The 256964-nt window shown below is 47.1% G+C and overlaps 4 protein-coding genes, 1 long non-coding RNA gene and 1 pseudogene across 11 annotated transcripts; 3 read left to right on the top strand and 3 right to left on the bottom strand.

Moving 5' to 3' along the window:
- The first annotated feature begins 15777 nt into the window (after nt 1-15777).
- Nucleotides 15778-79976, top strand: EIF4EBP2 (eukaryotic translation initiation factor 4E binding protein 2). 5 transcript variants are annotated; one of them, XR_013485158.1, is made up of 5 exons: nt 15778-16205; nt 33966-34142; nt 67919-68004; nt 69411-72903; nt 77703-79976. XR_013485158.1 is itself a non-coding variant. In XM_020975194.2 (3 exons), exons 1-3 carry the CDS (start codon nt 16040-16042, stop codon nt 35751-35753), a joined length of 375 nt encoding a protein of 124 aa, XP_020830853.1. In that variant the 5' UTR covers nt 15781-16039; the 3' UTR covers nt 35754-44117. The 5 variants fall into 5 exon arrangements, 1 of the variants encoding a protein (XP_020830853.1); XR_013485159.1 differs by having other exon boundaries at nt 69500-72903; XR_013485157.1 differs by having other exon boundaries at nt 67919-72903.
- Nucleotides 48043-53767, bottom strand: NODAL (nodal growth differentiation factor). The gene is made up of 3 exons (XM_020975195.2): nt 53605-53767; nt 49151-49860; nt 48043-48195 (listed from the first exon to the last, which is right to left on the bottom strand). The coding sequence occupies exons 1-3, from the start codon at nt 53765-53767 to the stop codon at nt 48043-48045; spliced, it is 1026 nt and encodes a 341-aa protein (XP_020830854.1).
- Nucleotides 79977-84010: 4034 nt separating the features above from the next.
- Nucleotides 84011-183787, top strand: PALD1 (phosphatase domain containing paladin 1). 3 transcript variants are annotated; one of them, XM_020975180.2, is made up of 20 exons: nt 84011-84800; nt 127193-127413; nt 131229-131331; nt 133412-133591; nt 134730-134894; nt 135579-135739; nt 137167-137242; nt 137653-137804; nt 139060-139159; nt 139349-139450; nt 143488-143583; nt 145548-145676; nt 146066-146182; nt 146292-146474; nt 146826-147008; nt 148395-148535; nt 148955-149026; nt 151742-151882; nt 175801-175956; nt 183389-183787. In XM_020975180.2, exons 2-20 carry the CDS (start codon nt 127223-127225, stop codon nt 183536-183538), a joined length of 2598 nt encoding a protein of 865 aa, XP_020830839.1. In that variant the 5' UTR covers nt 84011-84800; nt 127193-127222; the 3' UTR covers nt 183539-183787. The 3 variants fall into 3 exon arrangements, with proteins under 3 accessions (XP_020830839.1, XP_078006886.1, XP_020830840.1); XM_020975181.2 differs by lacking the exon at nt 84011-84800 and adding an exon at nt 116251-116353; XM_078150760.1 differs by lacking the exon at nt 127193-127413.
- Nucleotides 102864-103637, bottom strand: LOC144456384 (NEDD4-binding protein 2-like 2; annotated as a pseudogene).
- Nucleotides 183788-212625: 28838 nt separating the features above from the next.
- On the bottom strand, nt 212626-222297 carry PRF1 (perforin 1). The gene is given in 4 exon segments (XM_020975190.2): nt 212626-212945; nt 212947-213928; nt 215457-216167; nt 222193-222297. Coding segments are annotated over 3 exon segments (1692 nt in total). The 5' UTR covers nt 216020-216167; nt 222193-222297; the 3' UTR covers nt 212626-212798.
- Nucleotides 222298-240082: 17785 nt separating this feature from the next.
- On the top strand, nt 240083-246699 carry LOC110200094 (uncharacterized). Its single transcript, XR_002322161.2, has 3 exons — nt 240083-240190; nt 242950-243190; nt 245839-246699. It is a non-coding gene; the product is annotated as an uncharacterized LOC110200094 (long non-coding RNA).
- The last annotated feature ends 10265 nt before the right edge of the window (nt 246700-256964 follow it).

Raw genomic sequence — 256964 nt, forward strand, 5'->3', positions numbered from 1 at the left:
ACAGGTCTTCCCAGGTTTCTCTGAAATCATCCTCTTCTGATGTCATTCCTTACATCTGCTAACATCCTTTATGCCACGCTTCCTATCTATTGTTCAGGATCACAGATTTAGTGTGGACCTGGACAGGACCTTCAAGGTCAGCTAATCCAACTCCCGAATTTTATAGAGGAGAAAACTGAGGCCCAGAGTAGTGAAGTGCCTTCCCCAAGTCACACAGACTCTTCCTGTGCATGGTATACACCTCTCCATTGCCCTTCCAGGATCTCTAGCTTCACCTCTTTGGAGACTCTACTAGTCCATAATTCTTAGCCAAATGATAGCACCAAATTAGTGTTATAGGGGGCAGCTAGGTGGCGCAGTGGATAGAGCACTGGCCCTGGATTCAGAAGGACTTGAGTTCAAATCCGGCCTCAGACCCATAACACTAGCTGTGTGACGCTGGGCAAGTCACTTAATCCATTGCCTGACCAAAAAAAAAAAAACTAAAAAAAAAAGAATGTTAGTGTTATAAACCTGGGGGAGATAAATCAACAAAATATTACACAGTCCCTGCCCTCATGAAACTTACATTCTACTGGGAGATATATGTAATGGGATGCTTGGAACTTTATGTAGTAACTGCAACCCAGCCTGTGAGGGCAGTGACACCATCCATTCCATATTTGGATGTGGAATACGACAGGACTTGAATCTAAGTCCCAGAGCACATGGTTAGGTGTGCTAGTTCTTGAAGGCATGCCTGCACCAACTCTCTGTTTCTGTTTCTCTCTCTCTCTCTCTCTCTCTCTCTCTCTCTCTCTCTCTCTCTCTCTCTCTCTCTCTCTCTCTCTTCCCTCCCCCCCAACCATTGCTCCTGAATGATCTGAACTGGGAGAGTGAAACAACTGGTTTGTCTGTTGAAAACCAGACTATGATTAAGGTCAAGGGAAGGAAAGTGAAGGAAAATGTTGGCAGGACTGATAGCTGCTGACTCTCACTAAGGAAAAAAAAATCAGCATTAGATGGAACTGGAAACCCTGTGTAAACCTTTAGAGAATTAAGTTTATTGCCTAAAGGGCATGGTTATGAGTAACAGATGGAAGTTTCAGAGAGGGAAGCTCTGTCTAAGAAAAAATATCCCTAAAATCAGAGCTGCCTCAAATGGAACATGCTGCTTTGGAAGGGAGGGTGAACCCTATCATAGATTAGGACCAGGAGAACTTACAGGCATCAGATCATAGGATCATAAGACTAATAGACCTCAGAGATTTTGAATCCAGTCCCTTCATTTGACAGGTAATGATAACAATAACTAGCATTTATAGAGTATTTTAAGGTTTGCAAAGCATTTTACGTATGTTAACGGTTTGTCTTCACACCTCGGTGAGATAGGTGCTGTTATTGTCTCCATTTTAGAGATAAGAAAACTCAAGGACTGTCCAGGGTCACAGCTAGAAAAGTGTTTGGGCAGGATTTGAACCCAGGACTTCCTGGCTCCCAGTTGAGTGCCCTACCCACTGTACCATACTTCCTCCTGTCTACTCCTCTCCCTTTACAGATAAGAAAACTGAAACCTAGAAAGTGGATTGTGCAGTTTGTCCTTCATTCTGGAAGAGGACCATGACGTTAGAGATGATGACACAACTTGCAATTGACTTTGATTGGAGTGAGGGAGGGCTGTGCAAGGGCACCAGCCCCACTTTCTCCTCCAGAGCCGTCTGGGTCCAGTGGCCAGATATTTATCGGGACAAGTGGAGATGGCCCAGGATGCAATGGAAGACCTTGGCCCCTTAAGCTAAGGTCTTTTCAGGTTCTCACTTTGAGTGAGGCAATGCCCATTCAGTGAATAGGCCTCTTTAAGAAGTGAGTCAAGGGATGGCCCTTTTAATTAAAAAAAAGAAAATCAAAGTGGGAAGGGAAGACCCTCAGCATTGCTGGCCGAAAGAAAAACAGTTACTATTTACATTCACTCTGAGCCTGGAGGGCCCAAAAATGGTTTACCCAAAGGTACACAACTAATAAGGCCTCAGGTTTGGCTGGTACCCAAGTCCACCGATTCCAAATAGAGCATTTTTTGCCTTCATTGCTATCCCAGTAGCCAACAGCCAATTTTTCACTTCAGTGTTTGGTTTTTTTTTTTAAAGGGCCTCTCCCAGCAAACCGAGGCCTTCCTAAGGTGGGACACTATCAGCTTCCTTCTCTACAATACCTGAGAAGCTCTCCAGTGGCCTATCGACTCACCATCTATTTGCATTTGGGAGTCCCTTGACATTTCATTGACTTCAAAGAAGGTGCCAACTTGGCTCTTCCTCATCCCTTCCCTTTCCCTTCTTCAATCTTAGAATGTGAAACACCATGAATACTATATTATTCAGACAGTCTTGGGAGAAAATTAGAGGGACCTAAACACCAGAAACTGTTCTGGGGCTCCCAAGGAAACCATGGCATCAGGAAAAAAGCATCTGATGTAGAGTTAGGACATGAGGCCAAATCCTGGCTCTGCCACTTCACCAGCAGTATGACAGAGTATGTTCAAATTCAGTTCAAGAAGAATTTATTAGTCATCTTCTCTGCACTTGGCACTGTTCTGTACAAGAGAAATACAAAGATGAAAACCCAAATCATTCCCTGCCTCAAGGAGCTTCTGTTCTACCAGGGAGATACACGTTTACAGATTAGTGGACAGGCAGGATAAACACATGTAGCTATATTCTGGATCCCAACTCCTACTGGCACAGATGAGACTAACCCCTAGAGCAAGGCTGATGATATCTCTCCCTGAGAATTGTAGGATGACCTTTGAGGGGTTGGGATGTTTTTCTTTTTTAAAAAATGTATTAAAAAAAATTTTTTTTTCAGTTCCAAATTCCCTCTTTCTTCATCCTCCACCATTGGAAAGCCAAGAAAAACAAAACCCATTGTAAATATGTGCAGTCATGTTAAACAAATTTCTGCATTAGCCATGTCCAAGAAAACCCCAAACAAACAAGAAAGAGGGGGAAAAAATGCTTCACTCTGTTCTCTGAGTCCATCAGGTCTCTATCTGGACAGCATGTTTCATTATGAGTCCTCTGGAGTTGTGATGGATTATTGTCTTGATCAGAGTTCTTAAATCCTTCAAGATTATCTTTACAATTTTTCTTTTACTATATAAATTGTTATCCTGGTTCTGCTCACTTCACTTTGCATCAGTTCATTCAAGGTTTCTCTGAAATCATCTCCATCATTTCTTACAGTACAATGATATTCCATCACATTCATATACCATAGATTGTTCAGCTAGTCCCCAGTTAGGTACTCTTTCAGTTTCCAATTCTTTGCCTCTGGAAAAAGAGCTGCTATAAATATTTTGTACACATGGGTCCTTTTCCTCTTTATTTGATCTCTCTGAGGTACAGACCTAGTATATGTGTCAAACAGTACATGTAATTTAATAGTTTTTTGGGCACAGTTTCAAACTGCTTTCCACAATGGTTAGACTAGCTCATGGCTCCCCCAAGAATGTATTAGTGTACCCATTTTCCCATGTCCCCTCCAGCATCTGTTATTTTCCTTTTTTGTCATCTTAGCCCATCTGATGGATGGGAGGTGGTACTCCTGAGTTGTTCTAATTTGCATTTCTCTACTTATTAGTGATTTGGAGTATTTTTTTTATATGGCTACTGATAACTTTGATTTATTCCTCTGAAAACTCCCTATTTATATCCTTTAACTATTTACCAATTGAGGAATGGTTCTTATTCTTGAAAATTTGACTCAGTTCCCCATATATTTTAGAGATGAGACCTTTATCAGAGAAACTTGCTGCTTAGATTTTCCTCCCAGTTTCTTGCTTTTCTTCTAATTTTAGCTGCATTGGTTTTGCTTATGCAAAAACAGTTTAATGTTTGTAATCAAAATTATCAATTTTTACCTCCTGTAAACCTCTCTATCTCTTGTTTGGTCATGAGCTCTTCTCCTATTCAGAGAACTGACAGATAATTTCTTCCATGCTCCACTAATTTGTTTATGACCGTACCCTTTCCATCCAAATCATACACTCATTTTGAGTTTATCTTGGTATATGGAATGAGATGTTGGTACATGCCTGGTTTCTGCCAGACTGCTTTCTAGTTTTCCCAACAGTTTTTGTCAAACAGTAAGTTCTAGAGCCAACAGCTTGGATCTTTGGGTTTATCTAATAATAGGTTCCTGTGCCTATTTGCTTCTGCATATTGTGCACCTACTCTGTTCCTCAGATCAACCACTCCATTTCTTATCCAGTACCAAATTGTTTTGATGATTAATACTTTGTAGCATAGTCTAAGATCTGGTACTGCTAGGCCCCATTCCTTCTCTTTTTAAAAAAATTGGTTCCCCTTTATATTCTTGACCTTTTGTTCCTCTAGATAAATTTTGTCATTTTTTTTTAGTTCTGTAATGTAACTTGGTAGTTTGATTGATATGGCACTGAATAAGTAAATTAATTTTGGTAGTATTGTTAGTCTTATTATTGGTCTACCATAAACAATTAACATTTGTCCAATTGTTTAGATCAGTCTTTATTTGTATGAAAAGTGTTTTGCAATTGTGGGTTCATAAAGTTCCTGTGCATGTCTTGGCAGGCAGACTCCCAAGCATTTTATACTGTCTATAGTTGTCTTAAATAGAATTTCTCTTTCTCTCTTCCTTTTGGAGCTTGTTGGTAATGTACAAAAATGAGGTTTACTTTATATCCTGCAACTTTGCTGAAGTTGTTAATTGTTCTGGTTAGTTTTTTTAGTTGACTCTCTAGGGTTCTTCAAGTTCAGATTCTAAGATGGTTCTCTTAGATGGTTGTCTCTAAGATAGTTCATCATACTATCTACAAAAAGTGATAGTTCTTCTTTGCCTATGCTTATTCCTTCAATTTCTTTTTCTTGTTTTATTGCTATGCCTAGCATTTCTAGCACAATATTAAATAATAGTGATGATAATGGACACCCTTGCTTCACCCGTGATCTTACTGGGAAGGCTTCTAGTTTAATCTCCATTTCCCCTTCCCATTATTAGTGGGATAATATGCTCTTGGTTTTAGATAGATACTTCTTATCATTTTAAGGAAAATTCCATTTATTCCTGTGCTTTCTAGTGTTGTTTTTTTTTTAAAAAAAAAAAAACAGGAGTGGACATTATGTTTTGTCAAAAGCTTTTTCTGAATTGTCTTATTTAATAATAATAGTTAACATTTATAGGGTGCTCACTCTGTGCCAGGCACTATGCTAAAAGCACTGCTATCATTATCCCATTTGGTGCTCATGACAACCCAAGGAGGTAGGTGCCCTTATTTTACAGATGAGGAAACTGAGGCAGACAGCAATTAACTTGGCCAGGATCACAGTAAAATTATCTGAGGCTGGATTTCAACTCAGGTCTTCCAACTTCCAGGCCCGGTGCTCTCTATCCACTACACCACCAACTATTAAGGGAATCATCTGAAAGACATCATGGATACAGAGCTGGAGAAGACCTCGCAGGTCATTTAGTCCCAGTCCTACTTATTTTACAGACGAGACTGGATAACAGAAATGGAGGCAGCTAAGTGGTATGAAGAATAGTAGACTTATCAGGAAGACCTGATTTTGAATCCTGCCTCAGGCACTTACTAGCTGCGTAACTATAGACAAGTCACTTAACCTTTGTCTGCCTCAGTTTTTTCATCTGTAAAATGGGAATAATAATAGACCCTCTTGCACAAAGTTGTTGTAAGGACCAGTAAGATGAAATGTGTAAAGCTTTAAATAAAAATTAGCTATTATTATTCTCCCCATGGAGTTAAAGTGCTTTTTCCAAGGTCACATGGGTAAGTATCAGAAGCAGGATGGAAACCTGAATTGTCTACAATGGAGCCGGGGCTTTTCCGCTGCCACCCACCCCTGGGTTTTCTTTGGCAGCATCGGGTTCCTGCTGGGAGACGGCAACATTGCTAGACCCAGGGACCCTGCTTCCCATTTGGCAGCCACAGGCTCTGGGGCCAAACCACTGTGTATAGCGTACTGTGCCTCTGGGCACGGGCTGGCATTGGGGCGTGGTCTGTCATTCACTGTTATGATGAGCAGACATTTCTTTTTGCAAAGGATTTTGCTCTAGACTAGGAAAAAGTGCAGCTGAAGCTCTTTGTCCCTCCCCTCTGGCAATGTTTTCATCCTGTTAGCATTTGGGGTGGGGGCGAGGAAGAGGAAGAGGACCTGTCCTGCCATCTGGACCCACTTTTCACCTGCAGCCGCACAGAGTGGAGAGTTCCCAGATCGCCCAGTGCCCAGGAGTTCTCCTTGTTTCCAGCTTCCCCCCCAGTTCTACCCCCTCCCATGACCCCAGTCCCCAGGCCTTTATTCCTGGCTGCTGCTCTGGGACCTTCCAGATCATTTCCATTGTCCTAACCTCTGATCCGCCTTCGCAGTGATTCAGTAGTTAATCCTCAAAGCTCCCCTGGGTGTGTCTGTACTAATGCCTGGGCCACTCCCTTTCTGCCTGGATACAAGCTCTACTATCTCCATCATCTTTACCAAGAAAATCATAATCATAATCATAAAGATGAGAAAAACCGCGATCACCATGATAACAATAAATGCTGGTACATCAAGGATTCTCGATGCCTATCTCAACACCTCCACACCTTAGTAGACAGTTTTATAAGTTGCTGTGGCCAGAAATCCCTTATGCTCTGGTGGCCAGGCTTCTGGGGATGAATCAGCTCTACCCTTGGCAAGGGAGGTCCCTCGATGACAAATATGCCCGCCATTTACTGGCTCGTAGTCAAGCTTTGAAGTTTTGAGGGACCGACAGAGCTTGTGCTCAGTTAAGTCAATAAGCATTTATCAAGCCCTACTATGTGCCAGGCACTGGGTAGGTGCTGGGGACACAAAGAAAGGCAAAAGGTAGACCCCGCTCTTGAGGAGTTCACAGTTTATTGGAGGAGACAAACCCACATGCTGACAACTGTACCCAAACAGGCTACATACAGGATAAGTTGGAGATAATCCAGAGAGGGAAGGCATTAGTATTTGAGGGCATCAAGAAATACTTCTTGGTGAAGGTGGGATTTAGGTTCCCTGGTGTACAGTGGGTGAAGCACAGCTTCTGAGCTGGAGGCTCTGGGTTCAAATCCTGACCCTGTCCCCTTGTCCTTATCCAGGCTCCCATTTCCTCTGGGAAATAAGACTAGATGGCTGGTGAGGTCCCTTCCCCTCTAAGCCTATGGGATTCAAGAGTTTCCGACACAAAAATGTTTTTCATAGAATTTAATGCTAACTCCCATTTTGGCACCCCATCAGGTGTCCGAAGCACTTACCTTACTACAATCGTGGAAGTAGGTGGTATAAATGTTATTATTTCCATTTTACAGATAAAGAAACTGACCCTGCTTAGAGCTAGTCTAAGACTCCAATTCAGACCTTTTGACTCCAAGTTCCCTGCCCTAACAATAAAAATAATAATTATAATATTATTTTTCATTTGTATAACAATTACAGATTTGGAAATATTTTCACCTCTATTGTCTTATTTATTCTCCACCACAATCTAGTTATTTGTGTACTAGGCTTCTCTCTCCAATTGGATTGAAAGCTCCTTGAGGGCAGGAATCCTATCCATGTCTGTATCCCCACATGGAATATGCTGTACTGTCTTATAGGATCAAAGATTTAAAGTTGGAAGAGACCTTCTGGGTAATGTAATCCAACCCTCTCCACTTATAGATGAGAAAGCAGAGGCCCAGTGACGCCAGGTCACTTGTATAAGGTCACCCATGAATTCAGTGGTAGGGCCAGGATTTGAATTGAGATCCTTTGAATCCAAATCCCATGCTCTGTGCATTGTCCCAGGCTGCTCCCATATAAAAGGTACTCAATATTTGTTGGAAACCTAAGTCAAGGCATAATGCAGAAACAATATTTGTAAAAAAAAAATTTTAAGGAAAAGGGGGGCAAAAAGACCCAATGCAGGTGTTATTTACTACATGAGTCCATTTCTGGTTCCCCCAGATTTTGCAGTCTCTCCCACCTGAAATCTCTGTAATGGATTCTGAATATTTTGAGTATTTATTTATCTGTGTACCTCTGCCCCTACCCCAAGTAGAATAGAAGCTGATACACTTAGAATTACTCCAAAAGTCTAAGGCAGACAGACACAGAGCTGAAGAATTTCAGAGTGGCCTTTTGAGAGGGAGTCTCTTAGGAAGAAGCCTCTGAGACCATTCAGCCCAGCTTATCCTGAAGTAGAGTCTGCTCTACCGTCCCCTCTCCACAAGGCCTCTGCGTGACTACTGACCTCCCTGACTCCCTTTGAGGCCCAACTGGAATCCCACCTTCAACAAGAAGCCTTCCCGAAACCCTCTTAATTCCAGGGCCTTCCTTCTTTTAACGATTTTCTTTTTATCCTCTAAATAGCTTGCTTTGTATATATTTGTTTGCATGCTATTTCCCCTGTTAGATTGTAAGCTCCATGAGGGCCTCTTTTTGCAGCCCCAGAGCTCCGTACAGTGCCTGAGACACAGTAGGTGCTTAATAACTGCTGATTGATTGATTAACTTGAAGACAGTAAGTGGGGAATCTCCAGCGGGAGGCCTGCCTTTGCATTCTCCAAAGCGTCGCATTCCATTTTGGAAGAGTTTTCTTCCTTAGAAAGTTTAAAATCTAAATTTTCCTCTTTGCAACAACCACCCACTGTTCCTAGCTCTGCCCTTTGGGGCCAAGAAGACTAAAGCTAATCCCTCTTTCAAAAACAATTAATTTAATTTTTATTTTTATTTTCAGTACCAAGTTCTCTTCCTCCCTCTACTCCCTCCCCACCTATTGAGAAGTCAAGAAATGATTCCCATTATACATATGAAGTCATGCAAAACATTTTTATGCAACTAAGTCTTCTTTTCAGTTAACAACTTTTCAAATACTTGAAGAAAGTTATTTTTACGGGGGCAGCTAGGTGGCGCAGTGGATAGAGCACCACTCTTGGATTCAGGAGGACCTGAGCTCAAATCCAGCCTCAGACACTTGACACTTACTAGCTGTGTGACCCTGGGCAAGTCACTTAACCCCATTGCCTAGCCAAAAACAAAAAAGAAAGTTATAACACCCAAGCCTTCTCTAAACCAGGCCGAACATTCCCAGTCCCTTCCATGATGAGGGAGGGATAATCAGAACACACACACACACACATACACATACCTTTTCAATTTCCTTTTTGTACACTGTCATACCTCATTAAATTGTTAGCCCCCTGAGGGCAGGGACTCTTTCTTTTGCTTATTTATACTGCTAGTGCTTAGCACAGCCACTGGCACCTATCTCTACCTCAGTACGATCTATCCATCCCACACTCCCTCCCACGGTCCAGATCCCAATCCATATATGCTTTATCATCCCACTCAACTCTTGACAAATTTCCTCAGTGTCCAGCTCAAAGTGTTGAGGGTCTTTACCTGCCTTTGTTCCTGAGCTTAAGTACGCGAGTGCTTGATGAATGCTTATTGAATTGAATCGAAGAGTTGAGTTCAAAAAAGCAACTTTACAAGTACAAGATTGTAAGCTCTTGATGACAAGGACTGCGTTTTTGTCTCTCATTGTATCTCCCACACTTAGCAAGGAGCCTGGCACATGGCAGGAACTAATTAAAAGCTATTTGACTGACAGACAAAACTTTAGACATGTGAGTGTGTGTGTGTGTGTGTGTCTAGAACACATTTCCTGTGAAAAAGGCCTTGGGGTGCTTGGGCACTGCAAGATAGCATGGCTCGACCACCCCAAATGTGCATGTGTTGGAGAGACAGAAAAGGGAGGACAGGCGGTCTCAGCCTCCATCCCGGTTGGAGTCTGATGTTCGATTCTGAGCACCTCATACAAGGAAGGATGTGGAAAAACTGGAATGTGGCCAGAAGAGGGGAAAAAAATGTTGAAGGGCGTGGAGATCTTAACATAAAGGAAAGAGAGCTCCCAGCTTAAGGAGCACGTGACATTGTTAAATATCTTCACGTGGAAGGGAAGTTAGACCCATTCTGACCACGCCCAATTGGTGGAACAAGGAGAATAGATAGAAATTGCAAAGGGGAGAATCTAGGCTTGGTCTCCTAACAATCAGAGTTGTCTCAAAATGGATTGTTCTGCTCTGGAAGGTAATAATTCCCCTGTCTTTGGAGGATGGATGAATACTTGTCAGGGATGCATTAGAGGGGATCTCTGCTTTCCATGCTGCTTAAATGATTGGCCGTTTGAGGTCTCTTCCAGTTTGGCGATTCTGTGATATCTGAAGCTCAGAGAGGTTTGCTGACTTATCCATGGTTGCACAGCAAGTGCCTGGAACAAAATTCAAACCCAAATCACCATGTTCTGAGCTCTTTCCCCTGTACCTGCTACTCTCCTTACTCTGCCAATTCTATACATTCTAAAAAGCTCAGAGGACGCAGACCTCTTTTTATTTCAGCCTTTTCATGCCCAAGTCTGACCTTCTGTGGTTTAAGGACCCTTCCAGAGGAGGCTTTCTTGGATAGGTCCAGTCCACATCAACCCTTCCCTTCTCTAACTCATATAATAGTTATTATCTCTATCTCATCATATGATCTATCCATCCCACAATCCCTACCATGGTCCAGATCCCAATCTATCCGTGCTTTATCATCCCACACAACTCTTGATAAATTTCAGTGTCCAGGCAAAAGTGGTGGGGGCCTTTACCTAGCTCCTCACACTGGGTACACATTAAAAATATTAGCTAGCATTTCTAGAGCACTTTGAGGTTTACAAAGAACTTTATATATATTATTTCATTTGATCCCCAAAGGTAAGGGCCAGAAGCATGTGCTTGGGAGTACTCTCATTTTACAGAAGAGGAAACTAAGGCAGATAGAGGTTAAATGACTTGCCCACAGTCATGCAAGTAGTATCTCAGGCTGTATTTGAACTCAGATCTTCCTGACTCCAGGTCTAGCACTCTATCCACTGTGCCACCTAGCTGAGTCTTCCAGGGGACCACACTGGTTGGCCATCTGCTGTCTTTTACTTGACACATGCACTCGCCCACCTCCTTTTCTGCCCCTTTGATGATATCTTTAACGCAGCCTCATTAACCCTTCATTATATACTGTTCTGTTCTCTAATTATCCACCCTACCCAATTCAGCACTTTAGTTTATCAGTCTATAATGCTGATCTAATTGGTTTTCTTTTAAGTCTCACTTCACTAGTGAAATTGCAAGCTCCCTCTGGGGTAGGGAGCACTGCTAGCCTGATCTTCATAACAGCAGGCACAGGATGGGCACTAAACACTTTTTGATGGGCTGACACTGATGTTGGGCAAATCACACTCATTCTTTGGGGCTGTTTCCTCTTCTATAAATTGATAAATTGAGATAATTTGAAGGTGAATAGATGCCTCCCAGCTCTTGTAGTCTAAGGGGCTGCCATCTGGGGGCATTCCACATTTCTCAAAACTCTTTCAGCTCTGAAATTCCTTGTATAAGGCCCATCCTTCGAGGCAGCACAGTGAATAACAGGTGTGCATTGAAGCCAGGAAGACCTAGGGTTGTCTCCCACTTCTGATTCATACTGGTTGTGTGATCCTGGGCAAGTCACTTAAGATCTCAATGCATTTCTCAAAGTGTGGATGTCCTGGAGACCCTTTCAGGGAGTCCTCGACATCAAAACTATTTTCATAATAATACTAAGACATTTTAATTTCTAATACAATAAATATTGACAGCTATAACTCCTATAAACAAGAGAGCTTTGAGAAATCCCCAATAACTTTTAAGATTCTAAAGAGGTTCTGAAACCAATAAGTTTGCAAATGGCTGCTCTAGGGGCTCTCTAAGTAGCAAAGAAGGAACTAAAATATATTGGTAGATATATTGGTATTCATGTCACCCCAATTACAGATCCAGTCCCTACTCCTAGGATCTCTACACCTTTGACATGTTCTAAGGTCTCTTTTCAGCTAAGTTCTAAGGTCCTTCTACGTTCTAAATGTCCTTACAATAAATAACAATTGATACCTGTGCAACTTATTGATAATCTTGATTAAGTGCTAATGATGTGGGAGGGGATTGGAGATATAAAGACAGAAATGAAATAGACTCTGTCTTCAAGAACCTTACATTCTACTACTGTGCTGCAAGAAGTGATGAGCAGGTGGATTTCAGAAACCTCTGGAAAGACTTACATGAACTGATGCATAGTGAAATGAGCAGAACCAGGAAAACATTGCACACAGTAAAAGCAACATTGCTCAATGATCAACTATGATCGATTTAGTTCTTCTCAGCAATACAATGATCCAAGACAACTCCAAAAGACTCATGATGGAAAATTTTATACACATCCAGAGAAAGAACAGATGGCATCTGAATGCAGATCAAAGCATGCTATTTTTACTTTATTTTTTTATTTTTATTTTTTTCATTTTATTCTGGTTCTTCTTTCACAACATGACTAATATGGAAATATGTTTTACATGATTGCACAAATATAACCTATATCAAATTACTTACCATCTTAGGGAGGGGGGAGGTGAGGAAGGGAGAGAGAAAAACTGGAACTCAAAATTTTATAAAAAATGAATGTTAAAAATTGTCTTTACATATAAGCAGGAAAAAATAAATTACTATTAAAAAAAGAGAATCTTACATTCTACCTAGTACTTTCAAGTCTTACTTTCAAGTTTGAAAAAATGCTTTGAGCCTCTGGAGAACCATACCAGGGATTATTAGTTTCATTTTACAGATGAGAAAACTAAATCTGGGAGAGATTAGGCAATTTACCTAGGGTCACACAGCCAGCAAGGGGCTGAGGCAAGATTTGAACAGGTCCAAGGTCCTACCAGACACAATTTATCACTGAAAATGGGATTTTATAATGGATGGGGTAGAAACTGAATCTGAGGTTTTTTTAATAGCATCTTCTTTGCATTTTATTGTTCTAGAGTTCTGCCTGGGCTAGACAGAGGCAGAGAGACTTAGGGACTCAAGCCAGCATGTGTCTTTTTTTTTTATTTGGTTAGGCAATGGAGTTAAGTGACTTGCCCAGAGTCAAACAGCTAGTAAGTGTTATGTGTCTCAGGCCAAATTTGAACTCAGGTCCTCCTGAATCCAGGGCCAGTACTTTATCCACTGCATCACCTAGCTGCCCCTAGAGATCATCCTCTAGGCCTCAAGGTGTTGAGGCAGCTCCCCAGAACAATAAGAGAAGATGCTTTTAGAAATCCTAGGTTTGGGGCAGCTAGGTGGCACAGTGGATAGAGCATTGGCCCTGGAGTCAAGAGGACCTGAGTTCAAACCCGACCTCATACATTTGATACCTACTAGCTGTGTGACCCTGGGCAAGTCACTTAACCCTGACTGCCTCACCCAGAAAAAGGAAAAAAGAAATCCTAGGTTCTCTAGGGGTAAGCTAGAAGCCTTTCTAATAAGATTCAGAGATGAAGCAAGAATGCCATTATTATTCAATAGTGTACTAGAAATGCTAGGTATAGCAAGAAAAAGAAATGGAAGGAAAAAGAATAAGCAATGAGCAAACAAAACGATTACTGTTTGCAGATGATATAATGCTTTACTTAGAGAACCTAAAAGAATTAACTAAAAAAATTAGTTGAAACAACACTTTAGCAAAGTTTCAAGATGTAAAATAAACAGCATTTCTATAAATTACCAACAAAATTCAGAAGGAAGAGATAGAGAAATTCCATTTAAAATAATTGCAGATAGTATAAAATACTTGGAAGTCTATGTGCCAAGACACACACAAAAAATTATATGAACACAATTACAAAGTGCTCTTCAAACAAATACAGATCTAAACAATTAGGGAAATATTTATTGTTCATGGGTAGGCCAAGCCAATATAATAAAAACAACAATACAACCAGATTAATTTATTCAGTACCCTACCATCATACTCCCAAGGAATTATTTTATAGAACAAATAACAACAACATTTATCTGGAGAAAAAAAGGTCAAGAATATCAAAGGAATTAATGAAAAAAAAATGAAGGAAGACGGGCTAGAAGTACCAGACCTCTGTACTACAAAGTGGTAATCATCAAAACAGTTTGATACTGGATAAGAAATACAGTTGGTGATCAATGGAATAGAATAGGTACACAATGTATAAAAGTAAATGACCATTGAAACCCAGTGTTTGATAAACCTAAAGATCCTAGCAAGAACTTACTATTTGACAAAAGCTGCTGGGAAAACTGGAAAAGCAGTTTGGCAGAAAATAGGCATTGATCAACATTTTACACCAAATATTAGGATAAGCTCAAAATGGGTACATGATTTAGACATAAAGGGTGATATCATAAGCAAATTTGAGGAGCACAGAAAAAAAAATTACCTGTTAGATCTACAGATAAGGAAAGAGTTTATGACCAAATCAGAGATAGTGAGGATCATGGGAGATAAAATGGATAATTTTGATTTCATAAAATTAAAAAAATTTTTATACAAACAAAATCAATGCAGCCAAAATTAGAAGGAAAGCAAGAAACTGGGTGGGGGGGGAAGGAATTTACAGCAAATATCTTGATAAAAGTCTCATTTCTCAAAAATATAAAGAAGTGAGTCAAATTTTCAAGAATAAAAGTTATTCCCCAATTGATAAATGGTAAATGGATTTGAATAAGCATTTTTCAGAAGAAATCAAAACTATAAAAAAATGCTCTAAATCGCCAATGATTAGAGAAATGCAAATTAAAACAACTCTGAGGTACCACTTTACACCTGTCTGAAATGATAAATGCTAGAGGGAATGTGGAAAAATCCGGATACGAATGTATTGTTGGTAGAGTTGTGAACTGGTGCAACCATTCTGGAGAAGAATTTGGAACTATGCCCAGAAGGCCCATAAAACTGTGCCTACTCTTTGATCCAGCAATACTACTACTCAGTCTGTACCCCAAATAGATCAAAGAAAAAGGAAAAGGTCTTATAGGTACAAAAATATTTATAGCAGCTCTTTGTGGAGGCAAAGAATTGGAAAGTGAACTGAGGACCAACAATTGGGGGGTGGGGCATGCATCTTCAGTCCTCCTGTTCTGATCGATATCTGACCTTTGGACCCAGATGGCTCTGGAGGAGAAGGTGAGGCTGGTGACCTTGCCTTCACTCAAATCCAAGTCAATTGCAAGTCATGATGTCATCTCCCTGATGTCATGGTCCTCTTTGAGAAAAGGACAATCCACAACCCCAATCACAATCAGTTGGGGAATGGCCGAACAAGCTGTGGTATATGATTGTGACAGAATACTATCGTGCTGTAAGTAACGAGGACGGGGGTGGTTTCGGAAAAACCTGGGAAGACGCGTGAACTGATGCAAAGTGAGCAGAACCAGGAAAAGGTTGCACACAGGAACTGCAACACTGAGTGATGAACAATTGTAAATGACTTAGCTGTCCTCGGCAATACAATGATCCAAGACATTCCCGAAGGAAATGCTGCCCCCCTCCTCCAGAGGGAGAACTGAGGAGGTCTGAAGGCGGAAGGAAGCCGACTTTTTTTGTTTTGTGACATTTTCTTGTTTCTTGCTTTTTTTCTGCAATGTGGCTAATAAGGAGATAGATATGTCTTGCATGACTTCACACACACGACGGGTATCATATTTCCTGCCTTCTCGGTGGGTGGGGAAGAATTTGGAATTAGAAATTAAAAAAAACTTAAATTAAAAAAGAAAGCAATCCCAGGCCCAGCAGACGTGCACCGTGGTCCGAAAGGGTTAAGCGCCCCGGGCTTGGGACGCGCGGCTCCGGGCCCCGCCCCGCCCGCCACGACGTCACTTCCGGCAGCCCCGCCTCCCGCCCCGCTTCCGGTCGTCGTCGCCGCTGCTGCTGCTGCTGCTGCGGGGCTGAGGCGGAGGCCGGAGGATCGGGCGGCGGCGGCGGCGGCGGCGGCTGAAAGAGAGGAGCCGGCGGGCGGGCGGAGGGAGGCGGCGGCGGCGGAGGGACAGGGAGGGAAGCGGCGAGCGAGCGGAGCGAGCGCGGCAGCCCCGCCCCGGCCCGACCCAGCCCGAGCCCGCCGCCGCCGCCTCGCTCCGCCCGCCCGCCCGGCCCGGCCCGAGCATGTCCGCCTCGGCCTCGGGCGGCGGCCCCGGGCCCGGCCCCCAGCACAGCCAGAGCCAGAGCCGGGCCATCCCCACCCGCACCGTGCCCATCAGCGACGCCGCGCAGCTACCTCACGACTACTGCACCACGCCCGGGGGGACGCTCTTCTCCACCACGCCGGGGGGTGAGCGGGGGGCGCGTCCGCACCGGGCGGGGCAGGGGGTCCACCCTGGCGCCGCCGCCCCGCCGGTCCCCTCCCCCAGCTCCGGCCTGCTCACCGCAGCGCCCCTCCCCGTGCTGTGGGATCTCCCGGAGAGCCCCCCACTGCTGCATCTCTCTGCACCCCTGGGTGTCCTCAAGCACCTGGGACGCAGCAGGCGCTGCATAAATGCATCTTCTCGTGGCGGGTCTACACTGCAGATTCCTGCGGCCGGGAGGTACTGGGTTTGAGAAGGCGGGGCAGCTGGGGCTGCTTCCTTCATTCCTCTCCTTAGTTGCCTCCTCGGAAAAAACAAAGGTGCGGGATTGCATCCCCGCATCGCGGCCGGGGTCGGGTCCGGCTCCCAGGCTCTGTCATGAGAAATCTCCCCCCCCCCTTTTTAACTCAAACTTTCAAACCTCGTAAATTCTAGTCGTTTTTTCAACACTGGGCCGCTCGGGTTCCCTAAGCCTCCTTTGCCCTCCTGTGCTCATTCGAAAAGCCATTTGTTCTTCTTCCCCTAACATTCACTTTGTGGATGTCTGGGTGGGATTTGGTCTGCCCCCCATTTAATTTGTACGCAGCCAATCTCACCCCCCAAAAAAAAGGTATCAACCAAACAAAAACAAAACCCCAGACTTGTGGACTAACAGTCCCTTGAAATGCAACTTTCCTGTTTTCTTCGCCCACCGCCCCCTCCCCAACCCTTTCAGACCCACAGCTTGTTTAGCTTCACCCTTCTCCAAGATCTGAAAATCCACGCAGAAGATGATTTGTTTACTTTTTTTCTTCCCTATTCCCCCCCCCCCCAGATTAGTACTGATTTAGAGCTTCTTCCTGGAGCACTCTTGAAGGGAGAGCTGTACTTTTTGGGGTCATTTAGTACTGGGCCATAGAAGTTATAGTTCAGCTAATCCCAAAGGGAAGCGATTAAGCTTAGGTTTCGGGTGGGCTGGAGAGCCTCCGCCCTGTTTGGCAGTACCATTGTTTAAATTGCCTGGAAGTGACCTTACTGGTTGGAGCAGGTGGTGAGCATGAGTCTTGCGATCCATATTGATCATGTTTATCTGTGTACCAAGTCTAATCACAAAGTGGATAGCAAATGGGATGAGGCTTTGAGGATGGGAGTTGATGGCCTCAGGTTTAGAGTTTGGAGTTGAGGCCAGGTCCTCTTAGATTGGCTGCTGAAACGGATACTTCTGTCTGGGTGGGTTGCTGAGAGGCTGAATGCCTTTCCTAGGCGTTTTGTGTTTTGGGGATGCAGCTTGTGAATTTACAAATAACGAATAGAGATTACTGCCAGACAGTGTGTCCTGGGGTTACTTGAGGCAGAAGGAAAAAGACTTGAGCCCCTTTTCTAATAGTGTCTCTTGGGAATTCCTGTGTGCCCAGCTCCTGACACTGTTTCTTTGTACTCCAGCTGAGTGGGTGAGGCTGGATCATGGGTCCAATCTAACACCTCAGTTCTGAGTAACAGACATTTAAAACATTAGTGTAGTGCTTTCAGGTTTGCAAAACTTTTATGCACTTTAAAGCTCCATGTATTTTTTTTTTCAGTCTCCTAACTGGGCGCACAATTTCAGGATCTGGGAGGGGGTCAGGTCTGAGATAGGGGAACTGATTGACCAATAGGATGTAGAGATCTAGTCTCTGCTGAGGAGCTTGGCTTTGGGGACAGCCCTTTGCCTCCAAGAGTTTAAGATGTCCCAGGCCTTAGAAATCATCTGCATGTGTCGAGTGTGGATTCGAGGAAGCGCTTACAATTGTTTACCAGGCTTTACTCCTAGCCTAATCAGACCTGCCTATTTATTGGCTGAAATGTCTGTTGTCAAAATTTTTATAAGCCAGGAGTCATTAGAAATTAGAATTTATTTCCCACCAAACTTGATCCGATATCTTTTAAACAGTGGATGTTGTTTTCTAAAGCTTGACCTTGATTTTACAACTTCCTTTTTCATGTTATAGTCTTTCTAATATGTTTCTTTAAATATAGAGGTACAGACCTTGTAATTATTACTGTATGATGATAATTGATTTGGGTTAGAGAGCAAAATACCATGGCTAAATATTGGCCATGATTCCATTTGGGTGATGAGAGCTAAAAAGACAAAGTAGGAAGTCATCTTTCAGAATCGTCGAGTTGCTTTTCTTTAAATACTTTCGAAGACTTGCTTTTAAGGTGGAGCCTTATTCGTTGTTCCTAAAATTCATTGAAATTTTTTTTTCTGGAAATGTTAATCCATTTTTCTCTCCCTTTGTTCAAGTGTGACTCAAGATTATAGATTTAGAATTGGAAGGGATTTTGGAGATCAATTCCAACCTGTCCATGTTACAGATGAATGAATTGGGGCTTACTGGTTGTCTGCCTGAGGTCACACAAATCATAAATTGCATAGCTGGGATTTGAATACAGGTTTTCTTACTCCAGGGTTCTTTCCACTACCTCATCTGTATTTCACATATATGGCAACTTTTTTTTTTGTTTCAGGGTCAGATATTTCTTAGTGTCTTGACACTTCTGCATTTTTGACAAAGAAATTGAGAATTGTGGATAAATCCCTGGACTTACAGTTGGGAAGATTGTAGGTCCAAATCCTGCCTGAGACAACTGATTGGTTTTGTGACTTATCTGTGTCTCAGTTCCCTCATCTGTAAAATGAGGGTGTTGTATTTAATAGCCCTCTAAGGTCCATCCCTTCAAGCTCTAAAAGTCTATAATTCCATGAAGAATCTTGGGTGTTAATGAAAGTTAACAGTCAGTTAACATTTATTAAGTGCCTACTCTGTTCAAGGCTCTGTGCTAGGGCTGCTATACAAAGAAAGGGTAAAAAAAAAAAGACAGTTCTCACAGTTTAGTGAGAACATGCAAATAACTGTGAACAAACAAGCTACATTTAGGATAAATTGGAAATATCAACAGAAGGAAGGCACCAGAATTAAGAATGATCAGGAAAGACTTCCTATAGAAGACATGATTTTAGCTGGGATTTGAAGGAAACCAGGAAAGGCAGGAAACAAAGATGAAGACAATATTCCATGCTTGGGGTCAGCCTGTGAGAATGTCTGGAGTCAGGAGGAATCGCAAAGAGGTTATTGTCATCGTATAGAGGAGTGTTGGGGGTGGGGCATAAGAAATTATAAGAAGACTGGAAATGTGAAGGGTCACTTTAGGAAAGGCTTTGAATGCCAAACAGGATTTTCTATTTGATCTTGGAGATGATAGAGAGCCATTGGAATTTATTGAGTTGGGGAGTGACGTGGTCAGGCTTGCACTTCAGGAAGGTCACTTTGATAATTAAAGGATGGACCGGAATAAAAAGAATTTGAGGTAGGCAGACCAACCAGAAGGCTGTTGCGGTAGTCCAGATGTGAGGGTGTAAGGGCCTGTGCCAGGGCAGTGTCAGGAAAAAAGAGGACATGTGGCAGATGTAAAATGAACAGGCGGTGGCCACAGATTGTGTATGAGAGGTGAGAGATTGAGGAGGAGGTTTGGAAGATGCCTGGGTTTCGAGCCTGGGTGAACGGGAGATTGTGATGCCCTCAGCAGTAATAGGAAATTTTGGAAGGCAGGAAAGGTTTGAGGAAAATGAGTTCCTTTTTGAACAGGCTGACGTTAACATGTCTCCAAGGTGATCCAGTTCAAGATGTCGGCAGTTGGAGATGTTAAGGCTGGAGATTAGCAGAGAGGTTAGAATAAGGTGTATTGACAAGAGTCACTCATGCTGGATTTACTCCAGAGAGCCTTTTTACTTCGGTTAGCACAGTGAATTAAACACATAGAAATACATACTTAGAGATGTTATTTTCCTCCTTTGGAGTTCTTCATCTTAGACTAGAGGGCTAAAATGGAGGCTTGGATGCTACCAGTTCTCCTCTTGATTAAAGAAAATATAGAATCACTTTTTTTCTTGTCCAGTATGTCGATGGTAGAAGGTAGTTTTAAGGTAGCATGGATACTTTGCATACTTTACAAAAGTAGTATTAATCTGTCTGATTGGAGATTTCCTTTGGTCTTCTTTCATTCATTTCCTGTTATCTTTCTGCTGCTTCTCTGCCTACCCCTCCTGCCTCAGTTGAATTCAAGTCAGTACTCACTGAGTGTCTTCTGTGTACACATAGTACAGTGTAGTACTACCTAGAAAGGAGAAGAATGTATAATCTTGAGGAGATAACATTGACTAGAAAAAAAAATTAATCAAGTGTCAAAGTTTACAAAATGACTGATCTGTTGGATTTTTCTGAAAATAACAAGTTAGTGAGAAGGAAAAGGATAAGAATCTCCTGTTTCACACTTTAGAAATGCCATGAGGTCTACATATGGCAGAGAACAAACACCAAAATGAGAACTGATAAACAGGCAAGGCAATGGTATTCACAGCCTAGGCTCTTCATATTTTTTTTTCCCCTTTGGGGGCCTTGATATGCCAGTGATCAGAGTATAACATCCTATTTTGGAAAAGTTTCACAAAATTACCACTGTAGGAAGTGGGGGAGGGAGGATTGTCAAACATCTGCTTCTCAAAACCTTATTTTTAAAATGGATGTATACCTTTACCCGCTCTGGAGAAAAAGTCACTATGTAGTATCTACCCAATTTCATAAAGATGTTTGGTTCTCTTTAAAAAAATTGTAATTGATATTTTTTACATTGCTTTCATTTCTAAATATATCTCTTCCCTGCTCCTCCCCAGCTCATCATTCCCAGATATGAAGGAGAACAGGAGAGAAAAAGGAGTTTAGCATAGTGTTTATTCCAGGCTGCAGAGGGAGAGAGCTGTGTTTTTCATCTCTGCTCCAGGGCCATGCTTGGCGATTAGATTATAACGCCCAGTTTTCCACGTTTTGTTCTTTGCCGTTACGTGGTTGTACTGCTGTACGTTGTTTGCCTGGCTGTACTTCCCTCTGCATCAGTTCGTGGAAGTCTTCCCATTCTTCTCGGGTTTCTTCATATTTATTGGTGCTTGAGCAATAGTATTCCTTTGCATTCATGTACCACAATTCACCTACCAGTGGCCTTTGACTTTGTTTCCAGTTCTTTGCTAGGTTGTTTCCTTCCCTGAGAAGGAACAGGATGGACTCTTTATTTCTAAATGGAAAGTGAGGTTGTAAAAAAAAATATTCTCTTCTTAAGAATCTCAACATGATCTAGGCTAGAGGAAGAAATTGAGGCCCAAAGGAGGCTAAGTGCCTTTGTTACCCAAGATGACCCAGGGTAAGTAAGTAGCAGGGTTGGAATTTGAACCTGGGTCCTTTGACTTTAAATAACAGCTCCCACTCCATTTTAAAAACACTGCTGTTTTCTGCGTTTTGCTTGTTCCTTTTTGCTCTGGAGATATCTTTAGAGGATCCCAAAGCCCTCTTTTTGAAAGGTGTTTTAGGGACTGACTAAAATGTTTGTTTGTTTCTTTGTTTTTTTCATTCTCTCTTCTGTATACCATAACTTAAGCTGACCTTTCTGTATGCTTCACTGGTCACCTAGGGTTCTTCTTCATTCTTAGTGTTCTGAGTCATGTATTTGTAGGACCATTTTACAGATTTGGAAGCTGAACCTCAGAGAGTTTTAAGTGATTTGTTCTGGGTTACACAGTTAATAAACAAAAGCACTGGCACTCCAACCTAGCTTTCTGATTCAGATCTGAGGCTGGTTTTCCGTGCCACCATGTGCTTTCCCCACTTACAGTATTGCTGCCAAACAATATTTAAAAGCCCTTTCATTACTCTTTGTCCCACCTAGGGTAGACAGTGACTGTGTGTGGGTCTAATAGGAAGGAGAAGGAATTACATAATAAACAGAAGAAAGGCATAACAATTCAATTCCACAAACATTTATTACGTGCATGCTCTTTGTGTGCTGGACACTCAGCATGGTTCTGGGATAAGGAGAGAGAAAGGTTAAAACCATGAGCTTTCTAGAGTATATCTGTTCTGAATTTAGTTACTTTACTGGGAGAGAATTGGGTTTCATGGGTAAATGAAAAGGAAAAACACGACTATTCCTTGCTCATCCATGAAGTTTCTGTGTGACCTTGGGCAAAGTCACTTAGTCTGAGTTTATGTTATGCGAACCACTCTTCCAGAGCCAATGAGCTACTTGTCTCGCTGCTCTCCTGTTTTTATTGACAAAGGGAGTTCATTTCCCTGTATAAGAAATGGCTGGCAGTAAAACCACCACAGAAAGGCGTTTGGTAACTGCTCACCTTCACTGCCGTGGATTAACTGCCAGGTCATTTCCTCAACTTAGATGTACATTAACCTCCTGGTGGCCGTTGGCTGTGAGGCTGTATGGGAACTTTTTGAGCTTCTGGGCTGGGGTGTAGAGGTCACAGTTCCTCATAAACACTGTTCTGTTTCCCTCCTATGCACCTTTGCACAAACTCTCCCCATGCCTGGAATGCATCCCTTTCAGTCTTGGCTTCATGGAGTCCTTGCCTTTCTGTAAGGCCTGGCTCGGCTGCCAGCTGATCTCAGTTGCGGGTTCCCTGCTTTAGAAATTTGTGTATTTTTGTGTGTGTATTGTTGGCCTCCGTGGACGATTTCTGTCATTTGGATCTTTGTCAGTTTGCTGGGTTGTTTGGATTTGCATTTGTCTTGTTAGTGGTTTGGAGCCTTCTTTCATTTGGTTGTTAAGAATTTGCAGTGCTGGGGCAGCAAGGTGGTATAGTGGATAGTGCACTGGCCCTGGAGCCAGGAGGACCTGAGTTCAAATCCAACCTCAGACACTTGACACTTACAGCTGTGTGACACTGGGCAAGTCACTTAACCCCAGTTGCCTAAAAACAAAACAAAAACTAAGAATTTGCATTGCTTTTGAGAACTGTTTTGTTCATATTCTTTACTCTATGTACACTATAATGGGGGAAACTCTTCAGTGTGATAGAAATATATACTCTATATAGGATGGTAGAATCCTAGGTTCAGAGCTGGAAAGGCGCTTCAAGGTCAACTAGTCTTTATAGAGAAGGCAATGGAGATGCATCAAGCAGGGAGCTGGGAGTCAGTGTTAGAGCTCCTCATCTAGTCTTCTCTCCACATCGCTACCTTGCTTCTCCAGATTTTCCAGGATAGTTATTTAATAAGCCCTTGTATCTATTTTGTGTCATTAGTTGTCTTGCCTGGCAGACTTGTAAGTTCCTTAGGTGCAGGGATTGTTCCATTTTTATCTTTGTAGCCTCAGGGTCTCACATAGTTCTGGCATACAGTAGACCCCAAATAAATATGTTTGGTTGTTTTTATTAAGGACTTAGATGTACTGTGTTAGGAAATTCAGGCAGCCTATAATATGAGAAATACAATGCATTCAGATAAGTGTAGTACAAGATTAGACTATGATAACCATAGTACAGGTAAAGAGTATTAAGTACTCGGAGATCATATGCAGGAAAAATTTCTTTGAGCCTGGGAGGTCAGGGAAAGTTTTGGGAGGAGGTGGCATTTGAGGTTAACCTCGAGGAGGGACTGGGATGTCTGTAGGCAGTTAGTCAGTTGATGGATGTGTGAAGAGCGTTTGATGCACAGGGAGGAGCGTAAAGCAGAATCAGTAAAGCCTGGGATGGCAAGGCACAGTCCTACCCTGCTCAGCAGTGACACTTGGTTCTATGCAAACATAATATGGAAGGAAAGTTAGAGGGGGCTGTTGGTTTCATAGGAACAATTTTAGTGGATTCAGGACTCGATGGTAAATTTCAGTGTAATGTAAGAATAGCTTTCTTGTGGAATAACCTGTCAGGGTGACAGAGAACCATTAATAAACTACTTGTCAGGGCCAGACTTGCATACGGTTCTCAATTCACCTAACTCTGTTGACTTCTGGTTCACTAATCTTTTACAGAAAAATAGCAGGAGAGGTTTTGTGAAATGCTTTGCACGAATCTGGGCAGACTAATCTATAATTTATCAAATTCCTCTGAATTACCAGGCTCAAAAAAAGAAATAAGGTTATTTGGAAGAACCTATTCTTGATGAACCAGTGCTGGTTCTTTGGGATAATCTCTTTATTTTTCAGCTCTTCATAGACTTTAGTAATATATTTGTTCCCTTTAGCTTTGTATTCTAGAATTTTTCCAGGAGTAGAAGTCAAGTTCGTTGACCTGTAGTTTGTAGGCTCTGCACTTTTCCATTTCTTCTGTCAGAAAAATAGTTGTACCTCTCCAAGTTCTTTTGGTGATGATTGACCGTGACTCAGCAGTCACACCTGCCAAATCTTTCAGTTTGCTGGGATGTAACATATAGAATGTATTTGCAATCTACTTTGGTTAGAGTATCCATGTGGACTGTAAGTCCTTACAAGTTGGTTGGGGCCTTGAATGTCTTTACTTGGTAGGTAATAGTAGCCATTGAAGACTTGAGCAAAGAATTGACATTATCATCCCTCTGTACCAAGAAGACCTAACATAGTAGGCGCTTAATTAGTGTTTGTTGAATTGGAGACCATTTGCTGGGGATGTGTTTGATATATTGGAAGGGGCAAGAGTCTAGAAGTAAAAGAAAACTTGTTAGGCTAGTCTGGTAATAGTTCAGAAAATAAATATTAATGACTTAAATTAGCCTGTGAGTGAGAATGGAAAGGGGGGGGGAGAGTGGATTGAAGAGAGATTAGAAAGGCTTCCTGGAGAAAATGGCACTTGGAAAGGTCAGAATGAAAATTGGTGGCAGAGAACTGCCCAGTTGGCTAAAATTGTGAAGTGGGTAAGGGGGAATTAATATGAAATAAGTCTGAAGAAACAGATTGGAGACAGATTACAGAGGGCCCGGGGTACTAGGATCAGGACTCTGCCCTCACCTAACAGTAAACTCCAGAGGCTCCCGGTTACCTCTAGGATCAGGTATAAAATCTAGCTTCTGAAGCCCTCCACAGCCTGGTCCCACCTGCTTTTCCAGTCTTCGTACACCTGCTCTGTGATCCAGTGACGCTGCTTGCCTTGCTGTTTCTCAAACATAATACTCCCATCACCTGGCTCTGAATGTTTGTACTGGCTGTTCCTCATGCTCAGAATGCTCTCCCTCCTCAGCTCTTCCTCATGGCTTTCCTGGCTTCCTTCAGTTAAAATCCCACTCCCAGTCTCCCTTAAAGCTGGTACTTTTTTCCCTCTGAAATTATTTCATTTGCCCTGTAATATCTTGTACATAGTTATTTACATGTTGCTTCCATTCAATTGTAAGATCCTTGAGGATAGACTGGGGGTTTGTGTGTGTGTGTGTTGTGTGTGTGTGTGTGTGTGTTTTTCTATCTTCAGTCCCATAGCACCGGGCCTGGCAACATAGTGAATGCTTAATAAATGCTTGCTCACTTGACTTAAATAGACCGGGGTGGGAGGGGTGGGGAGCCAGAGAAGGTTTTTGAGTGAAAGAAATCACCGGATCACAGCAGGGTATAATTACTTGGGCATCAATTTGGAGATGTTTTGGTATGGGAATAAGCTGGATATAGGACAAACAGAAAGTTACCATAGTGGTCTAGATGAGATGAGGACCTGAAATAACATTGGAGTAAATGTGAGAGATACTGAGAAGAGTCAGCAAAACCAGGAGAGCAATTTACCCATTAACAATGACATTGTAAAGGCAAATGACTTAGCTCTGATCCGTGCACTAACCAACCAGACTTTCAGAGGATTGATAATGAAACCCACTTCCTGTTGAGAGGTGACAGACTTGGGGTGCAGATCGAGACATATTTTGTGGACATAGCTAATTTGGGAACTTGTTTTAGCTTAACTACACATATTTCTTACTAGAGGTTTCTTTCTTTCCTCAGTGGACGGGAAGTGGGAAGGAGAAATAGGTTTTTGTTACATGAAAAAAACAGTTCTAGAAAAGATAATAGAAAGGATTTGGGCAGCTGACTGGATGGTGGAGGAGAGGCTAGAGCAAAAGGTGTCTTGGGAATGGAGACTAGTGGGTGAGATTCCCAGGGAAAAAAGAAGAGGGGGTAGGGCGTCTTCAGGAATGGTATGCTTAAGGATGAGCAAGCATTATAGTCGAAACAGTGGGCGCAGAGGAAGGGTTGTAAAGGCGAATGGGGCTGCAGAGATTGGGGAGGGGCGGGGCTTACTGCTGGCAGTCTCAGTGGCGGGCTTGGGAGGAGGGGAGCCTGTTCTAGCAAAGTGAAGTTCTTGCTGCAGGCCTGGTGGGGGACTGAGGGGGTGTTTTTTTTTTCTTTTTCTAGGGAGCGCTACTAAACGAAAGGGGCCAAGTTAGTAGAAAACTCTGAGTAAATTCCCAGAGGTTGGAAGCAAATTGCAAGAGAGTTTTATTGAGTTATTTCTCCACACCAGTGCTAATGTTCACTGTTAATAATTAATGGGATTGAGAGTGCCTATAGCACCTCATTTGTGAAATCTAAGTCAGACTGTTCCAGGAGGCAGGCTGTCACCTGGCACGCAGAGGCAGCCTTTTCTTGGAATCAGAGCCCAGGAATTTCTCGCCCTGGAGAACGTTTCTCAGATAAGGTGAATTTCTCAGCCCAGACTGGAATGAGTGAGTGTATCTGATTCTTTTGCCCTGCTTTGGGTTTTTTGTTACAGCAGCAGGATTAGCCTGGCCCTCATTACTTATACTGTGTCTGTGAAGTGCAGAATTGTTAAGATATTAGACTGAATGAAACCCTAGGGTCAAGGCGCGCCCCCCCCATTTCACAGATGATGAGCCTGAGTACCAGAGAGGTTAGGTGAGTTTCCCATAAGTAACTATCAGAGCCAAGACCTGATTCTCCTGACTCTCCCCAGTTCAGCATCTTATCATTGCACTGGGCTCCTCTGTGGTTGGATTCTGGTGAAAAACTCTTGAAGCAAAGGCCATGAGTGTCTCTTTATAAATGTTCTGGATATTTGTTCAAGAGAACTGTGTTGGACATTAGTAACTGGAAACAAATGGGAAAGTAGGATTAATCAGAGGACCATGATTAACTTCCCCCAAATCTTCCTGTTACTTTTGGAGTCATTTTTTTTATATAAATGAGTAATAATCATGGCGGGAGAAATGATTTGTCTAAGGTCACAGAGCAAGCTCAGGCCGAGCTGACATTTGAACACAGTCCCTGAGGTTTCCATCCTTATTCCTAACAGTGTGACCGGTAGGCATTTTAACTTGCTTCATTTTTACCTATCTGTAAAATGGATTAATGATACTGCCCAATCTACTTGTATAGTAGCACATCTCATAGTTCATGTGTGATGGTGACGTCCTTAGCTTTGCTGGTAAAGCAAAATAATAACTTGGTATTGTGGGTTAGGAAAGACAACGGTGATATATAGATGACACAATCCCAGCTCTTCTGAGAGAACAGTATTGCTCTGTTCTTCTCATGACAGGATTTTTAGTGGCTTTTTAAGTTTTTCACGTGTTCAGCTGATTTTCAGTTGTGTCCAACTCTTTATGGCCCCATTTGGGGTTTTCTTGGCAAAGGTAAAGAAGGGTTTGCCATTTCCTTCTCCAGCTCATTTTACAGATGAGGAAACTGAGGCAAGCAGGTTTAAGTGACTTGCCCAGGGTCTCCCAGCTAGTAAGTATCTGAGGCCAGATTGGAACTCAGGAAGATCAGTCTTCCTTACTCCGGGCCCAGTGTTCTATCCACGGCACCACCCGGCTGCCCAACTTTTTAAGACCACTTAGCAAATATTTCTTGAGTGCTTACTATGTACAGTGTACTCTGTTAGATAGAAAGATGTGAGTGTGTGTGAAGGGGGCAACTAGGGGGCGTAGTGGTTAGAGCACTGGCCCTGAAGTCAGGAGGACCTGAGTTCAAATCTGGCCTCAGACCAAACACTTGACCCTTACTAGTTGTGTGACCCAGGGCAAGTCACTTAACCCCAGCTACCCCCCCCCCCAAAGATGTGTATGTGAAAAGAAATATATGTATATGTGACTTCCTTGCCTCCAGTTGCATCAGTCCAGTTAGGAAAACAAGATATCCATTCATCTCAAGCTTTAGAGGTTTCTTTTCTCTAATAATAAGAGAGAGTGTGAGAAGCCATGACTTGCCTAGGTTGGACTTGAGCTGTTCTTTGAAGGATAGCATGGGGTTGGTGTTGGTAAGATGAGAAGAATAGTTTCTGGTAGAACCTTAAGCGTGTAAGGCAGGGGTAGGGAACCTGCAGCCTCAAGGCCACATGTGGTCCTCAAGTGCGACCCTTTGACTGAATCCAAACTTCACAGAACAAATCCTTTTCTTGGTGGTTTTTTTTTTTTGCAATTGGGGTTAAGTGACTTGCCCAGGGTCACACAGCTAGTAATGTCAAGTATTTGGTCTGAGGCCGGATTGAACTCAGGTCCTCCTGACTCCAAGGTGGGTGCTCTATCCACTGGGCCACCTAGCTGCCCCCAACAAATCCTTTTCTTAAGGGGATTTGTTACGCTGGAAAATGGGGGGTGGGGCTAGGAAGGAGATCATTCTGGCTGGACTTAAGTTTCACTACCTAGTTAAATGGAAAATGGATAGGATGGGGCTTCATAATAGAGGCTAAGGAACTTGGTCTTTACCAGTCAGTCAATAAATAGTAAACATTTATTAAGTGCTTACTATGTGTCAAGCACTGTGCTAAACTCTGGGAATACAAAAAGAAGACATAGTATCAAAGAGATGACTTGTGAACATCTAAGGAAGGGCAATACTGATCACTACGAGGCAGTGTGGCTTCATCAGCTCCGATACTGTCATTCTGTGTCACTTCCCTGCTAAGACCCATCAAAAGCTACCCAGTGCCTACTCAGGCATTACCATTGGGTTGTGAGCTCTCCACCTGCGGGTCCCGCTCAACCTAAAAGGCCGTCTGCTGTAGTGAAATGAGTAGTGGACTGGGAGGGAGAAGACGTCCTGGCTTTGCTGGTTACAGCTTTTATGACGTTGGACCAGCTGCTTTTCAGCTCTCTGGACCTCAGTGCAATGAGAGGCTTGGACTAGATGCCCTCTCTCTAAGGCCCCTTTCAGCTCTAACGCTTGGAACCTCAGCATATCCCCGACTGAGCTGGTTACCTTTGCCAGGTTCTCTTGATTCTACTCCATTTCTCGCTTATCTTCTCTCCTGACTCTTGTCACCTTGGAGCAGACTTGGTTTGCCATCCACTTAGACTGCTGCAGTGGCCTTCCTCTCTTTTCCTCCTATTCTTTCTTGCCAAAATAGTCTTCCTCATGGAATCTAGTTATGACCTTCTTTGATTCAGGATTCTTCAGGGGTTTGCTGTTGCTGTTGGAATCGTGGGCAGATTCCTTCACTGTTCCCTCCTTGTCCTGCTGCCACCTCATCTTTCTGGCAGTTCCTTTCTCCATGCTTTAGGCTCCTGCTAAACTGGGTGACTTGGTATTTCCAGACAGTTCCTTGTGCTCCTATCTATGTGCCTTTACTCACGCTGTTTCCTCTGCCTATAATATCCTCCTTTTTACCTGTTGAGTTCTTACCCATCCTTTAAAACCCAAATCAAATGCTGTATCTTTCATCAGCCTTCCTTCATCCCTTCCCAGGATGATGCTTTCCATTTTGACATAGCACTCCATGTGTTGTCTCGTCTTACTTTTGTAGGAGACTGATCCTGATAAGAATGGGGCTAACGGCTTATGTAAACTTGTTCTATCCACCCCCCCCATTAGTAGGTTCTTAATTCTTGTTGGGTAAACCTGTAAGGACTAGCTGTACCTTGTTACCTCTTTGCCGTGTTGGTTAGTTCCCATATTAATGGGCAATGTTGCATAACACCTGTGTTTTATAATTGATATCTTTCTATTAATGATGATTTCAAATTGGGGCTCAACATCTTTGGCTCCTTATCATTGACTTCTAGAATAATGTAGTGGTTAGAAGAAATCCGGTTTAGCTTTCTTGATGTTTCTGTTATCAGTATTTATGTAGACTGTGGTGGGAATGAATTATTCCTTCCCTCTTGTAATGTTAAAATTAAATGTTGTACCTGTTAAAATGAACATATGCCTAATGATAGTATTAAGTTTTAATTGTAAAAAGGTGTGGAGGGAAGAAAACTGCTTAGGAAGATTCTCCAAGTTAGATACTATAACGGATAACCACAAAGAAGGAAGAAAAATTATGGTTGAGACACCCAGAAATTCACAGGAGACAAAGTCAGAGAGTAATCAGGAGTAAAACCCTTGACCTTAAATGTATATACACATGTACCCAAAGTTTGGGCAGTAAACGAGGAAGTCCTAATGGGAGGAGGCAAATTAGAGCTCGTAGGAATTTTTGAAACTTGGTGGAATGAAAACTGTCACTGGATTGTGGCTTTGAATGGACACGCCTTATTCAAAAGCATTGATGGTGGGGTTGCCTAGCATAGAGGCAGGTAGATGATGCAGTGGCCAGAGTGCTGGGCTTCAAATACTATCTCAGATACTTACTGGCTATGTATGCCTGGCCAAGTCACTTCACCTCTGTCTACTTCAGTTTCCTCATCTGTAAATGGAATAATAGTAGCATCTTCACTTCTTTGTTGTAAAGATCAAGTGAGAACACATACGCACTTTCAGTTCAGTAAACATTAAGTACCTGCTGTGTGCCAGGCACTGTGGTAAGCTAGGGATTTCCCCCCCCAAAGGGCAAAATATAGTCCCTGCCCTCTAGGAACTTACAATCCAGTGGGAGAGATAACATGCAAACAAATACATACAAAACAAGCTATATACAAAATAAATAGGAAATAATTAAAAGAGGGAAGGCAATGAAGTTCGAGGGTTTAGGGAAGACTTCCTGTAAAAGGCTTTTTTTTTTTGGCCTTTTTTTGGTGAGGCAGTTGGGGTTAAGTGACTTGCTCAGGGTCACACAGCTAGTAAGTGTCATTTGTCTAAGGCTGGATTTGAACTTAGGTCTTCCTGACTCCAAGGCTGGAGCTTATCCTCTATGCCACCTAGCTGCCCCAGAAGGTAGGCTCTTTATTGGGACTTAAAGGAACCCAGGGAGGTCAGTAGTTGGAGTGGAAGAGGGAGAGTGTTCCAGGCACGGAAGACAGCCAGAGAAAATGCCCAGAGCTGAGAGATGGAGTGTCTTGTTCATGGAACAGCCAGGAGGCCAGTGTCATTGCACTGAAGACTGGATAGGTAGCAGCGGGCTAGGTCAGAGTTCTGTTGGGGTCCTCTTCTCTTCTCCCTTTATACTACTACTTCATTTGATCTCATCAGATCCCATGGATTTAATTACTGTCTTTATGCTGGTGATTCTTAAGTCTACCTATCTTGCCCTAAACTCTCCACTGACCTTCAGTCTCCCGTCTTTAGCTGCCTTTCAGACATCTCCAGCTGGATGTCCAGCAGACATCTTAAATTCAGTATGTTCGAAGTGGGACTCTGTCTTTCCCTCTAAACCGTTCACTCTCTATCTTCCCCGTGTACTGTAGAGGCAACACTATTTTTCCAGTCCCTCAGGCTCACAACCTAGGAGTCATCCTGTACTCCTCACTGTCTCTCACTTCCCCTCCCCTCCCCTCCCATGTCCAAGCTGTTGCCAAGGTCTGTCAATCTGACCTTTCCAACACCTCTTGAATATGCCCCCTTTTCTGCTCTGATGCTGCCACCCTTTTAGTGACCCCTCTCGTCATCTCCCACAGGGACTATTGCGGTAGCCTGGTGTTATTGGGCCTGCATGCCTCAGATCTCCACTCCAAAGCATCCTCCGTTCAGCCACCAAAGTGATTTTTGTCTTCCCTTAGTGGAGAAATCAGCAAAAGCAAATTCTATTGTGTGTCTGATTCTCCCTAGAAGGAACTGATTTCTGGGGTGAATTTGGTAGGAACGTGGGAGAGAAATGACCACTTTTTTTTGGCTAGGCAGTGGGGTTAAGTGACTTGCCCAGGGTCACACAGCTAGTAAGTGTTATGTGTCAGAGGTCAGATTTGAACTCAGGTCCTCCTGAATCCAGGGCCAGTGCTCTATCCACTGCGCCACCTAGCTGCCCCAAGAAGTGACCACTTCTTTATAGAGTTTGTGATAGAGGAGAGGAAATAGGGGCACAGTCTAACATGTACCTTAGCTTTTGGGAAAGCAGATTTCAAGGGGTTCAGAGAAAAGGTGGAATCCCATTCAATAAGGTGCTTCAGGAGAAGTCAACTCAGGAGGGATGGAAGATGCTCAGGAATGAAATTCTAAAGGCACGAGGGGAAACAATTCCAGTGAAGGAAGTGAGGAAAACCAATGTAAATGAACAAGGAACTCAGCAGCCGACTTAGATTTTTAAAAGAACTATTCAGAAGATGGATAAGAGTGTGGCATGGCCCTGTGAACACTCTTGTGCAGCTTTAGCTGAGGCTGGGGAGGGCAGCCAGGGCCAGACAGCCCAAAGGGCTTCTGAACTCTCTGGAGAAAAGGAGGCGCCCAGAAGCCCCCAGGACTATCGCTTGAGCTGCACGAGGCTTGTTCTCTTTTAGTTTTCTCTGCTAAAGAGAATAACCTTTACACTGAAGATGAGAAGACAAAAATGACTAACATGGGCATGTTACCCAGGATAAGTAAGGAGAGAGTAAGAGATCAATCACCCACCTGTCCTTGATGGATTCAGATCACCTGGCCCAGAAGAGTACATTGCAGGAATGTTCTCATTTGAAAGCTTTAAAGATTTGTAATAAACAGTACTTTGAACCTGTAGGGCATCTTTGGGTCTAGAATTCCATGTTTCTCTTTTCAGCCTATAACATCCTTCTTTAGCGGGTCCATCCTTCTGCTCAGGTCTCAGTGTAGGGATTTGGGTATGAAAGTAATGTGCCTCACTCGAAGTAGGAGCTAGGCTTTGGGGATTCCTTTGTATTAATGAGACTTACCTTTTACCATTCTCAAGAACTTTGTTGTTGATAGGATCCAAAAAAGGTCATTAACCTACCAATGACTATCCTCATTTGGCTCTATCATCCATTATCCGCTCCGCTTCCCCTGTATTGTCTGAACATCCTGCCAATTGGCTATGGTAGATACATGCGATTTTTAAAAAATCTAAACAAGAATTAATTCACTAGCATTTATTTAAAAATAGAATTATGGCATTGATGTGATTTGTGTTGGATCATTTCAGTTCCAGATTACTTGAATTAGTATAGGCACCTGGGTGGTACAGTTAATAGTGTTGTGCCTTTCAAAAGGAAAACCTGAATTAGATACTGCTTACTGGCCCTGTGGCTGTGGGCAGGTCACTTAACTTGTCTCAACCTCAGTTTCTTCATCTTTAAATAAATGGGTTTGACTTGAATGCCCTTTAGGCTCCTTTCTTGCTCCAAATCTGTGATCTTGTGATCATTGGTGTAGTTTGGATTTTGGTTTCTGGTTTTTATTCTTGCCTTTTGGAGTCCGCAGTTTCCAACTTCCTGTGTACTTTGCGGTTGTGCTGTCTCTCATTTGGTGGCTGAACCAAACTTTGCTTACACTCTTGATAGATTTTATCTTTATTGTCCTTGAGAATTACAAAATCTTTACAACCCTCTTAAGTTAGCTGTTTTATTTTTAATAGTGTTTGATTTTTTCTATCAAGTTGTCCTAATATTAGGTTAGATACCTATCCTTTCAAGTTTGCCATGGCCAAGCTATTTTCTTTGTTCTCTTGCAGGCCCTCTGTTCCCTTGCAGACAGTGAGGCATGGAAGCTTGAGGATGAGCTGTGGGCACAGCTCTGTATTCCATGTCTCTGATTTGAACAGCTCGGCCTGATGTTCCCTCCTTCCTTTTGGGTTGTGTTTGTTCGTATCCTCTGCTATAGCAAGATGCTGATAAACACACATTTTGCTTTAATTTACCCATCCCCTACCCAACTCTCTTGTTTCTTAGGAACCCGAATCATCTATGACCGAAAATTCCTGTTGGATCGTCGAAATTCTCCCATGGCTCAAACTCCACCGTGCCACCTCCCTAATATTCCAGGAGTCACCAGTCCTGGCACCTTGATTGAAGACCCCAAAGTGGAAGTGAACAATCTGAACAATCACGACAGGAAATCTGCTGTAGGTAAGAGAAAAGATTGGGGAATAGTTGGGAGACTGATGGGGTGAGAGTGCAGTTAAACGTTAGGCAGCAGTAGAGTAAAATTTGTTCTTTAAATAAAGATTTGGCTGTATTTCTATCAGACTTTGATTTTTTTTTTTGGTGAGGCATTTGGGGTTAAGCAACTTGCCCAGGGTCACACAGCTAGTAAGTGTTATGTGTCTGAGGCCAAATTGGAACTCACATCCTCCTGAATCCAGGGCCGGTACTCTATCCACTGTGCCACTTAGCTGCCCCTCTGTCAGATTTTTGGAAATGATCTTGAAGGTTTTTTCTGCTCTTGAAGTTCTTAGCCCAAAGTCAAACCCAGTAGTAGAAAGAAAAGGGGGCAACATGGAGAGAAGGGAATGGTCAGCTGTAAAGACATTGTCTTGACCACATTTGGAAGGTTTGCAAGTGCCTCAGAACTCACTGAAGCCCCTTTCATGTCTTCGGGTTGGTGGGAAACTTCCCTTCTTAAGAAGTGTAGCCCCTTTTCTTGCCCTGATGTCATCCTCTGATGCTTCCTTGTGATAGAGAGGTGTCCCTGAGCTCTTGAAGACCTGTGTGGGCATTTGACAGGGATCTCTGGTAGGTGCCACCGTGCTAGACCGGCAGTGTGGGCAGGGCACAGGACAGATGGTGAATCTGTCATGTTATGTCAGATGATCTCAGTTTGGAGGGGGTCATCACCACATTGGCTGCCAGGAGAGGAGTTTTCCAGCCAAGCGACAGAGGAATCGTGTCCTCATTAGGGGAGACAAGACCCATGCTGATGAAATAGCAGCGTCAGAGAGCTGGCTCTCCAAGTCTTAGGGAAGGGAATGTGAGTTTTAGTTTTTCCAGATAGACTGATTTTAAATTCATTCTTTTTCTAGTTTAAAAATAAATAAACTCTGTCCCTGGGGTGGCAGAATTGGCTGTCCTTAAAGCTGGCGTCCCCTGACTTGAGCCAGCATTCTGTCTCAAGGTTCTAAATCAGTTGTTGATTGACAGAGTTAGAATTCTCAGCAGAGCCAGTGTTCAGAGCCTTTGGAGGAGCTTGTTGACATGATAGATGTCTCAGCACTCCCTGGGAGCCTGCCTCTTTTCCCAACCTGTGAACAAGGAAAGTTTTGGACTGGTACTCCTCACTGTGGGAGAAGTTGGCTTCTGGTCTGTTTTTTGAGATAAGATGTTATCTGACCCATCTTGTAGAGCAACCTCTTGATCAGAACTTCACCCAAAGCAAAGCAGAATGGTTTTGGGCTGGGGGCCAAGGGCGGTGGTAAAGATTTGAGGAGCCTAAGTCAGCTGGTTTTATAGCAAGATGCTGAGTCACGAAGGGCAGGTGAAAGCTGACAAGGATCATATTAGGGAAGACCAGAAAGCAGCATGTCTTATATTTCCTTCCCTTCTTCTTATTCAGCTCTTCCAGCCTTCATTTGTAGTTTGTTAGTTCTGAACAAAGATCTGATGCTTGATTTGAAGTAGATGTTTCATTGCCCTTGAGGGGACAGAGAAGCATCTGATTCCAGTGTGTACCTAGTAGAGAGTGTTTCATTTTCGGTTTGTTCTGAACCAGGGGATGATGCTCAGTTTGAGATGGACATCTGATCAGTCTCCAGATGACAGGAGAAGCAGCAGCTCCGATACCTGCGTGTACCTGAATTGACCAATAGGATTGAGAACTGAAAAGACAGAAGAGGCAGTAGCAGCATCCTCCATTGCAGTCCCTGCCTCATCCTGCAGGTGCCAAAGGATCAGAAGACTAGCTCCCGTTCGTTGACTTCTCTCCTCTGCTCCAGTTTCCCTTAGCCCAGTCTGACTGAATCAAGGCCCCTTGAATATTCCTGAACAGGCAAAAGCCTGCAGAGGAAGGGAGCTGAACCTTCACTCTCCTGGTCATCTTTCCGTCAAGGTGGAGAGCTCCCTTCCGTCCCAAGCTAGATGTCAGTTACCAGCTATTACAGAGCTGGGGAGGGAGATAGATGTAGGTCTGTTGGATTCAACATCATCCATTTTCCTTCCCCTTTGGCCTTCTGTCCCTTGTGTATTTCATTTATGAATAGTCAGAAGGCAGGTTGCTTGCATTTTGACTTTCAGAGCTGTCAAGGGTAGGAGGGGAAATGAGTTGCTAGTTACCTTGACCTTGGGTGCCCCTCAAGGCAGGAGCTCGCTCTCAAATGCTTCTCTGAAACCTGGGTTCTGACTTCCTGTCCTCTAATGCTCCATTGCCTAGCCCCCGTCCCTTCCCTCTACCTTCTTTCCTTTGGGGAGGTATGTCCTCTGTGCAGGACACACCCCCAACCCGCTATCCTTTCCCTTTACCTACCCGTTTGAACGAAACTTTTTTAAACTTTGTATTAGAGGGAGCCATTAGTACACAGCTACTGTGCCTCCTCTCTTATTCCTCTCCCTTGAAATTCCTGTTTGCAGAAACTAATTTCCCTTGTTTTTCTCAAATGTCTCAGTGACTCCATCAGCACCCAGAGCAGGTCTGCACCAAGGTAAAGGGTCAGCATTGGCATCTGCTTTGTGGATGGTTTACGTTGTTGCTCCTTCTTTGATTTTAGATTTAAACTTGAAAAATGACCTCTTCCCAGTTGGCTTGGGATGCATTTGGAGACCTAGTCTCAATAGTCAACTTCTGTCTCAGGTTGGCAAACAAGCTTTCCATCCTCTCTGTTGCCCTGGTTTCAGTCTCCTGTTCTACGAATGAGTGGGGAGTAGAGTTTGAGACTGATGTGAGAACTGACCCAGACTTTCTCCTGGCATAGTTCTGCCCTCTGTGGCTGACTAATGTAGAATTGGAGATAAACATGGGCTTAGTTTCACCCTTGCTGTCTTTCTCTCCCAGCCTTCCCACTGTACCCTGTTGTTTCCCTGTATTTTCTCGTTTCTCTGCCAGTCTGTTTTGCAGCCTGACGTCAGAGGTACCTTACTTGATCTGAGTCAGTATCTGATAACATCTGACACTCCTAGCTTAGGAGTGAACCTTTATTTTTAAGATGACTACAGACTTATTTTCTAGAAACGTTTTCAGTCAAATTCTGGACAGCAACTTTTTCATTAAACATTTTCCAGTGTCAGGAAGGTGAAACGTTTCTGTGGAAGAGGCTTGCTGTTCTCATGCCTCATTTAATACTTTTTTTTTCTTAATTGAATACTCTGGATACCTTCCATAAGAGCTTTATAGTGAAGGTTATTTGATAATTCTGTCCCTGATACAGGCCTATTGGCAGTTGGGACATAACCTGCTGGGAGGTCACCTTGGGCTAGGTAAACTTCCATCCAGAGTTCTTTTGAGAGAAGCATGTCCGGAATCCCAAGAGGTTACCATTGAAGGGGGTTAGATGTAGAGATTTCCCAGTCTCATTGTACTGACGAAGTGCCTCTGTGTAGCTTGGGGTTTCTATTATTGATTCTAGTTTGATACGGCCATGGCTCCTTGGCTCTTGAGAGAGCTGAGGCTCTGGGGAGTGACCTTGTTGGGTGATATGTGCGTTTCTGGGCTCACGAGGAGCCTTGAAGGGCAGAGCGCCTTGGGGAGATCAGTGTCCGCTTCGAACTCATGGTCTGCAGGGTTGGCCTGACCTTCTGGAATGTCTGCTGGCTGAGAGGAGCCTTCTCTGATATATTCATCAAGACTGGCTGGACTCAGGGAAGTTCCTTCCTCATTGCCTGTTGCTTGGAGGGTGAATTGGCTTTCAAGGGGTATGGGGGTAAGAGAATGAATATCTGTGGATGGTATAATTTGATAGAAGTCACTTCGGGGTCAAATGTCTTGGCACTTGAAGGCTTTAGTAATTGGAGTTCTAGTTTGGGACAGAGTATTCTGTCTCTAAGTAAGTCAGTGTTTTGCTGGGGCAGAGATGGACTTTTTTCTTGTTCTCCTGTCAGTCTTGGGGCTAACTGCAGTTTGAGTTACTTGAGGAATTCTTGCTTAGCCTTCACTACCTCCTCTTGTTGATTTTTACTAATTGCATTCTTCTGCTGATGGAACTCCGCAAAGATCTCTTCTTCTTTCTCTAGCCCAAGGCTTTTAACTTCTAACGTTTCTTGGCCTGCTTTCAGCCTCATGGGCTGATTCTCGAAGGGCTTGGTACCTCTCATCAAGGTTCACCCTTATAAGTGTGCTTCTGTGAGCAGAAGTAACACCTATTTGCAATAACTGACAATTGTTCCAACTGATTAACCCCCCATGAGATTCGAGTCTAGCATAGGGGGCATAAATCCTATGTTTTGAGATCTCCTTTACTGCACGTCTAAGACTATCAAGTCCACTTTGAAGACTCCTGCCTCAGGCCAAGGGGTGAAGCTCAGCTTCAGGCTTTGTATGGGCAGGACCTGACCCAGAACAGTTTTTACAATGAGTCATCCGGCAAAGCGTGCTTGGGCTGCTGACGTGGCAATGATTGAGTCTGACGCATCGTGCCTAGTCGGTTGATGGAGTCCTTGGTGTATGGTAACAAACTCGAGAAGAAAACTTTGCTGCGTTATTGTGAAGATAATTTGCGTAGTAGCAATTGAGACACTGGTTTGTGGGAACTCTGGTAGGCCTTGTTTGGAGTGAACCCGGATTTGGCATAAGACCTTTTCAATGCAGCCTCGTTCCCCTACTGCCAGTTTTGGGAGGAAGAGACTACAGAATGAAATGAAAGGACCAATTCTTCCTCCATTTAATTCCCCTTGTGGAACTGCTTGTTGTAGTAGGGGACTTAGATTACTTGCCTCAAGGAACTTACCCAGGCCAGCAGTGTCATCCCCACCGAGTTGATGAACTCCGTATCCATGCTGTGAGGGATACTGTGCCACTGGGCTGTCTTGGTACTTCTCCATATCGTCTTCAAAATAGTAATAAATTAATAGGGTCAGTAAACAGTGATCTAGATGGCCTTCTAGGTTGACTCCTGCTTCTGTCACATCGATGACCCTGCTAAATATAGTAACGTAAAAAATCAGTTTCCTTGCCCTAGCATATTTGGTCTGAGTGTTCAGTCCAGCCCCTCAGGTGAGTCATGCAACAGATCCATAATCGCAGGGCGGATTCCGATGTAGATTTCGATGCTTGTCTTAAGCCTTTTGATGAAACCTATTTGAATCTTACTCTTCCTCCCCAATACTTTTGAGGTATAGTTTTGTTCTTTTCCCCATGACTGTGTGTGCATGTTTAGGGTTTTGTAGTGGGTAATTCTGTATAACCAGACCGTTCTGTCTTGTGCTAAAGCCTTCTTCATCTTTCCCTCTTTCTTTTCTTCATTGGCTCTAAACAAACAGTTGGTTCCCCTTTGGATCTCTGATTACTACCTGTTGCTGTCCCTGCCCATCCTTCCACAGGACTTGGCTTGTGTGATTGAGTTGCTGGTGGCTCCTTAGCATCTGGGTGAAAGTCACCAGCCTGTGCAGCTTTCTAAAAAGCTGTTTGTTTTTGTTCTGAGCTGTGAAAAGACCCTGATGGTGAATATGTTTTCACATGAGGCAGAAGAATTTCTTAGGAACTTGATTCGGTTTCTACTACAAAATGTGAATAGTTAAAGGAACAGAGTGTTTCTCAGGAATAAGCTACATCTTTAGTGTTTAGGGAATGTTTGCGTGTAAAAATTTGGGGATGAGAAAAGTAGCCATACCAAAAAAAAAAATTCTATCCCTGAGTTATTTCTAATTAAACTCTTACGAAGTGTGGCTTTCCATGTTCTTAAAAAACTTTAAATTGCATGCATAGCAGGCCCTGCTGGGATCGCTGGTGCAAGAGAGAGCTTGGTCCAATTCAGAAATTGGCATAAAGTGGTCTACTACCAGGCAGTGAATCTCTTGATGGGTTTGAGCTTCGTTGTTAACATGGGAAAATGTGATAACTTCATTGAACAAAAAATATGGATTAGAAACTCAATTTTGAAACAATGAGTCATTGTAGTAATTTGTTTTCTCTTGAGGGGAAGATTGCAGCCAAATCCCCTTCCCTCTTTTAAACCCTCTCACCCTCACCTCTGAGACGGAAAGTCTCCCCAAAGCCATGTAAAGTTGTAAGAAGTGCTCTTCTGATGCTGATCCCAAGAGGTTTTCTGATCTCCCTGTCATTAACTGTTTTTAATTAAACAAAGCCAGGACACCAACTTGAATACCTAACTGCAGCCAAGAAGATCAGTATTCTGAGAGAGAGAGAGAGAGAGAGAGAGAGAGAGAGAGAGAGAGAGAGAGAGTGAGAGTGAGTGTGTATGTCTGTGTGTTTGTGTCTGTGTGTCTGTGTGTGTCTGTGTTGGGAGGGGAGGGGTGTTGGGATGCTATGGGCTGATTCTCTTCCTGGACGTTCCTTGAGTGTGTGTTCTTAAGGCAGTGTTTAAGAAACATGCAGGGAGAGGGCCCTTTTGGTCTAGATGACCCTTAATTTGCATTTTCCTTTCTGTGCCTCTGAGACAACCCATCTTTCTTGCTGTGGTCTTCTCCTTGCCAGTTCTGGCAGCAACATCTTCAGGGTCAAGAATCAAATTCCTTCCAGATCTGCTTCACTGGATCCAGAATGTAATTTTAATGTTCTCATTCATTGAGTAGATGATCCAGATGCTGAAGACTACTGGGATTTAGTGAAATGGCCCTTCCAGGGATCTGTTGCCGAACACCTTGGTTTTTTTTTTTTCATCCCATAAAGAATGAAATTAAGATTTAAATCAATGAGCTTACTTATTTATGATTTATTGCTGCTGAACGTGATTGACTCTTCCAAAAGCCAAACCAGGAGGGAAGAGAGTTCTGAAGTCTTGGAACTGAGTCTCTTCCCCATGGACTGACTGGTGTTGAACATGTTGAATGAATGCGTGGGTGAGTAAGAGGGGGCCACCCCTCTAAGTAGGAGGCAGGTCTGTATTTCTACCTGACCCTCAGCGATCCCAGACCTTTTTGGCCCAATCCTAGTCATAGAGGCTAACGTTTTTCTCCTCATTATCCCAAATGCCAGGTTTTCATTTCTGATGACTAGATTAAAGTCTTCTCTTGACCTTTAGAAAGTCGCTTCACTTCTCTTGGCCTCAGTTTCCTTGTCTGTGAAAGAAGGAGCTAGACCAGATGTCTCTAACGTCCGGTTCGGTTCTGGATCTCTGACCATGACTCAGGAGTGCCAGGTCAAGGGACGAGGAGCTGCAGTAGGACTAATTGGATTGAGGGAGCAGTGCAGGGTCAAACCAGAATCATGAAGCAGTGACCCCAGTGGGGAGACGTGATGTGATTAACAGAGGTCAGGATCTGAGCACGAGCAGACATGGCAAACAAGAAGCCAGGTCAGAAACATAGAAGATCGTTTGGTTTGCCAAGTCCAGGCAGGAATATCAGAAATTAGAATGAGCAGAGGTAGAGGAAGGACCCTGCTAGGATGTAGATTGAAACAGGGTAGCATTTGGGGCATAAAGCTCTATCAGCTGAGAAGAGAGGAGAGGCCCAAAGTACTTGGCTAGACCTGAAGACCGCTTCCACCTTACCCTGGTTTTTCAGTGAAGACACTGACATTGTTTTGATAGATGTGTGTTTTTAAAGTGAGACCAGCCTCTTTGCCTAGGTTGAACTCTCTAAAGTACTTGCTTTTCTCAGCAGACGTTTTCCCCCCCATAGGTGTTAGAGGTTCCTGCATTAAAAAATGCAGTCTTTTATATGTTTGAGTGTCAGCATTTATCTAATGACTGAAGAGCTTGAGCAGGTGTTCCATGATTTCTGATTATTCCTTTTCTTCACTTCTTCATCGTCAGTAATCTGGCATCTTCTGCCCTTTAATGGTGTCAAATCCATTGTGCCTAGCGGCCCCTTACTGTTGTATCGGCGCTTTGAAAGAGGGTCCTTTCGTTGGGCCTGGGCTTAAGTCCCCTCTGTGTCCCCAGCATTGCAGTTGTGCTGAATCAGCGTTTACTTTGGTGATTGAAGCCATGGCTGCTGCAGAGTCACCTGGTTTCTGTCATCCAGAGTCGTCGGTTGGCCATTCATCCAATCAGATATTTATTTATTGAATGTCTGCTTATTTCTGTGCAAAGAGTTCCACTCATTTTAAGTTCCCAGGTGCTTCAGGTATTGGTGTCTTTGTGACTATTTAGATGGGAATCCTTTCTCAAGTTCCACCTCTTTTCTTCCCTAGTTGGATACTCAACTGTTAGAGCGGTTGCTTTGGGGTTCCTTATTCTTAAACCCTTTGTTGGCATTTTGCCTTGTGCTCTTAACCACAGAAATGGTAGCGTAGGGCCGCACCTTGCAAGGAGAGAAGTCTGTCTCCTGTTGCCGGTATTGGCCAGCAGAGGGCAGTGTCTTACCCCCCAGTGCAGAGTTGGAATGAGAGCTTCCCCTACCTTTGGCAATCTTTCCACAGAGTAAAGCAGAGCCCTTCCCCTGCTCTCTTCTCCCTGGTTCAGAGCTTTCCCCACTTTGCACTTCTCTGGACCATAGGTCTGTGGACAGTTGGCGGGCTCTTTATTAATCTGCGTAACCCAATCACATTTATAGAGGAGGTAGAAGGGATTCATTTGAAATGAGGGCTTCATTCTTAGGAATCTGTTTGGATTCTGGACTTTGAGGGGCTTTGACCATCCCTATAACTTGTAGCTTTTCATTTTCCCTAAATGAAGATGGGCTTGGAGCCAAGAAAAGGCGGGCCCCAGTTCCCAGGGACCTAAGTCTTGTCACTGTTTTGCTCATGGTTTTTATTTCGAAATTGAAGTTTTTTTGACATTAGACTGGAGGCCAAGTCAAAATTGGATTTTTTTCCCCAAAAAACTATAAGGATTTGGTTGGTACATATTTATTTTCCCATTTATCCCTCTGGGGAATATGAACTGCTTCCTATGGGCTGGTCCTGGAAGTTGATCCCTTTTGTTAAAGCTCAGATACAGGAAAGGTCTTTGGTTCTCATGTTAATCTTGCTGCGCTTTCCTTTCCTTAAATGCTGCAGACCCGGCAGACTGCATCTTATGTCTGGGATGCCAGAATGGAAAACAGGTGGCTTTGGGGAATGTGACTGAGATGAAACAAGTTCCCTAAGGCGTTTAAACTCTTACTCTACTCCCTGTCTAATGATTGGAGCAGGTGGAGAGATGCTTGGAAGCTTGATAATCATCTGTCCAAATGGGGTTCTTGAAAGGGAAGTCTCCTCTTCAGTGTTAGAGAGTATTGGTTCTTGAAACTGAAGTTACTTAATATCCCAGGCTTGTAAGACTTCATGAATCAAGCAAGTGTGGCATGCCCATTCTAGCCCCCACATTCCTTCCCTACTCTTTAGTCCTGATCTTAAAAACAAAACAAACCCACCTGTGCCAAGGGTAATTTACTTGAAACTATGGGACAAGCCCCATTCTATATATAGGCTAGAGATCAGATTAGATGAGGAGGATGAATGGTCCATCTCACTTACTAACTTCCCCATGTCTGTGCTAGTATCACCGGGCATTGGTGGTCCAGTGCCTTTCTTTCACCTCAAGATGGAATCCATCTATTTTCTACCTTGGTGAAGCCGCCCTCTTCCTGAGGGAGGTGAGGTAGGCCTTGAAGGTGTCTTGAAGAACCCAAAGGACACTTGCATGTTGGGTGTCCATTTTAAGCTTCTTTTTAATAATCTTTTATAAAGAAAATGCTCATTCCCCTTGCCCAGTCCACGTTGATCCCTTGTTCTCTTAACCCTTTCTTTTCAGTGCCATTCTGAATGAAAAAGCTGTGGCTAGTCAGAAATTGTGCTGAGACCACCTCCCCTGCCCCTGGCCACCTCCTTACCCACTCTTCTTTCCCACTCCCTTCCTTTCCATTATCATTCTGGATGGAAATCAGAGGCTGCCAGCCAGGGCCTTTAGGCACTTCTGTATAATTCCATGGGTGTTTTGTGGGTTTTTTCTTTTGTTTTTGCTTTGGTTTTTATTTTAATTGTTTTTCAAAACCAACAGGTATTTGGAAACATAGGAAGACTCTCACCAATGGTTTCTGTTAGTTAGATCAATAAAGATCTTGACTAAAAACTTGGCTTTGGATTGTTTTTTTTTCCCCTTCACACTGTGTCAGTTGTTAGCATCTTGGGATCCTTTGTTAGAATGTGGAAGGTGTTTGGGGAAAGGCGACAACGTTCTTTGAGCATGACACTCAAGACGAACGCATCAGTGGAGCCCTTAAAGTGGGCGTGTGGCTCAAGAGAGGCAGGCCAGTATTGGAGAAAGAGCGCTAGCCTTTGGGGTCAGGAGCCCTGGATTCAAGAATCGCCCCAAAACTTAGTAGCTGTAAGCTCACAAATGAGCAGATCCCTTTGAGTGTTGTAAATTGTAAAATGGGGCTAGTACCACAGCAGCTGTTCTGCAGTATTGTTGTGAGGAACACCACCTTGTAAAATGTAAACTGCATCTCCTTTTTGAGAAGTCAGCGCTTCCTGACTTCAGGACTGACTCTAAACTTCCCTCTGCCCTTCACACAAGTGCATGCTTGGTGACAGCCTTCGTGTCTGGTAATAGGCATTGCCTGGTTGAGGGCTCCAAAATAACCGCTCCGGAACTTCCTTAAGCCCTGGGCTCACTGTTGCTGTACATAGTGACAGTAGTGTTGGGATTGAGGTCTTTGCCAGTGGGATTTTTCAGTTTTTCGGAGAAGGTAAGTCCAGTGATGCCATGGGCTTAGAGAATCCTTTTCCAGTAAAAAGGTCTGAAGCATAACCTTGATTTCTGAAAATTCTCAGTGGTGATCAGCACAGTTAGTTCAGGGACGTGGTAATGTAGTGGATGGAGCTGTGGTCAGACCTTTTTCTCCAACACTGGCTGTGCAGCTTGGCAAGCTGAGGGGTATTTTGATGCTTTGGACTAGGTTGTCTGGAGACCTGGATTTGAATCTGGCCCTCCCACAAGGCTATTTATTTTGCTTCTGAGAACCTCTGCCCCTCATCTGTAAACAAGGCTAATTCTGGCACTACCTACCTCATCGAGTTGGGCATCAAGTGTCCTTAGAATCACCGTGGAAAATATTATGAAACTTGCACCATAGCTGGAGAGCCAGAAAAGGGACCTTTGGCATCTTCTGTTGCCTCTCTTTTACAGAGGAAGAAACAGGCTTGAGGAGGTCACGTGAATTTGTCCCGAAACACACAGTAAAGGTGGGATTTGACCCCAAGTCTGCCGTGCTTCCCGGGCTGCCAGCCTGGGGGCTGAAGTGAACCCTTGCTTGACAGCTGAGACATTTGTATGGTACTTCAGCATATTACGTCCTCTCTTGTTACCTCGCTGCAGTTTACAAGCCTTAGAGTGCAGATCATACTCAAAGGAATGTTTGCTCAGCCAGTGGGAGCTGTCTAGGAGAGGAGTAGCATTACCTGTGGGCCTGGTGCAGAATGGGATTGTATCACTGCTTACCTTGGGTGCCCCTTCTCCTGTGTCCCTTTTTGGTCCCACTCGATTTCTCACCCTTCTCCCCATGCCCATGTGGTAGGCTTGCCAATAAGCACTCTTCGATATTGCTTGGCCCCACTGTGGCACTTGGAACCCAGGTTGCAGCTGATTGCCTCCAGGGCTTGCTAGTTACTAGTTACTAGAGAATGTCTTGACTTTGCTCTGTGACCAGTAGCCCTTTTTGCCTAGGATTTCGTTTTGAGCCTCTAGTTGCTCAGGTGAGACACAGGATGGCTCTTTGAGGCAGACTCTAACCCCGCCCATTACAGATCCTTTGAGAAGGAGCCTGGTGTAGGGGCTCGTAGAAGGGCAGCTTTGCTGGGAAGAGGAAGCTTGGTGTTTTCGGTGATTCTCTCCAGCCTGACATGGGCCAGTGTGCCTTGAGTCCTACCCCCAGCCGCCTGATCATCTCACCCGAGAGCAGGACATAGCCTGCCAGGCATTTTGTGTGGTGTGATCACCTTCAGCTGAGATCCTCAGCTTGCTGTGAAGGTATGTGTTATCATCAAGGCTCTGAGTTCCGTGGAAGAGTAGATCTGCTGTCAGCACTTCTCAGTGTGGCCCCAAGTAGAGTGGCCTTTAACTTCCTCTGTTCTAGCCACATAAGAGCTGCTAAGTTATCCTCTCTAGGACTGTGTACTTCTCTGGAGCCCTGTGAGTTGTGAAAGTTTTACAGTGGGATTACTTCTCAGCCCCGTATTTCATTTGAGTGTAAATGTGTAATTTGGTCTATTATTTGTGAGATAATCCAGATGACTGCAAGCTAAGCCAAAGCAGAGAGTAAGGCTGCCCTGTGAGCTGAGTGGTATCACAAGCAAAATCCTTTCTGGCCTTGGCTGCCATCTCCATCTAGCCCAGGTGGTGGCTGGCTGATTCGATCTGATGATGACTGGGGGTATTGAGTTCACAACTAGCCAGACAGATGCAAATCCAGTCTCCTGCTAGGCCCTAGTTAGCTAGGGCTGCTGCTCCTCTGGACCATTCCTTCTGGCACAAACACCTAATTAAGTAAGCTAGCCTTTTGAAGACCCCAGGGGGACGTCTAGGTTTATTCTGGAGATCCTAGAACCTCATGCAGAGGGTTTGTGGAAGCTTGGTCATCCCCCAGAAGGGCAGTTGCCCTTCCATGGGTGGATAAAAGACAGTGAGGAGGGGATCTAGTGTGGAAGGGTTGGGAGCCACTGCCATATGGTGCCTGCGTGAGAGAGTTCAGCTGTAGTGCCATGAAGTTTGGTCTAAACCGAGACCGATTGGGACCTGGTAGTGGGCCTAGGGGAGAGGTTCAGGCAGGACCCAGGGCTAGTTGGCTTTACAAACACACATCTATCTCTCCTGGCAAGTAGTGGAAAGGATAAAGGACCCACTTGATAAAATCACCCTGATGTAGTGGAAAGGGACATGGCCTTGGGAAGTCAGGAAATTTGGGGCAGTTTCCTGATTATACCACTTCCTGGCAATATTATCCTTCACCTCTGAGTCTCTGTTTCTTCATCTGTAAACTGGAGATAATGTTTGATCTACGTACATACCTCAAAGGATGTGAGGAAAGAGCAGTTCGTAAACCTTTAAGCACCATGGAAATGTAAGTTATCTTAAACTCACAAGGCAAGTTGCTGTGGCATCCCCAGCTCACTCTAGCTGGACAGCAGAGTCCTAACTCTACCATTTATTAGCAAATCATTCACCTCTCTAGGCCTGTCTCCTTCCACAGATGAAGAGAGGGGTTGTTTTCCTTGGTCCATGATGTCCCTTCCAGCCCTGGATTGTAAACATCACTGCTTTAGACCATAGCACTGGAAAGGGCCTTGGGAATAATTTCATCTAATCCTGTCATTTTACAGATGAGGAAACTGAGGCCTATAGGGAGAAGATGAGTGGTCCAAGTCTGTGGCTAATGAGTGGCAGAGCTAATTGAAGCGAGGTTGTCAGGCCCTCAGGCCAGGGTTGTTGGACTTTACCAGCTAAGAAACTTGGGAACCCAACTTAAAGGATACATGAAGAAATACCTCCGCTGTCACCTTTGAACAGATATGAATTGTGTTTCCCTAGTAGCCCCAGCACAGCGAAGATGAGGGTAGGACTCTGACTTCCCTCTTCCAAAGTCTTCTATTCCCAGACTTCCTAGAGAAGATTCTTATCCTTCCCTTTAAATGCCAAAGCCACATGGGAGAAGATCAATAGTTTTATTGACATACAGAGTTCATTAGCAGAGACCAGCTCCTGCTCACACACCTGCCTGCCCTAACGTCATTTCTGGGGTACCAGCCTCAGAGAGCAGAACAGACCCATTCTATGAAGAAGAAACAGGGCGAGCCCCACAGCCGGAGCTTAAACTCTCCATTCTCCAGAAATTGTCTCTCAAGCCAGATTCACATTGCCTCAACTCTGGTGGGCACTGAATCCTTTCTGTGTTACTCCCTCTCCCCTGGCTCTTTTGGCAATTCAGCCGAACCCTGCCAACAGCAGAGAGTGAGGGTTTGAATTGAGTTGACCTTTAAATCTAATGTTTCTTCTTGGTCTGTTCAGAGGCACCCACACTCCTCCACTATCATATCCTTGTGATGATCCAGGAGGACGTTGCCATTCTCCAGATACAACATGCTGAGGGCCTTGGTCTTCACAGGAGCACAGCATGTAGAGGGTACTTGGTGAGGCTGGTAGAACTTCAGTAAACTCTGTAGAGGGAGAGAAGGAGGGCAGGGCAGGGCAGAATTGGATTGTTCTCACTCCATGTAAGACACAGTGGGGAGGAGGTACAACTGATCACTGCGTTAGGCCAAACAGAACCAAAGTGGGGGGTTTCTAAGTACAGAAATAGGTAAAGGTAGGAGCATTTTTAATTAAAGTAGCTACGAGTTCACCTCTTCTTAGAGCAGGAAGGGGCCAACAGTCTAGATTTCAACAATATGTTGGCCCATTTGGGTTGGCACCGAATGCTGACTATAGCAGGACCTAGTAAGTTTTCAAAGCCCGTGGACTTTGGGTTTCAGTGTTTTAGAAATAACTTAAATTTTATTTGTAGGTTCAGTGTATGTCAGAACTGGAAGGGACTTGTTTATCTCAAACAATTTCAGATGTGCTTGGAACCAGGGCTAGGTGCTTGGGCTGGCCTTTTGACTGAGTCCAAGTTTTACAGAATAAATCCTTTTAGTAAGTATCTGGTAGATACTTCTTAGCTGTGTGACCCTGGGCAAGTCATTCAACCCTTTCTAACTCCGTTCCTCATGTGTAAAATGAGCTGGAGAGGGAAATGGCAAACCATTCCGGTATCTTTACGAAGAAAACCCCGAAAGGACTTGCAAAGAGTCGGACATGATTGAAAATGGCTAAAAACAAGCAAAACCATATTCATCCTTTTTCTTCTGTCCATCTTTCCTAGCATTCCTTTGCCTCTTTTTTCTGTTCTCTCTCCACCATAATTTAGATATATAGAGGGTTAGTGGCCATTGATCAGCTCTATTAACTATTCAGAACAACCCCCAATTTAAGAAGGAAGAGGAATTAATGTGGTCTCAAACGGTGGCCTCCCAGCCAGATCCCCACCGGGGCTTTTTTACCCCTCTCACCTTGCTCGGCCGCAGGAACGCACACACCAGCGAGCACATGCGCATACACACTCTGGGGCCATACCTGAATGTAGGCGTGGTTGGTCGGCTGAAACCTCTCCTCCATGGGGTTGGGACACTCTCCCTCACAGCGATAGGCTTCGTATTGCTTGGGGTAGATGATCCAGGAGCCCCAGCCTATCTGGTTAAAGTCCACTTGAAACCTGACTTTCCTGCACTGTCGGTTTTCAAGCCCGTTCCTGCGTCGAGGGTTCCTCTTGATTTTCTCCTGTGAGATCCTGCCCTCTCTGGCCCTCCATGAGCTCTCCGCCTCCCACAGCAGCGTGGAGCTCCCATGGCGCCTCTGTTCCTTGGAGTGGAGCATCAGCTGCACGTCAGAGACGGGAGATTCCGGGGGCCGGCGCTTGCACTCTTTGCTGGGTCCGTCTGTCTCTTTCACGGTTGAGACCAGCATCTCCTCTGGGCTGCTCAGGGGCCTAAGCCCCTTGGTGAGGGCCTCCGTCACCTCCAGGACCATGCCGTCGGAGGAGAAGGTGACCTGGGAGGCAGTGACTATGAACAGAGCCAGCCGACGGCGCTCTAGACAGGCGTCGGTGTCGCCCTCGTCTTCGTGCCTTGGCTGGTGGAAGATCTCGACCAGGATCGGTGCTTCCACTGGAGGCTCTGCTGGGGGGGAGAGTTGGAGCCGGAGCTCAGCACCTTCCAGCTCCTCCTCTTGGTTCATGAAGGAGAAATCAAAGGCGAAGGTCCAGTGCTGTCCCACCATGGCCACATCTAGGCAGAAAAGCCAATCGACAAGGGAATGGAGTGAGTGAGAGGTTTGGCTTGAGGAGCAAGACTGACCAGCCAGTCCACAGCCAGTGCACTCTTCCTTCCCAAACCCCCTTGTTCACTTCGGACAGTGTCCCAGTGTGTGCCCAGAGGTGGTGGTATGTGGTGGGGGGGTTGGGGGTCCGACTCCCCCTCACTGGGGGAGAAAACTCTGGTTTCGAATCTTGATTCTGCTACTGAATGTGTCATTTTAGGCAAATCATAGGCCCTTTCTGCCTCAGTTTCTTCCCTTTTAAAATAGAGATGATAGTGCTTGTTCTACCTACATAGGTTCTTAGATTCAGAGCTGTAATCAGCCGTTTAACCCAATACCTTCATTTTACAAGTGGGTGCATTTGTACCTGGAAGATGAAAGAATTCACCTAATCACGTAGGTCATCTGTACCTGTGGCACCATATGTACCATAGGTAATAAGTGACTGGGACAGCATTTGAACTCAGGTCCTTTGACTCTCTGTACTGTGCTGCCTCTCAACCTTTTGAGGACATAGATTTGCAAGGCTTAAAATGCTAGAGAAATCTGAGTCGTTTTAGAGCCCTGAATTAGCTGTGAGATAGGAGACACGGCCTCCAATCCTGCCCCAGACTTTCATAGCTGTGTGGCCCTGGACAAGTGATAGCCTCTCTCTGATTCCTGTTCCTTATCTGTAAAATGGGGCCCATGATAGCGATAGCCCCTTGAGCATAGCTCCAAATTGCTCTCCACAATGGTTGGATCAGTTCACAACTCTACCAACAATGCAATAGTGACATTTACCACCTAGGATTGTTGGGAGGCTCAGATGGGCCCTTTGTAAGCCAAGCATTATGTACCCGTAGTAACCATTATGCAGATTATATTCATAGGGTGTTAGAGCTGGAAGGGGTCCTCTGATGGTCATCTGCTCTAATCCTTTTTGTTTTTAAAACTGGGAAAGTTGTTATAGCTAGGATTTCATACTTCGGAAGACTTTGCATCCGGGTCACTGGCATTGCCCCTAGGTTGGGCTCAGGATGGAGAGGCATGTCGGAATTGGGTCCCATTGCCTTCTATTAACATCGTCTACTGCTTGGGGTCCTCTTTCCCCTCTGCAGAAGAAACACAGGCAGCCCCGCCCCAGACCGGAGAGTGTGAGGCAACTGCTCAGGGTCTGAGATAAATTGGTTGGGGAAATTGAGCTTTGAATTCCCTTCCTAACATTCTGCCCATGGATGGCTGCTGCTCCTCGCCATCCTGTCACCACCCCAACTTGTGAGTCCTTTCACATAATCACTATTCCCTCCTTATTAGCACCTTCAGGTGCTAATGGTTTTAGTGCCCGGGGAGCTTCTCTGAAGTGGTGACAGAAATTATTAGTTAAATTAGTCACCTTAGATAGTCACAATCTTATAGCTCTAAGAGGCCATTAAAAGAGAGAATATCACTGTTGGAAGAGACCTTAGCTTGGGGAAGAAACACGGACTGTCAGCTGGGAGTGACCTTAGAATACTGTTTCTTTTTCTTCCTTCCTTTCTTTCTCTTTCTTTTTCTTTCTTTCTTTCTTTCTTTCTTTCTTTCTTTCTTTCTTTCTTTCTTTCTTTCTCTCTGTCTCTGTCTCTCTGTCTCTCTGTCTCTCTCTCTCTCTCTCTCTCTCTCTCTCTCTCTCTCTCTCTCTCTCTCCCCCTCTCTCCTTTCTCTCTCTACTGTCTGTCTGTCTGTCTGTCTCTCTCTCTCTCTCTCTCGTTCAGTGATATTGATGCCTTTTGTTTTTACATCATTTATTTCCAAATATCCCCACCACTACCGCTACCCAATAAGCCTTTCTTTGTAACAGAGGGAAAGTATGAAGCAAAACTGACCATCCATCTATGACAGCAGTGCAGTAATCCACACCAGTCCTCTCCAAAGGAAGGAAGCAAATTTGCAAAGGAGAGAGCTGAGGCAGGCCGAGAGAAGGGCATGGAAGGGACTTCTGCTTAACCCCTCACCCACTGCCATGTGGCTGAGCTGGCACTTAACGTTTGTTCACTGACTAGGAGCCAATGCTAATTCAGAGTTGGCTCTAGAAGTAGATATAGAGTCACAGATCTGCACTGGAGCTGGAAGGGACCACTTGTCCAAACTCCACGTTTTACAAATGAGGAAACTGAGGACCAGGATGATAAGCATCACACTCAAGTTCTCTGCTTCCCAAGCTGAGGGGCTTTCTGGCTGTGTGCATGTGTGTGTGTGTGAAGACACACACATATACGCACATATACATATATATGGGGTGTGTGTGTGTACGTTTAGAAATGCCGTTCAATCCAACTCTTTAGTTTTGCAGTTTGAGGCCCAGAGGGGCTGAATGTCTTGCCCCAAGGTCAAACAGCGAGTTAGAAAAGGGCTCCCACCCTCCCTTCCCTCTTCTCCCAGTTCCTGAGGGTCTATGGAGAAGGGCTGGCCAAGGAGGAATGCTGAGGTTCCGTGGCTACGGATGGGGCAGTCGGCTTCGTGGGTTGGGTCAGGACTAGCTCAGAGCTGACCAGAGGCTTCCCAAAGGGAAAGCCAGTCTGTTCCCTTGTATTTGTTGGCGAATACAAAAGACCTTTGGGGACGGTAGCTGGAGTTCCTTGACCCAGGGAGCAGAATGACTGGGGAGAGGAAAAGGGTTTTTCTCACCTTCTCCCCCTCCCCCTTTCCAGGCCTCGCTTACAAAGAGCCAGGCAGGGGCTAGTGACAGGAGGTCGAGGTCTCTTTCAGATTAGGGGATGTGGATTGGGGAGGAAGTCCCCGGGGAGGGGGGGAGAGTGGGGATGAAGGACCCTTGGACTAGGAATGGGCAGCGCCCCGCCCCCAGCGGCGGCAGGATGTGGATTGGGATCTTAGGGCTGAGAAAACTTCACAAGACCCTGGGCTGGGGATGGGGCTTGACTCCTTGATCCCTGCCTGTTACCCTCACTTTAGTCTGGGTGCCTGTCAGTGGAGAGGGGGTGACCGTCACAGGAACAGACGTGGCAGGAAGCAACCTAGGTGTGTCCTCTTCTGTAAGGACCTGACCCCTGATCCCATAGCTTGCCATACTGCATCCCAAACCTTGGACACCCCAAACTTTGGACACCCACCAGCCCCTGGTGATGCTCAGATATTCCCAATTAGGGGACTTCCCAAAATCATGCAACACCCCCTGGGAACTTTGACCACAAATCTTAGGATAGCCCCAACCGCAGGGCACCTCTGACACTGAGATACCAACCTCACCCCACTGTGGAATACCCTTGATGAAGGGTCACCCTCAAAGCCTGAGATACTCCTGACTCCAGGACCTCACAGAAACCCAGCCATCCCTAACAAAACATTCCCAGATCCCTGAGCTCCCTTAATGCTGGGGCATTCTAAACCCTGGGATATCCTTGACACTGAGATACCCTCAAATTCCAGGACACCCCCACTTGTGGAACATCCCTGAAACAGACACCTCCAAATGCCCAGGCTCCTCGAGACACCTCCCCCCCATGCCACCTGACACCTATGGCTTCCATCAGATCCTAGGACCCTACACTCCTTACATAGGCACCCCTGTTTCCAGAGATGCCAAGGATGCTGAAACCCATGTAATACCAGAGTCCCGAAAAACCCTGGGAGATCGCAATCCCGCTAATACTGAAACAACCCTCACAGGACCCAGCCCTCACCAAGGTTAGTCAGCCCCACCCAGGTACCCCACCCAGGTTGATACCCGTCCTTACCCTGGGTCTGCAGGCTTCGGACGATGTGGGCACGGGGCTGGTGACCGTGGTAGAGCTTCAGCATGTAAGCCAGGGGAGAAGGTGATGAGGGCAGGGGCAAGGGTACTGCCGAAACCGTTGCCCCCCAGGCCACCAGCAGGAGAGTAAGCTGAAGCTCTGCCATCCTCCGGAGCTAGGTCAGCCCTCGATCAGACCACGGACAGGTCCTGTCTCCGCCCTTATATCTTCTCCTTTCCCGCCCTTTCTCTCCTTCCTATGATCCCTCCCCTTTGTGGCAGGGCTAAGGTCACCAGGGCATGAGGGAAGGAGCCAAGGGAGGAGATCCGCAGGGTGGGAAGGGATGGGGAGGGGAGGAGAGAAGAGTAAAAGGGAAGACCCAGAATTGTAGGTTTTATTAAAGAGGATACCTCTCATTCTCTGCAAGATAAATGGGCACCCAGGCGGAGCCCAAGATCTCTTCTTTTTCTTCTTCTTCCTCCTCCTATCTTTCTACCACCATCATAATCGATAGCATTTATGTAGTTTGTGAAGTGTTTTATATGTGTTACACCGTATTATCCTTAAGAAACCCTGGGAAGCAGGGACTTAATACTCATTTCACACATGCCAAAACCTAAGGCTTATAGTGGCTTCTCTGGACCTTAGTTTCCTCTTCTTAAACTATATCAAATAACCTTTCCTGCATCATAGACCCCTTTGGCAGTCTGGTGAAGCCTGGTTCTGCTGTGGTTTGTTGCCTATGTTCATAATTGAAGGAAACGCCCCATTTCAGTGAGGTTACTGAAAATAAAGATGTAATTTTTTTCCTCTTGAAATCTCTCTATGGACCCTTTGGAGGTCTGAGGACATCAGGTTAAGACCCCTGGGACTGACTTGCAAATTTCCTTCTATAATCATTGGATTTTTCCATCACTTTTCCCAAGGTTTATTAGAGTGCCTTCAAACAACTGTGTGAGGTGTAAAGTACCAAGCATTGTCCCTATTGACAGAGGAAAGGTGAGACCAAGTAGAGAGTCTTAGACCTAGTGTAGCTGGGAAGTAGGCCAGCTTGGGGAGGGGGCTGGCTTCAGAAATCAGAATCTCAGCGAGAATCTGGTGTCCACACTCCTCACGAGATGCTTTTGTGCTCTCAGACCAACTCTCCTAGCTTCCTAGAATTTGTGGCGGGTGGGTCCCTGGGGGTCATCTATATCCATTCTTTATGATCCAAACTTCTCAGCTCCGTCCACTGTGCTCCAGCCTCTGTATGTCCAGACTCTCACATCCAGACCTCTCTTTCCATTTCTCCCCCACATCTTCCTGTGCCTGATATTCCCAGACTTCTTAACTGCCCCCCCTTTTCTGACTTTTTTTTTCTTTCTTAAGAGACAGGCTGTTTCAGATTAGTTGATTTCAGAGCAAATTCCCCAGGGTTTCAGACATCCAGCCTGTGACTGAGGAATGGCTTCACCAAGGCAGACAAAGGGATGAGAAAATGTGTCTGTGAGTGGGTCCTGCCACCCCAGACACTTTCCAGACGTCCCTGTTAACTTTTGGCCACCTTTTGACAAGCCCCTAACCGTGAGTATCCTGGAAGTTGGGTGGGGTTGGGGTGGGGTCTCAGCAGTGCCTGAGGTGGGAGGAGTGAAGGGAGAAGGTGAGAAAGGAATAGACCGAGGTGGTAGGTGCACCATTGATGGTGTAAATGAAGTGTGACCTGATGGAAGACCAGGTAGGAATGTAAAGGAAGGGACATTTCCTTTCCTAGCTCACATAGAAAACCTTCCCATTGGCTTTTACAGCCCTTCATCCCCTGGCCCCCTCCTCCCTTTCCAGTCTTCTTATACCTTGCTCCCCCCCTCCATGTGCCCCATAATCCAGTGTCAAGATGGGAGCTTCTTCAGGGAAAAAGGCTGCAGTCTTTTGCCTTTCTTTGTATCCCCAGTCCTCAGTGCAGTGCCTGGAACGTAGTAGGTGCTTATATAGTTGTTGACTAACTTCTGGTATTAATCTCATTTTGTAATCACTCTTTGTACTTACGATCTGAATAAGCTAGGATGTTGAATTCCTTTTATTCTTTTGGCCTGAAATAAGAGTAGCGGGGGCAGCTAGGTGGGACAGTGGATACAGTGCTGAGCCTGGAGTCAGGAAGACTCATCTTCCTGAGTCCAAATCTCACCTCAGACACTTCCTAGCTCTGTGACCCTGGGCAAGTCACTTCACCCTGTTTGCCTCAGTTTCCTCATCTGTAGAATGAGCTGGAGAAGGAAATGGGAAACCACCCCAGGTACGTCTGCCAAGAAAATCCCAGACGGGGTCATGGGAGAGTCGGATACAACTGAAAAGCAGCTCGGCAGCAAGCATAGGAGTAGCAGACTCTAACAGTCAGGACCTGGATGAAGGAAGAAAGCACCATGAAGCACTTTGTGCCAAGCACTGGGGATAGAGAATTTAGATCTGTTTGTTAAAGGAACAGTCACCGTATTCATGGCACTTACCTTCTAATTGGGAAAGGTCACTTACAGGGGGTCATGACCAGAAAGGGAGGTGGGAAGGGGTGGAGCTGATGGCACACACTCTTTGAGAGCAAAAGGTGAGATCGGCCAGCTGGGTGACTGAAGGAGACGGGAAGACTGGAGCAAGGCCTCAGTCTAGGGCCAGCCACTAGGTGCTATAGGCCGAGGGCACTGGTTTGACCATACTCAGTCACAGATTAACTGAGGGGAGTCCTAGACCACAGCTCTACAGATGACTGTGCGGTGGGGTGGGGGAGTGGTATGGATTAGGGAAGGCCCTGTCAAATTGAGGCTCTGCATAACAAATAAACTTTCATTGAAAGGATGAGGGCTGTCCAGTGTGGGATGCTTGGCCTCTGGAGACAGTGGGTTTGAATCCTGCCAGGATCTTTAACTGTGACCTTGGGAAGGTATTCTCTTATCTGGGCTTTGCTTTATTTATAAAAGTAGAGTGAGACTTGAGTTCCAAGTCCCCTTTCGGCTGTCAGACCTGCAGCAGAAACTGGAAATTGTTTATTCTGCATTTAAACATAAAAAGCTGAGCATTTTCAAATAGAAAGTAGAATAGAAAAAAAAAGAGAGAAACAGAAAAAAAAAGAGAAAAAAATGAGACTGAATTTCCATCACATAACAGCTTACTTTTCCTTTCAATCATAGAACAAATTCAACATGTAACTTTCTTTTTTTTCCTTTTTTTTTCTTTTTTTTTTAGGCAACTGGGGTTAAGTGACTTGCCCAGGGTCACACAGCTAGTAAGTGTCAAGTGTTTGGTCTGAGGCCAGATTTGCACTCAGGCCCTCCTGACTTTAGGGCCAGTGCTCTATCCACTGCGCCACCTAGTAGCCCCAGCATGTAACTTTCGAGGCCTGTCCGGGTTTCCTTTTGGCCTCCTCTATGAGTATGGTTTTTTTTTTTTGGTTAGGCAGTGGGGTTAAGTGACTTGCCCAGAGTCACACAACTAGTGAATGTTACATGTCTGAGGTCGGATTTGAACTCAGGTCCTCTTGACTTCAGGGCTGGTGCTCTATCTACTGTACCACCTAGCTGCCCTTCTGTGAGTATGTTTTTAAATGCTTCATTGCCTTTCCCTTGCCTTCCTTCCCTTCCCATCCTATCCCATTGGATTACTCCTTGTCAGGGATGTTAGAAGGGGTTTCTCCTCCTCTACAGGCTGGGCTCCATGACTCTTGAGGTCTCTGACCACTTTGAAATTCGGTAATTCTTCTCTTGATTCAGTCATGACCCAGAGGATGGGACTTTGGCTAATGACTTAACTTCTCTGGGTCTCAGTTTGCTCATCTGTAAAATAGGTATGGCTAGATTCTCCTTGTTCTGCCCACTGGGGCCAAGCAGAGGAGGTGGGACAGCCCTTTACCTCCTGAAGATGGCTATCACGTCTTTTGCTCTGTCCCCCAGGCCTGGAATGGCTTTTCTCTTCACCTTCGCCTGTGGCTTAGTACAGACACACCTCCTGCAGGAGGCCTCTGCCGGTCATCCTGACCGGTCTTGCTGTCCCTCTGAGATTGCCTTTCATTTACACCGTTTAGTGTGTTAAACGTGTGTGGCTCCCGCCCTGAGCTCTGGGAGGACCGAGACTGCTTTTGTCTTTTTTCTGTATCCCCAGCTCTTAGTACCGCCCCATCCCAGTATGCAGCAGCTGCTTAATAAGTGCCTGTTGGCTGACTGACTTCTGTAGGCCAGACATCTCCGTTTTCTTCTTCCGGTCCTCGGATGGCGTGATCCCAGGACTGTTCACTGTCTCGGTCTCTTGAGCACATCACTTCACCTGTCTGGGGCTCAGTTTCTTCCTCTGTAAAGTGGAGTGAGATTACATGGCCTCTGAGGCCCCTTCCAACTACAGAGCTGTGTTCCTAAGGCCTCCCCTCTTCCCCCCACACTTGGGCCAGTTCCAGCTGGTCATTGCCCTTGCTAACATGTGGTGTCTGGCATGGAACGAGACACTCTGAATGGGGTCTGGTGGGGAGCTGGGGCAGCAAAGGAACATCTGTTCCTTCTTTTCTAGACTCCTTTCCCCACCTCAGACCTTAAGTAACCCTTGTGACCTCGTACTGAGCCCAGCATTTGAGGGCAAGGGCTCAGTCAGAAGCGAAAGGGCAACGCCAGCTTTGGACAGATTTCGGCTCCATTTCCAGAGGAGGATAATTGTTTTTAATCAGCTGAGAAAAATATCATGGTGGATTGAGAGTTCACTCCACTATCAGCTGCCTCTGACTTGTCTGTGTTCTCTCTATGTTCACTTTCACTCTGTGCCTTGTGGACGCACAATCACTTTTATCTCACTGACTAATGGACAGAGTGTTTGACAGCCTGTCAGATTAACCAGCTAACCAATGGGCTGACTGACTGACGGAATGACTGATGGACTGACCAACCGACTCGCCTGCCCCACCTGTAACGGACCCGCTGAGCCTCCAGTTGGGAAGCTGGTCAGCTGACAAACTGACTGAACTCCTAGATGGTATAACTGACCAGTCAAACAACTAACAAACAAGCTGACTGACCGAGTGAGTGACTGGCCAGCTGACCGTTGACCCACCAGCTACCTTACTGGCCGGCTGACCATGTTACCAAGCAACTGACAAACTGTCTGACCGACTCATGAGCTCACTGACTGACCGGCTGACCGACTGACTTGACTGGCTGACCGACTGACTGGCCGGTTATCTCTCTGTCTGTCTGTCTGTCTAACCTCCTCCTCTAGCCCAGTTCAGCCACCAGCATGGAGTCAGGCCCAGGGCAGTTGGCCAAAGGCACGAATAGCTTCCATCTGTGGCTTCTGTTGCTTCCTGCCTTGACCAGAGCAGTGCTCCTCGTATCCAAACTGCGTTCTTTCTCCCTTGGGGTGGGGAGGTAGGAATGGGGTGGTTCCCAAGGGCCCCCCTCCCCGGAGGAGGGGTATCACCTGCTCTAGGGAGCAGGATGTTTGATGAGGCCAACTGTGGTTTCCAGTTGTTCTTCGTTCTTTCACTTGACAAATATTGACTGAGTGACCACCAGGGCCATAGCGCTGTGTGGGGCACTTTGAGAGATACAGAGATGTACAGTTTTTTGGAGTCAAACAATGATAGAATGTGTTAGAAGTCACAGCATGTTAGTGAGAGCTGAAAGACCCTTAGCTCAGAGAGCGCAGAATGCTTGCTGAAAGGGACCATAGAATATAGAATGTTGAGGCTGACCTTTAGGAGATGCAGTATCTGAGCCGAGGGGGCACGAGAACACAACCCGATGCAGAGTGGCCATGCTGGAAGGACCCCCGAAGGAAACAGAATCCAGTCTATACAGGGGGTCTTAACTGGTGGTCCAAGAACGTATGCTTTGATTTCAGTATTTCACATTCCAGTGGAACTGATTTCCCTTGTAATCATCGTATTTTGTGCACTTAAAACACCTGACTGAGAAGGGGTCCGTGTGCTTTACCCGATTGCCAGGGGGACTATGACCCGTAAAAGGTTTGGAAATCTTTACATAGAATGTCAGACCTGGAGGGGACCTTAGAACAAAGAACATCACAAGTGCAGGGGACTTTGAACACAGCATGGCAGAGCTGGGGAGGGCCATAGTGATTCCCTTAAAAAAAAAAAGCTTATTGATGATTTATTTTAACATTTTAACACTTGTGACTCCACATCCCCAGCACCCTGCTCAGTGCTTAATACACCAGGGCCAGGTCATAAGTGCTTCTTTTGTTGATTGACTGACTAATTTCCTGATAATTCACCTGCCCCCGCCCCCTCTCCCCCCATATAGTATGCTGGTAAGTGTTTAACTACTGGATAGGGGGCGGGGACAAAACAAAACTTAAGTTTGACACACCTTTGAGTTTAATTTGCATTATTAACATTTTCTCTATCACTTTCTTAAGTCCAGACATATAAACAAAACAAACCAAGTCCCAATTTGCAAGTGTTTGCTGGTTTCGAAGTGTAAATGTTCACATTCGTAGTTTAAGATCACCTCTCACTAGCAGGTCTGAACTGTTTCCAGCATACCCTTTGTAAGCTGAAAAAAAACAAAACAAAACTGGGTTCACGCCTGGGAGTAAGGCCTCATTCCAGGCCTGTCAATCCCTTTATTTTATGGATAAGGAAACTGGGGCTTTGTTAATAGATTCCATAGCTAGCTAATGGTTCACACCATTAATTCAAATCCAGGTCCAGTGCAGACATACCAGGGATCATACATGGAAGGAAGACATATTCAATACTGGAAATTAAGGGATTTGGTTCAAAATGCGCCCTAAAGTCACATGGACGAAGCCAGAGGGTTAGAGATTTAGAGTTGGGTAGGGTTAGGGGAAGTGTCAGCTCTCTTTATTATCCCAGCAAGGTACAAGACTGAGGAGAGGCTAGAGGGAGGAGGTTCATGCTCTTCTTCTTCCGCCAGTGCTCTGTAGTGCTCATTAGGATTCCAGGAGATAGATTTTTTTTTTTTAAAGAACACCCTAAGCATATTGAAAAGGGAAGGAGATCTGGAGCCTCCAAATTTAGAACCAAGAAGCAGGTGGCATACTCCATAGAGTGTTGGACTTTGAATTAGGAAGACCTGACTTAAATCATGTCTCTAACATTTACTATCTGCTGACTCTGGAAAAGTCACTTGCAGGCAGCTAGGTGTATAGCAGGTAGAATCCCGGGTCCTGGAGTCAGGAAGACCTGAAGGTGCTCCAATTGCACCCTGGAGATGGTAGGAGAAATTGAGGAAGGCTTTCAGGCCACTGAATGGACCCTCCATTTATGGGAAGCCAAGTTGCACAGATGCGCAGGCATGGATGATTGTTGGTGGGAAATTCCAAATAGTTGAAACTTCCCATATCCAGTGGAATACTTGGATGATTTCCCCTCCTGTGAGATTGTAACCTCGAAGAGTTGTGTGTAAAGTTTTGTATTCTCTGGTTGCTAATTCAATGCCTTGCACATTAGGTACTTAAGTATTTATTGAAGTGCAGTGAAACAAGATCAGTTTCTCATATTCAGTTTTGAACAACTTTCCCTGTTCAGGTTCTAACCTGAGCAGGGAGGGACCTGCAGGATGGAGTAACCAGGTCCAAGAGAGAGAGGCGAGACAGAGAGAGAGAGAGAGACAGAGAGAGAGGGAGGGAGGAGGGAGAGGGAGAGGAGAGACAGAGGGGAGAGAGGGAGAGAGAGAGGGGAGAGAGAGACAGAGGAGAGAGGGAGAGGGGAGAGAGAGAGACGGTGGCGGGGGGGGGGGGGGGGGAGAGGTGGAGCTGTCCCTGGGCTGAGATCTTTATAATCCTTGATATCCACCCTGGGGCAGGTGAAACCCTATCTTTTCCCCCAGGTCCCGGATGCTTCAACACCCCCACCCCCACCCCCTGCCGCTCCCCCTTAATCTAAATCTCTGTAGATTAGAGAAATGCAAATTAAAACAAATCAGAGATACGACCTTGGATTCACAGTCTAGGGCTCTCTCCTCTCCCTCCCTTCTCCACCCAAACCTTTGGCTCTGTGCGACTGTGGGGCTGGAAGTCACCCTTTTCCTGAACTGCTCCAGGCAGTGGAGGGGCCAGACTTTTGTTTATGGAGGAGACCAGTTTAGCTTTTGGGATATTACTTTTAAAGTTCCTTGAGGCTAAAAGTAATTGGATGTTTATAAGATCAACTGAGGCCACTTAGGGAAATTTTTTTGCACTACGTAAATGACATCTGTTATTACTATTACTGTTACTATTTAGTTGAATGTAGATAGACAAAGCTTTTCTTCTCTTCCATCTTCTTAGAACATCACAGAATCTCAGAGTTCAGTGGGAGCTTAAAAGGTCTGAGTAGGGCTTCTTTCTAAAGCATGCTCAACTCAGCCTCTGTTTGAAGACCTCTGGTGACAGGAAACTCACTACTCTCCCAGCAAGCTCTGAATGGCTTTAAACAGAACAAGGATTGGATAGTTGTTCAGTCCTGTGTGACTCTTGGACCATAGGACACCAGTACTGTCCATGGGGTTTTCTTAGCCATTTTCTTCTCCAGCGGATTAAGGAAAACTGGAAGTTTGGTGATTTTGCCCAGGGTCACACAGCTAGTAAGAGTCTGAGGCTGGATTTGAACTCAAGTCTTCCTGACCCCAGGCCAGTGTTCTATTCACTGAGCCAATTCAGCTCTCTCCTTAAGCAGAGGAAGAAATTGAGGCCCAGAGAGATTTTGTCACTTGGCCAAGGTCATTCAGGTGGTGGGTAGCAGATTGCAGATTAAGAACCCTTGGAGTAAATGTTCTTTCAACTTTAAATATTATTACCCTGTGCGACTGCAGGAAGGTGCTGCCTGTTATTTCTTACTTTTAAATGGTAGTGTACCTACTCACCTCGCCCATCAATCCATGCTTTTACCATCTCCAATAAGCCTACCTTGGTTAGCCCCACCTAACCACGCGTATTATCCAAGGCATCTGCATTCTTAGGCTCAGCCCCCTTAGAAATCATTCCATTTCCTCTCTCACCCATATTGTAGAAGAGTGCCTAGATCATACAACTGTTAAGTGTATGTAAGTCCTACCTCCGACCCAAGACTTTCCACAACTCTGATCTCGGTCAGTTCCCTTGACTATAGGGTTTTGGTGGCCATCTAGTCCAACCCCTTCTTCTTACAGAGGAGAAAAAGTGACTTGTCCAAGGTCATACAGTATTAGTCAAGATTTGAATCCAGATCCTCTGACTCCCAATCCAGTCTGCTTGGCTGTGAGCATAGGTTTTTACTCCCCAGTTAGACTGTAAGTTCCCTAAGGACAGGACCCCACTGACCTTTCATCCCAGGACCTGCTTATTGACCGATTGAGCCAATATCTCCCATTCACATCAAAGGGGCTGCTTCAAAGCTGCCTGGCAATCATGCGCATCCTGTGTGTCCAAAGCGGGGCTCCCAAGGACTAATATGATTAACCAGCAGGTTAACCTCCTGAGAGGGCAGGAAGCTCCTACCATTATGTAAGAGCTGTGGCCACTTGAAAGAGACTTCACACATGAGTTTTTCAGTGGCTTTCATAGTCTCTGATGTTAGAATCTCCAAGAGAGATGAAGAGATTTCTAAGTGTGTGTCCATTTTACAGATGTAAATGTGGAGGTGTAACCAGTCATTTACCAGACCCACCTCCTAGAGGGAGCTTTAGAGTCATAATAACAAAGTGCTTCACATAAGTTGCCTTATTCTAGCCTCGAGACAGTCGTTGGGAGTAATTGGTCTCAGAGTTTCTTATTTCCATTTTAGACTTCAAGGTTGAGAGATTAGATAATTTGCCCAGAGTCACACAACTAGTATGAATGAGCCAGAGGTAAGATTCGAACCCAGCCTTTCTGACTCTAGGGCAGGCACTCTGTCTATTATAATTATATAATGTAATTATACAGCATAATGTAGAATCTGTTGATGTTAAATAGTATATCATTATGTTAGGGTATATTACAATATTGTGGCATATTGTAATAACATATTGTATGTAATTTTGTGGCATATTATAATCCTCAATTTCTATTGTTCTAAAAATATTTTATTGAAAAATTAACATTATAAATGGAAAGAACAAAACAAACAAAAAATGGATGCCAAAGGCTATCAGGGAAAATGAAGGAGGCAGAAAAAGCGAAAGGTAATCCATAAAAATTTTAAAAGAAATATCACTGAATATCAATACAACCAATTGAGCATTGCCAGTATTCTGAGTTGAAGTGGATAAATATCAGTGCCTAAAACAGCGTTATTTTTCGATCCCTCCCTCTAAGGGCCAGCATCCATCCTCAATCCTCTTGTCTGTTTAGTTAGTGTGAGCATGTGTGTGTGTGAGCATGTGTGTGTGTGTGAGTATGTGAATGTGAGAGTGTGTATGTGTGTGTGTATGTGTGTGTGTATGGGTGTGGGGGCATTCTTCCTGTCCCTTTATTTTTCACTTTGCCTGCTATGGCCTCAAAGGTTTGCAGAGGCCTTTCCTCCGAATAGCCCATGTGGTAGGTGGTGGAAGAATTCCCACATGAAGAAACTGAGGCTCAGCTAAGGAAAGTGCTCTGCGCGTGATCGCTTACTGGATTCATTGCTGTGCACACGTACATTTATGTGTTCTTGTCTCCTCTATCAGAATTCAAGGTCTTGGTGCACAGCAGGGACCATTTCATTCTGCCGACTTGAATCTCCAGCTCCTAGCACAGTGCCCAGCACGTAGTAGGCCCTAAGTCAAATCCAACCTTATGTGGTGGAAAAGGAAACCAAGGCCAAGCGGGAGAAAACGAATCACCCTGGGTCCCCTGGGCTATAAATAGCATGGATGAGGCTTGAACCCAGCCCCCCACACAGAAGCCTGGGGCTGTTTGTTCAGTCCTGTCTGACTCTCTCTGACTCCATGTAGGGTTTTCTTGGCAAAGATACTGGAAGGATCTGCCCTTTCCTTCTTCAGCTCATTTTACAGATGAGAAACTGAGGCAAACAAGGTGAAGTGACTTGGCCAGGGTCACAGGTCTTCCTGACTCCAGACCCAGTGCTCTATCCACTGAGCCACCTAGCAGTCCCAAGGCTTCTTTACCCCATACCATTTCTCCAAATCTTGCCTCCTGCGCCTTTGCGCAGGCTGGTCCCCTGTTCCCCTTCCAGGATTGCCCATCCTCCTCTGTCCTGCTTCTAGGAGCCTAGGAACCTTTCAGGCTCAGCTCACGTGCTAAGTGGCCTTTCCTGAGTCCCCCCTGCCCCCTGAGGGCCCTCGTCTCCCCTGCTCGGAGCCTCCCACCCCCCAGTCACTGTGCATTTATTTTGAACCTATCCTGCATAGACTTGTCTGGGAACAGTGCCTGCGATGCCGAGCAGAGCAGGAGCACCTTGGGGGTCGACGTTGTTTCTCTTTTGTAGCCGTGTCTTCATTGTTCAGTGCTTTGCACATAGTAGGAACTTCATAAATAAACATGTGTTGGGGCAGCGTAGCAGAGTGGAAAGAACCGTGGCTCTGGATTCCGAGGACCTGCGTTCGAATTGTGCCTTGGACATCCACTACCTATGTGACCTTGTGTAAGTCGCTTCATTTTGGACCTCCGTTTTCTCCTGTGTAAACAAGGGGTGTGGAACTAGGCGGCATCTGAGTTCCCTTCTTTTTCTAGTGTTTGGGTGCGGGGCTCTGGTGCCCTCTCCAGGCTCTCTAAGGTTCCTCCCAGCTGTGAGAGTCATAAAGGCAGAGTCTGGGAGGCTGGACTGCAGAGCTGGGGAAACTGAGGCAGAGCCCAGGGGAGGGTCTGGAGCCTAAAGGGCCGTCACTTCTGGCGTCTTCCTGTAGGAGGCGGTGCTTGATCTGAGCTTTCAAGGAAGTTATGAATTTTAGGAGGTGGGAGGGAAGGTGCTGCAGGCGCGTGGGACGCGGAATATGTGGGAAGTACCGAACAGTCTGGAAATAATGGCAGTGGGGCTGCGCAGCTTAACTGCCGAGCACTGAGTCCGTAGAGATCTTAGGGCTCTTGAAGATTAATTTCTCGCTGGCTGGATAGGGTTGGTCATCATTGGAGGAGAAGGTGGCCTTTGATTTGGGCCCAAAAGGATGCGTAGACTTTTCAGGTAGACCGAGTCCCATGGGTTAAGCTAGTCGAGACAGGAAAATAAGACTTTTAAAAAAATAGTATTTTATTTTTTCCAATTATATTGTAAAGACAATTTTTTTTTTAATTTTTAGGCAGTTGGGGTTAAGTGACTTGCCCAGGGTCACACAGCTAGTAAATGTGAAGTGTTTGGTCTGAGGCCAGATATGAATTCCGGTCCTCCTGACTTCAGGGCTGGTCTCTATCCACTGCACCACCCAGCTGCCCCCCATCGCTTCTTTATCTGGATGTGGACAACATTTTCCTTTGCATTTGTCTTGGATCGTTGTATTGCTGAGAAGAGCTGAGTCATTCATAGTTGATCATCACACGGTGTTGCCATTACTGTGTATAGTGTTCTGGTTCTGCTCACTTCACTTTGCATCCATTGATGTATGTCAGAAAGAAGGCTTCTGGGAGTGGCCTTTCTGTTCGGCCTTCTTTGAAGCTGTCCCTCTACACCAATAAACTTTGGGGAATTCCCAACCCCTCTCCCTGCTCCTTCCGTAGTTGAGAGGGAGAAGGCAGGGTGGTGTAGCAGATGGAGCCCTGGCTTTGGAGTCCATAGGCTTAGGTTCTGTCTTTGCTACCCTTTGTGTGACCTTGGCCAAGTCCCTTCCCAGCCCTGGGCCTCAGTCTCCTTGTCTCTAAAAGGAGGGGTTTGGACCGGTTGATCTCTGCTACCTGGCGCAGCTGGGTCTGGAATGCTCTTCCTCCTGGCTTCCTTCAAGGCTCAGTTCCGACCCCGAGAAGCCTTGCTGGTGCCTTGTGCCCCTAGTGCCTTCCCTCTTGAAATTACTTTCCCTTTATTCTGCGTTTCTCAGTGTGTGTGCCTACTCACTCACGTGCTGTTTCCCCCACCACACGTGTAGCACCTTCAGGGCAGGGGCTGGGTTTTGCTCATCCTTATTTCCCCAGCCCTTAGCACAAATCCTCGTTGACAGACCATGTCTTGCTCCCTGTCTGACCTCAGATAGGTCACTTGCTGAACCTCAGTTTCTCCCAACTGCAAAACAGGGCTGATAATCCCCACCTTACAGGGAATGACCTAAAGGTGAAGCTCAGAATGAGGGAGGAAATCTAGCCTCTTGAGGGGCGACCAGGGCGTTCACTCTGTGTGTCCAGCAGGTGGCAGTGTAGGACAGCAGAGCCCCCTCAGGAAGGCAAAGGAACAGCCCCCAGAGTCAGGTCTAATGGAAATGGATGGAAAGTGGGGCTGGGTTACAGAAGCACGGAGCCGGAATGCAGGGGAGGAGGGAGGAAATAAGCATTTATGTAGCGCCTACTGTGTGCGAGGTACTGGACTAAGCACTTTTACAAATATCTCATTTGCTCTTCACTCAACTCTGGGAGGTAGGTACTACTATGATCTCCATTTTACAGGTAGACAGAGGTCAAGTGACTTGCCCAGGGTCACACAGCTGGTAAGTGTCTGAGGCTGGATTTGAACCCAAGTCTTCCTGGATACAGCCCAGGGCTCTGTCCACTGCAGCGCCCCCACCTACCTCAAAGGAGAAAGAGAATTTGCTCTCTATTCAGAAGACCTGGGTTTAAATTCTACTTCCTGTGCTGGGATCTTGGGCAAGTCACTTAACGTACACGGGTGTCAGCTTCCTTATCTGTAAAAGGAAGGGGTTGGGTGAGATGGCTTCTGAGGGTTCTTCCCACTAGAGATGCAGCATACGCAGGCTTCCCACTATGAACGCTTCTGAGCCCTTGGTAACTCAATTCTGGCAAAGCTACCACCACCTTCCTCTTCTACAGCTAGCCCTGGTGGGGTTGGATGTGGGGGGCACATGGGTAGCTGACAGGATGTCAGGATGCTATCGGGGCGATCCTTTGGTCTGAAAAACAAGAAGGTGGGAGAGGGAGAGTCAGGGAGAAAGGGGCAGGCTCCCAGGATTCTCCCGTGGGATTGTTAGGGGTTTTCTGATTCCAGACAGGGGTCATTCTGCAGTTGTCATCTTCTCAGCCTCTGCTATGTTTGAACTTTATCTGTTGATCTTTGGAGAGAAGGAGAGGAGAGGGAAAGCACCTCCCCCTGCCCCAAGGGATGGGAGAGGGAGAGAACAAAGGACCTTCTGAGGACTGGAGGGTCCTGTCCTCGGTCTAATTTTTCTAATCCTCCAGTCTAAAATTTCCCCCAAATCTAGGTTTTATTAGCCCCTTTTGCTTTTACATCGCTGTCATTTCTAGACGTTACTTTCCTGTCCCCCTCTCCCACCCCACATAATTATCCCTTTATTCCCAGGAACTGGACCCTCCCTGGTAACAGAAGAACAACCTAGCCAAAATCATTGATGGAGCCATTGAGGGCGTCTGCACAGTTCATCCACTGTAAGGCTCCCAGCCCTCACCTCTCTGCTCTGAGGAGGGAGATGATTCATCATTGTCTGTTCTTGCAGATAGTGATGGGTTTGAGGCATCCCTTCAGTGGTTGTATCTTTCCTTTGCTGCTCTCCTGGTTCTCCTGCCTTTGCTCTGCATCAGTTCATTGAGCTTTTCCCACGTTTCTGTGAATCCTCCTAGTGATTTCTCACTTCTTCCTGTGATTTCTCCATTTCTTCCTGCCCAATAATACTCCATGATACTCCTGATGGATGGGCACCCAACCTTGTTCTGTCCACTCTCTGACAGCCTGGCATAGGGACTAGATGCGTAGCCCAGAGATCCAAGTTTGAATCCTGCCTCAGATATTTGTGACCTTGGGCCAATCACTTAACTTCTCAGGGACTCAGTTTCCTCCTCTAGAAAAAGGAGCTAATAATAGTATGTACTTGAACCTTATCTCTCAGGGTGATTTGAGAAAAGTGCTTTGTAAACCATAGAGCCACAAACATGAGGTTTTTTAAAAAAATTATTATACTGCCTCCAGGAGGGGCACTGATAGAAATAGGATCTCAAAAACGATTCTCCATAAGCCACAGAGTCCACGAGCCCCAAACCCCCCATTTCCCCTTTCTGTGTGTCCAGCCCGGGTCTTACAGGATTCTCTGTCTCTCTCTTAATTCTTAGCCCCAGCCCTCCCTCTCCAGGTCTGGTTTCCCATTTCACAGCCTGTGGGATTCTGTGCAGTGAGCTGGGGGGGAGGGCCTTATGGATTTGGCTGCCCTACCTGTGAGGTGAGCGAGAGGGTAGCTGCAGGAGGCATTCACAGGGTCTAGTGTAGGAAATGTCAGCCGTGTGTGAAGTGAGAGGGGAAGGCTTACTGAGATGTGGGGGGTGGGGGAGGCAGGGCAGTGAAAGAAGGGACTGTTTCTGATTCTTTTCAGTCCCCCTGGAATAGCAGGGTTGAAAGGGGCCTCAGAGGCTGTCCCATCCAATTCCTAGCTGTCCATGAATCCTTGTCACAACTTCTAGACTTGTGGTTATCCTATGATGTCCAAAGGGAACTCAGACCCCCAGACGTAGCTTAAGCTTATTCTGCTTTTAGATACGTCTTAGGATTTTTTTCCTCCTGACGGAGCAAAATCTGTCTTCTTATAAGAAGACTCTCACCCATGGCTTCTGGTTCTAGCCTCTGGGACTAAGCTGCCCAAGCCTCTCAACTACCTGGTGGTCCAGCCAGATCTTCCCTTCTACAGGCTAACCATCCCCAACTCTTTCTTTTCTTTCTTTCTCTTTTTTTTTAATTAATTAATTTTAGTGAGGCAGTCGGGGTTAAGTGGCTTGCTCAGGGTCACACAGCTAGTAACTGTCAAGTATCTGAGGTCAGATTTGAACTCAGATTCTCCTGATTCCAGGGCCAGTGATCTGTCCACCGTGCCATCTACCTGCCCCCATCCCTGACTCTTTCAAATGATGCTTGCAGATGCTCGAATCTCTTCTCTAGGGAGAATGAATGATCAATTCTGCTTCGGTCCTGGGAGATTTCAGAGCAAAGACTCAGGGATATTTAGCCTGAGCTGAAGATGAAGAGAAGAGAAGCCTTGGAGCAAGATATTTGTCTTCAAAAATTGGAAGCATGGTTTCAGTGGGCACAGCAAAAAGCAATAGTAGAAAGATTCAGAGAACCAGATTCCCTTCATTTATTTTATTATCTTAACAAAATAAATTGTTTTTGTTTATTTCATTCTTGTATGTTTTAATTATTTTATTCTCACTTACACTTGCATATGTAGTATGTGTTGTCTCTCCCTATAGAATGTAAACTGTTTGATAACCAGAACTTTAATTTCTGCTTTTGTATCCTCGGTGCCTAACACAATGCCTGCTGGCACGTGGCAGGCGATTGGTAAACGTTTGTTGATTGATTTGAGCTCAGTCTGGGACAGGCTGCCCCTGACAGAGCTGTTTAAAAATCTCTCCTGAGTAGAAAGCTCCTTGTTGCTGAGAATCCTCCCGAAGAGGCCACGAGGGGGCGCAGTGACTAGAAGTCTGGGTGTGGGGTCTGGAAGATCTGAATTTGACTAGCTGCGTGACTGCTGGGCAAGTCTTCAGCCTCAGGTTACTGCTCTATAAAAGGAGGAGGGGCTTGAAGCTGGTGGCCCCTGTGGGCTTTCCCAACTCTAAAGCTGTGATCCTATGATGAGACTCAGTAACATTGTTGTTGTTCCAACTCTTGGTGACTCCAGTTGGATTTTTCTTGGCAAAGATACTAGAGTGGTGGGCCATTTCCTTCTCCAGTTCATTTTACAGATGAGGAAACTGAGGCAAACAGGGTTAAGTCACACAGGTAGGAAGTGTTTGAGATTGCATCTGAACTCCAGTCTTCCTAGCTCCATGCTGTGCTGTATAGGGGATTTCTGCTAGAGGGGGGAATCCTTTAAGGACCTTTCCAGCTTTGGGATTCTAGGATTTGATGGCAGGGGTTTTAAAAAGCCTCCACTGTGGATTCTGAATGGAGAACTCATCTGCCTCCTGCCAGATGTGACAGAGCCTGAGGCTGTGTGGTCCTTTTACTCTCAGAATCATTGAATTATTGGAGCTGGAAGGAACCTCACAGATTCATAGTCACAAAGGAGGAAACTGAGGTCCAGACAGAGGAAGCAACTTGCCAGAAATCACATAGACCCTAAGCAGCCACATTCGAAGAGCCCAGGGCTTCTGATTTCTGTACCAGTTCTAGGCTGTCTTTTACCATATAGTCTCGGACAAGGTGGTTCACCTCTCTGGGTCTCATCTCAAAAACACCTTTGTCAGCCAACACAGTAAGCATTTATTAGGCACCTGCTATGTGCCAGGCTCTGTGTTAAGTGCTGGGTATACAAAAAAAAGGCAAAAGACAATCCCTGCCCTGCAGCTCACAGTCTAATAGTGGAGACACCAGCAAACTGCTATAGACAGGATAAACTGAAGTTAATCAACGGGGAGAAGGCATTCAGGGGGATCAAGAAAAGCTCCTCAGAGAGGATGAGATTTTAGCTGGCTCTTGAAAGAAGCATCTCCAGTGCCAAGCATGCTGCTTTTTTCCTTTGTGCTGATGAGACCTCACCGGCCTTTGGCATGAGAATGAATTTAGAGACTAGAGGCTCTCTAAGTCTGGGGCTTCTTAAGATTTCTGTGCCGTGAACCCTTTGGGCAGTCTGGGAAAGCCTACGAATCCATTCTCAGAATTGTTTTTACATACATAGAATAAAATCCATAGGATTAGAGAGGAAACAAATTAGAGTGAGATAGTTACCAAAATACTTTTAAAAACACGTTTCTGGGTGTCATGTTAAGAACCTTTGATCTAGTCCCTGTTTTACAGAGTGGGAAACTGAGGCTCAGAAATGTGCAATGATTTGCCCAGAGCTTGGCTTTGAACTCAGTTCTTCTGACACCAAAGCCCCTAGTCTGGCTGCTACTCATGGGTCCTGTGGTTGTATCCTTCCCATTTCTGAAGGCCTCGATGCCTTCAAATGCTGCCTCTTCAGGGAGACCTTAGATTCTAATCCTCCTTCCCTGCCATGAAGCTGTCCCTTCTCTGGACCACCACAGCTCTGCCCTTCTCCTCTAGCATTTTATCCTATTTGCCTTAGACTGAATTTAGTGATGTTGTGGTCTGAGAGGTTGAGACCCCTCAACGACTGGAGTACAGGACGAGGTTGTCTGGAATGAATTCACAGACTCAAGCATTCTTTAAGTCAAGTTAGCAAAAAGTTTATTGTTACGCTTTTCAGCAGGCAAGGATTCTTAAGGAACCTGTTAGAGAGACTGAGGACGGACCTAGGGTTTATATGAAAAAGGACATGGGAAAGGAACGCTAGGGATACTGATTAGGTAATCTAAAGGTCCAGGTGTCTTTGGGAACTATGGAGGGAAAGTATAGGCAGTATACCAGACAGGGAGGGAGATGACAGAGGCATGGATCTTGGGAATCTGGCAGGATGAAGAGTCCTTGGGCTGGCCAAGGCAGCCCTCTCTCTGTCCTGATTAGATTACTAGGCACAGTGTCCTTGGGCTGGGGAGTGATTGTCAGAGACAGTGTTTCTGAGACTAGGGAGGAATTGGGGGTCCGGGTACAAAGCACAAGCACCCAAGCATCCCATCATTGATATGTGTGCCCTGGCACCCTTGAAGGTCTCCTGTCTGCCTGATTGGTCCCTGAGGGCAGGAGCAAAGCCCTCTTCTCTCTTCATCTTGCTTCAAAACAACATCTTGCACAAAGCAAACATTGGATAAATGCGGGGTTAATTCAGACCCATCTACCTTAAGGCCCTGCCCAAAGGTGCTTGGAGAGGATCCCAGGCTCAGAGATGTCCGGGGACTCCAGAAGGATCTCAAAGCTGGAGGGTGAGGGAACCACTCTGTAGAGGACCACAGGTGAGTAGGACTCTGACCCTGAAGGCTGAATAAGCCCTCTCAGATGAGGAGCTTGCTTTTTGGGCAGGATCAGTTCTCTACTCCCAGAAGAAAGATGATTGTGCAAGCCCAACCATAAACAATGTTGCTAGCTCAAGCTCACGTATCAAGTAATGAGACGTTCTGGGAACAAGAAGTACATGGTGGTCTAACGGGAACAACACGGGGTGGATTAAGGAAGTGACCTTGTGAATGATTGCTATAAAACTGCCTGCTGTGCTCTAATAAAGCTGACTCAGTTTTCCATCACGCTTGGAGTCCCGTCTCTTTGTTTTGCCTCCTAGTCTTTGGTCAAGAACCCTTTCTCGGACTTCGCTGCTGGTCAGCGGAGCTGTAACACCTGGTGCCCAATGTGGGGCCGAGGAACAGGTCAGATAGGTGTCGCGAGCCTTTCCTGATTTCGGCCAGAGATCCCCCTGAGACACTGCTAACGCTGGAACCTAGGACACGGTAAGGGGAAGGCTCAGACAAGCCCGCTTTCGGTTACTTTCACTTTCCTCCCGAGCACAGAAAAGCACAAAATGGGGCAGTTACAAGTAAAATCTCCCTGCCAGAGACGTATGAGAAGGTCCTTCGAAAAATCATGAGAGAGAGGGGACTTACAGTATCACATCGTCAGATTAAGGAATTCTTAAACGTAATAGAAATCACTTCGCCTTGGCTACCCCAGGAAGAGACTTTGAATCCTGAAAAGTGGAAGGTGGTAGGAGAGCATCTGACAGAATATTACTCTCGAGTGGGGCCTGAGGACTTTCCAGTCCATTGTTTTCAGCTATACAATGTTTTAAAATTATGCATGGTGGGGCCCGAGCAGCTTCGGGAAGTGAGAAAATTTGATGCAGGTACTCAGATGGAAAAGGAAGGAAGACCAGGGAAAGGGTGGAAAGGGTGAGGAGTGCCTCGCCGCTGAGGCTGAAAATCCGGTTTTTCCCTCTGCTCCGACACTCTCACACAGCCCCTCCTGTCATAACATGAATTCCTTGAACACTGAGCACCTGAATCAAGTCACCCTTTGAGAAAGCCATCAGTCAGGCCAGACAAAAAGGGGAAGATTGTAGTGATCTCGGACCACAGGCATTCTGCGTGCTGGAGAGGGATGATCCTCAGAACCCAGGACAGCATGTACAGGATTATGAATCCCTTGGTATCAGGCTGTTAAGGGAAGTAAAAAAGGCCTCCAGTAACTATGGGCCTGCTTTCATGTGTGTCAGGACACTTTTAGATCAAATTGCCTTTTCCATCCTTCCTCCCTATGACTGGAGGCAGGTTGCCGTACTTGCCTGGAGCCTGGAGATTCTATGCTTTGGTGCTCCGAATACCTAGATGCCGGCAGCAAGCCGCCTGTAACGAGATCCAGCAGATAAATATCACATATGAGCAACTGTCGGGTACAGGGGCCTATCAGCAGGTTGGACGACAACTGCATTATGATATAGCCTCCTATCGACAAGTGGCCATGTGTGCCAGCAAGGCTTGGGCTGCCATCCCACCAAAGGGAGATAAGGGACAATCTTTTGTGAAAGTGACACAAGGGCCCCAGGAAAGGTTCACAGACTTCCTCACTCAAATCGGGGAAGTCACCGCTGCTGAAATTATTATTAGACAATTAGCTAGGGAAAATGGTAATGCAGACTGTAAGAAAGCCCTATCAGGGAGTAAGAAGGACTTATCCACAGAAGAAATGGTACAAAAATGTGCTACAGTGGGCTCACGAATGTTCTATGTTGACCTGTTAGGAGAAAAGTTCGGGGCCATGAATGTTCAGACAGGCACCCAAAAAGGGAAGTTTAGGGAGGATCGCAAGTGTTACAACTGTGAAAAGCCAGGACACCTTCAAGCTTAGTGTAAACAAAAAAGGTAAGGTAGAGAGGAACCGGTTAAACGACTGCGGGTCAGACCCCAAACTCTGTGTCCTAAGTGTAGGAAGGGATATCATTGGGCCTCCTACTGCAGGTCGGGAAACGGGTCTGGGGGCCCCATCAACAACAACGGGGTATGACAGCTGCCGTGAGGACACCACCAAGTCTACAACAACAGTATGTACAACAGGCACAAGCCAACGGGACTCCCGATCCTCCATTCATGTGGTAACAGTCCCTACAGATGCTGAGCATGACGTCCAGGTATCTGCTCATGATCACGTTATTGTTTCAGCACAACCAACACCCCCTCGGCCCTGAATACTGTGGGAATTTTATTGCCCCCTCCGGAAGCCGCATATAGGGATTTTTCCGTATTCCCTCAAGTGTGGCAGAGGGTTCTCCACAGCGAGACTGTTATCAACTCTAGAGATAGGGATTTAACCATCACCATGGGAAACCCTGTGGCGATGGGTTTCCTCATGCATAATGAGACTGGGAAGCTACAGTGCACTGGGGTTGAAAAAGAAATAGAACAAAAAGAACAGCGACAGGAAGACAGGCAAGGGCACAGTGTGTTTTGGACACAAGTGGTCAACACTTCTCGTCCTTTATTGACGCTTCGCCTTCAAGGCCTCTCTTTTACAGGACTAATAGACACAGGGGCAGATAAAACAGTAATCAGCAAAACATATTGGCCGCCTGACTGGCCCTTGAGAAACACCTCTGTAGACATGGTGGGTGTAGGAACTGTGCCCAGTCCTGAAATTAGTGCCAGACCCTTGGTGTGGGAACATGAGGGGAAGCAGGGCAAGATACTACCTTATGTCTTACCCACTTTGCCTACCGATTTGTGGGGATGGGATCTCTTAACACAAATGGGAGTCACTCTTATGACTCAGGATTTATGATGGGGGCTGCTGCATTTCAGCCTCAACCCATAGCCGCAATACCTATCCAGTGGAAAAATGACAACCCCATATGGGCAGAGCAGTGGCCCTTAACAAAAGAAAAGATTGAGGCTCTTAGAGAAATAATACAGGAACAGCTGAGTAAAGGACATATTAAAGAATCAGTAAGCCCATGGAATTCCCCGGTATTTGTAATTAAAAAGAAATCAGGAAAATGGAGAATGCTTACTGATTTAAGGCAAGTGAATGCACAAATGGATACCACGGGTGCTCTCCAACCTGGTCCACCATCCCCTAATATGATCCCCACAGATTGGAAAATGTGGATCATAGATATAAAAGATTGTTTTTATTCTATTCCTATAACCAGTGAAGACTCCCGGCACTTTGCCTTCTCTGTTCCTACAGTTAATTTGCAAGGACCGTATCAAAGATATCAATGGACTGTTCTTCCCCAGGGTCAAATTTATGTAGATTGAGCTCTTCAACGTATAAGATCACGATTTCCACAAATGTATAATACATCATATAGATAACATTCTTGGAGCCTCCCCGGAGGTCGAGGAGTTGGATGCCTCTTTGGAGTGGACTGTTCATGTTCTTGCTTCCATGGGTTTAGAAATAGCTAATGACAGAGTGTAGAAGGGAGAACTGTATCAATACCTTGGTTATACTTTAAAAGATAATCAAGTCACATTACAAAAGTAAAGATTAGGAGAGACCACTTACATACACTGAATGATTTTCAAAAGTTGATTGGGGACATCCAGTGGCTTCGTCCTCATATTGGAATACCCACCTCAGATCTTACCCCTTTATTTGATATTCTTAAAGGACCGACCGATCTTTTGTCATCTCGAACACTTACCCCTCAAGCAGAAGAACAATTACAAAGAATTGAAACTGCGATTAATCAGGCCGCTACAGGCCAGTATATACCTCAAATTCCTTTAGAAATAACCCTCCTTCCTACTCCGGTGTATCCCTCGGCATTAATTCACCAGGGACCTACAATACTTGAATGGGCATTTCCCCCTGCACAGCCCAAACAATTTTTATGTCCTTACCCAGTAGCCGCTGCGATGTTATTGAAAAAGACTATCACCTGCAGTGTTTTTCTTGCAGGTTGCTACCCGCAAACCATACATGTCCCCTACACGCATGATCAATTAGACACCTTGTTTGTTCACAGTATTGAGTGGCAATTGCTCCTTATATATCCCATTATCTTTTCTTCTGGAGGATATTTACCGATATCACGATTCCTAGTCAAATGGCAATGGATGTCTCAATCCCATTTCTCAATCTCCTCTTTTGGGGGCCATTGCAGTATTTACTGATGCCACCAAGAACCGTAAAGCTTCCATTGTGTGTCCTGAGCGTGGTCAAATGTTTCTTCTTAACACCCCATTTACTTTCACTCAATGAAATGAGCTTTATGCTCTAGTCCTTGCTGCTCAGAAATACCAAGAACCTGTTAATCTTGTCACAGACAGCCTGTATGCTATGGGGGTCCTTGAAAGAATTGAGACTGCTATCATTAGGGATCAAAATAACGAGATCACCCAATTGTTTCACTTTACACAAAATATTATTAGACAGAGGTGCCATCCCTCGTATGTTCTTCACGTGAATTCCCATACCAATCTCCCTGGGCCTATTGCAGACGGGAATCACTTAGCTGACCAGGTGTGAACACTATCAGCCTGGGAAGTGCATCCATCTCATGAAAAATTCCATCAATCTGCGAAAAGTTTACGTAGACAATTCCAGATGACGCATGAAGAGGCGAGGCAGATAGTCAAAAGTTGTCCATGCTGTATCCCTTTTATACCACCTCCTTGAGTCATCTCCCATAACCCACGGAGTGATGGCCCTAATCAGATTTGGCAAATGGATGTCACTCATATTCCCTCCTTTGGGAGACAACATTGTGTACATGTCTCCGTGGATACATTCTCCTCCTTCACTGCTGCCACTGCGCTCACTGGGGAGATCGCCGGTCATGTCATCGCTCATTTGCTACGCTGTTTTGTGGTGCTTGGGGTGCCATTTCAGTTAAAAACGGATAACGGTCTAACTTATGCCTCAAAATCTTTTTCCAGCTTCTGTATGGAATATCATATTAATCACATGACTGGCATCCCCTACAGTCCCACAGGCCAGGCTGTAGTCGAAAGGAAGCATAGGGACATCAAGGTGCAAAAGAAAGGGGGAGACAGGTGTGCACCATCCAACAGGTTAAACTTAGTTGCGTATACTTAAAATTTTCTCACGTGTAATAGTCATGGGCTGACACCAGCAGAATGTCACTTTGGGCCTCGGGAGGCAGGAAGTCGGGACCAGCAGGGCCCAGAGACAAAGGGACCCTATGGGGAACAAGGGACTCAGGTTATGTGGAAAAATCTGTCTCCGGGGGCCTGGGAGGGACCTGGAAGAGTTATCACATGGGGGTGAGGTTCTGTTTGTGTTTCCCCAGGAGATGAAGTGCCTCCAGTATGGGTCCCCCAGAGGGCTACTAGATTGTATATCCCAGCTACACAAGATGCATCTGGACCTGAAACCACCAAACAGACGCCCGTCCCGTAAGAAGCGACGACCCCGTAAGCGAAAAACCGGTTTACAACAGGGGTTCCTGCGTGTTCCTGATGACCATGCCGACTTTAGGGCCTCCAACCCAAGGAAAAGATGAAGAAAAACAACAATGGTGGGCCTACTGGAGCCGCCCACCATGGCTTACACTGGTTACTTGGGAACATCCCTCTGTTCCAGTGGTCGTGATAGGACCAGAAACTTTAAGTGAAATATTCGGGATGATGCTGATTAATCAGTCCCATCCTCATCCTGTACAATTCAATTTTTCAGGAGTAGCTACCAGCCCACCAATTTGTTTTTCAACCAATGAGTCAACACCTGATCCCTGCATCAAGCTTGCGAATGAGAAAAAGACAGTGCGGGTGAATGGACAAACTGAGGTAAAGGGGATAATTACTTTCACTATCACCATGAACGCACCAGCAAATCCGTCCTCCAACAGCCGTAGTTGGAGTGCCGTGCCACCTCTTCCGCCATGCCCAAATATCACTGTGTGGTCCTTTAAGAACAGATATCCTCCCTTCTTAGCATGCCAAACCACACAAGCACAACACGTTGAGGTGTGGGGAAAAATAACATTCTATCAGTAATACAAACAGTAGCACAGATAACACCTTTTCATACAACATCAGCACGTGGAATGAAGATGGTCAGTTGCCTGGGGGGTGGGTGATGCCCATATGGACCATGCCAACACATCGCACTCAGAGACACATTTGGAAGGCCTTTGTTGCCACAGGCAGTGTAACCATTGTACATGACTATAGCAGTGGTCGTGTACATGTCAACAACACCTTGGCCGCTTGCATTCCCAAGAATTATGCCTTCCTGGTAGGAACCATCCACGTAGAGAATAAACATTCAGGTCATTTGTGGAACACCACTTGTATGAATTGTCTTCTGGCTCAATGTATAAACACTTCCCTTGTGGAAGGTCAACAAGTTATGATAGTAACTCAGGCACCATTTGCCTTATTGCCTGTAAAAACATCTGGTTGGTATTATGGACCATCTGACTGAGTGCTTAAGCGGCTGGCTCTTAAAGGTAGAAGGAAGAGATGTATTTCATGAATTGTTTTAGGAGTTTTATTGCTTGCTTCTATAATAGCTTTTTCCACCTCTCTCGCTCTATTACTTCTGTACAAAATGAAGTGAAAACAGCTAAATTTGCACAAGAGCTGCAAAGAAATGTGACAGCAGCTTTACAGAAACAACAGCAGGTTAATCGGGACCTGTTAGCATTGATTGAGGGTGTGAAAGATGTAGTATTGGCGGAAGGGGATGAGTTGGAGATCTTGGAAAGAAGGATGCTAATGAAATGTGATTATAGATATGTTCCTATTTGTGTTACTCCTGTAGCTTATAATGAATCTGTATATAATTGAACTTTGTTTCTGTTTTGTTTTGGCTAGGCAGTGGGGTTAAGTGACTTGCCCAGGGTCACACAGCTAGTAAGTGTTATGTGTTTGAGGCTGGATTTGAACTCAGGTCCTCCTGGATCCACGGCTGGTGCTCTATCCACTGCGCCACCTAGCTGCCCCTAATTGAACTTTGTGAAAAGATCATTTGTTTGGAGTTCTCAGGAATTCTTCCATTGGCGTAGATCCACATGCTTTAGATGAACTTACTGAAGAAATCAGTCACTCCTCTTTAGAGCAAGAATCGGTAGATGCTTCAGTTAATAAGATTTGGAATTCATTGAAGGAGCTTAATCCCTTTAATTGGTTGTGGTGTTTCCTTTCACCCCGTTCTCCTGATTATTCTTTGTCTTCTCGCTGTTTGCATTGTTCCCTTAACTACGGAGTTGCATTACCTTACCCTTCAACAAAAGAAAGGGGGAGATGTAGAGGACCACAGGTGAGTAGGACTCTGACCCTGATGGCCGAATAGGCCCTCTCAGATGAGGAGCTTGCTCTTTGGGCTGGATCGGTTCTCCACTCCCAGAAGAAAGACTGTTGTGCAAGCTCAACCATTAACAATGTTGCTAGCTCAAGCTCAAACATGTATATTATACATATCAAGTAATGAGACATTCTGGGAACAAGAAGTACTTGGTGGTCTAACGGGAACAGCACGGGGTGGATTAAGGAAGTGACCTTGTGAATGATTGCTATAAAACTGCCTGCTGGGCTCTAATAAAGTTTCCATCACGCTTGGAGTCCCGTCTCTTTGTTTTGCCTCCCAGTCTTTGGTCAAGAACCCTTTCTTGGACTTCGCTGCTGGTCAGCGGAGCTGCAACACCACTCGAAAAGAAAGAGTGTGTGGCGGCTGGATATTTAGGATTGGTCTTGGAGAGAAGGATGCACAGTTGAGGTCATTATGTCGACGCTTAGTTTGTAAGCTCCTTGAGGGCAGAGACTATTTCTTTGCCTCTTTTTTTTTTTTTTGGCTAGGCAATGGGGTTAAGTGACTTGCCCAGGGTCACACAGCTAATAAGTGTCAAGTGTCTGAGGTTGGATTTGAAGTCAAGTCCTCCTGAATCCAGGGCCAGTGCTCTATCCACTGTGTCATCTAGCTGCCCCTCTTTGCCTCTTTTTGTATCCCTGGCTCTTAGCATAGTGCCTGGTGCACAGTGAACAGGCACTTCCTAAATGTTTATTGAATGAATGAATGAATGAATGATGAATGATGACCTTTGATCACTCACATAAGCTCCCTCCTCTGGTGTCCGGTGACTCTTCACAGATTGACATAGTCTCCTCTGAGAAGAGCATAAGCTTGGGGAGGCACAGCATCTCACTGTCCTGGTTTTCCTCCTGTGGACACGCTCTGAGTTGTTCATGTCCTTCCTAAAGGACAGTATGTCAGAACCGGGCCCAGGGTGCCTCCCCAGCAGCCCACACTGGGAGAGGGAGGGGGAGGGACAGCAAAGCTAGGAGTAGGTCGAGGGGAGAAGCTATTTCCTGTGAAGGGCTGGACAAGCACAGGAAGTGACTCAGTGATCGAAAACCAAACCATCTCTATTGTAGATCAAACAGCAGGAAAAAGAGACAAGCAGAACAATGAAGTGGTGCATGTGCACGTGGCGTGTGTGTGTGTGTGTAGGTATGTACAAATGTGTGCACACACAATCTGTGCATGCACATGCATGCAAATGTGTACAGGCACACAGTGTGCATAATGTGTGCACATGGTGCAGGCATGTACAAATGTGTGCATACATGACCTATGCACACACACAAGTGCAAATGTGTAATACACAGTGTGTATAACGTGTGCATGTGGTGCAGGCACGTACAAATTGTCTGCATACATGACATGCATGTGCACAAATGCAAATGTGTAATACATACAGTGTGTATAACGTGTGCACATGATGCAGGCATGTACAAATGTGTGCATACATGACCTATGCATGCACACGCATACAAATGTGTAATGCCACGTGCACACATGATAATATGCAAATATACCCCATTTGTATGTACACACATGTGGGGGCCTGAAGTGTACACACATTCCTGAAGGTGCATGGATGGTGTATATATGATGTCAAATTTTTTCCATGTTTCCCCAAGGCCTGGCGCATAGTAGGTACCTAATACAGGTTTACTGATTGAATCCTCAGGGTCTTGGTTCATCTCTTTTAGAGCTAAAGGGCCTTTTAGATAATCTGGTCCGTCCCCAACATTTCTCCGAGGTCTAGGCAGGGAGGTGACTTGCCCAGGGTCACTCAGCTAATAAGGAGCTGAATTTGGATGTGAATCTAGGCCCACTGTCCTCAAATCCAGGACTCGGATATGCTGAGTGTGCGCTAAAGGGGAAAAAGGATTGCAGACTGCATGATAAACTGGGCTCCGTGTGTATTTTTGACCCCAGTCTGGATTGGGGCAGGCAGACGGATGGAGGAAGTTCGCTGACCCTGAGTGCAGCCCTCTCCTCCAGGGAGGTTCCTGTTGGCCCTTGGCTGACTGTGCTTGGCCAGAGGGGGTGGGGCCAGCTGCCCCCCACCGCCATCTCCGGAATGGAAGGAATGTCTTCTTCTTGTCATTGGCCCTCTTCTTCCTCTGGGGTTCAGGGATTTCCTGTATGCCCAGGGAAATGAGTGGAAGAAGAGCTCTGATTTCATTCTTTGAAATTAAAAAAAAATGATCTTTTGTTTTCACCTATATCCCCATCTCCTGCAATGTACTTTCCCTTCCTCTGAGCCATCCTTAATGACAAAGTATAAAAAGAAAAAAAGTCAGCAAAACTAGTCAACACACCCACCGCATCCAACATTATGTGCAGCTTTCCAGCCTCCCGATCTCTTACCTCGGCAAAGAGGCACGCGTGTGTGTGTGTGTGTGTGTGTGTGTGTGTGTGTGTGTGTTGTGTGTGTGTGTGTGAGTGTGTGAGATGTTTCTCATATGGCTTCCTTTCTGACAAGCTTGAGCATCAGAAACACACAGCATTGCCTTTTCAGTTTTTTCCTTCCCAGGGCGGGAGTGTATTGGTTTTCTGCTTGTACCTACTTCAATCTTATCAGCTCATATAGGACTTCCTATATTTCTCTGAATTCATCCTGGTCATCCAGCACAGGAATCCATCACGTTCACAGACCACAGTTTCCGTAGCTATTTCCCAATCAATGGCCACTGACTTTGTTTCCAATTCTTTGTTGCTCTAAGAAATGAACTGTTCCCTTTTCTATTCAATGAACTTTTATAAAGTGTTTGTTATGTGCCAGCAACGGTGCTAAATGCCAAAGATACAAAGTCCCTGCTCTCCTCTTGGGAGGAAATAAGAGACACAGATAAATAACCTCGAAGTATCTTAAAAAATAATACAAACTAGTTTCAAGAGAGAGAAAGTTGTATTGTCTAGGACTGGGGTGGGGAACCTCTGGCCTCAAGGCCACACGTGGCCCTCTAGGTCCTTCAGTGCGGCCCTCTGACTGAATCCAAACTTCACAGAACAAGTCCCCTTCATAAAAGGATTTGTTCTGTAAAACCTGGACTCAGTCAAAAAGCCACACCTGGAGACCTAGAAGGCGACGTATGGCCTCAAGGGTCAGGCTTCTCACCCCTGCGCTAGGACTTTTCCCACCAACACTGTGGAGGACAGTGATAGGTTTCTGGCTGGAAGGGCCTTTCAAGATCGCCTAGTTCAGCTCCTTTCTCCTACAGGAGAAACTGAGGCCGAGGGAAGGAGAGTGGCTTGTCTAGTGGCAAGTAGTTAACAAAGAGAGCTGAGATTTGAACCTGGGTCTTCTGGATCCATAGTCACCAGGTCTTTCCACTAGGGCAAATCCCCATTTCAATCAAATCTGGTAACATCTGTAACTCAGTGATCCAGGGCTGTCTGGCACTTAGTAGGTGCTTAATAAATGCTTTCTCCCTCCCTCCCTCCCCATTTTATAGCTAAGGAAAGTGAGGCCAAATATACCTCTCTCCCTCCATCACGTTTAAGAAACTTTCTTTTCTGGATAGTTCTTAGTTCTTATAATTGGGTCCTCCCCTCCCCACACATTGTTCTTTTGGTCAGCTGGGGAGTGACTTCCTCAAGGTCTCACTGCCTAGGATTGGTGGTGGGTGTGGGAAGAGGGCTTGGAGCTGGGGCCAGACCCCGGATTCTCTTCTGAGTCCAGCTGGTGGGGATTCGAACTGGCTTTCCAGAAAAGAAGTTGGAGGACGGAGCTGGGCTGGACTGAGGCCTGCCTTTTCCCGGGAGAGTCCATTTGGGCCAAAGACGTTTCTGCATGGGATGGCTGTGGGGGCGGGGAACGGACCCTCCTGGTGTTGAGAGAAGTTTCCCTTCTGCCTCTTGGTCTCCTGAGTGATTCAGTCTGGTGACTTGGGCAGACTCCAGAGCTAGCAAAGTCGGGGTTGGGGTGGGCTTAAAAGACACACTTTTCCCTGGGCAATCTTAAAAAAAACAAAAAACCCAAAAAACTCCATACCAAGCAACAAGCCTCACCAAAAAAACTTTTCCTCTTCCTCCTCCCCCTCCCCTTGGCCAGCGTCAACTTCCTCCTCCTCTTCTCCCCGCTACGTACCATCGCATCTCCCCATCTCCTCTCCTCCCTTCCTCCCGCTCTTCCTTCCTTTACCCCGTCTCTTCCCTTCTCTCCCCTCCTTGAGGAAATGGGGACTAGACGAAAAAGCGAAGCAGTCAGATAGAAGACCAGAATGGGGAGGGGTGCGGGGAGGGTACTTCCCCAAGCCCAAGCCAGCCCTTTGGCCTAGGAGAGGTGGGGCGGGCGATCAGTTCAGGGGGCGGGGAGTGAGTGGAGACTCCCCCTCTTCGGCGCTCCCCCCTCCCCCTCCCCAGCGCAGCCTGGCTCTCCGGACCCGCCTTCGCTCCTCCTCTCCCTCTCCCCTCCTAGCGCACTGGAGGTGCCCGGGGTCTGACCCCTCCCTCCGCTCTCGGTTGCCAGGAGTCCCCGGGCGGGCAGGAGGGTGTGATTGGCAGACGAGGCCAGCAGCGGCAGCTAGAGTCTGTCCGCCCGCCTGCCCCCACATCCCCGCCCGTCCGCCCGTCTGCCCTCTTGCCTGCCCCAGCCTCTGCCCGCCTGTCTCTGCCTGCGCGCAGCCCGCGCTCGGTAGAGGAGTCGCGGATAGGACCCTGCTAGCTTCGGCAGAGACTAGAGCCGAGCCGAGGCGCCGAGGGGGCTGCAGGGAGCGGAGCCCACCGCTGGGGAGCAGTTCCCGAGGCAGCGTGCGCTCGCTTGGCCGTGCGCTCTACTCCGATCCGCTCCGCACCGATCCTCTGCGCTCCGCAGGCTAGCTCGCTCCCCGCACGCGGGGCAGCTCCGGCCCGCCAGCCGTCGCCCCATGGAGGGCCCCGGGAAGTGGACAGGGATCGGCAGCGTGAGGGGGCCACCCGGGCCAAGCAGTCGCTGCTGACTCCGTGCGGGGAGGCCCGGGGAGCGAGATTTCATCTGGCCGTGCGTCCCACTGTCCGTTTGTCAGTCCATCCAGCCTTCCGGCCATCTGTTCATCGGAGGACCTTCGTGCTGCACGGAGCCGAGCCCATGTGCCCTGGGGCCGCCGACAGGCAGGTAGGGAACCCAGCGAGCAATCTCTCTGCACCCCCTCCCCCTAACCCCTATCCCCAGCCCCTCCCCGGCGGGGGTGCCCCAGGGCGCCTCGTAAGAGAGTGCATTCCTGGCCACCTGGGTGACTGTGGACTAGCCAGCTTCTATTTCCTCCCAGCCTCAGTTTCCCCATTGTAGTGTAATGGAACGCCTCCCTGGATGTGGACTGGGATGGGGACATGGGCCGGCCCTCTGATATGAAATTGGGGTCATCTGTGTGACTTTGAGTAAACTCCCTTCCCTTTGGACCGCAGTTTCTTCTTCTGTGGAACAAGGTGGTGAATCTTGCTCTCTGGGGTCTCTCTCAGCCGTAAATCCCGTGTTCACGTTATTTCTTCATTCTTCCTGGTTTTCTTTTTGCAGTATGACGATCCGTTGAAGGAAAGTAGAGGAGTTTAGCTTGCAGAAGACTTGGGGGAGGGAATAGATTGAAGAGCACCCTTCAGTCACTGCAAAGGCTCTCCTGTGGAAAAGAGATTGGTTTTGTCCTGCTTGGCTCCCAAAGGCAGACCTGGGAGCATTAGGGTGGGGTGGGGGGAGGGGTGACAGGCAGACTTTGTTTTGGTATCTTCGGAACTCCTAGAGCTGGCTTTAAGTGAACCGAGCTGTCTCAAGAGGCAGTGGCTTCCCCATCCTTGGCGGGTTTCATGATGAGGCAGGATGATCAGAATATTGTAGAATGAGGTTTCTGTGGAGCCAGGGCTCAGGCTAGGCGAACTACCTCTTCCATTCTGGGCCCATAAAATCACTGACTGTCAGGTTCTGACTTTCGATTAGAGAGCTCTAAGACCTGGAAACCTTTCTAGGGCCAGGAAGCTGTAGGGAGGATACAGCACTGGAATGACCCTTGGAGGCCATCTTCCTTTTCACAAGGGAGGAAACTGAGGCCCAGAGAAGAAAAAGGACCTTGGTACCCAAAGTTATTAGTGGGTTAGTTGTAGTATTAAGATTCTGGCCCTAAGCTCCTGGTTCCAAGCCCAGACCTTTTTCCTTTTAAAAAATTATTATGAACTAGAAAATCATCAACATGAACGTTTCCATATAAAAAGGCCAGAAGATTGTCTCTGAAACCTTGCCTCTGTTACATACGGCTTCTCCCTTTTGGTACATATTATATTTAACATGGTAGTATCAACACTGGCCTGCTTGTCCTTGCCTGAGTCTCTTTTCCATGATGGCAGGTTCTCTGCCTTTCTAGTTTGCTCCCTTCCCATCGTGGGATGGAAGAAATTGGGGTGCCTTCCTCTGAAAGTTGAAGTAGCATCCTCCCTGCCACAAGTGACTTTGAAAGATCCCCCCAGGAACCAGGGCAGCTGCTGTTCTCTCTGACACCTGGCTCGTCTGGGTTCATGGGATGACGGGATCTGATACTTAGAGCTTGGAGGCCATAGAGTCCAAGCCCTTCATTTTACGGGTGAGGCGACTGAGGCACAGAGAGGTAAGGTGACTCAACCAAGGACACACAGACTAATAAGTGATCTCAGGGCTTCTTGAGTTCAAGCCCTGCCCTCTCTTCCGTAGCTGCCACCTAGCTGCCTCAGTGGGCTTTCATAGAATCACCTTGTCACTCACACACCCACACCCACACCCACACCCACCCCTGCATTTTACACATGAGGAACCTGAAGCCGAGATGAAGAAATGGAGGATCAGATACAAAGGGTCCAAGCACAGATTTCAGTCCACTCTCTCTAGCTCCCATCTCCCACACCACCTCTTTCCATTGCACCTTCCTGTGTCTTCTCTCCCAGCTCCACCATCCTAAGGTGGGTTATGGTTTCTCCTTGCCCGAGGGGAATGGTGGAGGACCTGGAAAGGATAGGGGCCTGAGATCCAGAGGGAAAAGCCCCAACCAGGAGTGAGGAGGAGGCCAGTGGCCTTGCCCTAGTGCTGAGCATCTTGTCTCCTCTGGCTCTCCTGTGGTGTTTGGGTGAGGGGCACTGAGGCAGACGGCAAAGGGGTCAGAAGACTTGTACTTTTGGCTATCCCTTCCCCTTTGGGAAGGCTGTTTCCCATCTCTGAGCCTCAGTTTCCTCATTTATAAGAATAGTAATAGCTAATATTTGTATATCACCTTAAGATTTGCAAAATATTGGATGTGGTAGTTTGCTGTTATCATCCCCATTTTGCAGATGAGGAAACTGAGGCAAACAAAGGGAGGTTAGGTGACTTGCTCAGAGACCCACAGGTAGCCAATGTTCAAGGCTGGATTTGAACTTAGATCTTCCTCACTCCAGGCACTGTCTGCTGCCCCACCTAGTTGTTCTGATTTTTGAGCATTCACACGGTGTGCTGTAGACCTGGAAGTGCTCTACTGGCAGGAGCTGTCACTACTAACCTTATTAGGAATGTTGTCAGCAGTGAGTTTTGAGCTCAGTAGAAATGTGAGTCGTGTTTTATTAAGTGCTTTGAAATCTTTCCAGCCGCCTTTGGTCACTTGCCTGGGTCACAGTAAATCTAGATGGCCCTCCGGCTCTGGGGGTTCCATTTGGACCGGCTTAAAGTTGACTTGGTTCTTTGGGGAAGCCAGGGCATTCCATTTGGACTGGCTTGAAGTTGACTTGGTTCTTTGGGGAAGCCAGGACTCTGAAGGTTTGGGGCCTGCTGGGAGCAGCAGCCTGAGGGCTACTACCTGGCCAGGCCACAGAATGTGTACCAGTCTTGTGGTCTGCCTTCCGCTAAGTGCTGTCAGGTCGCTGATTGGCTTTGTGCCTTTATCAAGTCACTGTCCCTCTGAGTGCCTCAGTTTCCTCTTCTGTAAAATAAAGGAGATGGACTAGATTTCTTTGATGGTCCCTCCCCACCCTAAAACTCTAATCATAGGTGAGTTGGAAGTCTTACTAGCTGTTTGGGAAAGTCCCAAATTCAGGGCCTTGGTTTCTCTCTCTGTAAATTCTGTCTTCTCTCTGTGCTCCAAAATCTTAATGATTCTCTGATACTGTAAGTCTTTTCAAAGTTGAGGCTCACCACCACTCTGCTGGGTCTGGTTTGGGCCTATAAACATTAATTAAGAAACTACCTTGTACCAGGCCCTGGTAGAGCCAGGATAAGAGGGAAAGAGGTCCTGCCCTCGAGGAGGTTACATTCTGTTGGGGTTTGGAAAGATTCCCAAGTTCCATGTGGACTTTGCTGGTCCCCTGGGAGAGGGGAGGCTCTGATGCAGTCACCTGGCCTGGGCTTTTCCCCTTCTTGCCAGTCCAGAGAGAGGCCTCCTATGTCCAGGACTGGTTTTGGGCTGATTCCCCAGGAGAGAGCCTTGGGAAGGCACTGGGGGGTTGATGGGGGCTGGGGGGGGCAGGGCTCAAGGCTTGACCCTTGGCTGTGGCTTTCAGTTTGAGTTTCTGATGTTGGCGCTCACTCCGGGACTCTTGAGTTTGGGGCTCCCTGCTTTTCAACCTAACGGCTGTGTCTTCATTTTCTTCTTCTCCAAAATGGCGCCTGTGGGATCTTGGGCAAGATCCTGTGTTTCAGCTTGGCCACTTTCTAGCTGGGTCTCCCTTCTCTGGGCCTCAGTTTCCCCATCGGTAAAATAAGAGAGTTGGACTAGAGGACGTTCAACTTCAACACCAGACTGGAAGCCCCTGGAGGGCAGGAGCTATCTTTTGCCTTTCTTTGGATCCCCAGCCCTTAACACAGTGCCGGACACATAGTAGGTATTTTAATAAATGCATATTGACTGACTAACATCCTATGATTTAGGATCATGATCTTTTCACTCTTTTCCCAAAGGGTGGTTATTGGGGAATCACTTTAGAAATAGGGGTGGTCTGTGTTACTTCATGCCCAGAGTGGGCAAAACTTTTTACTTGGATGAGGTTCAAGTCAAGTCAAACCAACAAATACCATCAACTTTTAGGTGGTCAGCCCTGTGTTATACACTGTTTAGGTTTCAGTTGTAAACAGTCAATCAATGAGCATTTATTGAGCACCTACTGTGTTCCTGGCACTGTGCTAGGCACATATACACTAAAACCACACCGCCCCTGCCTCCAGGAGCTTATACTTATGTAAGATTAGGAGATCTTACATAATATAGGTTTGGCATTTTTTTTTTACACTGAAACAGTCACAGCCAGTCATGGGCCTCCTCCTAAAGCTGATCAGCACAGAAGCTTTGAATCTGACTCCTTTTTTTTTTTTTAATGAGGCAGTTGGGGTTAAATGACTTGCCCAGAGGCACATAGCTAGTGAGTGTTATGTGTCTGAGGCCAAATTTGAACTCAGGTCCTCCTGACTCCAGGGCCCGTGCTCTATCCACTGCACCACCCAGCTGCCCCTGTCTTTTTCCTTTCTGGGAGCTGGTTTGTGCCTCCTCAGGAAGCCTCCCTGCTCCCCTCCTGGGTCCTCCCATTTTGGTCCCAGTCTTAGAGGGGGCATCCAGTGGGCTCACTCAGAACTCCTGAGCACCAGTGGTCCACGGGCCTCAACTTCCCAGGGAGCAGAGAGTCCAGCCATGCTGGACGCAGGGAGAAGTTTACGGCGTGGGCTCCTTCGCTCTAAGGCCTCTTATATAATGGGGTCATCCAGTCACTTCATCCTTAAAAACATTTTTATTGATATTGTAATATCGACATATTGATATTAGTATTTATAATCATTTCTGGGAAGTCTCACTCCTCCTCTTACCCAACCTCCTCAGTGAATTCTCTATGGTAACCAGGAAAAACAGTGAATGTTGGTCACTCCATCTGTCAGATGGGGCTGGTAGCTTTTAGATGGCCTGTTTCTCCCAGGGCTATGGTGAGCCAAGTGGGTTGTATACCTTTAAGCATGGTCAGAATTTCAGTTTTATCTTTAAGATCAGAGCTTGAAGGAGATCAGACCCTTTTTGACTCAAACTGTTTTTTACCAATGGGGAAACAGAGGGCTTGCAGCCGAGGTGCTCTGACTCATACCCCAAGGTTCTTTTCACTCCACATGCCTGGGGGTCAGGACCTAAACACAACCCCACTTCATGAGGAAGGGAGAAGGCCAGAATGATGGTGGAGGGAAAGAGACTGACAATGAATGGAATGAGAGTTCTGATTGTTTCCTTTTAATATGGCCTTGCAGATAGAACCTACCAGCCGGCAGGGCAGTCCCAGCTCCAAGCCCAGGCTAGAGGCATTTCCTTTCTAGCTTCCCAGGCCAGTATTGGAGGCAGCGAGTGGCCTGTTGGTGCCTGCTGGCCAAAGGCAGCTTGTTTTTTGAGGGCCCTTTGATTTTTTTTCAGGCCTAAGGCTCAGCTGCTCAAAGCCTTCCTGTGGCTCCCTTGGGTCTCGGCATCAAGGAGAGATTCTGGGGCAGGTGGTGAGGAAGTCTTCACTTCCTTTCTGAAGAGCTGGCCTTCAATGGGGGGGTGGGCGGAAGGCTGGGAAACATTCTTCTAGACAGTTTCCGCTGAGGGCAGACCCACTTGTCTGCGTGCTCCGTGCTCCTGTGGAGTGTGTGTGACTGGCCTCGGTGTCTCTGTGTGGTGGCATTGAGGTGGTGGTTCCAGGCCCTGGTCTTGGAGGGAGGGGTGACTGCGCCTTCAGGCCATGGCCACTGCCCTCCTCACCTCCTGCCCTTAAGTCATTTCCTGCTTTTCAGAAATGTTTTACCAGCTCTGTTCCTGCCCCTCCTTTCCCGTCTCTGACCCTAGCCCTGGGCTCTGTCCTGAGACCCAGAGTGGGTTCTTGGCCCACACCAGTGACCAGGAGCCTCCATCCAGAGCTGGCCCCCCAAACTGGCCATGCAGGCTATGATGTTGTAGCTCTGCGGGTGGCGCTGGAGAGCTCCTGACGGTCTTGGGAAAGGTGAGACCCTCCAGCCTCTGTCCCCACAAAGAGCTGGCCACTCGAATAAGCCCAGGGTCATGGGCCTCAGAGCTGGCAGAGAAGCTGGGGACTGGCTAGTCTGGGCTCTTAATCCGGGGCCTAGGAGCTTGGTTTTTAAAAAAAATTTAAAAAATACACACACACACACACACATACACACACACACACACAAATTATCCTTCAGTAGAATTTGGTTTCCTTTTTAACCCTATGTACTTTAAGTATTTTAAAATATCCTTCTGAGAAGGTGTCTGTAGACTTCACCAGACTGCCAAAGGGATCCATGATACAAAAAAGGTCAAGAACTTCTGTTCTAGGCCAACTTCCTCATTTACTAGAGAAGGAAACTGAGGCCAGGGAAGGGAATGACCCAAGGCCACCCCTGTAGTCAGGGGCAGAGTTGGGATTTGAATCCAGATCTCCAGACTCCAAATCCAGGGTTTTCTTTCATCTACAACAAGCAGTTGTGCTGTCTCTGAGGCCACAAATTCATTGCAGTCCTTTCTCCGGGCCCCAGATGGAGATTCCAGGAAAAGGAGGCCATCCCACAAAAGTACTGTCCCCACAACCAAAAGGGGAAAAAGTTTCCAGGAATTCCTGCCATATGGGATAGCAGTGATAACTGAGCAGTGCAGGGAGGAAGCTTGGAGTGTGTGTGTGTGTGTGTGTGTGTGTGTGTGTGTGTGTGTGTGGTGTGTGTATATGTATGTGGGGTGTATGTGTATATATGTGTGATGTGTGTGTATGTGTATGTGGTGTGGAGTGTGTATATGTGTGTGGTGTGGTGTGTGTGTGTCCTAAGACCTTGTGTGTGCCTTTCCTGAAAGTCTGTCATGGAATCTTTAGGGGTCCATGGGCCTGAGGTTAAGGACCCCCATCCATCTCCCCCCCTAGAATTCTTTCTGTTCTTCTCTGCAGCTCTGTCCATCCATAGGTCTCAAAGCTTGCCTCTGCCTACGTGTATGTTTCTTGGTTCAGGTCTTTGTCTTTGTGTGACTCACGTGTCCCTGGCTGCAGCCCTCTGACTCTCCGTAGGGGATCAGAGTTCTGAGAAGAGTGCTCTTCTGGGGCTTCTTTGGGAAGAGAGCCGGTTTGGGACTGGGCTATCTGGGCTCTTCATCTCTGGAACCTTGGGAAAGTTCCTTCCTTCTGAGCCTTAGTTTTATCCTATGTGGAATGGGAGGGTTGGGCCAGAGAACCTTTGAGACGCAACAAAGAGTATGTTCAATTTGGAGTGAGAGGACCCGGGTTCAAATCCCAGCTTGGATGCTTTCTGCCTGTTTCTCCTGGGCAAGTCTGGGCCTTGGCTTCCTTCTCTTTAAATCTGGCAGTTGGCCTAGATGGCCTCAAGTCCCTAATGACTCTAAATTTATACTCCCTTCAAGTTTTAGACTGGAACTCAAACCCAGGGCTTCTTCCTGCGCCACATTCTACTGACTTTCTACTGGGGCTTATACTATGGAGGTGCAGGACATGGTCCCCTTTCCCAGGGAGCTGATGGTCTAGCTGGGGAGATGAGGCTAACGCAGGAGACACTTGGAGGCTAGCACCAGGCCTGGAGTCCTTCAGAGCATAGTATTAGATGAGGTGGCTGCTGCTGTGATTCTGGGAGGCCTGCATCATTTCTGAGGAATTCTTCCTAGGAGTAGGCCTTAAACTAGGAGAGCAAGGAATAGTTTACCTTTCAGATCTATGGAGAAGGGAAGAATTTATGACCAAACAAGAGGTAGAGAGCATTATGAAATGCAAAATGGATGATTTTGATTACATTAAATTGAAAAGTTTTTGCACAAATAAAGTCAATGCAGCCAAGATTAGAAGGGAAGCAGAAAGCTGGGAAACAATTTTTACAGCCAATGTCTCTGATAAAGGCCTCATTTCTAAAATATATAGAGAATTGAATCAAATTTATAAGAATGCAAGTCATTTCCTAGTTAATAAATGGTCAAAGGATATGAACAGGCAGTTTTCAGTGGAAAAAATTAAAGCTATCTATAGTCATATGAAAAAATGCTCTAAATAGTTATTGATTAGAGAAATGCAAATCAAGACAACTCTGAGGTACCACATCACACATATTAGATTGGCTAATGTGACAAAACAGGAAAATGAAAAATGTTGGAGAAGGTGTGGGAAAACTGGAACACTAATGCATTGTTGGTGGAGTTGTGAAATGATCCAGCCATTCTGGAGAGGAATTTGGAACTACGCCCAAAGGACTATAAAACTGTGCATACCCTTTGACCTAGCAATACCACTTGTAGGTCTATATCCCAAAGAGATCATAAAAATGGAAAAAGGACCCACATGTACAAAAACATTTATAGTAGCTCTTTTTGTGATGGCAAAGAATTGGAAATTGAGGGGATGTCCATCAGTTGGGGAATGGCTGAACAAGTTGTGGTATATGAATGTAATGGGATACTGTTGTGCTATAAGAAATGATGAGCAGGCGGATTTCAGAAAAACCTGGAAAGACTTGTATGAACTGATGCAGAGTGAAATGAGCAGAACCAGGAGAACGTTGTCCACAGTAACAACCACATTGTGTGATGACTGACCTTGATAGACTTAGCCCTTCTCAGCAGTGCAAGGATCTAAGATATCTCCAAAAGACTCAGGATGGAAAATGCTATCCACATCCAGAGAAAGAACTATGGAGTCTGAATGCAAATGGAAGCATATTATTTGCTCTCCTTTTCTTTTGTTGTTTTGTTTTGTTTCTTCTTTCTCGTGGTTCCTCCCATTAGCTCTGATACTTCTTCATATCATGACTAATGTGAAAATGTTTAATATGAATGTATAAGTAGAGACTATATCAGATTGCACGCCATCTTGGGGAGGGGGGAGGAGAGGGAGGAGGAGAAAATGGAAAACTCAAAATCTTATGGGAGTGAACGTTGAAAACTAAAAATAAGTAAATAAATACTTTTAAAAAAAGAAAAAAGGAAAAGAAAAGGCAGGCCTTGAAGTGGCCATTGAAAGATGGTTCTGATTTTGGAGAGGACGAAAGGAGGGGAAGGACTTTCCAGGCAGGAGAAGAGGTATACACCGATGCAGAAGAGATCTTGGAAGTCATCTCGTCCTATTCCCTCATTTTACAAATGGGGAAGTTGAGGCCCAGAGAGGTAGAGGAACTTGCAGGGTCTCACAGGTAGCTACAAGCAAAACCAGAGTGATTGGCGTGAGTTTGGGGACCTGAAGGAGCTAGGTTTCTCCTCCCTTCTCAGGTCCCCAGCTGGCGGCCTGTCTCCCAGGTTACAGCGCCACTCCCTTGGTAGTGACTTGGAACATCAGGGCAGGGGTATGGGAATGCAGGCCTGCCTTGGTGTAGGGCCTTTTGGGAGGGGAGCCAGAGGTTTACTAAGAATAGACCCCAAATCATAGCTCTAGTCTTGAAACGGGCAACCTCTGCCCTCACCAGAGCTCAGGCTCCCTGCTCCCATCCTGCCTGAACCAAGTCCTTCAGCCCAGAAGCTTTTAATGTTTCCTGTAACTATTGCTTAGCTCTGGGCTTGGGGCTGGGCCGGCCACTTCCTTAGCCTTGGCTTAGAGCAGCATCCCCTCCTGGCAATGGACTGGGGTGCTCCAATGCTGTCAGCTGACTCCCTGCCACATCCCCTTCTGGGGGGCTCACGGGGCTAGCCGAGTTAGATGGGGAGAGCTGCCCATTTCCCAAGACTCTGAGGATTTGTTATGTAGGCAGGCGCTGTTGTCCAGACCGCCTTGGTTTCCCTTTGATATTCCTTTGACCCTTTTTCTCATTTTAAGGCGCCCACTGTCCCCCTAGGTCCTCCTTATCATCCGTCATAGGAAGTCAAAGCTGGAAGAGTCCTGAGCGGCCACCAAGTCCATCCCCTTCAGGTAGGGAGCTGAGCCTTAGAGAGGAGTGACTGTGCCTGGGCGACAGGCTGAGGGCAGGGACACACACCCAGGGGCCTGGCTCTCAGTCTGATGTTCTTGTTTCTCTGTCCCATCCTCTCGGGCTGCCCCTCCATCTAGCCCTCGCTCTCCGGACCCTTTTCTCCTCCCTTTCCCCAAGCATAGCCTCCCTCTCACTTGGCTTGTGTGCTAGTCACATTAGTATTACCCCAAATACTGCCTTTCTGTTGGGGAGTGTCGGGCCCTATGGGAGGACGGTAGAGGAGGTAGCTATGAGTGGGTCTTGCTCAGACCATCTGTGTGGACTGATCACCTACCATGAAGGTCAGAGAAAGAGCCTTGGGCTTGGGCCAGAAGTCACAGGATCAGTATCTCTGTGACAAAAAGAAGCTCAGAGGCCACTCGGAGGTCCAGACTACACCTGAATGTCAGTCTCCTCTGCCAATGTGCCCAGCCCGGACCCCGGGCCTCTCGCCATCTTGGCTGCTTTCCTTTGGATGCTGTCTGTCTTATCCATGTGGTGCCCAGAATTGAACAAATATTCCGGTTGAGGGAGTCTAACCAAAGTAGAGAAAAAAGGTGAAAACCTCTTGTGTTTCTCTTGACACAGCCTAGGATCTGATTAGGTTCTTTTGGTTACTATTTCATATTGTTGACTCATTGAGCAGGTAACCTACTAAAACCCCCAGATCTTTTTCAGGTGCTAGTGCCTCTCCTACAGTTTACCTTGTATATACTTAGGTGTGTTCTCCTCTGGCAGCATGTAAGCTTCTTGAGGTCAAACACTGTTTCACTTTTGTCTTTGTATCTCTGAAGTCTGGCACAGTGCCTAGAAAGTCAAGTTGACAAACATTTATTAAGCACCTACTATGTGTCAGGTACTGTGCTAAGCTCTGGGCATATAAAGACAAAAAAAAGAAACAGCCCCTACCCTTGAGGAGCTTCCATTTTATGGGGGAGACAACGTGAGGTCCACTCCAATTTTAGGTATCTGACCTCATATGCTCATGAAAATATAGGTAGAATGTATACAAAATAAATACGTGTTAATTTTTTTTGGGTGGAAGGGCACCAGTAGCCAGAGGGATTGGGAAAGACTTCCTGTTGTAATGCTGTAATGGGCATTCAACTCCATCCATCACAGTTCTGTTCCAAATACATTTGGTTTTCTGTCCATTGGAATAATTTAGGTGGCCCTGGGGCTGAGCTTTAATGGAATTCTTAGAGGGGAGCTTAGGGAAGGAGGACAAGGAGGACAGCTAGGGCCAAGGTGTGGAGATGAGGATGAGCTAGCATGTGGAAGGAACAGCCAAGAAGACTGGGCTGTAGAGAAAGTTAAGGGGAATACTGTAATCAGTAATCAGTGATACTGCTGAAGCAGCCAGCTACTGGTGGCGCAGTGATTAGAGAGCCAGGAAGACCTGAGTTCAAATGCGGCCTCAGACACTTACTAGCTGAGTGACCCTGGGCAAGTCACTTCCCCCTGTTTGCCTCAGTTTCCTCATCTGTAAAATGAGCTGGAGAAAGAAATGGCAGACCACTCTAGTATCTCTGCCAAGAAAACCCCAGATTGGGTCATGAAGAGTTGGACAGGACTGAACAACAGCCAGGCCGAGAAGGTAGAATGGGGTCAGGTTGTGAACAGCTTTAAGTGCCAAACAGAAATATTTTGTATCTGATCTTGTAAGTAATAGGGAGCCGGTGGAGCTTCATTGTTCCAGGAGATGACACGGTCAGATTTGTGCTCTGGGAAAATTCCTTTGGCACCTGTGTGGAGGCACCGAAGAAGAACTTGGGTGGATTACTGTTTATTAACAACTGTAATAACAATGACAGGTCCCATTATCCTCTGATTCCTTGGGTGTTTGGGGCAATTCCAGATCAAAGAATGGGAGTCCTGGCAGAACTCCTGTCCTGCAGCTGGACCTCTCCAAGGATCAAGGTCTTGTGGCCTGATGGAAAAAAACCTTCTTTCGTTTTCCATCCCTCGCTCCCTGAGGAAGGGGTGTCCCATCAAGTGACCCTTCAGGGAGGGGGCAGGGCCCTGCCCGAGAGACCCCCCCCTTATCTTACACTCCACACTTTCCAAACCTGACAGGGGAGCAACAAGCTGAAATCCTGATCCTGGGTCACAAACTTTGGCTCTTTCCCCAGCACTGAGCTCCAGAGGAGAAACTGAGCCCAGCAGGAGGAGCTTTGAAGTCTTTGAAAATGAAAGGGGGGGGGAGAGTTGAGGGGGAAAGTCTTTTGTCTTTTGATTAAGCCAGCAGATACTCCATTCCTCTTTCCTGAATCATAGGAGCAGAGATCTGGGGCTGGAAGGGACTGTCAGGGCCAACTTTCATTTTACAAATGAGAGACCTAGGCCCAGAGAGCGCACCAAGCCAGGGCCCCCAGGGCGAAGCCCTGGTCCCTGCGTGTGAGTAGGTGCTGCCTCTGTAGGGTGTAGAGGGGCTGGACTCGGGTCTGTGAGCTCAGGGAGGACCTTGGACCATCTTCTTCAGCTCTCTCTATTTTACATAATGGGGAAACTGAGGCCCACAGAGGGGAAGCTGCTTGGCCAACACCGCACCCATAGTGAGCACCAATCTAAGCCCAGGTTCCCTGACCCCACGTAGTCAGGGGCTGTTTCGTAGGTCCCCAGTTTCCTTCGTCCAGCACTGAATCTTTTCCTTATGTGTCTCCTCTATGGTGCCTGCTGAAGGGCCGGTTCCATGATGGGCTCAGTTAATATTTGTTGAGTGTCTCCTAAGATAGACTTCCATGATTCCCCGGTTTTCCTCTGAACTCCTGACCCATCTAGGACAAAAAGGAAGCAGGAGGCTAGAGCAAGGGCCAGACGGGACCTTAGAAATGATCTGGTCCAGCCCCCTTGTTTTCAGATGAGGGAGCCCCAGAGAGGGCAAGTGACAGAGATGGCCAGAGGTAGCATTGGAACTCAGGTCCTCCAGTACCAAATCCAGTTCTTTTTTTTGGGAAGAAGGAAAGAAAGGAAGTCCTTCTGTTTGTGAGCAGAGAGGGTAATGCTTGAACAATGCCCTAGCGGTCAGCTTGCCCACAGAGAGACTGATGCCTGTTATGTTTGGGCTATTTGGAGGAGCCTCTTGCTTTGATGAGGAAGTTGGCCCCTTGGCCCCAGTGCTAAGCGAGGTCTCCCATCTATCCCATTACCTCAGCATGACTTGTTTTTTTTTTTAGAGAATAAAATAGACAATTTTTATTACATGAAATTGAAAACTCAATTTAGAGATTGTTGATTATAAGGAGAAAAGCAGTTAATTGTGAAAGATCTTCATGGAAAATACCGTTAATAAAAATCTTATATCCAGGATATGATGGGAATTGCTGCAAACACATAAGAAGGAGAGCTATTTCCCAGCAGATAAGTGGTCAAGATATATAAACAGGCAATTTTCTAAAGAAAAGGAAATGAAGTCTTATCAATAGCCATTTAATGGAATTCTTTGAATTGCTAATAGTAAAAGCAATGCAAATTAAATTAACTAGTTTCAACTCATACCCACTATATTGGCAATGCCAAGGTGTGACAGGATTAAATGTTTGAGAAACTAGTGGAACACAGTAATATTGATATGCTGCTAAAGTTGCTGTGATCTGGTCCAAGAGCTATGGAAAACAATTTGGATTATAACAAAAAAACCCACTAAATTTCGTATATACTACCACTCAGCAGCACTGCTCATTAGCAGGTATTTCAAGGAGATAAAGTGAAGCAGGGTGATACGTAAAAATATTTACAGCATCATTTATGTTGTTGTTGCAATACCAGAGAAAAGGAAAGAAAATTGGTTCAGCATGACTTGGAAAGGTCCAAGTCAAATCCTTTTTTCCCCACTTAATGGCCAAGAGTTAGTGGAAGGAGAGTTTGGTGGGGGGTGGGGAGGGTAGGGCCTTGGCCAAAATTGTGACGTCACCGAGCAAACCCCAGCGTCTCTTGGCTTCTCCACTTCTTGATATCTCCCATTGTGGACTCTGAATGGAAGAGATCCTTGGGGTCATCTGTGCTTGGGCAGGCATCCCTTTTACGTAGTCTCCGCTTGAATGTTCCAGTGATGGGGAGCTCACTACCATGCAGAGTAACCCATCCCACTTTTGAATAGCTCTCATTGTTAGATTGAAAAAACATTTGAACAGAAACTCGCCCCTCTGCGCCTTCCAGCCATTGGTTCTTGTCTTGTCCGAGCAGAATGACTCAAACCTCTCCTGCACAGAATAGAGAGCCTGGCGTGTACTTGAAAACAGCTATGGCATCACCCTAGGCTTCTCTGGTCTAAACCTTCCCAGTTCCTTTCATTGATTCCAGGAGGGCAGAGTCCTGGCTTCTGGACAATCTCATCGCCTTCCTCTTAATTCTCTCTGGTTGGTCCATATCCTGTCTAAAATGTGGCACCCCAGACTGTATACAGTATTCCTGAGGAGGTCTTAGGGGGTCTAATGGGACTCTTGCCATGAGAACTCCCAGATCTTGGTCGGACAAACTGCTCTAAAGCCACACCTCCTCTCCCCATCATCTGGTCTTTGTGGAGTTCATATCTGAACCCGAGGAAGACTTATGGATGGCAAACAAAGACTTAAATTTCCTGGACCTCGTGATATCCTGCTTTGATAGCTTACATTTTTAACTTAATTTAGATTTATTTTATTTAACCTTTAACAGTTTAAAACTACATAAGACTTTTGGGACAATCTGTAAGTTGTAAATTCAACGTACGACTTAGTCAAGCAAAACAAATTCCCACATTGGCCATGTCCCAAGTGTGTGTCACATTCCCCATCTTGAGTCTACCACTTCTCTACTGAGAGGTGGGCAGCAGGCTTTAACCCTGGTTCTCCAGGATCCTGGGTGGTAGTCATTGTATCAGTGAGAGTCTTGAGTCTTTCAGAGTTATTTGTCTTTATGATGTTGCTGTTGCTATGTAGACGGTTCTCCTGGTTCTGCTCACTTCACTGCCTCAGTGCATGTGAGTCTTTCCAGGTTTCTCTGAAACCATCTCTTTTGTCATTTCTTATAGCACAGCAAGACATTCGTTTACCATAATTTATTCAGCTATTTCTCGATTGATAGGCATCCCCTTAGTTTCTACTTCTTTACAACCACATAAAGAACTGCTGTGAGTATTTTTGTACATGGGTGTCCCCCAAATCCTCATGCAGTGTTATATTTCAACGGCATCACTAAGACTTTGGGGACCCTCTGTGCATGGTCCGTTTTTCTCATTCTTTGATCTCTTTGGGGCCTAGGCCCAGGAATGATGTCACTGGGTGCACAAGTAGGGACTTTTGGGGGCATAGGTCCAAATTGCTTTCCAGAGCGGCCCTGTGGGTGGTTGTTAAGTGGCTACTAGAAGTTCTGCGAAAGACTTTTTCTTGGAGATTGTAAGTACCCAGCTAGAATTCTGAAAGCGTTTAGTAAGGGCCTCAAGCCTGGGGAGCTCCTGGCTTGCACAAGGAGAGCATGGGCTCACCTCCTTCCCATGTCTGCACTGTGCACACCATGCTGTGCGCTGCCACACTTCCTTACTGGCTTCCCCCTCTGAATTCACTTGTCGTTTAGAATGGGATCTCCTTCAGTGTAGGGACTGTTTAGTTGGCTTGTATTTGTACCCTCAGTGCTTAGCCCGGTACCTGGCATACAGTAAGTGCTTAATAAACGTTCTCTTGAATCATAGATTTAGAGCTAGAAGAGACTTTTGCAGATGAGGAAACTGAGGCCAAGAGAGGAAGTAACTTGCCTAAGGTCAATGGCAGAGCCAGCTAGTGCACTCCATTGCACCTATGAGATGCCTCTCATATACTCCAGGTGACCAGAGGCAGGGATTCTAGTCCCCAGTCAGGCCCCTGAGGAACTTGGAGACCCAGAGATCCTGTGACACAGTCAGCACCATAGAATAACCAAGCGGGTGATCCTTTAGGCACTGGGCAAATCACTGCCCCTCTCTTGGCCTCAGTTTTCCCATCTGTCATATGGGTATTTTCACTGCCTGTCTCACCAGGCCTGTAGTGAGAGAAGTACTTTGCCCTTTATAACACGCTATAGACATGGAAGCTTATCTGGCCTCACCCTTTCATTTGACAGTTGAGGCAATTGGGACTAATAATAATAATATTAGCTAACATTTAGAAAGCACCTACTACGTGCCAGGCACTGTGCTCAGCACTTTACAGTTGTTCTCTCTTTTGATCCTCGCAATAGTCTGGGGAGGTGCTATTATTATCCTCATTTTACAGGTGAGGAAACTGAGGCAAACCAAGGTTAGGTGACTTGCCCAGGGTCACACAGCTAGTAAAAGTGTCTGAAGCTGAATTTGAACTCTAGTCTTGCCAAGGTCATCCAATCAATTAATGATAGAGCTAGGGCTAGAATCTAGGCCTGTCAGCTATTTTGTCTGCTCTCCTTGCAACAGAAGGCCATCTCTTCTCACCCTGACCTTATGTGGATTAGGGGGAGTCCCTTGGAGCCTCGGGACTGGCAGGCTTGAGACTATGCTTTGGGGAACCTAGATGTGAGCCCCACTTTGGAGCAGCAGTATGGCGAGGGTGCATGTTGGTGCTAGTAAATGTGGTAGAGAAACACAGGAAGACTTGTGTGAACTGATGAAGGTGGAAGAAGGTAGGACCGACAGAATGAAAGAGACAACTTGGTTGCATGGTGGAGAGAGTGGGAGCCAGGAAGACCTAGGTTCAAATCCTGCCTCAGACACTCAATAGCAGTATGACCCTGGGCAAATCGTTTAACCCCTTAACCCAGCTTCCTCATCTATAAAATGAAGGGGTTGGCATTGATGGTCTCTGAAACCCCTTCTAGCTCAAAACCTATCATTTTATGAATAACTAAAATGATTACAAAAATATAAATGAAGAAAATGGAAAGAGACCTGGATTTGGAGATCTGAGTTCAAATTGTGGTTCTCATGGTTCTCACTGGCTGTGACCTTAGGTAAATCACTTTCTTCCCAGGTTCTCAGTTTCCAGATCTTTAAAGGAGGGAGTTGGAGTTGGTGGGTGACTTTCAAGGTCTCTTTCAATCCTAAATCCTGACCCGTGGTCCTCAAGGATCTTCTGGGACCTCATGCTTCCCCCACGTGCTTGGGGGGATCTTGGACCTCTGGCTTCTCTTCTGGTACAGGCGGAGCCTGGAGCCTAATGCTGTCCCCAGAGGTCCTGGGGAGGGCGTTTGAGTCTGTGCCCAGGAGATGAGAGAGACACAAGGTTCTAGTGTTCCTCTGTTTTCCCCTATGGCATCGTGGGATCATGTGGAGGGCTGCCTCAGCTCCAGGCAGCCTGGGAAAGGAAGGTGGTTGGGCAGGTTGGGGTTGGACTGATTTGGGTGATGGTGGATGTGGGCGTGGGGAAGGGGGAGGGAGACACACACACACACACACACACACACACACACACACATGCACACACACACACACACGCGCACACACACACACGCACACACACACACACACGCACACACACACACACACACACACGCACACCCCCCCTTCACACTCACAGTGATTCTTGCTTTTTAACCTTAGACAAAAATAATAATATCAATCAATCAGCAATCATTTATTTAACGTTTTCTGTGTCTCTGGCTCTGTGCTAAGCACAGAATAGGAGGACAGTCCCTACCCTCAAGGGCTTCCTTTCTGTTGTGGAGATAACGTGTACACACGTAAGTGTGTGCAAAATAAAGACAGAGGAGCAGCTTGGGGTCAGGAAAGACTGGTGTAGATGGTGATGGGGAACCAAGGACCCTAGGGATTCTTTTTTTATTATAATCAATTCTAAGGGACTATTCAGTTTATTTTTAAAATTAAAATCTATTCAAAATAATCGAGCCGTTGGTTGGAGTTTAGAAATGTTTAAGTGGACATGTTTGTAGAAACAATATTTTACCCATATAAAGAAATGAGTACCATATAAAATATTAGAATACACTGTAACAAGTTAGCCATGTTTTGCATATTCCAAGTTGTCTGTGGGGGGAGAATAGTCAAGATTTTATCTATAACCAATTTTTACAATAAACTTATTAAAAACTACTCAATGATTTGACTAAAGTAAAGAATTCTGTTTCACACCACACTGTTCAGATGTTTTGCTAAAACCAAAATCAGTACAATAAAAATTATTAAGAAATAATGTACAATTTATATACTATTTTTAATTTACATTTTAAAATTTAAACAGTTTTCTGGGAACAAACTGTATGAAGTAATGATGGTTCTTTTTTATTAGATGTGAACCTATTTAAAGACCTCCAGAAGTCTCAATGCTCGTTTTTAAGGGTAAGCCACAACGTCATTTTAGTTGAAAGCAGATTGAATATTAGTTATTTTGCAGCATCAAAGTGATGCCATGAGTCTACACAGCCTCCCCACCTCTGTCTTCGAAGTCTCTCAGACCTTCTGTGTGGAGGTTCCACTGAATTCATTACAGTAGAGATGGACATTTTATATTCATAATGGTTCAACATCTGTGCAATCTTTCACGAGACCCCCCATGTTTATTGCTCTTTTCTAATTCATCAGGATCAAATCTCCTCCATGTTTCAAGTCACGGAACTCTCCTCGGCATCCTTTGCCTATAGCCATGTCCACATAAGGTTTTATTTCCCAAGCTTGGGTATTAGTGTTGTCCATCATACTGGATCAGTAGCTTTTTTTGCTCCGCTCTGGTCCCAGTTGTGGCCATCACCGAGTTGTCTAACATTGCATGTATACCCATTTCGATGTCAAAAATAATCATCAGTGCTGAAGACAGTGCCACCAGGATTCTGACCAAGCAGAACACTAGACAATGTCGTTTTCCCTGAATCAGGCAGACCTCTTAACAGGATAAGTAGCCTCTTTAGCTTTTCCTCTTGGAACTGCTGGTTTATAAGCCTGTCTGTTTTCTCCATCTGGAATAGAGAAGGGTCTTCCCAAGATTCTTCTCTTGTTTCACAGAAACCATGACTTTCTCGTCCACCTTGTTCACTGTGGCCATTTCTAGGGGCCTGTATAATACCGTTCCTCCCACCACAGTCAGAATTTCTGTTAGTCTGATCCAGTGTTGGACAATTCCAATTTGTGTTGCCGCTGTTTACCTTATATCCATTGTACATTTCACAGAATTTAACATCTTGAGCATGGAAAGCATTTGGTGGTGGAGATGGAGAGGGATTAAATCTTTGAAAATTTAAATGATAATTGAAGCCAGAAGAAAAATGGCCATGAGGAACTAAAGAGGATCCCACTGGTTTCCATTCAGGCCTACAGGAAGGAACTGGGTTGTTAAAAAATGTAGGTTCCATTTGTTCATTAACTGGATATTCAGTGTTCCAACCAGCTGGCTCATTACTAAAATACTGCTCATCACCAGGGGGTGAATGTATAGTATTAAACCAAGTGTCTTTCTTTTCTTCATCATATTTCAAACTGTCATAGTAATGGCCTTGATAATATAAGCTAAATTGTTCCTGAGGGGGTTTAAATTCCTGACAGTTGCCTTCCAAATTTTCTTTTTCACTCTTAAGCTCCTGAATTTCTTTGTAAAACTGAGATAACTCATTATCTATATCCAGTTTATTAGAAGAAGGGTTCTGTTTGTTTTCCACTCCACTGATGACTTTTTGTATGATTGTTTTCTTTTGTCTTGTTTATTTTCCTCAGAACTTTTGTAAATAGGTCCTATGAATGCTTTGCTTGTGCAATATTCCACTTCCTCTCCATTGACTGGGATAGCTACCTTGTGATTTCTTTCCATTCTAATTTCTTTAATATTTCTTGTTCTCTCTCTCTCTCCTCTCTCTCTCTCTCTCTCTCTCTCTCTCTCTCTCTCTCTCTCTCTCTCTCTCTTAAAGGCAATTGGGGTTAAGTGACTTGCCCAGGGTCACACAGCTAGTAAGTGTCAAGTGTTTGGTCTGAGGCTGAATTTGAACTCAGGTCCTCCTGTCTTCAGGGCCGGTGCTCTATCCACTGTGCCACCTAGCCACCTCATAATTTCTTTAATATTTCCACAGACATAAGTACAGTTATTTCTAGATACTTCACTGATGTTTATAGATACTGTTGTAGGATTTGCATGCTGTAGGTCTTCTGAATGAAATGATTCAATAATATCTGGCCTATTATGAGCGATTACATCCCTCAAAGGTTTCAACAAAATTGTAGTTTCAGTCTTGCTCTCCTGCGTTTTTCCATTTTCCTTGTCATCAAAGATGGATAAAGGTATACAGTTGTTCTCTGTTTTCTCTTAGGATATGCGAAAATGGTCACCACCATCATAGAATATGGTATAAGCTTCTTTTGTTGATTTCAGCTTTTTATTGCATGTTTCACTTGCTAGTTTTTTTTTTTTACATGTCCCAAAGATTAGCTTAATTTTCACAATAAGGCATCTGTGAGAAAGGAGAAAAGCAAGCCTGGGAGGTCTAGGTTCTCGAGGCTGGCGCCTGTGGGTGAACACCCGGGGCTCCGTCCACAGCTGACAGCGTGGTGTCCTTCTCGCAAGATCGGGATTTTTTTTTTTAATATTTTTAAAATTTAGTCATCAACAAACAGCATTTCAATATACAAAAAAAAGAAAAAAGGCTGTATATGAACCTTCAAACCTTTGTTATGTGTATTTTTTTAAGTGTACATTAAATTTAAGAAGGTAGGAACACAGTTGCCATTTGTGTCTGTCCCCTTCCAGACTTCTGCTCACTTATACGTTTTTAAAAAGACTTTATTGAGGTAGGTTCTGTTTCTTTCTTTCTTCTTTCTTACTTTCTTTCTCTCTTTTCCCCCTCCTTCCTTTCTTTCTCTTTCTCCCTCTCTCCTTCCTTCATTTCTTTCCTTTCTCTTCCTTCCTTCCTTCCTTCCTTCCTTCCTTCCTTCCTTCCTTCCTTCCTTCCTTCCTTCCTTCCTTCCTCTTCCTCCCTTCTTCTATCATAAAAGTTCCTCTCAGTAGATAAGTATGGTTAAGTAAAATAAATCAATATATTGGCCACTGTATCATTCTGCATCTCTGATCTATCTCCTCTGTGCCAAAAAGTGGGAACATGCTTCTTCGTGTGATGTCTTTGGAAGTCACAATCTGTTGCTGTCTACTAGAGATCTGAAATCTTTCAAGCTTGCTTTCTTTTACATTATTGTAAAATAAATTGTGAAGTAAAATTGTAAATTGCTCTTCTGGTTCTGCTTATGTCACTCTGCATCAGTTCCCACAGGTCTTCTCAGGTTTCTCTGCATAGTAGTATTCTGTTCTGTGCACATACCACAGTCTGCTCAGCTATTGCCCAGGTGATGGGTACTCCTTTAGCTTCCAGTTCTTTGCTGTAACAAAAAGTTGTGCTGTGAATATTTTTCTACATGTGGGTCCATTCCCTTTGGTTTCTGCCATTGTTGGGGTATAATCTTAGTAGTGGTTTTGCTGTGTCAAAGGGTGTGCACAGCTCTAGTGATGTTTTTGCTTTCCAGAATGATGAGACTGCTTCCTGGCTCCACTGGCAATGCCTTATTACTGTTCCTCTCTTCCCACAGCCCCTCCAGCAATCGCCATTTTCCTCTTTAATAGTCTTTCTCTATCTGATGGGTATGAGGTGGGACTTCAGACTCATCCCAGTTTACATTTTTCTTATTAGCATATTTGCTCCTTTCTAGAAGGGGATGTTTCATTTTTCTTCCTTTATCCCCATGGTCCAGCTCAGTGCTTGGCACAAAGTAGACCCTTAACAAATGCTGTTGATTGATTATTATTAAATATTGGGAACTTATTTCCATATGGTTCCTGATAGCTTGCATTTTTTCAGTTGAGTACTGCCTATTCATATCCTCTGATCATTCATCTATTGGGGAATGGTTCTTGTCCTTGCATATTTGTGTCAATTTCCTCCTGTGTATCTCAGATATCTGACTTTGATCAGAGAAATTTGCTGCAAAGTTTTTACTCTCATCAGTTGTTTCTCATCTGTTTCTGATTTGGTTTTGTTTGTGCTTTTCCTTTCAATTCCATTTTCAGTTCAGTTTCTATTCAGTTCAAATAAGTCCCTTTTCTCTTCAACCATGGCCTCTGTCTCTTGCCTAGTTATGAATTCTTCCAAAGCCAGGGTCCTGTTTTGATCATTCAAGACACACAAAACACAGGACCTGGCGAGGTGGTTGCCAAACCTATTATTATCTCTATTTTACAGATGGATAAACTGAACTTTATTGAGGATAGTGGCTTATCCCAGGTTATGGCAAATAGCCAGACAGTTGTAATTATCTTTATGTTATTATTTTGCCTACCTCACAGGATGATCTGAGAATTTAATGAGATAATGGATGGAGAATACTTTCTAAGTTGCTCTATCGATGTAAAGTTCTATTTAAAATGTGTCATTCACATGATATAGCATATTGAGATGGGAGAAAGATTGGACCTGTGATTTATTAGTATAGGGAGCTTCCAGGTGAGGAAGCATCCTCTCCAAATGCAGGTGGGCACCTGTTTTTGGTCAATCATAGTCTGAGAAGCTGGGTTCTTCATCTGTGTTGTGTCCTGACTCCTTTCAATAATCTGGTGAAGTCTATAGACCTTTTACTCAAAGAATGCATTTATACACGCATATAATAATATACATTGCAAAGGAAACCAAAGATGAGTGAAAATAGAGAAAGAATTTTCTTCCAAGTTCACAGACCTCCTGAAATCTGTAGGCCTCAGGTTAAAAATCTCTGTTTTAGGAGAGTTGCCCAGAGCAATTCTAATAGAACCAAACAAACTAGTCCCAGCTGCTGTGTATTGGCTTAGAAAATCACATATTTTAACATTATCTAGATTTTATTGTGTTTTTATTTATTTTGTTAAATGTTTCCCAATTACAATTTAATATGGTTTCACCTCTGAGCTAGGGCACTGAAAAGTTGAGTGATTTGCCCAGCTCACGCAGCTACCATGTGTTAGAGACAGGATTCCAACCCAGGTTTTCTAGGCCCCAAGGCCACCTTTTTATCTGCTTGGCCGCACTAGCTCTCAGATAATACCTATTAACTTTGTGCATTGTTCCTTTGAGAAGCCTGGAGATGAAGCAGATAGAGAGCTGGCCTGGAAGTCCCCAGGACTTAAGTCTAGACCAGTGGTGGAGAACCTGTGGCCCTCTAGGTCTTCAAGTGCAGCACTTTGACTAAATCCAAACTTCACAGAACAAATCCCCTTAATAAAAGGACTTGTTCTGTAAACTTGGCCTCAAAGAGCCACACCTGAGGACCTAGAAGGCCATACGCAGCCTCAAGGCCGCAGTTTCCCCGCCTCTGGCTTAGACTCTCGCACCGGCTGTGTGACCCTGGGCAGGTCATTTTACCGATCAATGGCTCTGGTGACACCTTAAAGATAAATTGCAAGAAGGTGCCAACTTGTACCTGCTTCCTCACCTGAAGTTCCCTGCACCATTGTAATTTTTTTCTTTTTTGGGTGAGGCAATTGGGTTAAGTGAACACCATTGTAATTGAAAGTCTGGTTCCCAAACTAAAAAACCAACATGACTTTGCTACCCCTGTTGTGTAAATACATAGCTTATTAAAGTCTACTAAAGCTTAAAACTTCACTAAGACTTTTGGGATACTCTATAGACTAATAGGTGCTTGGATTCGTATAGCCCTTTGAGGCTTCCCTGGCACAGATGGGATTGTAGATTTATGGCTGGAAGGGACCTTTGAGGTATGTAGTCCAACCTCTTTATTTTACGGATGGGGAAACTGAGGCTGGAGAGGTTAAGTGGTGTGGCCGGGCCTGGAATCCTCTTGGAGTCCCTCGTTCCCTTCACGGCTCAGTTCGAGCCTTGGCACCCACAAGAGGATGACCCTCTTTGCCTCCAGTGGTTAGTGCTAGAACGATTTTGTCTTCATTTGGTGCATACTTTGTACAGCCTTCTCTGGGTGTTCTCTCCAGGAGAAGGTAAGCCGCACGAATACAAGGATGAGGCCAGGGACTGGCTCATTTTTCTGTCTTTGTGCTCCGCAGGGCCTCACGTAGTGCCTGGCACAGAGATAGCACCAGATAAACACTTGTTGAATTAGCTTGTAATAGTAATAGCCTATTTAAAAATTGGGGAACTGAGGCTCAGAGATGTTGTTATTGTGTCATGGCCACGCAGGTGGTGTTGCCAGGACTTGAACTTCGATCCTGTTCGGATTTCCACTGTGGTGGCAGCCAGGGCTCTGTATAACACATGTGGCCAATGTCTTGGTGTGGGCAGTGGGGGAGCTCTTCTCCACGTGGTGGGATCTTTTTGAGTCCCTGATTAATCTGGTAAAATTGTTCGTGGTTCTTCCATGTCTTAAAGGTGGATGGGACAGGGAGGGGCGGGATTTGGGTCCCTCGGGTTGGGGTGAGGCGACACACACCCACACACTATGGCAGGCTCAGAGGAGGAGTGGGAAGGCCAGGAGTGGGGAGGGGGTGGCACGAGGGTGCCCAGGCGTCTCTGCCTGGACAAACCCCAGTGCATTTCTTGGCCTCCTGAGCAGGAATCTAACTCGGCCAGAGTGTTTGAAGAGCCCGCCCAGCCCTCCTGCTGCTCCCAGGGCTCTATGAATAGGCCTCTTTATGTGGCAGGCGCCCCTTGGGACAGCACTTGGGGGGTGGGCTCTCCGGGGGCTTGCGGGAGCAGAGCATGTCTCTCTTGGCCTGGCTTCTCCCTTTAGCAAACAGCTACCGACGGTTTCTGGATCCACTTGAGAGATAAACAGGAAGAGGGAGAAACATTTTATTTTCCTGTTCCTAATACCCCTTCTTCCCTTTGCCGCTTTGAGGTTGGGGATTCTGGAAAAACACGCCTCTTGCCAGGAGGTGTCCTCGAAGTGTTCTCTGCCAAGTCTTCCTCCGCCCTGTTGTTTTCTAAACGGGAAAAGTGAATTTGGTTTGCAGTGCCTGGGTGGGGCAGAGGGGCTGCTCCTTTGATGCCACATCTGTTCTCACTGTTGCTGATGAAGAAGAATCTCCAACGTCTTGGAGGGCTGGGAGTCCTCCTGAATTGATCCGGGGGGTTCTTGGGCCCGGTACTGCTCACTGACACGCCTTCCTTTTCCTCCATCCTGTCTGTCATCCCAGAGGAAGCTTGACGTTTCTGGGCCTCACTTCCTCACTTGTAAAAAGAAGGAGACGAGTGATACTCACAGCTTCTTTCTGGCTCTGAATCTGCAGATTTGACGCTGGTGTCCTCCAAGGCCTTTGGCTGGTGGATTATTAGCAGACGTGGGCATTTAGCGTTTGCTTTGCTGCCTGTCCTTAAAAATAATTGCTCCTTTACATAAGGTCTAAAATAATAATGGTGATGAAAATAATAGCTAGTATTTATGATGCTTTAAAGCTTATACTTGATACATACATATATGTAAATGTATATATACACACACATACATACAATGTGATCCTCACAAAAATCCTGGAAGGTAGGTGCTATTATTTTATTTTATTTTTTTAATAGGCAGTTGGGGTTAAGTGACTTGCCCAGGGTCACACAGCTAGTAAGTATCAAGTGTTTGGTCTGAGTCTGGATTTGAACTTAGGTCCTCCTGACTTCAGGGCCGGTGCTCTGTCCACTACACCACCTAGCTGCCCCAGTAGGTGCTATTATTATCTCTATTTTACAGCTAAGGTTGGCAGAGGTTAAATGACTTGTCCAGAGTCACACAGTAAGTGAGGCAGAATTCTAAGTCAGAGCTTCCTGATTCCAAGCCCAGTACTCTCTCTGCCAAGCTTCCTAAAACAGTGGCTGGGCTTGGGGAGAGGCCTTAGAGGCTCCTCAGAACAAAGGGCTCTAGGCTTTTTCTGTCCTTGGGGATATCCCAGTTTGTGTTATGAACAAGAGGTTCAGGTGTTGGTATCTGAGTGTCCCCAGCCAGATTATTCTGACAGGCCAAGTGGTGCAGTGGATGGAGCACCAGACCCAAACTCGGGAGAAGTGGGTCCAGCCGGGCCTGGGGCTGCCGGACAGACTCCTCTCTCTGCCCAGTGATTGAGCCTGTGGATGTTGTACCAGGAAGCAGCCTCCGCAAGCTTAATTGCTCCTCGTTGCCGGCCCTCTCTCCCTTCCTAGGAAGCTCCGGAGGAAATGGCCAGGACAGAATGTGAGGTGAAGTCACTTCCCTCCCAGGTCTGCCGGCTGCTCCTCGGTTTCCAGCTTCCGCCGGGCCGCGAGGTCACCCCCTGGCTAGTCTCCCATGACCCTTGGGGTCATCAGCAGATGGGTGGCTCCTGATGGAATGTGGCTTTGTCTGCCCCTTGAGCTCACTTCCTGCTGGGCAAGCTTTCCCCACCCACTCCTGCCCTTCCTGCCAGGTTCCTGCCTTGGGGGTGTGGGTGTGGGGGAAGGAGATTGGGCTTAGGTGGGATCCAGGTGTGGTGACCAAGAAAGGATGCAAAGGAAAGCCAAGCCAGCAGGAGAGTGGGAGCCTGGGAAGCCTTGGACTCTGGCCTGCTGCTGTGTGATGCTGAAGAAGTCGTCTGCCCTCTCTGGGCCTTGTGCTCTCCTGTGGGGTGGGACAAAGCTTGTTAGAGGCCACCTGTGCTCTCTTAGGCGTGTTAGAACCTTAGATCTGGAAGGAAGCACTTTCAGGTTTGTAGAGCACTTTACAAGTATGATCTCATTTGATGCTCTCAACACCCCAGCAAACAGAGGTTAAGGGACTTGTCCAGGGTCACAAGTCTAGTGTCTGAGGCCAGATTTGAACTGGGATCTTCCTGACTCCAGCCCCAGAGCTCTATGCGCAGAGCCACCTATTGGATCACCAGTGCAGAGCTTCAAGGGCCCTGGAGGTCATTTAGTCTAACTTCTCCCTTTTACAGAGAAGAAAGTTGAGACCCAATGCTGTTATTACCCACAGTCAGGATATGAATCCAGATCTTGGGAGTTCCAGGCTGAGACTTTTTTTTAAAATTCCAAATGCCAGACCTGTGGTACAATAGGATTGTAACTGTCTTGGAGACTGGCTCAGAGGTAGAGTAGCCTGTGGGCCCTGGCTCTCAGGAGACCAAATGGCCGAAGGTTTGTGGGTGACTCCACCCACGTCAGAGGGTTATCCCTCCCAGGAATACTTATGGTTGGTGCCTTCTCTCTCCTTGTAGAATAAAAGGCATTGTTCTTTATTAAAGGAGCAGACAGTGTAGGTTCAGAGAGGGTCAGGGTGGGTAAAAGGATGTGGGGTAGGCAGCCCCCTCATTTGCTTTCTTGTGAGTCCAGCCTTCTTCCCAAGGCCTGATTGGGTTTGTGTGTTGTCTCTGCCCCACACAAAGGAATGTGAAGGAGCCCAGAATCTGTCTTTCCGGCTTCCGTCCTGATTGTTTCTGACTCCATGTTGAGCTGTGGGACCACCAGGCTTGGCCCACTTGGCCAGAGCAGGAGGCCCAGAGCCGAGATGGGCACTGGGCTCTTTTGGCCGGCGACTCTGCTGCTGTCTGGGAGTCAGCCCTGGATCAGCCGCTGAGAACTGGGCCATATTTACCAGGGTATCAGCAGCGTCTTTAAAGAATGACAATAGCCCCTGTTTCTAGGGTCCTTTAAAGTCTCCAAAGTGCCTTTCTCGTGGTCTGGACCGTTTGTAGTGTGGGTTGATGTTAGTGAGTATCATGGAAAACACAGGAGATCAGATAGCAATAATAATAGCTAGAATTTATATGGCATCTTGAGGTTTGCACAGTATTTTATGTATTTAACTCCACTGATTCTCACAATGACTCTGGGGGGGTAGGTAGTATTATTAAACCCATTTTACAGATGGGGAAACTGAGGCAGACAGTGGTTCAGTGACTTGCCTAGGGGCACACATCTAGTAAGTATCAGAGGCAGGGTTCAAACTCAGGTTTTCCTGACTTCGAGACCTATATCCACTGCTCCCCCAATCATCTACTGAGCTCTGTATGGCGGAGAAATCAACATAATGATGCGAATGAAGGCAGTGGTAAAGCTGAGAATTCTGATTGGATGCAGTGATTGGGGTTGGGTCCAGGTAGCTGATGCTGGGGCACTGTATCTCCCTGTCAGCGGGGATGGGGCAGACCTCAGAGGCAGAATGTGATCTACTCAGTTGTCCTGGTAGCTCTAGTATTTGGTTTAGTTTTGCTGAGTTTTGCTTTTCTGTTGTGTGTTCTCTGGGAGTGGTGATGGGGTTATGGGATGGGCATGTGATGTAAAAGCCAAAATGCATTAATAAAATCTTTTTGTGTTGATGCCCAGTTATGGTTCACCTTAATATTAACATATTAAAAATTTGTTAGAATCATGGAAAGAATAGGGAACCAGGTGTTAGAGAATTAAGAGAAGGAATCCTGGCTCTGTTCTTTACCATCTGAGCAAGTCACTTCACCTACTTTTCTGGGTCTTAGTTTCCCCATTTGTACAATGAGCAATATCCCCAATTTCCTCCCTCCTCCCTTGAGAATCCCATGAGTCATGAATGGGAAAGTTGTCTATGACTCAGTGTGCCTCGGTGGCAGAACGGATCCATAGACGAAGTCAGGAGATGTCTGGCTTGTGCTGCTGAGAGTGGAGAAAGACATAGCTCTGTCTTTCTGAGCCGTTTTCTCTGTAAACTGATACTGTTGGCCTTTGACTCTAAGGCACTGTCTGTCCACATAGGACACATGTTTAGTGTTCTCAGGTCCCTTTTAGCTGGGACAGTCTGTGAGGTGAACTTACTCCTCCAACTGTCCCCCTGCCCCTCCCCTCAGTCATCCTCTATGATTCCCAATCTCCTGTCTCCTTCCTTACTACCTACTAATATGCCTTAAAACCAAAACATCTTCCCTTGACCCTGCCAGCCCCTCAGGCTACTTCCTACATCTCGTCTGCCAATGGTGTCACTGCCGACTCCTTGGAAATGTCTGTATTCTTCTGCTTCCTCACCACCTCCCGCTCACTCTGCCCCTTCTAGTGTGGCTTCTGAGACCACCACTGCTTCACTATGGGGGTCAGTGAGTGGTCTCTCTATTGCTTAATCCAGTGGCCTTTTCTCAGTCCTCATTCTCCTTGACCTCTTTGGCAGCTTCACCCATGTGCCTGGACACTCTATCCCCCGCCTCCCCCCGGCTTCTGTAGCAGTTTTCTCTCTTATTCACTTTCTATCTCTCTTAAATTAGACTTTCCCTTGCTGTCTCCTGCCTCCTAATCAAGTGGGTCACCTACCTCTCTGTCCCTGGCTCTCTGCTCTTTTTTCCATAATATCATCCTTTTTTATTTTATTGACTCCCGTAGATTTACTTATTGTTTATTCTGAACCCCTAGATGTCAGGCAGTCAGAAGCATTTATTAACTACCTACTATGTTCCAGGTGCTGTGCTAAGCACTAGATTTCTCTGCCTGGACATCCTTTGGACATCTCAAACTCACCATGTCTAAACCTGAGCCTTTCACCTGGCCTCCTGACTCCAGGCTCTTAGATCTCCAGTCTCCACACAGCTGCCAGAGTAAGGTCTGACCGTGGTCCAGATGACCTCTTGTCAATTCCAGCCTGTGCCGGAGCCAGCTCGTACCAGCTCGATGATTGTTACATTTCCAGTGTGAGCATTTTCACCTCGAAAATCTTGAAAAAACCCTACCAATTGGGCCTCGAAATTGTTTTATTGATTGTCTAGATTTGAGGTGAGAGAAAAAGTAATCACGATGCAGAAGCCTGGTTGTTAAACATTACTAGCACCCTCATGGTTATGCTATAGTGGAGATTCTTTGTATTTTAAGGGTTTGTTGAACTTGATGACTGTTGAGATCACTTCCAAGTCTCACTCTCCTACTCAGACAATGTAAGCGGCTGCCCGTGGCTCCTAGGGTATATTACAAATTCCTTAACCTGACTGTTAAGTCTCTTCCGTCTTACCTTTCTGACCATGTTTCATATGGCTTTGCATGCTCAGAGTCAGAGCCACATGGTTCTACTATTTGTCTCTCATCAGCCTCAACATTCCACCTCTTGCCTTCCTGTTTTTGCTCAAAGTTTCCCATGTTGGCAATGCAAGCCCTCCTCACCTCTTCCTTTCAGAACCTGGATCTTTCTCCAAGGCATGGTTTGTGGGTCACTTTCTGAGCTCAGCTAACTTTCCTCTCTCTTCTCAAGTATTCCTAGAGCATTTTTCTGGCATCTCCCCTTTGTCCCCGTCATTTTAAACATGGTATTACCTTTCATCGTCTTTCTTTTCAGGACACGTACCTTGTTCCTCCCTCCCCCCCAGGAGAGTGGAAGGTTCCTCAAGGTCATGGACTAGGCATGGATGTGGCATCATTTCTGTGTATCCCTAAATGCCTAATGGCTTGCCTGGCACATGGTACTCGATGAATAGATCTTTTAAAAATTGAATTCTTTGTTTTAAAGTCCCTTCTGTGTTTTAAGGTCTTTTTCAGCTTTGACATTTTGTATTGTAAGGTCTCTCCCAGCTCTGCATTATAAAGATCCACCTAGCTCCGATAATCTGTGTTTTAAGGCCCTTTTAGTCTTGACATTCTGAGTTTTTCATGCTCCTGAGCACTGCGAGGCATTTTTTGTTTAAAGGAGGAAGGAATGGGATGTTATGTGCCTTCTAGTGTGTGGTCTAGCCCAGGAGTTCTTAACCTGGAGTCCTTGAATGTTTTAAAAAAAATATTTTAACAATTGTGTTTGAATGAAATTGGTTTCCCACATAATGCTGTGTATTTTGTGTTACGCATTCAAAAGCAGGACTCTGAGAAGTCGTCCATGGACTTCATCAGACACTGTCCACGGGGCTGGGGCACACAAGAGGCATAACCTTGGCCTAGACCTGGAGTTTGTGAGGCTCAGTCTTCCCCAGGAGCTGGGGCTGGTCCCCATGGTCCATCTAGCTGGAGCAGGAGCTTCCCTTTGAGGGGTAAGGACGGAGTGGGATGGATAGCCATCTGTTGGCCATGTGCAACTCAGGGGTTGGATATAGCTGCTATTCTTAGCCCAACAGCCCATCAGGGGATCTCCTCCTCCCAGCCCCCAAAGCTCAGGGGCTCAGGGCTCCCCCAGAAGGAGGTGGTAGGGAGGAGGCTCCCCCTGCTCCTAGGCTCTGTCCAGTTGTTTATGGTTATCCACCCACTTTGGCTTAGTTGGGAGGGACTGAGCAAACATCCTAAGAGTCTTGAAGTTTGAAGGTCATCTGGCCCAGCCCCCTGCCTCCAGGCAGATCAATGAAGAAGCCATCAGAGTTGATCTTTTTTTCTTTTTAAAATCCTAGTAAATACAAATTTCCTTAATTTTCCTTAGTACTCTCTTTAAGCATTTTTAGAATTAGCCATAGGGTTGGTGTGGACTAATGGATAGGATACTAAAGATTGGGGTCATGAGGACCTGGGCTGGGGTCCCATCTTAGACACCAGCTGTGTGACCCTGAGAAAGTCACACTTAACTTTCATTGGGCCTGAGTTTCCTCCTCTGTAAAATGAGGGGTTTAGACTTGTTCACCTTGAGTGCCACTGGATGCCAGGCAGATAAGAGAGTGGTCCAGAGAGGAGATTATAGCCTCCGGAGTTCAGATCCCACCTCTGACAGTTGCTTCCTGGGTGTCTTTGAACAAGTCATCAGTCTCTGTGGGCCTCAGTTTCCTTATCTGTAAATGGAGAGCAGTGGACTAAGCGGCTTTAGAGGGCGATAGCTCTAGATTCGCAGACATCTGTCGGTGCCAGACCGATGGTTCTTTGGGTGAAGGGGAAGCAGGGCAGGAAGCTCCCTCTACCATTGCAGAGCCCCTGGTGTTTTCTAATATTAGGCAGTCACCTGTGATTCAGTGACTTGCCAGGGTCACCCAGCCAGGGTGTGTCTGAACTTTGGGAGTCTTCTTGCCTCCAAGGCCGGTTTTCTGTCCAGAATGTTGCTGCCTAAATACAAAGTAAGTGTGTGTGTGTGTGTGCGCGCGCGTGTGTGCATGTGTGTGTGCGTGTGCGCACGCGCGCAGTAACAGCCAGTGGGACCAGCAAAGACCTTTGGCAGGAGGGGTGGCCCTTGAGGGCGGCATCAGTCGGAGGAGGCTGGGGCTGGAAGGGGACAGTGTCCTCTCTGTCTGTTCACCGAGGCTAGCTAGCAGTCACTTGATGCTTTTGAAGATGGTCTCCGTGAGTCAGGGTGGCCGACCCTCTCAGGCTTAGTTGGGCTGCTCGGTGGGGAATGCAGAAACTGCCGTGAGCCGTAGGTGTCACGCTCTGCAAACCTTAAAGCACCTTGTAAACGGCTGTTACTCAGAGACAGACCGTTGCTGGACCCTTAGCCTGGTGTCTCCAGCTTGGAGAGGACCTGCCAGAGCTCGAGGTCAAGGCTGAGAATGGTGGCAGAGCCCAGGACTTTCTGCTGCATCTGCCCGGCTCATGGGCTTGACCTCTCCGGGACTCCCTCATAGGAAGGAAGAAGCAGCCTCTGAGTGGGGACATTCTTCCGCTTGAGGCACTTGCCTCTCCAGGCTCTGGGAACTCAGCGGCCTCTGGGGTCCCTTTCAGCTGTGTGCCGGCTCTTAACAATCGTTGTTTGCACTCATTCTAAGCTGTCAGCCTCACTTAAATCCAATTCACTCCAATTCCCTGGCCACTCAAGACGCCTCCTTTGTGATCTCACTGATCTTCAAAGGAGGAAGGATGAACATCTGACCGCCAACAGTTGTCAGGTATCCTCTGAAGGAGGGCTCTGAGAATGTGTGGGAATGCATAGTCGCTAGCTGTGTGACTGTGGGCAAGCAGCATCCCCTCTCTGGGACTCGTCTGTAAAGTGAAGGGTTTGGCGTCCCTTCCAGCTGGCTACAGGGCATAGTGTCAGACTTGGAGTCAGAAGGACCTGAATCTTACCTCAGACATTTACTGGCTGTGTAACCTTGGGCCTGACCCTCAGTTTCTCCATCTGTAAAATGGGGATAGCAATATAATAACACCCCCCTTGCTGGGTTGTTGTGAGCATCCCAGTTGAGAGAACAGGTAAAAAGTGCTTTATAAGCCAAAAAAGGGTTCTATGCACGAATGTTAGCTATTGGGAGGATAATGGACATTTGGGCGTGCCGGTCTTACCTCCCAGAGGGGGGTGCAGGCCCAGAAAGGTTTACAGTTCTCCCAGCAACACAATAGGAGAACCAAGCATGCCTGTGTTTCCTCTTCATTGGTGGCTGCCCAAGACAGATGTATCCTGCAGCTGGAGACTGAGCTGACACTCTGCCCTATTTTTAGCCCTATTGTTTGGGGGCTTGGGCTCCCTGCCATCCTGGCCTTCCCCCTGCGCTGGAGGGGCATGCAAATGAGGGCTGAGTGAACGGCTGGGGGCCCCAGGAAGGCCTTCGGTCCTGCAATGTGGCTTGGCCCGGGAGAGTTCCCTCCCTTCGGCCAATTCCCCAGTTTTAGAATCTGGGAAGGTTCTCCCTGGGTGGTCCTGAATTTGGAGTCAAGGGGAGGCTAAGGAAAAAGTGTAATGGAAAAAACGCTGGCCTGGGAGTGGGGAAGAAAGAGTTGTAGCCCAGGCCCTGGCCCTGTGTGACCTGTAAGCAAGCCATGGTCCATCTCTCAGCCTCAGTTTCCTTCTCTGTAAAAGGAGGGGCTTGGCAGCAAGGGGGAAAGCAAAAGGCATGGGATTTGGAATCCAGAGGGCAGAGTTCACGTCCATTTGTGCCACTTGCTTTGTGCTTGGGCAGGTAATTTTGTCTGTCTCCTGAGCCTTTTTATAAAATGGGGAATAGCAATACTTGTTCCGGCCGCTTCACAGGCCTGTGGTAGGGGAAAAAGCCTTGTAAATCATAAAGGACGGTGGAAATGAGGCAGCGCACTGCATGGAACTCTGGCCTTGGAATCAGGAACGTCTGGCTTTGAATTCTACCTCTGACCCTGGATAAGTCATTTGACTTTCTCTCAGCCTCAATTTCTTCATCTGTGAAAAGAGAATGATAATGGCCTATCCCTTCAGGGATCATTGTGAGAGACAAGTGAGATAAGGTATCTTGCAATTTTAAAGTGCCATATGAATGCTAGTAATTATGCTGGGATGGGTTTAGAGCATATATGTTCCCCCATGAGGGAGAAATTACAGCCCGGGATCTTCTACCAAGACTCCAAGGAGGGCCTTAGTCTGGTCTGGCTGTCCTGGTCCTGAGGTTCTCGACCACAGAGCTGTGGAACCTTGGACAACCTCTTGCTCCTGGAGCTTGGTTAGATTCCAGAATCTTAGACCTGGACCCTTAGAGATCAATCAGTCAATCAATCAATCAATCAATCAGTCAATGTTTATTAAGCACCTCCTATGCGCTAAGTGCTGATCCTCTAATTTCAGCCTCTTGTTTTAACAGATGAGGAAACTGAGGCCCCAAAAGTCAGGAAGTGACTTATCTAATAACAACTGGCATTTCTATAGGATATAAAGATTTGCAGGGCACTACATATACGTGTGTGTGTGTGTGTGTGTGTTTGGAGTCTCACAGAAACTCTGGAAGGGCCATTATTATAGGGATCATTATTCCCATGTTATAGATGGTAGCATTGAGGTTCAATGACTTAGAGATTATCGGGGTCATAGATTTAGAACTGGAAGGGCCATTTGTCCATTCCCATCATTTTACAGGCCTGCAATGGGGAAGGGGCTTGCCTAGGGTAAGTTTCTCAGGTGGGATTTGAATCTAGATTTTCCTGACTTCCAGGTCTAATACTCGATCCATTGCACCGCTCTGCCCAGGCTACAGGTAGCCAGTACTATATCCCACTGAGCCGCAGACGTCTCCTCCTAAGGGGCTACATCTTGAGAGACGTCCTTCTCAGGGTCTGGAGACAAAATGCCCTTGTCTGGGGTTGTGTCTTCAGGCACTGAGGATGGTCAAGACCATTGTAGAGGCGCTCCTTAGGACCATCTGTCCTCTCCATGGCCTCGGGAGAGAAAGTGATCCTGTCCCAAATTATGCAACTACTATAGATGTAGAAATAAAGAACTCACTAAAGGATGAATGTCCTTGGGAAATCCAATCATCATTCAATAAGCATTGTGTACCTACTGTGTGCCATTCCCTGCACAAGGCTTCAGGAAGCATTGTGCACCTACTGTATGCCGTACTCTGCACTTGAGTTTAGTGAGCATTGTGCACCTGTGGTGTGCCATGCCTTGCACTAGGGTTAACTAAACATTGTATACCTACTATGTGCCAGGCCCTGCACTCGATGATGGAGATCAGAGGCGAGGCTACAGCTAGGGAAATGGGAGGCAGGTGATGGTGAGTCAAGAAGATGCCCTCCAGCTCCCCTGTGATGTCTTTCCTCTTTGGGAGCAGCATCCCGTCCCCATCACCTCTCAGGTACCTCCTCTGGGGTTTATCCCATCTAGCTGGCTCCTATTGCTGCCTGGGATGCTGGCTGGCGTTTCTACTTTCTTGTCTTCCAGGAGTGGCAAAGGTGTGACTGAGATTTGTTGGAATCTTTCTGGTTTTGGAAATAGTTATCTTGGGCAGTTTGGGAGAATGAGGAAAGTTTTGGACTCAGCTGTCAAGAGGCATTAATGTGGCCTGCTGTGTGCTGGGCACTGTGCCAGACCCCAAGTCAGGAGAATCCTGAGACAGATTGGTCTGGGCTGTGATTTCCCCATCCTCCAGTGTGGGAATCAGACAAGGCGATCTGGAAGGTCCTTCCTGCTCTAGCATGACTAGCCGTTTCTTGGAGTCCTTAGGGAAGGAAAATGGGGGGGGGGATTGTCCTTCCCTCCCATTCCCACCCTTCCTGAACTCCATCAGGGCCTCACTGCTTGGGGCTTAGAGTTGACCATGATGCATTGCATCTGCCAGTGTGAACCCTGGTCTGGGAAGGAGGAGGTGGTCTTCATTCTGACTCCTTCAGCAGTTTGCTGTGTGACCTCAGAGAGATGTGAGCCAGTGGGGTGACAGGAGATCTGGGGGATGAGGAGGGTGGAGGGTCCCCTCCCAGACTGAAACACAGTGTCCGCAATGAGAAAGGAGAGAATTCTGCCGTACTCTGCCCGGTAGGGTCAGACCCTGTCCGCAGTGCTGGGCTCCGGACTTAATCAGCAAGCGTTTATTAAGCACCCACCCAGTGTGGTGTGGTGGAAGGAACCAGAGAACTGGGTTGAAGCCCACTTCTGACATTTAGTGTCTGTGGGTATGTAGCCTTGGGGAAGTCACAACTTCTCAGCCTTGGTTTGCTCATCTGTAAAATGGGGATAATGGTATCACCTGTGAGGACCGAATGAGATCATATTTGTAAAGCGCTCAATAAACACTAGTTATTTATAGTAATAATGCAGGCACCGCTGCCCGTCTCTTTTGTCTGTCTCTGGCATTCTATAATGCTACAAGTTTCAGATTCAGTTCCCACACTGCCCAGGGATTCCAGGGGCCTGACAGGTGCCATCTGGCTGGCCACCCTCAGGGTCTCTGGCTTCCTGCCAGCGCCTCCCCCTCCCTCATCTGCAGGCCAGGCACATCCCCGCCTCCGCCTCCTTTGTGTCCCCTGAGAAGGGGAAGCTGCGGCAGGGATGACAGGTTGGCAGGGGATGAGAGGCTGGAGGCGGGAGGGGGTGGGGAGCTTCTCTTGACACGGTCCCTTTATCCTCTGGAATTCCATGGGCGGGAGGGAGGACGGGGGAGGAACCAGGACAGCTGAGCCATTCTTTCCCCTCATCTCCTGGGCCCCTCAGGTTGAGCTGGGAGCTTCCCCGGTTCTTGGAGGATGAGGCTCCTCTCTGGGCTTCCCCCCAAAGCCTGGGGGCCTCTTCCCTTTTTTGCCCTGGATTCTGGTGTTTTCCTCATTGCCCTTTTTCTTATGCAAATATCTTCCCCCTCCCCCTCTCATCTCTCTCTTCTCCCTTCCTGCTCACCCTCCTTCCTCCCCAATCTTCTCTCCTCTTCACCTCCCTTCTCTTGTTTTTCTCTCTTCTTTCCCTTTCTCTTCCCCTCTCTCGTCCTCTCTTGTCCCTCCCCATCTTTTCTTTCCCTTCTCTACCTCCATCTTTTCTTCCTCTCCTCCTCTCCTAGCCTCCTCGGGGCTACAATTCTTTCTGGATCTGAGAAGGTTGTCTTGGTTATTTTACCCTTCCCCCTGCCAGCCTTCCAGATAGTCCTTAGACTGTGCTGCCCCCTGGGCTGTGGGAACAGGGTTGGACACCATGAATGCCTTTCCCAGAACTATCCCGACACGTATCCATAGGAAGCTGGGCCAATGACTGCAGACTCAATCCCCTCCATCCCTTCTCTGTCCCCCTTGCTGAGACAGCTGAGTGGCACAGTGCTGGGATAGAGTCAGAAAGACCTGAATTCAAATCCTGCCTCAGACACTTACTAGTTGTGTGACCCTGGGCGAGTCACTTAACCTCTGTTTGCCTCAGTTTCCTTATCTGTAATACGGGATAATAATAACACCTACCTCCCAGGGCTGTTGTGAGGATCAGATATTTCTAAACCTCAAGGGTCTGTATTTAAAATGATTCTTATTATTGTTATTATATAATGCCTGGTACACAGTAGGCACTTAATTAATGCTCTAACTGCCGCTCTATTTATATTTATTATTGATCTCTGAGGAAGCCCTGCTTGGGTTGGTGATGAGGACCCTAGATGTCACTCTCTCTTAGGCCTGGACTGATTCATGGAACAGAAGGGACCTTTGCCCCCATTTTATAGATGAGGACATTGAGGCTAAGAGAAGAGGCATGAGCTGTCCATTATATGGTGACTTAGTGGAAGAGCCAGGGCACAAAACCATCTCCCAGTTCAGGCTTCTTTCTTCTGCTGCCTTTTTTTTTTTTTTGGTGAGGCAGTTGGGGTTAAGTGACTTGCCCAGAGTCACACAGCTTGTGAGTGTTATGTGTCTGAGGCTGGGTTTGAACTCAGGGCCTCCTGAATCCAGGGCTGATGCTCTATCCACTGTGCCACCTAGCTGCCCCATCTTCTACTGCCTTCTGACTCCCCCCTGTTCTTAAGGAAAGTCTTCCTGCTCCCGGTTTCTGGCTGGAATTTAGAAGCATCTCAGAGCTGGAAGGGCCTTCAGAGGACATTCAGTCCAGCTCCTGCAGAGTCCGGTCCACAGCACGAGGTCATGCAGCCTTCTCTGGAAGGACTCTGGTGACAGGGAGCTGTTCCTGGGGACCGAAGCTTCTTCTCATCCTTCTCGCTTCTTTTTGCTGCCAAGTAGGGTGAGGGTCTCACAGCTATTTGGTGATGTGCCCCAAAGTCTTCTGTTCCCTGGGGGAACCTTCAGAGTTCTTGGATGCATATTTCCAGTCTGTCCCGCAACCCCCATGGCTCCCTGGCCCAGCTTGTCAGTCTAGCCTGACCCTTTCTGCCGTCTCTGAATTCCTCTTGTGTTCCTGGCCTATGGCCACACGATCTAGCCTTTACTTCCACACTGAGTGTTTGCATCGTCAGGAGATCCAGGATTTCTGATCCCCTGTAGTGGCGTGGCCCTGCTAAATCCTAGAAGGACCAGGTGCATCAGTGGAGTCACTTGATCCAAGGATTTTAAGTTTTTTTAAAACTTTATTTTTAGGCAGTTGGGGTTAAGTGACTTGCCCAGGGTCACACAGCTAGTGTCAAGTGTTTGGTCTGAGGTCGGATTTGAACTCAGGTCCTCCTGACTTCAGGGCCGGTGCTCTATCCACTGCGCCACCTAGCTGCCCAAATTTTAAGTTTTTAAAAATGATTTTACAACTCTACTTTCTCCTCTGAGCAAATGAGCTTTAAATAGAAATAATTACAAGTTAATCAAATGAGATAATATTTGTAAAATGCTTGGCACAGAACCTGGCACATAGTAGTACTGGTTCCCTTCATTTCTTCCCTCCAGGTATTGTAATTTTACTCTGAAATAAAAAAAAATTTCCTCTACTACCTAGTATGTTTAAAATACATTGCATTAATTGACACCACTTGGTCCTTTGAGATAGCACCGTTGAGGAAGGAAGTGGTGACTGCCTGTTAACATCCTTAAATGTCACCTTACCTGCATGGCAGAGGAGAAAAGGACCAGAATTTGGAGCCAGAGGAGCTGGGTTCTAATCTCTTAAGTGCTCCTCACTACCTGTATGGCCTTGGGTCAGTCATTTCACTTCTCCTTGGGCCTCTGTTTCTACACATCTAAAATATAGGGATGTGGCTAGGTGAGCTCTAAGTCTTAAAAGTGATGATAATGATAACTCATATTTATTGCATTTTAAGGATTGTAAAGCAGTTTTTTTTTCACAGCAGACTTCTGAGTTCAGTAGAGGCAGTTGCCTGCCCCATTTTATAGTTGAGGAAACTGAAGCAGAGGTTAAGTGACTTGGCCAGGATCACACAGCTAGTTAGTGCGTGAGGCTGGATATGAACATGCATTCACCTCACTTCAGGGCCGGAGCTCTGTGCACTGTGCCACAGACCTGCCCCTGAAACTGAATCTTAAAGAGATGAAATGACGTGGCCAAAGTCACCTATCTCAGAGAGTTGTCTCGAGGTTCTGACCCCTAGTTAAGGCTTTGCTCTGAGCCGTCTTTCTTCTACTGGTGGACTGGTATTAGAGGTTTGGTCAGTGGCTGGGGATCAGACACAGCTAAGCAAACTGGGCCACATGGACATTGAACCTGGGAGCTAAGTCTCCCTGGCCTTGGGGTCCTACGCCCTGAATGTGCTCACCCAGGGGTCCCAGACTCATCGATTTAGCACCAAAGGGACCCTAGGTGACACTGAATTCAGCCCTCTTGTTGCATGGAGGCTGGTGAGTGTGTGAGACACAGTGTGATCTCAGGTCTTTCTGACTTCCAGTGTGACACTCTATCTACTGTGCCCCTCACTTCTTCTAGATGACCCCTGGGATTCCAAAATTTGGTGAATCTGAGGCCCACAGTCTGAGCAGGGACCTCTGTCCTGCATGGTCTGAAGCCAAGGAGATTCCCCTGAAACCTGGACCCGACGATGACATGACATTCTGGATTAGACCAGTGTGAGGCATGGGCTGGGAGAGCTGGGGGTGTGGGATCCAGAGCAGCGGCCCATTGGGCCTGGCGAGTGGCCCTCTTGTTCTCCCCAGGCTAGTCAGAACCAGGGATCATCCGGGAGCTGGGATGACAGGCCCTGGCCCATTCCCCTGCCCAGTAATCATTCTGGAGTAGATCATCCAGCATTTTGGCTTTCCCAGACCAGAGGTGTGGAGGGTCCTGGATCCAGGGCTGGGAGGAACCTTGGGGGGGTCTGGTCCAACTCCTCCCGGCTCTGCTTTAGCAGAGGGAGAGGCTGAGGCCCAGGGGTGGATCTAGGGTGCCTAAGTGGTGACAGAAGTAGGTCCTCCGACTCCAAAGCAGGGTCTTTCCATCATTTCCTTTACCTGGTGCCCTGGGCTGCCTTCCTTTGGAGACTTGTGCACAGCTTGTTAAGGAAGGAGGGTAGAACATTGAGATGGTTGATTTTGCACCATATTATTATTAGGGTCTTAGTCTGTTGATGTCTTATTTCTTCCCTTTATGAGGCTCTGTGTGTGTGTGTGTGTGTGTGTGTGTGTGTGTGTGTACACACATGCGTGCACATGTAAGATGGCCACTAAAGTCTCTCCCGACTCTCAGATGCTGTGCTTCTGGGCGATAATCCCCTCCCGTCCACTGCATGGGCTTGGTATGAGGCAATCTTTCTAGGCCATAAAGCACCAAAGAAATGGGAGTTGTCAGCAGTATTGTTCTGTGGGGTCTGTATTGATGGGGGGCCCTGGAGGCCATGAGAATGGACCTCCCCTGCAGAGACGGAGTAGGGGGAGGATCTGCAGAGAGATTTCAGGAGAGGAATTTGATTTCCTTCCAGACAGAGGGCATGGGGTCCTCAGGGTCAGGCACAGGGCAGTGATGGAGGGACTGACCTGCGGAGGGGTCTGATTTCCCCAAGGCAGCCTTGGGTCTGCAGCTGCACACATCTGGGTTCCCCCTCACAGTGGCTGGCTGCCAACTGTGGGGGGGACCGCCAAGGCCCAGCTGAGGAGGCAGGTGGTGGGGGTGTGGGAAAGACACCAGATTCTTCTCCCCTAGTTAGGGGAATGTGTCTGAGCCTGACTGGGAGCAGCTGTGACCGGCTGTTCTTTTGCCCTCCCCTCCGCCCTTTCCTCTGGGCCCTCTCCCTTTTTCTGAATTCTCCCCCTTCTGTCCAGCAGCCCCTTCCCCTGGGTCTGCATCTTCTTGGTTCAAGCCGGGTGTTAGGAGGTGGGAAGCCCAAGGAGGCAGATGACTGGTGCTTTGGATATCACTAGATCCTGACCTGGGAAGCAGAGGGCATGGTGCTCGCCTCAGTGTTGTCACTTTGAGCGGCAGAGATGAGCCAGAGGGCGGCCAAGATGGTGACCGCCTCCGGGCTGTGTGCGAGGCCATGCTACCTGGGGTCGGGTGAACAGACTGGGATGTTTAGTCTGTAGGGGAACCTGGGCGTGGGGAGCTGTGATGGATGTCTTTAGGTATTCTAGGGCTTGTCGTGGGGGAGAGGGTTAACGTTGGGGTCAGACTAGAAGGCCTGTTAGCTCTCTGTCTGTGACCCCATTAGCCTTGCTCTGCTGACCCAGGAGCACAGCCAGGAGCACAGGGTGGGGGAGGGAGCTGCAGAGAGGCCCACAATCAGAAGGGCAAACGCCAGGCTGGAATGGGTGGTCTTTGGAGGTAGTGAGCTCCCTGTCATTGGAGGGCTTCAAGCAGAGGCTGCATGAATCCTTGTGGGTTATGCTGTTGAGGGGATCCTTGTGAGATATAGTCTGGACTTGGGTGGCCTCTGGGGTCCCTTTCGTCACTGACATTCAGTGATCCTGTGATGACATTTTATGGAATCATTCAGTTCACTGTTGGAATGGCCCATTGGGTGTCCCCTACCCCTCATTTTACAGATGAGGAAACTGAGGCCTGGGGGATGGCCATGATGACCCTCATAAGTGGCTGCTCGAGGATGAAACCCAAGTCCTCTGACATTATCTTTTCCCACTGTGCCGTGGCTGCCTCCGTCCCAGCTCCTTCAGGCCTCCAGGTTTTCGGTTTGTGACTATGGAGTCTCATCTCTTCTGTCTTGAACCCAAAAAAGAGAACTTGGTTGGTGTTCGGACCCTTAGGAGATGGGGCCCTTGTAAACCCAAAGTGTTGTGTTAATAAAGCTGTCTTAGGAAGGCTGCTGGGACTTGTCAGCTATGACAGGGCCCCAGGGAAGAGAGGAGGAAGGTATTTCCAGACCAGAAAGGGCTGGCTGAAGCTTTTGGGGGGTACCTGGCAGGAGGAAGATGGATCATGGTCACAGTCACCCTAGCCTGCCTTTGGCCAAGAGAGACTTGTGTAAGACTAGAACCCAGAGCCCACTAGCTGTTGAGTCCTGGCATACAGGGCTCTGGAAAGGAGGCCAGGCTCTCAGGTTTGATTCCTTTGTGGGCCACTTAGCTCAGGGTAGTGGAAGTCAGGAAGATGTGGGTTCAGCTCCTTCCTCTGAGATTATAAGTCCCCCATCTGCTAATATATCATCATTATTATTATAGGGTCCCTTCTGGCCCTGAATCTGTGATCCCAGCAGGCTGCAGCTCTAGACGAGACTCAAGTTCAGATCCTGCTTCAGACACTTCCGTGTGTGATCCTGGGCAAGTCTCTTGACCCCTCTCAGCCCTGGTTTCTTCATCTGTAAGATGAAGGCCTCTCGGGTTCCTCTCAGATCTAAACCCTTTGATGCAAAGTTCCGTTGAACTCTAGACCATTGGTTTCCCTGTCTCCATTTCCCTTTCCATCTGCTCCTCCACAGATCGCGTCCTGAGGCTGCTGTCCCTGGATTATGGGTACGACGGCCAGCACTGCCCAGCAGACAGTGTCGGCGGTGACAGGCCCCCCATTCGAGGGCCTCCAGGGCTGTGGTGGCATGGATGACCGCCACTCACTCAGCATTCACTCCTTCCAGACCACTGGCCCTCATAACAGCCGGGCCAAGTCCATCATCCCCAACAAAGTGGCCCCAGTTGTGATCACGTGAGTGACCCCGTCGCCCCACAGCCCCGGGAATGCTTGTCCCTAGCAATCTGAGCGGATGCTGCCTGAGACGAACAATAGAGGGGGAGAAAGGAAGGGGACAGTCAGTGTGAAGGCCCAGGCCCCCGGGAGCCAAACCTGGCTCTCCAGGGACCCATCCTTGGCCAGGTCACTCCGTCTTTCAGGGCCTCAGCTGTCTTCTCTATAAAGTGAAGGTGGTTGACGAGATGATCTCTAAAGTCTGCCTGAATTCTAAAACACCAGGGTCCTGTGCGAGGTAAATAGTGGCCCAACTTCCGGGGCAAGATTTCCACAGCGATCCAGCTGATTCACCTTGGACCAGTCTGTTTCCCCAGGCTTCTACCGCAAATGTCATAATGGAAGTTTTTGCCAACCTCAGATAGGAAATTAAAGCCTTGGGTCAGTGGACCTGTCAGAAAATGTTTTCTGTGTTTAAGGTAGAGCTGGGTGTCATAGTGGATAGAGTGCAAGACTTGAGTTCATGATGACCTGAGTTCAAATCCTATTTCAGACCCTTATAAGCCATAAGACCCTCAGTGAGTTCTTTAACGTTTCTGAGACTCAGCTTCTTTATCTATAAAATGGGGATAATAATAGTACCTTCATCACTGGGTTATTGTAAAGATCAAATGAAATAGTATATATAGGGGGGACAGACATTTATTAAGCACCTACTATGTGCTAAGTGCTTTACCAGTATTTTCACTGGATCCTCAAAACAGCCCTGTGAGGGAAGTACTATTATTATCTCTTTTTACAGATAGGGAAACCGAGGCTGACACAACTACTAAGTGTCTGAGGTTGGATTTGAACTCAGGTCTTCCTGACTGGAGGCCAGCTGCTCTATCCACTGAGCCACCTAGCTGTACCTTGCAAAAATTAAAATACTATATAAGTAATGCAAGCTGTTATTATTATTATTATCTGTTTGGCTCCTTACCAATGGTGTGATTGAGCTCTTCTCAAATTTCCAATGAAGGGGTTGTACTAGAAACTCTCTAAGGGTCCTTTCAGCGTATATTCTGTGATCTGAGGATGGTACATAGGCTGGTGAGAGGGTCTGTCATGCTCATGTGATCACGTCATTGATCTGGACGGAAGGGCTAAGTCTAGGGCACTAGTAGGGACACTCTGTTGATTCACCGGATGGGGGAGGGACAGAGAAGCACACCTCCAGCTCCCAGCCCCCTCCTGCCCACCCAAGCAATGAGGACATTGAACCTGAGACCAGCATGCTGGTCATGGTAGCTCTCCACTTTCTGGTGGGCGTCTCTGGAAAGGTGGAAGGAAGCAGCAAAGTCAATCCCTGTGTTTGGGGTGGGGCAGTGGAGGAAGAAGCTGGGTGGTAGGCCCTAGAGGGAGTGGTTCTGGGCAGTCTGATGAGGCCCTGGCTCTGGGAAGGTTCCTTGCTGGGAGTCCAGCAGGAGCAAGACGGAGGAGGAGGAGGGCGGAGCTCTAGGGTTCTTGGCCTACTCACCTGCACGTGTGGGAGCTATTGCTGTGATAGCGATCACTCGCCAGGTGGATCAGTGATTAAGCCATCCAGGATTGATTAAGCACCTGCTGTGTGCGGGGCACTATACTAGATGCTGGGGAAGTAAAGACAAGAGAAAAATGCCTGCCTCATGGAGTCTGTTCTCTCCCGGGAGTTTTAAAATCTATAAAGAACATTGATATTCTTTCAAAAAAATTATTTATTTATTTATTTTCACTGATATTCTTTAAAATTAAATTTTATTTTGTTCAAATAATGGCATGGACTTGCTCCTTCCCTTTGTACTGAAAAGAATATTGATATTTCAAAGGATGTTATGGAGGCTCTTTCTGTAAAGGGAATAGCTGAGCAGACTGGAAGCCCCTGAGGGCAGGGAGGCAAGTCCTGGTTTTATTCCCTTCTGGCTCCTCCTGTGGTACCAACCACAGGGCCTTTTCCACAGCTGGTGGTGGTGGTGGTGGTGGTGGTGGGCGGGCAGCAGCTTCAGTGCTTTATCAGATCTGTGAAACCAGTGAGGAGGGAGGCTCCTCCAGGGCCCCCCAAGCCTTGAGATTTGGTTTCCTGCACTACTGTGGCTGGAGACTTCACATGCCTGTAGCCAGGCTGGTGTCATGTGACCTCGTGACAAGCTAGGCTCATCATTGGAAGAGCAGGGTGCGTCGTCCGCTCTGCGCCTGCCCTCCAGTGCGGGTGAGGCCCCTCGAAGCAGCCTGTAGGCCAGCGGAGCCTTTGAGAGCCTGGGGGCCCTTAGTCCAGGGTCACACTGAGGCAGTGGAGGGGAGGAGGCCCCTAGCAAGTGGCTGGTGGACCAGGCACCCAAGCCACTTCCACATGGAGCTGCTGCCACTCGTGGGGTAAAGTGGGCCAGGCCTGTGTCTCTTTATTGTTACAGCCCTTGTTTGAGGTTGGTCGGGGGAGGGATTGGGGAAAACAGGGGACTAGAGGGCGTGAGAGAGACCTACTGTCACATAGGGAGTGGGTGGCCAAGGTAGGGTGGTGGTGGTTGTGGTGGTGGTGGTGGTGGTAGTAGTAGTAGTAGTAGTAGTAGTAGTAGTAGTAGTAGTAGTAGTAGTAGTAGTAGTAGTAGTAGTAGCAGCAGCAGCAGCAACAGCAGCAGCAGCAGCAGCAGTAGTAATGCCCAGCTCAAATCCCACCTTGTGAGGGGTCTTTCACTGGCCCCTAGCTGTTACTGCCTTTCATTCTTGCTGAAAGAGAAAACCCTCGTAACAAATACTCAGAGTCAAACAAACGAAAGTCCCACCTTGCCCGTGTCCAGAAATGGGCATCTTGTTTTGCAGCTTGAATCTCTCCCCTCTCTGTTGGGAGGTGAAAGATGTGCCATTGGAATGCAAGCTCCTTTTTTTCATTATTATTGATTTTTGTTATCTAGTATTTTCTAGGGATATATTGATTTTTTAATAATGCCCAGTACATCTCGCTTTTTACAGGTTTTTCTGTAGTTCTCTGAATTTCTCATATTTCTTATAGTATAATTCCATTATATCCATATATCATAAATTGTTCAGCCATTCTCTAATAAATGGATCCCTATTTTGTTTTTTTCCTCCTATGTTGAAAAGTACTGCCATGAATATATTATATTTTTTTTGGTGAGGCAATTGGGGTTAAGTGACTTGCCCATGGTCACACAGCTAATGAGTGTTATGTGTCTGAGGCCAGATTTGAACTTGGGTCCTCCTGACTCCAGGGCTGGTGCTGTATCCACTGTGCCACCTAGCTGGCCCTGAATACATTATCTTATTTAAACCTGCTATCTATACCTGATTACATTGGTTATATATGCCAAAATATATATTATAGAGGAATAATTATAGTCAGTGGCCACCAATCTTTTAGTACTTTTTTAAGCAGAAATCTAAATTGTTCTCCAAGTGGTTGGTCCGATCAGAATGTAAGCCCCTTGAGGGCAGGGCATGTTTTGGCACTCAGCCCAGGGCCTGGTACATAAGTAATCCCTTAATAAATGCTCATTGAATGACTGATCTTCCATTTCTATAGAGCTTTTAAAGCCTACTGAGTCCTTCGGCCACCCATCATCTACAGGCCTTGGGAGATAGGGAGTACAGGCTTGCTAATACTCATTTTACAGATTAGGAAGCAGTGTCCTCACTCTCAGATTAGAGCTTCCATATTGATAAGTTAAGGAGGGAGCCAAAAAGGGCTGGAGGAGGGGGAGAAGGGGAGGTGAGTATCAGCGACTTATAGGCTCCTGGGAATGGCGGGAGGCAGCTTGGGGGCAGTGGGCAGCCTTGTCCTTGACTCATGCTCTCTGGGACAGGTACAACTGTAAAGAAGAGTTCCAGATCCATGATGAAGTGCTCAAGGCCCATTACACAGTGGGCCGGATCTCAGAGGCCACGCAGGAGCACTACCTGGTCCAGGTGAGCCCTCCCCCATCACCTGCCCCTCTCCTTTCTCTTTCCTTCCCCTTGTCTCTCTTCCTCTTCGCTTTCCCCCTCCTCCTCTCCCTTCCTCTTTCTCTTCATCCCCCTCCTCCTTTCCCTTCTTTTTCCTCCTCTCTTTTCCTCTTTTCTCCTCTATTTCTTGCCTTCCCTTCGTCCTGCTGACTTCTTCCTCTCCTCTCCTGTTTGCTTTTTCTACCCCCTTTAAAAGCTCTCTAGTAATGGGAACTGTTGTACTCCTTCTCTCTCCTCCCCTCCCTCTTCCCCTTTCTTTTTCTTTCCCTTCCCCTCCTTTCCCTCTAGGGCCTCTGCAGCCCTTTCCCCTTCGATGGCTCACCTGAGCTGTCCGCGATCCCCAGCTTCTCATGGCCAAAGTCCGTCCTGGGCCCTTGACCCAAGATCTGTCCCAGTGAGTCAACTGCTGGGTTGTTTACTTACCCGTTTCTATCTTCTGACCCCATCCCTCCGAGCTAACCAGGACCAGAGACTGTTGAACAGACTGTCAGAACCCGAAGGGACCTTAAAGACCCTTGAATTAAACCGTTTTGTGGATGACCACGCTTGGCTTTCTGCCCCAGATCACACAGCTCCTCAGCCGTCGAGCTGAGCCTAGCCGTGTGTAGACCTGGGGAGATGCATTTCTCCTTCCCGCTTTCCACGCCCTCAGCATCCAGGCCTTTCTGTTCTTCAGGCGTCTGGGGAACCTCACTGTCCAGCTGTCCTTCTGGCTCCCCTCTCTGGCGTGGCTTGTTTTGTTGATTGTTTAAAAAATGAGCACAGTTGGGAATTTTCCTAACCTTTTACCCTCATGGAGGCCTGGAGCGGAACGAGTTTGTTCATCTGTGTAGCGTAGGTGTCTGTTCTGCCACAAGGCAGGGTGGGGGGTGGGGAGGATGGAGGAGATAACCTCTCAAGGGCCCTTCCAGCCTGAGGGTTATCTGATGTTCCCAGGGTACTGAGGGGTCCCCAAGCAGAGGTTCAGCTAGTTGCACGTGACTCTTTCCTGTGCTCCTTGGCTCACTGCCCCTCCACCTGAGAAGAATGTGTCCCTGCTGGTGGGAAAAGGACAAATGTGGTACATTCCACCCTGCCCTGCCCTAATTCACACTCAGACTTTCTGGGAGAGGCTCAGCCCTCTCCTTTTCATCCTGCATCATGGCTACAGCTGGCTTTTCTAGCCCTTTGCTTCTCTCTGCCCTCTTTTACTGATTCTGGTTTCCAGCCGCCTGGGACCATCCCCTGCTTCCTGATCTTGTCCTGACCTTTTCTGTCTTGGTGAATTAGGCTCTGTCATCTCCCATGCCTGGAACACAATCCTTCCTTACCTCTGTCTCTTGACTTCAAGGCCCAGGTCCCCCATACCATCATCTCTAGTGGACTCCCACACCCTAGCCCAGCTCCCTCACCCACCCTCCACCCCCTCTTAGCTGAGCGGGTTTTCTCGTGTCTCGATTTTCCTCCAGTACTCTGCCTGGATCTCCTTCTCTCCTTACACTCTGCTCTGGAGTATGCCTATTTGTGTACATGCCCCATTCCCTCAGTTAGAATGGAGGCTTTCTGAGGGCAGTTTTGGTCCTTGGGTTGTATCTGCAGTATATGGTTCCCTCCTTTAACAGGAATTCAACACACATTTGTTATTTGTCCTGGGGCCTCCTGGGGAATCACCTTCTCCACCCAATTCACCTTATTTCTTTTCTTTCTTTCTTTATTTTTTTAAATTCACCTTACTTCTGAGGGCAGCTCCATGTGGTGGAAAGAGAGCTGCACCTGCAGTCAGAAGACTCAGGTTCAAATCCTGGTTCTTTTACTTAGAAGCTGAGTGACTCTGGGCAAGTCATTTGCCTTTCTGGGCTTCACCTATAAACTGAAGGTTGGACTTCATGATTTCTCAGGTCCCCCAGAGCCAGCCGCCCCAGAGGCTAGAAGGAAACAAGTCAAGGCCAATGTTTGGTGACCCGAATGAGGCCTGTCCTGAGATGAATGGGAAGCCCTTGAGATGGGATGAAGGGGCTCCTGTCTCATCCGTCAAGGCTCTACCCGCTCCTTCTTATTTTTCCAGGGACGCTACTTCATGGTCCGAGATGTCTCAGGGAAAATGGATGCCTTGAACACCACAGGGAGCTGCGGGGCCCCCAACTTCCGCCAGGCCCGAGGTGGGCACGCTGTGTTTGGCATGGGGCAGCCCAGCCTTGCAGGCTTCAAGAGGGTTCTCCGGAAACTCCAGAGCGATGGCCATAAGGTGGGTGGGGGCTGACTCTCTTACTCCATGTAAGGTTGGGGTTGGGGAGAGAACTAAGATGAGGGAAGGATGGAGACATATTTGTGAAGCAGAGATGAGCGGGTGGTATGTAGGAGAAGACAGAGGAAACTGGTGTGGCTGAAGGTGAGTGTGATGGTGGCGATGATGGTAGTGATGGTGGTCAGGTTGGAGAGGTAGAAAGGGCCAGATTGTGGAGGGGCCTTGGAAGCCAAGCCAAGGTCTTTGGGCCATAATAGTGGAATACCACAGAACCTACTAGATTTTAAGCTCCAGGAAGCCAGGGCCCTTGTCTTCTTCGTCACCCTCGTTCCTAGCATGGCTGTCCAAACACAGTAGATGCTTGATGTTTTTAATGACAGGACTGCGTCAAGAGGTATTTTCTACATTGGAGATGTGCCCTGGGATCGATGGGAGGCCCCTGCACGAAGAACCCGTGAACTGGAAGGGAAGGAGTGTAGGGATTGGGAAGGAGGGAAGAGAAAGGGAGCTTGAGATCCTAGGGGAAGGACACAGGACAGGAGATGGGTATGGGCATCAGGTCTTTGGTGGGGCCCTGCCTCATCTCCCTGATTAGGATGTTGGCTTCTGGAGCACCGATTGCAGCTCATGCATCTTTAGACCCTACCCGTAGTACAGAGTCTTGCACGTCATAGCTATTCAGTAAATGTCAGCTTTATTTTATTTTTTTTTATTTTTGGTTAGGCTGTGGGGTTAAGTGACTTGCCCAGGGTCACACAGCTAGTAAGTGTTATGTGTCTGAGGCCGGATTTGAACTCAGGTCCTCCTGAATCCAGAGCCATGCTCTATCCACCGCACCACCTAGCTGCCCCAGTAAACGCCAGTTTTAATGAATACATAGTGAGGTCAATGATAGCGATAGGCCTTATGGTAGTATTGCATCTGAGATGGTGACAGTGATGGTGGTGGGTGTTGGTGGTGAGGGTGTTGATGGTGGAAGACCATGATGACAATGGCATTCATGGTATATGTCATTGATAGGGGTAGGATGATGGCCATGGGGACGGTGGTGATGATGCTAGCGATGGTGACCATGGTAGGGGTGATGCTAATGATGGTGATGGTGGTGGTAATGGCTCCCTTCTTGGGCTCTCTGCAGGAGTGTGTCTTTTTCTGTGTCCGTGAGGAGCCTGTCTTGTTTTTGCGCATGGATGATGATTTTGTGTCTTACACGCCTCGGGACAAACAGAACCTGAGTGAGAATCTCTGTGGACTGAGCCCGGCTGTCCAGGTGGAGAGCTTGGAGCTGGCCATTCGGAAAGAGGTGATGGTAGGGGGCAGGGGGGAGGATGTGGTGGGGTGCTGGCTGCCTTGCTGCTGGGTAGGGGATGAGCTAAGAATATCCTCTGGGCCCTGTGGGAACAACATCCTTAGTGCAAGACCACAGGGTCATTGATTCAGATCTGGAAGGGCCCTAGAGGTCACCGAACCCAATCCCATCATTTTACAGATGAAAAACTGAGACCCACAGAGGTTAAGTGACTTGCCCCTGGTTACACAGCTAGTAAATGCACGAGGCAGGATTTGAACTCTGTTCTTTGCTTTATCCACTGGTTCACCAAGGGCTTCAGAATCAGGAAGATGGTGTGAATCTTGCCTCAATACTTACAAGCTGTGTGACCCTAAGCAAGTCTCTTAACTTTTCTGACTCGTGCAAGATTTTCTCTTCTGTAACGCTGGAGGGGGTTGGACTGAATGGGGAATATGCATTTATGTGCCAGGCTAAATGCTTTTTACAAATATTATCTCATTGTTCCTCACAACAACCCTTGGAGGTGGGTCCATTTTATAGTTGATGAAACTGAGGCAAACAGAGGTGGATCTGAACTCGGGTCTTCCTGACGCCAGGCGTAGAGCTCTGTCCACTGTGCTACCAGCTGTCTGTGAGCCGGCCACTAAGGTCCCTCCCCTCTCAGGAGTAATGATCGTCTGATCCTTTCTGGTCCAGATTCATGACTTTGCCCAGCTGAGTGAGAACACGTACCATGTCTACCATGACATTGAGCACTTCCGGGAGGAGCCACACTCGGTGCCGGTCCAGAATGAGGATGACATCCATGTGACGGAGGAGGTGTACAAGCGTCCCGTCTTTCTGCTTCCGTCATACAGGTGACAGTCCGACCCACTGATGCACTCTTCTTCAGCCTTGGTGGTCACTGCCCCAGGCTGGACTCTAGGCTACTAGACTCTCCCTGAGTTCTACCTCTGACTTACTGAGCAGGACCTTAGACAGTGGTCCCCCAGGGTCTTTGCCTATCCAAGGCCTCAGTTTTCCTACCTGTACAATGGGCTGATTTATTTCCACCCACTCCTTGACCTGGCGTGGGTATATACATGGGGTCATATCTTTGGAAGATAACCTAGGGGCGTATGGGGGATCATTTGTGTCTTGCCCCTCTCCCCTTTATCTGTCTCTTTCCTTAAAAAAGATTTTTATTGATGTCTCTTATTTTTATAGCTACCCATTTCTTTTCTTTTCTATTAAACACGCATTTATTAAATGCCTGCTTGCTCCAAGGCACTGGGAGAAATATAGAAGTTAGATGAGACATGTTCTCTGGCCTCAGGAGCTTACAGTCTAGTAGGGGATAAGACAGACACAGAAAATGTAACATCCCATGGTACCTGATGCTTGAAGATTTTTGAAAACTTTTAATGTGTTCATTTCCAAACATGTCTATCCTCCCTTCTCCTCCCAAGTGGTATCTTGTCTTTCTGAAGATGTTCGCCTTCTCTTCTTTCCCCATTGGGCCATCCCTTGCAGTAAAAGAATAAGAAAGAGAATGAGTTCAGCAAATACAAGCAGTATATCAGCCGTGCGCGTCTCTGCCCCATTTGGGTCATTCTGGGTATGACCCCTCCCCACCGAGCTCCTCTTCTCCCCTTTCACTGGATTTTCCAAAGGATTTGGGAACGAGGCTGGTGCCCTTGCGTCTGCCCTGCTCCTGGCCCAGCCCGTGGAATGATAGGAAAGCCAGGACCTCCTGTTCAGGGGATGGGCTTAGCTTCTTGAGGGAGCCAGGAATGCCAGATGGGGACAGAGTGTTTGGGTTCAGATGCTAGTCAGCTGTGTGCTGTGTGTACACAGTACTTCCTCTTTGAGTCTTCTCCTCTGTAAAATGAGGGGGAGGCTAGACTTGATGATTTCTAAGATCCCTTTTGTCCCTAATTCCTCTGACCAGTTGAGCCCTGAAGGGGAGGACTGGAGGGCTCTAGTTTCACATGATCTTGGCCCCCTCTCCTCATCTAGGGGTCTCTTGGCCCCTTCTCCTCATCAATGGGGGTCTCTCAGCCTTCTCTTCTCACTAGTGGGGATCTCTTGGCCACCTCTTCTCACCAGTGGGAGTCTCTTAGGCCCCTCTCCTCACCTGGGGTCTCTTGGCCCCTTCTCCTCACCAATGGGGGTCTCTCAGCCTTCTCTCCTCACCAGTGGGGGTCTCTTGGGCCCCTCTTCTCAGCTGAGGAGGGTCTCTACCTTGAGACCTTTTCTCACCCCCTTGGGGTCTCCCAGTGATGAGCCATTGGTGACTTGACAGGTACCACCGACTGCCTCTGCCAGAAGATGGGGCCCCCCTGGAAGCCCAGTTTGATGCTTTCATCGGGTTCCTCCGGGTAAGCAGGGAGTGGTGGGAAGTATGAGAGGGTGGGAGGCAGGCATTTCTGGGAGCCTGAACCCCAGAAGCCCCTCCTCAAGGCTCATTCCTCTGTGAAAGGTCAGGGTGGGTGCCATGGGTTGATCCCCTCTGACTTTGGCCGAGACTTTGGCTGAGTTGCCTCTGGCCACAGACTTACCTCTGACCGTGGCAAGCTTTCTCTTAGAGGCAGAGCAGTGAGAGGGCGTGGGCGGCACAGCAGACCCATCCCCACCAACCAGGCCGTAGCTTGGGGCTCCTCCCACTGCTCTGTCAGGAAGGATGGTGGGAATAGTTTGATCATGTGAGTCACCAAGCCCAGGACGGGGTCGTGCTTTGCTGGGCTGCTCAGACCACAGTATTGCATGATTGACAGTGTCTTACCTCCAGGAGAGCCCCAGCCTGCTGCCACTCCGGGACCCCGTGGGGGCACCCCCAGCCCTTCTCTTCAGCTGCCAGACCGGAATCGGGAGGACCAATCTGGGCATGGTGCTGGGCACCCTCGTGCTCTCTCACTGCAGGAGGATGACCAAGAGGCCAGAGTACGTGGGCCACAAAGCACCCATGGGATGAGGCCAGGACGGGGGTGAGGGGCTGTCTCCCAGCAATGGCACCAAGTTGGGGGGCTGGCAGAGGAAAGAGGGCGCTGGATTGGGGGCCGAGGACCTGGGCCTGAGTCCTGGCCCTACCCCCATCCACCTGTGGCTCCTCGCTGGCTCTTGGCTCTGGTCCTAGGTGGGAACTCAGGCTGAAAGCAAGATGCCTGGCTTTAGTGTCCAGGCCTGCTTAAGCCTTAATAGCTTAAAATTGCGTTAAGACTTTTGGGATGCCTTGGCTATTATAATCGTATATAGCATGTACGTATATATGTGTGTGTGTGTGTGTGTGTGTGTGTGTGTGTGTGTGTGTGTGTGTGTGTGTGTGTGTGTGTGTGTGTGTGTGTGTATACATCTATACACACACACGCACGCGTATACATATAGTATATAACGTACATAATCATATCTGGTCACGCTGGCCTAAGTATAGGCCGCCCCTGAATATGTCATATTGTTAAAGTATGATCCCTGTGAAAGGCTTGTACATATTATTTACGTGATGATAGCTAATGATAGCTAACGTTTATATAGCGCCTGCTACGTGCCAGGCACCGTGTTAAGGGCTTCATAGATTTTTTTAATCTCATTCAATCCTCACGACAATGCTGGGAGGTAGGTGCTATTATTATTCTCATTTTACAGATGGGGAAACTGAGGCAGGCAGTAGTTAAGTGACTTGCCTAGGGTCACACAGCCAGGAAGTAGCTGAGGATGGATTTGAGCTCGGGTTTTCTTGACTCTAGGCCCAGTGTTCTGTTTACTGCACCGCCTAGCTGCTGTGTGTGTGCGTGCGTGCGTGCGTGTGTATACGTGTGTGTACATGAACATGTGTGTACACACGGATGTACGTGTGCACGTGTGTGTATGTGTGTACATGTATGTGTGTGTATGTGTGTATGTGTGTGTTTGTATGCTATATAACATGTACTCTGAAAAAATGGCAGTGATTATAGGCAGTTCTAAAGTCATTTTGGGGGAAATGCTGCTGATCTCTGGAGCAGTGTAGTGTTCATAGTATGAGCTTGGGCGGATTGTTCCACGAGCTGCCTTCTAGTGATGAGGTTTTCCAGCGTGGGGGACCACTGGGCAGAGTTCATCCTGCACCAGCGTTGTCTGTGAGAGCTGGGGATCCCTTGGGTGTTGTAAGGAGGCCTCGGGCTTCTCCCCTTTCATGCCCTCATTTCCCTTCCCCCGGCAGGGCAGCACCCCCACAAACTGACTCACGGCCTCTGGAGCACTTGGAGGTGGTACGGAGCTTCATCCACATGGTACCCAAGGGGAGGCAGATTGTGGAGGAGGTAAGGGAGCCCTGAAGGATGAGGGGATAGGAGGGAATGACTGTGGGAGGTGGGGAATTGGCCTTCTAGCTGGCTTTTTGTTGATGATGGGGGTGGAGAGTGGTTTTTGCTTCTCCCTCCTCTCCCTCCCCCTCACCATCTTCCTTCTCTCCTCTCCATCTTCCCCCCCCCCCATCCCTTCCTTTCTAGGTGGACCACACCTTAGCGGCCTGCTCAGAATTGCATAACCTGAAGGAGACTGTCTTTGAAAACCAGAAGAAGTTGGAAGGGCTTGGCCAGGATCACCTGCAGGTGAGGCCGTGGTGGGAGCTCTCCTCAGAAAGGTCGGGCCCTGTGTGTGTGGAGCAGGAGGAGGGCTGAGGGAGGACAAGAAAATTGGGTCCTGCTCCTAGGGGGAGCAGTCCACAATGTGACAAAGAAGACAGGCTTTGTGATGGTAGAAATGCGTCCGTCGTTGGCCACCCCCTGTCCCAGCACCCAGGTGCACAGACCATCACTAGGCCCACAGTCCCAGCCTTGCAGTGGCTAGAGATCCAAGCGAGTCTTGTGGTCCACTGACATAATCTTCAGTGCTCCAAGAGGACACCATGTGACATCAAGGAAATACTGATAAGTGGAGGGGATTTCAATCCCTGACTGTTGGGTTATGAGGCTAGCACTTCTGGAATAGCCGGTGCATTCTGCTCTGCCTAGTGAAGGGGCTGGATTAGCTGGTCTATAGCACTCCTTCTAGCTCTGACGTTCTGTGTACTCAGGTCTCTGCCAATTCTGACACTCTATGTTCTAGGGTTCCTTCCAGCTCAGATGTTCTGTGGTCTATTTCTATAAAGCTCCTTCTCTAGCCTGACGTTCTGTGTACTTGGGTCTCTACCAATTCTGACACTCTGTGTTCTAGCTCAGATGTTCCTGACATTCTATGTTCTAAGGTCCCTACCAATTCTGACATTCTGTGTTCTGAGTTTCCTTCTAGCTCAGATGTTCCTGATATTCTGTTTTCTAAGGTCCCTATCAATTCTGACCTTCTGTCTTCTAGGGTTCCTTGTACCTCAGATGTTCCATGGTGTATTTCTGTAAAGCTCCTTCTCCAGTCTGACATTCTATGTTCTAAGGTCCCTACCAATTCTGACATTCTGTGTTCTAAGTTTCCTTCTAGCTCAGATGTTCCTGATATTCTGTTTTCTAAGGTCCCTACCAATTCTGACACTCTATGTTCTAGGGTTCCTTCCAGCTCAGATGTTCCTGACATTCCATGTTCTAAGGTCCTGTCAGTTCTGACCTTCTGTGTTCTAGGGTTTCAGATGTTCTGTGGTCTGTTTTGTAAGGCCCTCTCTAGCATAGATATTTTGTGTACTAAGGTTCCTTTTAGGTCTAAGGCTCTCTCATTCTTTGAGGCAGTATAGTTCAGTGAGAAGAGGGCCACATCTGGATTCCGAAGGCCTGGCTTAAACCCAGCCTCTCATGCTCCTCGTGTGACCTCAGACAAGTCAGTCATCCCTCCTGGGCCTCAGTTTCTTCACCTGGTCCCTTTCGGCCCTAGGTCGATGACTATACAGCCCTGCAGAGGCTGAGTACATAGGGTAGACTTGACTTGTGTAAGGCCTTGAAGGCCAGGCAGAGAGGTTGGGACTCCCTGGGGCTGGAATTTAGCGCCATCTAGACTCGACTCTTTGGTATAAACCCACCCACCAGAAGGAGAGTTGAAGGTCCGTTTCATGTCTCCCTGGTCTTTTGCTGGTTGTTGGAGAGGCTTCTGCGTGGGCTCTGGTGCGTGGGAGAGGGGCCCATTTCTCACAGAGGCCTCTGTCCCCCTGCCTCCTGTCAATGATTGCTCCTCTGACAGTGTGAATGCTAGCAGGTCCTGGAGGAAGGACGGGAGCAGGGACAGGAAAGGGCGGATAAGGAGAGGGAAGTTTATTTTTCCCAACCGGCTTTTCTGGCCTCGTGATATAAACAGGATAGAAGAAGGTATCCCTGAGTTGGGGGAAAAGGAGAAAGTGGGACAGGCAGCCAGCTCTGATGGATGGTGTTAAAAGCCAGACCCTTCCTGGACAGAGCCCAGGCCCCTCTCTGCTTGCTGCTCTGCCCGCCCACCCTTCCGGCCCCCTAACCAGCCATGGTTTGTGCTGGAAACTGCAGCTGCTTCTCAGTGTGTGTTCTTGGGCCAGAATGACCCCCAGCGGGAGATGTCAGAACCTCAGTGGTCAAACGAACGGCCCAAAGAGACATCAAAGGATTTATTCTTATTTATTTTAAAACAAAGAGAGGTGGTATTGAAAGTAGCATAGTGAGAGTCATTCTGGAAGCTGGGAAGATCTGAGTTCAAATCCAACCCCTGATACTTACAGGCTGTGAGATCCTCGGTGTGTCACTTAATCTCTAGAACAGTGGCCCCAGGCGTCTCACGACACTCCCACTGGGGCCAGACCAGATTACAGTGTAACTGGGAAATGCATAACAAAACAAACAGGAGGGCAGTAAAACATAGATAATGTTAATCTGTTGTTTTCTGAGTTGATATGGACCTGCTGGGTCCTGTGCTGGCCTTGTTTCTATTTGAGTTGGACACCGTTGCCCCTGATGACTCCTAAGTAAGCTGTAGAGATGGTGCCAGCCTGGAGTGGTACAGGGAGCTTCCTCACCTGGGAGTTCCCTTGCTACCTTATCCCTGTTTTTGATGTGGCCTCCTCACCCTGCCCCATCCCCTGGCCAGGAACGGAACCTTCCGTTTTAACAAAGGAGAATGGCTCAAACAAAAGCGGCCAATCCGGTGAGCCGGGCTGGGAGTCCGCAGCTGGCCTGCTGGTGGTCCCCAGGCTGTCTGGGGAGAAGAGGGAGCAGGATGCTAGGAGCCCTTGTTTCCTGGGCCTTTCTCCAGGCTGGTTAGTGGGGCTTTCATTTTCTCGGGGTTCATCGATGGCCTCGACATCATTGTGTCTCTCTGGCTTGGTTGTGTTTTCTTCCCTCTGCGTCAGTTTCTAGAAATCTTCCTCTGCTGCTCCAGATTCCTCTCATTTCTTGTTTTTGATCATTGTAGGATTAAGAACGTTAGAGATCACTCCTTTTACACATGGGGGAGCCGAGGCTCAGGTTAAAGGCTTTGTCCATCTCAGACAGGCTGTAAATTGCAGAGCAGAGATTTGAACCTGGGCCCTCTGACATTAAATCCTCCGTGTTTTCCACCCTTCTGTCCCCTGCCCCTGTGTTGCTTTCAGAGAAAGGGTAAGGAGGGTGAATGGAGTGAGCTTCCTGTCACCCTGGCTCTTCAGGCGGTGGTTGGAGGACCGCTGGGAAGGGATTGAGAGCGCAAAATAGTTATAAAGAAATTGCACTTCTCCCATCCCGTGTCAGGTCCGAGAAAGCAGGACATGAGGGGAGGCTCCCTGCAGGAGGTGGCATTTGACCTGAATGTTGAGGGAAGCTGGGCTTCCAGTGAGGAGGAGCTGAGGAGGAAGGGCATTACAGGCACAATGCACGAGGAAGACTTATGCAAATGCACGGAGTCAGGAAATAGAAGATTGTGTAAGGCTAGAATGGAGATTGTGAGAAGGTTCTGATGGGCAGGAAGCCTGGAAAGGTGGGTGCAGCCAGGCTGTGAGGAGCTTTGAATGCCCAAAATGGAGGAGCTGCTTTGTTTTTCCTAGAGGCCACAGGAGTCAATGAAGCACCTTGAAAATCCTTCCCAGCTCTGGGTTCTGTGGTCCCTCCTAGCCCTGATGTTCTATGTTCTAAGCTTCCTCCTATCTCAGATGTTCTAGGTCCTAAGGTCCTAAAGTCTCTGACTTTACATGTTCTAAGCTCTCTCCTACTTCTGAGGTTATATGTTCTAAGATCTCTTCCAGTTTGGACAGTCCATATTCTAAAGTTCCTCCCAGCTCTGATACTCTATAGTCTAAGCTCCTCCATTTCTAATGTTTTGTGTTTTAAGTTCTGTCCAAGCTCTGACATTCTGTGTCCCAAGGTCCTTCCCAGCTCTGATGTCCTATGTTCTAAGCCCTCTCCCAGCTCTGACATTCTGTGTTCTAAGCTCCCTCCCAGTTCTGATGTTCTGTGTTCTAAGCTCCCTCCTAGCCCTGATGGTCTGTGTTCTAAGCTCCCTCCTAGCCCTAATGTTCTGTGTTCTAGGATCCGTCCCAGCCCTGATGTTCTGTATGCTAAGCTCCCTCTCAGCCCTGATGGTCTGGGTTCTAAGCTCCCTCCCAGCTCTGATGGTCTGTGTTCTAGGATCCCTCCCAGCCCTGATGTTCAGGGTTCTAAGGGCTCTTGCAGGTCTGATATTCGGTCATCTCCATGACTGCCACTTCATTCCCTTAAGTTCTCCTCCCCTTCAGGGAAGTGGTGGCCAAGAACCCCGGCAGCAGAAGACTCTGCAGAGCTTGGAACGCTACTTCTACCTGATTGCCTTCAACTACTATTTGCACGAGCAGGTGGGTCAGCCTTTGGCCCTTCGTGTCCTCCCTCAGGCTCAGCTCATGCTGTGCTCTGGTGACCATGGCGGGACCTGAGGGAGAGCAGCTAGAATGTGGACTGGCTGGGTGTGCTTTTTGTGTGAGAGCAGGGGCCCAGCTCTGCTGCTGATTCTGGACGGCTCACTCCCCCTTATGGAACCTCAGGCTTCTCATCTTGGAAATGGGCCTACTCATCCATGCTGTCTCCCTCTTGGGGTGTTGAGAGAGACAGCATGGGTCAGTGGTGCTGAGTCTGGCTTTGATTCTGCCTCTGAGGCCCACTTCACCTTCCTGGGCCTCAGTTTTATTATCTGTAAAATAAAGAGGTTGGACCCGATGGCCTGTGAGCGTGTGTGTGTGCAAGTGCATAGAAAGAGCTTGTTGTAGTGGACAGAGCGCTGGGCTTGGACTTACGAAGTCCTGAATTCCAATCCTGTCTCTACCGTTTCCCAGCTTTGAGACCATGGGTTCCAGGTAACTCCTTAGAACCACAGGATTCTAGATGGAGAGTGGAGAGGATCCACCCACTCATTTTACAGTGGAGAGTAGGCTGAGGCCCAGGAAGGTGACAAGTGACTTATCCAGGGTCATGTAGCGGTAAATGGCGGAGACAGGACTTGAACCCAGGTCCTTTTGCCCTCTGAGCTAAGGCAGAGACTGGTATGATCTGTGTTGGCAGAAGAAATTGCCACGTGGAATATTCCCCAACAGAAGAGGTCACAGATCCTTGTGTGTGTCTCTATGACCTCGGGCCAGTCATTTAGGATCTCTGAGCCTCAGTTTTCCTCATCTGTAAAATGAGCCAATTTGACCAAATCACTCAAAAGCATCTCATAAGTACTTAATTATGTGTGAGCATTAGTATAGAAAGAAAAAGCAGAAACATTCCCTGCCCTCAGGGAGCTTACATTCTAATGGAGGAGCCAATGTGTATGTACAAGATAAATGCCCAGTGTTTATACAAAGTATCTTTAGAGGCAAAGGTGCTTCCGGTGGGGACCCCCTTCAGGAGGTAGCTGGTGAAAGGCCTCCTTCCAGGGCTAGCTGGGTAACCTCTGCATTCCCTTTCAGTGCTAGATCTGGGATCCTTTGGGCCTGTTTTCTTGCTATGTATATGCAGTGCGCGTGTGTATCTACAGTGGAGCTGGGGACAGAGCTAGAGCTAGGAGGAGGCAGGGTGGGCTGCGGCCCAGGGTGTGAAGTGCTGATGTTTACTGTCTGTGTGAATCCTCAAACGGTGCTGGATAGAGGAGCGGCCTACTCTTTTCAGACCTACTCTGGGGTGCCCACGTGCTTTGCCCCAGCTCTGGTTGGGGCTGGAGTATGGTGGGCAGATAGCTGCCAGCCGGACGGGGAGGGCGGGGGGAGACCACGGTGGTCATCACCCTGGGGTGAGTCAGAGAAAGTGTGTGCGTCCTATATTGAATCGGTTCTAGAAATACTGCCCTGGGGCCCCTTCCCCCAACCTCTCCCTTCTCTGCGCCCTGGAACTGCCCTGGGGTCCGCCTCTGCCCTTCTTGTGGGCTCCAGCTGGGGTGGGGGGCACCTTGTGGAGCTGAGAGGGACGGGTGGGGGCTGGGGGCTGGAGGAGGCAGCTCCTGGTTGACCAGTTTGCCGTGAGGGTAGGGATGGCCCCCAGTGCAGGGGGGAGGGAGATGTGGACAGATGGATAGAGAGCGGGCTCAGAGGGCCGCTGGAAAGAATACTTGCCATGTGGCCTCAGAGGCCTGGATCCTGGCTCTTCTGCCTGTTCCCTGGGTGACCTAAATCACTCTGGGTAGGGCCGGATGTCCTCTTAAGCCCTCTTTCGGGGCTGATTGTCATCCTGTGGCCCTGCTGGGGTGGGGCGGGAGCCGAGATCCCGAGCGGAGTAGGTCTGGCTGGGCCGAGTGCCCGCTCACCTCGCCCCTGAACGCAGCGTCTCTCTGTCTCGTGGCCGCCAGTACCCCCTGGCTTTTGCCCTCAGTTTCAGCCGCTGGATGTGTGGACACCCGGAGCTGTACCGGCTGCAGGTGAACTTGAGGGAGCCTCTGGTCACCGGGGAGCTGACTGCCAAGGACGCCTGGGTGCTGGTGAGATACCTTCTCTGCCATCTTGGGCCCGAGCTCCCTTCCCTTCTCCCTTCTGTAGGATGGTCCTTCCTCAGAGCCTTGCTTTCCTTCTTCCTCAGATGCACCCCCGGCTTCCTTTCCTGTGTCCTGCCTTAGCTGTAAATCTATAATCCTATGACCTCTCTGCACCTCCCTGTCCCCAGAGGAGACCACGTCCTGTGTCTTATTCTGAGGCAGCCAGCAGGACCCAGTGGAAAAAGCCTTGAGCCAAGTCCAGGGATGGGGTTCTGGAGTCACTCACAATCCCATTGCAGTGTGATGCTGGTGAATCAGGACCTCTCTGGGCCTCTCCGTTCGCCATCTATAAAATGGGGACAGAGCACAGATTTCCCTGAGGTGTGTCCTTGCAGGTGGCAGATGGACCCTTCTCCCCTGACGTGCTCAGCACTGTCCGAGAGATGAACGTGGCCAACTTCCGGAGGGTAGCCAAGATGCCCATCTACGGCATGGCCCAGCCTACCGCCAAGGTGATTGGCTGGGTTGGGGAGGGAAGGGCTCCTCTTTGGGTGGCCAATAATGGGCCCCCGGGAGGGCCCCCGAGGCTCCCGGCCTACTGGTCTCTCCTCCCTCCCCCAGGCCATGGGAAGCGTCCTGGCCTACCTGACTGACTCCAAGAGGAAGCACCGGCAGGTGAGCTGGCTCAACCTTCGGGAAGAGGCGGTTGTGGAGTGCGATGGGCAGACCTACATGCTGCGGGAGCAGGGGAACCTGAAGGAGCCCTTTCCTGGGCCTGCTGCCTGCTCCCCCGAGCAGCTGGAGGTGGGCTTCCCCATCCTGCCTTTTGTGCGCTTTCCTAGACTTACCCTTGCTGGCCTGCCCCTCACCCACCCAGAGAGGCGGGCAGCCTGGGATAGGGGCGTGGGGGTGTGAAATAGAGTGGGAGGCAGAAGTCCTGGGTTCAGATGCTGACGCAGTAAGAAATGCTTGTTGATTGACTCTCCTGTTTTACTGTCTGTGTGACCACGGGCCTGTCATCTTCCCTCTTCCTCAGTTTCCCCATTTGTAAAACGAGGGGGTTGTTCAAGACGTCCTTTCAACTCTAAATCTCTTTGGGATCCTGTAACTCCTGCCTGCCCAGTAATCCTCTTGGTACTCCTCCTTCTCCTGCAGAAATTGGAGTCCCAGCTGAAGGCCAGGGTGTTGGCTTCCCCCAAGCGGATACAGGTGCACCCGGATCGGGAGAAGCAGACGCCGTTCCAGACGTGCCTGACCGTGCAGGACATTCTCAGCCAGCACCGGGACCTCTCCTACCGGCGCCTCCCCATCCCAGGCTTTTGTGCCCCTAGGGAGCAGGTAATGTGGGTGGGGCCCGAGCAGGGAGCTGTCTGGGGGTGTGGAAAGGTCAGCTGCGGTATGGGAGAAGGGACAGGAGGCCCGGCTTTGCGTCCGGACCCAGCTACTCGGTCAGTCGTTTCAGAGGTGCCTGGCTCTTCGTGACCCCTTTTGGAGTTTTCTTGGCAGAGATACTGGAAGGGTTTGCTATTTCCTTCTCTAGCTTATTTTACAGATGAGGAAGCTGAGGCAACCAGGGTCTGAGGCCAGATTTGAACTCAGAAAGATGAGTCTTCCTGACTCCAGCCCTGGCATTCTATCCACTGCACCACCTAGCCGCCCTAGGTGCCATGGTACAATGTTGGCTTTGGAGTCAGGGAGCCTGGGTTGAAATCCCAGTTCTTTTACTTTTTACCAGTGTTAGGTAAATCACCTAACCGGGAATATGTTGGCTCAAACCAAATCCTGAGAGCTGATTGTTAAATTTTCAGTGGATTAAACTTAAAAGTGTGTCCGTTTCCTATGCCTTCCCCCCCAAGAGCCTATTGTTAAACACTTACTAGCACACCCCACACATCTAACCCTTCTGGTCCTCGGGATGTGAGAAGGTGCTGTGGCCGGTGCTGAGGTTGAGGGATCAGCCTGTCTGTGCTGTGTTTAGGTGATGAGCTCAGCTGACCCTCCTCACTACTAATATGCAGGAATCCTTATGTGTGTTGAGTTAGTGGCCCTTGTTTCTACTTGAGTTTGACCTAGTTTCTAAAAATATGTTGCAGAAAAGGTCTAACCTGCATTGGTGCAGGGATTTTCCTCACCTGGGTTCCTCTACCGTTAAAATTGAAGGTCCAGCCCCTACTCCCATAGTAAGCAGGGAGAGTTGGGTCAGACCTTCTGCTCAGGTCTCCCCCACTCTGGGTCCTGGAATTAGGCAGAATCTCCTCTTCACAGCCTTCCTTTTTTCTCTTATGTGTTTGCTGCCATCTCTGGACATTTAATGTAGTGATAGTTTGAGGTCTGGATCTTAGGGAAAGGACCCTCGCTCCCTAGTGGGAACACTTTCGACTTGACAAAGCATTTTCCTCCCTAGTAGCCTTCTGAGACTGCAAGTACAGATGTGATCATTCCCATTTTGTAGATGTGGAAAGTGAGGCCCAGAGGGAGGGGGAGTTACTTGGGTCCCACAGCTGGTTAAGTGTAAAGGCTGGGAACTGAATCCTGGCCTCCCAGCTGCAAGCCCACTCTGTCCCTCTGTGTGTGTGTGTGTGTGTGTGTGTGTGTGTGTGTGTGTGTGTGTCTGTGTCTGTGTCTGGTGGGGAGGGACCTGGATGTTCGCCTAGCTAAGAGTGTCCAGGTGGAGGCTTTGGCCCCCGGCCCCTCTCCTAGCTCCATTTGCTGTCCATCTTCTAGGATTTTGACCGGCTCCTTGAGGCGATGAGGGCGGCGCTGGCCAAGGACCCCAGTACCAGCTTCGTGTTCAGCTGCCTGAGCGGCCAGGGCCGGACCACGACAGCCATGGTTGTGGCTGTCCTCATCCTGTGGCACATTAATGTGGGTACCGCCTCTGTCTGGGGGTAGTAGTGGAGAGCTGGGGTGGCCAGGAGGAGACGGGAGGAGCGGGGCTGGGGGAGGCGCTGGGTTCCTTAGCTGCCTGTGTCTCTGGCATGGGGAGAGGGAGGCAGCTTGGGGGAAAGACCCCAGGGTGTCATTAGTCAGCAGAAGGGGATGGGAGTCTGTTGGGAAGGACAGCTAGCAACCCTTGGATGTCATTCAATAATTATAAAATAACGCTAATGGTCCACAGAGGCAGTGAGTGTGGATACTGGGTAGAGTTGTGGCCTCAAAGCCGGGTAGACCTGGGTTCACGTCTCGCATCTGCCACATCCAGGATGTGTGACCTTGTGTTGAGAGAGGGAGTTTCCTCAGTCAGGGGTCCTAATCCCTTTCCTCTCCTCTGTGTCCCCCGCCAGGGCTTCCCTGAGATGGGAGAGGAGGAGATCGTGAGCGTGCCTGATGCCAAGTATACCAAGGGAGAGTTTGAGGTGAGTGACCCCTCTGGTTCCCCATCACCTCTGCTTGGATGCCCCGTTATTGTGACCCAGCTCCCAGTCAAGTCAGTAAGCATTCATTAAGCTCTTACTACACATATATGTACACGATCTGAGTGCTAGGAATGCTAATACAAGCCGGAAGAAAGCTTGCCTGCCCTCAGGAAGCTTACCTTCAAAGTGTAAATGGAGAGATGGGGGACAAAGGGCCCTGTCCCTGCCCAGACTCTGTCCAGACAGTCTGAAGGTCACAGGAATGGAGCTGCACATTTCACTTCAGAATGGGAAGAGAATTCCAGGTAAATCTAGTCCCACCCGTGACCACCAGTGACCATCAGAAACACATGGCCGGGTCCTGTCCGCCGGGAGAGAAGCCCCTCCACCTTGGGCAGCTGGGCCACGTAGAGAGAACTCCCGTCGTTAGAGGAAGGTGTCCAGGCCAAATCCACCGTATTGCCCCAGCTCCTGATGCTGTTCTGTCCCCCCTTGATCTACTCCAGGCCAAACCTCCTCAGTTCCTCCAGCCGACATTTTATAAGACTCAAGCACAGACTCCAGCTTATCCATACGCTTCCCTACAAGTTGACACCCAGAACTAAACACGTCCCCCAGGCTGGTCCAACCGGGGCCCAGGACAGTGGGATGGTCACTTCCTTCTTCCTGGAAGCTGCTTCCCAGAATGCAGAGGCCAGAGGGCTCAAACAGCTGAAAATGGCAGAGACAGTGTTTTGTATGTAGCAGGTGCTTAATGGTGGCGCAGTAGATAGAGCTCTGGGCCTGGAGTCAGGAAGACTCATCTTCTTGAGGTCAAATCTGGCCTCACACCCTTACTAGCTGTGTGACCCTGGGTTCTCCCGTAACCCTCTCTGCCTCAGTTTCCTCATTTGGAAGATGAGCTGGAGAAGGAAATGGTAAATCACTGGAGGTTGTTTGCCAAGAAAACCCCAAATGAGGTCACACAAAGAGCGTGTGACACAAATGACTGGAACAACTGAACGACAACAAGGCGCTTAATAAGTGCTTTTTCATTCATTCATTCATAGTGAGGATTTGAACCCATCTCTTCCTGACTCCAAGCCTACCCTTTTCCCAGTACACCGCATCACCTCCCTTGTAGCTTGGAGGGCCTCATCTGTGTGATCTTTGGGAAGTCCTGTTGTTTCTTTTTTTTTTGGCTGGGCAGTGGGGTTAAGTGACTTGCCCAAGGTCACACAGCTAGTAAGTGTACATGTCTGAGGGCGGATTTGAACTCAGGTCCTCCTGATTCCAAGGCCAGTGCTCTATCTGCTGAGGCCGCCTAGCTGCCCCTGTTTGGGAAGTCTTAACAGCTTCTGTGCTATAAAGGCTGGCTCTGCCCTCAGGCAGCTTACATTCAAATAGGGAGGGAACGGATAGATATGGCCATCAGTATGCACATCTATAGAAATAAAATGCATATATTTATATGTAGAGTGCATGTATTTATATACATGTATATAAATAAAAAATATATGATGTTTATATGCAAGAATGCATATATATAAATAAGATGTATATATTTGCACATACATTTATGTAAAAGTAGATTATATATTTATATATGTAATTAAATATATATTTACACATATTTATGGATAAAATAAATACAAAGGAATTTTGGAGAAAAGCACTTACCGCCAGGAGCTCAAGAAAGGCCTCGCATAGGAGGTGGTATTTTAGCTGAGTCTTAGAGGAAGTTAGGAGTTCTAAGAGGTGGTATCCCAGGCGTGGGGCACTGCCAAGGCAAGAGTGCAGAGATGGGATAAGGAATGTCATGGATGAAGAACATTAAGAAGTCCAGCTTGGCTGAACTGTAGTATGGGTGAGGGGGAGTCATGGGTAATAACCCTGGAGGGCAGGTTTGGGTTAAAGAGAATTTTAGATACCTGTGGGGGCATTCAGTTTGAAGTGCTCAGTAGGAGGGTGATTAAGCAGGACTAGAGAGCAGGATCTGTATAAATCTGGGGAGTCTTTAGCAGAGAAATGATAAACCTAGAGAGGCAGTGAATTATTGGATAGAGATGGGGACTTGGAGTCAAGAAGATCTGGGTTCAAATCCTGCCTCTGACACTTTTATCTGTACCCTGGTCAATCTTCTCTAGACCTCATTTTCTTATCTGTTAAATGGGAATAATAATGGTGTGTGTTTCACAAACTTTTCACATTGTTTCACAATTGTTTCTTTTCACAAAAATTGTTGTTGTTTTCATTGTATCTGACCCCATTGGGGGTTTTCATGGCAGAGATACTGAAGTGGTTTGCCATTTCCTTCTCCAGCTCATTTGACAGATGAGGAAACTGAGGCAAACAGGGTGAAGTGACTTGCCCAGGGTCACACAGCTAGGAAGTGTCTGAGGCTGGATTTGAACTCAGGGAGATGAGTCTTCCTGATGCCAGTCCCACTGCTCTGTGCACTATGGCGCCTCCTAGCAGCCCAGATTGTTGTTGAGAGATGGAAATGAGAGCATGTAAAGCCAGCCTTCCAAAGCATGGTGGAATCATGAGATGTTGCCGTGACGGTAGCTCCCTCCTGCCCCCTGCAGGTGATGTGCTGACTGCGCATGGAGCCGGGGTGGCCCTTCTGGAGGAGGTGGGAGCCCCATCTAAAACTTCTGGACCGTCTTGTGGGTGCAAGGCCGCCTGCTTCCCTGGGCTGGGCCTCCGCTGCCTGTCTCTCTGTCTCTACCCCAGGTGGTGATGAAGGTGGTCCAGCTGCTGCCTGATGGGCACCGGGTGAAGAAGGAGGTGGATGTGGCCCTGGACACGGTGAGCGAGACCATGACACCGATGCACTACCACCTGAGGGAGATCATCATCTGTACCTACCGCCAGGTGAGCCCCTCGTGCTGGGCTGGCCAGGCTCTGCTCCTGACCTCTTACAGAATTCAGCTTTGCCGGGGAATGTGTAGCGTTAAATGTGTGTCTGTGCCGAAGACACGGGGCAGGTCAGCTCTTGATGATCCAAAATGAGCTCAGCTTGGCCCTGGGTCATCTAACATTTTTAGATAAAGGCATGGGTGGCACGCTCATCAGACTGGCAGCTGACCCCGCATTAGCTGGAAAGGACCACCGTTAGAACCTTGGAGGATGGGTCAGGATCTGAAAGGATCTTTCCAGGCGAGAGCCTTGGACTGAATGGAATAAGATGAAATTCACTAAGGATATAGGTCAAGATCTGTGTTTGGGTCCAAAAAAATCAACTGCAGAAGAACGAGATGGCGGTGCTTGGATAGGGAGTTGTTGTTCTGAGTCTAGAAAAGGTAAGGTCGCCCTGGGCTGCATTAAGAGAACCTCAGCTTCCAGGAGGAGGGAGGCATTGGGAGGTGATGGTCCCACTGGGCTCTGCCCTCCTCGCACAGCAGATGGAGGACTGTGGTCAGCTCTGGGCTCTGCAGTTTAAGAAGGATATGGATAGAAGGGGCGTGCCCAAGGAAGGCAACAAAGATGATGACGCCTTAAGTCTAAGACGTTTGCAGATCAGTTGAAGAACTGGAGCAGAGGAGACTCAGAGGGGACATGATAAGGGCTGTCCTGTGGAAGGAGGATTCACCCTGTTTGGCTTCAGAGGGTGAGACCAGGAATAAATGGGTGGAATTTGCAAAGGGGCTAATTTTGGTTGGATATTGGAGAGAACTTACTACCAGTGAGAGCTGTCCCAGAGTGGAAGGGGCCCCCTTGAGAGGTTACCCCTCCTTAGAGGTCTTTAGGCTGAGACTGGACGACCACTTGTTGGGTCCGTCATAGTGGGGATTCCTTAGTTGGAACTAGATGGCCAGCGAGGTCCATTCCCATTCTCAAATCCTCTGATTATTTCAAACAGTTGTATGGATAAGCTCCAAATTATTTACCCATTCCTCTGCCTTACCTTTAAACTGAGGTGTTTTTGAAAGGTAGAAACTACCTAGGCCTATTCTGCTCCTCCACTGGGTGTGGGATCTCCCAGATTTGGAAGTCCCCTGCTGTTGACGGAGATCATATACCCTCCATCCCAGGCTGCACATCCTAGGAGACTCTTGGCTGTGTCTTCCCATCATTTCGCCACAAGGGGGCTCCCTTATGTGCTTTAGCCAGGTTGAGATGACCCTTCCGTGCCAGATGGAAGCTGACCGTTCCTCAGGACTGGACTCTACCCTCGGAGCTTACTAATCCTGGGCTGATAGTAGAGGCTCCCGCAGTCATCTGCTGACATACAAATGGCAAAGTGAGGGAAGGCTGATCTTTTCCTACCAGTGACCTTTGGATGCCTTAAGACCAGAGTGTGGCTTTGAGGGTGCAGATTTCTGGGCTTAGCCCCGGCTGGGGGGGGCCATTTGGGAGCAGATATTCTAGGCTGCTGCCCAACCCCGCCCCCACCAGCTGCGGGGACCACAGCACCCAGGAGAGATTACAGGAGGAGACTCGTGTTGGGGTACAGCTGGTGGTGACGGCCAAGCCTGGGTCCCTGGTCCCTGGGAGGTCTTGCTGGTAGATGGGGTGGGGGCATAGTAATGGAGCAATGATTTTAGCAGATGCTGGTGGGGAAGGCTGCGTGGGGAGGGAGTTCCCGGAGCTCCCTCCTGCTGGTTGGCATGCCCAGCTTCCCCCCTCCCCCAACATGCCCTGTCTACCCTTAATGATTTTTAATAAAGCTGAGGAATTCAGCTCCATCCCCATCCTAAGTCTGAGGTTGAGCCTTTTACAGCTCTAGGCTTGAAAAGTCATCTCCTGGCCCTCAGAGGGCCTGGGGAAGGGAACCAAGAGGCCTGGGGTGCTCACCGCCCCCTTCCTTCTGCCCTCCCACCTAGGAGATCACTTTGCCCACAAGACATCTGGAAAATCGAGGCCTCCAGGCTCAGAAAGCACCTAGACCCCAGCTCGTGCCCTCCTTGCTGGTGGCCCCAATGCTTCCTTTTCTCCAGTTAGGTTCGGGTTCCTTAGCTACCCAGATCCATGGCCACACCCCAGCGAGACCACATTGCTGTCCTAAAGACAGCCACATTTTTCTAGAAACATGGAGTCTGAGGTGGTCTGGCTTTGACTCTCGGCTGTGTTATTTCTCAGCTTTATAACGTTGGACAAGTCACAACCTCAGAGGCAGCTGGTGGCTCAGTGGATAGAATGCAAGACCTGGAGTCAGAAAGATGAGTTCAAATCCAGCCTCAGATACTAGCTGTGTGACCCTGGGCAAGTCACTTAACCTCTATCTGCTTTGGTTTACTCAGCTGTAAAATGAGGATAATAAACCTACCTCCCAGAGTTGTTGTGAGGGTTGAATATGAATTTTTTTTTTAAGGCAATTGGGGTTAAGTGACTTGCCCAGGGTCACACAGCTAGTAAGTGTCAAGTGTTTGGTCTGAGGCCGGATTTGAACTCAGGTCCTCCTGACTTCAGGGCCAGTGCTCTCTCCACTGTGGCACCTAGCTGCCCCAGGTTGAATACTATTTGCAAAGCACTTAGTAGAGTGCCCAGCACACAGTAGATGCTCAATAAATGCTGAGTGATTGCGAGGGACCTCTGCCCTCTTACCAGAGCTGTACTTCACAATCCTGCTCTAGGTGCACCCCCAACCCACTTCCCTTGCCAGAAAGTGTTGGGTCTCTCCACTCACAGCCTGCCAGGTCCTCGGAGGCTGGTAGCTGCCATCCTCACCCTGTTGTAGAGTGCTCTGGGCTCAGTGGCTCTTTGGAGCTCAGCCAGGGGCAGGGAGGAGACGTTTCTGAATGATGGAGGTATAGGGGGCAGGCTTGCATGTCTAGGAATTTGTAATACTGTGCGTTCTTGCTTTCTAGGAGGTATTTAGTGGGGGGGGGTGTGGAGGTGCAGAAAAGGGGGCTGCCAGAGATGGACAAACTTGGAGTTACCTCCTCCTCTGGGTGGTCTGGTGTGCATACCTGTGCCTTAAGGCATGTGGGCTAGCAGAATTCATCGAATCCAGAACATCAGAGCTGGAGGGTCCTCAGAACATAGACTGTAGGATTATAGGCTTCTAGGGCCATACATTTAAAGCAGGAAGGGATTTTGATTTTTTGGGGGGGGGTTAGGCAATGGAGTTAAGTGACTTGCCCAGGGTCACACAGCTAGTCAGTGTTATGTATCTGAGGTCAGATTTGAACTCAGATTCTCCTGAATCCAGGGCCGGTGCTCTATCCACTGTGCCACCTAGCTGCCCTAGGTAGGGATTTTAAATATCATTGAGTCTAGCCCCCATTTTATGAGTGAAGAAACCGAAGTCCTTTGGAGTTTAAGAGACAAGGTCACAGAGGATTTGAACCAGTTCTTTCTGACTCTATGTCCAACCTTCTGCTATACCTCCGAGATTCTAGAATGTCAGAGCCGGGAAGGGTCTTGTATCACAGAAAGTCAGAGACGGCTGGGGCCTTAGGACAGAGAATGTTGGAACATAGATGTCAGAGCTGTAAGAGGCCTTGGAATTTGGAACCTTAGAACATAGAACTGACAGTGTTTTGCTTAGCACACAGAACTTCAAGCTGGGAGGGTGCTTAGAGATTATCTCTCTAGTCTAACCTCATTTTGGGAAGTGAGGGAGCGGAGGCCCAGAGAGGGAAGTGACTTGGTCAGGGTCCCCCAGTTCTCAGGTGGCAGAGCTGGCCTGTGACCCCGGTCCTCTAGCCCCAGGTGTGTGGCCTGTGACCCACAAGAAGCTGCAGTGGTGGCGGCGTCACCCTGCTTGGAAGGGAAGCAGGAGGTAAACGTTTCATACCTGACTTAAGTAAGCTCTGCTCCCGGTGATGACTGCCTTGGAGCAGATGCCCGAGGAGGGTCCTTCGGGGTCAGCTGGCTTTTTGGTGCTGGCAGCCTAGGCCAGGCGGTGACTGAGAGGCTTCGGGAGGAAGAGGCTGGAGTCAGAGCGTGCTTCCCAGAGGCTCCGGGCTGGGCCCCTCTGCTCCCTCCCCACCCTCTGCTTCTTTACTCTAATTGATAACACATGCCCCTGCTTCTGGGTGGATCCCACGCCAGACTCCCTCCACCAGGGCCTCTTAACTCACCAGAGATGTCCCAGGCCGGGCTTCCTGAACTGCCTGCCCCCTTGGCATGAGGGGTTGGGGGAAGGGCAGTATACCCCTCCCTGATCCCCCAGGAACTTTCCATCCTCAGCCCCAGCCCCAGCCTGGGGGCAGTGTGAGGGTCTGGCACTTCCAGAAGGGCAATGGAAAGAGCATTAGACGTGGAAGAGTTGGGTTCAGTCCTCTATCTATCACTTACTCTGCGTGACTTCATGTCTCCAAGCCTCAGTTTCTCCATCTGTATAATGGGGAAAACCCATGTATTCCCGTGGTTGTTTCTGGAGATTCTCATTGTAAGCTGTAAAACCCTACAGAACTAGGCCATGGAACCACTGATTTAGAGCTATAATCGACCAGCAAGTTTGAGCTTCCCATTTTACAGATGAGGAAACGGAGGCTGAGAATGATGGGGGTTGGCCAGTGACCCCTGACTGGTGAACACCAGAGTTAGAATCTGACCCCACGTTCTCGGGCTCCAGAAGCACTTCTTTTTGGACAGTACAAGCTGCTTTTGCTTTTGTTATTGAGATGAGCCTTGGGCTGGCAGTCACAACACCCAGGGCTTGGCCCCAGCTCTGCCATTGACTGGCTCAGTGACCTTGGAGGAGTCGCCTCCCAGCTTCATCAGCTGTTAAATGTGCACGTGTGGGGTCTGGGGAGGGGGTTGGGTGGATACCAAGGTCCTGACGTTCTCATAATGGGTTGTGACTTATTGCTTTTCCCGAGTGACCTCCTACATCCTGAGCCCTTCCTGATGTCCTCCCCTGCCCCTTCCCATGGACGTAGCCTCAGCCATCACCCCCTTCCCCCACAGGCATGGCCAAGTCCAGGACCAAGGCCATGGCCCCCAGGAGATGAGACGTCTACACGGGTAGGTTTTAACTACAGAACACCTGGAGTTTATTATACTTGTAAAAACAAGAGGGCGCTAAATATTTAATTTAAGGGGAGAAAATGATTTTAACAGGGCCTGGAGTTCCCTGTGTCTCTAAAAAAACCTAGAGACAGAGGGACCATTCTGAGAGGAGGAGGAGGCTTGGCGACCAGCAGGGTTTTAGGTGGGCACCAATAGAGGTGGCTCAGTCTGGGGCAAAATTCGGATCAGGTCAGGAGGAAGGGACTCGGGGTTTCACCGTGCCCCCAGATTCTCAGAGCATCCTCATTAGTCAGCAGAGTTCACTAAGGCCCAGAGAGGGGAAAGACTTGAACAAGGTCACATGGCTAGTTCATAGCAAGGATGGGAGCAGAGATCCTGGCTGGGGGGACAGTGGAGGCCTAGCAGGGCTCCAGCTAAGCTTGGGTTCTAGGCCTTGTCTCCTGTCTGCTACCAGAGCTTAGTTTTTGCCAGTTGAGTACCCTCACTCTGAGGCTGTAAGCCCCATGAATGCCATATTTACATCCTCACGGCCTCTATGGGCTAGAAGTGCCCCAGAAGCCTTTCTGGGTAAACAAGATTCCTCTGGACAGAGGGCTAAGTGGTCATCCAGGTTTCACTGGAAGACGGTTAATGATGGATGACCCTGGTGCCTCCCAAGGCCCTATTCTGTTGTTTTGAGTCAGGGGGATGTCTGCCTCAAGGTGTGAAGACTTCCCCAGCGGAGTGCGTGGATGAGAACAGTTTGTTCCAGCAGCCGTGAAAGTGGCTGAAGCAGGCGCTGTGGAGCGCTTAGAGCTTGGTCAGACATTGATTCCGCCAAGGTCATCCTCTGTGTCCCAGGCCAGTCTTGACTTTTGTCCTGCCACTGGACTTTGATGACTCTGGAAGAGAGAGTGAGTCTGATGACTGCCTCACTTCAATTCAGTTCACCCTCGAGTCGAGGTATCACCCCATGATGTCGTCGGTCCTCTTCAAAAATGAAGGACAAACAACAATTCCGTTGCTGTTTCCCTTTAGTTATTAAGACACTTTTTCTTATTAAATTGAGCCTGAATCTGCCTCTTGGCAGCTTTTCCTCGCCGGGCTGCTTCTGCCCTCTGGGGCCAAGCAGGACAAGTTGAATCCCCTTCCTTGGGATGGCTCCTGGGGCTTCTCATTTGTCACCCCCAGTTTGAGCAAATATCCTAGACTCTTTGAACCAGTTTCTTAGACTGTGTGATGTACTTCTGTTTCATGGAAGGCTGGCCCCAAAGTGACTCTGAGCCTTTGTCTGACTTTGGATTTGGAGTGAGGGCCATGTCTGGATCCCCAAGGGCTGGAGAAGGAGTGAGCTGGGGGCTGGGGAGAATGGGGAAGCAGATTTCAGCTGCTGTTGAAGCTCACTGGAGGACTGAGCCCTGAGGCTCTCCCAAGCACTGCTCAGTAATAAGATGAATGAAAACGCACTTATGGAACATTTAATATGTGTCCAGAACTGTGTATGCAAATAGAAAAGTGAGCTATAGTTCCTGCTCTTAAGGGGCTTACATTTTAATTAGGGAGATAAGATGGATCTGAGGGTTTGGCTGTGAGACGGATGGCAAGGCCCAGTGGGCCCGAGCGTTCAGCAGCAGGGGAGATGTCAAGGGGTAGGGGTCTTTAGAGTTCAACTGAGGGCAGATGGAAAAGTCTGGTGAGTGGTCCGTAGGGTATAGTGTCAGGGCAGATAGAAAGAAAGGCCATTAGGATTGGCAAGTCTTATGACAATGGCCCTGGAAGCCATAGGGCTGGATGGGAAGGCCCATTGGGGCTTCAGAGGTAAGGTCTGCTGGTTCTGCTTCTTGTCAGGATTATGGCTGGTGACCCCTCGGTCCTTCCTTTGCCCTTCTTTCTCCCTTTGGGGGTCAGGGATCAGGAAGAGTAGGGCAACGTCTTCCTTGTCTTCCATTCCAGAGCTTCTAGCCATGGAAGCATCCACCGTGATGCCTCCCCATATAGATGGATAAAATGTTGGAGCTGGGAGGCCGCTTAAATGAAGTTTAATGGATTCATCAATAATAACAAAATAATAATAGCTTGCATTTTTATCATGTTTAAGTATTGTAAAGCACTTTATACATACTATCACATTTGATTCCCATGGCAACTCTATTATTACTAATCACCCTTTTACAGATAAGGAAACTGAGGCACAGAAAGGTTAAGTGATTTGTCTGGTGCTACACAGCTTGTCAGACCTGAGTTCAGATCTTACCTGAGCCACTTGCTTAGCTGTGTGACCCTGGGCAAGTCACTTCACTGCTGCGTGCCTCGGGTTTTCCTATCTGTAAAGTGGGGACAAAAATAGCACCTCCCTCTCTGGGTTGTTGTGAGGATCTCATGAGGTAACATATACACAGTACTTTGTAAACCTGACGGTGCTGTGTAAATGTTAGTAATTATTGTTAAGTGTCTGAGGCAAGATTTGAACTTTGGCCTTTCCAGCTCTCAGGTCCAGCACTCTGGGTCACAGAGCTGCCTCAAGAAAGGACAGTATTGGGATAGTGCCAACTCCAGAGTCCAAGACCTGTGTTCAAATCCCATCCATGCTACTGACTAGCTGTGTGACCTTGGGCAAGTCACTTGCCTCTGCATCTCCATTTCCTCTTCTTTAACATGAGGGGGTTAGACTAGATGGCTTCCGAGGGTCCTCTGAACTCTAACTCTGTGCTCCTGAGAGATGGATAGAGAGTTAACAAGGCCCAGTGTAAAGAGCCCCAGATTTGGTGTTAGGGGAGCTCCATCTAGACTCCTGGCTCTGACCCTTACCGTCAAGTCATCTGGGCTCTCTGGGTCTCAGTTTCCTCAAAGGCTTGGCCTAAGATGCACCTCTTCCGACTCTGACAGTCTCTGAGATTCTGAGACCCAAGTGACTGCCTGGGCTGCAGCCAATTTGGGCATCAGACTTGGAGGGTCTGTGTGGGAAACATGGGCAGGGCCCCTGGAAAGCAGAGCCCCGCTTATGCTGGTCCTTGGGCCCCTGTGTTTATATCCATTTAGAGCTCGGGAGGCGGTGCCCTGGGCAGCATTGGCCTAGGCGCCAGGGTATTATTATCTGCTTGACAAACCCACCGTGCAATTTGGTCTCCCCAGCTGTCCGTGCCCAGAGGGCCCTTGGCTGGGGACGCCAAAGGGAGGGAGGGACTTAGGTGGGGGGTGGAGAGCGGCCCAGGCCTCTGTACTTGGTACTCACAGGCCTACGGAGGCCCCATCATCTCCTGTGTATCCAGACACCTCCAAAAAAGGAGAATAGAGTCCATGTCAAGTCAATGAAAACTGTTGTGCTTTAGACATTTTTTTTAAAAAGATTGTCTGTTGAAGGATATTCAGGTCGTGGTATGGTAAAAAGGAGTTAGGAGACAAGTGCCCTAATCCCAGCGTTGCTGCTAACTTGCTAGGTGACCTTGGCTGGTCCCTTCCAGGTTTGAAATTCTATGTTTCATGTTCCAAGGGCGCTTCTAGTTCTGACATTCTAGGTTCTAGGTTCAAAGGTCTCTTCTAGTTCTGAAATTCTATGTTCCAAGATCCCTCTAGATTTAACATTCTAGGTTGTAAGGACCCTTCAAGTTTTGAAATTCTGTGTTCCAAATTCCCTTCTATTTCTGACATTCTAGGTTCTAGGTTCTAAGGTCCCTTCCAGTTTTGAAATTCTGTGTTCCATGTTCCAAAGTCCCATGTAGTTCTGGCATTCTCGGTTCCAAGCTGTCTTCTAGTTCTGGCATTCTAGGTTCTAAGGTCCCTTTCAGTTTTGAAATTCTACGTTCTGACCCTTACCGTCAAGTCATCTGGGCTCTCTGGGTCCAAGATCCCTTATAGTCCCAACATCTTAGGTTCTAGGTTCTGAGGTCTCTTCCAGTTCTGAATTTTATGTTCAATGTTCCAAGATCCCTTCCAGCTCTGACATTCTAGGTTCAGGGCTCTAAGGTGGCTTTCCAGTTCTGACCTTCCACATTTTATGTGCTTAGGTTCTCTCACCTCTGACGTCCTATGTATTTCATTCATAGGGTCCTAGATCCGGAGCTAGAAGGGACCTTAGAGGCTGCCTGATCCTTTTACTGACAAGGAAGCTGAGGCCAGAAGGCCCTTTCGGCTTTGACATTCTGCAGTCCTCTCTGTCAGTGGTGAAATCCCGGAGTGTGGAACTGAAAGTGCAGTTGGAAGAGAGCATGGCTTTTGGTGTCAGGGTCATTGAAGGTCAGAGTTTTAGGCGACCTTCAGGGTTGCCTGGCCCAGCTCCCTCAGTCAGCAGAGCTGGGAGAGGGCTCCCACGGGATGTGAAGGCAGACTCCAGTCACCCCGCGCACTTGCCCGTGAACGCAGGCCTTGAACTCAGCTCTCCTGCCTCCCGGTCTGGCACTGCTTTTCTTCCTCCCCACCCCTAGCCTACACTTGCCAGTTGACCACGGGAGGGGCTCCAGCGGCAAGTTTGCCTTGATGGGGGGCAGTTGAGAATTTCACATCTGTAAATGGGGTGACCTCAGATCGCCTGTTGATGGGGGCAGTTGAGAATTTCGCATCTGTAAATGGGGTGACCTCAGATCACCTGTTGATGGGGGGAGTTGAGAATTTCGCATCTGTAAATGGGGTGATCTCAGATCGCCTGTTGATGGGGGGAGTTGAGAATTTCGCATCTGTAAATGGGGTGACCTCAGATCGCCTGTTGATGGGGGCAGTTGAGAATTTCGCATCTGTAAATGGGGTGACCTCAGATCACAGCTTGTAGCACCACGTCTGGCCCACAGCAGGGGCTTGATAATGGTCGTTGAGTTAAATTTAATGTCCATCTCAAGGGATTCCAAGTCTAGGAGAGTGGCCTTTGTGAGGGGGCCAGTCCTGGGAATGGCACGGCTTGCTACCAACCGCCTCCATTCGTTTCCCTCATTGACTCCCCTGGGACTCGGCGGAACTTCCTCGCCTGCCGTGTCTGGATGCTTACTCCAATCCTTGCCCTCCCATGGCCAGTTTCTGGGCCAGACAGCTTTGACCTGCTCTACATGGTGGAAAGAATGCTGGACCCAGAGGCAGGGAGTCTAGTCAAGGGAGGCAGTGGAGGCCTTGGCTCAACTTCCCACTTTGACACTTAGTTGTAGGACTTTAGGGACGGGTGCTAAGCCTCAGTTTCCTCATCTGTAATATGGGGAAAACAATACCTATAGTTAGATTTTTTTTTCTTCATAGGACGGTAATGAGGAAAGCAGAATGTAAACCTTCAAACTCTGTAGGAATGAGAAGGTTTTTTGGGTTATGATTATGATTGTTGAGAGGAGTTGTGGATAAAGATGGCCTCAAAGCCAGCTCAAAGACCTGGTGCATGTCCCACCTTGGGTACGTAACAGTAGCGCTTACTGTGTGCCAGGCGCTTTGCTAAGGGCTTCACAAAGACTATCTCATTTGATCCTCACAATAGCCTTAACAGGTCGGTACTGTGCTGTGCTCATTATGCAGTTGAGTAAACTGAGGCAAGCAGAGGTTCAGTGACTTGCCCAAGGTTGCAAAGCTAGTAAATATCTAAGGCTGGATTGGAGCTCAGGTCTTCAGGGCTTGGTGCTCTATCCCCTATGCCACCCAGCTGCCTGGATCCTGGCTGTGTGACCCAAGACAAGTCAACTCCTTCTCAGGGCTCTAGGCAACATTCTAAGACCAGAGGTTGCAGAGGAGGGGGCCGTCTGTGTGTGTAGAGGCATCATCTGTAAGTGCCCAATGTCAGTGGAATCATAGGTCAGCCTCTGCGTCGCCCTGTGCATGATCATTGGGGTCCTCGGAGTTTGCAGGCTTCCTTTCTGAGCCCAGCTCAGACGCCTTGTGGCTGGGTGATCCCAGATGACTTGTATCCCCCTCTGAGCCTTAATTTTCTCCTCTGAAAAGGGAGATTGTTATTATGTCTGCTCTCGTCCTGCGTGGTCTTCTCCCCCATCCCCATTAGAGTGTGGCCATACTCTGCCTTTCTTTGTGTCCCCAGCACTCAGTACAGTGCTTGGCATACAGCAGGTGCTCAATAGATACTTATTGACTGACACAGTCACTCAATGAGCATTTTTCAAGGGTGTGCTAGGTGCCAGATTGGGGGTACGGAACAGTTCCTGCCCTCAAGGTGATTACATTCTAACTGGAATGATGACAGCATATCCACGTCCATCTTTGTATCAATCAATCAGTAGCAGGCATTTATTTGTGAAGTGCCTACTGTGTGCTAGGCATTGTGCCCTAAGGTGCAAAGACAAAAGTGATATAATTCCCTATCCTTAAGGAGCTGTCCTCTGTGTGTGTATACAAAATAGATACAAAGTGATTTTGTGTGTGTATACAAAATAGATACAAAGTGATTTTGTGTGTGTATACAAAATAGATGCAAAGTGATTTTGTGTGTGTGTATACAAAATAGATGCAAAGTGATTGTGTGTGTATACAAAATAGATACAAAGTGATTTTGTGTGTGTATACAAAATAGATGCAAAGTGATTTTGTGTGTATGTATACAAAGTAGATACAAAGTGATTTTGTGTGTGTGTATATATACAGAAAAAATAAATATGAGATGATTGTGTATGGGGTATGTATGCATATACACACACAAAAAACAACGAGATGATTTTTGTGTGTGTATATATACACGTACATATATATACACAAAACATACAGGAAACACAAACTTAAAACATATACACACATACTATATAGATACATATATAGACAGATAGATAGATACATACATACATAAATATACACACACTGAAAATAGATACAAAGCGATTTTGTGTGTATGGGGAGGGGCACTAGCAAGGTTGTCAGGAGAGACGCATGCGGACTTGAAGGTGCTATCAAAGTGGGACCTAGTATTATTATTGTGCTTTGTTGTTCTTTTCAGTGGGGATTGTAACATGCCACCGAGGCCAGTCAGGTTGTTTGCCCAGACAGACGGCAGCAGGCTACTGGCCTGGAGCTCCTAGAACTCCTGGGGAGGTGCGGGGAGGGGGAAGGGAGAGTCCAGTCCAGCTGTGGCGGCCGCCTCAGTCTGGGATTTGCAGACACCTTCTCCTGCAGCTCCCATCATCCCCGTCTTGCCAGGAATGTCCTGAGCTGAGCTCCACATTCCGCTTGTCTGAAAGTTTCCTTCCAGGCTTCCATGAGTCCTGGATTTCGAAAGGGACCAGCACTTGTTAATTTCTTGGCAGGTGCAGTTAACGATAACAACATTCTCCCTAGGCTGGCTCCCCACCAGCCTCTTCCCCTTTCCCCCCTGCCACACGGTGCTTAATTCATTGTGCTTGGCCCCTCTCCACAACTGGCAGTCAGATCATGCTTTAATAATAAGCAATTAGGGAAAAGTACTCCCTGGGATTCAGAGTTTTTCCTCCCTCCAGCGTCAAGACTATTCTGAGGCTGTCCGTAAGAAAGTGCCGGGGCTTTCTGGAGGTCTCTCCTCTGCCATAAATCAGGAAAGAGCCTCTGGAATTCTTCAGGAAATTCTGCTTCATCCAGGGAGATGGGATGGGGCTGGTTAATTTCTGGAGCTGTCACACTGTGTAATGCAGTTAGGCAGGAGAAAAACCTCTTCCTGCTGTTTTCTAGGTTCAGGGCTCAGGGGCGGTTCAGGGCAGACAGCAATCATGAGATAAGTGACTTTAGGAACCAAATAGTCTAGGAGTTCCTAACCTGGAATCTATAAATTTGATTTTTAAAATCATTTTTAATATTTCAAAAGAACTGGTTTCCTTTGGAATTTATATATTTAATCTTAGGCATTTAAAAATCTTATTCTGAGTAGGGGTCCATAGATTCCACCAAACTGCCTTAGAGGTCCTTGATACAAAAAGAGGAAGAAGCCCCAATCTAATCTAACCCCATTTTACAGAGAAGAAAACCAACCCAGAAAGAGAAAGTCACTTGCTCAAGACTGCACAAGTACTGAGTAATTTTAATAATGATAATGACATTTATATAGCACAGTGAGGTGGTACAATGGCTAGAGTGCCGTGCCTGGAATCAGGAAGTCCTGAGTTCAAATCCAGTCTCAGACACTTAACTAGCTGTGTGACCCTCGGCAAGTCACTTAACCTTGTTTGCCTCAGTTTCCTCATCTGTAAAATGAGCTGGAAAAGGAAATGGCAAACTACTCCAGTAACTTTGCCAAGAAAACCCCAGATGGGGTCACAAAGCATCAGATAGGACTGAAACGACTGAACAATGACAGTAAAATTCTCGAGAAGAGATCATTAGGTTTCACTAGACTGCTAAAGAGGCTCACTACAAAAAAAGGATTTTGAGGAAGTTAGCACTTGCATGCATCTGCTTACTCGGCTCCCCTCACTGGGAATGCCCTCTCTGCAACACCCAGTGAATCCTTTGAGCTCACTAGCTTCAGGACGAGAGTGTCTGACAAGTCCCACCAGAACACGTGTCAACTGGGTCAGTGTCCAAAGGCTTGATTTTCCCTTAGCAACTCAGTGAAAGCACGTTAAAAGACACAAACCAAACCACACCAAGGCTTGAAAGCATATGTTAATAACAGCAGTAATGCTGATAGCTAGCGTTTTCATAGTGCTTTCTGGTTTGCAAAGCACTTTATAAATATTATCTCATTTTAACCTCACAACAGCACTGGGAGGTAGGTTATTGTCCTCATTTTACAGATGGGGAAACTGAGGGTGACCCAGGCTGAGTGATGTGCTCAGGGTCACCCAACACTGGTAAGTGACTAAGGCAGGATTTGCACTCGGGTCTTCCTGACTCCAAATCCAGCACTTCACTTAGGCCAGGTGGGTGGGGGATCAGCCTTGGAGTCAGGAAGACTTGCCTTCAAATCCTGCCTCTTACATATATATGAACTAAATGACCCTGAGCAGGTCACCTAACTTCTGAGGGATCTGTGAATGCATATCAAGGGAGGGTATTTCTACACAAGGAGTTCCCCGCACAAAACAAATCATGGGCCTAGCCAATGAATGAATGAATAAATGAATGAAAATCAGGTTATCTCACTTCTATTCCTTGTTTTGTTTTCTTTGGAAAACACTTTAAAAATACAGCTAAAGAGGCTTCAAAGGCCCACTGACACCTTCTGATACCTTATAGTGGTATGCCTGTCACTGGGGATTTTCAAAAGTCCTTGAAAGCTGTGGTAAGCTCTGCCAGGATCGAAAGGTTTTGAGGAGAGGGACAGCTTCCTACTAAGGTTTGAAGAGGTTCATATCATGGGAGTGAATGGGGTTGGGGTGGGGAGGAGGGCTAACTTCTGTCAAAGGCCATCAATTAAGGCGCAGAGGGATTGAGATCTGCAGTGGGGGAGGAGCACCCACACCAGGGAGATGAAATAATCAAATTACTTCTGTCTTTTTTAATTGATCCTATTTACAGGTAATTGATTTTGTCCTGTTACTGCCCAAGCCGTGACTCTTTTGTCTCTTGATTGTAACAACTCACTGTCTTTGGCTCTTAGGATCTAGAACTAGCAGGGCTTGAAAGATGAGTGAGGCCACCCCGCTCATGGAACCTACCAGGGGTGGGCTCTCGTCCTGGGTGCAGACCTCTGCAATAGCCTTTCCTCCTAGAGATGACGATGGCCCTTTGAACAGAATGGTACTATAAACTTTATTCAGAAAAGCCGTAATGGCTGCAAGAACTCAAAAGAAGTTTTAAATCATCGTGGAAAAATTAAATTCTGAGGGTACCAAGAGTTAAGAACAAAACAAAGAGTTTTTCCTCAGAGAAATACTTTCTAGATGATCATGTGCATAGTTAAGGCTTCAAAAATAAATAAATAAAGCTGCTTTTGCAAACAAATACAGCTTAGTAAAGTTATACTTTTTTATGGAAAAACCTTAAAAACAGACAAATGACTGTTTCTAAAAGAGACACAACAGGGCCCAAACACGTCAGGTAGAAGGAAGGCTTTGATTTGAACCCAGGTCTTTTAGGTTTTACATGAGGGCCCCTCCAGCTACTTTGTTATCGTTTAGTTGTTTTTCGGTTGTATCTGACTCTTCTTGACCCCATTTGGGGTTTTCTTGGCAAAGATACTGGAGTGTTTTGCCATTTCCTTCTCCAGCTCATTTGACAGATGAGGAAACTAAGGCACACAGGGTGAAGTGACTTGCCTAGGGTCACACAGCTAAGAAGTATCTAGGGCCATATTTGAACTCTGAGTCTTCCTGAGTCCAGGCCTGGCACTCTATTAACCGTGCCACCTAACTGCCCTATACTTTGTACCGCACCAGGCCAGAACTTGGGCAGTTACAGCACATGAGGGTCTTGGGGGTAGGGGAAAACAGGTGATGGGATTTCCCCTCCCCTCCCTTTTTCCCAGCTGCCAGTCAGGCCTACAGACTCTGTAGGAGTCACATAGCCAACTGGTTTGGGTTTCAAAGGGGGTCGCCTCATTAGTGGGGATCAGGAACATAGCTGAGCTGGCCCTCCTTGTGACTTGTGTTCCCTTCAGCCTAGGGTTCTCCTGTGAGTTAAACATGTTGTCTCCTGCCCACGTCCCAGAATGCACTAAGTCAAGGCCTTTCGGGTTTGTCCAGCTGTGATGTCGTTCCTTACCTGTCCTAAGAGAACAAATCCTTGGCCAAGCTTTAAATCAAAATTGCTGATTCTCCTTTTGAATCCAGCTGCTGACCCTGCCTCCGAGGGCATAGTTTCTCTGCACTGGGTCATCTATGGAGCCCCAGCCATAGTTGATATTATTAATAATAATGTTTGCAAAGCACTTTGCATATATGGAGAGACAGCATGACTTAGTGGACAGAGACTTGGTCTCTCAGCTAGAAAGACCTGAGTTCAAGTCCTGCCTATGACACATGCTGCCTGTGCGATCCTGAGCGAGCTGTTTCGTTTCACAGTGCTCTGGGAAGCTGTTTAAGGCTCTTAAGTTTCAGAAAATGTGCTGACCTGTATTGTTAGGAATTTGTACTCACCTAGGAGTTTCCTTTGCTAATGAAATATATGATCACATATGAGCCTTACAACCACTTTTTAAGGTTGTTACTGTTGAGTCGTTTCTGTTGTTTCTGACCCCATTTGGGGTTTTCTTGGCAAAGATCCTCAAGTGGTTTGCTATTTCCTTCTCCAGCTCATTTTCCAGATGAGGAAACTGAGGCAACCAGAGTGAAGTGATTTACTTAGAGTCACGCAAATAGTAAGTGTCTGAGACTAGATTTGAACTCAGGTCCTCCTGACTCTAGGTCCAGTGCTCCATCTACTGTGCTACCTAGCTGCCCACCTTTCAGTGAAGGTGCTTTATTATCATCCTCATTTTATGGATGAGGAAATGGAGGCCAAGAAAAATGGAGTGACTTGTCCAGGGTCAGCCTATCAGTCAACAGTCAACATTTATTGTATTCTACATTTTGTGCTAAGCCCTGGAGGTAAAAATGAAAGGCAAAAACCAGACCCTGCCCTCAAGGAGCTAACAGTCTAAGGGGAGAGAGAATATGCCAGCAATTATGTACAAATAAGCTACGTAGAGCTTAGATTGGAGATAATCAGCAAAAGAAGGCACTGGCATTAAAAGGGATCAGAAAGGGGTATTTTAGCTGGGACTGGAAGGAAGAAGCCAGGAGACAGAGGTGAGAAGAGAGAGATGTCCCGGAGTGAGGACAGCTGTGAAAATGCAGGGGTTGGAAGGTGAGGATTTTGTGCCAGGAACGTTGGGGAGGGCATCGTCACTGGATTTCAGAGTGGGTGGAGGGAAGGAAGGTGTAAGAAGACCAGGAAGGTAGGAAGAGCTTTGATGTCCAACAGCAGCTGGAGATGAGGAGAGATTAGGGCTGAATAATTAGATCTGAGAATCATCCACCAAGAGATGGTCTTTGGATCCGTGGGAGCTGATGAGCTCCCCAGGCAGAAAAGTATAGAGGGAGAAGAGCAGAGGACTCAGGATGAAGCCTTGGGACGCTGGGTTGTTGGTCCACTGTTAAAGGGCGTGACCTGGTGAAGGTTGAGCAAAGGAGACTGAGAAGGAGCAGTGGGACAGGTAGGAGGAGAACCAGGAGATACTGATGTTTGGAAAACCTAGTGAGAAGAGAGTGTGCTGGAGGAGATGGTGCTGGGCAGTGTCAAAGGTCAGAGGGGTCAAGGATAAGGGAAAAGACCGTCATGTTTGGCAATCATTGGTAAATTTGGAGGAAGCCGTTTCAGTTGAATGATGAAGTTGGAAGCCAGACTGAGGAGTTAATTAAGAAGGAGAGAGGAAAGGGAATTGAGGCTAAAAACCTGTGTTTTCCTCGCTCACGGTCTCCTAACTCCTGACTGTTACACATAAAATAGTACTTGGCCTAGAATGGGTGCTTAATAAATGTTATTGATGGGAAAGACCCAGATTCTAATCCTCTGTCATATACTTTCTAGCTGTGTGATCCTAGACAAGTCTCTAGCCTCAATGTCCTCAGCCGTAAAATGAGGATAAATCATAGCAGCTGCCTTCCATGGTGGATGTAGGATCGAATGAGAAAATGTTTGTGAGGTGCCCCATATAAAGTGTCAGCTGTTGTTGTCTGGTAGGAATGTAAGCTTATGAGGCTGGCGAATGGCCTGCTTTTGTATTTGTATCAGTAGTGCCTCGAACAGCATGGACATACAGAAGGTGCTTAATAAGTGCTTATTGCTTGATTATTACGCCAACCTGAAGGCTCATAGGGCAGCTCCCCAAGGACTCATGAGATCTGTGTTCCAGGGATCCGTGCCTGACTTCTTCATGGGTCATTACCCCAGTGAGGCAGGCAGATTGTGACCCCTCCCTGCTTTAGCAGGTAATCTTTATGAGTTGTTCCCAGCCAGGTCTTAGGATGAGCCCATCTGTAATAAGCTGCGTTGGGCCTTGGATGGGACCATTGCTCTGTCACCCAGCCTTTATCCCAAGCCTGGCCAAATTAGAGCTGCCAGTGTTTGTGTGTGTGCATCGGTGGTGTAGTAGACAGGGTACTGGGTTCAAATCCTGCCTCCCATACTTACTAGCTGTGTGACTCGGGACAGTTCACTTGAGCCTCCCTGGGCCTCCATTTCTTTATCCCTAAAAGTGAAGGTTTTGGCCCTGACAGCCCCTAAAGTCGAGTCTGGCTCTAAATCTGTGATCATGTGATACCGTGACCCGGCCTCTCCTCTGTGTCCTCAGCAGGCATCAAAAGAGGGTGTCAGCTGAGGATACAGGAAGATGAGCTCGGCCTCAGCCCCTGGCCAGCCTCTTCCTTCACCCCCTCCTCCCCCCAGGCCTCGTTCCAACAGGTAATGTGTCTTGAAGGCACCCCGTGTAATTACAGCAGCGCTGGAATGCCGTGAGCTGTCATATAAAAAATGATGGAGGGGAAGTAGCATTTTCCAAAACCATTTAACACTCAGCCCAAAATAGATCCAGGGGGCTGTCCTGCTGGCTTGGCTGCAGCAGCTGCTGCTGCTGGGGGGAGGGGACTCCATTGATGTGCCGGGACAGGGTTCATGGGGGGAGGGGAGTCCCTATTGTCAGGTCTCCTGGCCCCCCTCCCCCAAAGTTCTAATGCCTTGTATTAATACTAATAATAAATGATGATAGCATTTATATAGCACATTACCATTTACGAAGTGCTTTACAGACTTCCTCCTTGTGTTCTTGGGGGGTAGTGGTTGGTAAACCTAGGCCTCAGGGCCAGTGGTGTCCGTTGGATGATGGCAGTGCCTTAGAGACACAGGATCGCCTATTTAGAGCTTGAAGGGAGCTTAGAGGTCATCTAGTTCAGCCCTTTCTTTTTACTGAGGAAACTGAGGCCAGGAGAGGTTAAATGACTTGCTCAAGGTCACTCAGGTAAGTGGCAGAGACAGATTTGAACCCAGGACCTCTGACTCCAAATCTAGTTCTATATAGGAATGCAGCTAGGTGGCCCAGCAGGTAGCGAACTAGAACTGGAATCAGGAACACCCGAGTTCCAATCCAGCCTTAGACACTTACTAGATGTGTAACCCTGGGCAAGTCATCTAACCTCTGACTATCTTATCTGTTAAGTGGAGATAATAATAGTATCTGCCCCCTAGGGTTGTTGTCGTGATAAAATGAGAGAATATTTATAAAGTGTTTGCAAGCCTTAAAGTGATGTATAAATATGATAATAACAATTATTGTTATTCTTGTCACTACAAGGGCTGTCCCCTACACATGGCCTGGGAGTGTGGCATCTCTAGCCTCTTTTCCCCCACCCCTCTCCAAGGGAGACTTTAATTCATATGGGGGTGGGGCCAGAGGCCATCACTGCTCTCCTTGGAGAGAGGGTGCTGGCTTTGAATGATATCGATCTGCTCCCCTGCATATTAGTGTTACTCTCAGGGATGTGATCTTCAGATTCCAGCTAACTTCTGCTCACTGTTGACAGACCTAGAGAGGAGAGTATTTAGGACAGGGTGACTCACAGTGTCAGATGCTGCAGAGTAGACATCAGGAAGGGTAACTGGAAAAAGGCCTTGGATCTGGGAGTGAAGAGCTCATTGTTAGCTTGGAAGAGAGCGGTTTCAGTTGAATGATGAGTTCTGAAGCCAGATTACAAGGAGTTTAGAAGAAAGTCAGAGGGAAGAAAGTGACTTGTAGACGTGTCTCTCTGGAGGACTTTCGGGGCAAAGACATAGGACCATGGGTAATGGGGATGGTCTGTGCAAAGGTGAGGGAGATGTGATGGTGCTTGTAGACACTGGTAAAAGAGCCAGGAGAAAGGAGAGATTGAAGATCGAAGGAGAGGGATGCTGGGGAGGGCAGAGGGGAGAGGATTGGAGGTGCCTGGAGAGGCGTTTGCCTTGGCAAACCCCATCTCTTCATGAGTGACAGAAATGCAGGTGATAAAGGGGCAGGATGTCTGAGTAGTGTGAGACGAGGAAAATGGGAGGATCAGAGGTCAGGGCAAATATGTTCATGTCTTTTGGTGAAGTACGAGGCCTGGCCTTGGCTGAGAGGGTGGGGAGAGCCGGGGCCATGGGAGGCTTTAGGAGAGGAGGGGTTTGGAAAAGAAGAGTGGGCTAGTGAATCAGTTAGGGAGAGGTGGAAAAACTGGCTTGCTACAGTGAGATTAATTAACATAAATGTGGGGGTCTCCAAATGGGATTTGCCCAAGCCTCCTCTGACTCTAGAGCCCGATGCTTCTTCCCCCAGGCCAGGCTGGCTGCCTTAGTCCTGGTTTGCTTCTGCCTTTCATCACATCCCCTTCGGCAAGTCACCTAACCACCGTGGGCCTCTGTTCTCCCTCTGCAAAATAACAGGGTTGGACCGAGGATCCTGAAGGTTCTAAACATTCTCACTCCCCAGCCTCAGTTATTGAGCGACTGCCTGGCCAGCTCGGTGCCAGGACAGCCGATTAAAACCAGTCAGGTTATTTATATCAGCAGCAGAAGGCCAGGCCTTGTCCCTCAGCTTTCTGAGCTGGGCCAACGTGGGTGAATTTTAAGAAATCAAAGACCACCTTTAGGAAGAAAAGGTTGTTGTCTCTCACCTCCGATAAGAGGATGTGTGTGCCCAGCCATCTTAACTAAGCTAAAAAAAAGAGAAATAAAAATGAAACCAGCTGCTTTTAAACCATATCCTGAATTTAGAAGTGAATTGCAGCCTTGCTGACCAGGTCAAAGCAATCCAGATGTTGCCTAGGCCTTTTCCTCCTCCTCTGTGTCAGAGGGATAAGGCATGTGATGGCAGGGAGCAGGGCCATCCAGAGGGTAAGGGCTGGCATGTGTGGGCATGGGCTTGATGTATGTGTTGTGGGAATGTGGTGGGGGCAGAGAGGATAATCCTGAGCCCAGGAACTTTGAAAATGCAGGTGTGGATTTTAGAGGCATCGAGGCCTTTGTTTTACAGAAGAGGAAACTGAGGCCTGGGAGTTTAAATGACCTGCCCAGGGCTACTCAGGTAATAAGCGTCTGAGATAAGGTGTGAACCCATCTTCTCTGCCACTGGTGTGGTGTAGCAGAGAGGGTCTGGGTTGGGATTCCATCTCTGCCCCTTTCTGCCTGTGGGCTATTGGGCAGGTCAGTTCAGTTCAACAGAGGCAGTAAATGGCGAACCTTGACACATCCTTGCCCCTGCTTCCAGGAGATTAAGTTCCTAAATAATGATGATGACGAGGAAGAATGGGATAAAGGAACGCAGAGGAAAGAGGCCCAGACCAGGGGCTCAGAAGAGTCAAAAGAGGGTCTAGTCATTCTTTCTTGCAGACATTCAGGAAGGCCACAGAAAGGGCGAGGCATCTGACTTGGTCTTTGAAGAGCAGGCAGAAACGTTCCTGCTGGTTGTCTTCCATGGTAGAATATAAGCTTCTTGAGGGCAAGGGCTGTTTCATTCTTTGTCCTTGTGGCTCCATTAGTAGGTGCTGAATAGATGATTGATGACGGATAGAATGGGAATCGATCACTTCTTGGGACTCAGTCCCCTTCTATGTAAAAATAACTCAGTGGATTAGATCATCCTTAATATATATTCCTTCTAGATCTAGATAGGATGAATTCTTCTAGGCTCTACAATTAACAGGGGTTTTAAAGGCCTCCAGGCCCTGCGAGCAGGTTTGTGAGGAGGGAATAGTGAGGAAGGCTAAGGTAAGGTCCAGAGCGATAGAACTTTGAACTTTGGGGGGTGGGGGGAGAACGTACCAAGACAGAGTGGAGGTGGGGAAGGTGGAGGGAGAGCTTCGGTTTTTGCCAAAATGCTTCCCCTTCCCTCCCCAGCTCAATTTATACTAAACTTCCTTTGTGTTTATTTGAACCCAGGCGCCTATTCAAGGCAACCAGACCAGACTAAATCCAGGCTTTCCTTGTTTCCTGGGGAGTGAAGAGCTGTCCGTCTTTTGCCCTGATTCCTCCATGCCCTGGGTCAGGAGGCTCTGTTCTCTCCCAGGGTGTCTCCATAGCCTTTGAGGGCAGAGCCTAGCCTTTCATTACCCCCTTGCTCCTGCGGCAGGGACCAGTCTGTCGTTTTGCTTTGTTAGCAGCTGGAGAGAGTTTGGAGACAGAGGTGGGCACGTGATTAGTTAATCCTGGGGCACATGTGACGCCCAGAGGGGCGAAGCACCCACTGTGGATGCTGTGAACCAGCTGTTCACTGGTTGTGTGTCCTTGATGGGGCTCCTTCTGACCTCAGGCCTCAGTTTCTTCATCTGGGAAATGAAACATTGAGGGTTCTTTCTGGCTTTAATATCTTATCTGATGGGGATAGGAGGGAGGTAGGATGGGGTGGGGTGTGGTAAGCAAGAAACCTTCTTGCAGAAACCAAGTGGGAGAAACAGAATGTGCTCAGATGTCTTGGGCTGAGGCCGGCGTGTTAAAGGCGTCCAGCTGTGGCCCAGCTGGTGGAGCAGACCGACCCTCCCTGCGTTCAGAGCCACGCAAGCTTGCTGTTCCATAATAGATGTTTCTTGGTGGGCCCTAGGGACCAGAACGTGGCTCTTATGTTGCGTGCGTGCATTTATTTGTGTTTCGTGGTAGGGACAGGGTGAAGGAGGTGCATCCCCGTTCCGCCCCAGGTGATTACCATGATGGGTACAGGGTGGGTCCTGTCCAGAGCCCACTCTTGGGGAGCAGCTCTTAGAGAGGCTGACTGCCACTTAGATTGTGAATTAGAAAGAGGGCTGAGGGGCGGCTGGGTGGTGCTGTAGTAGATGGAGCACCAGCGCTGGAGTCAAGAGGGCCTGAGTTCAAATTTGACCTCAGACACCAGCTGTGTGACCCTGGGCAAGTCACTTAACCCCAATTTGCCTTAAAAAAAAAGAAAAGAAAGAAGAGGTCTAAGCTTGGAGTCACAGGACCAGATTTTGAATAAGTGTGGTATCATTTACTACTGGTATGCCCTTGGGCAAGTCTCAACCACAAAATGAAGGGGATTGGATTAGTTGACTCCAATGACCCCTTCCAACTCTAGGGCTTTGCTCCTGGTCCATGCCCATTCTTCTCTCCTAGTGGATGGATTTGTGCCTGAGGATAGAATGGGTGGACTTGGGTGACCACCTAGGTGGGGCCCTGAAGGACGAGGGGGCACTTGGGGGCAGAGCTGGCATGGAGTGTGAGGACATTTGTTTCTGTTGTAACTAATCACCTCGTGCAGTTTTCCCACCCTAACTGAAGGATTGATTCCATCTTCTACATCTGACCGTGTTTGTTTGTCCTGGTCAGAACGGCCTTGGCTGCCCTGACTTGTTTGTTTTAGGAGGGGAGATGGGATCTCTGATTGGGTTGGCAGAGGGAACACTTTGGCTTTACCAATCAGATCCCCCTGCCCTGCTGTTAAGGACAGGAAAGAGCTGCTTGGGGGACTGAATAGTCACGTGGCTTGCTGAGTGTCACACAACTGGCATCTGTAAGAGGAAAGGCTTAAACCTGGGTCTTTCTGGCTCCGAGGATGGCTCTCTCTCCACCATGCTCGGCTTTCTCTGCCATTGGGCTTAGGTGTTGATGATAACATCGATTTCCATCTCTGTTTGCTTTAAAGCACACAAAAACATTTTGCTCACAACAGCCTTGCAAAGTAGGTTGTACAAAAATACCTGTTTTATAGGTGAGGAAACTGGAGTGGTGCGTTGTCCAAGATCACACTGCTAGTAAATGGAAAAGCTGGGACTTGAACCCAGGCCTTCTCTGACTCTTAAATCTAGCTCGCTACTATAGCATGGTGATTTAGGTGGGCGGGGATTCTCTGGGAAGTGTTAGAGTTGGGATCTGAGTGTGGCTCTTCTAACTCCAAACCCAGTGCTCATTTCTCTGTACTGGGAGTCTCCAGAAATAATAACTCTGATGCTTTCCATCATTCTAGGAGGAGACAGAGGAAGATATGAGGGCGAGGAAGGGTCCTAGTGGACCACTTTGTCCCCCCACTCTTCCCCTCCCTCCTCAATTCCACTCCAGAATTTCTCATTTTCTTCCTCCAGGGAAAAACAGCAAAGGAAGAGCAGGAGACCCGGACATTGCATCTCAGAAGCTTGCAGTACCTGGAGCGATACATCTTCCTGATCCTTTTCAATGCCTACCTTCACCTAGAGAAGAGAGATTCCTGGCACCGGCCCTTTAGTGTCTGGATGCTGGAGGTGAGTTACTGACTTGGAAATTGTAAGCGTAGCTTTGGTGACCCGAGAACCCCCACCCCTTTGGAGAGAGGCACGTGCTTTCCCCTTCTTGGTAAGGGAATAGGAATTTGCTTGTTAAGATGCCATCGAAGCTCCTTAAGGAAGAGCCCCCCACTCAGTCCCATCTTTGATACTGAATGATAATAGGTAACATTTTATATAGAAAGACTTTAAGATTTGTTGTAATTGAGTTGATTCAGTCATACCTGATTCTTCGTGACCCCATTTGGGGTTTTCTTGGGAAAAATACTGGAGTGGTTTGCCATTTCCTTCTCCAGCCCATTTGACAGATGAGAAAACTGAGGCAAACAGGGTTAAATGACTTGCCCAGGGTCACACAGCTAGTAAGTGTCATGGCGCCACTTAGATGTCTATTATCTCGTTTATCCCTCACAACAACCCTGGGGAGGGCAGGTAAGTGCTTTTATTATCCCATTTACTGAGAGGAAACTGAGGCACAGAGCGATGACTTGCCCAGGGTCACACAGCTAGTAAGTGTTTGAGGTCACATTTGAACTCAGATCCTCCTGGCTTCAGGGCCAGTGCTCGAGGCACTGTGGCGCCACCTAGCTGCCCATTATCTCATTTATTCCTCAGGACAGCCCTGGGAGGTAGGTGCTTTTATTATCCCATTTACTGAGAGGAAACTGAGGCACAGAGCAGTGACTTGCCCAGGGTCACATAGCTTGTAAGTGTCTGGAGGTAGGATTCAAACTCAGGGCTTCTTGACTCCCAAATCCATCACTCTACCCACAGTGCCATCTGGAACACTTCAAAATTCCCAACCCACTTTCCTCATAGCATCCTCCGGAGGTAGGGAGTAGAAGGTGTTCTTATTACCATTTTATGGATGAAGAAAATGGAGTCTGGTGAGCTACCCAAGAATCCCATGGCTAGGATGTAACAGAGGTACAGTTCACACAGGTAGAAAATGGCAGAGCTGGGATTCGAATTCAAGGCTCATGACTCCCCATTCAGTGTCCCAAGGCCGGAGCTCTTTCCGGTTCTGCCTTCTGGATCCAAATACAAGCCTCTGCCACGTGGCGGCCCTGCAGACAGCTGGAAGGCAGCCGTCCCATCCCCACGGTGAGCCTTCTCTGCCCTAGGGGCCGGCATCTGTGGCTCTGCCGACGCTCTCCTGGCGCGAGTACTCCCCTCTCCCGCTCACCTTGCTCTCTCCCTCTCGATGGTCCTAGTGGCCCTCTCCCTCCAGTGTGTGTCTCTGTCCCTTTTATCATCTTCACTCCTGCCGGCTCCTTCCCATAGATGATTGGCTGCCCTTTGTCTCCAGTGCCGAGTGCGAGGCCCGGCAAATCTCAGGCACTTGAGCCGGGAGGACCTTCCTTCTTCCAATACTGAGAGCCCAGGCCGACGGGTCTTCCACGATGGATTCCCTCAATACCTCTGTGGTGTCTGAAGAGTGGGTCCTGAGGTTCATAGGTTCAGAGCCAGAAAGTCTCAACAGGGGACTGTGAAAGAGGGTCAGGGGACAGACTCAGGGGGGTCATGAAAAAACCGAGAGCCAGGGTCAAGTGACTTATCCAAGGTTACATGATGAAATGAATAAATTGATGATTAAGAGACTCCGGCTTCAAAGCCAGCACCCTCACCCTTGTGTCCTACTGCCCAATTTATGTTTCAGCCATGCATTTGACAGTCTCTCGTGGGGTCATTAGAACGCAGCTGGGCCACTTTAAGGGTTGCCAAGCACTTTCCGCACAACCTACTCTGCAGGTATCATTATCCCCATTTTACAGATGAGGAAACAGAGGCTCAGAGAAATCAAGGGACTCACCCAGAATCACACAGCTATTACATATCCAAGCCAGGATTTGAACCCAGGCCTCCCCTCTACACGCACACTTCCTGTGATACCCTGCTACAGTTAGGATTTTAGAGCTGTCAGGGATCTTAGCGATCCCTTAATTCAGCCATTTCTTTTCATACACAAGAAAATTGAGGGAAAAAGCTAGTCTAAGGCCGCCCAGTGAGTAGTAGGACCTGGATTCTTCACAAGGGCAAGGCCTCTGACTTTAAATTAGGTGGGGAGACAGGCTTCCGGACATTTGGTTTCCCTTTGCCTATTCAGAGCCGCCGCCACAGCTGAAATAGCCACGTTGTGGGTAGGAGGGAGGTCCCTGGGGGCCCCTGCCTCCTGGAATGACCTCCATACCCTATAATGCTGGCTTTCCCGAGGGCCAGGCCTCTGCTAATTACGCCATCTGCAGGAAGGTGGGTCAGCCCTTCTCCCATTTCCCAAGCTCATGCCACCCCTGACCTTCCGGCCTTGGTTCACGGCCCAGCGCTGGAATTAGCATCGGCCGGCGGGGGGTGAGGACCCTCAGGATGAGGAGGAAAGATGGCGTCACTAAGAGTAGGATTTGGAGGAAAAAGCAGAGCTTTCCCCGTCCACAGAGGGCCCAGGCGGAGGCCCAGGTACCAGGGATAAGTTAGGGCCAGTTCACATGGAGGGCGTGGTCAGCCACATCAGCCGCTGCGGCACTGAGGCCTCTGACACGTGCACAGATTTGTCACGAAGTTGAGTACAAGTGCCCTCCGTTCTTGAACGGAGGTCTGAGGGCCACAGTTCAAAGGCCGAGGCCTGGGGAGAGCAAATGGTGGTGTCAGGGCTCAGCCGACGCTTACTAAGCACCCACTGTGTGCAGAGAGCTCTGTGCAAGCCCTTAGTGGACTCCCAGAATTTAGAACTGGAAGGGACCTTAGGTCAATTAATCAGCCCTTCAGCAGGCAGTTACTTACCATGTGCTTACTATGTGCCACGCGCTGTGCCAAGGGCAAGAACATAGAGAGAGGCAGAAACCCAGAAACAATCCCTTCCAGGCTAGCAAGAGCCTTAAATGCCCAGCGTGGGCGTTTTATATTCGATCCTTGGGTACTAGGGAGCCATCGTCATTAACCGAGTGGGGAGGTGCCATGGTCAGACTGTGGATTTAGGAAGGTCTCCCTGGAGGCCGAGTGGAGGGCAGAGGGCAGAGGGCAGTGGGGTGAGGCCCGAGACAGACTGATGAGACCAGTTGGCTTCTAACTGAGACCCGTTAGCAGGCTGTGGCAACAGTCTGCTGGTGAGGGCCAGAATTAGGAGCTTGGCTGTGAGTGGAGGGAGGGGAATGTGGATAAGGGGTGGATCACTTCATTGGTGTGCAGAAGAGGAAGTCGGGGTCAGAGTGTGTGACTTGCCCAAAGTCACTCAGGTAGTGAGATGCCATTGACCGTCTCCGCACCTTTGCCCAGGCTGATCCCCCTCCCTGCACTCCCTGCCCCCCTTGGAATCTTTATCTACCTTTAAGACTCAGCTCTGGGGCAGCTAGGTGGTGAAATGGATAGAACGTAGGCTCTGGAGTCAGGAATACCTGAGTTCAAATCCAGCCTCAGACACTTGACACTTACTAGCTGTGTGACCCTGGGCAAGTCACTTAACCCTGATTGATTCACTAAAAAAAAAAAAAATCAGCTCTGATGCTCCACACCTGCTCTGGGAAGCCCTCCTGGATGCCCGAATTTGGGTGCTTTTTGCCTCCTCAGACTGCCTTGCATAAGGTGTCCCCAAAGTCTGACTAGTGACTATTGTCTTAGGGCAGTCTGGGGTGTTAGTAGTTTACAATGGCCCTGAGACTTTGGCGAGACCCTGTATTTCCTTGTCTGCTCATGGCGGTGTCCCCCTCCAGGAGAGTAGGTTGTCTTTGGGTCTCCATCTCCCAGTGCAATGCCTTGCACACAGTAGGTGCTTCATCAGTGCTGTTGGATTGACTTGACTTGAAGTGGCCACGGTGGGTCTGGCTCTCAGTCGTTCTGGTTCCAAACCCAGGCCTCTTTCTACCACGTGATACAGAATGGAGAGAGGACACATGAACAGAAGCACACAGAGGCCAGGCCATGAGCTCCACACCCTCTCCAGACCTCAGGGAGGTCCCCCTAGGGAGCCTCGTACTGCTTGGGCCCCTGAAGCCTGGTCTTGTGGGGGCCCTGTCCCTTTCCCTGCCCTGGCTTTCCCTGTTTCCCCTAAAGGTCCGGGCAGGCATTGGTGTGTAATAGAAAGGAGGGACCTTTGATCTCAGTCTCCCTCACGTCACACAGCAAGGCTAGGAGACACCCCTTTCCTCCCTTCTCTCCACCTTCCTGCCGTGGCCTCTTTTCCATTCCCTGGAAAGGGTGGAAGAGGGTCGGACGTGGGATTGGGGCAGAGTATATTAGCAGCCTTTGGAGTAATGATTTCATACTGAGGCCCCAGGAGAGCCAAGTTTGGGTCGAGAAAAGACCTGAAACCCTCTCTGTTCTCTGTCCCTCTTTTGAAAAAAGCCAGTGTGCATGAGGGGCTAGCTTCCCCGCTCTTCCCCGCTCCCTCCTCATCTCCCAGCCTGGGGGTGCAGAGCAGGGGCCCGGGCTTGTGGACGGCTTGAGTGGATTGGCCGGGCAGGGCGGCCCCAGCTGTTCAGCTGAGACAAGGCCACATTGTGAGCCGGGAGGGCAGTGCCAAAGGCAACAGACCTGCTTAGGCTAACACTGACAGGTGGAGGAGGGCCTGGAAGGGCTGTCAGAACCAGAAGGGGCAGAGAAGGCGACCTGAGCTCTTTTCTTCTGCTCCTCCCCTCTGTCTACAGTTCTGAAGGGACGGCCTGGTCTTTTGTTAGTCTGTGGGAAGGAGGGGAGAGAGGGTCTGGGGGAGGGAGGAGGGACAAGGTGGGGGGACAGAGGAAGAGGAAGGGTCAAGGAGTGGGTAGGGGGAGGGAAGAGGGACAAGGTGGGGGGATAGAGGAAGAGGAAGGGTCAAGGAGTGGGGGGGTGGATGGAGGTAGGAGGTAGGGGAAATGGGGTGTTTAGAAACACACATTGAATTAGGCTTTTAGAGCCAGGAGGGACCTTAGAGGTCACAGGCTGATGTTAGGGGGGTCCGTGAACCTGGATGGGACAATATTCTGATAACTATTTTAATAAAACTGACGCCCTTGAATCTTCATTTAATTTTATAGATTAAAAAACATGATTCTGAGCAGGAGCCCATAGGCTTCACCAGGCTGCCCAAGGGGTCCATGACAAAAAAAGAGCCAACCCCTTTCATTTTATAGATGAGAAACCTGAAGCCCGGGGAAGGTCACACAGGTAGCAAGCAGGGCTGAGTGAGACTCAGACCAGGTACTAAAAATCCCGTGGTCTTTCCGTGACACTGTATTACTGCTCAGTACAGCTAGGTGGCGCCACAGTGTGCAGAGCTCTGGTCCCGCAATCAGGACGACCTGAGTTCCAATGTGGCCATAGGCTTGTACTAGCTATGTGAGCCTGGGCAAGTCACTTAACCTCTATCTGCCACAGTTTCCTCAATTGTAAAGTGGAGATAATAATAGCACCTACCTTCTGGGGTTGTTGTGAGGATCAGATGAGATCCCATTTGCAAAGCACTTTGTACAACTTGAAGTGTTGATGTAAATGCTTGCTAATATTATTATTAGCTTTTATTTATTTTCAATTTTATTATTTAATGACTAAAATATTTTATTGTGAGTTATTATATTATTTCTTATTATATATTATAATTATTATTTATGTGCATGCACAGACCTGCAAATAATAATTCTTTGTGTGAGTCCTAAACACAGCATTAAGTGACTCAGTTTACTTCTGTATATGTTATATTTTCTGAAGTCCTGTTCCTCAAGATACCCCTGGAAAGTAGGGAGGTGGTTAATCCCCATTTTAGAAGAGAGGAAACTGAGTCTGAGAGAGGTGGATTATCTTCTGACTGGTAGAGTAGAAAAAGCTTCAGCACCTCCCCTCTTTCATTGGCAGAGCAAGGGACTGTGGGTGTAGAATGTTGTATATGGTAGCAGATGCCAGTGGATCAGCTGGTTTTATTTACCTGTTTTTTTCCCTTTGTTTCAAAGGAAATGTTCCCCAGGGGTTGGAGATGGAGTGGGATGGGGTATATCCAGAATCACTGTCACACACACACACACACACACACACACACACACACGTAAAACAAAAGGCATCTATGTGAACAAATCTATATACACCTTATGAAACCATCTTTATAAACCTTATAAACAAAAAGCATCTATAAAACTTTTTAAAAAGGACACGGAAGTACCTATTTATTTTTCAAAGACCATCGGACTTGGAGTCAGAACACGTGGGTATGTCTCTTGCCTGTGCCAGGAACTAGCTTACTTCCTATGTTACTGTGGCCACATCCTAAGCATCCTTCTCTATAAAATGAGGATGCTTGCAGTATCCCCTTCCCAGGCTTGTAGTGGGGAAAGTGCTTTGTGCTTTATAGAAATGGCAGCTGTGTTTCTAGCCGGGGTCTTGGTGGAATCGGTTCCCAAATCTGTGTCTTTTTACTCCCAGCTCTTTCCTCCACATACACACTGCTCTCCAAGGTGGCCCTTTGCTGAAGACCAGCTTCAGAGAAGCCTTGAGGTTCAAGGTCTAATCTCCCTCGTTTTCTCCCTGCACTCATCAATTTTTTCCAAGAGACCACGATGCCACTCTTGGCATTCTTCAGTGCAAGTCACCTAGGCCTGTGCCTCAGTTTCTCATTCTGGAGAAAGGGAATTTGATAAGAGTAATTGACCCGTCACTCACGTGTGGACCCTCTTGTCCTTCCAGCCTGGAATTCTGTGTCTGACAGGGAAAGGAGGGGAGAAGGAAGGAAGGGAACAAGCATTTATTAAGCACCTACTGTGTGCTTAATGCTACTACTATTAGTAGTATTCACCTACTGTGCTAAGTGCTTTACAGATATCACCTCATTGGTTGGGGATGCCTGTGGGCGTGGTCTGGGAGAGCCTGGTTGCTTCTTCAGCAACATCATAAATCGCAGACCTCCATTTATCCAACCCTCTTTGGTCTTTCCAAGTCTGCTGCTCGCTTCTCGAGGACAGAGACTTTTCTGGCTTCTTGGAGGATGTTCTGCCTAAGCTGTTGAATGGAGAGATGAATAAATGGATGAGTGAACAGGGGAGAGTGAGTGAGATCGAGTGGATGAGACGGGATATGAGGTGATGAGAAGGAAGGAGCAAGTGATGTGGAATGAGATGGGTGAAGGCATGACCAAGCCAGCTGCTGGTGAAATGACCCTTGCCCATCACCCCTGTGCCCCTCATCCCTGTGCCCCTCACCCCTCTGCCCCTCATCCCCCTGCCCCTCTGCCCCTCACCCCTCTGCTCCTCACCCCTCTACCCCTCACCTCTCTGCCCCTCATCCCTCTGCCCCTCACCCCTCTGCCCCTCACCCCTCTGCCCCTCTGCCCCTCACCCCTCTGCTCCTCACCCCTCTGCCCCTCACCTCTCTGCCCCTCATCCCTCTGCCCCTCTGCCCTTCACCCCTCTGCCCCTCTGCCTCTCTACCCTTCCAATCCTGTTTTCTTTCCCCTCAGGTGGCCGCCAAAGCTGGAGTCTACGAGATTCTCAACCAGCTGGGCTTCACTGAGTTTGAGACGATTGAGGACAAGCCCCTGTCCAGGTTACGCTACCGCTGGCAAGAACAGACCCTGAGCCCCGGGCCCGTCCTGGGGGACTTCCTGTAGAAGGAAGCGAGCAGCAGCCCACTAGCCTCGCCTCCTGGAACGGTTCTGCTGCGGCAGTGGGCTCCTTTCCCTTCCTCCCTCTCTCTCTCCGTTTTAACTGGAGAAAGAGGGGGATGGGCTGTGGCCTGAAGGCAAAGGCTTCTGCTTTTCCAGGAGAACTGGGTGGGGGGGTGGAGGGAACCTACGTTACTTATAAAAGAAGCTGTGAGAGGGACCTTTTCGACACAATAAACCGTATTGTAAGTGAAAGGAGTTCCATTGGATGGGCGCCTTATGGAATGGCCTCTGCTGTGTGCTCACGAGGCGGATCAGGCCAGGTACAGGGCCTCCTGAAGACCCCCCTTCCCCCCCCCCACCGTCAGAGCTGGCTCCCACCCCTGCCCGTGTCAGTCCATCTGTCTGTCAGCACACTGCCCCGATGACGCTGATTTTCTTAAGTACCCCATGTACTTGGCTCCAGCTCTGCATGTGTATTTAGTACTGAACCTTTGATGTACCCTGGCCTTTCCTGCACCCAGTTTCAGTGCTATGTGAAGCCTTGAGAGGGAGGATTCCTCCTATGCAGCTTTCATTCAACTCAGGGCTGCAAACACTGTGTGCAGCCCTACTGTGTGCAGATGTCTCAGGAGGGCTGTGGGACAGGGCCCTTTCTGTATCCCTGTCGCTGTGGGAAGCACAAGAGAGCACATCCAGAGGTCCTCCACTCCAGCTCTCCCATTTTACAGATGAGAAAACTGAGGCCCAGAGAAAGGGGAATAGCTTGCCTGTGGTCATACACATAGTAAGTAGCAGGCATGATTTGAACTTAGGGCCTGTGACTCCCCTGTGGTTCTGGAAGGAATGGGAAGGACCCTGAATCCGGATGCCAGGAAGCAACTCAAAAGATCTGTTGTTGGAGGGGGAAAGGTCCAAAGTGCAACCGCCAGAGAGGGGAGTCCCAGGCAGTGGGGAGGGGGGTTGAGATGAGGAGACTGATTCTCTTGTAGAGGTAGCAAGGGGCAACCTGCGGTCCAGGAACTGTTTTATGTAAAAGTAGTTTGGGAACTGTATTTTATTTTATGCATTTAAAGTGTTATTTGGCAAAGATTCAAATGAAATGCTGTCTACTTTGTAGACTCTAGAGTGCTGTGTAATTGTGAGCTATGGCAGTTTGTATCTTCCATGGAAAGGGAGCAGCAGAGTAGAGAGCTAGGAGAAGCAGATGAGAAGCCAGGCTTGGTGGTACAGGACTGAAAACAGGGAAGAAAAAATCTCGCAGGATAGAGGAATGACAGTAAGTGCCCCTGCCACTCTCCCAATTCTGCATCGGTGGGCCTGCCCTGGAGGTCCTTAGTCAACTAGTGTGGATTTGGGGAGAGCCAGAGCGGAGGTGATGCAGGATTTGGGAAGCACTAGGGTGGAGGTGATACAGGAGGGTTTCAGGGAGCATCAGGGAAGAGGTGATGTGGGAGGAATTGGGAGCACCAGGGTGGAGGTGATGTGAGAGGGATTTGGGGAGCACCAGGGCAGAGGTGATACAGGAGGAATTCAGGGAGTGCCAGGGCAGAGGTGATACAGGATTTGGGGAGCACCAGAGTACAGGTGATATGGGAGAGTTTCAGGGAGCATCAGGGTAGAGGTGATGTGGGATGTGGGGAGCGTTAGAGGGGAGGTGATACAGGATTTGGAGAGTGCCAGGGTGGAGGTGGTGCCAGAGGCAATGCCCTAAGCAATCCCCCTCCCACTATCCTGCCAAGCAGCCCCTTTCTCCTATGTCTTCAAAAAACTAATGGGGCCCCTGGGGGCCAGAGGCTCTTAGGGGAAGGAGGAGAAAGGGAATCAGCAATTATGTAGTGCCTCCTGTGTGCCAGGCACTGAGCTAAATGTTTTTTAAGGCCGTTCAGTGGAGTCCTGAGCTACTGTGGCCTGTGGGAGCACGTGCTGGGCAAATCTCAGCACCTAATAAGTGCCTCCTGTGTGCCAGGCACTGGGCTAAGCCCTGGGGATACAAAGGAAGACAAAAAGGTGGGCCCTCCCTCAAAGAGCTTATGGTTTAATGAGTAAGACGACATGCAAACGACCATGTACGTACAAGCTATATAAGATGTGAATGGGAGGTAGTCTCAGAGGGAAAACATTAGCTTTGGGTGTCTGTGTGGTGGGGAGGGCTCCTGTAGAAGGCAGGATTTGAGCTGAGACTTGAAGGAGGCCAGTGAAACTCAGAGATGGAGGGGATGAGGCAGAACCCCCAAGGTCTGGAATACTGGGGGCCCAGCCAGTGCAAAGGCACAGTGTCGGGAAATAAGAGTTTCCTGCTTGGCTGGGACCAGGAGCCAGCTCTCCTCTCTGGAGAACTTGAGAATAGTCCTGCCAGGGAAGGTGTATTTCCTGAGCACCCCAGGTATGCCCAGCCTCCTTTGGGATGCCAAGGTATGAAACTGCTGGTTCCATGTAGCTCCTACCCTCCAGAAGCTTATAGTCTAGTGGTGGAGAGGTGCCAAGATGTGCCAAGTAGGTAGCAAAGGCTGCCTACACCTTGGAGTAAGAGCACTTTGCCTAATGCCTAGGGGGCATGGTAGGAACTTAGTGGAGGGCAAGGTCGTGATATTGGGCTGAGAAAAGGGGGAAGGGAGGTCAGGCAGGGTCTTCCTAGGGGAGGTGGGATAATTTGGGCCCTAATGGGGGCCTATTCAGGAGAGAGAGAGAGAGCGCGCTGTCTGGAGTAGATGGGATGAGCTAGGCCTTGAAGGACTTGCATGGGGGAGAGAGGGAGCAGTCCCAGTAAGCCGAGGAGGGGGCTTCCTGTAGGCAGTGGGAGTGGCCCTCGAGGAGGATGGGAAGGCCTCTTCGAGGAGGATTTGGAGGCCAAGGAGGTGGCTGCTGTCCCTGGAGCAGAGCTGTTATCGAGGCAGAGATACTATGCCTGCCCTCGGAGTGGTCTATAGGAACAATGACCATTCTAAGGATCGATTTTTCATTGTCTTTTTATCTGTCGAAGCAAAGTTTGAATGAAGGGACAGAGGTCAGGGCTTTCCTCTGGATTCTCCTGGCAAACCCTGACCCTGCTGCTGTGCTGGGGCCTTCGGCACCTGGTTTACTTCACCTCATTGCCTCAGTTTTCCCATCTATAAAATAACACTCATCCACATCACAAGAATTTGTTCACTCGTGGTTTAGGTGTGGCCTTTTGCCCTGGAGTTTTGAGCATGTGACGTGTCCACATGGCTTGGAAATCAGAGGACCTGGTTCAAATGTCACCTCTGAAGTGTGTGATCTTGGGCAGATTCCCTACCTGGGCCTGTTTCCTCATCAGTAAAATAAGTAGATGAGGCCCTGAGGTCCTTCCTGGGAAGCATCCTTCTCGCTGTCCAGCCTGCTCAGGCCTCAGTCCTTCTCTCTGCTGTAGCATTGCCCCAACCTGGGATCTTCCTCTCTAGTGGCATCCCAGGGAAGCTCAGTGTAAAGCTTTGCCCTTTTCCCTTCCCTCTCCTCTCCCTCTTACTATGTGTTCCTCCTCCTTCCTTACCAGTCTTCTCCTTGGCTGCCACTCCATCTCCCTGAGCCTCCCCTTCCCTGACACCTCCTCTCCTGCCCTGGGGGGTCCTTTCCCCTCAGATCATTCCTCCTCCTCCTCGGACTTAGCATCAGAGGACCTGGGCTGGGCCACATAGTATTAGTGAGCGTGACCTAGGGTGAACATACCCCTCACTAGGTCTCCTAATTTCTCATATGTAAAGATTGGGCCTCTTCATCGCTGAATGAATAGACCCATTTACTCCAGGTTAATGGAGGCTTCAAGTGTTGGCTTTTAAAAGAGGGAGGCCCCGGAGGACAGTGCAGAGCCCCAAAGTTCGGGGCTTGAGTTCAGGCGGTGTGGCAGGCACTGGCGGGCAGCAGAGTAGGGGAGAACTATTATTTCTTGGGCCAGAGGATTGGGGACTTCTGGAGATCACGTTCTAAGACCAGTTCTAAGTCAGAACTTAGATGATATTAAATTCTGCTTTTCTCATGGAAGACAGTAATAATAATAACAGATGTTTCTGTAGGGAGTTAACGCGCAATGCATAAGCATCCCCTTGAGCCTCATGTCAACTCTGTGAGGTCAGTGCTGTCATCCTGGTTTTGCAGATGAGGAAACTGAGGCTCAGAAAATGAAGTGACTTGCCTAGGGCTATTATATAGTTGGCCTGAGTTATCAGAGGTGAAATCTGAACCCAGACCTTCCTCCTACTAAGTCTAGGCCAGGGATTCTAAGGGTAGTCTGGGGACCCCAGGCTGGAGCTGGAACTCTTTTAAGGGGTCCTAAGACTTTTCATAATAATACTAAGATGCTTAATTCCTAATACAGTAAATATTGATAGAGCTAACACACATAAACTGAATCTCTTTGGGGTGTTCAGTAACTTGTAAGACTGTAAAGGGTCCAGAGACCCAAAAAGCCCCCTTGAGAACTGCTGCCCAGTGCGATGAAATACCCCATGAAGCCAACAGGGTGGGCCTCTGCCCCCAGCTCCTGTCTGCAGCTTTCTCATCCCCTCCCATGCGTGCTCTCCAGCACCAAGGGGTGGCTCAGATCCCAGGGGCCTGAAGGAGGGCAGGCAGCAGATACTCAGGATGGCAGCTTTCATCCATCAGTTGGAAATTCAGATTGCAGCAAAGCCAGGCCCCATCCTGTGTAAACACTCTGTGCTTGTAAACCAAATACACATTGACCACGAACTCTGAGTTTCAGAAAATGGAAAAGAAGTCAAATACAGATTCTAGCTTTTCAATTCAGCTGGCCATTTTTAGTACCTACCAAGTGAAAGATCCATCCTGGGTGCTAGATGGCAAAGATAATGATATCCTAAGGAAACCCTAACTTATTTGTTTGGTTTTTTTGTTTGTTTTTTGGTTAGGCAATGGGTTTAAGTGACTTGCCCATGGTCACACAGCTAGTAAATGTTATGTGTCTGAGGCCAGATTTGAACTCAGGTCCTCCTGAATCCAGGGCCGGTGCTCTGTCCACTGCACCATCTGGCTGCCCCTGAAACCCTAACTTAAAAACTGGATAATATTACATTTATTTAAAATGCTGAAGGCCGAGGGTGGGTGGGGAAGGAGGCTGGAGCCCCATTGGAACACAGGGCTGGTATAAATAACTTCCATTTTTCTAGTCTTTGCAAGTGTGCCCATTTTACAGCTGAGGAAACTGAGTCTCAGAGACATCACAGAGTCAGTGTGAGAGCGAGAACTCTCACCCTGTTGTTTCTCAGAATGGGCTGGCCATTGTCCCCTCTCCTCCCCCCCTTAGGGCTTCTCCCCTCCCTTAGTCTGAGATGAGATTCCAAGGTTGATGTGTGGGCTGGTGCAGGGTCTCAAAGGAGGTTTCCCCTCTGAAGCAAGGAGGGAGATGACAGAATTTAGAGCTGGTAGGGCCTATTTCTTTCACTCTCTGAAGTCAGGAAGACCTGGGTTCAAATCCCACCCAGATATACAAAGGCTGTGTGACCCTGGGGCAGGACATTTACTCTCCCAGTGCCTCAAGCAGCTGGGGCCAGCTAGGTGGCACAGCGGATAGAGCACGGGCCCTGAAATCGGGGGGACCTGAGTTCAAATCCGGCCTCAGACCAAACACTTGACACTTACTAGCTGTGTGGCCCTGGTCAAGTCAACTAATCCCAATTGCCTAAAAATAAATAAATAACTAAATACATAAATAAAAAAAAACTAAAGTTAGAGGCCAATTATTGATCTTCATTGATGAAGAAGGTTTCCGTTCTGTGCTATTAGATCCCAATTCCATACTGCCTCTCCCTTGAACACTCATATACATGCACAAATATATCACACACATGTAGGGGAGCTAGGTTGCTCAGTGGTTAGAGTGCTGGTTCTGGAATCAGGAAGACCTGAATTCCTATCCAGCCTCAGACACTTACTAGCTGTGGGGTCCTGAGCAAGTCACTTCGCCCTGTTTGCCTCAGTTTCCTCATTTGTAAAATGGGCTGGAAAAGGAAATGGCAAACCACTCCAGTATCTTTGCCAAGAAAACCCCAAATGGGGTCACAGACAGTCGGACATGACGGAAAAGTGACTAAACAACACATTCCCGTATACAGGATAAGGATGGGGAACTGTTGATATAAGGAACTCCCGGGTGAAGAAATTCCTTCTACCAATGCATGCTGGCGCCTTCTCAGCATAGTCAGTGTAGACTCTTAGTTGCCTGGGGGATATTGAGAAGTTAAGTGACTTGCCCAGGGTCACACAGCTAGTATATATGAGACAAGACCTGAACGTAGGCCTTCCTGGCTGAGGCTGTCTCTGTGTACTGGGCCTCACTGCCTCCCATGCGCACAAGCCCATGCGCACAGCTTACACGTTTTTACGGCTTTAAGGTCTGCGGAGGGCGTTATAGTCTCATTTAATTTGATCATCACAGATCATCTAGTCTAACCCCTCATTTCACAAGAAGAGTGCCTCAGCCGAGGCACAAAGTCATACAGGTCATGTGAATGGAAGAGTTGGGATTTGAACTCGGGTCCTCTGACTTCCCAGCCGATGCCCATTTCTTGCTACACCAGAAGTCTTCAGCCTTCCTCTCACAGTCTCCCTCCTCCAGCCCTCACTGTCCGTGGCTGGGCCCTTCCAACCCCAAGGTCTTCCTGGGCTCTTGCTGTCTTTGTACCAGGGCACTTACTCCCCTGCTCTCTGAGGAGGATAGGACTGGTCTTAGGGCTTCTCCAAGGAGCAAAGTGTTCCCTTGCAAGACCCCAGACTCCAGGGCCTGGTGCACAATAAATGCTTGTTGACGGACTGAGGGTGCTGTGTCCTGTGCAGAGAGCCGTGTGTGTGTGTGTGTGTGTGTGTGTGTGTGTGTGTGAGGCTGCAGAGGTCTGCATGTTGTGGAGGGGTGTGTGTGCATGTGGGCCCAAGTAGAAGGCAGCAGGTGATGCAGTGCATAAAGTGTTGGGCCTCAGACACATTAACTAGCTGTGTGACCCTGGGCAAGTCACTTAACCTCTGTCTGCCTCAGTTTTCTCAACTGCAACATTAGGATAATAACAGCACCTACCTGCCAGAGTGTCTATGAGGATTAAATGAGATAAAATTTGTAAAGTGTTTAGCACCATGCCTGGCATACAGTAGGTACTACATAAATGCTGCTTTCCTTCTTCGCTTGGGTTTGTTGTAGAGGAATTCTTGATCCGCTAAGGTTTGGAGTAGATAGCCTCTGAGTATCCTTCTATCTGTGAGATTCTGTGAATCTGAGCCTGTGTTTGGGAGAGGATGAAAGTGTGTGTGTGTGTGTGTGTGTGTGTGTGTGTGTGTGTGTGTGTGTGTGTGTGGGGGTGTGGGGGAATAGTGTGTATGAGTATGTATCAGCCAAGATACCTCTTTAGAGTAGATCCATCAGGAAAACATTCCTCACTGCCTGCATCCAGAAGTCCAATTGCTGACTCAGTATTAAAGGGTAAAGTCACTGATGTGTTAGGTGAATCCATTAGAAGAGGGTGTATTATATAGGGGTATGGAGTATGTATGGTAGTGTGTGAGCAGGGTGTACTGTGTGTGTTTGTGTGTGTGTGTTTAAGGGTATGACTGTGGAAGTATATTTGAGAGACAGTGTACAGGGTGGTGTGTAGGGGTCTGGGAGTGTATGAGAAAGGTGTGTGCATGCATGTGTGTGTGTGTGTGTATGTGTAAGCGTGTATGGTCATTAATGGACAGCCAATGGGGGGAATCCAGCCCCATCCAGATGGGTTTCAGGTGTGTCTTTGGAGGAAGACACATACTACTGGGGAGAAGGTGTGGCTATCAGCCTCCATGATGACCACAACAAGGCTTGTGTCTTGCTGCCACAGGACCTCAGCTCATAGCTGGAGCTTGGAGTGGGTGGGTGGGGGTAGTCCTTAGTGATCAGGAATGGGGAGACCACCCAGCCTCCCTCTTCCCCAGGAAACAATGGAGCCCTTGTGTCTACCCTCCTCAGCCCAGCCCTTTGGCCCTCCCGCCCTTCAGCCAACGCCTGGGAGAACTAGGTAGAGACTATGGAGAGGGGATGCTGAAGAGAGAGAGAGAGAGAGAGAGTGTGTGTGTGTGTGTGTGTGTGTGTGTGTGTGTGTGTGTGCCTTAAATTATACCTCTGGGCAGGAGGGCTGTGGGAAGCAGCCCACCCAGCTGCTTCCCTGCCATACTCTTGCAGGAGTTAGCCAAGGAAGGCCTGCCTCCTCATGTGGCCAGAGCATGCATTTTTCAGTGGGCATACAGGAAGCAGAGACTGGGAGAGCTAGTTCTGAGTTCTGTGTGACCCTGGATAAATCACCTCTCTGGACCTGTTTTCTCGCCTCTCAGATGGGGGACAATGCCAGTCCTACCTGCCTTCTGTGAAGAGGGTTCAGTGGGATCTAGGGAGGGAGGAGGCTTCAGGGCGCTTGGATGGATGAGGCTACTCATCACAGTGTGACTCCACACCAGGCCTCCTCTGCTGCCCCAGAACTGGCTGGGCTTGCCAGTTCAAAGTCTCTGAATCAGGTTCTGTTATGGTCCTTCGTTCTCAAAGAGGACCAGAATGATACAGACCTGATAAGGCCCACGAGACCAGCCTAGTTGTCTGGGGAGCTCTGGGGGCCAAAGGAGGGATTATCTCTGCCCAAGTGGCCTCATGAAGTGTGGAAGGGCCAGGGGAGCAGGAATGGGAGGAGGAAACATCCAAGCCCAGGAAATCACCAGTTCCTGAGTTATCGCATCAGCCAGCCAACCAGCCAGCATTTATTAAGTACCTACTGTGTGCTGAGCTAGGCTAAAGCTTAGTTTGTGGCAGGAAAACAACGTGGATCCCCAGTCTATGGAGATAACAGAAGATATAAAAACAAATGCAGATCTCAGAAGGAGCCGCTAGTCTATGGGGGGCAGGGAGACGGTGTTGGAAGACTGAAGCCTTGAGTTTTAAAGAAAGACCTGGGCTTTCATCAGTGTAAAGGATTCCCATTAGGGAAATCAGACCCCCTGATGCAGTCATTCATGTCGGAGCACCAAGAGTTATTTTTTAAAAAATTTTATTAATTTATTTTGATTTATCAACAATCACTTCCATATACTTTTGAGTTTAAAATTTTTCTCCCCCTTCCTCCCCACCATCCTCCCCAAGACAGCGCACAATCTCATACAGGCTAAACATTTACATTCCTATTAAACATATTTTCACATTAGTGAAGTTGTAAGTAAAAATTAAAACCAATAGAAAGAGGAAACAAAACTCAACAGAAGAAAAAAAAATGATAGCAATTCAACTTCCATAGTTCTTTCTTTGGATGTGGACAGGATTTTCCATCATGAGGCCTCTGGGAATGTCTTAGATCCTTGTATTGCTGAGAAGGGTTACTCTATCAATATTAGTCATCACACAACGTGGCTGTTACTGTGTATAATCATCTCCTGGTTCTGCTCACTTCACTCAGCATCAGACCATACAAGTCTTTCCAGGTTTTTTTGAAGTCAGCCTGTTCATCGTTTCTTATAGCACAATAGTATTCCATCACATTCATATACCACAACTTGTTCAGCCATTCCCCAATTGATGGGCATCCTCTCAATTTCCAGTTCTTTGTCACCACAGAAAGAGCTGCTATAAGTATTTTTGTACATGTGGGTCCTTTTCCCATTTGTATGATCTCTTTGGGATATAACCCTAGAAGTGCTATTGCTGGGTCAAAGGGTATGCACATTTTTATAGGCCTTTGGGCATAGTTCCAAATTGTTCTCCAAAATGGTTGGATCATTTCACAACTCCACCAACAATGCGTTAGAAAGCACCAAGAGTTATTTAAGTGACTTGCTCAGGGTCACAAAGTTACACAATTACAGGCAGGATTTGAACTCAGTTCTTCCTGATTCCCAGGCTAGTCATTGTCATCGTGTCCTGCTTCTTCAGACTGAAACATTTACAGGCAAGTATTTAGACCCAGAGAAGGCATGTCCAAAGATGTCCCCAGGGAGCCGAAGGTCTGCCATGGCTGACCCTGGTGTGAATGGCCTTAGGAGAGGGAAGAGGTGCCCTGTCACCATCCTGGAGGCAGCCTTCCCCACCAGGGGCACCTCAGAGTTCCCCTGTTCTCTGTTCTTATCAGGCCACATCTAGAACACTGGGGTCCCCACCAGTTTGGGGTTTCCCTTTCATGAAGGAAATTGACAAACCTGAACCCATCCATAAGATGGGTGGGGCCTGGATACCTTGATAGAGGAGAACCCATGGAAGGTACTAGCTGTGAAGGACAGTGGAATCAGCGGGCCTGGGTTCAAATCCTGCCTCTGACGCTCACTACCTATGGGACTTTAGGTAAGTCACCACCTCTGGGCCTCCCTCAGTTTCTTTGGCTGTCAAACAAGGGTGATGGGGTTGGCCTTTCTAGTAGGAGGTCTGGGATCCCATGAGGCTTTGTTTAGAAGGCATCAAGTATATGAAGGACTGTCATGGGGAAAAAGGATTAGGCTCGTTTTTGTTTGGTTCTGCGGGGGAGAAGCAGGAGCATAAGGGAACGTTTCTGAACAACTACAGCTATTACAACTATTCCAAGTGGAATAGATGCTTCAGGACGCAGGGGGTTTCTCCTCACCAGAGGTTTTCTGGGAGAGGCTGTATGACCACTTGTTGGAGACGTTGTAGAGGGAACAAGAAGGCAGGTAAGGATGGCATTGAATGGCCTCAGGGATCTCTTCTATCTCAGAGAGTTCAAGATTCTCCCCTGATATGTCCCATGAGAAAGCGAATGTGTTCTAACAGACATGCCCCGTCTGAGAGTGAGCGAGGTGACAGCCCTGCTGTATTCTCTGTCCAGCACCTCTTGTGTGTACCACACACCTGGACGATGGTCAAAATGAAGTGTCTGGAGAAAGGACAATCGGGGAGGGGGGGGGCTCGCCATCCGGACCCAAGAGAATGATCCAGGGAACTGGGCACGTTTGGTCTAGAGGGGGAAAACTTAGTGGGGTGTGGGGGACGTAAAGGCGACCTCGTGGTCGGGGCGGGGTGAGCTTTGTTGTGCTTGGAGTTGCAGAGGCAGATTTCAGCCTAACTAGGTGCCCCCAAATACAGTGTCCCCTTGGGGGGGCCACGGGTTAGCAGCCTCCATGGAAAGTCTTCAAGCAATGCCTGGGTGACCACCTGTGCCATCCATCATAGAAGGGAATTATCAGACGGGTTGGCCTCAGACCGGATGGTCCCTGAGGTTCTTCTAACTGGGATCCGATGATCCTCGGAACCAACCAGAGCATTCTGAGTGCGGGAGCAGCATGGTGAGTGATTCAGTCCCTTGACCTTTGCCAAACAGCTGGTGTAATTTCTACAATCCTGGCTGCAGGCAGGGGAGAGGAGGGGACGGGAGAGGGTTTGTGGACCTGCCTTTCTTGTTTTTCCAAGGAAACCAGCATCTGGGAGAATGTTCTGCTTCCGTACCCCGCCAGACCTTCATCTGTAGAGTAGAGCCCCAAAGTGTCTGCGCCCGCTGTGGGTTTCCAAAGACCTCGCCATTATGCCCCTCTCCAAATCCTTCTGCTTTTCATTTGCTCAGGAATGGGTGGGTCAGCTGGCTGCCCTGTGTGACTCCTGACCCCTCGGGGGCTACTTCGTCACTGGAGAAATAGGAAGAACCATTCCCCTTGCTCCCTCTTGGCCCGTCCCTCTTTTCTTCTTTTCCTTTTCCTTTCTCCTTTTCCTTCTCAATCTTCATTGAATGATCCTGGGGTTTAGAACTGGAAGGCTCTCAGAGATCCTGAGTCCATCACCCTTCTTTATAACAGATGCAGGGAGCTGAACCCTGTGAGCTCATGTGACTGGCCTAGCACTGCTTAGATTAGAATTCTAATCCAAGGCCTCTGTCTCTAGATCTAGGCTGCTTTCCAACCTTTTGTTTCTTGCTGCTATCTGGAACCCAGGCAGGGTTCCAATAAATGCCATATTCCTGGCCAGTGGTAAGGAGCACCTTTATCTGGCCTTTGTTTGGTCATTTTTCAGTTGTGTCTGACTCTCTGTGACCTCATTTGGGGTTTTCTTGGCAAAGATACTAGAGTGGTTGGCCATTTCCTTTTCCAGGCTTTTTTTTTTTTTACAGTTGAAGATCTAAGGCAAACAGGGTTAAGTGACTTGGCCAGGGTCACACAGTCACTGGGTGTCTGAGGCTGAATTTGAACTCAGGTCTTCCCGACTCCAGGCCCAGCACTCCAACCATTGTGCCACCTAGCTGTGGTGTCCTCCAAGTAATCATTTAGTGCCACTGTATACCTACATCATGAGGAAAACTTTACAGAAACAAAGCTCCAGCATAAAGGTTTCGGCCGTCAGAACCCAGTACCAGTGTGGGCTAAAGTTTGCAGGAGAAATCCATTTTTTTATAGGAGGACTGCTAAGTGCTATGAGATCACCTGAGAGAAAGGATGCTTATGTCAGTGATGGGGGATCTGAGAAGACATCCCGGAGGAAGTGACCCTTAGCTCAGCCCTGAAAAAAGCAGTACATTGTAGCGTAATGGAAAGAACACTCGATCTGGAGGCAGAGGACCTGGTTCAAATTATGACTGCCACTGACTGTCCACATGCCCTTGGGCAAGTCACTTCCCCTCTCCTCTGTGAAATGCTGTGTAGGGTGCCAGCTCTTCTGCCAAGGGAGAAAGAAAAACAGTGCTTGCTCTCAAGGAGCTGACATTCTAACAGGGGCTGAGGACTTGATAATCTCTACAATCTAGATCCTATGACTTTTTTTTTTTTGGCTAGGCAATAGGGTTAAGTGACTTGCCCAGGGTCACACAGCTAGTAAGTGTTATGTGTCTGAGACTGGATTTGAACTCACGTCCTCCTGATTCCAGAGCCAGTGCTCTATCCACTGTGCCACCTAGCTGCCCGCAGTCTAGATCCTATGAGCCATGATTGGTGGAATGTCAGCCAGATGAGATGTAGATGGAAGGCATTCCAGGTGGAAGGACTGGCTTGAGCAGATGTGGGGTGGTGGGAAAGCATGGTGGAAGGAGCAAAAGGGAAGCGGGTGCATGCACAGCTGCAGTTAATGAAGCAATTTTGTTTGGTTTGAGGATGCAATTAATTCTAGAATTCTCTCCGTGCATCTCCTCTTCTAGTCTCCCATTCCTCTTCCCTGGTATCTGGGCAACCCCCCCCCCATAACCCACTCCTGTGATTACGATTCATTCACCCTGCTTTTTCCCTTTATGCCACAGTAACTCTTAGAGCTCAGATCTCTTCTGACTCCATCTCCTTTTTGTAAGATGAGGGGGTGGGGCTGGATGGCCTCTAGGGCCTCATCTGGCATCAGCATTGTCAGTCCTGTGTTCTGGGGTTCCTTTCAGTTCCAGAATTCTCTGTTCAGTGTTCTAAGGTCTCTTGTTGCTACAGCATCCCATGTTTTATGGTCTATGTTCTAACCCCGGCTTTGACATTGTGTTCTAATTGTTTTGTTATTTTCCAATAACGGTAGTCTTTTAAAAAAAATTAACAAACACCTATTTTCTCCCCTTCCATCTGCCCCTCCACTGAATTAAAAAAAAAAAAAAAAAGAAAATCCTCATACCAAATAATCATAATTAAGGGAAGCAAACTCCCTTATTGGTCATATCTAAAAATAGATTTCTCATTCTGCCTTTTATGTCCATCATATCTTTAGTCCTTTGGGAAGCATGGTTTGTTATGGAACTGATCAGAGTTCTAAAGTCTTTCCAAGTTTTTCTTTTTATAATGTTGTATAAACTGTTGTCCTGGCTCTGCTCATGTAACTCTGCCTCTGTTCACAGAGATCTTCCCAGTTTTCTCTTGTCATTTCTTATGGCACTCTACATTCATATGCCATAACTTGTTTAGCTTTTCCCCAATCGATGGGTACCATTGTAGTTTCCTGGGTTTTTCTATTGTGAAAAGAGCCACTATAAATATTTTTCTAATTATCAGTTGTTTTATTCTTCCTTTAATCCCTTTGGGATCATATGTGTATGTATATACACACACACACATATATATATATATATATACATATATATGATATACATACACACATATGCGTGTGTGTGTATATGTATACACACACACATACACACACACACACACACACACACACCCCTTTGGGGTACAGGTCTAGCATTGCTATTGCTGAATCAAAGGTGTGCACAGATGAGTGACTTTTTTTGGCCTGCTTCCAAATTGCTTTCTGCTGGACCAGTTCACAGCTCCATCAGGAGCACGGGTGCGATGCTTGATTTTCCAAAGGCTCTTCGTGTGTTCTAGGTTTTAAGGGCCCTCCCAGATCTGACATTCTTTATCAGATGTTCTAAGTTCCATCCCAGGCCTGACGTTCGACATTCTGACTAGGAGATGGGCATGGGAAGTATGTGTCTCCAGGACCTAGGGACCTCATCTAGACCAAAAGCTTTCTCTTTAGCCGGGTTCTTCTTGCTCCCCCACCTGAGAAGCAGAACCAACCCTAACCCAAACAGGGGAATCCCTGATCATGATAAAGGGCATGAGGTAGCAGAGGTTTGTTGAAACCCCTCAAAGGCCGGTAGTTTTCTGCCTCTGATAGACTCAGACCCCTGTTTTCTGTTAAGGCACACCCCCAAACCCACAAGAAACATGAGTTTCCTGTGAGTCATGCCAAGCAGATTCTCTCTTAGCCTGGCTGGTTCAGTCTCGCTTTGCCACATCAAACATCCTTCTTCTGTTTCTCTTTCCTCTTCACCCACTGGTCTTCTCCCTTTGTCCCCTTTGTCATTCAGCATCTCCCCATTGTTAGTGAGTGAGCTACCGGGGTGGGAGGAGCCCAGGTTCCAGAGTCAAGGCCTAGGTTTCATTGCTGCTTGGAGGACATCGCTGTGTGACCCTGGGTGAGTCGTTTGACCTCTCTGGGCCCGAACCTGTTCTCTAAGACCAGGTGTTAGAACTGTGTTGAAGGAAGGAGGTAGAAACTGAACAGCTTTACCAACGAAAGCAAAGGTCCAGTCCCTTTTCCCCCACCCTCCTTCTCCCACCGTTTTTTTTTCTTCTTCTGTCAACAAGCATTTGTTAAATGCTTTGCAGTGTGCCGGGTCTTCTGCTAAGACAACTGTGCCTGCTCCAGAGGGGCTGACATTCCTGGGAAGACAATACAGTCATCCTTTACGTGTTGCAAATTTCCCCATTCCAGTTTCTGATATATCGAGGGTCAGCATGAAAAATTAAATGGGAATTTTTGGGGGGAGTTTTGTGGAAGCTGCAGACAGAAAAAGTTTAGAAACTCAGAAATCCATAAAATATGCATATAGTATTGCATAATATCAACATATCTTTTAATACCATAAATATACACAATTTCTTCTCTGGTTTGAAGGGAGGGCCAAAAAATTTTATACAGATTTTCCAGACAGGGGGATAATGATACATAAAAGGAAGCTGAGAAGCAGTGATTTGTTCTGGTGTAATAAAGAAAAAGACCGTAATTTCCATAATCATTCAACATTTATTAACCACCTGCTGTGTGCCAGGAATGCCTTGGGGTCTTCCAAGAACCTTCCATACTGTTTCCTATTAGGGAGGAAATGCAAGTACCATTATCCCTGTTTTACAGATGAGAAAATTAAGGCTTCCAAAGGGGAAGGACATAGCTAGTATTAGTGTCAGAACTGGGATTTGAACCCAGGTCATCTGACTCCAAATCCACTCTTTTCCATTTTTTTCCACATTGCCCTAATATCTCCAGTCTAAGAAGCACTGATTAAACACCATCTGTGTGCAAGGCATTTTGTTCGGCACTGGGGGATACAACAACAGGAAGAACCATTGATGGACTGGGAGTCATGACTCTGGGTTCAAATCCCTGTGCTTACAAGTATTTCTGCCTGTGTGAGCCTAAAGGTGTGAGTCACCTTTCTGGGCCTTTGTCTCCTTACTTGTAAATTAGGGATAACCATCCTAGACTTGAGAAGCAGCTGGGGGTGGCAGATAGGGAGCTGGCTGGGAGGATCAAGGTTCAGATCTTGCCTCTAACACTGATTAGTTGACTGAGCCAATCACCTAACCTCTCAGTGCCCAGGCAAGTCTTGGCAACTTTGTAAGAGGTGCCCATCTGCTTGGCAGAGGGACTTTTCTCATCCAGGAGTCCCCTGTACCAGTGAAATAACAGGCCTAATGCCATGTTGCCCTCCACCCCTTCCCACTCCCCATCTCACAGGGTGGCTGTGAGGAAGGCACTTTGCAAAGCTTGTGGTGAGGGAATTATTATTTAGAGTCCAGCCTGCTCCTGGGGAGCTGGGCAAGCTGGAAAAGGCATCAGGATGAGGCTGGCCCAGCTTGCTTGTTTGACTCCCTGGGGGAATGAAGCTGCCCAGCTGTGGAAGGCTTCACGCGTCCCCGGAGCAGGGAGGGTGGCCCCGAATCCCCCGAACAGCTGCCGGCATACCTCAGCCTGGCTCAGAGTCCTCACTGCGGACAGGGTCCTTAGCCCCTGGGACCAGCTCTTGGGGCTAAGGGCGTGCCAAGACAAAGCTGTAGACCTGAGATCCCAGGATCCTAGGGTCTGGCCCTGTCCTCGGAGCTCCCAGGGGCCTTGGAGAGGACGAAGCTCACACCTACCGTTTACAGCCCAGGCGGAACGTTCGGCCCGAGAAGGGAAGGGAAGGGCATGTCTGGATCGTGGCGCGCGAGCTTCGTTTCATCGCTAGGCCGGGGCATGACGCTCTGTCCCCCAGCCAGCTCGGGTGTTTCCCGTTTCTTGGCTCTCTCCTTTCCTGTCCCCAATGTGCCTGAGCTCCGGCTCTAGTCCGCTGAGCTTTCTCCACGGTGAGGCTGGCAGCTTTCATGGTGGAGGGTGAATGTGCGGCTCGTTGCCCAGATCTGAGCTTGTCCCAGGGGACAATTTGCCGAAGAAGAAGGAAGGCAGTACACCCCGGAGAAGCTGGGGCCCGTATCAAAGTCGATAAACGGGCTCACGTGATCACAGACCCAGAGGTGGAAGAAGCCTTGAAGGGTGTTAGTACCTTCTCCAACGCCCGAATTTTACAGAGAAGGAAATTAAGAGTGGAAAGATCTAGTGACTTGTCCGATGTCACACAGCTAATACTCAGCAAAGTGAGGATTTGAACTCAGGTCTTCTGGTTTCAAAGCCGGTATTCTTTTCACCGTAACACACTATCTCTCTAGATTGAGTCTTTTATATGCTGCGGGCAGCTAGGTGGAGCTGGGTATGTAATCAGGAAGACCTGAATTCAAATCCATCTCAGATATTTACTAGATGTGTGACTTGGGCAGGTCACTTAATCCTGCTTGCCTCAGTTTCCTCATCTGTAAAATGAACTGGAGAAGGAAATGGCAAACCACTCAAGCAGCTTTGCCAAGAACACCCCAGATGAGGTCACAGAGTCAGACATGACTGAAAGGACTAAACAAAAACCAGAACAAAATTCAAGTTCCACAGACCAGCATTGTTGGCCCCATCTTGGAGGGGGCCCTACTCATAGCTGGCTGAAGTTGTGCCCATCAACAGTAGATTGGCCTTCACTGTTCTTCTGGGACTGGCTGGGTAGAAGAAGTTAATGGTGGTAGTAGTGATGGTGATGGGGTATGTATGTCTGCTGAAGAAGAGGGAAGCAGGAATGGCCCCAAGGGAGATAGTCCTTGACTAAGGCCAATTAAAGACACTGCCCAGCTCCCCAAAGTCCCACTGGGCCCCGCGGGGGTGGGGGTTCTGGCCTTTAATGAGCTCTCTGGAAGTGAGCTAGGGTGCCTGGGGATCCTCCCAAACCCATCTTGTGCCATTCCTGCCTCTACCCCCAGCCTTCCTGGCAGTGGAGGAGAGGGCTTGGCCTCGCTGAAAGTGAAGAATTTGCAGGGGAGCAAAGGGAAAGACTTGGGCAAAAAAAGGACCTCTGCACAATCTGGAGAGGCATTTTTTGGCCACCCTTCCTATGGGGTGGTTATAGGACTGTTCCTTTAGAGTGGAAAGAGTGTGGATTTTAAATCAGAGGACCTGGGTGTAACTCTCTGCCACACTTCTTCCTAGCTGTGTGACCTTGGGCAAAGCCCGTCAGTTGGCTGGTTCTCAATTTCCTTAACTATAAAAGGAGGGGGTTGGCACCCTTTCAGAAGATAATGATGAAGCACATTACCCACCTGATGAGAGAGACGTGATGGATTCAAGATGCAGAATGAGACATATATTTTTGGACATGGAAAATGTAGGGATTTGATTGCTTGAATGTGTGTTTTCTTTTTCTTTTCCAAATGGGATGGGGTGGAAGAAAGAGAAAGACTTGTTCACTGGAAAAAATTAACATAAAATGAAGGGGTTGGACTAGACCAAGGGCTCTTAATTGTCTTATGTCTGGGTCCTGTGGCCTTTGGCAGCTGCTGAAGCTGATGGACCTCTTTACAGAATCACATTTTTAAATGCACAACATAAAACACTTGGGACCACAAAGGAGGCCAATTGGATTGAGGTGCAGTTATCAAACTGTCTTTCCAATACATGTTTTCAGATTTCCTTGAAATCAATCCATAGGAGCCAGGTTAAGAACCCTGGACTAGATGATCTCCAAGGTTCTTTCTCACACTAATAATATTCTATATATTCTAAAGAACTGTCTGGCTTTAATTTTTTTCTATTTCAGCATTAGCATTCTGTGTTCTATATTTTAAGGTCCTTTCCAGCACTGATATTTCATGTCTAAGGTTCCCTCCAGCTCTGACATTCTGTATATGTTCTAAGATTTCTTCCAGCTGTAGAAGTCTATGTTCTAAGATTCTCTCTAGCTATAACATTCTATATTCAAAGGCTCTTTCCAGCTCTGACATCCTATATTCAAAAGTTCTCTCTAGCTCTGATATTTATGTTCTGAAGTTTCCTCTAGTACTAACATTCTATGTTCTAAGGTTCCCTCCTGCTGTAACATAGGGTTCTCTCCATCCATAACATACTGTGTCCTAAGGTTTCCTCTAGCTCTGACATACTGTCTCTAAATGTTCGTGATGATAAACAATAGCTAATCGTGTTTGAAGTCAGGACCAGGATTCTATTTCTGACTCTGCTCTGTGTGACCTTGGGTAAATTGTTTCCCCTTCTAGGTCCTCAGTTTCCATAGCTGCAAAATGAGGGGGTTTGGGATTTTCTAAGGTCTCTTTTAGCTGTGACGCTGATGATTTGGGCAAGTGGTTTGTTTCTCTCCCTTGTCTAACTCTGAGTCACCCAAATTTGCCTTTCAATGAATCCTACACAGCAGAACCCCAGCTCAGTGAGGAGAGCCTTCTCAAGCTCTGGTGTCTGTGTGGTTTGTCTAGACCTTACCTCAGTGCCCTGGCTGGGGGAAGGGAGTGTGCTCAGCTGGTCCTCTAGAAAGGAGGGAAGCAATGGCCATTGCATTCTGGAATTCCCCTCCTCGCACAGTCTGTGAGAGGTGCTTGTAGGAGCCTGGAGTGGTCACCTCACTGCCTTTTCTGAAGTTAGCCAGACAGTCCATATAGAATGGGAGACGGAAGGAGCTTGGGTGGTGGATGAGAGGCATCTTAGAGATCGTTGTTCTAACCCCTTTGTTTTACAAATGAAGAAACTGAGGCCCAGAGAGGCACCATGATTTACCCATGGTCATACAGCTTGAAGTGCCAGAGTCAGGACTGAACTCAGGTCCCCTTTTTCTAAGTCTGGTGCATTTTCCACTGATTTTGATGTGCAGAAACTGTGACCAAAGACTTGTCCCTTCAACTCTCTGGGCCTCAGCTTCCTCATCTGTAAAATGGGGAAGATGCTAGTTAGTATTCTATGCCTTGCAGGACTGCTGGGAGAAGAGCACACCATAGATAGGAAAGTCTTGGCTCAGGTCCTCTTCTGCTATCTGGCTGCCGTGTGGTGGTGACCCTTCCTGAAGCTCCATGGATTTCAGATCTGCAGAACCTAAGAGTCAGGGGGGACCTTCTAGTCCAGCCTGTTACTGACCAAGGACTCCCCTACCATTTCCCAAACAAGTGGTCATCCTGTTCCTGTCTGAAGGAGGAGGGAACTCCTGACCTCTAGAGATAGCGCATTCCACTTAGGGAATGCTTTGATCATAAGGAATTTCTTCCTGAAAGCAAGCCTAAATCTGTCTCTGCCTGGCTTCTACCTCTTGCCCAGGCCAAGCCTTGACTGGCCACTGAATGAGTTATAATCCTGCTCACAGACTGAGCAATGACCCCAAGAAGAAAACTGAGCCCATCCCCAAACTTAGCCCCTAACCCTTAACCAGTTTTTGTCATAGGGAAGGGTCTCTCTATAAAGGGTGGGGGGGGCAGAGGAATGGTTTTTAAATAACTGTAGTCTCAAAACAAAAGCATAAATAAATCACATTTTAAAGTTTATGTTGTAAATAATGTAGTTTATTTTATTTTTTAAATAAAATTTATTTCGATTTTTTAGTTTTCTACATTCACTTATAATTTTGTTTATTTCTTAAAGGAAATTCACCCTCCCCCAGGAGGGCATAGGGTTCAGCACTACTGTCTTGAACTGAGCTGAACCCAGAGAATTCATCATTTTTACCATTTCCCATTATGATTATGATTAGTGTGATAATAGCTGCTCCTTACCACAAAGACTCATCTTTTTTAATACTCATCTTCTTCTGGTGTTTTTTCGTTGGCTTTGCTGCTGCCTTCTACGGACCACAGGATTTTTCTCTCTGACTTGTCGCTTCCTCTTTAGAATATGAGCTTCTTGAGAGCAGGGACTGGCTGACTTTTTCTAGCCCTAGTGATTAGCACGGCTGCCGGCACACAGTAGGCGCTTAATAAATGCTTCACTCATTTGTTCACTCACTCATGCTCCCTGGCTTCGAAATTGGCTTCAAAAGGAGGAGTCGGGAGAAGCAGAGCTGTTCATTAGCTGTCGGACTTAGCCCCGGCGGGGTTTGCAGGGACCATGGAAGCTCAGTGTGAGTCACCAGTGTGATCTGGCTGCCCAGAAGCTCCTGTCATCTTGGCTTGCCTTGAAGAGAGGCCAGGATGGAGGAGGAGGTGATGAGCCCGCTGTTCTGGGGTCAGATCACTACTGGAGGACTGGGTTCAGTTCTGAGCTTCCCAGTTTAGGAAGAAGATTAATGAGCTGGATTGCATCCAGAGAGGCATGACCACAATGGCCTCACAGTGCTGCCTTACAAGGAATGTCTGAAGGCCCTGGAGTGTTGTAAGCCTGGGGAAGATAAGGTTTGAGTGAAGGGAAAAAGGGAACATTCCCAGGGTTCAGAGGCCTGTCATGCAGACTGAGGGAGTAATCTCCTTCTGCCTGGAATGGGGGGTGGCAGCCTGGTGCAATGTATAAAACACTGGCTTTGGAAGGAAGGAAATAGACAAGCATTTATTAAGCGCTAACCGTGTGCCAGGCACTGGGCTAAGTGCTGGAAATATAATATAGTGCAAACAAAAGGAAAGACAGCCGCTGCTGTCAAGGAGCACACAGAAAATAACACATAAAAGACAGCAGAGGGGCAGCTCGGTGGCACAGTAGATAGAGCACCCACCCTAGAGTCAGGAGGACCTGAGTTCAAATCCCTAGGCAAGTCACTTAACCCCAATTGCCTCACAAAAAAGGGGAGCAGAAAAGCAAAGACTGCAAAGTGGGGGAAGGTTTTGAAATCCAGAAAGTCAGGAGCAGGTCAGGGAAGGGGATGAAGGCCGGCCAGCCTGGGCCCCTCTATCAGCTGGAGGCTGCTCCATGCAGGGGTGGTAGGCTGGGCTGGGGCAAGGACCTCCCAGGCACTGACAGAGATTCAGCTATGAGATTGCAGCAGAGACCTGGTTTTCATTAACGGGTCAATGAGGGCAAATCAGGAAAGACCTTGGAATTAGTAAGACCTGAATTCAAAGCCTCTCTCAGACACTTTAACCTCCCAGCCTCAGTGTTCTCATCTGTAAAATGGACATAATAATAGTGCCTACCTCCTAGTGTTGTTGTAAGGATCAAAATGAGTTAAGGTAGATAAAGTGCTTTGAAAATCTTAATGTTCGATATCAGTGTGGACTAATGTTACAGGTGATCCCAGCTCAGACCAGAGCAACCCATGCCAAGGTCTAATTTCCATCTGCCGACTTCTGCTTCCTCTCCCTCACCTTCCCTTTAGCCAAGCCTTTCCTGCTTCCCAATCCTGATTCCCAAGACAACCTGTTCTGAGCAAGGTGGGAGGAGAAAAATTCCCCTCGGCCCCAGGCATAGATGAATATGAATGGAAAAGCATTTCCTAAGGCCTTGATCTCAGAACTATGCTGAGCTTTCAGGATACAAATAGGAAAGTGAGACAGTCCCTCTTCTTAAAAATAACAATAGCTGACATTTATATAGCAATTTGAGGCTTGCCAAGTGCTTTGCAAATATTGTGAATTTGATCCTAACAACAGTGCTAAAAGATAGATGTTATTATAGTTTACAGATGAGGAAACTGAGGCAGACCGAAGCGAAGTGACTTGCCCAGGGTCACACTGCTAGTAAACCTCTGAGTCTTCCTCCTAACTATATGCCCAGCACTCTATGTCTTGTGCCACCTAGGTCAAAGGGCTCACGTTCTCACTGGGGGGACAAAAGAGAGGAGAATCTGCCTGCAGGACAGAGGCTAAGGCACCAATGTATTGGCCTTTCCTTCTCAATGTGAGTATAGCCTGGGTCTCTGAGCTGGAATGGGCTGAGATGGAGCTTTGTAGATCTAGTGGATTGTAGCTCTAGCGTTGATCCTGCCCCTCCCCTTCCCCCCTGGAACAGGTCTCCGGCACTGAACCACTGCCTCCTTTAGTTCAGACCCCACCTGGCTCCTCTGATCCTACCAGAGCTGATGGGCGGTGCCAGAATTGCTTTGAAGATGAGGGCTGGGCTCTGCGTTGCTATTAGTAGACAGATGTCCACATAAAACCTTTCGTGCTCCTGCCCATCCAAGCACTATAGTCAGGGCAGGACCCCTTCCCCTACCATAGCTGGACTTGGCTGGGGCAGTGAGGCTCAGCTGATAGGCAGACTTTGGTCTCCAGAGCCCATCACCCGGGATCGTTCACCCACAATCCAGGGTGCTTGGGGGAACCAGGGTGTTTGTTTCCAGAAAGGCAAAGCTCACATTCTGTTAACGCTTGAAGGGAGAAGTGAGAGAAGGCTTCTCTTCTTGGTAAAATGAGAGGATTGAATAAGAGAGAATTGACCCCGAGGCCCCTCCAAATGCTAACTCCTATGAGATGGGGGCAGGGGAGGAGAGAACATTTGGGGGGAAGGGTTTGAACCCAATCCAGATGGAGGGTCATAGAATCATGGGCTTTAGAGCGCCAGTGAATCCAGTGACTCCAAGAGCTGGAGGTGAGGACAGAACGAATGTATTCCAAGAGTGTGTAGACAGTGTGTATGTGCAAGAAGTAGCAGATGGGGATGGAATCTGCCGTGTGTGAAGGAGCACAATGTGCAGTAAGCCTGGAAGGGTTGGTGGGTGCAAATTCAAGCAGAGGAATGGATATTTTGGGGAAGCAAGAGGGAGGCCCTAGGGCTTCTTGAGTACTGAAGTGATGTGAGAGAGCTCCATTTTAGGAACATGAATTTGGCATCCTAGTGAGGGTGGATTGGAAAGGGGAGAGATCAGAGGCAGGGAGGCCAATGATTTGTTGTGGCTGCAGAGGCTCAGATGTATAAGACGGGGTAACCATGTGCTCTGAGAACTTCAAAGACACCATGGTGATCATCTGGGCTAACCTCAGTAGAGGGAGCATGTGGGAGCCCCATGAGGGCCCTGAGTCCCACTGGGTTGTCTAATGAAAGAGGGAGGCCCAGAAGAAGCCCCAGAGCCCAGTGGCCCCCAACATCCAGAAGCTTTGAAAGAAACCACTTTTAATGGGGCGGGGAGGGACACGTGTGTGTGTGTGTGTGTGTGTGTGTGTGTGTGTGTGTGTGGTGTGTATACATTTTTTTAGTGTTCTGTCTGGAAACTGTCTGGAGCTTGTGACAGGGGGAGGATGAATTTGGAGCTAAGAGCCCTGGGTTGGAGTCCCTGGACTAATATTTACTAGCTGTGTGACCCTGGGCAAGTCCCTTCTCCTATCTGTGCCTCAGTTTCCTCATCTGTAAAAGGGGGATAATAATAGCACCTACTTCCTAGTTGTTGTAAGAATCAAATGAGGCAATATATGTAGAGAAAGATTTCTGTAAAATGGTGATAATAATAAGTAATTATAATGGCCTCCCAGGGTCAAATTTTTTGTTTGTTCTTTGGACAAGATCTGTGATTTCATTGGTGTAGGAAATTCTCTCTCAACCAGGGCAGATCAGAGACTTTTCTGTAGCTTAGCAACTTGGGGTTAAGTGACTTGTTTAAGGCTGCACAGCCAGTATGTGTCAGAGGCTCAATTTGTGATGAGGCTAAAAATGAAATCGTGTCTGGAAAGTACTTTATAGACTAGAAAGTGCCACGTACATGTGTTGTTTTTTATAATCATCATTATTCCAGCCTCAGACACGTCCTCATTATGTGACTTTGGGCAAGTCACTTAACCTTCGTTGTTTGCCTCAGTTTCCTCATCTGTAAAATGGAGATCATAGTAGCATTTACCTCCTAGGGCTAGTGTGAGGATGAAAGGAGGTAAATGTAATTAGCACGGCACCTCATACATAGTAATCACTATAAGCACGATAATTGTTGTTGTTATTATTTCTACTTCTTTGTCCTGGATTTGTGATTTCAGAGGGTGTGGGGATCTAGAACTAACTCCAGAGATACAGGTCAGGAACTTGCCTGTAACTGAGTCTTCTTTGACAGGGGGCACTTGGAAGATACCAGGTTTACAAAGCAGGTATGGGTCAGAGGCTGCACGTGAACCTAGGTCCAGCCCTCTGCTCACTAGGTCCTGCTGCTTCTCTGTCTTTCTAGGTGTTAATAGGATCCATTTTTTCCCCCCACTGCACTGGGCACTGCTTCACTATCCCCTGCCTTAAGAGACGGTTCCATGACTGACTATGGCTGAATCAGATCATCCTCTGGGACCCTGTCTTCTGGGGATCAGCCTTTCTACCCTTAGGTTTGTCCTCCAAAGACACGGCCAGATTCCTCACCCTCTCCCTTCCTCCGATCCATTGCTGAGTAAGTATCTAAAGCCTTTCTAGGGTGGTAGGACCTGATGTAGCTGGAGTTCTGCTGGCAGAGCCTTTGCCAACCCAGAATCACCTCCTTGGAATGATGAGGAAGTGGAGGAAAGCTTTAGGGAACAATTGTGATCCTTTAGTTCAGACCTTGGGGGTGGAAGCACTGGACTAAAGCACTTTAGGAGAAGATGGGGTGTCTTGACTTGTGTGTATACAGGTATTTCTCAAAGAGTGGGCTCCTTGAGGTCAGGAGCTGCTTATTTTTGTCCTGGTCTCTATGGCACCTCCCACAGTGCCATAAATGCTTATTGAATGAATGAATGACCCTCATTCTCTTCTCTGGGGCCAAGGGGAGCAAGTCCAATCTCTCTTCCACATAACGATTTCTTCTGTACTTGAAGTTGACAGTCATGTCTTCCCTAAGTCCTCTCAGCACTGAGTAGCCTCAGTTGTAGAGGTTCCCCTCTGCCCTTGACCAGCTTCTTAGAACCCAAAAGGCACTGCCCTAAACAGGAGAGGGACTTGTCCCTCTCCTGGCTCTGTTCCAAGGCCACTTTTAGGAGTGACAGGTATCAATGGAGTGTAAACCAACTGTTTACTTTCCACCTATATGAAAGGAAAAGGGGAAAGCAGTTGTACCAACTTGAGAAGGAGAGAAATTGGAGACATTTGTTGAATTAGGAACACCATTCGCAGCAAAAGAGGTTTGTAGAACACTGAATACTCATGGGATTGTCCATTTCTCTAGTTAGCTAGCAAAGGAATTCAGCTATCAAGTGAATGAAGCAGGATTTGAACTCAAGTCTTCTGCATCTCTCCAAATCTAACACTTTTGCCATGGGGCTAACCTAGCCTTCTGAGAAAGTATACCCAAAGTAATTCTCCAGAAGGTTCTAATAACTGGAGGAATCAGACAAAGACTCAGGGAGGAGAGGACATTGAAACTGAGAATTAAATGAAAAGAGGAAAAGGGAGGGAACCTTAGAAGGGGTGCAGATTAAGAAGTCAATTAGACGTTTGAGAAGGGGTAGGGTAAAAAGAGAGGAAGAAAGGTAGGATGGAGGAAATGCACAGCCAGTGATTATCACTTTGAATGTGAATGGAATGAACGTTCTCATAAAATAGAAATGGATAGCAGAATGCATTAAAAACCAGAATCTGATAATATGTTGTTTACAAGAGACACGCTTAAAAATGAGACATACACAAAGAGTAAAAATAAAGGGCTAAAGTAGAATTTATTTTGCGTCAGCTGATGCAAAAAAGGGCAGGGCTAGCAATCATGATCTCAGATAAAGTTAAAGCTAAAATAGATTTAATTAAAAGAGATAAACAGGGAAACTACATTATGATAAAAGGCACTATAGATAATGAAGTAATATCAGTACTAAACTTATAAGCACCAAATGCTATAGCATCTAAATTTTTTGAGGAAAAGTTAAATAAATTACATCTGGAAACAGAAAGCAAAAGTATAAAAGTGGGGGACTTCAACCTTCCCCTGTCAGGACTAGGTAGATCTAACAAAAAAAAAAAGTAAGAAAGCAGTCAAGGAGATAAATGGAATCTTAGATAAGCTAGAGATAATAGATATCTGGAGGGAATTTAATAAGAATAGAAAGGAATATGCCTTTTTCTCAGCAGTACCTTTACAAAAATTGGCAATATAATAGAGCATAAAAACTTTGTAGTTAAATGGAGAAAAGGAGAAATGTTAAATGTATCCTTTTCAGGTGATAATGCAATAAAATTATATTTAATAAGGGACCATGGAAACAGATTAAAAATTAACTGGAGACTAAATAACCTAATCTTAAAGGATGAGTGGGTTAAAGAACAAGTCATAGAAGCAATAAATTATTAAAGAGAGTGATAATATGGGATGCAGGAAAAGCAGTAATCAGTGGAAAATTTATATCTCTAAATGCTTACATCAATAAAATGGATGCAATTAAAAATAAAACTAGAAAAAGAACAAATTAAAAATCCCCAATTAAACACCAAATTAGAAATCCTAAAAATTAAAGCTGAGATTAAAAAAATTGAATGTACAAAAAAATAATTGAATTAATAAATAAAACTAGAAGTTGGTTTTATGAAAAAATCAATAAAATAAACAAACCATTGGTTGATATAATTTTTTAAAAAGAGAAGGGAACCAAATTTCTAGTATCAAAAATGAAAAAGGTGAATATATTACTAAGGAAGATGAAATCAAAGCAGTTATTAGGAGTTATTTTGCCCAATTATGTGTCAATAAATGCAACAATTTAAGTGAAATGGGAGAATATGTACAAAAATATAAAATGCCCAGATTGACAAAAGAGGAAATAAAATATCTAAATAAGCCTATTTTAGAAAAAGAAATTGAACAGGTCATCAATGAGCTTCCTAAGAAAAAAGGCATCCAGACCAGATGGATTTACAAGTGAATTCTCCAAAATATTTAAAGATCAACTAATTCCAGTATTAAATTATTTGGAATAATAGGCAAAGACCTATGTAATCCCCTTTATGAAACAGATATGGTGCTGATACCCAAATCAGAAAGAACAAAAAGAGAGAAAGAAAATTATAGACCAATTTCATTAATGAATATGGATACAAAAATTCTAAATAAAATACTAGCCAGAAGACTACAACCATAGCACAAAAATTATACATGGGGACCAAGTGGGATTTATGCCAGGAATGTAGGGATGGTTTAACATAAGGAAAACATCCATCTTTTCTCCTTTGATCAGTTCAGATGACAGTGAGATTCAAGCATCAGCCTCTCTCCCACCTTATATAGACTTCTACTTTCTCACTCTCAATTATGGAAGATAATTTCCCCTAACCTGCATTTCCCTTTCCCTCCCTTTACATTCTTCTTTTAAGTTTATTGAGGCGTAGCAGAACCATTCCCAGTCCTTCTGTCTACATGGACTCCCTCTATGACCCCTGATGATGATAAGAGTTTAGAAGGGACACGTAGATCATCTCCCTGTATGAGAATATAAAGTCCACTCTTATTTAGATTCTCATGATTGTCTCATTGGAGGTCTTTAAGCAAAGGTCAAATGCCCGATTTTCAGGAATGCTGTAGAGGGCTTTCTTCATCAGGTATGCCTTGGATTAGATGGTCTAGGAGGCCATTCCTGGTGCTGGTAATCTCTGATGATTGAATCACTTGAGATAGTTTAGGTATGGAGGCAGGGGGATTGCATATATGACCTCTCAATGCCATTGATTTCCTTTAGAGCACTCGCTGTTTTGGTGCATACAGTAGGAACTGAAAATAAATGTTGATTGAACTGAATGGGAATGACAATGGCATTGTTTGGGTGTGTTCAGGCAAGTCAATCAATAGGTCAAAAAGCATTTTTAAGCACCTACTATGTGCTGGGCATTGTTTTAGGTGTTGCGTACACAGAGACAAAAATAAAAGTCCCCATCCTTGAGGAACATATTCAATGGAGTGGCTAGTTAATTGTCCATGGCCAAGAAAGTAATGAGCCAAATAGATATCAGCTAGAACTAGGGCGGGGCAACTGGGGCATTGGCAAGAATAACTCACTAAAATAGGAAGCTATTGGATAGTGCACTGGGGTGAGTCCTCCCCCTCACCACTCCCCATTCTGCATTATGGGTGTGCAGGGCCCCTCTTCCCCCAATCCAATGAGGTCATGCTTTTTGCTGCTTGCTCTGGGCACAACATTTGAATAAGTGTTTGATCTCCATCCTATTTTCTAACCTGAATGCGCAGGGTGCTGGGCTCAGCACAGGCTCTCCCTCGGCTGGACGACAGCACTTTCCAATGGGGATTACCCGTTCCACTAGAGTCTATTCTGCTGCTCTTTCCAAGGAAGAGCCCTGTTACTCTCCTACCAGTATCAGGATTGGATGAGGCCTCGTTGGAAGAAATTTTTATATTAAAATAGATGATTATGATTATTAAATGAGCAGAATACCAAATGCAAGGCTAGACAGGACCTTAGAAGTCATCTGATCCAACTCACTTATTTTAAAAAGGAGGAAACTGAGGCACAGAGAGGTTAAGTGATTTGTTCAAAGTAACTCAGGTAGTGAGGAGAAGAAGTGAAGTTTGAACTCGGGTCTCTCACTCGGAATTCACAGCTTCTCCCATTGAGCCGCACAGCCTTTTAGTCTGTTGAGGCTTGAAAACAAGCCCCTCCCCACTGTTTACCCCTCTCACTGGGACTTTTACCACACAGCTCCACTCCGGTTTCCTGCTGGCTCCCCAAGAGCTCCACGAGGGGCGTACTGCAGACAGTTGCTCCCCTTGAGATGGGGGGCACATGTCACTTGGTAATGGAACTTTAGGTGGCCATGACTGAAGTAGCAGTGCTCCCACCATCCCCCCTGCCTCTGGCAGGCGGTCACAAGAGCCCAGGAGGTCGTCATCCCAGCCCTGGTCTGCCTCCCACACCTGCATCCTCAGGGGGCCCCCAGTCATCAGCTGCACAGTCCCAAAGTCCAGCTTCGTGTTCCATGTGGGATTGTTATTATTCCATACCACTGGGGTCCTCAGCTCCTTGTTTCCAAAGAAGGCCTTGATGTAGGCATCAGTTGCTGTGAAATAATCTCCCCACAGGTTCTTGGCGCTGATGCTGGTCACCTCCACGTGGGCCAGCCCCCTCTCCCTGGGGCAGCAGTCACCGCTGGTAAAGACTGATGTCTGGCACACACAATGGCACGGGTCTCTGGGGTTCTTCTTCTGCCCTGGAGGGCACGGCTTGCTACAGTTCTGCCACCGGGCTCTGCTGTTCACATAGTGGCTCACAGCCTGTCTTAGCTCCTCTCGCCAGGGACTCTTAGACTTCAGCAAGAAGTGCAGAGGTTCCAGTGTGTAGGCCAACAGTCCGGGCTTGCTGGGGAGTGTGTTCATCCATTCTGAGAACTTCTCTTTCCCGTCCTGATCCGAGAAGAGCAGTTCGGATGAGCCCCCGTTGAATTTCCCTCCCTCCACCTCCACTTTGCGCTCTCTGTAGGTGGTGTGGAAGGAGCCCTTGATGTTGTGGTTTTTCTTCTCTTCCTCACACTTCTTGACATCTGATGAGGCTATGGCATTACCCACAGTCACGGCTGCCTCCACTGCAAGGCATGTGCTCACATCATTGGCCTTGAGCCCATCCAGAGCCAGCATGCATGTACGAAGGGCAGTGATGTCTGTGGCCCGGCCCCCCAGCTCCACGGACTTGAGAAAGTGGGTGCCATAATTGGCGATGAACCGATGGTAGTCGGCGCTAGTGGAGGCACTGAATTTGGGGGGCAGAGCCTTGACAGCCCGAAGGAACTCTTGATTCAGGGGGGGGTCCGCTACCAGGTGAAATCTGTGAGTGGAAAGAAAACCATCATCATCATCCTTCGAATCACCCAGCTTTACAACCTCTTAGCCATCCTCCATTCTTTACTCTCCTTCATCCCAGGTAACCAAATGGTTGCCAAGTCTTGTCACTTTTGCCCACATGACATCTCCTGTGGCAGATCCCTTCTTTCTACTCACACGGCCGTGGCTCTAACTCCAATCGCTATCACATCATGACTGGACTATTGTAATGGTCTTCTAATGGGTCTCCCTAACTCATTTCTCCCCTGATCCACCCTCTACACGGCTGCCAAAGTGATTTTCCTGGACTAAAAATCTGACCGTGCCACTCTCCTGTCTTCCTATGGTTCTGGATTAGTGCCAGTACTATCCCTGGGATCTCATGGGATCATAGATTTCAAATTGGAAGGGAGCTCAGGGACAACTCATTTTTACAGATGATGAAACTGAGGGCTTAACTGACGTCAAATGACTTGCCCAAGGTTACCTGGTGACACTTATTAGAGTGACACTCCATTCCCAAGGCACTGCATCACACTTCCTCCCTGATTTGGACTAACCATTATCATTCACTTCTGCTCCTTAGTCGACGATGAGTCCCTGCTCATACTAAATGGTAGAGGAAATAGAGCACTGAATGAGACTGGAGCTTGAATCTTGTCTCAGATATTTGCTCACCTTGTGGTCCTGGGCAAGTCATTTCACGCCTGTTGTCTTCAGTTCCTACCTCTGTAAAAGGGGCTTAATAATAGCACCTACTTCCCAGGGTCGTTATGAAGACTAAACGAAACAGTCTTCTTGCCTGGAATGCCTGCCCTTGGCCCTGAAGGTGCCAACAAATAGTTTCCCTTGTTCACATCCACGTCATGGCCTCTGGCGCCGGCCTCATTTCCCTTCCCCTCATCAGCTGCCAGGCTGCTGCAGCGGCTCCTGCTGCTTTGATGCCCCCCATTCCCATCCCCCTTCCAGTTTTGAAAACATAAGCAAATCGACTCAGTCATTGCTTTGGGAAAACCTGTGTCCTACTACCCCACTCTGGCTCCACTTTTTGTCCTGGTAACTTTATTTTTTCCTTCCTTCCTTCCTTCTTTCCTTCCTTCCTTCCTTCCTTCCTTCCTTCCTTCCTTCCTTCCTTCCTTCCTTCCTTCCTTCCTTCCTTCCCTCCTTCCTTCCTTCCCTCCCTCCTTCCTTCCCTCCCTCCTTCCTTCACTCCTTCCTTCCCTCCTTTCCTTCCTTCCCTCCCTCCTTCCCTCTCTCCTTCCTTCCTTCCTTCCTTCCTTCCTTCCTTCCCTTCCTTCCTTCCTTCCTTCCTTCCTTCCTTCCTTCCTTCCTTCCTTCCTTCCTTCCTTCCTTCCTTCCTTCCTTCCTTCCTTCCTTCCTTCCTTCCTCTTTGCAAACATCCGAGGTCTATCTGTGTAAGTGGCAGCTGTTAGCTGTCATTCTGCTGACGCTCCTTCCTCTGCGCTAAGTGGTCTTTGTTCCTTCTATCCAGTGGCTTGTCCCCTGAGCAGCCCGTCCCCTCCCCCCCCTACCTGTAGTAACTACACTGCACCGAGTCGATGGTGAAACTGTACTCGTCCTGGTGGGTCTTTCCAGCTGCGAACTGGGCTGCCTCAGAGTGGGAGGCAGCCACGGCTATTTGGCCCTTGATGTTGGGCTTGGGCTGGATTTCCAGGCCCACCTTCCAGTCATTCTGGATCGTCTTGGCGGCCTCGGCGGCCACTTGCACAACAGAGGAGGCTTCGGTCTTGGCTACGTCCCGCTTACAAATAGCACTCTGGCTGTGCCAGTCCGTAATGGCCAAGGGAAGGCGCTGGAGCTCTCCTTCCTGCATATCGTTGCTGCACAGTGTGCAGGTGCCGTCGGCACGCTCGAATCTGTGAGCGTCCACAGGGAAGTAGCCCGTTCGGCGGAGGGTGGTCACATCCACACCCTCCCCGGCCAGCTCCCAGCCTGGCACAAACGCCTTATGGCGGCGGCATTCAGCCCGGGTGGCAGTCCGGCAGGGCGCCGGTGTGGCCCAGGGAGGCTGGAGGAGGATGAACAGACAAAAGAGGAGGAGGCCAGGGAGGGAGGAGGAGGAGGACCGAGCCATCTTGTCCGCAGAGAGAGGGAGGAGGTGTGAAAAAGCTCCGAGTCTCCGCGGCGTGGGAGCAGTTCGACGGACTCTTCTGTCCGCTGCCTAGCTCATGGCCAGAGGTGCCGCCTGGAGGGATGAAGTGTTTGGCCTATGGGATGGGAACCTGCAGTAGGAACATGGCAATTCCACATCACTTCTATGCATACAATGTCTGAGCTGAGGGAGATCTTAGGACATGGAATAAAGAATGTTAAGGCTAAAAGTTTCTGTAGAGAACATTGAGCTTAGAAAGGCTGAGAGGAGGGACCTCAGAATAGAAAACCAGAGCTCAGAAGGCCTTTAGGACATGAAATTCTAGAGGTGGGAGGGACTCTAGAACATAGAACATGGAGTCTCAGAGCAGTGGGAGACCTTTGAGAATACGCAGTGTCAAAGAGGGGATGGTTCTAGATCATGGAACATAAAACATCAATTCTGGGAAGTTCCTTAGAACCTAGAATTTCAGAGGGAGAAGGAAATTAGAAGACAGGTCACGGCACATCAGAGCTGCAGGTGCCTAAGAACATTAGTTTGGGCGCAGAGGTATTAAAGTGATCCAGGACTGGCGTCTCTGACTTCCTGTGGTCTTTCTCCCACACCAAAAACAGCCTTCAAAAATGAGATCTGGATATGAAGTAAGGCCAGAGGGAAGCTAGGGGGCGCCATAGTGCCTACAGCACTGGAGTCAGCCAGACTCGTCTTCCTGAGTTCAAATGTGGCCTCAGACACTTCCTGGCTGTGTGTCCCTGGCCAAGTCACTTAACCTTGTTTGCCTCAGTTTCCTCATCTGTAAAATGAACTGGAGAAGGAAATGGCCAACCACTCCGGTATCCTTGTTGAGAAAACCCCAAATGGGGTCACAAAGAGAGGGACACGACTGAAAATGACTGAACAATGTGAAGTAAAGGAGACTCTCTTTTTTGAAACACACACACACACACACACACACACACACACACACACACAAGAACCTTTAAATTCAGTTGAGTGTTCTCTTCTTCCATTACTCAAAACATTTTGAGAGCCTCCCTTTAGGAACTGCCTTCTGAGATGGTGTCATATGATAGCATAATAACAATAGTAGGAAAGGGAGAGGGACTGAACCTGTGATTTCATTGTGGAGAGAACTCCCAGGTGAGGAAATTCCCCCCACCTATGCAAGTTGACCCCTCCTATGTAATTTAGAGTCTCAAGGAATTGCTTTGATTTGGATGCCCATCAACTCCCATAGGGTCTGGCACAAGATAGCTGCTTAAAAAATGCTTTGCTGAGAGGTTAAGTGATTTCCCCTAGACCACACAGCCAGTCTTCCTTGATGGGCATCTCTGAGGGCAGATTTGATATTCGGAACTGAACAGAAGTCATTTTGTAGCTGGTAATAGAGCTGGAAGGGGGTGGAGACAGCTTCTATACCTTTAAGTCACTGGTGGCCGGTTCAAATAGGAGCTACATGTAAGGACCCCTGCAGGCTCTGTATTGGCTTAAAAAACTGCATATTAACATTTTCTGTGTTCTACTGATTTTGTGAAATAGTCCCCAAATACACTTTAATCTGGGACTGCCTACCTCTCTGGGCAAGGAAAGTGCTTTGTGAACTTCTTTTTTGTTGTTCAGTCATTTTTCAGTTGTGTCTGACTTTTGTGACCCCATTTGGGGTTTTCTTGGCATGGATGCTGGAGTGGTTTGTCATTTCTTTCTCCAGCATATTTTACAGATGAGGAAACTGAGGCAACCAGGTTTAAATGACTTGCCCAGGGTCACAAAGCCAGTAAGTGTCTGAGGCTGGATTTGAATTCAGGTATCCTTGACTCTAGGCCTAGTACTCTATCTACCTAGATGCCCCTTGAGTGCTGGTGAAATGGGAGTGCCAATTACTGCTGACGAGAGTAAGGAGTAAAAATGGACAGCTCCTGTGCCTTGCTGGTACCTGAAACATCAAGAGAAGCAGAGGACTTCTCCTAGCATGTTGGGTGGGCCTCCCGTGAAGAATTTATAGGAGGCCATGGACCAGAAGAGCTCAGGATGAAAGGACAGACAATTTAGGATATGCCTCACTGGGGGATAGCGTCAGATGTGTGCTGGTAATTGTTTACCAATCAGCTTTCTGGACCAAAAAAAGAAACAAAACAAAATGGTGCTCACAGGGTACACTTGCATTATTGACATTTTCTCCATTACTTTCTTAAGTCTAGGCAATCAATAAACCATGCTCTGTGTTTGCTGTTTTGTGTTTGTTGATTTCCAAGGTGTAAATGCTCCCTCTGAAAATTTAACGCTTGGCTCCGGAGAGCGGCTGCTTTGAGCTGGCTCCAGCACACCCTCCAGGTAGCACCCACATCAGTAAGAACACCCGGTATGTTTGTTTAAGCATCAGTATTATAAATGGAATGCTGTGTGATTGTAATGACCAAGCTTGGTCCCAAAGAAGAGATGAAAAAGTCTACCTTCCTCCCTTCTTTACAGAAAGGAGACATCATGGGTACAGTATGTTGCCTCTACTGTCAGACTTGGCTGAGGATGCGTCGATTGGCTTGACTGAACTGCTTTTTGTCCCTTTATTTTTTATTGTTTGATACAGGGGCTGACTCCCCACAAAGGAGACTGGGGGAGGGAGATATTTGGAAATGAAAGGGATGTAAAAACTCTGGATGCCAACAACGATGATGACGATGAATATCATTATCGTGATCTCGTTACTTTGTGATTGCCCCAGGTACAAAAGTCTGACACTAGATACCAGTCCTGATGCCCATGTATGTACATGACATTTGGCAGTCAGCCCTGTGGTCCTTGCTCTGCTCATACCCCCCAATTCTGGCATCTCACAGAACTGTCAGCAGCCTGAGGACTTAGCCCAAAGACTTTGGGCAACTACCTCCCATCCCTTAAGGCCGATGGAGTGCTGGGGTCATGGCAATGGCCCTACGGGATTAAAACATGGAGGGCGACTTCAGTACATGGGAAGGGTGTCATGTAGAAGAGTGATTAGAAAGAGTCCTGGACTTGCAGTCAAAAGATCTGGATTCAAGTCCTAATTCTGGTCCTTCCTTATGACCTTGGATAATAACTTTATTTTCCTCAGCCTCAGTTTCCCTCCTCTGTCAAACAACTAGATTGGCCTTGATGGACTCTAAGGTCCTTACCAGTCTATTGTTCAATGATTCTGTGACTACTCGCTTGGTCCCAGCAGGCAGAACTAGGAACGCTGTCTAGAAGGTATGAGGAAACATAGTTCAGCTCTGTATAAGGAAGGGCTAGATTTCTAACAGCTGGCTGGAAATCTTTAAGGTCCAATGCTGAGATTCCATGATTCTATGAGAAGGGACTTTGTTCTGAATAATGCTTTGGAAAGGGGACAGTCTTCAATAGTAATTTTGGCACCAAGGACAAGGAAACCCTAGTTAGGGCACATGGCAAGAATTGTGCTATCTGGTCAATTTTGTAATTCAGGAAGGGAAAATAATACAAAAAGTAATTAAGGCAAATTGAAGTGTGTGTGTGTGTGTGTGTGTGTGTGTGTGTGTGTGTGTGTGTGTGTGTGTGTAATTGGTGACTTCCAGCTCTAGTCCAAAGCCCTACTTGTCCTCCCCTAGGTATGGCTCAGGGAAGGAGGCAAAGGCTCGTGGAAGTGACATGTAAGGGAATGCCTCTTGACTTGGGGATCCAGAACTGGTTAAAGCATATTTATAGAATGCTAGAATCTCAGATCTGGGAGAAATCACAGAGGGTACCTGTTTTAACACATATTTGAGTAAGACAACAACTCCTATATATCATAGGTACGACAGTCCTGAAGGACGTTTATGGCACAGTTCATTTATTCAACAAACATTTAATAGATGCTGACTACTGTCCTGGTCCTGGGGGAGGTAAAGTATAGTCAAAGGAAAGGGCTTCAAATCTTGCCTGTGCTCTGTGCTACCTTTGTGATCTTAGCCAAATCACTTCCTTCATTTCTTTCCTTACCTGTAAAATTATGGGATTGGAGCAGATGATCTCGAAGGTCTCTTTCATTTCTAAAGCTTATAATCCTAAGAAGGTTTAGTTAAGACATGGTCTCCTGTCCTCAAGGAGTTTACAGTTTAGCTAGGGAATAAGATTTAAACCCAGGTCACTCCAATATGAACATATTTTATGATACATACTTTTTGGGGGGGACTGAACCTATGATTTCCTAAGGTTAGGGACTGGGAAGGAAACCCTCTCTACTACTGGCCTGGTGAGCCAAGTCCCCCTAACCAGACCCTTCAGCAAATGTGCTGTAATGCCATCTCAGAGAACTCTACCATGCTCTAACTCTCTACCCTTAGAGGACAGCCTGAGCCACTGGAATATGAGGTAAGTTTGGGTTGTCTATGTGCCCATCTCGTCTCCCTGTAGGGTCTCCACACCCCCATATGTCTGGGCTGGCCCTGGTATCCTCAGCTGCCTCCCCCCTGAGAACCCACCTTTTTCCTGGAGCCATCCCTTGGAGGTCTGCTAGGGATGCCAAGGGGCTGGTGGCTTCCGTGTTAATGCCCCTTAGAAAGAATGAATATAAATCCCTCCCATTTCTGCAGGCTTTGAGCTATATTTTATAAAATCTTCTCCTCTCCACCAGCCCTATGAGGCCAAAGACAGTTATTTTCATTTTATAAATAGAAAAGGGAGACTCTTTTCCTGGGCAACTAGAAAGGGTAGTGAACAGAGTGCTGGTTTGGGGGTCAGGAAGACCTGAGTTCAAATCCTACCTTAGATAGTTACCTAGCTGTGTGGCTCTGGACAAATCACTTAACTTCTCAGCCTCAGTTTCCTCATCTGTATAATGGAGATAATAATAACATCTACCTTACAGGGTTTTAATGAGGATCAAATGAGAAAACATATGTAAAAGCTCTTTGCAAACCTTAAGAGCACTATATAAATACTAGTAATTATTGCTATGGAGGCTACTGCAGTTGCTACTACTAGTTTACTACCTGCTGCTACTACTACTTCTTTATTTTTTTTGTGTGAGGCAATTGGGGTTAAGTGACTTGCCCAGGGTCACACAGCTAATGTCAAGTATCTGAGGCCAGATTTGAACTCAGGTCCTCCTGACTCCAAGGCTGGAGCTCTATCCACTGCACCACCTAGCTGCCCCAGCTACTATTACTTCTACTATCACCTGCTGTTGTTGTTGCTGCTGCTGTTACTACTACTACTACTACTACTACTACTACTACTACTACTACTACTATTACTACTTCCTCTTCTTCTACTACTACTACTACTACTACTACTACTACTATTACTACTTCCTCTTCTACTACTACTACTACTACTACTACTACTACTACTACTACTACTACTACCACTACTACTAAATACTACTTCTACTACTACTACTTCTACTACCTGCTGTTACTACTACTGCTACTACTTCTACTACTACTACCTGCTGCTACTATTCCTTCTATTACATGCTGCTGCTGCTGCTGCTACTACTACTTCTACTACCTGCTGCTGCTGCTGCTGCTCCTCCTCCTTCTCCTTCTCAGGAATAGCTAGTAACATCACTAGAATTTGAACCCAGATCTTCTGATTTCAAGGCTGTACAGTATACAGCTATTCAGTATATAGTTCTGCCTTGCTATAGTAACAAAAACTGTAACAGTAACTCTTGTATTCTAAAAGGGACCTCTAGTGCCTAAACTCAGAGGTATCCTTTGCCCTGGTGATGGAATTGCTAATAGGGAAGGGATTTTTGGAAGTGATGGAGATTGGTTTGGGACTGGGGTGGTGGTGGTGGCCGAGCCCTTAAAGTCACTCTGTAGAGGCAGCTGGGGTCAGCCCCTTGGGAGCCCCGAATGGGGCTACTCTTAGGATCACAGACTCAAGGACTGACATGGGACTTTGAGAGGATCCCAGATTCAGAGGGGACCTGAGACATCACCCAGTACAATCCCCTCCTTTTACAAATGATGCTTTCAGGCCCCGGGAAATGAAGAAACCTACCTGAGATGCCACAACTATGTACGAAGAGGAAGAGCTGAGATACCAGATCTGGTTCTCTGACTCCAGGTCTGATACTTTGCCTTCTCAGAAGGAATCGCGTCTCCAGTGGGACACCATGAACCTCAGTGACCAGTTCCCAAATCCCTTGGGCTTCTGTCTCCCCATAGCCTTACCTGGCTTGCTGCTGATCCCGGGCTGCAGTCACCCTCTCTCTCTGCAGAGGCCTCTTCAAGTGGCGCTTCAGTGACATCATCCTTCCTATCCCGCCCCTGCAGAGAGGCTTACCACGTACTCTGTCACCCAGGTAACCAGAGCCATCATTTCTCATTCTTCTACTCACTCAGGGGTTGTGGTTGGTCTTCCATTTCCTCCCCGCCTTTTTCCCTTCACAACCCCACCTCCTGTCCAAAACCTTGTTATCTGGGGCCGTCTACAGCCCAAGAGGAAATGAACCAAGAAATATCAGTTGTTTCCATTTTTTGGTACAGTTTGCTGCACTGTGGGTGCCACTAGCCCCTGACTCTACTAGGGGATGACCTTAGTTCTGAGGAGGGTAGTGAGACAGGGGCACCATGACTACCCAGGAATTTTACTACAACTTTGGGGAAGGGGAATGGTACAAGTAGTGACAAATGAGGTGACAATTGCCATTTCTGCTCTAGTGGCAGTGGATGGGATGTGGGCATGGATGGAACAGCTGGGCTTGGAACTGGGAGTCTTGGATTTGAATCCTAACTCTCATACTTACTAGCTGAACCTCTATGACCCTCTCTTTCCTCATCTGTAAAATGAGAGTTTGGACTAGAGCAGTGGTCCTCAATTTTTTTGATCTTAGCATTCCTATTTATTTTCAACATTATTTTCTTTTTAAATTTGAGTTCCAGATTCTCTCCCTCCCTCTCATTCCTTCCCTACCCACTGAGAGGGCAAGCAAAATGATATCAATTATACATGTGAAATCATGCAAAATATATTTCCATATTAGTCATAACACAAAAAACCAAGAAATAGAAAGAAAGTAAGAAAGATATGCTTTAATTCCTACTCAGAGTTCATCAGTTCTCTCTCTGGAGGGGGATAGCATTTTTTCATCATGAGTCCTTTGGAATTGTATTGGATTGTTGTATTGATCAGAGAAGTCAAGTGAATCGAAGTTGATGATCATTATAATATTGCTGTTACTGTATTAATTGTAACTGTGCTGTTACTGTACTAATGATCTCCAGGTTCTACTTACTTCATTTTGCATCAATTTATATAGATATTGCCATGTTTTTCCTGAAATCACCCCCCTCATTGTCTTTTCTTATGGCACAATAGTATTCTATCACAATCACATACCACAGCTTGTTCAGCCATTCCCCGATTGATGGGCATTCTTTCAACATCTAATTCTTTGCCAGCATAAAAAGAGCAACTATAAATATTTTTTAATATAAATTTATTTATTTTTAGTTTTCAACATTTACTTCCACAAGATTTTGAGTTCCAAATCTTCACCCCATCTTGCCCCTCCCCCACCCCAAGATGGCATGCATTCTGAATAACCTTTCCCCTAGTCTGCCCTCCCTTCTATCTCTCCCCCCCTTTCTCTTATCCCCTTCCCCTTCTATTTTCCTGGAGGGCAGGATAGATTTTTGTACCTCATTTCCTGTATTTCTTATTTCCCAGTTGCATGTGGAAACATTTTTTTTAAACATGTGTTTTTAAAACTTTGGGTTCCAAATTTTCTCCCTTCCTCCCACCCCACCCACCCTCATTGAAAAGGCAAGCAAGTCAATACAGGCCATACATGTGCAGTTATGCAAAACACTTCCATAGTAGACATGTTGTGAAAAACTAACTCTATTTCCCTTAATCCTATCCTGCCCCCCATTTATTCTATTCTTTCTTTTGACCCTGTCCCTCCTCAGAAGTACTTCCTTCTGATTACCCCTTTCCCAATCTGCCCTTCTCTCTATCATCCCCCTGCTCTCTTGTCCCCTTCTCCCCTTTTCCTGTAGGGTAAGACAGATTTCCATACCCAATTGATGTGTATGTTATTCCCTCCTTAAGCCAAATCCTATGAGAATAAGATTCCTTCATTTCCTCACCTTCCCTGTTTCCCCTCCACTGTAAGAACCTTTTCTTGTCTGTTTTGTGCGAGATAATGTACCCCATTCTACCTCTCCCTTTCTCCTTCTCCTAGTATAATCCTCTCTCACCCCTTAATTTTATTCTCCAGATATCACCCCTTCATCTTCAACTCACCCTGTGCCCTCTATCTATCTATCTATCTATCTATCTATCTATCTATCTATCTATCTATCTATCTATCTATCTACTATCTATCTATCTATCTATCTATCTATCTATCTATCTATCTATCCATACATATAATTTTTCCCCTCCCACTACCCTAATACTGACAAAGGTCTCATGAGTTATAAATATCATCTTTCCATGCAGGAATGTAAACAGTTCAGTCTTAATAAGTCTCTTATGATTTCTCTTTCCTGTTTACCTCTTCATGTTCCACTTGAGTCTTGTATTTGAAAGTCAAATTTTCTATTCAGCTCTGGTCTTTTCATCAAGAATGCTTGAAAGTCCTCTATTTCACTGAATGACCATTTTTTCCCCTGAAGGATTATACTCAGTTTTGCTGGGTAGGTGATTCTTGGTTGTAATCCTATCTCCTTTGCCCTCTGGAATATTATATTCCATGCCCTCTGGTCCCTTAATGTAGAAGCTGCTAAATCTTGTGTTATCCTGATTGTGTTTCCACCATACTTGAATTGTTTCTTTCTGGCTGCTTGCAATATTTTCTCCTTGACCTGGGAACTCTGGAATTTGGCTACAAAATTCCTAGGAGTTTTCCTTTGGGGCTCTTTCAGGGGGAGATTGGTGGATTCTTTCAATTTCTATTTTGCCCTCTGGTTCCAATATATCAGGGCAGTTTTCCTTGATAATTTCTTGAAAGATGATGTCTAGGCTCTTTTTTTGATCATGGCTTTCAGATAGTCCAATAATTTTTAAATTCTCTCTCCTGGATCTATTTTCCAGGTCAGTTGTTTTTCCAATGAGTTTCACATTGTTTTCTAATTTTTCATTCTTTTGGATTTGTTCTACTGTGTCTTGATTTCTCATAAAGTCATCTTCCAATTGCTCTATTCTAATTTTTAAGGAAGTATTTTCTTCAGTAATCTTTTGGACTTCCTTTTCCATTTGGCCAATTTTTCTTTTTAGGGCATTCTTCTCCTCATTGGCTTTTTGGACCTCTTTTGCCATTTGGGTTAGGCTATTTTTTAAGGTGTTATTTTCTTCAGTATTTTTTTGGGTCTCCTTTAGCAAGCTGTTGACTTGTTTTTCATGATTTTCTTGCATCACTTTCATTTCTCTTCCCAGTTTTCCCTCTACTTCTCTTACTTGCTTCTCAAAATCCCTTTTGAGCTCTTCCAAGGCCTGGGACTGATTTCATATTTTTCTTGGAGGCTTTGGATGTGGGAGCTTTGACTTTGTTGTCTTCTTCTGACTCTTTTTGCGAGGTTTGCTCATGATCCCAGCCAACTACTTGAGTTTTAAACTCTTTGTTAAGGTAGAAGTCTGATTCCAATGTGGAGAATGTACTGTCCCAAGCTTTGGGGGTTTGTACTGCTGTTTTCAGAGATACTTGTAGGGACCTGTAAATTTTCAGTTCTTCCAAGGTGGTATGATAAGGGTCGAGGTGTTTACTCTTTTCCTGGCCTGTGCTCTGGTCTTTGAGTGATCGGCCACAAGCAGTCTTTTCTCTCTTGGAATTGTGAGGAGGGTTTTCTCTCCACAGCCACTACAAGCTCCACCACGCCAACACTCCTCCTCACCCCAGGACCACCACTCAGAACTGTGACCCAGATCCAAGCATGGGCAAAGCACGAGATTCCTGCCTCAGCACTGGCAAAGAGATCCCTGCAGCCCCCCTCTGATCAGCCACTTGACTCCCCCTCAGTCTGTGGGCCAGAAGCTCAGGACGCAGCCACCGCCCCGGGCCGGAGCTTTGCACTCTGTGCTCTGGAACTGGCTCTGACCTAGCTCTTCTCTCACCAAAAAAACAGACTTTTCCCACTGACCTTCTAAGTTGTCTTTGGCGTTCATGGATTGAGGAGTCTGGAAATCACTACAGCTGCCTGTGATTCGTTCCTCTGAGGCCTGCTCCAGGTTTGCTGGGGCCTGCGCGCACATGGAACTGAGCTCCTCTCCCAGCCCGATATGCCTTTCCAATCAACCATCTAGGCTGTCTTGGGCTGGAAATTTGTTTTACTCTGTCTTTTTGTGGGTTCTGCTGCTTTAGAATTTGTTTAGAGCCATTTTTTACGGGTATTTGGAGGGGTTTGGGGGACAGCTCAAGCAAGTCACTGCTTTCACTCTGCCATCTTGGCTCCGCCTCCCTATAAATATTTTTGTACATATAAATCTCTTTCCTTTTTCTTTGATCTCTTTGGAGTATGGACCTAGTGGTGGTATTGCTGGGTCAAAGGGTATGCACAGTTTTATAGCCCTTTAAGCATAGTTCCAAATTACTCTCCAGAATGACTGAACCAGTTCACAATCCCTTCAACAGTTTATTAGTGTACCAAATTTCCCTCATCCCCTCCAGCATTTGTCATTTCTGATAGGTATGAGGTGGTACCTCAGAGTTGTTTTAACTTGCATTTCTCTAATCAATAGTGATTTGGAGCATTTTTTCCCACATGACTATAGACAGCCTTAATTTCTTCTGAAAACTGTCTCTTCATATCCTTTGACTGTTTATCAATTGGGGAATGATTCTTATTTTTATAAATTTGACTCAGTTCCTTATATATTTGAAAAATGAAACTTCTATCAGAAATTTGCTCTTAAATTTTTTGATATTCATTGTCTTTGGTAACTTTGAGTAAAATATAATTTCCCTGATAATCTCTTTTAATTAGGTCTATTTTTGCTTTTGCTTTGTCTGAGATCATGATTTCTACCCCTGTAATTTTTTACTTCAGCTGAAGCATAATAGATTCTACTTCAGCCCTTTATTTCAACTCTGTGGGTCTTTCTGTTTCAAATGCGTCTCTTGTAATCAACATATTGTAGGATTCTGGTTTCTAATCCATTCTGCTATCTGCTTCTGTTTTATGGGTGAGCTCATACTATTCATATTCAGTTATGATTAACTGCGTATTTCCTTCCATCATATTTTCTTCTGTTTATCCCTTTCTCTTGATTTTTATCTTGTCCCTCCTCCAAAGCCTATTTTGCTTCTGATCATTGCTTCTCTTAATCCATCTTACCTTTTATCACCCCCCCCATATCTCTTATCTCTTTGCCCTATTTCTATATTGGCTAAGATAGATTTTTATATACAACTGAATATCTCTCTCTCTCTCTCTCTCTCTCTCTCTCTCTCTCTCTCTCTCTCTCTCTCTGTATTTCCTTCTTTGAACCAATCCCAATGAGAGTAAGGTTCAAGTATTTTCTGCTTACTCCTTCCCCCATTTCCCCCTTTATTATAAAAATTCTTCTTTGCACTCCTTTTTAATATGAAAACATTTCCCTATTCTACCTCTCCTTTTCTCCTTTCTTTCTGTGCATCCCTCTTTCTCACCCCCCCTTTTAAAAGAGATCATCCCCATGTGATTGACTTTCATCTGTGCCCTTTGTCTGTGTAGACTCCTAATTGCCCTACTGTGATAAAGTTCTTAGAAGTTACATGTATCATCTTCCGATACAGAAATGTAAACAACTTAACTGTATTGAGTCGCTTATGAGTTTTCTCTTATGTTTACCTTTTTATATTTCTCTTGAGTTTTGTGTTTAATGTCAAATTTTCTATTCAGTGTTGGTCTTTTCATCAGTAATGCTTGGAAGTCCTCTATTTCATTAAATATTCATTTTTCCCCGAAGGATCATACTCAGTTTTGTTGGGTAGGTTATTTTTGGTTTTAACCCTAGCTCCTTTGCCTTCCTGAATGTCAATTTCAAACCCTCCAGTCCTTTAATGTGGAAGCCACTAAATCTTATGTGATCCTGACTGTGGCTCTACAATATTGGAATATTTCTTTCTGGCTGCTTAACTTGGGAGCTCAGGAACTTGGCTATAATATTCCTAGAAGTTTTCATTTTGAGATCTCTTTCAGGAGGTGATTGGTGGATTCTTTCAATTTCTATTTTACCTTCTATATCTAAGATATTGGGGCAATTTTCCTCGATAATTTCTTGGAATATGATGTCTATGCCCTGTTGATCGTGGCTTTCAGGTAGTCTAATAACTCTTAAGTTATTTTTCCTCGATCTGTTTTCTAGGTCAATTGTTTTTCCGATGAGATATTTCACATTTTTTCTTATTTTTCATCCTCTTGACTTTGTTTTATTTTTTCTTGATGTATCATGGAGTCATTAGCTTCTATTTGCCCAATTCTAATTTTTAAGGATTTGTTTCCCTTCAGCAAGCTTTTGTACCTCTTTTCCCATTTTTGGCCAGTTCTGCTGTTTAAGGAGTTCTTTTCTTCAGTGAATTTTTGTAGCTCCTTTTCCATTTGGCCTTGGCTGGTTGTTGTCCATTCTCGAAGACGATCAGAATGGCATCACTGAGCTCGAGTCAAGTTATGGTGTGTCTGACTGGGGCTGATCAGACCCATGCGAGCTCAGAATGTTCTACCACAGGTCGGGCACAAATAGTCCATGTGAATATCTCACATTTCTTTTGAGCTACTTCAATTCTGCTTTGCTCATAGAGCATAGTACCTTCTCTGATGTGGGCCCGCCATGCTGAGCAGTCCTATGTCAGTGTCTCCCATATCATATTATCAATTCCAAAGTTCTTAAGAGAGACCTTGAGAGTGTCCTTGTATTGCTTCTTCTGACCACCATGTAAATGCTTGCACTATGTGAGTTCTCCATAAAATGGTCTTTTTGGCAAGTGTACGTTTAGCATTCAAACAGCATGGCCAGCCCATTGGAGTTGCGCTCTCTGAAGTAGAATTTGAATGCCTGGCACTTTAGTTCAAGAAAGGACCTCAGTCTCTGGTATGTTATCTTGCTGGGTGATCTTCAGAATCTTCCTGAGACAATTCAAATGGAAGCGATTCACTTTCCTGGCATGGTATGCTGTCCAGATTTCATAGGCATACAACAATGAAGTCAGCACAGTGGCTCTGTAGACCTTCAGTTTGGTGGTCAGTCTAATACCTCTTCTCTCCCATACTTTCCTTTAGTGACTCCCAAACATTCAGCTTGCTCTGGCAATGTGTGCATCAATCTCATTATCAACGTGTATATCCCTGGAAAGTAAACTACTAAGGTAAGTGAAGTTATCCACAGCATCAAAAAAAAAATCTTCCATTTGGCCTATTCTACATTTTTTTTTCTTTTTAGTGAAGCAATCAGGGTTAAGTGACTTGCTCAGAGTCACACAGCTAGTAAGTGTCAAGTGTCTGAGGCCAGATTTGAACTCGGGTCTTCCTGACTTGAAGACTGGAGCTCTATCCATTGCACCACCTAGCTGCCCCTCACCTATTCTACTTTTCAAGTGTTATTTTCTTCAGTATTTTTGTGCCTTTTTTTTTTACCAAGCTGCTAATTCTATTTTCATAATTTTTTGCACCACTTATTTCTTTTCCCAGTTTTCCCTCTACTGCTCTTATCTCTTTCTTTAACTCTTCCAGGAATTATTGTTGAGCTTCAGTCCAATTAGCATTTTTCTTTGAGGCTTTGATTGTAGATGTTTTCACATTATTGTCCTCTGAGTTTATGTCTTGGTCTTCTCTGCCACCACAGTAGTTTTTTATGATCAAATTAATTTTTCTTTTGATGTTTGCTCATTTCTAGCCTACTTCTTGACTTTGAATGTTGTGTTAAAGTTGGGCTCCGCTCACCTGAGGGTAAGGAAACCCTTCCAATCTTTAGGCTTTTTTTTTTTTTGGTGCTGTTGCTTTCAGACTAGTTCTCTGGGGAGAGATGTGGGCACTGATCTCCTGGTCTAAGCTCTGGTCTTTCCCCTGGAAGGGCTCCTGGTCCTCTGTAGCTGAGTAAGAATGAGTGGTGTGATAGGCCAGCCAAGAAAAGCCAATGGGATATAATGAAAGTTTTAACTTTTGGTTATGGGGAGATGGCAGCCTCTTTGCTACCTGCCCTGGTCAGACCACTTCTGGAGTATCAGTTTGCAAAGGACATTGATTATTATGTTGGAGAAGGTCCAGGGCAGAGCAACCCAAATTGGAGAAGGGTCTCAAGTCCATGTCATAGGACCACCAGTCAAAGGATCCGAAGATTTTTATCTTGGAGAAGACTCAGGGGCGACATGATGGCTGTCTCCAAGTATTGAAAGGGCTGTCACATAGATGAGGGGTTAGATTTGTTCCTTTGTGTTCCTCTCTCCCCCCCTTCCCCCCCCCCCGGGGAGAACCCAGAACAGTGAGGGGAGGAAGCAGAGAGGTCAATCATCAAAGCCATCCTGAAGTATAGAAGGGGTTTCCTCAGGAGTGTGGGGGGGTTCTCCTCATAGGTCTTCAAGCAGACCTCAAATGATGGTTTGATTGAAGTGCAGGCTTGGAGTTTGGGTGGGGCAGATCCAGGTGGCATGATGGAATGAGCCCTGGATTGGGAGGGAGGCAGCTCGGACCCTCACTAGCTGCATGTCGTCAAGCTATCTGAGCAGCTGGCTTCTCATCTCTAGAATGGGAACAATAATCTGTGTTGCATCTAATTCACAGAGTGGTTGAAAGAATGCGGTTTATAAACATTAAAGTATCCATGGAAATGGGAGGTGAGTGGTTACATGGGCTGCTAAGAAAGAGAGAAGCAGGAGGTGAAGGGATACTTGTTAGTATGTGACTGGTACTAGGGTTGGGGTGAGGAAGGGGTCGGGTGAGTCACATACATAGAGAATTATTTCCCTTCAACATTTCCCTGGGAAAATGCTCCTGGTTGTGCCTGAGTGGGGTGTTTGGGGTCATAAGGAGGCTGGTTGCAAACGGCGATCATCTTCACACGTTCTCTCTGTGAGTCCATAACAGGAATAAACAACTCTGAGGCTTGTGACCACATGTGACGTGGTGGGCTGCTTTGTCCTCCTAACCACTGTTTTCCCACCTCCCACCCCCAATCAAACCTGCCCTCCCCTACGTCTTTTGTTCTTCTGAGAAGTCAGTTGTGTGGTTCCCCTGGAACCTCAGCTGGCCAGCTCGATGTGGTATCCTGGAAAGGTGAGTGATCAAGAGACTTGTATTTGAATCTTGACTCTCCGACTAGCTGTTTCACTTGGGGCAAATCACCTTCCTTCTGTGGGCCTCTGTCCGAGAAAGGAGGGACTGATCTGATTTCATACTCATAGGATCATATATCTGAGAATAGCGGGGCTTAACTGAGGCAAGCCATCAATAACCCCACCCCACTTTAAGTACCTAATGAGATACTCTAGTGAGAGTATGTCTTTTGAATTGCAAAATCAAAGGCATTAAACTAGTGTTCTGTTCTGTCGGCTCTGGGTTCTATTGTAAATTAGCTTAAGGAGGGGACCTGATGCAATCCCCTACATGGAAGAGGCTGGGGAGCCGGCATCCAAAAAGGCACGATATGTAATGGAAATTCCCTGCTCCTAGATCTGGAGCACACCCAGATGTTCTGCAGCTGGTTCTGGTCTACTAACTATGTGAAGAATCACCCAGGGTGAGATGGGATGGATGAGCTGTGACTGAGGAGTGTCCCCACTGATGGGATCACAGATCCAGTAATAGCCTGAAGGGCTGGGAGTCACCTGAGAGGAAGACTTGTTTCTGATTTAACCTACTGGCATGCCATTGTAGCCCATGTGTTCTGAAAGCATCCTTATCCCAACTGCCAGTCTCACAGATGACTAGACTTCCCAGAGCTAGGCTGACTACATCTCCTCCTTGGGGTTCTACGAGTATCCTAAGGGGCAACAGAGCGACTTTTTCTCCTGGTTTGGCTTGAACTGCCACTGATGTACTCACCCCCTGAAGATGACCAGCTAAGAATCATTTAGTCAGCCAGGCTTAACTAGCATTTATTGAGAAAGATAAAACATGCCCCCCCCCAAGGAAAAAACACAAAAAGCAAACAAAAAATAGAAAATACCCTCCCCACCCCGCCCTGTCTGTGAAGCCCTCTTCCACAAATATAGTCCAGAGGAAAGAGGACTCCATCTCAGAAACCACATGTGGCCAAGGGGTCACTTCCTAGTTCCTGGTTGCTGGGAGTTTTTTTCTCCTGTTTGAGGGGTGCGTAGTTCAGTCTCTTTGCTGGGCCCCTTGTAGAGCTGTGAGTCCAGTTTGCCCTGGGCTCCCAACGATGCAGACATTGCCCCCAGTTGATCTGAGGGTGTCATTTAGGACACTGGTGGGAAGATAGAAGCCCCTCCAACATGGAGAATTCTGATCTTTTACCATCTTTGCCAGTTTTGCTAGGTGTGAGATGATACCTCCTAGCTGTTTCATATTCATTGCTTTTATTTTTAGCGGTTGAGAACATTTTTTCATGTGGGCTGTAATAAGTCACAATTTTTTAGAAAGAGATATTTGTTTCCATCTTTTGGCCATGTCTCCACTGGGTCTTTGATGACAGTTATTTTCTTTCCACCAATAGAAGGGAATTGCCTGAGATATTTCATTTGCATCCTCTCTAAATAGTATTGATAGAGGTAACATCAGCTCCCATTTATATAGCCTTGTGAATCTTGTGAAACACAAACCTATACCTGAATGGAAAAAAAAAAGACAATGAATAAGTCTGATAATGAGTTTAGAAAGAGTTTGACTGATCCTTTCCACCGGTCAGCTGGAACCCTCACCCTCTGAGGCCCCCTTTCCATTCTCACAGTCAAGTCAGGAGGGCCAGCCCTAAGCTGGGGGACAAAATTATTCATGGGTTTCACACTTACTGAGCATGTGCCCTGTGGTAGACCCTACCCTACTCATTTAGATACTAAATTTTACAACTGGATTTTACAACCTTAGAGGTCATCTAGAGCTACCCCCTCATTTTACAGAGGAGGAAACTGAAGCCCATATAAGGAAAATGACTTGTTCAGGGTCACACAAAGACTGTGAGGAACAGAATTGGCATTCGAACCTGGGTCCCTAATCCTAAATCTGGAACTCGTTCCACGGTAGATTGTTACCAATTGAGTAGGATGTGAATAGCCTTAGTAGAATTTTTCTTAGAAGCTGTTTACTGGTTAGGATCTCTGACTAGGCTGTCATGAAATGCCATCTTTAAAAGTAGGCTTCTTAACCCAGGGCCCATGAACTTTAAAAAATATTTTGATAATTACATTTCAATAGAATTGGTTTCCTTTGCAAGCCTATGGATTTTATTTTGTGCATTTGAAAACATGATTCTGAGATGTCCATAGGCTTTGGCCAACTGCCAGAGGGGTCTGGGATGCCGAAAAGGTTATGAACCCCCTCCCTGCTTTAAACACTACGCCATCTTGGATGGGGCTTAGGAGGAGTGAGTGTGGGACCACTGTGAAAACACGTGGGAGCTCTTGCTGATGTGGTCTGTTAGGGGCTTCTTCTTCTAGTTTGGATTCTGGTAACCCTGAGGGGCAGGGGTGGGGCAGGGGAGCATTACCAAGATGAGTAATGCACGACCCTTCTCTTACAGAGCTAGAGACATGAAACAGCTGCAATGCGTTTCTTAAATACTTTGAGGTTTTCAAGAGGGGAGATGGTGTAGAATCAAACACTGACTTCATGGTCAGAGGATGTGGGTTCAAACATAGCCTTTGATGACCTCTGTGTCCTTGGGCAGGTCATTACCTTTGCCTCAGTTTTTTCATCTGTAAAATGAGAGGTTTGGACTAGATCGCTTTTACCTGTATGAGTCTATGATCCTTAAGTTCTTCCTTCACAAAAAAACCTGTGAAGTAAAGGGTTTGAGGATTATCACTCCCATTTCAGAGATGAGGAAACTGAGGGAAAACGACTTGTCCAAGGTTGAATAGGACACTGATGGGAATATTGAAGCCACCGTGTGCCCATCATCACACAGCCCTTGAAGCTGACCTCCATCCAAGGTCAAATAGCTAGTAATTAATGGAGCTGGGGATGAAATCCAGCTCTTCAGTGGTCCCCACATTCCACCTTGCTGGTTTCCAATGGACATAGACTGTACAAAGGTCGATGTAACATCATTGCCAAGAGAGTTGCACAGTTAAGAAGAGTAGCCCAGAGGAGGGAGAGATCTCTTCAGGGGAGTTGAGGGCAGTCAGGGAAGGCTGCCCAGAGAAGGTTGCCCTTGGGATGCCCTTTGTGATGAGTGGTCAGAATTTCTCCATGTAAAGAATGGGGAGCAGGAGGAGCAGTTCAAGAACAGGAAATGGAATGACCAAAAACAAGAAAGGGTGAATCATGGGGAGAGGGGAAGGCAAGGAGCCCCAACCGTAGATCATCGGAGCTCGGAGGGACCTTCAATCCTACCCAGTCCCAACCTCCATTTTCTATATCCGGTGGCTGAGACCTGGTGAGGGGAACAGATTTGTCTCAGGTTCGGCAACCAGATGATGAAGATGTCCCTTTCTTCCCCAACCAGGGCTAGAACACCTGAACTAGGCTGTGATGGCTGTGGAAACTGATAGGAGGGGACTGAAGCCAGGAGATATTTCACTGGAAGAATCAACCGGACTTGGTGACTGCCTGGTCATGAGGGAGGGGAAGAGAGGGAAGAATCATCCCAAAGATGCCTGGGATGTTTGGGCTTGAACCCAGGAAGACCAGAAAGATTAATCAGGCTCCATGTTGAGGTAAAGGTTAGAGCACTGGGATTTGGAACCTGGGTTCTAGTCCTGCCTTTGCCGCTGATGACTAACTGTGACCTGGGACAAGTGCTCTCATTTTTTGTGCCTCAGTTTCCTCATCTGCAAAGTGAGCCTGAATCTCAGTTTTTGGAATCACTAATCTCCAAGCTCCCTTCTAGCTCTAGACCTATGATTCTCTGAATACCGCCTCTCTCAGTTTGATGGCAGGGAAACACAAAAACCTGAAATATAAGCACAAAGGAACCCTGTCCTTGATGAGGGCAGCGCTGAGTTCCCAGCCCGTGAGATTGGAGGGAGAAGGAGCAATACTGTTTCTTTCAGTGACTTTAACTTTCTGAGGCAGTGCAAACAACTCCAGAATGATCTCAGCCTCATTCTTTCTTGTCTCTACATTTCCTGGTTTAGCCCTAGATTTGGAGTCAGAAAAGTTGGGTTCAAATCCCAGTCTTGCCATATTTTATGGGACTTAGGCAGCTAAGTGGTGCAGTGGATAGAGCACCAGGCTTTGAGTCAGGAGGACTTGAGTTCAAATGTGGCCTCAGGCACTTCCAGGCTCTGTGATACTGGGCAAGTTGCTTCATCCTGTTTTCCTCAGTTTCCTCATCTGTAAAAGGAGCTGGAGAAGGAAATGGCAAACCATTCCAGTATCTCTGCCAAGAAAACCCCAAATGGGGTCAGGAAGAGTCAGACACAACTGAACAACAGGGGCCACGTCACCCTCATTCTCTGGGTGTGAGTTCCCTCATCTGTTAAAAAAGAAACACTGGATGGTTTCCAGGTTCCCACCTAGCTCTACCTCATGATCTACTGCATCCTTGTTGAGTCCCTATATATTTCCCCCCTGGCCTCCCCGCCCTTTTTTTCTCTGTCCCACCCTGAGGTAGAGGCTGGCTTGTCACAGGCAGGACACTGGTCAGGGTCTGGGTTGGGTGGTGGAAGGGAGAGAGAGCTGTCAGGATGGAATTTCATTGCTCACCCATTGGTCTGCCCTGGTAGAAGGCTCTGCCTTCTCCTGTCCTCACCTCATCCCTGCTTCCTGCATGACTGAGCTCAAGCACTCCTTTCTACCTGAAATCTTTTCTGCTCCCTCCCTAGGAGATCCCTCCCTCCCCAAACCACCTTGAATTCTTGCATTCATTAAGTTTATGTGTATATGCCGACATGTTGTCTCCCCTTTAGAATATAAGCTACTTGAGGGCACGAATTGTTTCACTTCTGCCTTTGTATCCCCAGCTCTAAGCACATTGCCTGGCCTAAAGAAGTGCTTAATAACCATTTGTTGACTGACTGAGTGACTTCTACCTCCCAGAATCCCTAGCTTTCTTCAAAGCACAGCTTAGGGGTCACCTCCTACATGAAGCCTTTCAGCTTCTCTCACTTGTTAACAATTCTCTTTCGTTTTTGAAAGAGCTTCTATTCATTGAAATGCATACACATTGTATCTCTCAAATAGAATACAAATTTCTAGAGTGTAAGGATTATTTGTTTTTTGTCTTTGGTTTCCAACATTTAGCACAGGGCCTGGCACTTAGTAGGGGTTTAATTAATATTTGTTGAATTGAACTTTTGAGTATTTATTGAATGAGTTGAGTAATTATTCAATGCTTGTTGCACACAAGATTTTGGCTTCAGAATATTATCAATGTGTTCTTCCTTGCCACCCTAACTTTTCTCATCCACTCCTCTACCTCATCTTCTAAACGTCTTGGCCAGATTGGAAATGGAGTACAATTTGTGTTCTGTTGGGCATTAGGCTGGAATGGAGACAAAAGCTTTGGTACAGATGGAGTTTCCTGGGTCTGGAAATCCAGTGACATTTGTCCTCTGATGTCTCAGCCTGGAGTGGAGGTGACCCTGGGTTCTCAAACATTATGCCAGCAGACAGAAGCTCCAACAATTCCCACCAAACTCAAAAGGTATTGAGAATAGGCTTTGAAGGGGACTCTCTTTGTGGTCCAAGGGACAGCCTAGTGACCTTTGGCAATGCTCAGTTCCAGGGTCAGCTCTGGGCTGCCATGAGGCACTGGAGGGTGGCTCCTAAACCATACGTGAGGATCTCAGCAGGCATCATATTGACTTAGAAAACCACATATTAACATATCTGTGTTCTACTGTATCTTCATCTATTTTATTATGGTTGGGCCACCATATTGGATTCCTCTGATTTACAAGCCACTGGCCCCTGCCATTTCTTTATCGCAAGCATTATTTTCTGACCCTTGTGCCATTCTTTCCTCTACCCACGTTTCATGGAATTCTCCCATTTTGAATGGATATATTGATTGAGTTTGGAGGATATTGCTGATTTCCTATAGTTTTTCTTTATTTCTTCTTCCTCTATGGCATGTATTGCTATGTAAGTGGTAATACCTTCATGGTGGTCTTTTTACCTATTTATGTTCTGTACCACAAGCATTGCGAGGAGAAATGACCAGGTAGCCAATGAAATGATGTGGATTTTTTGTGGCTTTGGTGCCAACAATGAAACCAATTCTGCCATGTCCTTTGGTTCTCCCAGGAGAACCCTCAGGCCATCCTTTCATTTAGCTGGAACATTCTTAGATCTTTTGTTTTCATTTCTAGTGAGCATGCCACCATTTATATATCTAAGTTCATCTAGTCAGCTTGGTGGTCCTTTACAAAAGGCGTTCACATTGACAAAAACACAGAATTTCAGAATTGGGAGGGACCCCAGAAGTCATCTGGTTCAACCCATCCTCACTATAGCATGCCTGACAAGTGGTCACTCATTCTCTGTCTGAAGACGTTTAGTGAGGGCAGACTCGATAGCTCCTCGAGCAGCCCATCTCACTTTGGGATAGTTTTAGTTGTCAGTTCTTCTGCCTCAATTCACCTCTTTGTAACTTCTACCTGTGGCTTCTAGTTCTGTCTTCCAAGCCAAAATGAACAAGCCTGTTTCCTCTTCCATATGACAGTCCTCTAAATGCTTGAATACAATCAGCTTTTGCCCTTCCATCTTTTCTTCTCCAAGCTAAACATCTTCAATCTGTCTTCATATTATGTAGGCAGAAACCCTGTCACTATCATGGTTACCTCTTCTAGATGCTGACAACAAATATATACAAAGAAATTGAATACAAGTGGTTTGAAAGGAGGGCATAAGTAGCTGAGGGGTCAAGAAGGACTTCACAAGGAAGATTGTGCTTGACTTGTGTCTTCAAGGAAGAGAGGGAACGTGCAATGGAGGGAATGAAGGAATGCATCCCAGGTATGCAGATTTGCTAGTGAAAACACATGGAGATGGGAGATGGAGAGCCATGAGTGAGGAACAGAGAGAAGGCCTGTTTGTGGGGATTGTAAGTGTGTGAAAGGGAGGATCATCCAATGAGGCCAAAAGATAGGCTGGGGCCAGGTTGTGCAGGGCTTTAAAAGTTAGACAGAGGAATTGATATTTTCTCCTAGAGGCAATAGAGAGTCACTGAAGTTGATTGAGTAGGGGTAGTTACATGGCCAGATTTGTGATTAAGGAAAGTTACTGTGTGTAGGGTGGACTAGAATGGTGAGTGAATTGAGGCTGAGAGACCCATTTGGAGGCTGTCTCAATTACTCAGGTGAGAGGTATTGAGATCTTGATCTAAGGTGGTAGCTGTGTGAGAGGAGAGAAGGGGTCGGATGTGAGAGATGTTATGGAGGCAGAAACAGCAAGATTTGGTAATTGTTTGGAAATGTGGAGGAAGAGAGAGTGAAGAGTTAAGGGTAATGCTGAAGTTGCAAACCTGGGAGACTGGAAAGACAGTGATGCCTTCAACAGAAGAACTCAAACATCCAAACCCTTTGACCCAGAGATTCTACCACTAGGCTTGTACCCCAAGGAGGTCATTGGTAAGAAGAAAGCCCCCATGTGCATCAAAATATCGATAGCAGTACTCTTTTTGGTTGCAAAGAAGTGGAAACAAAGTAGAAATATATATCCGTTGATGGAAAGGGAAGGGCTAAAGAGATTGTGGCACATGAATGTAATGGAATATTACCGTGCTGTAAGAAATGACAAATATGTTAAATGCAGAGAAATACAGAGAAGCATGGAAAGATTTACACAATCTGATGCACAGTGAAGTCAGCAGGGCCAAGAAAACAACATACAATGGTGTTGATAATCCCCTCTCCACTTCTTTCTTTTTTTAAAAAAGAATTATTTGTTATGTGAAATGACTCTCTGGAAGGGGAGAAGGAGAAGTGAGGTAGAAACCAAAGACATTAATAAAAATGTGTTTTTTAAAGTACTTCTTTGGCCTAGCTTAGTGAAGCTTCTACTCAGACCAAGCCCATGATTCTGGGAACCTGGCATTCAGTCAGCCTGCTCTGCAGAGATGTCTTTGGGGCTGCCACCTACTGTTAGAATCATAAATTCCCCCTCACTTATCTTTCCTGTCACTTTAACAAAGTTCTTTTTGCTAGAATATCTTGGATCTTGTTGCCATGACATTTTTCAAGACCCCCAAATTTAGACCTTCTGCAATTTACAAGGTCACCTAATTTAATCTCACTTTACTGAGTGGGAGGAAATTAAGGACCAGAGAAGCTGAAATTATTTGTCTAAGGCGTCCATCACATATAGTCATAGGATCACAGGTTTAGAGCAGAAAGAGTCTATAGAGGCCATATTATCCAACCCCCTCATTATACTGAGGCTGAGAATTGCCTAAGGAAAGGAGCTGGGATTTGAACCCCAGTCTAGTACATAACACCCTCTTCATACAGTCTAAATTGTCTCATAAGAGTGTTTTTTTGGGGACTTTTCACTACTTGTTGAATGTGTGAAAACTGGGGAGATCCTCCCTGACACCTTGTCTATTTTTTCTCAGGATAAGTTTTCTTGAACTGGTTGTATGTGTTTGTTAGGGTTTTCTTGCAACTGGGGCCGGTCTGCAGGCTCATACTGTTGGAGCTTTCTGGCCTCATTTAAAACTACACATCTGGGGAATGAGATCATGCTCATTCCATGAGAGCAGAGGCCCGGCTCTCCCTCAGCATTTTAGAGCCTCTCCCCCAGGCTAGAGATGGTGGGGGGCCCCACAGACACCCAGATGGCTGGAATGAGGGCATGAGATGCCATTCTCTAACATAGCAGGAGAGATCAATTGTGATCTGAGGAATGAGAGTTCTGGGTCTGGAGTCAGGAGAAGTGAGTTTGAATCCTGGCTCTCACAGTTTCTAACTGTTTGGCCCCAGGTAAGTAATTTCATTTCTCTAGACTTACATCATCTGTAAAATGGAAGCAATAACACCTGCACTTTCTATCTCTTAGGTGGTATATTTTTTGTTTTTCAGTCATGTCCAACTCTTTATGTCTCCATTTGGGATTTTCCTGGCAGAGATACTGGAGTAGTTTGCCATTTCCTTCTCCAGATCACTTTCCAGATGAGAAAACTGAGGCAAACAAGGTAAAGTGACTTGCCCAGGGTCACACAGCTAGTACGTGCCTGAGGCCAGGTTTGAACTTCCTGACTCCAGGCCCACCATTGTATCCACTGTGCCACCTAGTGAGGTATACTCTCTTATAAAAGTACATTGATATCAACTGGCTGATTGATACTGGAGAGCACACCAAATGGGTGCTTTTGGAACACAGTACTAGAGACCTTAGCCCCTCAGGGTTAGCCCTAGAATTCTGAGGAGGAGAAGTCATCATTGTTATCTGAGAAGTTAACCTGTTAGTCCATTTAGATTTGGGAGAGTGAACCCAGAGCGAATTTTACATGAGGATGACATGAGAGAATGTCTGGAAATCATTTTGGGAACCATAAAATGATATAAAAATGTCAACTGTTATTATCTGTAAATTAACGAGCTATCCACAGCCTGCCTCCTCTCCTGCCTCATCATGATGTGCAGATTATCAGAAAGTAGGCCAGGGAAACACAAGCTCTTGTTGGTTCTACCAAGATGGAAATGCTTCAAGATGGCCCCAGCAAGGGCCGAGGTGTTGTCTCTTGCCTGAAGACCAGACTAGTTAAGTTTGGTGAGGCTCATCACCAGATGCTGATGCTATCAGCTGATGGATGTTTTTTTCAGCCACAGCAACTTATTAAACTGTCTAGTAATGCATGCAAGTGTTCGGTTCCATTAAGTAGACATTAATTAAGTACCTACTATATACAAGATGCTTCAATTAAGTGTCGGGGAAAGATGACAATAAAATTATCTCTATTTCAAGGTTTTCACACTCTGTTGGGAAAGGACAATAAACAGACAGATAAATGGATAGAGGGATGAATGAATAAATAAGAACAAACAAATAAGCACATAAATAAGTAAAGGATCATTTGAGGAAGGAACGTGCAGATACAATGAGGAGTATCAGGGAAGACTTCATGGTGGGAAGGGCAGTTGAGCTGAGCCTTGAAATATGGCGCCCATTCATCTTTCTCATTCTTTCTTCTTTCCATTAGGTTACTCAGGATGTTGGGGTTTTGGCTGGGGGTGGCAGCTGGAGCTGAGGAGAGAGGTGCATCTCCGGCAAGGGGGATCTGGATGGAAGGTGGGGAGGGATTCTAGGATGAAAGGTGGTGGGTGATGAGGCTTCTTGCTGGGGCCATCCTCCTTGAACTATGAAGATCTAGCTCTGGTCAGATGAGATTGGAGGTCCCTGACAAGATGGAGAATATCACCTGATGTGGGAGCTTCTGTCTTCTCCTCAGTCTACCTGGATTCCAAGACCATTCCCTATGCTATAGGTCCCCAGGATCATAGCTCCTGCCTTTTCCTCTAGTGAGGTGGGCATCAAATGGGTACTCTTTTGCCTTCTTGAAGATGGCCAGCAATGGAAAACTAAAAGAAAAACTGGACATTTCCTAGGAGTCCTCTCAATATCAGTACTATGCCTAGAAGACTCCTGGGGTCTAGGAGAGGGATAAGCTTGTAGATATTGCTTCATTATGTATCACTAAGCACTATTTAAATTCCATTTATTTGCTTATAGAATTCATGGTAAGAGTAAAAAACCAACTTGTATTTGGCATTCAAACACGTAGGTCGGCTTCTACAGAGACCCAGCTTCATTATGAGTAGGGCTTACTGAAATATAGCAGGTTCACAGTGTAGATGTCAGTTAACCAAGCAGATGGGGGCTCACAACTCTGACTGGGAAGTTGTCATGGGGAAGGTGCACAGATTCCTACACGGCCCTTGATGATGAGCTCGTACTGCCCCATAGAAAGGAACAGAGAGCTGTGGCTTACCTAGTGCTGCCCAGTGTTGGGGTTCAGTCGGCGTCTGATTTTTGTGACCCCTGGGACTACTGTCCATGGAGTTTTCTAGGCAAAGATACTGGAGTGGTTTGCCATTTTCTTCTCCACGAGATTAAGGCAAACAGAGATTAAGTTACTTGCCCAGGGTCACACAACTAGGAAGTGTCTGGGGCTGGATATGAACTCAGGTCTTCTTGACTCCAAGCCCAGTACTGAGCCATCCAGCTGCCCCATCCCATGCCCAGAAGGGAATGTGCAAAACAAAGAGAATGATCATGGAATCCCCCCTCCCCCCCGGAATGACTTAAATTAGTGATTAAAGAAGGAAGAGAAGGATTCTGAAAGGCAATGAAGACAAGAGAGTGTCTTTCAGACATGGTGGACTGCATCTGCAAACATGGAGGCGGGGGGGGCATGCTGAGCTCAGGAATGACGGCTAGCCCAGTTTCACCAGAACATGACACCCGTTAGAAGGGAAGAAGCCCCTCTTCAGAGGGAATCATGGATCCTTGAAGCACCAAAGACCAAATAAAGCAAGTTACTAATTGTAGACTGTCTGAGCTGAGAGGCCCTCAAGGTTATCATGTCCAACCCCTTTTAATAGATGAAGAAATGAGAACCCTAGGAAGTCAAGTGACTCGTCCAAGGTCACACAGAAAGATGATAACTGAGCAGGACATGGGGGAACATGCTATTATTTTCCTTATTTCATAGAGGAGAGAAAACTAACTTTAGAGAAATTAAGTGACTTGTCCTGGGGTCTCACAGCTCCTAAGTATTTGAGGCAGGATGTTACATCAGGTCTTTCTGGCTGTAAGCTGGGCTATCCACAGTGGTACCTGGATGCTGCCTTAGAACCTTGACTTGACCAGATTACTGGAGGAGGGTTTGTTCATTGTGTGAGTCACCCAGGTAGATTTGTCACTTTGACGATTGATCTGTTCCTTCTGCAGATGGAATCCCAGAATTCCAGGGCTCCAAAAGGGACCTCAGGGGACATTGACTCCATCCCTGGCAGAACAGAAACCCCTTCTTGATCATCCCGTGAACAATGCCATCTCCACCTTGGTCTTGACTCCTTCCTTTGGAATGTTCCAACAGACGAGAGGGATGCTGATGTTCTAGGCAGAGAATTGTGGTTTCAGGTGGGAAGGGAATGGCTGAGAGAGATGAATCAGAGGAGCAGCTGGGCTTGTGAGTATCTGTGATAATAAAAATGTTTCTTTAAAACACCCCACAAAAAAGCAACAAAAAGCCCAACCCCCGCTTTTGCTCCTAACCACGCAATGTCTATATACAGCATGCAAACAGAATTGTTTCTAGCTGATTTCACTTTTTTCAGTTGTTCCCATGGGGTATCAGCTGTTTCTTAACAGATGACAAATCTCTGTGGTTAGCTTAACCCATCAGGATCTCTTGGCTATGATCGTTAGATACTTGCCAAAAATATGTGGATGGAATACTGAATAGAAAGAAAAAATAGGAGATGGGGGTGGGGAACATGAAGAGTTATAGCTCAGAGGCGGCATGGAGGAGGTGGAAGGAACACTGGACTGGTTTGAGTCCCCCTCATACTACTAACGTGCTGTGTGACCTTGGATAAGTCACTTCCCTGATTTCAGAGATCCCTTTCTGTGCTGAAACGTTGTCAGTCTCTAATTCCAGGTGTAACCCATGGCCCCCAAAATCTGGGATTACATAGACCCAGTTCAACCTTGAGAGCCTCTAGCAATAACTAAACACTAACAACTCTGGCTCATTTTGCGCCCGCTCAGAGCTTCACGTGAATGTAGCTTATGTCTAGATTTCCACAGATGGTAGTACAAAGACCTCTATAGCTCCTTCACTTGTACAAGAAAATGAGGCAGAAGACAACCTTTATTTCATCCCACATGGATCCTGGGCAGTCCATAAACAATGGATTCAATCTTTTTCCATTATTAGTGAGACTCATCTTCCTCCCAGAGCCCTTTATTATCTTTAAGACACACAGGGTCACTCTATGATCCAGATTCCTTTCATAAGAAAAACTAACTTGGGGTTGATTGGGGGCAAATTCTGGGAAACCCCACGTCCACCCAAGGGAAGCAATAGGCCCCCAGCCTTATGGTATGACCCTAAATGCTTGGCCTGCACATGGAAGCAATGGGAACTCGGGTTCTCTATAGAAATAGCCCCTTCCCACTGGGCTTGCTCTGTCCAGGTAAGGCATGGTATTATTTGAGGGCAGAGCCCAGGCTTTTTGCTCCCTTTAATCATGCGTCAGTCTCTCATTTCTCCCCCATCTGTGGGGCTATGTGTCATGATTCTTCTTCCCCCCAAGGCAGGCTCTGCTCTCTGTTCTCTCACCAGAAGGCTGAATTCCAGGATTCTCTTCTCTTTAAAAGCCTGTTGCTGTCCATACTTCCCCTGCCTCCCTTTTCTCTTTCTGTAAGACTGAGCTCCATAACTCTCAAGCTTGGGGTGACATCAGGGGTAACTATCTGGGAACACCCCCCAGAGCACCCTGACCCTAAAAGGATGGGTGCCAGAACTCTCCAAGAGCCCCTCCAATCAAAAGGTTGGGGTTGGGGACCTCCTACCACTCTGTCATGTGGCTGAGAGTATGTCCAATTGTAATGGGAATGGGAATAAGCAGTTAATGAGTGCCTGCCTTAAGGCTTATTGAACATAACTACATTGGATTTGTTCCATACTAATTCTGTACATATTGACTCTGTATATATTTCTGTATGTGTATGTTGTGCCCCACCTCTACCCATCACCAGTTCCAATAGAATGTAAATTCCTTGAGGACAAAGACTATTTTAAAATTTGTTTTTATGCCTCCCCTGCCTAACATAGCACTTGGCAGATACTAGGTGCTTAATAAATGCATGTTGATTGATTGCGTTGGAGATGGAGCTTCCTATGTGAGGAATAAGAAAGCCACTTTGGCTGGACTGCGGGGGACCCCTAGAGCTTAGGAGAGATGATGCCTCTTAGAAATGCTGGCCACTTTTTTTTGTCCCCTCTGGTTTAAAAGGGAAAGGAAGAAAGGGGGAAAGACAGGTTAGGCAGCTGCCTTATTGTCAGGGAAGATATGTTGAGATTTATGGGACAATGAAGGATGCCAGTGAGTGAAGAGCTGGCTGGGCTGATTTGCCTTGCCAAGAGAGTCAACTTGACCTGTTTGTTTGCTGTGATTTTGTTGGACAACCAGCATCCTAGTAAATGAATAGCTGACAGGGTGTATTGCTGAGATAGCCAGCCTCATGAGCTATGCTTTAAAGGGGACTGTTTTCCAAATTAAGAGGTATCACTTTCCAATGCCCTGTTAAGGGTGATTGTAAATTCAAAGAGCTTGTTCATGCCACATTAGTTCTAGAATATAAGAAATGAGGTTTGCCCAGCTGGAGTATAATGAGTGAGGACCAGAAGACCATTAGTTAGCAGACCATTTATTGTTTGTCCTTTGCTCTCAAAGAGGACCATGACATCAGGAAGATGATGTCATGACTTGCGAATGAATTGGATTTGAGTGAGGGAAGGATGTGCAAAGCCACCAGCCTCACTTTCTCCTCCAGACCCATCTGGGTCCAGTGGCCAGATCAGGACAACTGGAGATGGCCCCAGATACAGTGGTAGACCTTAGCTTTAAACTGAGATCTTTCCCAGGTCTCAGTTTGACTGAGGCAATGCCCATTCAGTGATTAAGGCTAGATGAGAAATGAGGCATATAATGACCTCTTTTACCTAGTCAAAAAAAAAATCAGTCTGGGAGGGGAAGACCCTCAGGGCTTCTGGTCAAAACAGAAATGATTGCTATTTACACTCACTGTGAGCCATTTTGTGTGTTGCAGATGTTCCTGTCTGGACCAGTGACATCAAAGCCTGAGTAACCCAGAGCACATGCTTTTCTTCTTCATGGGCCTCCCTGGGAGGTTTCTGTGTATGCCCACTCTCCCTCCCCCCAGACATAGAGCCATTGGTGGGAGAAGGTGACTTAAACCCATGGGAGCTGATGAAGTCAACAAATGAGACTCAAGGCAGAGTCTTGGGGAATGCTCATAGACAGGGGATATAATACAGATGATGAGGTAGCAAAGGCATGGTCAGATAGGTTGGTGTGTAGGAATAAAGGTCCAAGCTCTGCACTCAGCACCCAAGGACTGTAAAAGACCTCTGGTACCTCCTCTGGAGGATGTATGGAAAGGTGAGGACAATGCACCCTAGTGGTAAGGGCATGGAGAATTCATGATCTGCCCTGGTATTGGGAGTGCCCAAACACACGAGGAAATGGATCCATCTCACTTATGAAGTGAGTCATTTTCTTAGCTTCATTCTCTTAGCTTTCCAGCCATGCTTATTGCAAACCTTGTTCAGCCCATGATTCCCTGCCCTCCTTCTGGACCTCCATCCTAGCAGCCACCTTCAGGCTGGTAATAAACACCTGCACCTCGATCCTTTCCTCCTCTGACTGGTCAATCTGTCCTTGAACCTTGGTCTGAGGAGATGCTCTCACCATGCATGCTGACTCCCAGACTGCTTCTGGACTTTGCCTGGTTAGGTACTGCCCTCTCCCCCAAGTCCCCTTTTATGTGTTGTCTTTTTCCATTGGTGTGAAAGCTCCTTGAGGACAGGGATTGTCTTACTTTTGGTTTGTATTTGTATTCCCTGGGTTTAGCCCTGTGCTTGGCACTGTTCTCTCTCTCTCTCTCTCTCTCTCTCTCTCTCTCTCTCTCTCTCTCTCTCTCTCTTTCTGTCTCTGTCTCTCTCTCTGTCTCTCTCTGTCTCTCTGTCTCTACATAGCTCTATATTTAAGGTCTGTCCCAGTTCAGACGTTCTGCATTCTGAGATCTCTTCCAGCCAGCACAGTCTCTATTCTACTGTGCGTGTTCTGCATGAGGCAGAGTTTTGGAGCTGTCCGGGGCCAACCAATCACTTAAAGAATATTTCCTGAGCCCTTACTACACAGAAAGGGAATGCAGTTGGCCCTAGGGGGATACAAAGGTTTTTGACACAGTTAGTCCCTGCCTTAGGAGAACTTGTGTCTAGCTGCAGGATGTTTGGGATTTCCCCAGGTCCAGCCATTCCTGGGCAATATGTTCCTTCTCAAGAATGACTCAGGGGAGCCTGAATCCCTTTGGCAAGTTTCCTATGAAGGGATCATCTGGCCCTTTCCTGAAGGCCTAGAGGGAGGTGGGAGGGTCAGAGGCCATCTAGTCTAAACCTGAGGCCCGGGTGGGTCATCCAGGCAATCAGTATCAGAGGTAGGACTTGAACCCAGATTCTCTACCTCCACAGCCCGTGCTCTCTCCATTGCAACAAGCTGACTCCTTTCCATTGGATAAGAACTCATTACCTCTCAAGGCGGCTCAATGCACTTTTCTACAGTTCCATTAGAATGTTTTTCCTCATATGGAGCCAAGATCTTCTCCCTCACTGCCACCAAGTAATTCCTGGTTCCTCCCTTTGAAGCCAAGCAGGACAGCTCTAATCCTGATCCCATGGGACAGTCCTCCAAATACTTCAGGACACTGCTCATACCCCCTTCCATCTGTCTCCTCTTTTCCAGGGGGATTATCACCTCCCTAGTCCTGCCCTCTTAACTCAGCCTATGATTGAATTAGCTTTTTTAGCTTCCATGTCACACACAGCTGACTCATCTAGGACTTACAGTGGAAAAAAACCCCCAACAAACCACCAACTCAAACCTCAGGTCTTCTGTACCAACTGTTGCCCAGCCATGATTTCTCAAGGACAGGGATTTTTGACTTTTTTAAAAAAAGTCATGCCTCCTTGGGCACCCTGGGGAAGCCTCTGGACCCTTTCTTCAATTAAAGTTTTTAAATGCATAAAATAAAATATCTAAGATTACAGATGAAACCAATTACATGGAAATAGTTAACATCTTTAAAGAAAAAAAGCTCCTGGCCCCCAGGTTAAGAATCCCTGCTGATGCCAGGCTCTGGTGGTACAAAGGCAAAACTGAAATAGTCTCTGTCCTCAGGGAATCTACATTCCTCTAGGGGAGACACCATGTACATACATAGGTGTATATGAAATGATTTTGGTGGAAAGATGAGCATCCCCCAGAGGGCAACAGAAATGTGCCTGGTTGGGGTGAGAGAAACAGAGGCAGACCGGGTGTCATCAAGGGAGGGACCTGGTCACATGGTAAAATCAGGTATGGTAGGGGGATGCCCTGAGTGCTCTGCTGGTCAGGAGAAATGGAGGAAGGCCTCTAGTACACGGGGAGGACCCTCTGTGGGAAGCTGTTGGGAGAATCACACAGGAAGCTAGGGAAAGAGAGTATTCCAGTCCCTGGGGAAAAGGAGCACGGGGGGAGGTGTATATGTGTTGAATTATATGGAAAGTTATTTGGCAGTAGAAAGCTGTGGCTGGTAAGTCATATAGACGGTGTTACAGAAGGCCAAAGATGATTATGGGCAGGAGGGTACTGGGCAAATGGAGGAGAAAGAATCTGCACTGGGCTTTAAGAGTATAGGTAATACTAGAGCCCCCTCCCCCCAAAAACAAACAAATGAAAACGCCTTTTATTGAGGTCTTTTGTTACTTGTACCAATATATCTTCCTGATATCACTGTTTCATTTCCTTGATGGAAGAGAATCTTCCTGAAAATTCACTGATTCTTCAGGAGATTCACCCAATCTCCCTTTTTAACAGTTAAGCAAAATTAAACTACAAAATGCCTCTATCTATCAGCTAAAATAATCAGGCTGATCTTTTAATTGATTCTACTTACAGTTAATTGATTTTGTTCTATAACTGACTAAGTCATGGTTCTTTGTCTCTGAACTATTTGGAAATTCAGCCAGCCTGTAATGAGTTAAGTTTAGAAGTCCACTTCTCTTATTAATCACCATTCTATTCTTGCCTCAAGGAAAATCTGTCATCCTTGAGAGATACAGATGGACACCAGGGAGTCTGTCTAGTATCTTTACACCACCAAGCTATCCTTCAAGGATGTCTGGTTTGTTATCCAAAGAAGTCTGGTCCACTATCTCTAAGCTAGCAGGTGGTCTCAAACAATGAACATTTCTTAGTCACAGGAGGAAGGAGGGGGGTGTTGCTAGCCCCTTGCTTCCAATTTCCAACCAATCATTGTCCCCCATGCCTCAGCTCTGTGACCAGTTGTAGTGATTTTGCCATTTATAATGATAAGCGCTTTTAACCAATTGTAATTTGTTCCACAGGGCAGGTAGGTGGTGAAGTAGAGAGAATGCTGGCCTTGCAATTAGGAGGACTTGAGTTCAAATCTGGTCTTAGATACTTACTAGCTGTGTGACCCTGGGCAAGTCACTTTACCCTGTTTGCCTCAGTTTCCTCATCTATAAGATGAGCTGGAGAAGGAAATGGCAAACCACTCCAGTGTCTTTGTCAAGAAAACCCCAAATAAGGTCACAAAGAGCAGACATGATTACTTGATTAAACAGCAACAAAAACTTATTCCCTGCCTACAAAATCCTATTCCTCCTCCTTCTCCTTCCTATGAAAAGAGTAGCGTTCCCCACCTTGGGGTCTTTGCTTTGCTGAGGGAGCTGAGATCCTACTTATTGAGAAATTTGCACTTTCCTAATTGTGCTTGGAATGCTGTGCCCTGGTTTACCTTATTTTGATTGTAACAAGTCTATGCGATAACTGAGAACCTCCCACCTCTGCTGAGAAAGGTGTGTTTCATAGCATGACCAAGATTAGGTCATGACAATTAATCTGAGTTTGGCCGACTCTGTGGTGTACATTTACATTATTGTAGTCATTGTGAATATTGTCCGCCTGGTACTGCTTCCTGTGCCCTGTATCCATTCATACATGTCTTCTCAGGTTTCTCTGAACTCTCAGATTTGAAGTCTTTCATACTACAAAAACATTTCATTCCATTCAAATAACCTGGATTTTCAATCCTGGGGCGTTTTGTGTGCTGGTGCTTAGGTGTGACTGTGGATGGTGGAGAGAATGCCTGGTGTGACATTCTTGGCGTAAGAGCTTAGGAGAGCAGAGGCTTTCTTTTTCCCTCTTTCTCAATCTGTCTGCAGTCAGTCCCCAAGAAAGTCTGGTACTACACATATCCCCTTGAAAAAAAGAAAAAAGAAGATGATTTCTCTCCTCCTGAGCTCTCATACCAACTCCACCCCTTCCTCATCATAGCTCCCATCAGCGTTCTTTCTGCCAATCTGGAGTCACACCTAAGCAACAACATGTGAAATGCCCCAGGACTGAAAACCCAGATAGTTTTCTTATACTAGAATTTGTTCAGCGATTCCCCAAATGGATGGGCACACACTTTGTTTCCTGTTTTTATCATTGTTGCTGCTATCACCCAGTGCTGCTGTGAATGTTTTATTGTATGTGTAGGTAGGATTTTGACATATTTCCTTGAAAGAAGTATGAGGGAAGTAGGGGCTATAGGCCATCGTAGGCTGGGTTCTGCCCTTTTACTGGCAGTGTTAATGACATTGGAGCATTACCTGGGTCCGTGACAAAGAGCTTTGTGTCTTCAGAATGTGTTGGTTGTGAGCATTTCCCCTTGAGGTAGGAGGGCAAAGTGCCCAACTTCCCCACTTTTTTCACTTGGGTGTAAGAGCCCAGAGCCATGGAAGTCAGCAGGCCTGGGTTCTAGTCCTCATCTCTGAAAGGGAGGTGGGGCTAGCAGGTGTCTCAGGGCCTTTCCAGCTCAAACATTTGATGGTTTCGAGGGAGTGGGAGCGGATGGGAATGAGTGCTGGAGGAAGCAGGACTCTCCCTGCTCCTTTTGAACCTTGGCAAGTGGGAAGCTTGCTTAAAAAGCCCTGCCCAAGGCCTTGGGTCCTGCTGAGACAGCTCTTTTCCCAGCTCTTCACAAAATGTCAGGCACCCACTGCACACCTGGCCATGGGCTCCTCAGGGGACTTTTCGCCCCACACCCATAATCTCCAGAGAGTTGCCTGAGCCAGACACAGAGTTGTGTCTCTCTGTTCTTGGTGGAGGAGCTTAGCAGAGCCAGGCCTGGGCATTTTTGCACCTGAGGCAAATAGTACAAAAGGTACTTTTAGTTCAGGCAGAGTGAGGTGGGATGCCCGCACGGCTGGTGGGAGACAGAGACCCCAGGGACTCAGGCATAAAGCTACCCCACTAGCGGTGGTGAGAGAGGAAGGAGCAAAGGCCAATAGCTCTGAAACTAGAAGAGACCTTATAGGTCATGCAGACCAACCCTTTCATATTACAGAGGAAAGAAACTGAGACCCAGAGAGGCTGAGGTCAGAAGGTGGCAAAGGGGAAAATCACTGGGCTTGGAATCAGGAAGACCTCAATTTGAATCTTGTCTCTGACATTTGCTGGGCTAGGAAGACTTAGTTTTCTCAACTGGAAAATGGGGATAATAATAGCACCTACCTCCTGGAGTCATGAAGATGAAATGAGATGCCATATGTAAGTGCTCTGCAAACTTTGAAGTGCTGTAGAAATGTCAGAAATTATTATTGCCCAAGGTCACACAGAGAGTAAGGGTTAGAAACAGGACTGGAACACAGGACCTGTGACTCCACATTGGATATTCTTTCCACTGGGGTATGCTGCCTCCTCTGTACCCTGCAGGAGAAGGGATGAATCTGGCAGCTTCCTATGTTTTGCTAATCATTCCCAATAACCATGTGGTTTTTTTTTTGGTTGAGACAATTGGGGGTAAGTGACTTGCCCACACAGATAGTGTCTGAGGCCAGATTTGAACTCAAGTCCTCTTGTTTCTAGGGCTGGTACTCTACTATGGTGCCACCTCGTTGCCCCCTAACCATGTGCTTTTGAGAAGCCTTTGTCTCAGAGGCAAGAAGGCTTGGGTTCAAATTCTTGCCTTTGATATACCCTAACTGGGTGACCCTGGGCAAATCACTTAACCGCTAAGTGCCCTTGGCAACTCTCTAAGATCTCTCTTCATGGGAGAGTAGTTGTATTGGTAGAGGGGGTGAGCTGTCCCCTCTGCCACTGAAGCAACAAGTTCAGTTAAGAGAAAGCTCTGTGGGTTCTAAGCAGCAGACTCCCTTTAAGGTTTGTGCCTGGGACAAGTTCTAGCTGCCCCACCCCAGTTCCAGAGTTCCAGAGCTCGGGTCTCTTTCCCTTTGGTGAGTGGCGTGAGTCTGTGGGTCATCCTCTAACCTTTAGAGCCAGCCTGTTGTAGGGAGGGGAAAGAGAACTTGCCTGAAAGACAAAGGACCTGGCTTCCTAGTCCAAACTCTGCCACTCATCAATCCTGTGTCCTTGGGCAAGTCATTCAGGGGATAATAATGATTAATATGGGACAGCTAGATGGCGCCATAGTGCACAGAGCCGGGTCTCCAGGCAGGACGACTCATCTTCCTGAGTTCAAATGCAGCCTCAGACACTTACTAGCTGTGTGACCCTGGGCAAGTCAGTTCACCCTGTTTGCCTCAGTTTCCACATCTATATAATGAGCTAGAGAAGGAGATTGTAAACTGCTCCAGTATCATTGCCAAGAAAACCCCAAATAGGATCACGTAAGAGTCAGACATGACTGAAACAAGTGAATAACAGTAATGATTGATATGCTTAAACTGACCTCACTCTAGTGTTGTGGGGATTGAATGAGATAGATGGGCCTAAACTTGAGAAGACTCAAGTTCAAATCCAGCTTCAGATGCTTCCTAGCCATGTGACCCTGAGCAAATCATTTAACTTCTGTCTGCCTCAGTTTTATCAACTGTAAAGTGGGGACAATAATAGCACTTACCTCCCAGAGTTGTGAGGATCAAATAAGATAACATTTATAAAGCACTTGGCATGATGCCTGGCACATAGCGGGTGCTTAATAAATGCTTCTTTCTTTCCTCTGTAAAGCTTAAGCTGTCTTGTCGGCACGGACTCAACCATTCCCTGGGGTACATACCATCCACTATATTATATTGTTGTCTTGGGCTGTTATTTAAGACCAGAGTTCAGATTCTGGCTTTATCCGAATTACTGCCTGAGCTTGATTGAGAGATTTTCCCTTTCTGGGTCTGTTTCCCTCAGTTTCCTTTCTGAAAACGAAGGGGGTTAGACTAGACGATCTTTTTGAGTCTTTTCCCAGTTTCATATCCCGTGATTCTATGACCCTATGAACTCCTGTTCTGCTATCCAGCCTTACAGTGTGTGTGTGTGTGTGTGTGTGTGTGTGATCTCCCAACTAAAATGTGAGCTCATCATGTCTTCATATGTTGCTTTCCCCTATTACAATGCAAGTTTCTCAAGAGCCAAGATAGTCTCACTTTTGTAGTTGTACCCCATCCTGCCTAGCACAGTGCTGGGCACATGTTAGGTGCCTAATAAATGCTAATTGTCATTCACTTGTTCACTCACTGATCCAGAGGACCTGTGTTCAAATCCTGGCTTACCACTTGACTAACACAGCGACCTTGGACAAGTCACTTCTGTTTTCTGTGCCTCGATTTGGTAATTTATCCACTAAGAAAGTCGTATTATGATTTCTAAAGTCCCTTATAGAGATCCAGGTTCTATGTCTTCACATCTCTTTCAGCTCTAATGTTTTACGTCCAATAGTACCATTCTGTGTCCTGTGTCCTAGGGTCTTTTCCAGTTGTGACATCTGATTGTCAGGAAGTTAGGGAAACACTTCATTTGTCACCTTTCTCCCAGACATTCTCTTCTTCCCTTCCCCCTTTTCCCTGTCCCACACTAATGATTTCAGGTCCCTTCAGAAATGGGCCACGTGCTCTCCTCATCCTGGCCCAGGTTAAACTTGCTGGGTTCCCTCTCTCCTTAGTGCTCATGGGGACAGGTAGAATTTTGATAGTCCAAGAAGAAGGAGTGGTCTTTTCTTCAACAAAGGTTCCCTCATTGGGAAAGCACACCGGACATTTGATACCAGGCAACAAGAGTGGTCATTGTAGCCCCAGGAAGGGAATTTTTGTGTGCCAGAAAACCAGGGTGGAGGTTTCTAGCTCTGCCTGCCAGGGCCATGCCATCTTGGAAGGGGCACCAGCTGAGACCTCAATGATTCAAACATAAGGTGTTCCTCATGGCAACCCTCTCCCTGCTCCCCTCAGAAGAGGGCTAAGTAGAGGAGGAGCCAACAATGAAAGGCTGAGTGAGGATCATAGGATTTGATACTAGAACATACCTTAGAGGTCATTTAGGGCAACCCCCTCATTATCCAGAGAAGGAAACTGTCATCCATAATGGGGAAATGATTTGTAATAGCCACTGAGACTCAAATCTAGGTCCTCCAAAGCCAATGCTCGTTCTGCCAGGCTAGGATTTCCTTTTCTCTTTAAAGCACCCCTACTTTGCAGCTGGAGAAACTCAGGCTGAAAAGACACAGGATCATGTCACTCCCTTACCTAGTGGTCCTCTATTACCTCTAGGATTAAATAGGAACTCATCTGACATTTAAAGCTCTTGACAAGCTGGCCCCCACCTACATTTCCAATCTTCTCACCCGTCATTCCCTTTCTGACACATTAGAATCCAGCCAAAGTGGCCTTACCTGTGCCTTTGTCCTGGCTGTCCCCCAATCCCTCCTCACCTCCATCACTCAGAATCCCTAGTTCCCTTCTATATGGGTCTTTCTGGCTCTTTGCAGCTGCTAGTGCCTTCCCAATGATCTTAAATCTATTTATATCTGCTTACATGTTTCCATATTGTCTCCCTGGTTAGACTGTAAACTCTCCAAGGACAGGGACTTTTTCACTCTTCCCTTTGTATGCAGCCAGGAGGCTCAGGAGATCGAGCCCTGAGCCTGGAGTCAGGAAATCCTGAGGTCAAATGCAGCCTCAGATACTTACTAGCTGTGTGACCTTGGGCAAGTCACTTAACCTCAGTTTCCTCATCTGTAAAATGGGACTAATAGCAACACGTATCTCTCAGGATTGTTGTGAGGATCAAAGGAGATAATCATTGTAAAGCACTTAGCATAGTGCCTGGCTAGTAGTGGGCTCTATATAAATGTTAGCTATTATTATTATCCCCAGCTCCTAGCACAGTGTCTGAACATGATAGGAAATTATTATCCATATTATTAATTAATGGAAATTATTAATATTTATATATTAGTTGATTGATTTAGAATGCTGACTGTCCCTGCTCTTACATTAGTGAAAACAAGGGTTTTCAGTTTGTTTATCCTCCATCCCTTTATGTTCTTTCCTGACCCACTTACCCATAATTCTTGTGAGTCCAAAGCAGAGTTTGGGATGCTAAGTGTTTAACAATCGGCTCCCTGAAAAAGAAATGTATGCATGACACACTTTGAAGTTTAAGCTTCATTATTAATATTGTCTCTATCACTTTCTTAAGTCCAGACAGTCAAGACAACAATCGATCCAAGCCTGAGCTGCATGTAGATTGCTGATTTCTAAGGTATAAATCCTCACATTGAACATTTAAAAAGCTGGGCTCTTACAAGTTAGTCTGAGCCAACTCCAGTACACCCCTGACCCAGGTGTGTGTTCTGTCACATACATACACACCCCCTGCTTTGTTCCTTGACTTGATCCCTTCATTCTAGGTGATTCTAGGTCATAGGCTCATAGATTTAGAGTTTGGACATTGGATGACCAGTCTCCTTATTTTTCAGGTGAGGAAACTGAGGCTAGAGAGGTTGACTCACCCAGAGTCAAATTGCTAATAAGGTTCTAGGACTTACTATACTGTGTTGTCTCATTTAACATTAAAAAACATTTTTTTTCTAGTTGTTCAGCATTTTTTTTTCTTCCTCCCACCTACCTCCCTGCACTGGGGGAAAAAAGAAAACAAATTCCTGTAACAAATGAGCATAGTCAGGCAAAACAAATTCCTTCGTCTGCCATATCCCAAAATGTATGTCTTCTCTTCTTCTTCTCCATTCTTCTCTTAGTCCATCATCTGTATGCCAGGAGTTGGGTATCTTGCTGCCTCTCTTAAAGGCCCAGTTCAAGTCAATAAGCCTGGGGTTTGCAGGTTATCCTATTGGGAGCTTGAATACAAAGATCATAGAATCACAGATTTAGAGCTGGAAGGAGCCTTAGAGGTTCCCCCTCCCCCCACATTTTACATGTGGGGAAACTGAGGCTCAGGAAAGTGAAGTGTCTTGCCTCAAGCCATGCATTGGAAGCCAGGTCTTTGAGTCCAAATCCAGCCCTGTTTCAGTGAGCTCCAGGAGCAGATGGAGGGGATAGTGTATGTGTAGGAATGCATAGGATGCAGAGTGGAGGGCAGCCTCCAGGCAAAGAGAATTGGAGGAGGGAGAGAATGCTTTTAGCTGGGGGAGAATGGGGAGGAATTCAGGAAAGAGGTGGCCTCTGAGCTAGGCCTTGAAAGAAGTTATTTCAATTAGTGGAGATTCCCTGGGAAGCTCATTCCCAGCATGAGGGAGATCCTGCCCAAAGGCCTGGGCAGGGAGGAGGACACAGCTCTGCTCCAGTTTGGTACGGCTAGAGCGGAGAACTTCCCATCCAGGGAGAGTCCTGGGAATAAGGCTGGGAGGGCAGTCTGGAGTCCCGAGCTAAGGCATTTGGATTTTATTATTTTTAAAAGAACTCCCAAGTTAAACAGCAGGAACCTCACCCAGTCAGACCTGTACCTTAGGAAAGTGGTTGTGGGAGTGGAGCAAAGCCGGGAGTGGACGGAGGAAACCCTGGGACAAGGAGGTCAGAGGGGACAGGAACCTCAAAACCATGAGCCCGGGTTGGAATCCCAGGCCCAGCTCCTTATGACCGGTTTATAGCTGAGTAGTATGTCACTCAACCGTTTGGGGTCTCAGTTTCCTCTTCTGTAAAGTGATGTGGACCAGATTACGTGTAGCCATCGTTTATCGTATGGCAGCCCTCTGAGGGGAGGGAAGCCCGGCTCTGCCTTAGGGGGCTTCGAGGCCCTTTCCCCGGAAGAGTCTGGGCCAGGCAGGGAGGCCAGAGCCCAGGGGGAGAGCAGAGGGGAAAGGGGAGCTTGGGGCGCAGGTGGGTGGGCAGGCGTCGGGCTGGGGACCATATGGCCCAGACT

This window comes from Phascolarctos cinereus, unplaced genomic scaffold, assembly GCF_003287225.1.
Source record: "Phascolarctos cinereus isolate Bilbo 61053 unplaced genomic scaffold, phaCin_HiC Scaffold_3;HRSCAF=262, whole genome shotgun sequence".
Classification (NCBI taxonomy): Eukaryota; Metazoa; Chordata; class Mammalia; order Diprotodontia; family Phascolarctidae; genus Phascolarctos; species Phascolarctos cinereus.

Excerpts from the sequence above, each read along its gene's own strand:
- EIF4EBP2 (XM_020975194.2), top strand. The coding sequence starts at position 16,040 with ATGTCCGCCTCGGCCTCGGGCGGCGGCCCCGGGCCCGGCCCCCAGCAC. Across the intron at positions 16,206-33,965 it reads CTTCTCCACCACGCCGGGGG|GAACCCGAATCATCTATGAC; the intron begins GTGAGCGGGGGG and ends CTTGTTTCTTAG. Across the intron at positions 34,143-35,721 it reads CGACAGGAAATCTGCTGTAG|GGGATGATGCTCAGTTTGAG; the intron begins GTAAGAGAAAAG and ends GTTCTGAACCAG.
- NODAL (XM_020975195.2), bottom strand. The coding sequence starts at position 53,767 with ATGGCAGAGCTTCAGCTTACTCTCCTGCTGGTGGCCTGGGGGGCAACG. Across the intron at positions 49,861-53,604 it reads CCGAAGCCTGCAGACCCAGG|ATGTGGCCATGGTGGGACAG; the intron begins GTAAGGACGGGT and ends TTTTCTGCCTAG. Across the intron at positions 48,196-49,150 it reads CCAACCACGCCTACATTCAG|AGTTTACTGAAGTTCTACCA; the intron begins GTATGGCCCCAG and ends CTCCCTCTACAG.
- PALD1 (XM_020975180.2), top strand. The coding sequence starts at position 127,223 with ATGGGTACGACGGCCAGCACTGCCCAGCAGACAGTGTCGGCGGTGACA. Across the intron at positions 139,451-143,487 it reads TTGGCCAGGATCACCTGCAG|GGAAGTGGTGGCCAAGAACC; the intron begins GTGAGGCCGTGG and ends CCTCCCCTTCAG. Across the intron at positions 143,584-145,547 it reads ACTACTATTTGCACGAGCAG|TACCCCCTGGCTTTTGCCCT; the intron begins GTGGGTCAGCCT and ends CGTGGCCGCCAG.